We start from the raw sequence: 288,358 nt of genomic DNA, 5'->3' as shown, positions 1-288,358 counted from the left end.
CTTCCACAAGTTCTGTCAGAACTCTGCCTTCAATGTTGTCATGTGGGGGCTTCATCACACGCCCACAGTAACAGAACTTGCAGGACTTAATGTGGTTCAGTAGCTTCTAAATGGTACATGTAACATACCAAAGACTAACATTACTTCTAATTAGCTGATATATTATTGCTTCCAGGCTGCTCTTAATTGCTATAGGATTGGGGTTAATGAATGGGTACGTGGGTAATACACTGCGATGGATTATCACCCGGGGTGAGCCCATTGTTTTCAGGTATGCTAATGAGCATTAATGTCACACTGATCCTGATCAAATGATTACTAAAAATGATGATGTATAAATAAATGATTTTAGTAAAACATCTAGGTGGAGGGAGAGAAATCATCATGTAATAAAAAACGGCACCGATTCAGGAGCAGCTGGTGAACAGGGAGGAAGCAAGGACGCTGTTTAATGTTATGGCTGATCGGTGTATTTTTAGGTTGAGTTGGGGATAGACATTTTTTCTAGTAGATATTTTGCATCAAGTTTTGAAGAATTGCTCTGAAATGTCATTTCTTATTTTAGAGTACAAATCTGTAACTGGCCCACCTACTGTTAGGCAGAGGGGCATAAATTAAGAAATCATGCCCACCTGCCATGCCATTAATGGCCGGCAGGGGGGCATGGAGGTGCAGATGACTGACAGTGCCTGTTTATTTAATCGACAGTCTCAACACCTTGTGAAGAATTAATTAGCTTTAAGTGAAGCTGTCTCTTTAAATCCCAGCCTCAGTGCCTGATCTTTGATGGATTTTTTTGTTTACCTGCCCTGACTTTTCTTTTTTTACTTTGCTTATCTCTGCATTCTTTCTCTCTCTCGTCCAGGGAACTAAGCCTGTCATGCTTTAGCTATCTTATCTTAAAATCCTAAAGAAGTGTTTACAATCAGCACAAAGTGATGTCCATAAGGACATGGTTTGGTTTGATAAGTCTGGTTTGGAGGTACTCCAGAGCCCTCACCCACATTAATCTTCTCTGGAATGAATTGGAACATTGAACGTTGATTGTGAGCCAGACATTTTGTCCAACAACTCTGCCTGACCTCAAAAATGCAATTTTAACTACTGCTAGTACTAATAATAATAATAATAATGTTTATTTATACAGCACTATTTCAGATGAAGTTTCAAAGTGCTTTACAATTTGCAGCAATAAAATAAAATTGCCGAAAACAAAATAGAAAAGTGCAAAAGCAATGAAACAGCAAATATATAATAGAATAGAGACAAGTGCCAATGCAAGTGGTAAAAAAAACTTAATTAAAAGCTAAGAGGAGTCTCAACCCCTCTCTCAAATATGCAGAAATCATCCACAGCCCTCAGGTTAACAGGATGGGAGTTTCGAAGATTAGGGCTGTAATGGGAAAATGCCAGACATGCTCCTGTGGGCTGATTTGAGAGCTCTTGATGGGACATACCTAATAACCACGTCACTGAGGATCTGGTGGAGCGAGACCATGAAGGCATTTAAAAATTAGTAAAAGTGGGCACCCAGGTGGCGCAGCGGGATATTCCGCTAGCACACCAGCACCGAGTTTCTGAACTCCTCGGTACGAAACTCGGTGTTTCTACCGGTCGGCTAGGCGCCATCTAGCGGGCATAATTGGCAGTGCCTGCAGCAGATACTAATTGGCCACCGTATCTGCAGGGTGGGGGCTATGTGTGGGTGGGTGGGTCTTCATACGCTGTGTAAGGACCCTGGCGGAAGAGACGCCTGTGCAGAATGCATGGTCGAGAAGAGGAGGGCTGTACACGTGACGGAAGAGGCGTGTACAGCAACGTGCTCTCCTTGGATGCAATCTGGTAACCAATGGGCACAAACACCCCAGACGCACTGCATTCTAACTATTCTAACAAGCACTTATAGGAGACTGGAGGCTGTTATAGCTGCTAAGGGGTAGATGTAGGGCTGCAACTCCATATTTAATGCCCATATTTAATGGTTTTGGAATGGGATGTCAAACAGTCTTATGGTCAGGTGTTCTGTGTACTATGTTGTCCAGTCAATGATCTGACCTGAATCCTATTGAGATCAGTGTACTTACTATAAACACAAAATCCACAAAACTAAAGAACATCATCCAAAAAGATACTTAATGCCTGGTGAAGTCTATAAATTATGGGCTTCAGACAATCAGTCATCAAAGATTTGCAATTAACTAATTACTTAATTTGTGATTTAATGACTTTCCCAATTATCTTTTGCTGTCCATTATTTCCTTTTATCCACAGTTACAAAGTACAAAGCATAAACAACAAAGACTGTTTTAGTGTGTAAAAACTTGCAGGATCTTGTAAATGTGCAGAGCTCAGACAGGGATGAACAATAAATCCAGAAAGAGAGACAGAGGATGAGCGAGAATAAATGCACAGCTACTTTCTTCTTCTGCTGACTTTGAGACTTTAAGATTCTTTTTCAGTAAATATCTGCACACTCTCAGATACAGTATGCCACTTTATCCTATTATAAATGCGGCTTGAACCGGATAGTGTCTGCGCTGCATTAGACTGGTTCATGTGTTATCAGATAAATAGGAAAAATTCAATTACCCTCTTTGGCCACAACTTCACAATCTCCATTATTGTACAAAAGGTTCCTAAAAAACCTTTTCCAGTTCAGTGCCTGTTACAATTTATATACGTCTCATACATTTTAATGTTAACATTCACTCTTATTTTTATGACATTCCTTCTTCACTTAATATAAATTCCACTGAAATATACCTCAGTCTCTTATTATCTAATCTGTTCTCAGGTGACAAAGAAGTTTTCTGAGAACATTATAGAGTATTGAATAACTGATGACACTGCTCTCTTTAACTTCATAACGTTTATTAAGTTATTCCATCTGACCTCCATTTCAGCTTTAAAGTGAAATACCTCCAGAATGTAAAACTCAGACCTGGTCTAAATCAACAATTTATGCATTTCAATGAATCCCCATCATACACGCAACACTGCCAATCATGTGTAGATCAACTGTATAGATCATGTATGTAACACTCTTGATCATGAGCATAACAACTATTCCAATCATGTATCACCTCTCAGCATCATAAGTGTAACAATCATTTCAGTGATGTGTAGCGATTATCACAATCATGTGTGTAACAACTATCCATCTAATGAGTGTAACAATCATTTGTAAAACCACTATCCACATCATGAACGTAACACTCTCGATTAAGAGTGTAACAACCATTCCAATCATGTGTGTATCAGCTGCATATATAATGTACACTATATTGCCAAAAGTATTCACTCACCCATCCAAATCACTGAATTCAGGTGTTCCAATCACTTCCATGGCCACAGGTGTATAAAACCAAGCACCTAGGCATGCAGACTCCGAGTCTGGGGTTGGCGGTTACCAGGAGAACGCTACTTGTCTGACTGCATTGTGCCGGGTGTAAAGTATGGTGGAGGGGGGGATTATGATGTGGGGTTGTTTTTCAGGAGTTGGGCTCGGCCCCTTAGTTCCAGTGAAAGGAACTCTTAATGCTTCAGCATACCAAGAGATTTTGAGAATTTCATGCTCAACCCGATAGAACACTTGGGATGAATTAGAGCGGAGACTGCGAACCAGGCCTTCTGGGCCAACATCAGTGTCTGACCTCACAAATGCGCTTCTGGAAGAACGGTCAAATATTCCCATAAACACACTCCTAAACCTTGTGGAAAGCCTTCCCAGAAGAGTTGAAGCTGTTATAACTGCAAAGGGTGGGCCGACATCATATTAAACCCTATGAATTAAGAATGGAATGTCACTCAAGTTCATATGCGTGTGAAGGCAGACGAGCGAATACTTTTGGCAATATAGTGTATGTAACTCTCCTGATCATGAGTGTAACAATCATTCCAATCATTTGTGTATCACCTCTCAGCATCATAAGTGTGACAATTGTTTCAATAATGTGTGAGGCAATCATCACAATCATGTGTGTCAGAGGTTGTTCTGTCGATGTCCCTTTCCGGGGGTTGCAGGTGTGCAGTCCCTCCTAGTGTCCCATCAGCATAAACACAATTTGCCTCAGTTGGGACCCTTGAACAGCAGTGGTCACTGTCTCTTCACTTTACACTACATTCTGTAATATTAAATAAATTGTTTTAGCTATGCCTTTCTAAACAAACAAAAAAAACCAGACAAATTAAATAAAGAACAATAAATGGGCCTCTTGAACAGTGGTGGTTATTCTGTCCCTCTGTGTGTGTTTGTGTTTATGAGTGATGTTGTGTGTTGTAAGTGTTTGTGGCAGATTTTGATGCCTTGATGACCGATATTGGGGGCTCCCATTTAAAGCACTGTGGTTCAATGTCAGCCATTTTCACAGTCATGATGGATGACAGAGTTCCATCCAGAGCCAACGCGTTCCTGGTTTTGGTTTTATTAAGCTCTACCATGGAAAAAACCCTCTCTGCATCTGCATTTGAGTGTGGCTGAACTAATACCAGTTTGGCAATTGTAGACAGCCTCGGAAATCTGCTCATACCAGTCACCTTTGAAAAGAATGAGCCAAGCCTAATTACACTCCTACATATTTTTATTTTATATTTTGCAGTTATTAAGTTGCTCATGTCAATGGGTGTGTGCTGAGTATAGGTCTTATACAAAGAGTAGGAAAACTATAGTAACTATAGTAACTAATGAAAGATTAAAATAAATGAAGATATTACCTGATGATCCTGACGGTTCTCTTCCACCTCCAGCTCGTCTACAACTATGTGTACAGACCTCACCCGGCAACAAGAAATTCTATTTTCTGATTGGCTGAGAAATTCTATTTTTCGGATTGGCCGATAGGTCGCTAATTCAAGACAGCGGTATGAGCACAGCGTAATCGGCCTTTGACTCGTGTGTAGGATAGGTTATATTCATTTCTGTGCGGCGAAGTTAATCATTTCTCAGCGTGAGAAATACCATGTGTGAGCGTGTGAGATAGTTGAAATGCATGTGTCTCACGCTCAATGCGTGAGACTTGAGAGCCCTGATTCCAATCATGTGTGTAACAATCATCCCAATCATGTGTGTAACAATCATTCCAATCATGTGTGTAACAATCATTCCAATCATGTGTGTAACACCTCTCAGCATCACAAGTGTAACAACCATTCCAATCATGTGTGTAACAACTATCCTACATCATGAATGTAACACTCTCGATCATGAGTGTAACAATCATTACAATCGTATGTGCAAAAATAAAAACATCATGATTTAAATCTCTCGTAAATCAGTAACAAGTTAATTTCGACCAGCAAGGAGGAGTCAGGATTCAGGTAAGACCTTTGGCCATTTTCAGACATTTCATTCACAAATAAAAGAAAACAAATGCTTCAAAGAAACTAAGCTGTTCAGCCAGGTACTCTCTTCTAGCATTGGCGAGTGGTGTCGAGTTTAAAAGACATTGAGTTTTTTTTCCATAAGGAAGAAAGACATGTGGAGCTTTCAGAGTAAATTTGACAGTTATTCCACACAAATGCAGATTCGCCTCATGTTCGCATGATGTTTTACTGCACCGCTCAAGCCGAACACTGAGCAAAGCAGCAGTCACACACATGTTGAGTTTAAGGGAAACGTTGAGTTTAAGGGTACAAATTTCTCACAGAAGGTCATTGAGTTTCAAAGATTTTGAGTTTAGGGGACAGTGAGTTACAAGGTACCACTGTATTTTGTAATTCAGTGATTCATGTGTGCATGGACAGCTGTAAACATAAGAATGTTAGAGAAAACACATAAGGATATTTTAATGAATTTGATGTATAGCAAGTCTACACTGCCAGTTGAACTTCAATACTTCTTAGTACTCATAATGAATGATACGTAATTTCATTTTTGATTATACAAACTGTAATTGTTCTATAAACATATCTAGTATTTACATGATTCTCTAGCCGTTACCCTGATGCTTTATCGCACTCTAAAGCCTATAAAACAACCTTCATTAATGTATTTTCCACTCAGAAACACTGGCCACAAGACAGAAATACACACTTCACAGGAAGGCATTAACAGCCAAAAAAAAAAATTCTTACATAAAAAAGCCATTAACGCACTTTCTTTTTTCTATTTTAATTCTTTAATGTTCTCTCACAGATGCTGCATGCTCAGATATTTCACCACTTGCTTCTGCTTCATTTGTATCCATCAAACCCTGTGCTGTATTTTAAGTGACCATTGTGCTGCTTTGCTATTAACTATTGACCCTTTAATGATTTAAAAAGAGCTATTTGTTTGTTTCTAATCCATATCTTCACTTTTATTTGTCTTTAAAGAATCCATGGGCTGTTAAAAAGCCCTGTAATTACCTTCTATAATTGCTAAATTGAATGCATCAGAAGCATTCCATTTAGCAATGCGTCTGCCGCATCAAGAATCGAGTGTTTGTACTAATCAGCCTTGCTGCTGGGGAATGCGTGCACTACTGAATGTGTTTTGTGGAGGCCGGTAAACAACACAAGATTTTCTAGGACAAAATTAAATACGTACATAATGAAATATGTGCAAGTGATTTCTACAACCATAAGCTTGATAAATTTCATTAATGCAGTGACTGATTTATGGCCCTAATTCACTAAATCTATAACCACATTTAAATAATTAAGGCAAGAAATTTTACTCAAATTAATTTAATTAATTAAAAGTGGAAGGATTTCTCATGCATAGAAATTCTGCACCAGTTTGTGTGGGGCTCAGAGAAACAAGACTGATGCTTTAAAATCTGTTGCTTGCGTAACATCCTCTCTGTTACACTTTTAATCTCCTTGCAACAATCTTTAATCAGGTCTCGGTCTCTTTTATGGATTATACCCCTCTAATCGTTTTTTTATCCTTCCATACTCACTCAGTCAGATTTGAATCTGTTGTCGAGCTCCTGTTGTACGCCTGCCAAAACAACTGCTCCTCATTTAATTCATCCATATAATAGTATCTTCATCCTCTCAGAACATTACAGCATATATCACATAGAAACATGGAAATTCTAATGGTCTGAGTTATCTCAGTAAAGTGCAATTTGATTTAGGCTGATAGTTACAGTACAGAAACGTTGACACCAGATCATGAGCTTTTTGGACGACCCATTACAAAACCATAAACATCATCACTGGAGTTTCTTCACACTAAATCTATCAAATTTCTACATCAATTTAGAGGAAAATTTTTTATTCAAATGTTTGTTTGTTTGTTTATTAGGATTTTAAGATCATGTTTTACACTTTGGTTACATTCATGACAGAAACGGTTACTCATTACACAAGATTCATCAGTTCACAAGGTTATATCGAACACAGTCATGAACAATTTTGTATCTCCAGTTCACCTCACTTGCACGTCTTTGGACTGTGGGAGGAAACCGGAGCACCCGGAGGAAACCCACACAGACACAAGGAGAACATCCACTCTATTAGACACTCCTACCTAGTTGGTTCACCTTGTAGATGTAAAGTCAGAGACGATCGCTCATCTATTGCTGCTGTTTGAGTTGGTCATCTTCTAGACCTTCATCAGTGGTTACAGGACGCTGCCCACGGGGCGCTGTTGGCTGGATATTTTTGGTTGGTGGACTATTCTCAGTCCAGAAGTGCCAGTGAAGTGTTTAAAAACTCCAGCAGCGCTGCTGTGTCTTATCCACTCATACCAGTACAACACACACTAACACACCACCACCATGTCATTGTCACTGCAGTGCTGAGAGTGATCCACCACCTAAATAATACTACTCTGTGGTGGTCCTGTGGGGGTGCTGACCATTGAATAACAGGGTGAAAGCGGGATAAAAAGGTATGTAGAGAAACAGATAGACTATATAGTCAGTCATTGTAGAACTACAAAGTGTTTCTATATGGTAAGTGGAGCTGATAAAATGGACAGCGAGTGTAGAAACAAGGAGGTGGTTTTAATGTTACGGCTGATCAGTGTGTATATATATATATATATATATATATATATATATATGTGTCCAATGAATAGTTTAGGTTATTTGTTCAGAGGACAAAAAGACTGCTTTTTTAAAAGGCTCCCCTATTTTAGACAGAAAAAAAAGCTTTATTCAAACACACCAAAAAAAAAACATGCAAAAAGCGAGGAATGGAAAAGCAGCTCTTGTTTCCTCTCTGAATTCTCAGGAAAGGGTTCAGCCACTGAACTGATCCTTTAAGCTGATAGACAGTCCTAAATAGCGTGCATAATTCACCACAACCGAAATTAAGTTCTCATTTGTGAGGGTTTCGCTCACTCCACAAGCGCTGAGCGCTGCACTCTTTGACTCTCCATCTGTTTAATGTTTTGCAAAAGTACTTGATAAAATACCCAAAATCTTATGTACTGTTCTCCAGGCATACGGTAAGTCTAGTGCTGGACTAAAGTGTGGGTTTTTATTGGAGGATCACCATTAAATGGCTAATTTAGTCCAAGATTAAGTTTAATCACTTTCTAGTTGACTGGGTCATGATGTTTAAGATTGCCTAGAGAGGTAATCTAAATCGGGCTTAACAGACTGGGTTATAAGTCAGCGTTTGTTACGCAGCGGACACCAAGAAGTGATGAGTTATGAGAACATTTCAGTATTTAAACAACCAAGGCATGATGAAAATCTGCTGAAAGAGCATAACTGATGATGTCTCACCATCTGCTAAGTATGTAAAGAAAACTGAAATTAATTAAAATTAATTAAAATAGATCAAATAATACTGATGCTATGTATTTCATATACACTGATCAGCCATAACAATAAAACCACCTCCTTGTTTCTACACTCACTGTCCATTTTATCAGCTCCACTTACCATATAGAAGCACTTTGTAGTTCTACAATTACTGACTGTAGTCCATCTATTTCTCTACATACTTTTTAGCCTGCTTTCACCCTGTTCTTCAATGGTCAGGACCCCTACAGGACCACCACAGAGCAGCTATTATTTAGGTGATGGATCATTCTCAGCACTGCAGTGGCACTGACATGTTGGCTGGATATATTTTTGGTTGGTGTACTATTCTCAGTCCAGCAGTGACAGTGAGGTGTTTAAAAACTGCAGCAGCGCTGCTGTGTCTTGTCCACTCATACCAGCACAACACACACTAACATACCACCACCATGTCAGTGTCACTGCAGTGCTGAGAATGACCCACCACCTAAATAATACCTGCTCTGTGGTGGTCCTGACCATTGAAGAACAGCATGAAAGGGGGCTAACAAAGCATGCAGAGAAACAGATGGACTACAGTCAGTAATTGTAGACCTAAAAAGTGCTTTTATATGGTAAGTGGAGCTGATTAAATAGACAGTGAGTGTAGAAACTAGGAGGTGGTTTTAATTTTATGGTTGATAGAAGTTTATTAAATCATTGAACTGAGAGATCTTAAATAAAAAACCTGTTTTCCTTTTGAGTTTAATCAAAAACCTGTAGTCGTATACAATATAACAATGCTATCTTTCAGTGGTCCAGTCACAGTTCCGAACCATTTGTTTCAAAGCTTCATGGCAGCTGTACACCACTGTCCTACAACTAACCCACATTCAAAGTATTGTTATCATTTCTTCATTAATTTATTGACTTATGAACCAGAGAACCCTGTGATGCTACTTGATAGTGTAGAATTGGTGACTTTCTCTTTGTGTAACAGAGTTTCAGATTGCCTTTCCTGATGCAGTGGTGGACTGTGTTAATTGACGATTCTTTTCAAAAGAACTCTGAAGCCCATGTGGCTATATTTATCACAATAGCAGGACGGTTTCTCATACAATATGCCATCTGAGGGCTCAAAAGGGGGAAGCATATTTAACAATGATTAACAAACAAAAAATTGTTCACAATATTATGTAAGATGTGAAAGACTTAAATTATTTGTCATCTTTTATTGAGAAATGTTTTTGAACTAACTTTTTTTACAAAGACTAAGTCTTTGTTGGATTCTTTTTCATAATACCCCTGATCAAGATATTCTCATTACTCATTATTACAAACCTTTACCTGCTTATTGTGGAATGTTTTCATTTTCACTCTTAGTTTGCCCGTGTCCCGGCAATTTTTGAGAGGGTTGCAGACATCAAATGTAAAATTTGCATAGATTTTACAAAATACAATCAAGCTTGTCAGCCAAAACAAGTTTTTTTTATACTTTTGTCAATTAAATAAAGGTTCAAGACAATTAACAAATAACAAATGTTTATTAATATGGAATTTTACAAAATGTCCCAGTTTTTTGGAATGGGGTTTGTATTTGTTTAATGTTTAACCTTTTCTTTGTTGTTCTTAAGTAAAAGAAAAATACAAGTTAGATATATGTAATTGAATTATTGATATTGCAAAGAGCAATATATCCCACCCACTAACAGGTGCCGTGATGAGATGATCAGTGTTATTCACTTCACCTGTCAGTGGTCATAATGTTATGCCTAGTCGGTGAAGGTTCAGATTTGTGCAGTTTACTGTATTCATCTAGTCTGTGTGCTACCATTATACTAGTAAACTAGTAAGCATAGGTAAAAACAAGCAAAATATCCACACAGAACACTTTCTGATTCTAAAATCACACGCTGTAACCTCGAGTAAGCCGAAATGAAACATCACTAACAGAAGGTAGCAATTTGAGGAATGTTGTGAAGTAAAAGCAGGAGGAAACTCACACACTCACAAACATTATTAGCTGCCAGAAACAATATCTGAAAATACCCGAGAAAGAACTTGTTATGCTCTACTTATCTGTAAAGTTGCCAGGTATTCATGTATTCAGTTTGTATTCATGTAAGGAAAAAAGGTTCTGTTGATTTCCATAAAAGTTGGAACGTTTTGTAAAATGCAATAAAACAAGAACCTGTGATTCGTTAATTTTATTGAACCTTTAATGAACTGAAAATGTACAAATAAAATATTTCCAATGTTTTACTGACAAAATATGAACAAATTTAGAATGTATCGCCTGCTAAACACTTTGTGTTACATCACGACTATTATTAATTACACATTTTAAATATTTGGAAGCTAAGACCAGCATTTTCAGAACTGGTGTGTGTGTGTGTGTGTGTGTACGTTTTTTATAGTACTGTACATTCGATTCAGCCATAAAATGTGTAATCAATACCAGTGCAGCCAGATCACTTATCAAGGAAAAATCATTCTTGGCCAAAACAATATTAAGTAATTATATAGAGTATAAAAACCTAATGGATACAGTAATCAGTTCTTGTATATACAGTAAATATTAACTATTTATAATATTATTAAAGCTCGCACCTCGTCCCCACTGTGATATTTGGTGGAGGATTGGTGATTATCTGGAGGTTCTTAAGCATGGCTGGATTCAGGCAGATTCCAGTCTCTGTGAAGGTGAATAAATACATTTGCTTCCTTCTGCTCTTACGTTTCTTAACTCCAATGTTCCTGAAGAGTTTTTTTCAGCAGAACATCGCTGAGCCAGGGCAATCACAGTGTGGATGAAGGACCATTAGATCAAGCCCCGGTCATTTTATTGCCAGCCAAATCTCCAGACCCTAATCCCATCCCCAGGCCATCAAACAAAGCTGAGCGGCATGAACTTTTAGGAGAGGCATAAAATCACCTAAATGAGTGATGTGAAATACTGGTGGGAAATATGATTAATCTGGGTTATTCCACCAGACATTTCAAAACTCTTCCTGAAGTAAAACATTATTAATGTGTTCTTAACATAATTACTAAATAAATATAACTTATTTTTCTTGCATTTTTCAGGGTCTGAAAACACTAGATCTAAGTCACTTTCTCCAAATACTTGCTCTATCATACTTGTCAGTAGTTCCACTTACCATATAGAAGCACTTTGTAGTTCTACAATTACTGAATGTAGTCCACCTGTTTCTCTGCATGCTTTGTTAGCCCCCTTTCATGCTGTTCCTCAATGGTCAGGACTCTCCCAGGACCACTACAGAGCAGGTATTATTTAGGTGGTGGATCATTCTCAGCACTGCAGTGACACTGACATGGTGGTGGTGTGTTAGTGTGTGTTGTGCTGGTATGAGTGGATAAGACAGAGCAGCGCTGATGGAGTTTTAAACATCTCACTGTCACTGCTGGACTGAGAATAGTCCACCAACCAAAAATATCCAGCCAACAGCACCCCGTGGGCAGCATCCTGTGAACACTGATGAAGGTCGAGAAGATGACCAACTGAAACAGCAGCAATAGATGAGCGATTGTCTCTGACTTTACATCTACAAGGTGGACCAACTAGGTAGGAATGTCTAATAGAGTGGACAGTGAGTGGACACGGTATTTAAAAACTCCAGCAGCGCTGCTGTGTCTGATCCACTCATACTAGCACAACACACACTAACACACCACCACCATGTCAGTGTCACTGCAGTGCTGAGAATGATCCACCACCTAAATAATACCTGCTCTGTGGTGGTCCTGTGGGGGTCCTGACCATTGAAGAACAGAGTAAAAGCAGGTTAAAAAAGGATGTAGAGAAATAGATGATCTACAGTCAGTAATTGTAGAACTACAGTGCTTCTATATGGTAAGTGGAGCTGATAAAATAGACAGTGAGTGTAGAAACAAGGAGGTGGTTTTAATGTTATGGCTGATCAGTGTATTACATTTTTAATAATTTATTCAGGATTAAAAACTGCTGTCTGTCAACTCAAACCAGTACTTCCATTCCTCTGACCTCTCATCAACAAGCTGTTTCCATCTATAGAACTTTTGCTTTTTGGATGTTTTTGTTTAACACCTTCTATATAGTGTGGTGTTGGCTCGGTCAAGGACGAGACCTGAGGAAATAGTTTTTCATGCTCTTTTATTGAACATGTGGAGCAGACGTCCGAAACTGAATTTACACCCAACAAAAGCAATATAACACGTCAAAATGGTAGCTCAACATAAACACACACCAAACATTACAAAGCATGTCAGCACCTCACCACATCACACAGATAGAGTTAGTAATGTTACAAACACAGTTAATTATTTATGCCACCTCCTTGTTTTTACACTCACTGTCCATTTTATCAGCTCCACTTACCATATAGAAGCACTGTAGTTCTACAATTACTGATTGTAGTCAATCTGTTTCTCTTCATACTTTTTTAGCCTGCTTTCACCCTGTTCTTCAATGATCAGGACCCCCACAGGACCCCCACAGAGCAGGTATTATTTAGGTGGCAGATCATTCTCAGCACTGCAGTGACACTGACATGGTGCTGGTATGAGTGGATCAAACACAGCAGCGCTGCTGGATTTTTTACATACCGTGTCCACTCACTGTCCACTCTATTAGACACACATACCTAGTTGGTCCACCTTGTAGATATGAAGTCAGAGATGATCGCTCATCTATTGCTGCTGTTTGAGTTGGTCATCTTCTATACCTTCATCAGTGGACACAGGACGCTGCCCACTGGGCACTGTTGGCTGGATATTTTTGGTTAGTGGACTATTCTCAGTCCAGCAGTGATAGTGAGATGTTTGAAAACTCCAGCAGCATTGATGTGTCTTATCCACTCATACCAGCACAACACACACTAACACACCACCACCATGTCAGTGTCACTGCAGTGCTGAGAATGATCCATCACCTAAATAATACCTGCTCTGTGGGGGTCCTGACCATTAAAGAACAGGGTGAATGCAGGCTAAAAAAAAAAGTGGTGCAGCCTATGTGCAATGATTTGTCTCAATTACTGTGAGGGTGCCTGTATCGAAACACTAGGAGTTGATTTAAAAGAGCAGTAATATGGGTATTTAAAATAATAATGTGATCAGAATATCCCTAATAATCACACCAAAACATAATCATCGACTAAGTATTATCAATTGTTTAGCAAATGTATGTGTGTGTGTATGAGAGAGAGAGAGAGAGAGAGAGAGAGGGAGAGAGAGAGTGAATGATCAAGCGAGCGAGAAAAGAAAAGCTTTAGTGGCAGTCTGATGATGGATCTTTTGCTCACAGTAATTGGACTGAACTCTTCATTGATTGACCTCCTGTCACAGTTGACCTTTGTGTTCACCCGCAGCCTGTACTCAGATCAGCAGGTAGAAGACCTAACAGGTCTAATAAAGCTGACCGTGCTGCGTGCCTGCTGTATTCAAAAGAAAAACTCATCAGGTGAAGCAGCATCAGAGCTCTTAATGCCCATCCATCCGTTAAACATCTAATCAGGATTTTGTGTTCAGCTGGGTTTCAGTACAATTAAACTTTCATAGCAGTTTTAATAAAAACACTGCACCCTGACTAACGCTGAGTCCAGCCCCTGTTCTCTCCTGTATTTCCATGCCAAATTCCTCTGCAGAACGTTGTTAAATATGAAAAGAGAAGAAGCCTTCTCCTGATTTAAGAGCAGATGACGGCTACCATTCATGATTAAGGTGATAACGTCCTTCAGTAATGTAACACATGATCACAAAATTCTCAAAACAATGATGTAAATACTGCATCAAAAGTTCAACTCCCACCAAAAATGCAAACCACATCATGCATCAAGTATAAATACAAAAATATAAACTTTTTAGGGTGGAATAAGGTGGACTCTTTACAAAAGACAACGCAACAAAGCAGCTTTAGGTGTGTGTGAGTAATTAAATATGCGCATGTGTGTTTCCAGTGCGGGCGGCACGGTGGCTCGGTGGGTAGAACTGTCGCCTCACAGCAAGAAGGTCCTTTCTGTGTGGAGTTTGCATGTTCTTCCTGTGTCTGTGTGGGTTTCCTCCAGGAGCTCCAGTTTCCTCCCACAGTCCAAAAACATGCAGTCAAGTTAATTGGAGACACTGAATTGCCCTATAGGTGAATGGGTGTGGGTGTGTGTGTGTGTGTCTCTGCCCTGCGATGGACTGGCCCCCCGTCCAAGGTGTTACTGTGTGCCTTGTGCCCATTGAAAAGCTGGGATAGGCTCCAGCACCCCCCCCACACACACACACACACACACACACGACCTTAATTGGATAAGCGGTTAAGACAGTGTTTAAGCGGTTAAGAGTGTTTCCAGTGCTGGATTGGATGCTTATTAAGCACCATTAAAGCCAAGTTGCCACTGTTGGGCCCCTGAGCATGGCCTTTAAACCTCAAAATTGTAAGTTGCTTTAAATAAAAGTGCTGCTTAATGCCTGCTTAATGCCAATGAAGCATTGACACTGACTAGAATAAAGATGTCCGTTTAAAATAAGTATTTTTTAATAAATATTTAAACCTTATTAATAAAAGTAACGTATTTTATGTACTGTAGCCCACCACCAGTAAGATCAAGTTTGGAATATCAACAGTGCTATCAGCTGGCTGGGTATAAATATGGACAAGATTGGCTATGTTTGAGGAGGAGGGGTTGCTAAAGTCCTGTGATTGATTGGCACCCTTTCCAAAGTACCTGTCTAGGTAAAAGCGGTTGATAGGAAAAAAGGAATTATGTACAGGTGATCATTCAGGCTGCTTAGTTATTCCCAAATAAAGTCAAACAATTTGAGGGCTGTTGTAACAAAAGAATGAAATTTAAATAGCCATAGCCTATACAATTTAAAAATCTAAAAGACTTCAACTGTGGAAGTTGGAATTAAAATATTTTACCAATTTACATTTTTAAACTGTAAAAGATATTTGTTTGTGTGACGCAAGTCTCAATTTGTCTTTTATCCATTTCTTCTGAGCTCTGTTTCCGTTATATATCTCAATTGCTCTAATGACTAGAGTACAATACCAATACCAAACAGCCTGTCTATTCATATTTCCTGCAATTGCCCACACTTAGAATCAATACGATCTGTGAACACAAGCCTGGGTAAATGTTCACCTTTCAACAAACCAATTTCGAGGATGTGAAGATGGATCAGCTGCGCTTCAGCCTTGTGGATTTTAAAACAAATTAATGACAGGCTGTAATTAGCAGAGCGGTTAGAAGCGCACTCACCATCGGAGTATTGAGTGACACGGCAAACAGAGCTCATGTGCTCTCTCATCTCTCACTGACAGCCAGGACAGAGTGGGAGAGTTGGGCAGTAATACTGATTAAGGATACAAAAAGAAGTGAGGTTGTATGCTAAAGTTTGGCCATATTATTATTATATATTATTTGGGCAGGCGTTGCTTAGCATTAAGATAGTGGACTACGGTTCAGGAGGTTGCCGGTTTGAGCCCCACCACCGCTGCCACTGTTGGGTCCCTGAGTAAGGCCCTTAACCCTCAATTACTCGAGTTGTATGCAGTCATAACTGTAAGTCGCTTTGGATAAAATGTAAATGTATTTATTCATTCATTTATCTTCAGTAACAGCTTCATTCTCATTAGATCTGGGTTGGCTCCAGAGCTGAGCCTAAAACGCTGAGTGCAAATTTTAAAAACACCCTGGATATCGCCCACTCATCTGTCCGGTCCCATCTAGTATCAATACGGCATAGCCACTTCACCTACTGACATATTAGGGAGGAGAAAGCATCCTAAGACCCTAAGAAAAGGATTACATGCCAAAATCCTCACAGTCAAAATAGGTCCCTAAGACCGAGGGGCTGTGCTGCACCCCTGTGCCACCCTGGTAATGCACATGTTAAAGTAATATGTTACTAATTCATTTGTACAGTCTATTCCGTTTTTAGTTATGCATATTTACTTGATGCCAACCCTGGCGTGGTAAAGGTGGTGATGCCACCAGCTGTGGATCAACACTGCTGTGTTTTACATAATCCACACCATTCACATTAAAACATGTGGAATATGATACTGTACTGTCTCAGTGCCAGACTGTAGTTGATTATCAGCTGTTGAAATGAGGGTCGATTATGCCAACTATGCCAACTCGCACAGGTTCATCAGAAGCTTCGTGTCGTTGATGCAGATTACTAATCCATTATAAAGCAATGACAGCATGAGTTTAATACGCCCCCCTCCAAACACACAAACACACACACACACACCCACACACGAGCAATGCGTTGCAAAGGGAGGGAGCTAGGGTATGTGCACTCCTCAGTGCTGCATTCGATGTAAATTGCAACACACTCATGCATTTAAGAACATACATTGCTCTTTAGATTCCTCTTTTGGGCAGATATATCTGGAGATCCACTTTGCACACACAGCACACTGCAGCTTAACGTGTAAACGCAACCCAACCAAATAGAAAGATCAAAACAGAAGATCGTGAGTAAAGTGATTCTCTATTTGGTTCCTAAAATGGGCTTTGATGACATAAACAGGAATACAGGTTGCATTATTGGGACACGCAGCGGCGCAGTGGTTAGAGATGCTCTGCGCAAAACTATGCATCATCTTTACCATCCTTTTCATCATCTGCCAACTTTGGAGCGCCAAACTTCATCCCCCTGTTCGGAATTCCATAACCTGCCCACTGGTATTCAGTTCAGCAAATATGTATTCAATCCAAAAGGCTTAGTGAAACTGGAAAACAAACGCCTTACCTTTATGTTCTTGGATGATTGGCACTTGACTTGAGACACGGTCGCCGTTTGGTTCATGTTGGCACCCGAGCGAACCCGCAGCCCGAACCGAAAATCAAAGAACTGAAAAGATCTACAGTCGTGCTAGAGTCTAATCCAGTCAGTGCAGAAAACAGCAAGAAATGCATGAACATGTGCAGTGGCAGGAGCAGTTGTGTGTTCCTCAGTCCTGCCTGCAATCCCACTGTACTGAAAGCAGCGTGTGTGTGTGTGTGTGTGTGTGTGTGTGTGTGTGTGTGTGTGTGTGTTCAGCTGAATCCTGCAAAGCTCTTCTGTACAGCTCCAGTATTTACACTGTACCGTGTAGTGTGTACTGTATCTTCTCTCTCTCTTTCTCTGATACATGCACACCTGTAGGGTTCAACCAAACACCTTCTCACAACACGAACTAGCTCTCCAACACTGCATGAGCAACGCATAAAGCAAACTACTCGACCATTTGTGGTGATTAATGAAGCTGCTTTAGAAATGTATTTAGCTCAGCTTTAGGATTCCTGAAGATAAATGTGGCACTGCAACAGTAAACCACAAGTGATAAAAATTTATTGTGCAGCTTTGTATCATAATAAGATAATTAGAAACCTCATCCACCTACCATTTATCAAAAACATGTTCAATTATTGCTATAAAATGTACTTTCATTTTGTGATATTTTATGACTATTATATCTTATTATGACATTAATGCTTTAAAGTGCAATAAAAGATGATAACGTATGATGTTACTCATGAGCCAAAGAATGCCTATCAAAGTAGAGTATATACACTGATCAGCCATAATATTAAAACCACCTCCTTGTTTCTACACTCACTGTCCATTTTATCAGCTCCACTTACCATATACTAGAAGCACTTTGAAGTTCCACAATTACTGACTGTAGTCCATCTGTTTCTCTACATACATTTTTAGCCTGCTTTCACCCTGTTCTTCAATGGTCAGGACCCCCACAGGACCACCACAGAGCAGGTATTATTTAGGTGGTGGATCATTCTCAGCACTGCAGTGACACTGACATGGTGGTGGTGTGTTAGTGTGTGTTGTGCTGGTATGAGTGGATCAGACACAGCATTGTTGCTGGAGTTTTTAAATATCATGTCCACTCACTGTCCACTCTATTAGACACTCCTACCTAGTTGGTCCATCTTGTAGATGTAAAGTCAGAGACGATCGCTCATCTATTGCTGCTGTTTGAGTTGGTCATCTTCTAGACCTTCATCAGTGGTCACAGGACGCTGCCCACGGGGCGCTGTTGGCTGGATATTTTTAGTTGGTGGACTATTCTCAGTCCAGCAGTGACAGTGAGGTGTTTAAAAACTCCAGCAGCGCTGCTGTGTCTTATCCACTCATACCAGCACAACACACTCTAACACACCACCACCATGTCAGTGTCAGTGCAGTGCTGAGAATGATCCACCACCCAAATAATACCTGCTCTGTGGTGGTCCTGGGAGAGTCCTAACTATTGAAGAACAGCATGAAAGGGGGCTAACAAAGCATGCAGAGAAACAGATGGACTACAGTCAGTAATTGTAGAGCGTGGCACAAAAACAAACTCCACATGCCCCGGGGGCTCAGGAGCTCTAGGAGCACAGAGAGGCTGGAATCGTGACAAATATAAAAATATGTAATTGTGGACGTTAACTAATAACTGCTGTCAAATAATGTTGCTTAGCCTGATCAGATGTTTCTGACAGACTCTGAAAAAGGTTTTTTTTTAGTTTTTTTGTATTAAAAACCTAAAAGCTGTTTGCTCTAAATAAGCTTATAAAGAACTTAACTTAAACTAAAGGGTTTTTTTTTTGTCAAATATGAAAAACTGTTCAAATTCAAAATGGCAGCCATAAAACAGCAGTCAAAGGTTTTTTTTTAAATAATCCCTGTCCCAGTTGTTGACCACCTCAACAACTGCCTCAAAACTTTGGTGGTAAGTAAACTTTGACTTGTGTTCTATTCTCTCAACAATTGTTTCAGAAATATTCAATTTCCCCTTACCTAACAATAATAAATTGATGTGTATAGTTTAAGTCTCATTAAACAGAAAAGAAATATTTATTGATACATGCAAGCAAGTTGAAATTACTTTAAGTTTACATGAAAAAAAAAAACAATTAGCAACGAATTGCTATTCTGTCTGGGGTGTCTTAACTACATTGTGCCCAGAGATTCCCAGGAAAACTGGACCCACCCTCACCCTGACCAGGGTAAAGAAGTGGTAAAACATGAAACTTAATAAACGAAAAACATCTAGTTCTCTTGACAAAGTACCATGTGCACTATTACTCGATCAACTCTTCAGTACTTGCTGGAACATAACTTTTAATAAGTGATTTTACTAAGTGCTAACAAACGTCTGACACCTTTCTTCTACAACCCCAAATCAGAAAAAGTTGGGACAGTACGGAAAATGTAAATAAAATAAAAACACAGTGTTCCTTACATTTACTGTTGCACATCTTAAGACGTGTTTGCAGGAAGAACGGGACAAAATAAAAACTGAAACACTAAATCACTTGGTCTCCTCGGTGCCAAAACGTCTTTTAAGTGTGGTGAAAAGGAATAGCAACATTACAAAGTGGTAAATGCTTTACCGTACCAACTTTTTTTGGAATGTGTTGCAGACCTGAAATGCAGTAATGGATGTTCATTAATAAATGAAGTGAAATATCTCAGGTTCATCCTGTCTGCATTCAAATAAAAGTCAAAGTAAATGTAAGAAACTCTGTGTCTTTTTATTATTTGCTTTTTCCATGCCGTCCCAACTTTTTCTGATTTGGGGTTGTAGAATCTTCACCCGTTCTTCTCGTACAAACGCTTCTAGTCTATTAATGTTCGATGGCTTTGCTTCAGCTGCTTCCTTTAAATCCCTCCAAAGATTTTTTTAAGGAATTTCATCTGAAGACTCAGAAGGCCACCCAGGATAATTCAAAACTGATTCCTTAACCAAGGTTTGGTTGACTTGGAAATGTGCTTGGGATTAGTGTCTTACTGGAAAAGTCAATGTATCATCAAGGTTCAATTCCACCACAGAAGGCAGAACATTTCTCCTCAAAATGCTTTGGTAGTTCTATGATGCCAGTCACATGGCCAAGATTTCTAATTCCTGCAGCAGAAAAACACCCCACATCACTGTGGCGATGGCATTCTTCTGGTCGTAAGCTTTGCCTTTCTTGTGCCAGACAAACCGCTGAGTCATATGGCCAAACAGTTCCAGTTTTGATTCATCATGTTATAGAACTGTGTCCCAGAAATCTGCAGGTGTCACGCCTCGCTACTGAAGCGTGAGATGAAGCCACATTATGCAGGAATGAAAAATGAATCCATGTGCAACAGTCAGTTGGACCAAGGTGGAACAATACTGTGGCTAAAACCCTGTAACAAAAAGAGAGAGTTGCAAATAATTGCAAACAGTGGCCAAAATAATGTTTTGTTTGTTTATTAGGATTTTAATGTCATGTTTTACACTTTGGCCACATTCATGACAGAAACGGTAGTCACTCACCACACAAGGTTCATCAGTTCACAAGGTTATATTGAACACAGTCATGGACAATTTAGTGTCTCCAATTCTCCTCACTTGCATGTCTTTGAACTGTGGGAGGAAACCGGAGTACCCGGAGGAAACCCACGCGGACACGGGGAGAACATGCAAACTCCACACAGAAAGGACCCGAACCGCCCCACCTGAGGATCGAACCCCGGACCTTCTTGCTGTGAGGCGACAGTGCTACCCACTTAGCCACCGTGCCACCCCAGAAACTATGTAAAAGATGAAAGAGACAAATGTTTAGCAACATGCAAAGCGCTTTGTTTGGTCAATCTTGAATCCTATTCAATAAATGGCTTCTTTTATTTCTTTGGAATATAGATTAAACCTACAGTATATACAGTCAAGCCATAAAGTCTGCACACCCCTTTCACCTTCTCCTTGTTTTATTATGTTACTATGACTCATTCTATAACAGATTAGGTTCTTTTTTTGCGTCAAACATCTAAACACAATCACCAATAATTACAAAGTGAAAACAGGGTTTAGAAAATGTGCAGTTTTATTTTACTGACAGAAATTGTTTAGGGGTTACGTGTCAGTACACGTACACGTCTGTACCCTTAGCCTAATGCTTGGTTGATGCACCTTTGGCAGCAATTACAGCTTCAAGGCGTCTTGGGCGCCTTGGCACACTTGTTTCTGGACATTTTTGCCCATTCCTCTTGACATATCCCTGCAAGCTCCGTCAGGTTGGATAGGGAGTGTCGGTACACAGCCATTTTCAGCTCCTTCCACAGATGTTCGATTGGATTCAGGTCTGGGCTCTGGCTGAGCTACTCAAAGACATTCACAGACTTTCTCCGAAGCCACTCCTTTGTTCTCTTGGCTGTGTGCCTCGAGTCGTTGTCATGTTGGAAGGTAAACCTTTGCCCCAGTCTGAGGTCCAGAGCGCTCTGGAGCAGGTTTTCTTTAAGGATCTCGACGTACTTAGCTGCATTCATATTTCCCTCTATCAGGACTAGTCGCCCCGGTCCCGCCCCGGTCCCCCGGTCAATTATGGTTTCATCAGACCAGAGAATCTTGTTTCTCATGGTTTGAGAGTCCTCTTGGTGCCTTTTGGCAAACTCCCAGCAAGCTGTCATGTGCCTTTTAGTAAGGAGTGGCTTCCGTCTGGCCACTCTACCATAAAGGCGGGATTTGTGGAGTGCTGCCTGGATGGTTGATCTTCTGATAGGTTCTCCCATCTGCACAAGGATACGCTGGACCTCTGTCAGAGTGACCCTCGGGTTCCTGCTCACCTCCCTGGCCAAGGCCCGTCTTCCCCGATCACTCAGTTTGGCCAGGCGGCCAGGTCTAGAAAGATTTTTAGTGGTTTCTAACTTCCATTTGTGAATGATGGTGGTCACTGTGCTCTTTGGGACCTGTAAAGCTGCAGCAATTTTTCTGTAGATCTATGCCTTGACACAATCCTGTTTCTGAGGTCTGCAGATAATTAATTTGCTCTGATATGCACTGTCAGCTGTGGGACCTTATATAAGCAGGTGCTGGCGATCCCCAATCATGTTCAATCAATTGAATTTACCACAGGTGACTCCAATTAAATTGTAAAAACATCTCAAGCAGTATCAGTGAAAATAAAATGCACCTCAGTTCACTATTGGGTGTCATATTAAAGGGTGTGCACACTTGTGTACATATGATATTTTACATTTAGTTTTTAATAAATTAGCACAAATGTCTAAAAACCTGCTTTTACTTCGTCATTGTGGGATATTTTGTGTAGAATGAACTCAATCTATTATAGAATGAGTCTGTAATGTAATAAAACGTGGAGAAGGTGAAAGGGGTGTGCAGACTTTCCGACTTGACTGTATGTAAACTGTACACTGTAGAAATAAAAAACAAAAGATTGAATTAAAAAATAGAAGAAATACCCATGCTCACATTGTTACACCAATTCCTCCTGAGACAGTAAAGTAAAATTTTGTAATAAATAATTTATTCTCTTGGTAATGACTGATTTAAGATCCCATAATCTAAGATCTGTTTATGGAAGAGCTGTAAACACAGATGCACACGCTTACCGTCTAAACTGTCACACAACAAAATCTCCACTGCTGAAGGAACACCCACGATGTTTAGAAACCTGGACACAAATGAACACCACAGGAATTAATTCAGCACCGGGGAATTTGCTACGCACACATAGGTTCATATTAGCATAACAGCCAGCAATGTACTTGTTAGAAATGAAACCTGCTGCAAATTAAAAGTAGATCTAAATGGCAAAGTTAATGAGACCAAAAGCATTTGGCTAAGGTACAAATACAAAAAAAACACACATTTAAGGCACCACGAGGTGGGTGGCTTCTAGCGGTGAATCAGATCCAGCTCTGAATATACAGCCAGGAAGACACACTAACTCTGCCCACTGTGCCAAAGACGCTCTGAGATGAGTTGGCACTCATGCTTGATGACAAACACTGCAGAACATTTTCTTTTTTTGGTATTCCCTCTTCTGTCCAGCACCACGGGTTTCACAAGCTCCTACAGAGATTTCAGTGCCTGTCAGGATGATTCTGGCTTCGTTTCTTCCAGCCTTTTTTCTCTGCTGCATGTCTGTGATGCTTTTTCTCTTTTATCATTTATAACTTTTGCTACTTGGTTTCTCTGTGCCCTCATGATCGTGTTCTGTATGGTCTGACATTCTTGATGACTGACTTTGGCTTCAAGTACATGATGAAACTTCTGTCATTAGCCTGCAAACCCTGTCCTTATTTAGTGTGTATTTCAATATGGATGGTTCAATATTTCTGTGTTTTTTCAGGATTCACCTCAGTATTTCTGATTGTGCAACGATGGTGCAATTGCTAGAGTGGATGGCAAAGAACAGACATATGGGCTCTGTCTATGTGGAGCTTTACTTGCTCTGTCTGTGTCTATGTAGGATGGTGGAAGTCTAGTGGTTAGAGCTGTGGGTGACAACCTAGCTGGTTGTAGGTTTAAATCCCGGCTCTGTTGGGTCCTTGAGCAAAGCTCTTAACACTCTTGGTTCCAGGGGTGCCGTACAATGACTGCCCCTATGCTCTTAACTCAACTTCCAAAGAAGATGGGATATACGGAGGAAGAATTACATTCTACTGTACATGTACAAGGGTTCTTCAAAAAGTTTCCACACTTTTTAAACTCTATTAATTAAGAATTTCAAAAACAGATTCCATGCACCGCTGCTTTCACATCATTATCACATGAAAATCTTCTTCCCCTTAAAGCTTCTTTGAGCGTCCAAAAAGGTGGAAATCACATGGTGCTGAATCCAGACTATAAGCGTCTCTCAGTGTCTCAGACACGACCGATTACTACTCCTCCACCCTCACCGCTTCCAACCAAAATATAAAAGTGCTGAAACTTTTTGAACACCCCTCGTATATATGCCAAATAATGGTATTTAATCTGCCCTGGATTTATATTGTTTGTCCTACCTCAAGAAAACATGCAAAAGTTGTGGTGTTTAATTAAGTATTTGTTTGGAGTCAAGTGTACAAAGTATTGGACAGCGTGGTAGAGAGGTAAAGAAGAAAGTGCATGCAGGGTGAGGTGGGTGTAGAGTTGCGGGAGTGTTTTGAGTCAGAAGGGTATCTGCTGAAGTAAAAGGGAAAGTTTACAAGATAGTAGTAAAACCTGCTAGATTCTTGTTGGGAGTGATGAGGATGGACAAGTTTAGGAATGTGTTTGAAAGACGGATTAATTAACTGAAGCAATGTTGTGATTGGGCCAAAACTTCACTATAACAACAAGATGGCTTTAAATCCTAGTGGATTTTCCCACCTGGTTTCTGACTCTTGGTTTACTTTTCACAGCAAATGACAACATTTTGAAATGGAATATTCTGGTTTCTTACTAGAAGCTGGTAAGGATCACTCAGTTATTATTTAGCCCCAGATAAATGAAAAGAAATCAGACCCAGTTGAATCAGAATCAAACAGCAGCAATAGATGAGTGATCATCTCTGACTTTACATCTACAAGGTGGACCAACTAGGTAGGAGTGTCTAATAGAGTGGACGGTGAGTGGACATAGTATTTAAAAACTCCAGCAGTGCTGCTGTGTCTGGTCCACTCATACCAGCACAACACACACTAACACACCACCACCATGTCAGTGTCACTGCAGTGCTGAGAATGATCCACGACCTAAATAATACCTGCTCTGTGGTGGTCCTGTAGGGGTCCTGACCATTGAAGAACAGGGTGAAAGCAGGCTAAAAAGATATGTAGATAAATAGATGAACTACAGTCAGTAATTGTAGAACTTCAAAGTGCTTCTATATGGTAAGTGGAGCTGATAAAATGGACAGTGTGTGTAGAAACAAGGAGGTGGTTTTAATATTATGGCATGCAGAGCATTTGTACCAACTGTGCAAGTACTGGGCTGTTTGTGGAAATTAGCTTTTTACTTTTATATTTAATCACAGTATCACACAACACCACTGGTGCAGGGGTCCTTTATATCACTGTAGTGTGTAAGCCTCATATTCTCTTCATATGTAGATGAGTGTCACATTATCCACCTATACATTTCTAATCCAAGTGGTAGAGTATTATATACCCAGTTACTGTGTGTGTGGGTTTTCCTGTGGCGTATATCTGTTTTCCTCTGATAAAGCATAGCTATCAACAAGAGGTCTTTAATATTTAAATGCCTCACAGAAAAACTATGCCATTAAGCCACAGGTCTCCTTACAGACAAATTACCCCTTTCACCCAGCAGTAAACACATACAGATACGAATAAACCAGAGGTACTCATTGTTTCCTAAGGTAAACATCGAGATGCAGTTTTAAGTATTCTTTTAAGTATTCCTCGAGATGCAATTTTAAGACCATCTAGACTCATAGATTCATATTATTTGCTGAGAGCAGGTCCCACATGAGTCATCTCAGGTTCTCTCTGCAGCCGAGAGAACATTTAAAGCAACAAAACACATAAATATTTGCTCTACAGCCTATAGTGGTTTACTGCAGTGCTGGATTCATTACACTGTGCTTTAATTTAAAGTAGTCTCCGCTCAAGCAAAGATAAACTTTAACTTTAACCAACTTCAGTAAGCTGCACCTAAAACTCTCTAATTATACCATATTTAGGAATGTGAATGTATGAATTCATTAGTCATGTTGGGCCATGAAATTGCTGTCGGTGTTTCAATTAAATCCCAAAGGTGGTGAATGGAACTGGGTTCAGGGTTCTGTTCAAGGTCTTAAACACCAAAAAACAACCAAATTCCTGATTCAGTCTCAAGGGATAATGCACGGTTTAAAAGCCTTCCCCAAACTGCTTCCACAGAATTTTCTGACTCAATGTACGCACCACTGTTCTGTCACTCAAAAACACACATTCATCTGTCAGGCATCAGAGAATTTCTGTCCTCTGCTCCAGAGTTTAGTAGTGGTGTACTTTATTCCACTCCAGTCAAAGCTTAGAACTGTACATGTGTGATCCTATAAACTGGGTGATCTTATGAACTACTGATAAGCAGCTCTTGTGCTAATGGCGCTATTATTGCTTTCTATTTTGAAACACATTAGTGAGAACTGCCAACTAGGACAGTAGGACAGTTGTGGCCCAGTGTTATAGGGTAGTTCTAGCAAAGCAACAAGTGACTTATTTGGAAAGTTGGCACCCTTTGGCAGAGTCTTGTTACTTAGCTTTCAGCTCTTAAAGTTCATTAGTGACCTATTCAATTGCCAGTGATTGTCTGCAGCAGTTGTTATTTACCTTTTAGCATTTAAAAGCCTCATAAGTCACACGGATGCATTAGTGTATAAACAAAATAAGCCTTTAGTATAAAAGTGTTGGGGTGCTCATGTTCACAGAAGTTGCATGGCAAAAGACTTGTGCCATGATGTGCCTAAAATACCAAAATACATTACTTAAAAGAGGTTTCAACAAACTTATGATCATGTAAGGCAAAACATTACAGTCTGGTATCTTTTATTTTCCTTCCATGTAGAAAAACGTTGTCCAGAAAGTACTGAACAATTAATTTAATATCTATAAAAATCAATGTGTTAAATAGAAATGTTAGAATTATGTCTCTTCATCCGTCTTCATCTGTCAATTTATTGGCAGCTGTGGAGGTAAATACGTCATGCAGCTTAGAAAGAAATCCAATAATTTACGGGCTGATGTAAATCCAAAGTTTTTCTTGTTATTAGATTAATTGCCTGTACATACACTGATGCAATTATTTTCAGAAACTAGTTTTAATAATATTTAAGATATACACCAATCAACCATAACAATAAAACCACCTCCTTGTTTCTACACTCACTGTCCATTTTATCAGCTCCACTTACCATATAGAAGCACTTTGTAGTTCTACAATTACTGACTTTAGTCCATCTTTTTCTCTGCATACCTTTGTAGCCTGTTTTCACCCTGTTCTTCAATGGTCAGGACCCCCACAGGACCACCACAGAGCACGTATTATTTAGGTGGTGGATCATTCTCAGCACTGCAGTGACACTGACATGGTGGTGGTGTGTTAGTGTGTGTTGTGCTGGTATGAGTGGATCAGACACAGCAATGTTGCTGGAGTTTTTAAATACCGTGTCCACTCACTGTCCACTCTATTAGACACTCCTACCTAGTTGGTCCACCTTGTAGATGTAAAGTAAGAGACGATGGCTCATCTATTGCTGCTGTTTGAGTTGGTCATCTTCTAGACCTTCATTAGTGGTCACAGGACGCTGCTCACAGGGCGCTGTTGGCTGGATATTTTTGGTTGATGTACTATTCTCAGTCCAGCAGTGACAGTGAGGTATTTAAAAACTCCATCAGCATTGCTGTGTCTTATCCACTCATACCAGCACAAAACACACTAACACACCACCACCATGTCAGTGTCACTGCAGTGCTGAGAATGATCCACCACCCAAATAATACCTGCTCTGTAGTGGTCCTGGGAGAGTCCTGACCATTGAAGAACAGCATGAAAGAGGGCTAACAAAGCATGTAGAGAAACAGATGGACTACAGTCAGTAATTGTAGAGCTACAAAGTGCTTCTAGATGGTAAGTGGAGCTGATAAAATGGACAGTGAGTGTAGAAACAAGGAGGTGGTTTTAATGTTATGGCTGATCGGTGTATATACTATATAATAACTAATAATATTTAAGTCAATTAAATAATTCTCACACTTAAAAAAACACATCAAAAATGTAATTTGTTTTTGTCATAATTACAGGCAATAAAACTGCTGCCTTATATTAATAGCAAAAAAATCGAACAGACAGCAGTTTAACTTTCTGAATGTAATTCATCATCTTACAATGGTTTTTAATCCTAAACCTAAAACTAATTTAATGATTAAAGTAATAATATTTAACCTCTGCTTCCAAACATTTTGGGTTCTTAAAAACATTGTTTTGTTTTGTAGATTAACTATAAAATACGTTTTTATTTTACTTTACATGGAAGATGCAAACTTTTGCTGCCAGCTGTTGTGCATGTAAATGTACATAATAATTTAGTTAAGTAACATACAGTGGTAGAGCAAAAGACATAGCTTTTGTTATTTTCTGTCTAATGTAATTTTTTTCTGCAGCTCTGTTTGTACTTGAGGATGGGAAGCAAACGATTTAGACATAAATAGTGTGGAACATCACAAGTCTGAAACAGCTATTCTGCTTACAGCAAACTGGCAATGAAGTATGATTATGACTTTCTGTCTTAGACTCCGATGGTTTATTCTAATTTTTTATTGTTTAAATAACTAAATAACTTTAGAAGCCCTGTGGGATTCGACTCACATTCAGGACTGATTTTTATACATAATCTCAAATAAATGATTATAAATAAACAAACTAAGCAGTTCGGCTTCATCTTTGGTATTAAAGTCTGGGGGGTGGATTGGCGTCCTGTCTGGGGTCTGGTACTGCATTGCACCCAGTGATTCCAGAAAAGCCAGACCCACTGTGACTGACCAGGAAAGGGCCTTTCCCAAAGTGATGCCACAAAAATGTAAGCATATCTGTAATGTGTGTACCTGCTGTATAGACAGACTGGGGACACGGATTACGAGCCCACCTGTCGAACCAGTAATCCGAGGCACAGATAATGGACAGTAAAGTGCAGTCTCTGTGCCTCATTAAACAATATCGACCTCAGCTAGTGCGAGGTCCTTTATACACTGATCAGTCATAACATTAAAACCACCTCCTTGTTTCTACACTCACTGTCCATTTTATCAGCTCCACTTACCATATAGAAGCACTTTATAGTTCTACAATTACTGACTGTAGTCCATCTGTTTCTTTGCATGCTTTGTTAGCCCCCTTTCATGCTGTTCTTCAATGGTCAGGACTCCCACAGGACTACCACAGAGCAGGTATTATTTGGGTGGTGGATCATTCTCAGCACTGCAGTGACACTGACATGGTGGTGGTGTGTTAGTGTGTGTTGTGCTGGTATAAGTGGATCAGACACAGCAGCGCTGCTGGAGTTTTTAAACACCAACTAAAAATATCCAGCCAACAGCACCCTATGGGCAGCGTCCTGTGACCACTGATGAAGGTCTAGAAGATGACCAACTCAAACAGCAGCAATAGATGAGCGATCGTCTCTGACTTTACATCTACAAGGTGGACCAACTAGGTAGGAGTGTCTAATAGAGTGGATGGTGAGTGGACACTCTATACCAGCACAACACACACTAACACACCACCACCATGTCAGTGTCACTGCAGTGCTGAGAATGATCCACCACCTAAATAATACCTGCTCTGTGGTAGTCCTGTGGGAGTCCTGACCATTGAAGAACAGAGTGAAAGCAGGTTAAAAAGGTATGTAGAGAAACAGATGGACTACAGTCAGTAATTGTAGCACTACAAAGTGCTTCTATATGGTAAGTGGAGCTGATAAAATGGACAGTGAGTGTAGAAAAAAGGAGGTGGTTTTAATGTTATGGCTGATCAGTGTATATAAGACCTTGTACTTCCAGTGGACATTGTAACCCATGGATTATCACTAAGCTTGTGTGTTTGTATATCTGTTACTGTCATTACTGACAGATTTACAATAAAAAAAAAACCACTAAATTTAATCCGTATGGATAACGTCAGGATTATGCTTTCCTGTTTTCCGAAAGCTACAGCACAAACAAGCCCAGCTTCCTATTATTAGTGTCACTCAACATGGGGTATCACTGGAGAACAGAAAAAAACACACACACACACACACACACACACACATACACACACACACAAATAAAGCACATGGTGGGGGGGAGAAATGTGAGTTCATTATTTATCACCCGACAAGGCTATTTTAATAAAGCTTACAAATGATTTGCTCAAAATGGAAGTGTTGAAAGTGTCATGCCAAAGTAAATTGCACGACCACTGTTATTTTTCAATGAATGATTTGTCTTGACCAGGAATCTGCTAATCAGACCCTCATTTTTTCAGTGAACACCAGAGAAAAACTGCACACAGAGAGTTGGATGGTAAGGACTTCCTTAGATAGCAAGGTGTGTGTGTGTGTGTGTGTGTGTGTGTGTGTGTGTGTGTGTGTGTGTGTGTGTGTGTGTAGGAATCATTAAAGAGAAGGTGTCAAAACACAAAAGATATGTCACAGTATGAAGGGTAGAATTAGGAGCACATGAAATTCTTTCCTTCACATACCCCAGCTTGTTCAGAGCTCAGGATTAGCCATTATACGTTATATGAAGCCAAGAGGTTTAAACTGTTTCTCAAGGACTCAACAGTGACTGATTGGCTTAGTCTGGATTGGAACCCTCACCTTCCGAATGATAGCACAGAGCCCTAATCACTGAGCACAATCAGTTTTCAGTTTAGAAGCTGTAGCGTAGTGGTTAGGGTACTGGACTAGTAATCAAAAGGTCGTTGGTTCAAGCCTCACCACTGCCAGGTTGCTGCTGTTGGGCCCTTGAGCAAGGCCCTTAACCCTCAATTGCTCAGATTGTATACTGTAGCTGTACTGTAAGTCGCTTTGGACAAAGGCGTCTGCTAAATGCTGAAAATGTAAATGTAAATGTAGAAGCACCACACTAAATGGCAAAAAGTATGTGGACACCCGACCACAAGCCTCTGGAACTTTCCATTTTAAAATCATGGGCGTTAATATGGACCTACCTGCCCCACCCATCTTTTTGTAACTAGAACAGCTTCCACTCTCTGATAGAATACTTTGGAGTGTATTTGTGGGAATTTTTGCACATTTGTAGGGTCACACACTTGTGTTTGCATTTGACGTTTCAACTCATCCTGGTCTCTGTCCAGGCCAATGGAGTTCCTCCACACCATCAAACCACAGGGACTCAGTCATGCTGAAACAGGAAAGTGCCTTCCTCAAACTGCTGCCACAAAGTTGGAAGCAGGTTGTTTATTTATTTATTTATTTATGCACTTTTCTCCCTTTTTTCCCTATTTAGCATAGCCAATTAGTCTTCCGCTGCAGGGGATCAAAATTGTGTTTGAGGAGGGTATATTCACCTATCCCACGACCCCTCAGACAGGTGTGCAGTCTTTCGACCCCTTCTTCTTTGCCCGTGCTTTGATGGATTCGCATGTGAGAATCATTCACTTCTGCACAGGCACCTCAAGATGCTTACTAGGGTACTAGCACAGCGTTTGAAGACCCCACCCACTTTATTGGTCCGGTCTTTTTCCACACAGCAGACTCAATGGCCAGTTTTGCTTGCGGCACTGCCAATTGTGCCCGCTTGATGGTGCCCAGCCGACCGGTAGCAGAGCCGAGATTCAAACCCGGGGTGTTCAGAATCTCAGCGCTGCTGCGCCACCTGGGCATCATTGTAATTTTATATAATTGGTTTTATATGTTATCTGTTAGCAATAAAAGTGGATTATTAAAATAAACCCAATATTTTGAAGGTGTCTGGACGTTCTATTAGCCATACAGTGTAAATACATACACCGACCAGGCATAACATTATGACCACTGACAGGTGAAGTGAATAACACTGATTATCTCTTCATCACGGCACCTGTTAGTGGGTGGGATATATTAGGCAGCAAGTGAACATTTTATCCTCAAAGTTGATATATATCTACATATAGTATATATAGTGTTTTTATTATATTGTTGTAATTACCATACTGTTGTATAATAGTAATTTTTTTATCATTTCCGTATTTTTTATTTTATTCTACTCTATTTTATTTACTGTATTTACTGTACTTACACTGTACTGGAGCTGCTGTAACACTCGAATTTCCCCCATGGGGATCAATAAAGTAATCTTATCTTATCTTATCTTATGTTAGAAGCAGGAAAAATGGGCAAGCGTGAGGATTTGATTGAGTTTGATAAGGGCCAAATTGTTATGGCTAGACTACTGGGTCAGAGCATCTCCAAAACTGCAGCTCTTGTGGGGTGTTCCCGATCTGCAGTCGTCAGTATCTGTCAACAGTGGTCAAAGGAAGGAAAAGTGGTAAACCGGCGACAGGGTCATGGGCGACCAAGGCTCATTGATGCACTTGGGAAGCGAAGGCTGGCCCGTGTGGTCCGATCCAACAGACGAGCTACTGTAGCTCAATCTGCTGAAGAAGTTAATGCTGGTTCTGAAAGAAAGGTGTCAGACTAAATTGCTTTGACAAGTCAGGGCAGTTTTGGCAGCAAAAGGGGGACCAACACAATATTAGGAAGGTGGTCATAATGTTATGGCTGATCGGTGTATATTACAAACACACACACAGAGACTGACAGATTAAAAGGTCAAAAACTTCCTACAACTTTAACGCCGTTATCAGTAAGTCGATTTCTGCTTTTCTCCTGTGGCTTAGTATTATACCTAAAACATGTGGTTTACTTCGACTTTGCCCCTTGATGTCTGACTTCATCTTTTATTTGGCAAGTAAACCTACTCCACCTCCTCATCTGACTCCTTTAGCTTTCATTCGACACCACGTTTATCTAAGATAAACTAACACTGACTTGTTTTTACCCGCTGTTTTAGCCTTGGATTATACAGTAGGTTCTGTGTCTAAAAAGAAACGCCTCCACCTGCCCCCAGCACTGTTAAGACCTGCTAGGACAATTTTTCTTCCATTTCTCTCAGCGCTATCGCTCTCTCGGTCCTCCTCCTCTCTTCTTTTTATCTCCTCCACTGCCTGTGATAGACTGGACATGCTGTGAATAAGAATATAAAGCAACGATCGCTGTGATTTAGGATGAGATGAAAACCCACTTGTGCTTTACACTTCAGAGATACCACATACTCCTACATTACATCCACCCACCCACACAATCATCTCAGATACTCCATTAACACAGGAAACCTTTATTACTGCAATTCCAGTGCACCAGAGACTCAGCATAACCATCTCATTCAGCCTGGAGTAAGAGACAGTCCTTCTACATACATTTAGATCTCCCACCTACACACACACACACCCACACACACAATCTCAATGTTTATTCTTATGAGTAGAAAATATCATTCAGCTGAAACGATCAGGTCTCTGTTTACGTTTCCTGTTCACATCAGGAATCACTCTTTGCCTCCCAAAGGACACATCCACTAAAAGCTGGGTTTAACAGAGCAGAGAGCACACTTGCACACTTCAGCTATGGTTAAGACCCGAATCTCAGTGGTGTCTTGTGGCAAAAAAGCAGAGACTGTGCAATCTCGCTGAGTAGAGGAGATGGAAGGATTCATTTCTCTCCTGCTGTTACATGATGGAAAAGCCAGTTGGATGTTTCTCAGAGGGAAAATCATAAACCTCTTAATAATCTCCACTTGTAAACTAGCTCTGTAAAGGAAAAACAAAAAATATATAAAAGGATATAAAAATAAATGGTTCGGTGCAAAGGTTTGCATCAGTATGCCTGTTTTACCAACAAATAGAGGACAGTTAAAATGAAATGTGGGTGAATCATGCAGCAATTAAACTAAAACACAAGGCGATAAAAAAGGAAAGCAGTATAAATTTGAAAATGCCATAACATTAAAACCACCTCCATTCTACACACACTGTCCATTTTATCAGCTCCACTTACCATATAGAAGCACTTTGTAGTTCTACAATTACTGACTGTAGTCCATCTGTTTCTCTGCATACTTTTTAAGCCTGCTTTCACCCTGTTCTTTAATGGTCAGGAACCCCACAGGACCACCACAGAGCAGGTATTATTTAGGTGGAGGATCATTCTCAGCACTGCATTGACACTGACATGGTGGTGGTGTGTTAGTGTGTGTTGTGCTGGTATCTGGTATGAGTGGATCACACTAAAGTGTGTGTGTGTGTGACCTGTCCGGGGTGTTTCCTGACTCAGACTTGACTCGTGACTTGGAAAAAATGGCTTGTAGACAACAAAATGGCTTGTAGACAACAAAAGTCAGCATGTGTTAACATTAGTTATATATATATATCATTCTGATCGTGTCATTTTCTGCTCTCTAATAACGCTTCGGCTGTCTTAACCCGCAACACACGCAACACATGTTACAACCAGCTTCCGGCGTAGTGATGAAGCGCCGCTCCCTACTCCCTCTTTTGAATTTGAATCTTACTTAAAATGGTGGAATACCCTACGTAGTGCACTTCAGAGGAACAGCTGGTGTGAATGAAACGCTCTTACAGAATTGGCGCTAATGATTGTAAGAACCGCTTTCTGAACCAATCAGACCTTCTGATCTGAATTATTAGTAAGAAATGCTGTCATTTGCATTTATTTAGTTTGCAGCGTCACACAGATGATTGTCAATTAAACACTTGATCGGCTTTCTAATGAGTTCGTGTTTTACTTCACAACCGGGAAAAGTTTGGAGGTTTTTCTTTTTTTTTTTTTTTTTTTTTTGCTGTTTTGGATTTTGGCCGCTGTGCCGTAATTTATCGGGCGAAAAACAAATTGTATCAGTTTAAGCTTTTAACTGGTACCTAGGAAAGTAAAGGCACTAAGTAAAATGGCAAAATACAGTCGCTAATCTGTTGTTTTTTATCTGAACTTACATATTATTTGTTTATTTCTACGCTACATTTCTAATATATGTTTTGTGTATATTATATTGACTCGTGACTTGACTCGGACTCTAGCCTAAAGACTCGTGACTTGACTCGGACTCTAGCCTAAAGACTCGTGACTCAACTCGGACTCTAGCCTAAAGACTCGTGACTCGACTCGGACTCTAGCCTAAAGACTCGTGACTCGACTCGGACTCTAGCCTAAAGACTCGTGACTCGACTCGGACTCTAGCCTAAAGACTCGTGACTTGACTCAGACTCGTATTTTGTGACTTGTGAACATCTCTGGTATAATGTAGATCTTTCAGGCCACTGAAGGTCTGGGAGGACATCCTGTCTGCAGGTACATCTGTCTCTGTGTCAGGTAAAAGGTGGTGACGCGCCTCACAGTGACAGAATCCCGAGTTGAGGTATTACAATAAAACTCATTCTCAGTGTTCCCCGTATCGGCTGCGGAGCTGTCCACCACTGACGCTTCGATAATGAGCTCTTTGTCCTCCGCCATTCCCATTTATCTGCACAAGCGGCTTCAAGGAAAGCTGATGCAGAGAAAGAGCAAGACAGGCGTATTCTAGAAGTGTGTGTGTGGAGGAGGAAAACTGTAAATGAAAGACTGATTGAGTGTGTATGTGTGTGACAGTTATTGAGACAGATGAGCAGCCAGATTGAATAGAATTTGAGAGAAGTGTGTGTGTGTGTGTCTGTGTCTGTGTCTGTGTCTGTGTAGGTGTTAAAGAAAGAATACGAGTGGGTGGGTACTACACAACTGTGTACTTTGAACTGAATTCACAGTTCACTAATTCATTTATTCATTTTCAATAACCTCTTCATCCTGGTCGGGGTCACAGTGGATCCCGGCCCACTCCAAAATACTGGGAAGAAAGCAGCAATACACAAGTGTCAGGGAACCTATCTAGCACATGGTAACTGATTCCTACACATTCACTTACTTACAACTACATGCACTTAACAGTAGCCAGTTCTTTCATCAACTGCCTAATCCTGGTCAGGGTTGCAGTGAGCAGAGGGACATCCACATACACTTTGCATTAGATAGGGTGTCAATCCAGCGCAGAGCATCATAGATACACATTCACTTACTTACTCATACCTAGAGGAAATTTCATCATTAAATTATTTTTTCAACCACTTCATCCTGGTCAGGGTCACAGTGAGCCTGGCGCCACACAGAAACACTAGACACAAGAGAGGTAAACACACTGAACACATCACCAAACCATGATGATTGTGTAATAGTCATGTAACATTTCTTAGTACTTGTAAGCTGTACAGTGAGTGTAGAAAGTACATGTTCTTTAATGTAAGGTACAACTGTGTTAGTGGTAGCCAGTTCTTTCTTCTGCCTAATCCTGGTCAAGGTTGCAGTGGGTGCCAATCCATCGCAGAGAATCAGAGATCCACTTACTTACTCTTAACTAAAGGAAATTTAGGAGCCTTAACTATATTTAATCATTAAATCATTTTCTCCAACCACCTCATCCTGGTCAGGGTCACAGTGAGCCAGGTGCCACACAGAAAAACTAGGCACAATAGAAGTAAACACACTAAGCAAAGCACTGAACCATGCCAGAGCGACACTAACACTTACATTCAGTCACTCGTGCACCCAGGGGCAATTTAGAGCTAGTTCACCTCCTGCATGTTTTGGGAGGTTGGGGAAACCAAAGTACACAGAGGAAATATCACATGGACACAGGGTCGTCCTCCTTAGACCATGACCAGACATCTATTATTGAACCCAGATCACCAGATTTACCAGATCACCAGATCACAAAATCTGTAGCAGGAGGAATCAGTTCGACCACTTCATCCATCCTTCCATCTTTCTATCTGTCTTTTTCTTCCGCTTGTCCTCTTCTTTATCTCTGACTGACTGTAAACTCTCCTGAGCTCCTGAGGATCCTGTCATTTTCCATTATACCAAACCTTTATGCCTCTCTCCGTCTCTCTTTGAGACTATTCTCTCTCACATAGCACACTGGTGCTTCTTCAGAAACCCTCACAAAACCTTTGTTCTTTTTCTAGCTTACTGCATTAGCAGCTCTATATGTGACTGTCTAGCGGTGCAGCTCAGGTGTCATGTGTACATCAGGATTTACATCATAATTAATGGTGCAGAACGACAGACTAGTACTTCTCATTCTGTCACCTTCTAAGACGTGTCAGTATGAAGCAGTGAGAGAGCCTGAGATAAACAGAACAAGCAGGTTAAGGCTGGGAGTCAAACTCAAAACATTAAAGACTGATTTAACACTTCATTACATTTCAAAATGTGTCTAAAACGATTGACATTTAAAGACACTTTACTTACACATGCAGATCTTTAAACGTGAGATGGCATTCATGTTATGTGGACAGTTTTCTTAATTATTGAGTTTAAGTGTTCCAGCCATGCCCATTGCTAACGGGTATAAAAACCTGTCATATTTCAACAGTTATATGAAAGTCAAGGCGATAGCCATTTATTGAACATGGGGGGTCCTGCCATTATTAAATATTTCTGTTTAATAATGCCCTGTTAAAGCCCTGTTAAAAAAAAATGCTACTTGTAGGGCAGTCGTAGCCTAGTGGTTAACGTACTGGACTAGTAATCAAAAGGTCACTGGTTCAAGCCCCACCACTGCCAGGTGGTTTTAATGTTATGGCTGATCAGTATATATATATATATATATTGATCAGCCATAACATTAAAACCACCTTCTTGTTTCTACACTCACTGTCCATTTTATCAGCTCCACTTACCATGTAGGACCACCACAGAGCAGGTATTATTTAGGTGGTGGATCATTCTCAGCACTGCAGTGACACTGACATGATGGTGGTGTGTTAGTGTGTGTTGTGCTGGTATGAGTGGATCAGACACAGCAGCGCTGCTGGAGTTTTTAAATACCGTGTCCACTCACTGTCCACTCTATTAGACAATCCTACCTAGTTGGTCCACCTCGTAGATGTAAAGTCAGAGACGATCGCTCATCTATTGCTGCTGTTTGAGTTGGTCATCTTCTAGACCTTCATCAGTGGTCACAGGACGCTGCCCACGGGGTGCTGTTGGCTGGATATTTTTGGTTGGTGGACTATTCTCAGTCCAGCAGGGCCAGTGAGGTGTTCAGCATTGTTGTGTCTGATCCACTCATACCAGCACAACACACACTAACACACCACCACCATGTCATTGTCACTGCAGTGCTGAGAATGATCTACCACCCAAATAATACCTGCTCTGTAGTGGTCCTGTGGGGGTCCTGACCATTGAAGAACAGGGTGAAAGGGGGCTAACAAAGAATGCAGGGAAACAGATGGACTACAGTTAGTAATTGTAGAACTACAAAGTGCTTCTATATGGTAAGTAATATATATATATATATATATATATATGATCGAGTGTTCACACTTGGCAATACAATCTATGTCATATAGGTTATTTGCATGATGATTGTGTAATAATCATATATGTGTAATTTGTTAGTATTTGTAAACAGTACAGTGAGTGTTAAAAGGACAGGTTTTTTATACAAGGTTCAACTGTGTTGGCCTCACATTTCCATTAGCATTTACGCACTTGCACTGAGTATCAAACGGAAAAATGTAATGAAATTATCAGCAGGAAATTGCACATTGAGACCCACTGATCCCATAAACATCAGTGGCAATAAGTCTAAAAAAGCATAAAAGGCCCTGAGGTCTAAGTGAAAGAGAAGCCAGTTAGAACCCAAAGTGCTTTAATTTACCAAATGACGTCGCATGAGCTGCAGTTTAAAAATAATTGTTAGCTGGAGTTACGTGTAAGCACTTGGCTAGCCTTCATCCTTTCAGTCTACTTACAGTTATGTAAGTTATGTGTGGCTCATCCAGTGAGTGGGAACTGAAAATGGCTACAGGAATTGCTAAACTCACATAGAAGACATTCAGGATGCTGCATCCAAAAAATATGCAATTAACAACCAGAGCACTTTGTGTACCAGACCATTCAGTATAATCTGACAGACTAGCCCTTAGACTCTCCTGCACAATACAGTTAGGCCATTAACATCCCATCATGCCTTATGGCATTTAGAAAAATAATGAGCAGGCCGAGTTGACCTTAAATTTAAATTAAAATACAAAGAGCAAAAGATTTAAGGCACTTTGAAAGCCTAATGCAAAAAGAATAAGCGGAGACATGGAAATAAATGATATGATCAGTCATCTTTGACCTTTTTCTCAACAAGTGAGAGAGTGCCTTTGGCATAACCAAAGAGAGGACTACATCCTGTATTTGTGAGTCTAAAAGTCATTCTTAAACCCCCCTTGTGGCTGTTTTATAATTGTACTGCCATGGTTTGGGTCCACTTGTTTCCTTTAGGGAAAGGGTCAATACGGATCACTGTGAAGTTTATCATTGATCAGCTGATTAATATGATGACACATATAATAAAATTTCTATCATAAGTAGTGGTTTCTTCCAGGATGACAATGCTAAAATCCACAGGTAAGAGAAAAACTAGCAGTTACTCCAAATAAGTTATGGGATGACCTGAAAACAGTAAGAACAGCAGTTAAACAGTTAACAATGTCTATTTACCTGCATTGCTGTCATAACAGTTCCCACTCCATGGATTTTTATTTTGTTTATTAAAGCTAATAAAAAGCCAATCACTTGAGAGGTGAGGCCAATTTCCTGACCTAAACCCTATTGAAAATTAAGAAGAACTTTAAAATCAGAAAGTTACTTTTAGACATTTGCTAAACAGAATGTTTTAACCAAAGTGCTTTAATAAGATAATGAATGTTTTTTTCAACTAAAAATTATTTGAATCTGTAACTGCAAACAATGATTCATTTGAGGTGTCTAAATACTTTTTACCATCTGTATCAGTTTGTTGGAGGTTTTTTATGATTACTTTGTTTATGCTAATAGTGTTGCACTTTTTGTTTATATTTGTAAGTTCATTCATCCATTCATTCACTTTCATAACCGCTTATCCAATCAGGGTCACGGGGGGTGCTGGAGCCTATCCCTGCTTTTCAGTGGGCGCAAGGCACACAGTAACACCCATACACACACCCATGCACCTATAGGGCAATTCAGTGTCTCCAATTAACCTGACTGCATGTTTTTGGACTGTGGGAGGAAACTGGAGGTCCCGGAGGAAACCCACACAGACACAGGGAGAACATGCAAACTCCACACAGAAAGGACCGGAACCACCCTGCCTGGGGATCAAATCCAGGCGACAGTGCGACCCAACGAGCCATCGTGTTGCCCCCTATATTTATGAGTATAATATCTAAATGAGACTAGAATAATAAATAAATAAATAAATAAATAAATTTAGTTTGTTTATGCATTTTCTTCCCTTTTTCTTCCTTTTTAGCGCGTCCAATTGCCCCATTGCGTCATGCTTCCTCTCCATCAATGCCGATCCCTGCTCTGATTGAGGAGAACGAAGCTAACCCACGCCCCCTTCGACACGTGGGCAGCATGCTGTATGCATTTTATCACCTACAATTTGATGAGTGCAGTGCAGCTCAGCGTTGTGTACGGAGAGACACACCCTGACAGCACTCTTTTCTCATCTCTGTGCAGGCGCAATCAATCAGCCAGCAGAGGTCGTAATTGCACCAGTCATGGGAGAGAGACCCCATCTGGCTTAGTCCCACCCATATCTGAACAACAGGCAAATCGTTGTTCATGTGGTTGCTGAGCCCAGCCGGCAGGCAGAGCTGAGATTCGATACAATGTATTCGAGATCCCAGCTCTGGTTCCAGCGTAGAAAAAGCAAAAGTAATAATAAAAAATATTTTTTGTCACAAGAGAAAACTGTTAAACAGATCAAAACATGATTCAGAATGCAGAAATGGATGCGGTAATGACTGGCACAAAAGGAAAAATACATCAACAAACTGATATATCAGGTTTACAAGATGCAAATTACTGGTACGCTTGAAGATCCTGAGCAGTCGGGATACAGGATGCTAAAAAATACATGATACATGAATAGTCACTCATTCATTTATTCATTTTCTTATCCGCTGTAGTCTATTAATGTACAGTATGATGTCACCTACAGTGAGTGCCAACAAAATGTGTTCCTAATAAAAAGGCCAGGAAGGTAAAACAGTATTTAAAATCCCAACAACACTGCTGCACCTGCTACACTCATACCAAAACAATACACTACTATGTCTTTACCAAACTCTATGTTATGTTAGTGTCAGTGCTGAGATTGGGTCCTTTTTTGCGGGTGTCAAAAAGTATGAGCAATATGTGTTTCAGTCAGTAATCTATACCCACATATGCTCATGTGTTTGGTAGGTGTAGCTTATTCAATAATCAGTGAATGTACATTGACTATTTGATTATTTATCATGTATCATTTATTTAATATTTGGATACATGCTGGGACACTGAAATATTATTCAGAGTAGAAATTGCTGTGTAAAACTTAAATGTCTTTCCCACATTTTGCCAACATATGCCTAAAAGGTTCACAAGCAGGACCATCCAGCTTGGCACTTTAACACAATGAAACAGTATGTGTGCACCGCTCTCAGAACGTATGTCAATGAAAACAATTAAAGATTTTGACTTGGTCGGCTAAAAGGCCCAATCCTTTTTTATTCAAGCCATAAACAATGAATCGACTTTGTAAATCTGCCACCTGAGGACCCAAAGTGAAGAGGAGCATCTATTAAACCAAGTGCCTCAAATTGCAGAGCTCTCTGGATGGTGATTTTGCAGGGTAGGTGACCTGAAACAAACCACTACAGCAACTATGGAGTGCTGAGGGACAGAAATGGATGCTATTTGACTGGATAAATCAGATGAGCTGGACATCACTGAGTTGCAATCACTTCCTGAAGCCAGAACTAGAGGCACAAAGCCCAGAATCAAGCAGGAACTGAAATGGCTGTGTTCCAGGCTTGGCAGAACATCAACAGGGAAGATACCCAGCGTTTGCTGACGTCTGTGTTTTGGAGTACGCAGACAGTCATCAACGGCAAGGAATTTTTATAAATGGTAAGCATTAAATTTAGTGTTTATTTACTTCTGATCAACTAAAGTGACCGAACAAAAGAGTTGTAATTCCTAGACAGGTGAAACATTTAAGGAAAACCCTAAAAATTGGCGGAATCTATGCCAAGCCAGAGTAAAGCTGTTCTTTTTTGGAATTTTCAAGTGCATTTAGGCTTTCTGTTGGATTTCCATTTTCTTACAACCTCCTAAAAAGGCGGTAGGTGGAAGCAGGGGCCTTGAGTACATGGTCATGTGAAGCTTGCTAGTGACCCAGCTAGCAGAAGCCTAGTGCTGTAAACAACAGGCGTCCTGTTATTTAATTAGCCTGTTTCTGCTGCAATGAATTAACCTTGTACTATCTTACGGCCAGCCCTGCTGTCCTGGACTAAAATGTTGTTACAATCTTTCTGGCCTGTGGGGCAAACTCACTACATATTTATTCATACGCCAGAGCGGCCGATCCATACTGATCAATAACACAAATTATGTCTATGGAAGTGTGTCTTCCCTGTAGCTATTTATAGACTGCCTTTCGGTAATTTACTGGGATTTCTGTGGGCAATTATATACACTATATTGCCAAAAGTATTCACTCACCCATCCAAATAATTGAATTAAAGTGTTCCAATCACTTCCACGGCCACAGGTGTATAAAACCAAGCACCTAGGCATGCAGACAACTTCTACAAACATTAGTGAAAGAATGGGTCGTTCTCAGGAGCTCAGTGAATTCCAGCGTGGTACCGTGATAGGATGCCACCTGTGCAACAAGTCCAGTTGTGAAATTTCCTTGCTACTAAATATTCCACAGTCGACTGTCAGTGGTGTTACAACGAAGTGGAAGTGATTGGGAACGACAGCAACTCATACATGAAGTGGTAGGCCATGTAAAATGACAAAGCGGGTCAGCGGATGCTGAGGCACATAGTGCACAGAGGTCAATCACTACAGACCTCCAAACTTCATGTGGCCTTCAGATTAGCTCGAGAACAGTGTGTAGAGAGCTTCATGGAATGGGTTTCCATGGCCGAGCAGCTGCATCCAAGCCTTACATCACCAAGCACAATGCAAAGCGTCGGATGCAGTGGTGTAAAGCACGCCGCCACTGGACTCAGTGGATGCAGTGGAGATGTGTTCTCTGGAGTGACGAATCACGCTTCTCCATCTGGCAATTCGATGGACGAGTCTGGGTTTGGCAGTTGCCAGGAGAACAGTGGGTCTCGAAGCACCTACAATCACTGGACATAAGGTAGGATTAAACTTATGGAAAGGGCGCCAGTTAGGGATGTAACGATACACTCTACCCATGATGCAATACGATTCATGATACTGGGTTCACGATATGATTTTTTCCCGTTTTTTTAAACAAAATGAAATTGAAGACAAATTATGACAATTATGCAATTACGACCTCTGCAGGCTGATTGATGGCGCCTGCAGAGAGATGAGAAAAGAGTGCTGATCAGGGTGTGTCCTCTCCGTACACAACGCTGAGCTGCACTGCACTTGTCAAAGTGCAGGTGATAAAATGCATACGGCATGCTGCCCACATGTCGGAATGAAATTTTAAAACAAATCACATTAAATAAAGAAATGAATAATACAAACAAAGAAAGTATCCTCACATAAATAAATTTGGCTGGAAAATCCCGTACAACTCTGTGTAGTGATGTCAATCAGGCGAGGTGAATAGCGCCAGCGCCCTCTGCTGTTTACAGTGAATATCGATTCATTTTACATGAATTACTGATTCGAATAGTGGCACATGTGCACGATTTTTAACTGCCTTGGGGTGCATCGTTACATCCCTAGTGTCAATCAGTCGCAGGGCGACATACACACATTCACTTAGGCACTCATTCACATACTCACATATAGGGACAATTTGGGACAGCCAATTTACCAACAGGCATTCTTGGGAGGTGGAAGAAAACCCAATTACCCAAAGAAAACTTGAAAACATGTAGTGGTGGTGGTGGGGATGTTAATATTCACACCATTACCTGTTGTAAAACAGCATCAGGCAGTACCTTGGACTGTCTGTCACTTAAACCAGTGCTGACCGATGGATTCAATTAGCCAGTTAGGATTGTGACTGCTCTAAGATTGATGAGACGCCGCTCAGTGTGGGTGCAATAGATGCTAGTGCGCTGAAGAAGAAATTTACTTTAAGAAAATGTGCTCCTGAGTTGACAGAGGAGGTATTTTTTAAGTAAATAATGAAATGAGAGGAGAGAATAAATAAAAAGAGGGAGTGGGGAGTGTTTTTCACAGACACTATATGTACCTGACTATAAGCCTGTTGGACAGCTCATTCCAAAACCATGTGTATTATTAATATTAACATTAATATATTCTGTGATATCTTCTGTGAGGGCATGTTCATGGACATTTGCGTTCATTCAGTCAAACAAACATTTGTAAGATCAGTCAATAATGTTGGACTAGAGGTTCTGGCTTGTAGTAGATGTTCCAATCCATCCAAACAGTGTTTAATGTGGTTGAGTTCAGGACTCTGTGCAGGCCACTGGAGTCCCTTCACACAGTGAAGTCATGCTATAACAGGAAAGGGCATTCCCCAGTCTGTTGCCATAAAGTTAGAACCAAGACATTTTAATAGAACTGCTTTTATACACCAATGAGCCAAAACATTAGGACCATCAACAGTTTTGACTTGCCAAGAAGACATGGACTACAGTGCATCATGGTGCCTCTCCCATCTCTTCCATTGGTAAACAATGCACACATGCCAGAGCACCCATATAATCTTGGAGGAAACAGGTTTAATCAGACCAGTCAACCTTATTCTGCTGCTCCCATGTCTAGTTTCAATGCCAGCGTGTCCATTAGCATGGGCACAACGTCTGCAGCTATTCAGCCCTATTCACAAAAGAGCTAAATGCTCTATATGATGGGACACATTCACCTCATGAGCAGAATTATAATCATCTACAATTTGAGCCACAGTTGCCCTTTTATTGGTCCATACCAAACACCATACATAGTCTTTATGTCCTTAATGAGTCAATGAGTCTTGGTGTGTCCATTGTAGGTGCTTCAACAGAGGACAGGAATTAGCATGGGTGCAATTTGAGCCACAGTAGCCCTTCTAGTACCAGACACCATACAAAGTCTTTATGTCCTTAATGAGTCAATGAGTCTTGGCAGCCTAATGTCACCAGTTCTGCCTGAGTCCACTGTGAGAGGGTTCTCACCACAAGTGCCTGTGTTGATGTACTTCCTTGCTGTTTCAGAAATACTTCAACCCAGTCATCTGACAATCTGGCCCTTAACATTGAACCCATTCTTGTCTTTTGTGACATCTTTAATGCAGACCATGACTTGCCAGGATATGGACTACAGCACATCATGTGGCCATCTCTTCCATGGATGCACACCAATGCACACATGCCCGAGCACCCATATAATCTTGGAGAAAACAGGTTTCGTCAGACCAGTCAACCTTCTTCTGTTGCTCCCATGTCTAGTTTCGATGCCAGCGTGTCCATTGTAGGTGCTTTCAACAGAAGACAGGAATTAGCATGGGTGCAGCATCTGCAGCCCCATTCTCCTCATCAGCAGTATTATAATTATCAGCAGTCTGAGCCAAGTAGCCCTTTTATTGGTCCATACCAAACACCATACATAATCTTTATGCCCATAATGAGTCAATGAGTTTTGTACGTGGCTTGTTCTGCCTGGTCCTCTGTCAGCGGGCACTTACCACAACTGCCTGTGAGAGCTCCTTGCTGTTTCAGAAATACTTCAACTTAGTCATCTGACCATAGCAATCTACCTTGTTACCAAATCACTCAGGTCTTTATGCCTGATCATATCTGCTGCTATCAACATGTGTACTAAAGGTACAGTAAATAGCATCAGCCCAACATTTAATACGCCCCTGACTCTCATGCACATTGAACCCATTGTTGCCCTCTGATAACACCTTTCATGCAGACCACATTTGTCCAAGCAAAACTGCAGAGTAGAACAACGCTGACCAGAGCTGCCTGGTTTATTGGTTTATTGTGTAAACCTTCAAGCTAAATAAATCACTCCTCGCTGGTATTCACAAAACGATTCTCAGTGCTGAACCAAACCGCATGCTGGCTCCATATGTGCTCTAATTGGTCTCTGGACAATTTTAATTTCAGCCATGCAGAAATCTGACAATGATTAACCTCATTGTTGACTTGTCTTATTTAAAGGATTGTTTAGGATTTTTAACAAACCAAAGTACTACATTTTTATAGTAAATTATGTATGATTTGGGTTTTTGGAATAACACAAATCTTTTGCAGTAAGTTAATAACAATCATAATCAATTTTCTTGGTGTGTAAAACCTACGACAATTTTGTACAAAGTTGTATACATTTCGATTTTGAGATTAAAGTCTAAATTGTTTCGAGATTAAAGTCAAAATATTACGAGATTAAAGTCAAAATAATTACGAGATTAAAGTCAAAATAATTTAGACTTTACTCTCATAATATTTTTACTTTAATATCGAAACAATTTAGACTTTACTCTCATAATATTTTGACTTTATTCTCATAATATTTCGACTTTAATCTCGAAATAATTTCGACTTTATTCTCATATTTTGACTTTAATCTCGAAATCATTTCGACTTTATTCTCATAATATTTCGACTTTAATCTCATAATATTTCGACTTTATTCTCATAATATTGTGACTTTATTCTCATATTTCGACTTTATTCTCATAATATTTTGACTTTAATCTCGAAATCAAAACTTGAAAATATTTTTTACAGTGGCCCTAATACACTGTCGTATAAACCAGCTAGTTTGACGCACCTCCTTTCTAACCTAACCCACTGCAGGAAGCTAAAACAGCCCACAGACATCAGACCAAAGTAGTTACATGTGTAAATGAGAAAATAGCATCATGTCCTCTTTATAGGTTTCGTGTGACATTTTCAGTTGGTTTTGAAGACAGGAGGTCGTTAATAGCAGGATGTGAGTCATGGTTCTGTGGATTTTTTAACATACCGCAGTGAAGAGCGCATGTTTTCGCTTGGTTGAGGCCAGTTCAATTAAATTTGGAGTGAAACACTGCCATCTAGTCGCCAACAAAGCCAGTACATCAGTACAGAGATTTCAAATACGCAACGACTGGCCAAGTTATCATAGCATCCATCATAGCAATTAAATTACTGTTAGATGTAAAATGGACTAAGGCATGCATATTTAAATTAATCTACTCAGTTTAAATGTAGGTGTGCATTAGACATTCAGTTTAGATTCAAATCAGGTGAATAATGACACAATTCATTCCGGTGTATTGCACAGTTCTGGTAAAGAAGTGATAATCATAAAACACATTGGAAGGTGCACTGCCAAATCCATAACCTGTGTAGTGCTTGCCAGGATTTGGACATTATACACCGATCAGCCACAACATTAAAACCACCTATTTGTTTCTACACTTACTGTCCATTATATCAGCTCCACTTACCATATAGAAGCACTTTGTAGTTCTACAATTACTGACTGTAGTCCATCTGTTTCTCTGCATGCTTTGTTAGCCCCCTTTCATGCTGTTCTTCAATGGTCAGGACCCCCACAGAGCAGGTATTATTTAGGTGGTGGATGATTCTCAGCATTGCAGTGACACTGACATGGTAGTGGTAGTGTTAGGGTGTGTTGTGCTGGTATAAGTGGATAAGACACAGCAATGCTGATGGAGTTTTTAAATACCGTGTCCACTCACTGTCCACTCTACCTAGTTGGTCATCTTTGAGATCTTCATCAGTGGTCACAGGACGCTGCCCACACGGCGCTGTTGGCTGGATGTTTTTGGTTGGTGGACTATTCTCTTAAACACAGTGAGGTGTTTAAAAACTCCATCAGCACTGCTGTGTGTGATCCACTCATACCAGCACAACACACACTAACACACCACCACCGTGTCAGTGTCACTGCAGTGCTGAGAATGATCCACCACCCAAATAATACCTGCTCTGTGGTGGTCCTGGGATTGTCCTGACCATAGAAGAACAGCATGAAAGGGGGGTAACAAAGCATGCAGAGAAACAGATGGACTACAGTCAGTAATTGTAGAACTACAAAGTGCTTCTATACGGTAAGTGGAGCTGATAAAATGGACAGTGAGTGTAGAAATGTCATGGCTGATCAGTGTATGTCTGTGTGTAGTTTTTAACACAAATAGAGGAAATCTAGCAAAACAGAAATTCAGACCTCAGCAGAGAAATGCTTCTTTCATCAGCACTCCACCTACTTCTACCTCCAAGGTCAGAAAGCACCAGACTAGATCGTGTGTTTATTCACATCCACAAAAGCTTCAGGTTTTCATACCAACCATGCAGGATGTTTACCTGGAGACGTCCGATCAGTCATCTTAGTTCTAAGACATGAGGATTAAACGAGTGAAATCAGGTGTAGGCTACGCTTGGATGTGATGAAAATCTTCAGCCACACAGGACCCTTGTGGATGAGATTAGAATTCTAATGCACCTTAAAAGTATAGCAACACTGAGCTTTTATTCTAAGCTCCATCGACTGCTTTACACATAACCCTCCCTACGGCATGCGGCCGCATTGCTTTTTTTAAATGTGGCGGCATCGTAATTGTACTTGTATTGCCGGCAAAGCATTTCTGATTTGTTAAAAATGAGATCAGACCCTTCCTGCCCTTGACAGTCTGGACCAAATCAGGCTGAAGTCGAGCAAATCTGACTTTTAATCTTCCTTTAAACTAGTGTTACGCGGAAACAAATGACGGAGTAACAAAAAAAGACATTTTTGTGTAATTAGGAGAGAAGCAATTTTGTAGAAACAATCTACGCCTTTATTGGAATGTTTCAGGCATTGCATTTACAAATCCAAACCTGCTGTCATTTGGTGTTCAATGAAATAATAAAAAATCCACTAGGTTAGCAATACTGGTCAGATAGTCATTCTCTTTCAAGCTCATAATAGTCCTAATATTGACAGCTGCTTTTGCTTTAAATTACTGAGAACAATGCAAATATGATTGAAGGTAAAAGCAGTCGTGTATTTAAAACAAATCTGATGAAAGCGAGAAAAATGAAATAAGGAAATCATTTCTTCTGAGCAGAAGTAAGCGCAAAAAGAATCTAAGCAGTGAAATAATGCAGGTTTTTTTCTTTATATCTGGTCTGAGTTTTACCCAGTTTGAATTGTTAAAGGGCATGAACCTGCTCAGGTATGATACGACTAGGAAACAGGATAACAACATTGGTGTGGTTAACCTCTAGAAAGAAGCTTTTTTCTTTAAACAGTTGATGGCAGCAGTTTTTAGCATCACCACCATCACAAATGTTAATATCATTTCCACACTCATTATTCTACTCATCAGGGGATTGTTATATTTCAGACGCCCACATATTACTGAGCAGAGGCAGAGAAGAGCTGGAGTCATTTTGGTCTAGGAACTGCATATCCCGTGTACTGGGAATAACAAGAACAAATAAACAAACAAACACAACATTCATCATCTGGATCCAGCAGACAGGTTTGGTGGTAACCGAAATGAGCTCTCTTTCTCCAGTGGCTTGCTCTTTTATCCCCCCCTTTCAGACCCTAACCTACACCACCCCAACCCGACCCACTGTGTGTGTGTATGTGTGTGTGGACAGGTCTGTGGACTTTTAGGACATGACACCAAAGACAGGGTTGTGGCGACAGATGCTGGGGCCGATCTCCTCGTAATCCTTCTTGGTGTGGCACACCTGGTAGAACTCGGGCTAGTTAAAGAAGAAAAGACAGAAAAAGAAATCACAATTAAAAAAATGTTAGACATGTAGGCGGACTTACTGCTGGGAAAAAATATAGTTAGTGTGAAGAATGGAAACCCAATTCAATCTGAAAATGTAAGGCTTATTATTATTATTATTATTATTATTATTATTTGTTTTAGAGCTGGTTATACTTTTTTTATATTTATTGTATGCATTTTCTCCCACTTTTCTCACAACTTAGCAGCACCAATTAGTCTTCCACTTCTTGGGCTCCCTGATTGCATTAAAGGAGGGTATATTCGCCTGCCCCACGCCCCCTCCTACGCGTGCGCAGTCCCTCGACCCGTTCTTTTTCGCCCATGCTTCAGTGGATTCGCACATAAGGCTTCTCCATTTCTGCACAGGCGCCTCGGGCTGCTAACCAGGGTCCTTGCACAGCGTTTGAAGACCCCACCCAGCAGACTTGATTCCCAATTTTGTCTGCTACAGGCAGTGCCAACTGTGCCCGCTATATACCGGGAAGTTCAGAGTCTGAGGACTGGTGTGCCAGTGAAATATCCCGTTGCGCCACCTAGGCGTGGTTATACTTTTTTAAAATTGTAGGTGTGCATTGCCAACCTTGGCCAGTAATTATCATGAAATTTAGGTTGCCACCTGACACATCACACTACAAATGTACAAATTTACCTAAAAACATTCAGGAACTCAGAAAGTGCATGATTTTTCAGTTTGCGTTATTAGCTTTTTTAAAAACCATCTTTTTGTGGCAGGCCACCTTCTCCTAGTACAGTCTAAGTGTAAATTCATTTTGTCCAACAGCTATCAAATGCATCAGTATTGGGTGTAAAATGGGGCGACACATGCTAATGTAATGTTTAAAACTGAATGTGTGACTCACTGTTGAGGCCAGCATGGATCCTCCGAACCACACGGCATAGCGCTGCATGTGGTGAGTGATGACCTGCACATCAATGGGCTTGGGCTGTAATACAAACACAAGCGTGGTTATTCTGGAGCCCTTTTGCATTGTGTTTTTTCTGTGTGCTGATGTCCTGGACAGTTGTCAGACCTTTAACTTGCCGCCACTGAGCTCCTCACTCAGCTTGAGACGAGCATCAACGCTTCTTTTCAGGTCTCTCTGAAGACGGCGACCAAAATCACGGAACATGGTGGAGCCACCGGAAAGAACAACGTTCTTCAAAAAGAAAAAACACACACATACACACATTACTCAATAAGATTAGAAATAGCATTAAAAATAAAACTGACAATTTTCTTTTCCTACATAAGGAGCAGAAGATGCATTTGTCTAAATTCTGATTTGATGATATCAAGGTAACATACATGGGCAAAAGTATTTGGACACCTGACCATGAGCTAGTCTGACATCCCATTTTAAAAACAAATGGCATTAAAATAGCGACCCCTTTGTTATCCTTCCAGCTATAAAACAGCCAATTTTCTCACAAGTCTTTAAAATATGTTTGTAGGAATTTGTGCCTATTCAGTCTTTTATATATATATTATATATATATATATATATATATATATATATATATATATTATATATACTTTTTTTTTTTTTTTTTTTTTGTGCCTATTCAGTCTTTTATATATATATATATATATATATATTTTTTTTTTTTTTCCTTATTCTCCAGAATTTTAGCTTGTCCAATTGCCCGATTGCGTCATGCTTCCTCTCCACCAATGCCAATCCTCACTCTGATTGAGGAAAACGAAGCTAACCCAGGCCCCCTCCGACACGTGGGCAGCATCCGTATGCATTTTGTCACCTACACTTTGACGAGTGCAGTGCAGATCAGCACTGTGTACGGAGAGACACACCCTGATCAATGCACTCTTTTTCCGTGTCTGTGCATGCGCCATCAATAAGCCAGCAGAGGTCTTAGTTGCATTAGTTATGAGGGAGACCCTATCCGGCTTAATATCTGGACTATCTGGACAACAGGCCAATCGTTGTTCATGTGGCCGCTCAGCCCAGACGGCAGGCAGAGCTGAGACTCGATACGATGTATTCGAGATCCCAGCTCCGGTGTTCTAGCGTGTGTTTTACCGCTGAACCACCTGAGCGACTGTGCCCATTCAGTCTTAAGAGAATTTGTATGGCTGAACACTAATGTCAGTCAAGAAAGCCTCAATTAATGTTCTAGTTCGTTCCAAAGCTGTTAAGTGGGGCTGAGGTCAAGGCTCTGTGCAGGACACTGAAGTGTTTTTAATCCGAGCTTTTCTTTATGTCTTTATAGAGTTTGCTTTGTGCACAGAGAAACAGGAAAATACCTTCCCTGAATGCTTGATGCAAAATTAAAAGAATATAATTTCCTTATATATAATTGATTTATTACACCTGTTAAGAAGTAGTGACTGAAACACATAAATCGTGATCTGGTGCATCTTTTGGTCCGACTGCATTCAGCTGTAATTAAAACCTCACACTTTGTGTCATGTATCCTTATATTATTTTATTTATCCAGCACAGCTACATTAATCTACAGATATTAGTGTATAAACCATACAGCCTAATCTCCACCAGTGGACACTTTCTAAATTTTAACATTATATATACATAGTCATATCATCCTACAATCATCACACAGTTACACAGTAATGTGCATTTAATTATTTTCACATTTACAAGTATTCAAGGGCTTTGAGGCAGCATAAAAACACAGATGTCAATTATGTATTAATCAATTGATTTATGTGCATATTTACTCTCATTAAAAAAAAGAACATGAATAAATGATGCACACTTCATCTTACTTGCAGCAGTAAAGCCCAAATGTTAAAACGTACACTGTAATAACTGATGGCATTCACCATTAATTAGATACTTGATTATTTATGCCTGCACTCATGTAGTTAAAATTGAACAATCCTAGTTAGAATGGTCAAGGCCACAAGAATAAGAGAGATCTTTCTGTTAGAAGTAACATCAAAAAAGCTTTTATTTTTTACATTCAGTGATAAATATTAAAAAGCACCCAGTGCAAAATATAGCGTGATTACAACATGACAGTAATAAAAAGTCCAAAACATGATCATAGACCATAGAAATAATTCCCTAATTACTGCATTAAGCTCCTACATATTGTAAAATGGGGCTATGTGATCATGATGAAAATGATCAATTAATTATTAAGCCAATTTATGATGAATAAATAAATAATGAGCTCATGATTTCAAGTGCATGAAGTTTAATTTTAATCTTTGAAAGGCTCCCTGATCCAGCAGAACTGGAATTACCCCACTGCATAATGAATAAGAAAGCACAGAAGCCAGTAGTTCCAGTACAGTCAGTTACCTTATACAGTGGACGACGCACATCGATGGGACAGTTCTGGATCACCTCATCGACCACTTCTGAGATCGGCTGAGTGAAGTCTGGATTGGCAAACTGTCACACAGACAGACAGAAGGAGGAAAAAAAGAAAACGAGAGAGAAACAGAGAGAGTTCAGCATTAAGAGTTCAGTAATGCTGTGCTGTCATTCTGCAGCATGCGTGGCATTAATTCTTCACACAGTGTTTGTTCAATACCTCAGGGTGGAAGAAGATCTCTGGGCCAAGGAAACGCTCGTACCCCACATCAATGGTGAACTCTTTCTTGCTAATGGCGTTGATGCCGGTGTACTGCTTTATCCATTTGGAGCCATCTGTGTCGTACTTGTTAAACTCCTTCACCAGGTCAGGACACACATAACTGAAACGCTCCTACACACACACACACACACACACACACACACACGTCAGTACAGTATTAGGAGTCTGTTGGAACTTCTGAAACGCATTTTCCCTTCAGTGTATCACCAAACGTCCGTGTCAGCACTAATGGCTCGTGACAGAGTAATGACTGGAAGCCTGAGGGAACAATTTCATTATGCAAAACTAAGTGAAGCTCATCCAACTTAGGCTCTGGCACAATCCTCCAGCTGCATGCACAGTAATAAACTAGAACATGCTCCTAGCAACTCAGGAATGGTATTTTAGATATAGGGGTAGCCTTGTGGGTAGAGTTTTGGACAGTCAATCGAAAGGTTGCGAGTTTGAATGCTCTTCCATCAGCCCCTGTTGGGCTCCTGAGCAAGGCCTTTAACTCTCTCAGCACTGGGAGCACCACACTATGGCTGACCCTGCACTCTGACCCCAGCTTCTGTACAAGCTGGTGTACGCGGAACAAAGAATTTCACTGTACTGTAGGTGTTATACACCGATCAGTCATAACATTAAAACCACCTCCTTGTTTCTACACTCACTGTCTATCTTATCAGCTCCACTTACCATATAGAAGCACTTTGTAGTTCTACAATTACTGACTGTAGTCCATCTGTTTCTCTGCATGCTTTGTTAGCACCCTTTCATGCTGTTCTTCAAATGGTCAAGACCCCCACAGAGCAGGTATTATTTAGGTGGTGGATCATTCTCAGCACTGCAGTGACACTGACATGGTGGTGGTGTGTTAGTGTGTGTTGTGCTGGTATGAGTGGATAACACACAGCAGCGCTGCTGGAGTTTTTAAACACCTCACTGTCCCTGCTGGACTGAGAATAGTCCACCAACCAAAAATATCCAGCCAACAGCGCTCCATGGGGAGCGTCCTGTGACCACTGATGAAGGTCTAGAACAGGGGTTTTCAACCTGTGGGGCGCACCCCCCTACTTGTCTGGGGGGGGCGCGAGTGGCATCACGAGATTATTATTATGAACCGGTGGCACACGAGATTGAGCCGTGCTTTATGAAGGGGAGGGGGGGGCGTGCCTCATCAAGGGGAAGGGGGCGTGGAGGAATCCACGCTGTCTCACCAAGGGGAGGGGGCGTGGCCCGAGGGGGGGGGGCGCAAGCCGCGCTTGGCACACGAAGGGGGGCGCATGCCTAGAAAGGTTGAAAACCCCTGGTCTAGAAGATGACCAACTCAAACAGCAGCAATAGATGAGCGATCGTCTCTGACTTTATATCTACAAGGTGTCTAATAGAGTGGACAGTGAGTGGACACGGTATTTAAAAACTCCAGCAGCGCTGCTGTGTCTGATCCACTCATACCAGCACAACACACACTAACACACCACCACCATGTCAGTGTCACTGCAGTGCTGAGAATGATTCACCGCCTAAATAATACCTGCTCTGTGGTGGTCCTGTGGGGGTCCTGACCATTGCAGAACAGGGTGAAAGCAGGCTAAAAAAGTATGTAGAGAAACAGATGGACTACAGTCAGTAATTGCAGAACCAAAAAGTGCTTCTATATGGTAAGTGGAGCTGATAAAATGGACAGTGAGCGTAGAAACAAGGAGGTGGTTTTAATGTTATAGCTGATCAGTGTATGTAAGTAATATGTACTGATATGTTACTCTATTAATAGAGAAACACTAAAGGGCAATTTCATTCATTTACTTTTGGGGGGAAAAAAACAGCATGTTTGCATTTCTTGACGCAGTAACAGAAGAATTAATGAAGAATTAATTAAGTCACATCAGTTTTCCGAACTACTCCCAGGCCCATGTGTGTTATATTTATCTCAGTATCATGACGGTTTCTCCTGCAATACTGTCTGATGGCTTAAAGGTTATGCACACTGAACAGTAGCTTCCAGTTGTGACAGAGTGTGACTCACAGTGAGATTTCACAACATTATGCAAAGTAGATAAAGGACCTACATTACTTGCAAACTTGCGTTGTAATATGTTCTTCTTGAACTGTCTGACAATTCTCTCATGAAGTTCGGCACAAAGTGGCAAGTCACGACCCATATATGCATCCAAATCTAAGCCTTTGGTTGGTCCCCATCTCATGATATCATGGTCCCCGCACCTGTTACCAATTTACCTGCTTAGAACCACATGTAGGCATTACTTTAGTAGGAATTCTGCATACACTTTCCTGCAAACCCTGAAGATAACTGGCAACCCTGCAAACCCTGATGAGGATAACTGGCTTTTCAGGTAAACCAGCAAGCAGAGACTGGCCAAGTCTGATAAAGGATCCAAAGTGAACTAAATGCTCACACGTGCTTACCTTGACAGCTTTAGCGGTCTCGAGGGACTGCTCGGGTGGAATGCCCACCTCTCTCTCCCTTAAAAGTTGCTGTGTGAAGTAGGTGATGTCACGGCCTGCAATGGGGATGTGCTTTATACAGCTGCCGATCACATAGCCTTCCGCCTATAAACCACAAAACAAGCCAGATTTAGATTTACCTCAGCATTACAGTCACCATAACATTTACTAGAGTTTATATTTCTACTTTATTTTCTTTATTTCATTTTACCACTGGTCAGGGTCACAGTGGGTCTAGCTTTGTCAGCGTCAAAGGAAGCAATAACACACCCTGGACAGGAGCAACAGTGTCTGTTTGTAGACGCCCCACTAGGAATTGAACCCTAGATCCCAGCGGTAGTGAGTTAGTGTAAGTTACCACTGTACCACCCGTGCGCCCACACTATTTATGTATTTTACAATTAGTCATTCCAAATGTAATAAAACCATGAAAAATCTAACTGTACTTTGTCCTTTTTAAGACCTATTTAAAAAGATTTTGATGCAGTTTTCCCTGCATCAGCTTATACATCAGGACAAATATCTGCAGAAATTCATAATCTTTGGCAGGACTCACAAATGTAAAAGAACAAATGGTAATATTGGGTATAGTGAGTAGTGTCACCAGCTGAATGGAATGACTGTGTGCAATGCTACTGTAATACTGCACTGTTTGACCACAGTAAGTTTATCTGGGTTTCACTGTATCAAAAACAATCATAGAATTTGAGGCAAAAAGTTCACTGAAGCTCAAAAGTTCTGGCCATAAATAAAGCTATATATATTATGCTTTTATATAGCACAAAAATGTGTTTAGCAAGAATAGGTCTTGTGACTGACCACAGGGATGACGTGGGTGACTCCATCTCCACTGTCAATGACTGTACCGGTAAGAGTTCTCTCCCCAATCTGCCGAGAGGTCCAAGATGCTGCTAAAGCCAAGACTGCCTGAAAGCACACACAAACACACTAATGTAAACACACCGTGTACAGAGTAAATAACTGGTGTACATCAGTAGAGCAGCATGTGTGTACCTGCACAGCGATATAAAGTCCCGGCACATTGAAGGACTCGAACATGATCTCTGCTGTGTACTCGCGGTTCTCAGGTGTGTTGAGAGGTGGCTCAGTCTGAAACAAATTAAGCAATAAACACTTAATCCACGTGTGTATGTACACGTTTTCAACACTGTTAAAACATCCTGCTTTGCCTCGGTAATAAATATTTACAAACACAAATTAGGTTTTATTAATTTTACCAGGATATTTATTTAAAAACATCTTTATTTTAGGGCACCCAGGTGGCGCAGCGGGATCATCCACTAGCACACCAGCGCCAAGATTCTGAGCTCCTGGGGTCGAATCTTGGCTCTGCTACCGGTCAGCTGGGTGCCCTCTAGCAGGTATTATTGGCTAATGCCTGGAGCAGACAAAATTGGCTTCCAGTCTGCTGGGAGAGAAAGACCGGACTAAGGGGTGGGGTTGCCCAGGGTGCCTGTACAGAAAGTGGAGGAGGGCAGGGATCGGGGCGTGGCTCTTCGTACGTGAAGCCAACCTCAAATCCACCAATGTATGGGTGTAAAAGAAAGGATTGGGACTGTGCACATTTTGGGGGGAGTGTGTGTCAGGCGAATATACACCCTGCTTGGATACCGTCAGGGTGCCCAGTGGCGGATTGGCTATGCTAAATTGGGATAAAAGGGGGTAAAATGCATAAAAGTCATTTAAAACAACCTATTAATACTAAATACATGTCGTGCAAGTTGTGTTGTTGCACAACGTTGTGGTTTTTAATCCACTACACTTCTTTGTCATCCAAAAATTCTACACTGAACTTTAAAAATATTTAGACAGAAGTGAAATCTGTGGCAAGGGAATTTTTTGAATATTCTGTTTCCACTCTTATTGGGATAATAAAAGGGAATCTTATTAATAAGGAAATGTTGAGACAGCAGTTTAACCCCCCCCCCCCCCCCCATCCCAACCCATCCCAACCCCAAAATTCAGAGGTACAATACTCACCAGGAGGAAGTAATGGTCCTCAGGTTCTGCCCTCAGATACTTAAAGATGACCTGTTCCATGAAGCGCTCCATCAGATCCCAATCCTCTACGATACCGTGCCTGATAGGCCACTGCACAGAAAAAATTGGAAGGCATGCAGTGACCCACTTACATCGTGCTTCAAGTCATATATAGGTGCCAGTTCATTTATAATAAACGTAAGCGTTCAGAACTGCTGCACTAATGCTTGAAGTGAAAATGTGCATTCTGTGGGAGAATTACCTTGGTGGCGTAGGTGGGCTTGTCTATGGCCTCGTCTCCAATGAAGAAGTCCAGATCATCTACGCCTTTCATCATTCTCCTCTGAGCCTGGTCGCCCACCTTCGCCGACTCTTTGATGGCAATGCCTGAGCAACAGGGTTACAAAATATAGAGAAATTATACTCAAAGCATTTAAGGGTGAATAAAAAATACACAAATGCTTATGTATTCAAGTTAACACAGACATAGCTTTTGCTTTACCCTAGGGGTGTGAATTTTGCCAATTTCTTTAAACCAATAACTGTGCATCACTAGTAGTCTCAGAGGTGCTATGGGTCAGACTTGCATATCCAAATAAAGATTGGAGGATTTGGTCAGAAACGGCATCCGACGTAAAAACTAAGCAGCTCCACTGTGGCAACTCCTACATGTCAACCCTGGATTTCAGCAGTAGTGGGCTAGCACCATCCAATCACTTTTATAACAAGGGCTTTATGATGCTAAAAATCCACATCAATTTAGTACATAATTGTAATTCACATTCCAGAGTCTACCATGTATTCAGACTCCACCAGTAACAGTAATTCAGGCTTTACCAGTAATAGATTCATCTTTCTTAAATATTATAAAAGCATTAAAAAAGTCCTGATTGGGCTAAAACTGTACATTCTACCCAAAAGTAGAGTGTGGGCACTGAGGCTTAGTCTTAATTCAAATTAAGTGCCAGCTGTTGTTGTAGAGGTGGCATTTACAGCAGCAATGATAAACCTCTCAACCCTCCTCTCTCAGGCATGGCCAACTGTGCCTTCAAATGTCCAGCTAGGTCAATAGTACTGCGGAGATTAAATCCAGAGAGCAGAAGTTTTTTTATTTCTATCATTCTGTCAAGTACTGGCATTTTGTTTTAGAAGTGCAAAAACAATAAAGACACTTTCGGTTTTACGACTGAACAAAATAGCAATAAAATCACACCCCATCAAAATTTCATGTCATGGGCTATTTAATAAAAAATGTTCTCTAATACACTACTTACATGATGGAACGATGAACTGAGGCTCTGTGTTTCCAGCATATCCAAGTTTGGTATATCTGAAACACAAAGACAAGAAAAAATGAGCTAAACAGCTTACATCACACACACACACACACACACACACAAAATCATAAATGAACATGTAACAATGTCACAGACAAAACCTATGAAAGCTGTAATTACTGTAATACCACTTATTAATTACATTTAATAATAGTTTATTATGAGTTTTCATGATGCACATTAAGGAATTTACATTTCAAAAAAAGACCACTAACAGTTTTGCTGCCAAGTGCTGTGTGGTCTAAACCTCAAGTTTCAACACTACAGCATAATGTAACTATATTCCACAACACACTATTCACGTCCCAGTGTGCCGCTGAGTAACAGCCGATTCTTTTGACACCTCTGACAACGCAAGTTTGGTACATTTATCCAGAGCAGAGATTTTCATACCAGGAGTGCAGAAACTTCATCTAATTCCAATAATCAGTATTTCAAAGGCCAAAACAGACTGATTAAGCAAGTGGAATTGGGTGAACAGAAGGGAGAACCACAGTGCGGGGATATGCGAGCCAGCTTTTAATGTTACCAGCTACAGATGCCAACTAAAAATGCTTCACATTCCGCTGGGAATTCGAATGCTGGATCCCAGCGATAGTGGGCTAGGACTAAATAAATTTCATCTTTATTTATTTTGAACAGCTGATGCTTGATTTGACCTGAGAGCAGCTCTACAGATCTTTACACAGGAGAGCTCGGACCACAATACACATTACAATGGACAGGTCAACACATCATGGATAAAATGGCAGGTTTTTGTGATGTAAGAAATCAGATCAAGATAAATCAATTCAGATTCGTTTCCACTTTTGATAAGCAATTGAACTAAAAAAAAAAAATACTGAAAACTTTCAGAGGGGAAAAAAGAAAAATAAACTAAAATAATGATGTTGCATAAGTGTACACAGTAAATTACCCAATCACATTCAAACTCATGTGTAATAGCAGTCAGAACTTGTCATCAATTAATGTTTGATTGTTTATTAGGATTTTAGCATCATGTTTTACACTTTGGTTACATTCATGACAGGAACGGTAGTTACTCATTACACAAAGTTCATCAGTTCACAAGGTTATATCAAACACATCTTGGACAATTTAGTGTCTCCAATTCACCTCACTTGCATGTTTTTGGACTTTGAGAGGAAACCGGAGCACCCGAGGAAACCCACCCAGGAACATGCAAACTCCACACAGAAAGGTCCCGGACCACCCCACCTGGGGATCGAACCTAGGACCTTCTCACTGTGTGTGCTACCCACTTAGCCACTGTGCCGTCAGCCATCAATTAATGTGACTCTAAATAACCACATACCAAGTTTAGCTGTTATAGGAAGATTTTTCTGACATTTATTGCAGCTTACAGTAAAAACCACGGTCTACAAAAAGCTTACAAAGCATCAAAGTGATCTAATTGTTGAAAGCTATCAGTCATGATAAATTAAAATCCAAGGCATTACATGGAACCATGTAACACAGTGAAGACAGTCATCATCAAGTGGGTAAAATATGGCACAACAGTGACTTTACCAAGAACTGGACGTCCCTTTAAAATTGATAAAAAGAGAACTTGTCCGGGAGGCTGCCAAGGGGTCTGAAGCAACATTAAAGGAGCTGCAGGTACTGGTGCCATCTGCCTAGTACTGCCTGTGTAGTACACTATAAGCTTATGACATTAGGTATTGGCTTATTCTGAGATGACTTAAACTAGAGACCAAACCTGATATACCTTCATGATTAAAAATAAATTCCTTATACATAATTTAATTCCCATCAACCACTTTCTCTTGCTTAGGGTCACAACAGGTCCAGTTCCATCAGAAAACTATGGCACTAATCCATTGTGGTGCTTCTGCCATGAACTCCATAAAATAGCCTGTTTCATGTCTGTGTAGATGCCCAGCTGGCAGAGAGCACCACTGAGATTCCAACCCAGATCACTAGAGTAAAAGTTTACTGCACCTCCCGAGCTCCTCAAACATAACAAAAATATTTTTCTGATATGTTCAGGTTTCTTGCATTCAGCAGTTCAGACTGAACAGGGCTGTGGGGAGATTCTGAACAGGTTTCTTGTTTAGACTGGAGACGCGAGGGGGGGAAAAGCTGCAGATGTAATGCTGACTGGTGGTTCAGGTTTAAAGAAAATAGCAGTGCGCTGGAAAAATGTTACATTTTTAATGAAAACATTGCTTGAGGTTTTGTAGTAAGTTCAGACCTCAGAGATCTAGGGCAGAATAGCAGGTAGTAGCTCAGTGGTTTGGACTCCTGGCTTTTATATAGAAAGTTTGTGGCTTTTGGAAGAAGTAATATGCAAAGAAAATAATTTAAATGTACTGTACATGTGTATAGATACACTATACACTTGTCCATGAACTCTTATAAACTCTTAAAAAACAAATGGTATTAAAATAGCAATCTCTATGTGACCTTTTGGGCTATAACAGCCGCCACTCCTCTGAAAAGACTTCTCACAAGATGTGGGAATGTATGCCCATCATTTGTGCCCAACGAGCTTCTATATGGTTGCTATATGCTGGTCAGGGGGGCGGCACAGTGGCTAAGTGGGTAGCACTGTCGCCTCACAGCAAGAAGGTCCTGGGACCAGGTCCATTCTGTGTGGAGTTTGCATGTTCTCCCCATGTCTGCGTGGGTTTACTCCAGGTTCTCCGGTTTCCTCCCACCGTCCAAAGACATGCGAGGTGAATATATAACCTTGACATAACCTTGTGAACTGATGAACCTTGTGTAATGAGTAACTACCGTTTCTGTCATGAATGTAACCAAAGTGTAAAACATGACGTTAAAATCCTAATAAACAAACATATGCTGGTCAAGAAAGTCTCGGGTGACGTTCCAGTTTATGTGCAGACAACCAGAGTTTTTTTAAACCGAGCTTTGCAGAGCTAGCTTCAGACACAGGATCACAATAATGCTGAAACAGGAAATGGCCTTCCCTAAACTGTTGCTGCAAAGTTGGAGGCAAAGACTATCCTTTATATAATTGATTTATCACACCTGTTAGCAATTGCTGTGGCTAAAACACACATTCAAAAATTAGAGGTAGTGTTATAACATGGGCAGTTGTAGCCTAGTGGTTAAAGTACTGGACTAGTAATCAGAAGGTTGCCAGTTCAAGCCCCACCTCTGCCAGGTTGCAACTGTTGGGCCCTTGAGCAAGGCCCTTAACCCTCAATTGCTTACATTGTATACTGTCACAGTACTGTAAGTCACTTTGGATACAAGCATCTGCTAAATGCTGAGAATGTAAATGTACAGTAATACAATACATTTGTCCACATAGTGTCATATATCTATGACAGTAAAAGACTGATTTTATTTCATTATGTAGACACACTGTACCTATGAAGTCTTTATAAAGTGTAAATTAAAAAAGATCTCACAGATCTTCAGAACAGGTTGAGTAGAGGAAGGTACAGTTTGACTCAGTGTGCTGTTGGTTCCGTTTCTGCATTACATGACGTGCTGGTGATATAAAAAGCAGTTCTGCAGACCAAGCACAGAAGTGCAGGTCAGAGAGAGGATGTGAGACCTTCACACGTCTGAGTTTCACACTCGCACACATATACAGCCAAGAAACAAACCCGACAACTCTTCCCTATCCAGAGCCGGAACAGATGCTTGTGTACTTGTACAGGCTCAAAGCGAAGAGGGGGAGGTGAGAAAGGTATGCGCTGTGGAATGTTCAAGCCTCGACATGTTAATCTAACTTCATCACTGTCTCAAACTAAACAAGTACAGGTCCAGCCCACTGTAATAACTTTATAAAGTTTACCTAAATATCAGCAAGCAATAGCATTAAACACAACTTTTTCCTCCAGAGTAATGGCAAGTGTGGGACGGGTGGTTTTATTTATAAAGTTGGTGATATATCCAGAATGCTCGATCATGTTAGTTGACTTATCAAACCACAGTAACATTATTATTTCTGCTCTGTGTCAGATTCTCAAAAACCAAACCGTACTTCCTCATCTCCTTTACATGGAAATGATTTAAAGCAGTTCTCACAGCCAATCAACTGTGCTTCCTGACCATTTACAGTATACAGTCAGTGATTCAGCTAAGCCATGTCATAAACAGTATAGCAATATATCCTCTGGTAGACACATTTTTATCATGAGACAGAATGTAGTCATATACCGCCCAGCCCAACACTGCTGTTTAAAAATATGAAGATGTTCGTGGTACAAATCCAGCCACAACTATAACCTGTTTTTGATCATTTGGTGGAAATACAGCCTCACAGCCTCATAGTCTCCTAGCACTTGCTTCAGCTCTTTTAACAGCTGCAGGCCCAGACTGTATTTTGCCTTGCTTATAAATCCCTTTTGGATAAAAAATTTATTTCATAAAGATTCTGTCAAGATCATTTTTGAAGCCTCTCTAAAACAGTAGGCATAAAGAAGGAATACACCAGCCCATCATATGGCATTAGCATGTTCCCATTTGACAATCCAGTTGCTCACATGTAAGCTAAGTAGCGTAAAGAAACCCTTGCAGACAGTGACACAAGAAGAGGTTAAAACCCAGGTCTCCAGGATCATTAAACAATATGGTCATATGATAGCAACAATACGATCTGATTTTCAGAGACTATCCAAGACATTGTTGGTGGCAGACTACACAAGTCATCCTTAAAATCCTAAATAGTATATGTAAAGTAACAATTAACAATTAACCAAAGTGTGCAATTAAGAAAAGTGAGGATTTATATAGCAATGTTTTCGTGGTCAACACTATTTTAGACTAAGGTTACAGACATTCAGAAGGCTTTACAATTTATTGTTTAGTACTGGACTTTCAATTATGGGAAATATATTTAATACGACAGCATATACTTGACTGTGTTTGTTTGTTTTATTAGGATTTAAATGTCATGTTTTACACTTTTGGTTACATTCATGACAGGAACAGTAGTTACTCGTTACACAAGATTCATCACTTCACAAGGTTATATCAAACAGTCTTGGACAATTTAGTGTCTCCAATTCACCTCACTTGCACGTCTTTGGACTGTGGGAGGAAACCGGAGCACCCGGAGGAAACCCACACAGACACGGGGAGAACATGCAAACTCCACACAGAAAGGACACAAATCACCGGATCGAACCCAGGACCTTCTTGCTGTGAGGCGACAGTGCTACCCACTTAGCCACTGTGCCACCATACTTGACTGATAGCTGTCTATAATAGTGTACTTAAGACTCTAGTAGGCAAGACATTGGTAATTAGTGTAATTTAACAGAAATATACTATGTGGTTGTTGGCTAAATATGTACACAGGCAAGAGATTTATGATTTCTCCACCACTGCAGTTTTAGGAAGATTATACTGTGTGCATACTACCAGAAGGTGTGTTACAGTGTCACTGATAAAATCAGAGTATAACGTTTGATGCTGCCAATTATGCTATTATGTAGCTTACACAGTTTACCCTTATTGTTTTAGCTTGTGTCTCCTAGTGATAATGATATTATAAATATGAATAATATAGTAATACACAAATGCAGTGCAAATGCTCTCACATGCTCATGTTATTTATGTCATGTCATAACTTAAACCAGCTACTACAAATACAATAAATCTATCAGGTGCAAGTACGGAACAAAATTCTGTTCCAGAAATTCTGTAGATTTTGGGCAGTTCTTTAAAAGAAATAGTCGATCTAAATGTCCAGGTCAGGACATTTCATTTATCAAAAAGTATCCACCTTCATACCGCCCAGAACTAATTAATATGATATCAAAAACAGAGGAAAATGATCTGGATAACTTTCCATTTAATTGTTATGATTTAAAAAGCTAAGATGACCTAATATCGCACTACTAGTTAAGTATAATTACTTAGAAAGTAATGTAACACAAAAGGGACACAATTGGTTGCTGTAAGGCAGAAGTTCTACAATAATTTGGGGTTTCCTTCTACTACCACACAAATTCAGTTCAGCACACCAAAGACAGATAAATAAAAATAAAGCAAATATTTAATAATCTTTTAAAAACATAATCAAATGACAAACTGCCTGTGCTGTATGAGTGATTATATAAAGCTAACTGATTTCATGCCAGTCATGTATATTAGGAGGCTGCTGTGAGGTTGGTATAAAGCACTGTTTGTTCCTCCTCTGTGATTCGGCCACCCAGCTGCACTTTCACAGTGATCACTACAAAATGAATAGTAAAACAGACTGTAGTCCAGTTGTTACTGTAAATTTAAATCAGATTAATAGTTTAGAACTGAGTAAAATAATAAACTCTATGAAATAAACTAGGAAAGCTGAACACTGCCATATATGGACTAAAAGCCGAGAAGCAGGAAGCGGCTAGTGCTGTCAATAAAATTAGGAAGTCACAACTGCGCATGATCAAATCGGCAATCGTAAAAATGACTTTTGCCAAACAACGGCATAATTTAAAACATGTTAAGCATTTCCAAAAAATATTAAATTGTCTAAAGTATATTAGTGCGTATACAGTGTTTAAACCGAGTGTGCAGTCGCAGTAAAAACATTATAAGCGAGTTAGCTAGCCAATGAAAGAAAAAAATGTTGGCTGCGTCCTCAATATCACCCTACCGCCCTATATACTATCTAAAAATAGCTCCCAGTCGGACTCCTAGTGCACTCTGTGTACACACTACTTAGTACTATAGTGTGCGATTTGAAACGCAGCCATCGTCTATCGCTAGCTAGCAATTCGCATAGCCACCACCCATGCTATTCAGTTTTACAAAGCTACAGACTACATGCCTACAAAGAAAACACATCAAAATCATCACTGCGAGTAAATAAACCAGTGTAAATACTCTTAACCTACCAGGATGAGTGGGGAATAAGCTAGTGAGTTAGCTGGTTAGCTGCAGAGCTGACAGCAGTGTGAGTGAATGTGAGAAAGGAGAAAAATAGAGAATAATTTACCCTGTACCGCAGTCCACAACACACGCCGGTAATCTCCCCGCCATGTCGCCGCTTCTACTGCTACTGATACCGCTGTACAAACACAAAACAGCCCCGAGAGTGTCGGCTACAGGATGAGAGTAAAGGCGGAACCCTCAGCCCTGCACTGAAGTTTACAGCACAGCACAGCACAGCAGCCACTTCCGTACTCTCTCACTCGCTCTCTTTCTCTCTCACTCACTCTCTCACTCACACACTCAGTCATTCACTCTCTCTCTCACTCACTCACTCACTCTCTCACTCGCTCTCTTTCTCACTCACTCACTCTCTCTCTCCCTCACTCACTCACTCACTCTCTCACTCACTCACTCTCTCTCTCACTCCCTCCCTCACTCTCTCACTCACACACTCGCTCACTCACTCTCTCACTCACACACTCACTCACTCACTCACTCAACTCAAAGTCAAACTCAAAAGAAGCTTTATTGGCATGACAAATAAGGACATTCGTATTGCCAAAGCAAGTTACAGAGAAATATTAACAATAAAAATAAGAAAGAACAAAAATATACAGAACAGTTACATGTGCAAAAAATATAGAATAGAATAAAATATTAATAAAAACAGTGCAAAATAATAACAATAAAAAGTATAATATTTACATTAATGAGGTAGAAAAACAATCAGTTTGTGCGTGTGTGTGTGTGTGTGTGTGTGTGTATGAGACATGGTCACCCGCTGTCCCTCACCTGGTGACAGGTGTGTGTATAGAGTGCTGCTAGTGTGCAGCTCTCTCTGTGCTCCCCCAGTAGGTGGGGCAGTTTGTCGGGGTCTGGGAGGGAGGTGAAGTTGGGGATGATGTTATTAAATTTAGGGAAGAATTGGGAGCGGACGTGGTGGTACTTGGTACACCGGGTGAGGAAGTGCAGCTCCGTCTCTACTGTACTGAGAGTGCAGTGCTGACACGACCTCTCCTCCCGGGGCAGCCAGGACCGGGTGTGTCGCCCCGTCTCCACGGCCAGGTCGTGGGCGCTCAGTCTGTACCTCGTCAGGGTGTTTCTTAATTTAGGGTCGGATACTGTGCTCAGATAATCTGCTGCACTGTAGTGTCTGTTTAGGGCCAAATAACAAATAACACTGCATTTTACTTTGAGTTTTGGTTTCAGTTTCCCAATAATTCAGATATTTAGTTCTGAGTTTTTGTGTAATTTGGTTTATTCTAATTGGGTTTGCAGATTTCTCCTGTTCCTGAGTCTTTATTGTGTTAGTGTGTGTTATTAGTGTGTCGGTGTGTGTTAGCAATGTGTTTGTGTGTGTTAGTGGTGTATCTGTGTGTGTTAGAGTGTCTGTGTGTGTTATTAGTGTGTCGGTGTGTGTTAGTGGTGTATGGGTGCAGTGACTCAGGACCAGTTGGATGAGGGGACTGGTATGTTTGCTCAGCTCTTGGTGTTTCAGGGCTTTATAATGATAAGATTGGGGGTCGCTCTTATTTAGATGGTTCCAGAAGTTGATTGCTTTTCTCTGTATGTTGATAATTAGAGTAAATCGGCCTAATTCTGCCCTGCACGCATTGTTCGTGGTGTGACTGTGCACCTTCAGGATGCTTTTACAGAACTCTGTGTGCAGGGTCTCTAATGGATGTTTGTCCCAATTATGGAATTGATGGTGTGTAAGCGAACCCCAAACTTCACTGCCATATAGAGCAATCGGTTCAATTATTGATTCAAAAATTTTAAGCCAGATTCGAACTGGAATTTCCACGAATGTTTGACGTTTTATGGCGTAGAAGGCCCTGCGAGCTTTTTCTCTCAGTTCATTTACTGCCGGGTTAAAGTTTCCTGTGGAACTGATGTTTAGTCCGAGGTAAGTATAATCTTTAGTGTGCTCAATTTCATGGTGTTGTTTATAATTTATATGTGTGTTTGGTTCCCTGAGATCTGGCTCTTTTCTGGAAGGTCATAATTTTGGTCTTTTTGAGGTTGACTGTCAGGGCCCAGGTCTGACAGTACTGCTGCAGCAGGTCCAGTTTGTGCTGAAGACCCTGGGCGCTGGGGGACAGCAGGACCAGATCATCTGCATACAGCAGGAGTTTAATCTCTGAGTCGTGTAGAGTGAGACCGGGCGTGGCTGAGTGCTCTAACATGGAGGCCAATTCATTAATATAGATGTTAAATAGAGTTGGACTTAAACAGCAGCCCTGTCTCACTCCACGCTCCTGAGAGATGAGATGTGTTCTCTTACTGCCAATTCTTATTCCGCACTGGTTTTCTGTGTACATGGATTTAATAAGATCATATGTTTTACCCCCTACACCACTCTCCAACATTTTATAAAACAATCCTTCATGCCAAATGGAATCAAAAGCTTTTTTTAAATCAATAAAACATGCAAATATTTTAGAGTTATTTTGAACTACATATTTTTCGATCAGGGTGTGTAGGGTGTAAATATGATCGGTAGTGCGGTAATTTGGTAGAAAACCAATCTGACTTTTACTCAGGACGTTGTGTTGGGTAAGGAAGTGTAATAATCGTGAGTTAATTATACTACAGAATAACTTCCCCAGGTTACTGTTCACACAGATGCCCCGGTAATTATTAGGGTGGAATTTATCTCCATTTTTGTAGATGGGTGTTATGAGACCTTGATTCCAGATTTCAGGGAAGGAACCGACACTCAGAACCAGGTTAAAGAATTTTAACATTGCCAGGTGAAATTTGGAGCTGCTGTTTTTGATCATTTCATTCAGGATCCCGTCAGGTCCTGATGATTTCTTTGTTTTTAGTTTTTCACTCACTCTCTCACTCACTCTCTCTCTCCCTCACTCGCTCACTCATTCACTCTCTCACTCACACACTCACTCGCTCACTCCCTCACTCTCTCTCTCCCTCACTCACTCTCTCTCTCACTCACTCACTCCCTCACTCACACACTCACTCACTCTCTCTCTCTCTCACTCACTCTCTCTCTCTCCCTCACTCACTCTCTCACTCACTCACTCTCTCTCTCCCTCACTCGCTCACTCTCTCACTCACTCACACACTCGCTCGCTCACTCACTCTCTCACTCACTCTCTCACTCACACACTCGCTCACTCCCTCACTCACTCACTCACTCGCTCACTCACACACTCTCTCACTCACTCACTCACTCTCTCTCCCTCACTCGCTCACTCTCTCTCTCACTCACTCTCTCTCTCTCTCACTCACTCACTCACTCTCTCACTCACACACTCACTCTCTCACTCACACACTCACGCACTCACTCACTCTCTCACTCCCTCACTCACTCGCTCAGTCACTCACTCCCTCACTCGCTCACTCACACACTTTCTCACTCACTCACTCTCTCACTCAGTCACTCACTCACTCACTCGCTCACTCACACACTCTCTCACTCACTCAGTCACTCACTCACTCACTCACTCCCTCACTCACACACTCTCTCACTCACTCACTCAGTCACTCACTCACACACTCTCTCACTCACTCACTCAGTCAGTCTGAGGGGAGAGGGCCTCCACCGCCGCTCACAGTCACAACCAGGCAGAGGTGCGAGAGGGGATAAAATTAACAACAACACCAATATTAATAATAATAATAATACATAAAGTTACACTCAATAACAACACCAATAATAATAATAATAATGAAGTTACACTCTTAATTTAATGAAGTTGCAGTGCAACTTCATTAATATTATTATTATTATTATTATTATTATTATTATTATTATTGGTGCTGTTGTGTTATATTATTAAGAGTGCAACTGTTGCACTCTTAATAATATAACACAACGACACCAATAATAATAATAATAATAATAATAATAATGAAGTTACACTCTTAATAATATAACACAACAATAACTAATAATAATAATGAAGTGACACTCTTAATATTATAATTACAATAATAATAATAATCATAACAATTAAAGTAAAGTTACACTCAATAACAACGGCAATACTACTACTACTACTACTAATAATAATAATAATTGTTATTATTATTATTATTATTATATTAATAATAACAATAACAATAATATTGATAATAAAATTAAGTTCCACTTTTAATATTATAATTACAATAATAATAATAATCATAACAATTAAAGGAAAATTACACTCAATAACAATGGCAATACTTCTACTACTACTAACAATAATAATAATAATAATAATAATAATAATAAAACTAAAGTTACACTGTTAATATTAACAACAAAAACAATAATAATAAGTTACATAATCATTAAATACTAAGTAACTTTACTTTTTAAAACAAGCATTATTGCAAAACAGTATTGCAAACTAGGGGGGGGGAGAAAGAAAAGAAGAGAACGGATGTGTATGAAAAATGTTGGCATGTTAGGCTAAACTTAAACTGCAAAAAAAAAGTAAGTCAAGAAAAAAAAACTATTAAAAATCAAGGTAAAAATACTATTTTAATAGTAAGTTAAAATAGTTCTTTGTTGTAGAATAATTGTACTGTCGCTCATTTCCATGAACACAAAATATTTTAGATGTGAATTAAGAAACAAACGTGTAATACAAATAAAAATGAGAGATTTTGTGTATTTGGTGTTTGTAACCCTATACAAATTTAATCCACATAATAAAGAATCATAACTAAGAAGAATTGAGTGAAAAGTGTCACTGTGAAGTGTCGACGTCGAGAAAATTGGCTCCAGTGCGCTGCATTCTGGGAAATTGAGTTCTGTAAGCGTACCATTGCTGCCCAAGTCAGAAGAAAGATGTGACCATTACAACTACAAGTCCCAGACTAGTTCAAGTCGAAGTTTGGTCTAAGTGAAGTCATGAGCAGCAATAGACAACGTAAAAGTCATGTCAATGTTTACAGTGGGAGCTGAATTACAGCATTCTGTTACTGACAGAAAATATTAAATCATTAACAGTCTTAACAGTACAAAAGGACGGAGCATTCTGAATCAGGTAATACAGCTCAACAGTGTTGATATTGCGTTATTTTGGTTAGCTACTAGGAGCTAAATTCAACAGTTGGTGAGGGTGGAACCGAACCACACTACTGTGACTGCTTGTGTACTTGCTGTATAAACTTGTTTACTTGCTTTATAAACTACTACTTTGGATTTAAACTATGTTATTTACACTGAGTAAATGTATTTTCTTCGTGAAATGCAATCTGTATGGAAACATATGCATCGACACTATTAAATATTATATTCATTAGGTACACTTACATTGTATGTGAACCCACATATATACAGATTTCTCTTTAACTCTTGTGTTTTTTGTACTTTTATTATAAATGTCATTATTGTAGCTGCTGTGTAATGCACACTTGGTTCTACATGATAAAGAGACAGGCTGGCAGAGACTGGTGTGTCCGTTTCTAATGCGCCCAGCACGGTAAGACCTTTTCATTTACTGCTCATCATATTATTGAGTGCAGAGTAGATCATATATAAGTGTGTCACTTCTACACTGTTAAAGGTATTACATACAGCAAAATACACACTGTTGAACTAAATAGGAGTAATGACCACTAGGCAGTTGCAGCCTAGTGGTCAAGGTACTGGACTAGTAATCAAAAGGTTGCTGGTTCAAGCCCCACCACTGCCAGGTTGCCACTGTTGGGCCCTTGAGCAAAGTCCTAAACCCTCAATTACTTTACTACTGTAAGTCACTTTGGATGAAAGCATCTGCTAAATGCCATAAATGTAAATATGCGAAAGCTGGGTCTGCCACAGGTAGGGTTGACAACTTTCAGAACTGGAAATGAGGAACACCCTGGGCTGGCGGGTTGGTGGAAGGCATAGGGTGGGGGTGGGATGGAAGGTGTTTACCTGAGCGGGAGCGGGGTGTAGGCGGTCAGAGCTGCACTTATGAAAAATATAACGGGTCTTATACCCTCATAGGAACATTATCAAAATGTTTTATTTAGGCTGTTTAACATTTATTATTTTCATTCTTTATAATAATGAATCAGAACCATATTTTTGGCAAAACAACATGCATAAAGAACATGGAACATTTTTTCTTAATAGTGCAAACAACATTTTAACATAATCTATCTTCCCCCATAGCACCGGCCCTGCTGTGTTACTTTAGTTTCGCCCTAAGCCGGATTCGAACCTATAGGGCAGAAAAATATGCGCGATGCACTCTGCCCACTGCGCTACTCAAACAGTGGAGTAAAAAAAGTGAATACTACTTAAACTAATAACCAAACGCTTTCTAATTCCCACGGTAGCAGCAGTTTCCTTCTGTTTCATACATATCGCCCTGTCTCAGTCTAATCTGCAGCATTTCTCTCTCATTGATAAAAATACAGAACAAACCACGTCCGGTATCAGTTCAATACGGAACGCGACATTTAGTTTCCAAATAAGGAACGATTCCGTATTTTACGGGACAGTTGGCAACCCTAGCCACAGGAGCTACAAAGACAGTTCTACACTGCTGCAATAGAATCAGTTCTGTGCACTTCCATCACAGTCTGGTTTGGAGCAGCCACAATACAACACAGGAACAGACTGCAGCGACTGGTAAAGTCAGCAGAGAAAATCATTGGTGCTCCCCTGCCCTCCCTCCAGGACTTGTACTCCAAGAAACAGGCAGAGAAAATTATTACTGACTCCTCACACCCTGGCCTTAGCTTCATTCAACCCCTCCCCTCCGGCAGGCTCTACAGGTCAATCCACACTAAAAATGTCCAGATTCAGGAGCAGTTTCTTCCCATAGGCCATCTCCCTCCTAAATAAATAAATGACTGACAATACAGACTTTAGTGTGACAATATTCACCAGCTGCCAATTGACTACACTTTGTAGTACTCATCCTACATGCTGTGCACTTTACTGTTTTTGTACATTTTCCACACGCTGCTAACTTACATATCTGTATATTGCCTGTATATAGTCTTATAGTTTGTATATTTTTGTGTTTAATGTTTAATGCATACACTGCTTGTATACTGAATTTATACTAGAGCCATACTTGGCCAATAAATCTGATTCTGATTCTGATTATATGTGTGAATGTGTAGGATGAGTTGGGGAATATGTGGTACCCAGAAGAGGAGGCTGGTACTGGGTATCATCATCCTACTGCTTGTGGACATAATCTGGGTTGCTTCATCTGAACTCACTGCAGTAAGGCCTCCACACACATAAACATGCAGCCTTTACTCTACCTGATCATAGTAAAATAAAACTTTCTTAGTGTGATTTTCTAACCCTATTCATGGTGTACTGAAGTGTGTATGAACCCACGTACGAAACATAAATGTCCTTAGAACAGTTGTTTTTAATCTTTTCATCACCTTGGCTGAGATATGGCCAAAAGCAAGTATCACTGTTTTGATAATGAGCTTAGCCCAGACCACAGATTTCAGGTAGACCGATTCACATCAGTGATTAAAATCTTACTATACCTTTATTTCAAATGGATTTGTCTAAATAAAATGTCAACAAAGAGTGTAAAAGCTCCATAAATTGTAAACATTTGGCAATTTATCGCTGGTAATCAATCCAGTGCTTCCACTCATTATAAAGAATGTGTTTATCGTATGGTTTAACCTAAATCTATTTAACACTAGACCATGTCAGTATCATTAAGTTCCAAGTTTTATTTGTCACATACAGGTCATGTATGGTATAACTAGCAGTTAAATTAGCTTTTTCATTATGTATGTACCAAAAAAAAGATACTTAAAATAAGAACTGTTGGGTGTCATCCTTGAGTTGGTACAAATTTGAGTAGCTGTTAGAAAATAACCTACAAGAAAAGTGTTATGTAATGTAGTAAAAGCAAAGTAATTCCATTATCACACTTTTTTTTCTAATACCTTCCACAGCTTTGCTGTTACCTTCTCAAGGTTTAATAGTGTTTCTAAAGTTTTATTATTGAACATCTTGTGTATAAATAAAATGGAATGTCACAAATGCTTTTGTGTTTGTTTGCATGTCAGTACGTCTTTGTGCATCAACAGTATAGCAAGCCCTTTTTTAGCACATTTGTGAAGACCTCAATGTTCATGCTGTATTTGCTTGGCTTCCTCTTCTGGAAACCATGGAGACAGCAGTGTGCAGCCCAACAGAAACCCGGCACTTTCGTAAGTTCTGTGACTATTTTGATAATAAGTCATAAATAACTTTATATATTTCACTAAAAATATGTAAGATCATTTAAACTCGGTGGTAAGCTATAATGTACTACCATGTTTTTGCAAATGCCACTCCTGCAATATATGTTTGTACAGCTAAAATAATCAGGTTTGATAAATTTTTTCAGGTTTTTAATGCTGATTTATATGTGAATGGACGTAGCTCTGAAGATGGCTTTAACGACCCCCTAGTAAGTATATATCACCCAAAAATTGCACACTAACAACACTTAATTACTGCTAAGATCAGTTTTGTAATATCAATAAACATCATAAACAAGTATAAAGACATGGCATAGTCATGGCAAAAGTCACATTTCACTGCCCTGTTGAGATCTGGGTTCGAATCGCAGTGCTCTATGCCACTCCGGCTGGGTGGCTACACAGCTGTGATTGACTATGTCTGGGGCTGGGTGTTAGAAGTCCTGTGATGGATTGGCAGCCTGTTGAGGGTATTCCTGCTATGTGCCTAATGGTTCCCAGTGGAGCCAGTTGATGAAAATAAATGAATGAAAGTATTTCTTAACCAACTGAGATCCTTTGTGGATTTAATTTTGAATCCGTTCAGTTCATGATATGAAAATGTTTCAGTGGGCATATAAACGGTTTATAACTGGGCCTGTTTAATTAAAGTGTATCTTTCTGTAGAGTGAGCCTCTGTATGTGCCGGTGAAGTTTCAGGATGCTCCTGATAGCAGTGCCATTCGAGAGACTAAAACTCGTAAGTATTCCTGCAAAATGTATTTAATTACAAAATGTCATTAATTAGCACATCTAACCAGTAAATTTTTATTCGTCCTATTGTGTGTGTGTGTGTAGTTGCTAGAAAGCAGCGTGTGAGGTTCAGTAATATGATGGAGATCCGTGAGCTTCCACAGTCTCAGGCTTTAGAAGCCAAACTGTCCCGCATGTCTCATGCTACCACCTCTCTCAGGATGATGGAGAAACTCAGCATTAGTGATGTGGCCAAAATCAGCTTCTTCTTCTGTTTTGTGGTGAGATTTTAAACACATACAGCACAAACATGAATGTAATATTGTGTTTCTTTACCTTTCTGATTTTTTAAGCAAAACACTGATGCTGTTTTCCTGCCACGGTGGCTAAGAGTTTGCATGTTCTCCCAGTGTCTGCGTGGGTTTCCTCCGGGTGCTCCGGTTTCCTCCCACAGTCCAAAGACATGCTGCTAGGCTAATTGGAGACACTGAATTGTCCCATAGTTACCTAGCCGCTGGGATGCACGGACCAGTGCCAAAACTGTGCCAAATCCCGCTGGCGACTCCTAACAGGAAGAAGCCGAAAAATGCCGACCCCGTAACTGAAAAATGGGACAAAGGCTGAGGAACAAGAAGAAGACTGATGCTGTTTTCTTGCTAAACAGTTTCATTCCTCGTAGACAGAATTACTGAAAGAAATGAAATAACTGACTGGCTTATGATGACTTGGAGTTTTCTTATAAGACTTCAGTACAGTCGTATACTAATAAAAATACTAATAATTTAAATCAGTTTTATACTATAAGTACAGTCTAGTAAACAGAAGGTTTACTCAGTGACCTGGTTTTAATGTGCAAAGCAGTTTACACTCCTGTTTAGGACACAATTAGCTTGTACACTAGTGCACAAGTTTAATAACTGCAGGATATACTTATATATAACCCTTACACTTACCTCTGATATCTTAAGCTCTTTCAAGTTTGAATTCCAGGTGATCCTATCAACTTGGCTGGGCATCCAAATAGGCACATTTGTCTTATTTGCATGGCCATGGTACAACTCATAGTCCCTTTGACTTCATGGCTTGTTTTTTGTTCTGACAATGCAGTGTCAGTTGATATGATCAATTTAAATTTCAACAAGTGAAGCACGATTGATTTCTAGACACATTTTAAAAATGTCAGAATTCGCGAATACAAGATTTGTATTGATATTGGTCATATGGTGTTTCTTTTTTTAAATCAGCTTATTATTTATTTTATTTGCATTTATTAGCTTTAATTCTTTGTTGGCAACCTTTCATTTTCTTTTAAGCCTTTACTGTTTTGACATCTGTATGGATTATGTTTTTTAGCACCCAATGGGAGCACAGTTTAAAACTAAAGTTAGATGCAGTTTGTGTGATTATTTACAGCTCAAATTTGTACATCAGTGCCTCTGTGTTTTTATTCTTTCACTTTTAGTGGTTCCTGGCTAATCTGGCTTATCAGGAGGCTCTCACAGGCACACAAGTGGCCATCGTTAACATTCTGTCCTCCACCTCAGGTGATTCTTAAAACTTCATAAAATTCATTACATTTTTATTTAGGAAAGTTAGAGAGAATATGAAGCCGCATTTTTAGTTAATGCTACCAAAGTTCTGAGTTATTTTACCAAAACATGAACAGCTTTATTTAAAAGCATGTGTGTGTGCATTAATTGGAATTTGTCTGTCATTGTAAAATGTTGTGTGTTTGTGTGTTTTGGTGTGTATTTGTCTCAGGTCTCTTTACTTTGATATTGGCTGCAATATTTCCCAGTAACAGCAGCGATCGCTTCACACTGTCCAAACTGCTTGCTGTTATTTTCAGGTATGTACAAATGAAATGAGTTTTGATTTTATAATCAGATTCACTTTTATAATTCTATATGTACAAATTATGAATATTAGCAGATGTATATGGTGTATCAGTAATTTGATGTACTTATATTTGTATCTGTGTGGCCTTTTGTTATTTTTTTATGTTATTCTTTTGTTTAGTATGGTGGGAGTGACTGTGGTCAGCTTCTCTGTGATGGACAGTCCAGGTGGAAAAGGCATTATTGGTAAGCACTAAAACAGCTCTAATTACTTAGATTAGATTAGATTAGATTTGTGTTGCAGTACTTGATGTTAAAGGGTAAATACAGAAAGTGTATCGGAGTACATGAATCTAGCCATCAGTGGATACATATCAGTGCATTCTTAGTCCCATTCCGAAACCCGGATAAATAAGGGTTGCATCAGGAAGAGCATAACAACTACAAATCGGATGAAGGATCTAATGTGGCCCCCTAACTGGAGCAACTGAAAGAAATCCTTAGGGGTTAGGGTCAGAAAGGACATCCAGGCGCCCAGGTGGCGCAGCAGGATTTTCCGCTAGCACACCAGCGCCGAGATTCTGAACTCTGTGTCGCCACCGGTCGGCTGGGCGCCATCTAGCGGGCATATTTGGTAGTTCCTGCAGCAGACACATCTCTGCTAGGGTGGGATGACCGGACTATGTGGGTGGGGTCTTCAAACGCTGTGTAAGGAATGTGATTAGCAGATAGAGAGGCGGCTGTGCATAGGTGAAAAAGGGTTCCGCTAAGGGCTGCGCGCGGGTCGGAGGAGGCGTGAGCAGCAATATACCCACCTCGACTGCAATCAGGGATCCCCCAGCAGCAGAAGACAAATTGACTACGCTAAATTGGGAGAAAATGCTTAAATAAAATAAATAAAAAGAAAGGACATCCAGTGTGAAAACTGTGCCAGATCAAAATTCTGATTTACATACCAGATTGGAGGCCTAGGTTATCAACAACTTCCATTAATAACCATTAATAAAACAAAAGAGACTTGAATTATTAAAGCTTTAACTTTAAAAGTGAAAATAATACAGTGTATTACTGTACTGTTGTAATTTAAACTAAGTAAAAATCATGCTTGAACAACTAAAGGAAAGTAAATTGACCATATGGCTTTGTGCAGGGTCTCTGTGGTCACTGCTGGGTGCGGTGCTTTATGCTCTCTACATCGTCATGCTGAAAAGAAAAGTAGATCGAGAGGAGAAGCTTGATATCCCCATGTTCTTTGGTGAGTTAATTATACAAACACTGACATACACAGAAGTCATAACACTCCTAGTACTTACTGTTCATGTTCTGTGTGTACACAGGCTTTGTGGGCTTGTTTAACCTGCTCATGTTGTGGCCTGGCTTCCTCCTGCTGCATTACTATGGGCTGGAGTTGTTTGAGATGCCCAGCCAGCTGGTGATCACCTACATTCTCATCAATGGCCTGATCGGAACTGTGCTGTCTGAGTTTCTCTGGTTATGGTATGCTACAACAGATGATATATTTATAAAGCAGTAACAGGGTTGTTTATGCAGGCAAATGCAGGTTTTTATTTTTGTAAGGACCCTAGGCTTGATTTTAAGTGCAACTAGGCAGCATCTTGAGTGGAGAAAAAACCTTTGGGCTGCACTTAACACTGGAATATGAGCCAAAACGTGTAGTCATGTTTTTGGTTTCTCACAAAGTGCACTAAAGAAATCTAGATGCTAATTAGTAGGAATGTAAGTAAATGTGCTCCTTCACTTTTTTCAATTAAAAAGATTAATTCCTAATAAACAACATGCAGTGTACAAAAACACTACAAAAACATACACTGAATACCCAAAACTTGAAAAGTGAATACCTGACCATGCGCTTGTTGGACATTACATTTAAAAAAAAATGTACATTAATATGAAGTTTGTAATCTATAATAGCATACAGTTTTCTGGGGATTTAAAACATATTTATTTTATATGTTTGATTTTGTGGGCACTCAGGTGGCATAACTCTAAATTCTGCTAGCCCACTACCGATGGGGTCCTCTGTTTAAACTCCCAACAGCGCTACAAGATGTTTTTTGCACCAGCGTTTACATAAAGACGTGATTGGCTATACAGTATCTGGGGAAATGGTCGAGGCCCCACAATGGATTGACGTCCTGTCAGGGTTGTGTTACTACATTGTGCCCAGTGATTCCAAGGAAACCGGATTGATTTTATACAACTGCTAACATACTTTTGACCATATAGTGTATAGCTTATACACAAATGTATATCCAAGTATAATCCTACAATATTGCATACATTTGTCTCTGTTTTTTTACAGGGGCTGTTTTCTTACCTCATCTCTAATCGGGACGTTAGCTCTAAGCCTAACAATTCCACTGTCCATCCTGACTGATATATGCCTGCAGAAGGTGAGAGTGTGTAGAATCATGCTGTATCCTAGAGTGGTGTACATGTGGTCCTTATTTACTATATAACCTGACATGCCAGGTCCAACACCAATCCATCACCCCTCTATCTTCCAGTCTAGTTTTTTCCAATTTCTGATTGTGAATCCACTGCTGCTTACAATTCCAATTCCACACTTCCCTTCTGACACGTGTCCGATCCGTCGCTTCTTATCACCTGCCTGTGTTGGGTTTCCCCACAGAGCCGTATCATGTACGGAGAGCCATGCTAAGCTCTATGTGGACCCAAACCCGACCCCCACATCACCACCACACCACACTCTCCCAGTCCAGTCCTGGAGATCAAATATCACAGCCCAATGAGACCCACGTCTGACCTTCCATTCCACCCTCAAACACGGACATTCGTGTTTGTGTGGATGCCACACGGTCGGTGGCTCTGCTGAGATCTGAACTTGCAAATTCAAACATTCAACAGTGGTGTGATAGTGCGTTAGACCACAGCACCTGGTTAAATCATTTTTAAGGCATTGTACGAGGGTTCTTTAAAAAGTTTCTGCACTTTTTAAAACTCTATTTATTAAGAATTTCCAAATCAAATGACATCACTTTTCTACACAGTCACCTTCCAATGCATTTTTCCAGTGTTGTACCAACTTTTTAATGCCATCAACAAAAAATGTTTTTGGTTGAGCGTGTAGCCACTGATGCATCGCAGCTTTCACATCATCATCACATGAAAATCTTCTTTCCCTTAAAGCTTCTTTGAGCGTCCAAAAAGGTGGAAATTAGACGACGCTAAATCAGGACTATAAGCGTCTCTCAGTCTCTCAGACACGACCAATTACTACTCCTCCCACCCTCACCGCTTATAACCAAAATATAAAAGTGCGGAAACAGATCCCTCGTATATTCACAGCTTCTTATAGGATGCACATTGTATGCTTATCTGTGTGTGTATGTGTGTGCACATTCCTAGGCAAGTTTCTCATGGTTATTCTTTGCGGGAGCGATTCCAGTGTTCCTCTCTTTCTTCATGACTGCGCTTCTGTGTCACTACAATAACTGGGACCCAGCGATGGTGGCAGTCCGCAGACTTTACTCCTTCATATGCCGAAAACACAGGAGTCACAGGTACGACTTCTACACAACAGTACTAATTTAGCTAGACCAACTTCAATTTGGACTCGAGATCGTGGTCAGTCCAGTGCATGTTGCAAAATATTGGCCGCAAGGCAGAGACAAACACATTGTTTAACTGTCTTACAATTATGCACTTTAGGACTAGTCAGTGTTCTAGAGGGAACCAACACATGGGAACAGTGAAACTTATTAACGGATTCACTTGAACAATGGGCTGTCTAATAACATTATAATTTGTCTACTTCTGCGTAAGGTCTGAAAGCTTTTTAGCATTTCAATTTGCTGTATTTGTAAACATTGCTTTAAAGCTTTGTACTGTTTTATGTTTTCTGTTGCCTTGCTATCACTGCTTTAATAATAATAATAATAATAATAAGTTAAACTTATATAGCGCCTTTCTCAATGCTCAAGGACGCTTTACAACATTTTACAATACAATACAAAAACTATGAAAAATGCTCAGTAAAGAGAAGTGTTTTAAGCAAAGATTTGAAAATAGTGAGGGAAGACGCAGAGCGGAGAGCCGGAGGAAGGGAATTCCAGAGGCGAGGGGCAGCACAGGTGAATGAACGGCCACCCATAGAAGCCCGCTTGAACCTGGGTACAGCCAATAAGTCAGAGTCAGAGGACCTAAGACTGCGACAGGAAGAGTGATACGTTAGTAAGTCAGCTAAATATACCGGGGCCAGGCCATGTAGCGCTTTAAATGTCAGTATAAGTAATTTATATTTAATTCTCAAAGAGATAGGTAACCAGTGCAGCTTAGCCAGTACAGGTGTAATATGGTCATATTTTTGGGAAAATGTAAGGATCCGAGCAGCAGTATTTTGGATACGTTGGAGAGGGCGGAGGGTTTTGGCAGGAAGCCCATATAAAATTGAATTGCAGTAGTCAAGCCGGGAGGTGACTAGAGCATGGACCAGAGTCTCAGCAGAGTCTTGTGAAAGCAAAGGACGAAGGCGAGAGATATTGCGCAAGTGAAAATAGGCAGATTTGGAGACCGATGCTAAGTGGGAGTCAAAGGAAAGGTGAGAATCGAAAAGGACACCAAGATTACGAGCACAATTTGAGGGACAGATGGCAGTGGAACCAATATTAAAAGTCACATCAGAGAGAGTAGAGACAGCAGATTTCGGACCAATAAAAAGAAACTCAGTTTTCAGAGCATTAAGCATTAAGTAATTATTATGAAGCCAGGAATGTAACTTTTGTATGCAACTGGTAAGCGAGGGGGGAGGCACAGGGTCAGAGGGTTTGAAGCTAATATATAGTTGAGTATCGTCAGCATAGCAATGAAAGCTCAGACCAAACTGGCGTACAAGGGGGCCAAGAGGGAGCATGTAGATGGTGAAGAGGAGGGGTCCAAGGACCGATCCTTGAGGAACACCTTGTGGAACCGGAACGGTAGCAGATGAGTGGTGACCAATACGAACAAATTGACACCTGCCGGTGAGATATGATTTAAACCAGGAGAGAGCCGTGTCCATGAGACCAATCTCAGACAGGCGTGCCAAGAGAATGTTATGATTAATTGCTTTGTCTTCCAGTTTCATCTTTATACTGGATTTGTAAGGTATACTGTGTTTGTTTTACCTGGTGGCTTAGCTGGAGCATGCTCAAAGCCTTGATATGCATATTTTAAAACATATGCACCATGTGTGAAACAAAAAAAATCTCTCTAGAATCAGAGTCGGAATATCACTCAAGGCTACATATGAACAATAGATCATGAACACAAGCTTACTGTTTTCCCTTAGATTTTGGAAAAGCTGTAGAGAAGATACCTCGTCTTACATTGCTTGGATTGGTTGCACATGTTGCTGGGCTGTTGGCATGTTTGATGTTTCTTCTCAGTGAGGAGCTGTTTTGCAACACTTATCACAGATGTTTGTGTGAGTTATGGGTTTATGACGGGGATAAAGAAAGCTTTGCACAACACAGATGTACTTATGAAGATTCTTTACAACGTGTCATGAGTCAGATATGTAGGTGTAGGCTTGTATTGTTTAGAGCAACCAGATATTTTAAGTTACGTCGGGGAACTGAAACACTAGACTGGTATTCTAATGAGTGATTCATGAGTGATCATATTTTGGAGGTAGAATGGCAAACGGACAGCTGCACTGGGTGGAAGGTTTAGTTCCAGGTGGGGACAAATGCATTAATAATGCAACTATGTTATTGAACTTAACATAACAGAAATAAACAGCTATTTTTTAACCTTAACATTATGACCACTGACAGGTGAAGTGAATAACACTGATTATCTCTTCATCACGGCACCTGTAAGTAGGTGGATTATATTAGGCAGCAAGTGAACATTTTATCCTCAAAGTTGATGTTAGAAGCAGGAAAAATGGGCGAGCGTGAGGATTTGAGCAAGTTTGAAAAGGGCCAAATTGTGATGGCTAGAAGACTGGGTTAGAGCATCTCCAAAACTGCAGCTCTTGTGGGGTGTTCCCGGTCTGCAGTGGTCAGTATCTATCAAAAGTGGTCCAAGGAAGGAACAGTGGTAAACTGGCGACAGGGTCATGGGCGGCCAGGGCCCATTGATGCACATGGGGGCAAAGGCTGGCCTGTGAAGAAGTTAATGCTGGTTCTGAAAGAAAGGTGTCAGAAAACACAGAGCATCACAGTTGCAGGGCTGTTTTGGCAGCAAAAGGGGGTCCAACACAATATTAGGAGGTGGTCATACGCACCATGTGTGAAACAAAAAAAAATCTCTTGCAGTCCATTGTTCAGTAGCTGTTGTGATGCTTCGTGGTGTGAAATGCAAAAACTTCCTCTGCAGCAGTAACAACATCTTCTGTTTTACCTGGTGAACTCTTTCCTTTAGCTGCAGTTTTGTGTTTTGCTGAACTGGAACTTTATTCAACACTGACACGTACCTGTCAGCTTTGCAGGTCATGCATTCTGCTTCCCAAGGATCCCGCCCGAGACAAAAACAGATTTTTTCTGTAATTGATCTGTGAATTTTTATTTGTGCCTGGGCATTTTTTAAAGAAAAGTACGAGAAGGCAGGACCTAAAGAGAAAGGTGAAATCAGTGCAAAAGCACACAAAGAAGAGTGCACACAGACTACAAAAGCTGAATCATGGACATTTTTTTGTGATTTAGAAATCCGGCCTTACACATTTTTAGGTCCAAAAAAAGAGGACATGTCCGGGACAAAGAGGACGTATGGTCACCCTTTGTTATTAGGATTCTTAGATGAGTGTATTTTAATCCTAATTTCCCAAATTTTTTAGTTATTATTCCTCAAAGTTAAAATGTAGTCGAGAAGTCGTTGGCCTAGTCTGTGTAAAGACTTACTTTACACAGTAAACACTGTGTAAAGACCTTTTAGAACAGAGGTCACTAACAGGCGGACCGCGGTCCGGGTCCGGACCCAGAAGCTGTCCCATATGGACCCGGACCTACAGCCAAAACAGAAAGTTATGATTTGAAACCTGACGGAGCGCTTCCATTGTAACCGGCGCAGCTTCTGTACCATTTACGGTAGCGGTTTAGTGGATGAGAAAACGCACAGACACCAGAGATCACGTGACACCACTCAGCCAATCAAGTCTGTGCATTCCAGTCGGTAAACACTGCAACTCTACAGATGAGAGAGTTAGAGGCGAGTTACATGTGGAAAGACGGTGGAAAGAAAAAGAAAGATAGCGAACGTAGAACAAACGAAGGGAGAGATACAGACGACCGTGCCGGGGAAAGTTGAGAAAAGACGAGTGAGACAGGAGACATGACGCTCTCCAAAAAAGAAACGTGTACAGCGAAAATACAGCATTTAATCCGTGATGGAGAGACTCATCTCTGTTCTTACTTCCCACTGGAGCACAATTTATTTTTATTTTCTCCTAATTTGATAAGAGAAAGGTTTGATAAGGTGGGGTGGTCCGGGTCCTCTCTGTGTGGAGTTTGCATGTTCTCCCCGTGTCTGCATGGGTTTCCTTCGGTGCTCCGGTTTCCTCCCACAGTACAAAGACGTGCAAGTGAGGTGAATTGGAGACACTGAATTGTCCATGACTGTGTTGGATATAAACTTGTGAACTGATGAGTCTTGTGTAATGAGTAACTACCGTTCCTGTCATGAATGTAACCAAAGTGTAAAACATGACGTTATAATCCTAATAAACAAACAGACATTTGATTTGACAGTCAGTTATTGATTACATGCAGATGTTGATACAACTACTAGGCTACTTATATATAATATATATCAATATATATATGATATATTATGCAATGATAGCTCAGTGGTTAAGGTACTGGACTAATAAACAGAAGGTTGCCGGTTCAAGCCCCACCACCACCAAGTTGCCACTGTTGGGTCCCTGAGTAAGGCCCTTAACCCTCAGTTGCTCATTGTGCAAGTCGCTTTGGATAAAAGTGTCCGCTAAATGCTATATATATATATATATATATATATACTGTATATATAGTTAAACATTCCGGACCTTTGTTTCAAGAAATTTTAGTTGAATACCCCTGTTTTAGAAGGTATTTCGCTATGCTAAAAAAAAAGAAGAGAAAACAGTATGACTGAAATACCACTTTATGCCGCTAGATGGAATAACTGAGTAGTTCAGCAGGGTGCACCACTATGCTCCAATATAAACAAATCCTAGTTTCCATTTGTTCATGTCCAAAGCTGCCAAATTCTGTAAATTGTATTTTTTTCCTGCTGCATTGTCTTAGTAGTGATTAGCAGAAACAGACAGCACCATCGTTCTTGTTTATCTTATGTACAGACATTTTCTGTCGTGCTACAGCAGCTGAACAGTGTTTCGTAAATCATCGGCTACTTATTTTCTCACCGATCTTCTGGCTACCTTTTGTAACGAAGGCTATTTTAAATACTGCTTTTTCTTTACCTTTAAGAGGCATAGAGTCATCATAAATCTAAATCATGATTATGATAAATTTGTGTAGTAATGTGTGGTTTGCTGTGTGTTTTCTAGATTACATTTAGAGGACAGTGAGCAGTGTGAGAGTCTGATCCCAATGCAGAGTTCTGCCCTGGGCAGCACTGGTTTCTGCTCCTGATTCCTGATTACAAGAGGGTAAGCTCTGACCTTTGAACCTTTCTGCACTATTAAGGGCAATGCACCATACGGCCAGTGTTGGTTTTGCTTTATTTACTTGTGTTTTTGGGGGAAAGAAGCCTACACATACATAAACAAAACTACAGTATGACCAACAGAGGAAAATAATGCAAATATTAAAACAATTAACAATGTCCAAACTACAAATTTACATTCTGATAAAACAGCAGGTTTTGATTATGTAATGCTAGAAGATTAAATAGGCCTCCAGTGCCCATAAAGCCATTATTAATTCAGTCTGGTTTAGGTACAGTTTTGTGCCATTTTACCATCTGCTATCCATCTCAGGACACAGACATAAACAAGAAGCACGGAAGTCTTGCTTAAACACAGATGCTGGTATTTCGGAGACTGTTTAGTTTTAGCTTTATCTAATTAAAAGCAGACCAAGGCAGTCGTGTAGCCCTGACTGCACAGCGATCCTGAGTAAACGGACTGAATGTTGATTCATTATACACAAATTAACCTGAATGACCCCATGAATACACAGTCATGCTCAAACCTCTGCTCTTCCCAAATATGCTGCTTATCATAGGTGCATCTGTGTGTGTGTGTGTGTGTGTGTGTGTGTGTGTGTGTGTGTGTGTGTGTGTGTGTGTGTGTGTGTTAAATGTCAGAGAGATATGAAGAACATGCCTCAGCTTGAATCACCACTTATTCATACCCACGTAAATGAACACTAATCCTATATCCAGTCTAATATTATTGTACAACTATTCTACTTTTTTGGGGGGATATTTAAATGTAATATAATAATATTAATATAATTTTAAATATACATACACTATATAGCCAAAAGTATTTGGACACCTGACCATAAGCTTTTTGGAAATTACAATTACAAAAGCAAATTGTATTAAAATAGAGTGACCTTTATTCAGCTATAACAAATTATAGATGTAAATATCATTAAATTTAAGTTTATATTTATGAATTACAATGAAGTTGATCGATAAAATGTCCATTTTATCAGCTCCACTGACCATATAGAAGCACTTTGTAGTTCTACAGTTACTAACTGTAGTCCAGCTGTTTCTCTACATACTTTTTTAACCTGCTTTCACCCTGTTCTTCAATGGTCAGGACCACCACAGAGCAGGTATTATTTGGGTGGTGGATCATTCTCAGCACTGCAGTGACACCCGACATGGTGATGGTGTGTTAGTGTGTGTTGTGCTGGTATGAGTGGATCAGACACAGCAGCACTGCTGGAGTTTTTAAATATTGTGTCCACTCACTGTCCACTCTATTAGACACTCCTACCTAGTTGGTCCACCTTGTAGATGTAAAGTCAGAGACGATCGCTCATCTATTGCTGCTGTTTGAGTCGGTCATCTTCTAGACCTTCATCAGTGGTCACAGGATGCTGCCCATGCTGCTGTTGGCTGGATATTTTTGGTTGGTGGACTATTCTCAGTCCAGCAGTGACAGTGAGGTGTTTAAAAACTCCAGCAGCATTGCTGTGTATTATCCACTACAGTCAGTAATTGTAGAACTATAAAGTGCTCCTATATGGTAAGTGGAGTTGATAAAATGGACAGTGAGTGTAGGAACCAGGAGGTGGTTTAATGTTATGGTTGATAAGTGTATATATTATATATATATATATATGTAACACAGTGGATATAAAATGTAGTACTGTATATACAACCCTGTTAAAATAAAAGATACTGCTCCTCCATGCACACCTAATCTTAATTCATGAGTTGAGAAACCCTGCCCAGTTCGTTCACAAGTCCATGATTGCGCTATACAAGGACATCAGCAAGATAATATAGATAATAGATACTTTAGATATTACTGAAAGCTCAGTATCTGTAAAACTTACATGTGATGTCTTTTTTCCCCTGATCATTTCTCAGTCAGATAGTAGTTGATTATTAAACTATTTGACATTGTGATTTAATTTTATTCCTTATACTGTGTGTCATGCTATAAATCTTTTCATACAGAACCAGAGTAGCAGCAAGTGACAATCCGAAACCTGCCCAGTGTGCCTCGTGTCATCTCTTCATCTTCCTTTTATATACCGAAGGTCCTGTGATTCATCACTACAAAGGTCCTCTTGCTTCACTGGCTATGATGTCTCAGGGCAGAAAACCAGGCCTGGCAAACAGCATCTTCAGTCCATGATAAGTGATCCAGTCCAGATCTACACATTGACTGACCTACAAACTGTAGCATCCAGATTTAAATGTGCAATAAGAGGTGATTGTGATTGGCTGACTGAGGTCTGGAATTAGATTTTTGTTATTGACTGAATATTCATTGTATGCGCTTCAGCGTATACTTCCGTTAAGCAGATTTCTGACTGAAAGAAATCCATATGTGCTACTTTTCAAATCACCTCTTTGTACTCTACATCATTTGTAGTTGTAGCAAATACTGTGATGAACGTCCCGTCAGTTCTGAGAGTGAGAAGCCTTACTTTTATTTTTTAAATACAACACTAAAAATATGTGAATATTTAATCTGTATTTGGTATGAATGATCGAATACTGTGTCAACACTATTCAGTAAACTGTATTCAGTAAATGTATCCAGTGTGTTCTTTATTATTGATCTAATTTTCATTATATTGTAATCAATGTCTTTATTAACAACAGAACGAATTGTAAAATGTCAGTGCTTTATACAAACAAATGCATAATTTTAATAACTAACCGAATCTCAGCTGTGCTATCAGCAAGCCAGGCACCCATATGAACAATGATTGGCTCGTCTGTCAGGTGGGCTTGATGGACGGGATTCCTCATAACTTCTGCAGTACAGCCTCTGATGGTTGATCAAAGGCACCTGCACAAAAAGACTGGGGATAATGGATGTTATGTTTTGGGTTTTTGGACCAGGCCAGCCACTCCTGTTTACCACATTTTTACATTTCTTTATTAAAAACATAATTTATTTTAAAAAATAACCTCATCAAAAGCTTCTTAAATGTTATTTGCTGATGCACTTTCTGGGAGGAAGACTAAAAGCTCTTAGCTTGTCCTGAAGAAGGGAACAAACGGTACCCCACCACCTTTATCTATCACGTATTTCAACAGACTGACTTCTTCAAATGGAGTTTCCCTGTACTGCCTGTGCTGAGGCAACTCTTTATCTCTCTCTCTCTCTCATTTCTTTTTTCTCTCTCTCCTATTTCTACAGCATTTATATACAGCATATGTGCAAACCCTATTTAACAAAGTATGGCCAGGAGGTAAAAAGAAGGTATTTAAAATGTTCACTATTTTAATTTATTAACCTTATTGATTTTTGTAAATATATGCAACATTTAATGCCTTACACATGGCAAAAATTTGAGGTGTGGAATTGTAAGACTAGGAAGTCTGTGAATTGATCGGAAACACCCATTCTATAACTTCACACAGGTAAATAGGTAACAAGGTACGCTGTCTTAAAAAAGTATAAAACAGGCATCAATACCACTTTGAGTCCGGTCCGGGTTCTTTCTGTGTGGAGTTTGCATGTCCTCCCCGTGTCCACGTGGGTTTCCTCCGGGAGCTCCGGTTTCCTCCCACAGTCCAAAGACGTGCAGGTGAGGTGAATTGGAGATATAAAATTGTTCATGACTGTGTTTGACATTAAACTTGTGATCTAATTAATCTTGTGTAACGAGTAACTACCGTTTCTGTCATGAATGTAACCAAAGTGTGTAAAACATGACGTTAAAATCCTAATAAATAAATAAATAAATTTCATTATGAACAGTTTTAATGGGCTCAACACTCATTGAACTGTTTATTAATGGGCCGAACCCTGACTCGAACACATCACCTGGGTAATAGATAAAAACATAAATTTACAAGGGAAAGTGCTAAATATTACCAGTAGTATCTGAATTAGGGAGTCATGGGTTTATGCTTCAGCTTTAGTAACTGTTTGGTATGTAAGCTTGTTGGGCATCACATTTTAAAACCATGGATTAGGTTTTGCCCAATCTCTTTAATGCTAGAACAGAGAAAACAACTAAAGTCAAGTAGGAGACATGGCACAGCAGGCTAACGCACTTGTTCACCATTGCTGAGATTTCATGCTTACGAGTTTAAATTTCATTTGTGCTATCGACCTGGCTGGGCATCCAAAAGTCAGAGTTGGTCATGTCTCAAGGAAGGCTGTCCTCAGTCAGTTCAGGGTTGGTGCCAGCAGCAGAGTTATTACAATCAAGAGAGTTGGAAATGAGTGTATTGGTAGGAAAAAAATTAATTAGTGGGGTTCATCGCTAGACAAAATGTTCACTAAACGGCAGGAGCGTTTCTTGTTCCAGCCCATTTTGATCTATTGCATATATTCTGTTGCTTTTACTCTGTTTACTTTATTCGGTTTGAGTCAGTGTAGTTCTGAATATTATCAGGTTTGTCCTGAGGTGGGCGGCTCTGGTGAAACTCACTGATTCACTGATCTCTTCAGACATGTTTAGAAAACTACACAAGACTAATGAGAGTTTTGTACTGGGGGGTTCAGGCAACCGTAAAGTTACAGTATCTGATTCTATGGAAAGGAAAAAATGGATGTCTGCTAACATGGATGTTTGAATTTCACAAATGTGTGTGTGTTTGTCCATGTGCACACAGGTCAAGCTCCGGGTAAATGACTCATAGCTCCACCCCTAATGGAGGTGCTGTGATTGTAAAATTAGGTCTAGTCCACAACTCCACATAGCTCATATTAACACACATCTACTGACTCAAACACACCCCATCTCCAAGTCCAGCTGTAATCATTAACTAGGATGCTCTCAGAACAGAAAGAGAGGCGGTGCTGTGTTTAACCAAACCTAAACTGTCCAGTGAAACTACATCCGAATGTCTGGGAAGAACTTCCAACAGAAACCTGGTACTTATGGAAGCGCAGAGATTTGGAGCACCTGATTGCTGGAAGAATCGAGTCTTTGAATTGCAGATGAGAACTTTATACATAGCTTTATGTATTTACTCGAAACTGACTTTTCATTCTTTGAACGTGAAATCTGGGCTCCAACGGTAGTTTGATGATTAATAGTGCTGATAACTTGGTGTTCCTGGAAAGATAAGGTTATCTGGACTAAAGTCAACAGGGTGGATTGAAGCATGGAGCAGGCTGAGAGTGACACCATGGCTGGGCAGGAGGAGGAGAGGGACTGGCGAAAACTGGAAACGAACTTCGAATTGAAGGTCTTCCTCACAGTCTTTTACAGTGTCATCCTGATCCTGGGCATTGTTGGAAACAGCATCACCATTCATGTAGCTCAGGTGCTACAGAGGAACGGGTACCTACAGAAGAACGTAACAGATCACATGGTAAGCCTGGCTTGCTCTGACTTGCTGGTTCTGTTGATCGGCATGCCCGTGGAGCTCTATAGTGCCATCTGGTTCCCCTTCAGCTCTGCCAGTGGGAACACAGCCTGCAAGATCTACAACTTCCTCTTCGAGGCGTGTAGCTACGCTACCATTCTGAATGTCGCCACGCTGAGCTTTGAGCGCTACATGGCTATATGTTACCCATTCAAGTATAAATCTCTGGCACGTACCAGGACTGCTCATCTCATCCTTGCTGCCTGGCTCATCTCTGTTCTGGTCGCTGTACCTCTGCTGGTTGCAACTGGAACCGAAGGGCATGTGATCGAACCAGGAGGGGCGCCAGCACAAAATCTGACCTTCTGCACCAACCTGCGGGATTACTGGGGAATGTACCAGGCTACCGTGTTCACAGCCTTTATACTGTACCTGCTAGTTCTGGGCAGTGTGGGCTTCATGTGCAGGAGCATGATTGTGATCCTCAAGGCACCCATGGTTATTATGGAGACTTCAGGAAGCTCAGCACCCAAACATGAGAGCGCCAAAATCAAAGCATCCCGCAAGCAGACCATCCTTTTCTTAGGTAAACACTTCACTTCATTTAGTCTCTATATTTGTGTCCAAATGTTTTTCTGTAATTTTATGCACTTGGATGCTTTCGGCTGCTGTTGTATGTAGGGGTCACCACAGTGAATCTGGTCTGCATAACAGACTTGGCACAGTTTTTATACCAAATGCCCTTCCTGAAGCATCCCTCCTATTTCTCTCTGGGCTTGGGACCGGCACTGACAAGTGTGTCTTCCAGTGGCCTATAATGTAATATAGTTACACTACACACTGAGCAGGCATAACATTAAAACCACCTCCTTGTTTCTACACTCACTGTCCATTTTATCAGCTCCACTTACCATAAAGAGGCACTTTGTAGTTCTATGATTACTGACTGTAGTCCATCTGTTTCTCTGCATGCCACAGATCAGGTATTATTTAGGTGGTGGATCATTCTCAGCACTGCAGTGACACTGACATGGTGGTGGTGTGTTAGTGTGTGTTGTGCTGGTATGAGTGGATCAGAGTTTTAAAACACCGTGTCCACTCACTGTCCACTCTATTAGACACTCCTACCTGGTTGCTACACCTTGTAGAAAAGTCAGAGACGATTGCTTATTTATTGCTGCTGTTTGAGTTGGTCATCTTCTAGACCTTCATCAGTGGTCATAGGACGCTGCCCACGGGGCGCTGTTGGCTGGATATTTTTAGTTGGTGGACTATTCTCAGTCCAGCAGTGACAGTGAGGTGTTTAAACTTCAGCAGTGCTGCTGTGTCTGATCCACTCATACCAGCACAACACACACTAACACACCACCACCATGTCAGTGTCACAGCAGGGCTGAGAATCATCCACCACCTATATAATACCTGCTCTCTTCCTTCATATAACCGGTTCATTACACCTGTTAGCAATTTGTGTTGATTAAACACATGAATTAAAAAAGGGGTGTCCCAATACTTTTGTACATACTGTATCATGTACTGTATATGTAAGCGCAATGGATTGACATGTTTCATGTATGTATGGTGATATGTTTCAATACATCAGCATTTCATTAAAGTTTTGTGTTCTTTGGTATGTTCCTCAGTGCTGATCGTATGTGCGCTGTTCGTGTGCTGGATGCCGAACCAGGTGCGACGCTTGATGACAGCAGCCAGGCCCAAATCTTCATGGACTGTGAGTTACCTGGTGGCATACGTCAAGCTTCACCCAGTAGCTGATACGTTCTTCTATCTGAGCTCAGTCCTCAACCCTCTGCTGTATAACCTGTCCTCGCGCCAGTTCCGCTCAGCCTTCCTCCAGACACTTTGCTGCCGCCTCTCCATCCAGCACATCAACAAGAGAACTCTGGAGAACAGCAATGCGTCCCGAGCTCAGAGCCGTATACTGCGCCCACTGCTGCGCAAATCTCTGCACAAGAACAAACCTGCCTCCAGTGCAGAGGCTGAAACGGCATCTCCGAATACAGAGAACAGTCAGACATTTCAGATCCTAAACACAACTCCAAGTGATGTAACAGAAACTGAAACATGAGTATTAACAGGGTTAAACCCACCGGTAATTGTCTATTTATTTCAAAGTTGGGTAAAAAGGTGAATGAGAAATTATTCACAGCAACATGCTATATTTAGTCATTCGTAGTGACAATTTAAAAGACAAATTTGATGCGGCACCCTTCGGCATGTTCTCAACCAGTGGGTAAGTGCATGAGTGGTTTACACCAAAAGAACAGTACAGACATACACCGACCAGGCATAACATCATGACCAATGACAGTAAATAACACTGATCTCTTCATCACGGCACCTGTTAGTGGGTGGGATACATTAGGCAGTTAGTGAACATTTTATCCTGAAAAATGATGAAGCATAAGGATTTGAGCGAGTTTCACAAGGGCCAAATTGTGATGGCTAGATGTCAGAGCATCTCCAAAACTGCAGCCCTTGTGGGGTGTTCCCGGTCTGCAGAGCACAACAACGAGTTTGAGCTGTTGACTTGGCCTCCAAATTCCACAGATCTCAATCCAATCGAGCATCTGTGGGATGTGCTGGACAAACAAGTCCGATCCATGGAGGCCCAACCTCACAACTTACAGGAGTTAAAGGATCTGCTAGTAACATCTTGGTGCCAGATACCACAGCACACCTTCAGGGGTCTAGTGGAGTCCATGCCTCGATGGGCCAGGGCTGTTTTGGCAGCAAAAGGGGGACTAACACAATATTAGGAAGGTGGTCATAATGTTATGCTTCATCGGTGTATATGCTTGACTGATACAGCAAGAGCACCAGAGCTGTTTGTTATGTTGTGGGGGACAACTTGGACTGAGTCAGGTTGTTTCTTTTGATTGAAGGCGTTAGTGAAAATCAATAAAATGTTTTTGACTGATCACCTGATGCTATGGAACTTTTTTAAAGTGGTCTCTTCCAAAATGACAACACATCTATCCACAGGGCAGGAGAATCACAAACATACAAAGTACAAAAATAATGTAAATCATGTGCTATAGCCTTGGCATACACCAGGTCTTCATTTAGTTGAACACCTATTAGAGATTTTAAGGCCTTTCATAGACCTCCACACTACAAAACACCAATTTAGTGAATATATTTTAAAAGAATGGTGTTACATAATTGCAGTGCAAGATAAAATCAGTGCCAAAGGACAATAAGCTGCTTTGGAGGCTCATGTTCCAACATCCTTAAACCATTTTATGTTGGTTTTTACTTTATTTTGTTACCTATTTGTATTATACTTAGGCTCTAATCTTCAAAGATGCAGTGTTAATTTATATGTGACCTAATAGATAGTTTGTGAAGGATTTTTCAGCAGGATGTCTCACACAAAGAAACAAAATTCTTTTTTATTTCTTTGAAAGTGAGTAATTTTAATGTTGAATTACTGTTTAAATCATTTCTATTAAAAAAACAACAACGTTGATATTCTTGCAGCTTGAACCAACAAATTGGGTTTATCTCCAGTTTTCGTCAACAAGGCATTTCTGCCTGCGGTACGGCTCTTCATTGGATGTTTATTTATTTTATTTGTAAGGACCAGTCTCTGTAAAGGCTAGAGAGTGTTTGTGACAATCCCAGTTTTGTGAAAATCAGCAGTTTTTATACATTTAAATCAGCCCATCTGGCACCAGTAACCATGGCATGGTTAAAATCACTGCTGCCATATAACTGGCTGATTTCTAAATTTGCTGTTAGAGTGAAATGTGAAGTCAGAGATGCATTCACATCTCTGAACATTGAATACCTATAGAATTCCATCATTAAATATACATGAATGCAGATCTCACATTGTTAAATGTATGCAATGTGTTTATGGTACTCAGGTGGAGCAGTGGTATATTATGTTAACCCACAACCGCTGAGCTAGACCACTCTTGCAGGCCAAACTGATGTATAGTGTTAAGATTTTAAAACAGTTTACTTTTATTTATTTAATTTAAAAAAATAGTCATTTTTAAATCTAATTTCAAAGTCTTTTGACTAAGAGATTCTCTGCTTTGATTCTCTGCTTTGATTCTCTGCTTTAATTGATCCATTTTTAACCTCCTGAGACCCGAGCTTTGATTTTTTCAATGCATTTTTTCTATTCCTTTTGTTTTTAACCTTATTAGTTGGGTGGCACGGTGACTCAGTGGGTAGCACTGTCACACACTGTCACAGCAAGAAGGTCCTGGGTTCGATCCCCAGATGGGGCGGTCCAGGTCCTTTCTCTGTGGAGTTTGCATGTTGTCGTGTGGGTTTCCCCCGGGTGCTCTGGTTTCCTCCCACAGTCCAAAGACATGCAAGTGAGGTGAAATGGAGACACTGAATTGTCCATGACTGTGTTTCATATAACCTGAATCTTGTGTAATGAGTAACTACCGTTTCTGTCATGAATGTAAGCAAAGTGTAAAACATAATGTTAAAATCTTAATAAAGAAACAAACTTTATTAGTTTTCTAGTACTTTTGCTACCACTAGATGGCAGACAAGTGTCCACTAATGGGGACAATCGGTCTAAGTTTAGCAGGTCAAGGAATAAGGCATAACAAAGCCAAAATGTAATGTCCTCATATGTTACCGCAGGGTCTCAAGAGGTTAATGTTACCAGCATTATTTTTATTATTTCATTCATTTTCTTCAAATGAAAGCTCAGGTGAGAAGTGTTATAATGCACTTACTACACTGAGTGATAGATAATAAACTCACCTCCTGTATGTTTCAGCTAGTGCATTACTTTTATTGCACATTTATAGTTGTCACTTAGAACTTTATTGATGATTTTATGCTTGTATTAACTGTCAGAAGAAACATAATTGCAAACGAGCAGTGGAAGCCTATGTGCTGCACAATACATACTGCAATATACACCGATCAGCCATAACATTAAAACCACCTCCTTGTTTCTACACTCACTGTCCATTTTATCAGCTCCACTTACCATATAGAAGCACTTTGTAGTTCTACAATTATTGACTGTAGTCCTTCTGTTTCACACTAACACACCACCACCATGTCATTGTCACAGCAGTGCTGAACTCTGTGGTGGTCCTGACCATTGAGGAACAGGGTAAAAGCAGGTATGAAAAGAAACAGATGGACTACAGTCAGTAATTGTAGAACTACAAAGTGCTTCTATATGGTAAGTGGAGCTGATAAAATGGACAGTGAGTGTAGAAACAAGGAGGTGGTTTTAATGTTATGGCTGATTAGTGTATCAGCAAACTATTATTCACTTGGGTGCAAGTCTGTAATCTGACTGGCAGCAGAAATATAAACACCACAGCCCAGCTTTGTGTGATTTGCGTCATGTTATAGCACCCTTGCTTGTTTCCACAACTCTGTATTGTTCTCAAGGTTTCTCCACCTTATGTGTATTAGTACTAACAATGTTATCTAGCATCATACCAAACATTTTTGGCCTTTTATTTGATGCACTGAGTATGTGTTTGATGAAGTTATGGAAGTGTTGTAGAATACATGATATAGAATTAATACAATTATTTTAAGTTTAAGTGTGATATGATTGGCAGTGTGATTAGGCAAGAAAAGTGTGCTGCTATTTTTCTGCTCCTAATCAATAATTTCTTCATTATTTACTTACAACCACATTTATTTATTTCTGTTCTTTGACACCAAAACAGCCAAGATCCCACCTAAAGCACAGCAAAAGCACTTAGACGGGGTTTACTGCAGCAACTACCAACATGTTATGATGTTTCCCATTGGTCTCTTAAACGGTGGCACAGTGGCTCAGTGGGTAGCACTGCTGCCTCACAGCAAGAAGGTCCTGGGTTCAATCCCCAGGTGGGCAGTAGTTTCTGTGAGAAGTTTGCATGTTCTCCCCGTGTCTGCATGGGTTTCCTCCGGAATCTCCGGTGTCCTCCCACAGTCCAAAAACATGCAAGTGAGGTGAATTGGAGATACAAAATTGTCCATGACTGTGTTTGACATTAAACTTGTGAACTGATAAACGTTGTGTTACAAATAACTACCGTTTCTGTCCTGAATGTAACCAAAGTGTAAGGCATATTAAAATCATAATAAATAAATAAGATCTTCTAAACTGCAAAATACAAATTGCCCGATTGAGGACTGGCACTTAAACAGCCACCCAAGCCGTACTAGCAAGTGTAAAACTCACACGATCTTAAATGAAATTATGTACACATTTTAATATACTGGATTAGAGGTTAGATTTTAATTTGTGTGGAAGAGTTCAGAGGGCTATAGTGACCACTCCAACAGTAAAAATGTAAAGCATAAATATGAATTAACATGCATTATAGGGTTGTTTTTTGTTGTAGGAAATTAGCAGGAGGAATTTATGGGAAAAACTGTCATTATCTTGCCATCTTTTATACTTTCTCTGTGTTGTGGGTGTATTTTCCATCCAGAGACCAAACAGCTTGTGATCGTATTTACCAGTAACACTAGAGGGCGCTCTGTCCACTTAAATTATTCACACATTCTCCTGTGCCTTCACTATCACTGTTTTTAAGTTAGTTTCAGTGAAACGAAATAAAAGTCCAAACATAAAGTAACAAAAGTAAAATATTCAATTAATACACTGTTGTATATATAGTGCAAAACCTTTAGTTAGTCTGTACAGACAATTAGTAGAACAATGGATTCTGAGCAGCAAGTGTTTCGCTTTAACTGCTAAAATGTGTCGTGTTTGATTTATTTTACACATTTATTTTTGTAAATGTAATGTAAATGTTATTATAAATCTGTGGTATTATAAATATTTCCAGGCTTCACTGCGCCGAATTAACAACCTGATTGTGCGACTGGGAGTCGAACGCAAAGTTTCGATTCTTTAAAGGAATCAAAACTCTCAGTAATCGGAGTCGATTCCGCTCCGTAAACTTAATTATTATGATATTTTTACATGGTTCAACAACGTGTAATTGAATTACTGTTATAGACGTTTTATATTTAGTAGTGTATTGATATTAATTTTATTAAACATGTCAATATCATCTCTGTCTCCCTATAATTCCTGTTTGTTTGTGTATTTTACTGTCAGTTGAGGCAATGGTGAGAAGAAGACTACTTTTATTCATCCCATTGTGAGCACATCCAAATAGTTTATGCTTTATAGCAGGGAGAAAGTCCTGATTCAATCTAAAGTTATTTAGATTTTTTTCCTCATTTTTACCACATATGTTCAGTGTCTGGAGATATGTTTGCTTCATGAGACCCATGAATATTTACAGCAAGTTGTCAATTCTGCCTTCTTGACTAAATCAATGCTCTTCTGTGCTGCTAATTGACTAATTTAATACAGTAACTGAATTATAATTGACTCAGGATACAGAAGGACTCGCCTCTTATGGGTTGTGACCAAACGGCCAGATAATTCTTTCTGTGGTAATAAATATATATATTTAGTTTTAATGTGGATTTTTTTTTAAATAAATACATCTTAAACCGGTTCATTTTTAGATAAACATATTTCTTCCAAAACTGTTCATAATTGTTCTATTTTATAGTTATATTATTATTATACTACACTGCATATTAATATACTACAATTATATAATTATACTATTATACTACACTGTACTATTTTGTATTATACTACGTATTTGCAACTATACTATATACCATTTTACATACCACTTTATATACCATTTTACATACCACCATATCATTTTCTCATTATATTATATTTTATATTATATATATATATATATATATATATATATATATATATAAGGGTGGTGCAAAAGCGAGTAACAGAAAATATGTGAAATGTCATAATAAACCAGTTTACATGGGCAGTGTAGTAGCACTTCAAAGATTCAGTTTTATGTTGACCTCTGACTACCACCTCACCCACTCATTAACTCACAACTCGGGACAATGGATTGAAAGAACCAGAGTAGCTGGAAAACATGTCAAACCTTTTTCAGTCAGTAATCTGGCAAGGTCAAAACTGAGGCCACCATGCCTGTATATTATGGATTATGAAACGAAATGCAACAAAAGTAAACTATTCAATCAATATACTGTTATATGTACAAACAATTAGTGGAACAATACAGTCTGAGCAGCTTTTAAGTGCCCACCAAGTGTATTGCTTCAACTGCTAAAACGTGTCATGTTTAATTTATTTTAGTTTTCTGTTTTATTTACATTGATTTTTATTTTGCTATATGTCTTTTACTGTATTTTATGTCACTGATTTGCTTTATTATTATTCTGATTCTGCTGTACAGCACTTTGGATGACACTTGAGGTCTTTGAAGGTGCTTTATGAATAAACCTGACTTGACTATTTTACACATTTATTTTACACATCTGTAAATGTTTTTATAAACCTGTGTTACAAGTAGCTGGAGAACATGTCTAACCTTTTCCAGCCAGTAATCTGTCGAGGCCAAAGCTGAGGCCGCCAAGCCTATACACCGACCAGGCATAACATTATGGCCACTGACAGGAGAATTTAATAACACTGATTATCTCCTCATCACGGCACCTGTTAGTGGGTGGGATATATTAGGCAGCAAGTGAACATTTAATCTTCAAAATGGACGAGCGTGAGGATTTGAGCGAGTTTGACAAGGGCCAAATTGTGATGGCTAGACGACTGGATCAGAGCATCTCCAAAACTGCAGCTCTTGTGGGGTGTTCCCGGTCTGCAGTGGTCAGTATCTATCAAAAGTGGTCCAAGGAAGGAACTGTGGTAAACCGGTGACAGGGTCATGGGCACGTGGGGAGAGAAGGCTGGCCCGTGTGGTCCGATCCAACAGACGAGCTACTGTAGCTCAAACTGCTGAAGAAGTTAATGCTGGTTCTGATAGAAAGGTGTCAGAATACACAGTGCATCGTAGGTTGTGGCGTATGGGGCTGCAAGGCCGCAAACCAGTCAGTTAGGAAGGTGGTCATAATGTTATGCCTAATCGGTGTATATTATGGATTATGGGAAGCGTGCCCCCTTCCCCCAGACAGTGGCGGTTCTAGACCATGTGAGGTGGGTGGGGGCAGGCAGGGGCCAGAGGCTATGTTAGAGGGGCCAAGAGGAAACAGTCGATATTCAATAGAATTCAATATTTTATTTATGCAGTTTTCAGTCTACATTTTCATTTACATTTTCAGCATTTAGCAGACGCTTTTATCCAAAGCGACTTACAATACTCTGACAGTACTGTATATTGTCTAAGCAATTGGGGGTTAAGGGCCTTGCTCAGGAGCCCAACAGTGACAACCTGGCAGTGGTTGGGCTTGAACCAGCGACCTTTCGATTACCAGTCCAGTACCTTATCCACTAGGCTACAACTGCACAGTCTTTTTCTTGAGTTCGATGTAATGTCATTTATTCAGTCCTTTTCTTTTTCATATTCAATTTGAGTTACATACACTGTATTGTATTCCTAGGGGGGGCCGTAGGGGGGTAAGCTGGAACCGCCACTGCCCCCAGAGCTTTAACCCTTTGATGCACAAGCGAAGCAAACCCCTTCTAATGCACAACATGGGTCAAAAATGACCCATATTCATCCATTCAAGAATATTTTCATGTGCACATTTGTCAGTTATTCATGTATTTGCTGTCTTAGCTAATAAAAGCTATCTATACTAGAATATGTAAACAGCTAGCAAGCAAATAGTATTGGACATATTCAAGATTCAAGAGCCTAATCTTTGGTTGTCTTTCAAAAGATCAGTAAATATGTTTTTGACTACAAACACTTACAAATGTCAGTAGTTTCTGTCAAATTCCATAGTAAATACATTTAAAAAAAGTAAAAAATATAAAACTGAAATAAGGATTTGTGATGATCAAAAACAAGTTAATTGAGGAATGAGTTAAAGCTCGAATGACGAAATTAATTTATTGCAAAGATGTAGAAAATAAAAACTCACTTTTGACCCAGGTTGTGCATCAACAACTTCGAGCCCAGGTTGTCGTGCATAGATTGTGCAACTCCTTGAGCCGCAATGGGAGTCGACTCGGAGTCGAGTCTTGGTGATTCGGAGTCTGCGCCGGTGAACTGTAGAGGCAGAGCAGACAGACGGAGGGAGGAGGAGGGGGGATTGGAACGCTGCATGTCCTTCACCGTCTGCGTGCGTGAACTTAGCCAGCAGTCGGGAGTCTCGGTAGCAACTCCGGTGCTCTGGAAGGACTTACGCGAAACGGAACGTATTTTTTATTTAAAATACCCGTGTTTATTTTGATAGCTTAGAATCTTATGTCGCGTTTAAAGGCCTAATATTTGGCTTAGAGTCAAATACGGAGCAGTTCCGACCGACCGAAGTCGCGCTGGGGAAAAATTTCAGTTGTAGCCGTTACGCTAAACCAACGGATTTTTTTTTTTAAACTCCGGTCGTGTTCCAATATATTTAGGGCTGGATATAAAAGTAAGGCACGATTCCGAGTCAGAAATGGACTGTGAGCAGCGCAGAAGTAAGTCCCAGCGAAGGAAGCTGTCGTAGCGAATAAAATTAGCAGACTGGCTAGTTTCGAGCTAGTTTTATCTGGGACTCTAGTCAGTGTAAAGAGAAGAAGGCAGCAGATGCGGTGGAAATGCTCGCCAGTCACTCAGCAAGCCGGCTGATAATAATAATAATAACACACCACCAGAGTAAAAAGTGCAACGCTAGCTAGTTCCAGCCAGACTAATCGATAGCTGGAGCTGAAACCCTGAGCTTGAAACCCTGCACTTGAGACTATCAGAGCTGAGGCTGGAAATCATGCACTGTCTGTTCACACTGGTGCACCAGGAGCCCGCCTTTGGACTGTTTCATCCCTGCGAATGAGCTCGGATACTCGCCTGGAATAAAGGACCAGAATAACGAGCCAGAAGAGATTAAAAGTCTGGAACTGGGAGCACTGGGTCCTGTGAACACTGGAGTGTAAACCATGAGCGGTATGGCAGCGTGTGGCCGGGTGTGGATCCTGACATTGGGGCTCTGTGCGGTGCTGCTCCTCAGTCCTGTAGCTGGTAAGTCTTTTGTCTACGTCTACGTTAACAGTTTGAGCCTGGTCAGTGTCGCAGTGCGGGGACATCACTATCCAGAAACCCCAGGACGCACAGCATGCTCACTAGTTTACTCAAACTTTGAGATCTTTTATTAATTACTGCAGCCAGTTTGTAGCTACTGCGTGTTTGGTGCTGATTAAAAGCACACAAGGAGAACATGCTCACAGCCGGTGACTGGAGGTAAAGATCGAACCCAGGACATCAGGAATCATGTTGCTGTTTGCCATTTACTCTACCAGGTGGGCGGCACGGTGGCTAAGTGGGTAGCACTGTCGCCTCACAGCAAGAAGGTCCTGGGTTCGATCCCCAGGTGGGGCGGTCCGGGTCCTTTCTGTGTCGAGTTTGCATGTTCTCCCCGTGTCTGCGTGGGTTTACTCCGGGTGCTCCGGTTTCCTCCCACAGTCCAAAGACGTGCAAGTGAGGTGAATTGGAGATACACAATTGTCCATGTGAACTTAAGAATCTTGTGTAATGAGTAACTACTGATCCTGTCATGAACGCAACCAAAAGTGTAAAACATGACGTTAAAATCCTAATAAACAAACAAACTCTACCAGGTGCACCACTGTGCCAAATGGTGATACACAATAGTGAAATGCCCTTCAGTTCTGTCCTGTTCACTTCATTTCTCATATAAGATTTACTGAAAGTATGACATTTGTTGGGTCAAAATACACATACAGTGATTTAAATGAATGCACTGGGGTGTAATAATTGGCTGCAGCTGTTGTCTTTTCTGTGTCCATATAAATAGGGCTAGTTTGACTGCATCTAATACAAAGAACTTGGAAACGGTGGTCTTTTGCCAAGGTCAAAAAGAGAAAATCCACACTGTTACCCTGTGCTCAGTAAATTTGAATGGACAGATTCAAGAACCACCAAACAATCTAGATGTGTTTAATCAGAAGCTACTTTAACACATTGTTTACAGCCAAGTTAGCTTTACACTACAGTGGGCTTAGTGGCTGCCATGCAACACCCTTCATTCATGTCCAATTAACTCTACTCTGTAGAAATATCAAAGACGTAAACTTTGATTTTGATTACATTGTCTGTGCTATAACAGTCCATGTATCTAATAAGAAGATTTTGTTGGTGTATATGTGCCTTTTCCACTATACAAAGCATAAAACTACCCAATTGCTTTATTACAGATTTGAAAATCCAATCATTTGATTATTAGACAACAGGTTCTAAAAGCTTTGACTTCTCATAATATAAATGTCACTCCAAAGAGTGTACAATATTAATAACGTTATCTATACACTGATCAGCCATAACATTAAAACCACTTCCTCGTTTCTACACTCACTGTCCATTTTATCAGCTTCACTTACCATATAGAAGCACTTTGTAGTTCTACAATTACTGAATGTAGTCCATCTGTTTCTCTGCATGCATTGTTAGCCCTTTTTCATGCTGTTCTTCAATGGTCAGGACCCCCACAGGACCACTACAGAGCAGGTATTATTTGGGTGGTGGATGATTCTCAGCACTGCATTGACACTGACATGGTGGTGGTGTGTTAGTGTGTGTTTTGCTGGTATGAGTGGATCAGATATAGCAAAACTGCAGGACTGAGAATAGTCCACCAACCAAATAAAGCATGTGAGAAACATGTGAGAAACAGATGGACTACAGTTAGTAATTGTAGAACTACAAAGTGCTCCTATATGGTAACTGGAGCTGATAAAATGGAAAGTGAGTGTAGAAACAAGGAGGTGGTTTTAATGTTATGGCTGATCGGTGTATAATACCAGTACATTACTCATCTCCATGACTCATGTCAATTCAGCATCATTCCTGTCAACCCACCAAGTCTGTGAGAAATTACAGGTTGAAATGAATGTATTCAAATTCAAGATACCTGATAAACAAATACAGGTTAGAATAAGCTTAGAACCCTTTCATGTGACTCTTCTGCCCGTTGGTCACAATAACAATGTTGCATGGTCACATGTCAGACAGTTTGCATATCTTATTATGTAAACTTTCAGGCATGAACACTGACCAAGATCTGAAAGTAAAATATGTGTTCACATTGCAGAAATATAGTGTTGTATAAGTTTATATGAATAAACCTGCATGCTTTATAGGAAAAATAAAGAAATAAAATGTTTTGCCGCACTTGCCACTGAAGTCAGATGAAATTATTCTTCATCCAGTGTAATTCCATGCATCCCAATACGCTTTAAGCTTTATCCTAGACATTAGTGTGTGACTTTAATCCAAAAACTGGTCCAAAGAGTGCTGATTATTGGTTAAGAAAGACTGAGAGCGTAGGGTAATGTCGTAATTCTTATCGATGTTTTATGTTGTGCTATAGGTTATTTATGTCCTATCAATATGCCAACAATGCAAAGCTTTATCAAAACATTATTAGAAGCAACTTACGTTTGTAAACAAATACAATCCAAGCAATTGTGAACAGTGCAGAACCCTCTTGCAAGCCTGCTCGGGCCTTCAGCTCCAGTCTTTGTAATGCAGTCACAGTTCAGTCCAGACTTTGATAAGATAACTGTCTCTCTGTGCTGCTATGATAGTGTTTGGAAGATTTTAGTAAAGGACATCTTGATGGAGCCAGTTTAACTCCGTTCTTTTAGATAAACAGTTTCAAAATAATGCAGAAGTAGAGACGTCACTATGAGAATTGATTTTTAAAAAAACTATGAACGCTCGTCCTTAAATCTTTTTTTGGAAGTCTGCTGTGTAGTAGTGTCTCTCCTTTTTTGAAAGTGGTTTAAATAAAATTTCAGCTGTGTTTTGAAGAGCCAGCCCAATCAAGCTTCTGGTTGTTTTGTATGGTGTATAATGCAGCTTTATGATTTACTGAAACAGCAGGAAGTTCATAAAACAAGGAGGAAGGTAGTAAATAGGTAGACATGCACATTATGATGTCTGGTTAAACAAAACTCTGTTACGCTTTAATAAAGGTGTTGCTGTGTTTGTTGGAAATCTTTTTTTTATTGTTGGGCAAAAAACTGTAAAATGTAGTTGTGAGTTTATAAACACCCATACCAGAGACAACATGGATTTGACTTTAAGACGAAAAGTGACTTGACTCGCTTTTAATCCATGAACGCGATTAAACAACATGGATTAAAATCAGACATCCAAATTTTGCCAATTTGTTTTGACTGCTAACTGGCTGTTGTTGGTCGATGGTTAACTGATAATGTCAAACATGTAACATTCCATCAAAACATTAAATATATCACAATACATTAGTTAAGATAATTTTTAGTTTAACATGAATTAAGACTCCACAAAGCTGTTTCTTTTGGGGATTTTAGTTCGTGATGGAACTATCATTCATAAATTAAATTTATGTTATGTATTTGAGTTAGAACTGCAGTGCTAATTCACTAAACAAATATTAGTCTTAGTTGAAATTAACCATCAGTGGTTAAAATAATGTTAATGGACGTCATCAATTAAACAAGAACTTCTTTGTCAGTTATCAGTTAACCAGTTAATCATTAACATCCATAATTAATGTATGCTGAAAATATTCTACGATGTAGCATTTACACAGATCCACTACTATACAATGAGATAATTCCGTTGTTGTTGATAATCAATAGTTTATTTTCTAAGACGCAATGTCACCACCCAGTTATCTGGAAATGTATTCCTGGTCTGCTGCTGTTGAATACCTCTCCTTAAACCACAGGGATGTTTCAAAATGCATTCTAAAAAGGAAGACTAGGTTCATTTGATTAAACAAAATATACAAATGCATCTAGATTAATTGGCTAAATCTGGTATTTAAATTTTGTGTATGTAAATATGTAACCAAACAAGCAAACCAAGTGGTGATCTTACCCAAGTGTCTATTTATATACAGGTCCTTCTCAAAAAATTAGCATATTGTGATAAAGTTCATTATTTTCCATAATGTAATGATAAAAATTTAACTTTCATATATTTTAGATTCATTGCACACCAACTGAAATATTTCAGGTCTTTTATTGTTTTAATACTGATGATTTTGGCATACAGCTCATGAAAACCCAAAATTCCTATCTCAAAAAATTAGCATATCATGAAAAGGTTCTCTAAACGAGCTATTAACCTAATCATCTGAATCAACGAATTAACTCTAAACACCTGCAAAAGATTCCTGAGGCTTTTAAAAACTCCCAGCCTGGTTCATTACTCAAAACTGCAATCATGGGTAAGACTGCCGACCTGACTGCTGTCCAGAAGGCCATCATTGACACTCTCAAGCAAGAGGGTAAGACACAGAAAGAAATTTCTGAACGAATAGGCTGTTCCCAGAGTGCTGTATCAAGGCACCTGAGTGGGAAGTCTGTGGGAAGGAAAAAGTGTGGCAGAAAACGCTGCACAACGAGAAGAGGTGACCGGACCCTGAGGAAGATTGTGGAGAAGGGCCGATTCCAGACCTTGGGGGACCTGCGGAAGCAGTGGACTGAGTCTGGAGTAGAAACATCCAGAGCCACCGTGCACAGGCGTGTGCAGGAAATGGGCTACAGGTGCCGCATTCCCCAGGTCAAGCCACTTTTGAACCAGAAACAGCGGCAGTTGTCAGTGGTCCAAAGTACTGTTTTCGGATGAAAGCAAATTTTGCATGTCATTCGGAAATCAAGGTGCCAGAGTCTGGAGGAAGACTGGGGAGAAGGAAATGCCAAAATGCCTGAAGTCCAGTGTCAAGTACCCACAGTCAGTGATGGTCTGGGGTGCCATGTCAGCTGCTGGTGTTGGTCCACTGTGTTTTATCAAGGGCAGGGTCAATGCAGCTAGCTATCAGGAGATTTTGGAGCACTTCATGCTTCCATCTGCTGAAAAGCTTTATGGAGATGAAGATTTCATTTTTCAGCACGACCTGGCACCTGCTCACAGTGCCAAAACCACTGGTGAATGGTTTACTGACCATGGTATTACTGTGCTCAATTGGCCTGCCAACTCTCCTGACCTGAACCCCATAGAGAATCTGTGGGATATTGTGAAGAGAAAGTTGAGAGACACAAGACCCAACACTCTGGATGAGCTTAAGGCCGCTATAGAAGCATCCTGGGCCTCCATAACACCTCAGCAGTGCCACAGGCTGATTGCCTCCATGCCACGCCGCATTGAAGCAGTCATTTCTGCAAAAGGATTCCCGACCAAGTATTGAGTGCATAACTGAACATAATTATTTGAAGGTTGACTTTTTTTGTATTAAAAACACTTTTCTTTTATTGGTCGGATGAAATATGCTAATTTTTTGAGATAGGAATTTTGGGTTTTCATGAGCTATATGCCAAAATCATCAGTATTAAAACAATAAAAGACCTGAAATATTTCAGTTGGTGTGCAATGAATCTAAAATATATGAAAGTTTAATTTTTATCATTACATTATGGAAAATAATGAACTTTATCACAATATGCTAATTTTTTGAGAAGGACCTGTATTTATTACACACTCTGCATCGAGCACAATTTAACATCAGTAACACAATTTGTTTTACAGCCAGCAGAACCACATTTAGGATTTAACCAGAGAAATTAATCACATCCCAGATGAACACTGTTCAGTGTACCAGTAAATTAAAGTACAGTTACTCATTAACAGTACAATGATTAAGAACTAGCTGCAATTAAAATGTCTCTCGCACGTTTTATTTATTTGAATTTCGTCTATGAATTTTATCTGGAAATTACATGCTTTATCCTGAACAGGGTTGTTGTGAAACCCCAGGCTCATTCATTTGGTACAAGGGGCAGTATTTAAACTATTTATTATTTATTGAAAGTCCAATATTATTTTAGTGTATATTTATATTTGCGCTAGGTCGTAGTCACAGTATATATTAGTGCATCAGCTCAAAATTACCCCCCCCCAGCCCTGGTGGATTAGGTCCAAAATCACAATGTACAATTCATGGCTACACTCTTGTATTTGGCTTTTTTTTTTTCATACATTTTGTAATTTTGAACAGTGTGTGTGTATGCCTTAAACAGTCCCAATCGTATAGTGCATTTCACATACCCAACACAGCCTACATTAGAGACAACAATAGGGGAAAAAAGCCAAAGACTCGAAGCATAAACCAGACCTTTTTTCACGATTACGTCTGGTCTGGGACCTCACAAAGCCACGCTTGGTTTGCTATTGTCGGCCGTAACACTGTCAATCACATGTACTCAATAACTTACGCTCTGGCCTCACGTCCTGCTGGTTGATGGCACATTAGGAAGCCCAGCACGAATGTGCCGCTGCTGTGATTATTCTCCATCAGTCTTAGACCAGTGTCTGAGAGAGAGCCATTACCCCGTCTCTAACTTGTCAATTCAGCATGAAGCCGTGGTTCCTGTTCACTGTCTGCTGAGCCTGGCAGCACTCATTACACTCTGCAGTGAGGAGGAAACTAACGCACACATCTAGGTATTCTCAGAAAGCCCATACTAGAGTATTTTTTTTTCCCTGTGAAAACATGTACCATTTGAATCAGGAACATTAGTGTTCTGGTTTCTACTTTTCCATGCAGTAGTTGACGTCTTTAATAAACTGGTACTAAGTTCACAGGGCAAGACGTCGTGTTTTCTGTGGTACCGATACCAAAGCTTTGAGGATCAGTCAAAATAGATACTGATCCAATACTTCTACAAGCACATTAAGTTAAGCTAAGCAACTTTAAGGGCTCTGCTGTTTAACATGTACATGCTTTACAATATGTAGTTTAATATATCTGGATTTCTATCACTAAAGAACCACCGGAAGATGACAGACCGGCATAAAAGAGGCAGATGAGCTGCAGTGTTTGTTCTTTTGTGCATCATTTACTTTGATTTGAGGATTCATAAACTTTAGGCTCATGCACAGAAACTGAAATAGACACTGTTAGATTTGGATATTTTAATTGTGGAAGATTGTATTATGATAAAGACTTTTCATAAATGCAAATGTCATTATTTACTGCCAGTTAATAGCAACTTATATCCTCAAGCGATCATGCCATAGGGCTTTTGTAGCCTAGTGGTTAAGGTACTAGACTAGTAATTAAAGAGATGCTGGTTCAAGCCCTACCACTGCCAGGTTGCCACTGTTGGGCCCTTGAGCAAGGCCCTTAATCCTCAATTGCTTAGATAGTATAAGGTCACAGTACTGTAAGTCGCTTTGGATGAAAGCATCTGCTAAATGCATAGCCAATGCTGTTTAAAGCAGGTGCAGCCTTGTCATTTTTCCACATCATTTAAAGCATATAGGCTTACAGGAAAATTCTGGGATACATACACCATTGCTTGTTTTTTTTCTCCTTCTTTGTAATTAATTTAATTTTAGTCTAAAATGCTGTATTTAAAATGTGTGCACATGTCTGGTTTGTTGTTCATGGCCTAATAATAATAATAATAATAATAATAATAATAATAGTAATAATAGTAATATATTTATAATTGATCAAATGATTGTAAAAGTAGTTTGGTTGTGTTTTTGTAAACATGGATTTGTCTGTTTCATAGTTGTTATTGATGTTCCACTGTTGGTGCTCGCAGGGATGTGTGTGCATGTGAATGCGTAGGTGTGGGTGGGTGTCGGGGTGGAAAGAGAAAAAGAAATAAACTCTTAGCTTAAAGTTACAGAGATTACAGCAAAGAGATTACAGTTCTTTTAGCTGGATAAACAGAGATAATTAACAACCTTTGCAATATTAATTGAATTGAGTAATACCACTAGCTTACCCTCACACTGAAATTTTGACATCCAATGACGATGGAGACAGTGGTAGCCTAGTGGGTTGAGCTTTCGGTCATCAATTGTATGGTTGAGAACCTTAAGGAAGGCCCAACAGTGGGTGCCCGTGCACTCTGACCCCAACCTCCAAACAAGCTGGGGTATGTGAAGAAAGAATTTCCATGTACTGTACACGTGTATATGTATATATGACAAATAAAGACATTCTATGCATTCTGTTCTATGCATTCTATGCAGAGGATGTAATACTAATACTGTTGAAATCGATCAAATCTGCGACTCTTTGTGGATTTCTTAGGGCTCTACATGAGAATAGGTGTCTGTAGAGGGTTTTCCATCCACCGACTTTTTGCGAATTTTGAAAATGCACATTAAAAAACCTGGATGGAAAAGCTCAAAATTCGAAAAAAGACCCAAATATCGCAAAAAAAAGTTTTCACGATTGAACGAGGTGGAAAAGTTAAAATATCGCATCGCCGAAATACGAAAAAAGGGGATGGAAACGGGTTTTGCGAATAAACGATGCCGTTTCAAGCTCTAAGTCACCGTACACCTGTGGTATGTGGTGCGCTGCATAATTACGTGGTGCTATTTCTTCTGCCTCCTGCGCATTTGGTAATACGACGTAATGTTTCATTAGTTTTGATGTTATTGCTTGGCATACAGCGTATACACTAGGGTGAACTGTTGTTACGCTCACGCCGAACGTCTCGCCCACTACCCTGTACTCCGGACGAGTGGCCAGCTTGTACAAGGCAATAGCGATCCTCTTTTCAGTCGGCACGGGTGGCCGGTGACTGTAAACTTTTGGCTCTACAGATGACCCGATCATGGTGCATAGCTCATCAAAGGATGATTTTGACATTCTGAAATTCTTGATCCAAAGCTCATCTGAAAAATGGTTCTGCGCAATGTGCTCCCAAAATTGTTTAGTGCGTTTATTCTCAGATGCGAGGTGAACGTCACCGTGGCACGGAGATTTGAGCCCACATCAGACGGGCCATTGCTCGTTCTGCTCGACGTCTCTTAGCTGCAAACAACATAACCATAAAAAGATGGCAAGTGGTTGTAAATATAATTCTACTTAAAGCAAAAACCAAATTAAATCTCCATCTAGCTCGTTTCTCTGCAGCGTGTTGACACGTCATGTAAAGGTTTTTTCGCATAACTGTAGTTGATGGAAACGCGACATTTTTCGCTTTTTTTCTGCCGATATTTCGTAAATGCGCATTACACTTGCGAAACGTTTGGATGGAAACCCGGTTTGTGTCTGTCTGTGTGTGTGCTCAGCCAGCCTGAAGGAATTTGCCTGTGTGGGGTGTAGCCCAGGAAGTGCAAGCGGAACATTGGCCACAGACTTAACACGTCAAGTTATGTCATGTTTTTGATTTGTACTCCGATTGTTCAAAGGAATGTGCACGCCTCAGGCTCAGTAAAGTCTTTAATGTTTGTCATTTGAAACTTGAAAGTGCGTCTGTATCACTGTTACCGGTTCAGTTTGGCATCTGATGCAAAACCTGACATGGATAACCGCATACGCTGGCAAGACGTTCTTGAAATGTGATTACATGCTTTTTTATTTTTTTATTTTATTTCATGACTGACTTTTGGGCCACATACAGCTCAGTGCTCTTTGTGTGTGTGTGTGTGTGTGTGTGCGTGCGTGCTGAACGGTAATCTGATGTACTGCTCAGTAACAGCAAGGTTTAGACTAAACAATGTGTCTCTTGGTGGCTCCATGGGCGTACAGTGGCGGGGGTTCAGGGTGAGGGGTTTGACTCCGAGGGGGGGGGGGGGCATTTCCCTGTGTTGACACGCACACACACACACACACAGACACACACACCCAGACACATGGCAGCTGAAAAGGACTAAGACTCCTTACTTTTCATTCAGAGGGTCTAGACACCCTGTCGTCTCCTTCCCACTCAATTGTCACATGCTACACTATTTTATTTTTACCTCTAAGCACCTTCATAAGGCTCCATCAACCCACCCCTCCAATCCCGCGATTATTCCAGACTGTAGACTACACAGTACACATTGTGCCTCAGCAGTAATGATGGCAATACTTTATACTAGCATGCTGACGTACAACGAGCGTCCAATTTCCCTTGTTTTGGTGCTTTTGCATTAACTGGTTAGTTTATACCCCTGGCAGCATGAAATTCCCAGGGTGGGTCTGTCTGTGCCTTATCGACTGACTTGTTTCAGATCAGAGCCAACAGGCAAGCTAGCAGGTTAGCAATAGCATGTTAACTAAAGCAGGTGAATAGCTTAAAAAAATAGTTAATAAAACCACCTCCTTGTTTCTACACTCACTGTTCATTTTATCAGCTCCACTTACCATATAGAAGCACTTTGTAGTTTTACAGTTACTGACTGTAGTCCATCTGTTTCTTTACATATCTTTTTAACCTGCTTTCACCCTGTTCTTCAATGGTCAGGACCCCCACAGAGCAGGTATTATTTAAGTGGTGGGTCATTCTCAGCACTGCAGTGACCCTGACATGGTGGTGGTGTGTTAGTGTGTGTTGTGCTGGTATGAGTGGATCAGACACAGCAGCACTGCTGGACTTTTTAAATACCATGTCCACTCACTGTCCACTCTATTAGACACTCCTACCTAGTTGGTCCACCTTGTAGATGTAAAGTCAGAGACGATCGCTCATCTATTGCTGCTGTTTGAGTCGGTCATCTTCTAGACCTTCATCAGTGGTCACAGGATGCTGCCCACGGGGCGCTTTTGGCTGGATATTTTTGGTTGGTGGACTCTTCTCAGTCCAGCAGTGACAGTAAGGTGTTTAAAAACTTCAGCAGCACTGCTGTGTCTGATCCTCTCATACCAGCACAACACACACTAACACACCACCACCATGTCATTGTCACTGCAGTGCTGAGAATGATCCACCACCTAAATAATACCTGGTCTGTAGTGGTCCTGTGGGGTCCTGACCATTAAAGAACAGGGTGAAAGGGGGCTAACAAAGCATGCAGAGAAACAGATGGTCTACATTCAGTAATTGTAGAACTACAGAGTGCTTCTATATGGTAAGTGGAGCTGATAAAATGGACAGTGAGCGTAGAAACAATGAGGTGGTTTTAATGTTCTGGCTGATTGGTGTAGGTAAGACAGCTAATGGTGCATTTGTGCTTCATTTAAATGTTGCCACTATACACAAACCAATTTGTCGGCTGTTAAAACTATTTTATTGTGTTTAATAGGGATGCAGAATTAATACATTTTTACGACAACCATTATTAGTCAACAGTTAAGTGTGTCAAATAACTAACACTCTTGTAGCGTCCCATTTAATCATATTACACATTACAGAGTTTCATATCAAGTCTTTGTCTTACATGAACGTGGCAGTAACGTAGAACACTCAGATGAACATAAACACTGAGCAGAACCAGTTTGGCTTTCAGAATCTAGATCTTAAACAGTAGCTAAACATGCTAATCATAATTACTAACCACCTAGTTGGTATATCAACCTTTGCTTTCAGTTTAGCTCTTTCATTAATTTATTTAATTTGGCGATTGGTTTTTAAAGGCTAGTTATGCATGGTCAAAACCACGTAACGTTATTAATGCTACAATTTGTAAAAATTAACAAGACCTCACTGGAGTGTGTTTTTTTTTTTCTTGCCTGGACAGAACACCAGTTCATTGCATGGTCTTGGCCTTCCCGCTCTTCCCTCAGACATAGCTAATAATGATCGTCATCTCAGCTATGTATTCAAATTTCAGCTATGCTGTCGGCAGGCCAACCCAGCGCAATAGACCGCTGTGCCACCTGGACGCCATACCCGCCAAAATAAATATGAATAAAAAAACAACTTAAATTGGTAAACGATCAAATATGTGAATGTAAAGTTATACTCACTCACTCGCTTACTTAACCGCTTATCCAATCAGGGTCGCACTGTTGGAGCCTATCCCAGCTTTTTAATGGGCGCAAGGCAAGGTAACACCCTGGACGCCAGTCCATCGCAGGGCAGACACACACACCCACACGCACATTCTCCTATAGGGCAATTCAGTGTCTCCAATTAATCTGACTGCATGTTTTTGGACGGTGGGAGGAAACCCACGCAGACACGGGGAGAACATGCAAACACCACACAGGAAGGACCCGGACCGCCCGCCTGTTGATCGAACCCAGGATCTTCTTGCTGTGAGGCGACAGTGCTACCCACTGAGCCGCACCATGTAAAATTACCATCGAGGATCATTTTAGGGTCTCTGCCTACCATTACCTGCTCGCTAAAGTGGTTTGTTAGATGGCAATCTGATCAAATGCTTAAAAGCAACCAGTGGAGGATGTCGTTTATTAGAGGAATTAAGAGGAAAATCTGATTAATTTCTTGTTTCACCTGGTTTCTCACAGATTTGTGGATGTATGGACCCTGTTTTCTAATTATTTTTGTTTCGTTCTCTCTTGTCCCTCCTCTGCATCCCTTTGATTTTGTAAGCTGTCCTTGTTCCTTTGTGTCGTTGTTTTGCCCTCCTGTTGCCTCCAGCTGTATGTGAATTTAATACAATTATGAGCACTGCTGCTAGTTAATTCCGATAAACGCTGGGCCCACACGTTTTTGTAAACAAGTACATGTATTCTCCCACTCGCTCACATGCTGCCCACTACATGGTGTCTCTCTGTTTTTTGGCAGTCTGCCACAGTAACTTCATTGCTCTTCTCCTCTTTCCCAACTGCCCCGTCTGCCTTTGTGCTGGGTTTCAGAGGCTTGGCTTGGATCACTTTACACTGTGACATGAAGGAAAAGCAGGTCAATCTATCGACTTCTCTGGAAGCAGAAAATGCATGGCTGTGTGTTGAGTAGGCTGCTAAAATGGTGAAATATTTGATACTCTTGCTTTTTATTCTGGTCAAGGCTGTGCGGCTTATATTTCTACTTATTTTATAAAGAAAAGCAAGCCATGATCCTGCTGCCCTTTGGCTTTGTTTTGATTAGTTTTGTTTTGTAATATTTAGAGGTACACGCTTGAATTTGCCAACGTCACTGTTATTGTGGGGGATTTTGACATTTTCTGATGGGCCTTCTGTAAACCAGACAAAGAGATTAAACTGATTAATCTGTCTTTAGCCTAAGGCGGCAGCGACGGGCATGGGAAGTAGCCTTAGGAAAGCTTGGCACATCCACCCGGCTCACACTGGGGAAGTGAGACCTTTTTTTGCCAGCCGCACCTACATGTCTGGAAGGAGGGAAGTGCCGAGTACAGGACTGAATGGGGGTGAATTGGGAGTGAAAGGGCTGTTTCAAAATCTTGGCACTGCTTTTTGAGGTCTGAGGCTCAGCGCTGATACTTCCAGCTACGTTTTGCTCCGTCGGGTGCAGTTGTACATTGACCTGACCGACCACAGCCGGTGAAACAAGTGGTTAATGTGGAAACCTGTAGCCTTGCTAAATATTGTAGTTCTGTTTTCTGGGACAATTTTCAGTGACAAGACAAGCAAAGACCGTATTAACTTTTTTTTAGTCCGTGTTTCTGATATAGAACACCACGGTTTAATTCAGGGGTGATTATACTATACTTGTCAGCAAGTTCACAATTTGTATTGAAAACATTTGCATAGCCAAACGTCTGTTTGAGCGTTCTGTCAGGATTGTAGTACTTACTTTTGACCCAAATAAACTTTCAGTTGGAGTGTTGGTGGTCAAATTTAACTGGTATTGGTATTGTACAGTACCAATTTAATTCCATAGCAAACCTGGTTTTCAAAAAGCGTGAGAAATCATCACCACACAAAATTACAGTCATTAATTGAAATCCAATTGCATCTAGAAATGGTTCATATTAGTACCCTGAGCGTCTGTTTCCAGTAACAGGGTTACGAACAGGAGAGGATTCTCACTTTTACCAGAGAATGTGAACAGACTTGTCATTTTAAATCACTGGCTGAAGGATGGGTAGCTGTTAACAACTCTATATAGGCTTTGGCTGGCTTTCTAAAAATAATTTAGAATTAATCATGTTATCATTTTTTTTTTTATTGATAAACGTGTTCTTGCAATAAAAATGTGCATAACTTCAAATTTTGCTTAGTTATTTTTTCAATCGATTAATCACAATTAATTTGGTTCTTTAATCGCGATTAATTTCGATTAAAAATTGTAATCGTGTGACAGCCCTATTTTTAACACATGAAACATTTTTTTGATTAAATAGTTCTCTATCTAATCTAGTTTTATCTAGTTAAATAATTATCTTTCCAAGTTTTTTTTACTTGCAGTGAGATTGTGGTTTAAAACCACCCAGGATACACCAGGAAAGTGAAAATCTAGTTTGCTCTTGGTGTACTCTGACCCAAATATTTTTGTTGTTGACCAATTGCCTAAGTGCTTGGCTGTGTTGACTTCTAAAGGGGCCCTTTTGTGTTGCAACAGTTTTTTCCCAAAGCGGAGGGAGCACTAACTTTGTGCAGACATCAGCATTAATCCGGTATCAGCCAGCTTGATTTTTATTTCATAAAAAAGTAGCTGCATGGTTCTTAGTCAGAAGACCAGGTTATATAGTTCAGTTTTCTCATACAAGTCACATTAAATGTAAGTCTAAGGCTCATTCATATCATGACTAAATAAATGTCACTTAAATTTAGTGATGGGAGGATCTGACCAGAACTGGTCCGTGTATATACTTTTAATTTGTCTAAAACACCAAATGCTTTTGCACACGCACACACACACACACACACACACACACACACACACACACACACACACACACACACACACACAAGCATGTATGCACCCTTGACCTCTTCCACCATAAATTTGTCCTTTATGACCTAAATTGTTTCCAGTTAGCCAGCATTGCATTTCAGTTCTAATAACTTTAGCCTTATTAATAAAGTACTAATATTAGCAGTGGCTGTAGACGAGCTAACAGTTAATAACTAACAGTTATTAGCAGTTATTAGTGCTAAAATAACAGGGTTATGGTAAGATTTGCATTTTCACCGAACAATTTCAATCCAGTAGGTTAAAATTATTTTCAGTATTTTAATTACACGAGAACTGAAGTTGTTGTCAGTTGTTTTTGTCTCTGTAATTTCTATCATCATTAGTCCAGAAACTAAATAGGGACGTTGCAATGCACAAAGTAGAGACATCGCTACATAAAATTAGATGATAAGGATTAAAACTATTGTTCAAATTGAAATTGCATTTTTTTTTTCTTTTTTTGTTTAAATGGTATATTTTAACATCAGAAAGTTCATTTAGTGTTTCTTAACCTAATAACACGCTGTTCTACCTTAAAGAACTTTCCCATGTGGATTAGGGGTGGGCGATTATGGCCCTAAAATAATATCACGATATTTCAGGTTATTTTTGCGATAACGATATTTTTGGCGATATAACAAAACACTGAAAAATATTTTATTTATTTCAAGAAAACACTATTGCAAAAAAAAATAATGTTCAGGTTTGATTTAGAATTAATATAAGTTTCAAACACTTCGTAGAAAAATGTAAGAAGTATGTAAGAATTACGCACACTTTTCTGTATTTTGTTTTTCCAATAAAAATAATGTAACAATGTAATGACAATTTTCATAGGGCTGGCCAGACTGACCATTGCTCACACACAGGGGTCACACAGAAACTGATACCTTTTTCTTATGTGGTCAATCACTCATTTACCTATACAGGCAGTGAATGCCATGTAGAATTACATCACGAAGACCCGCATGATGATAATAATAATAATAATACGCTTTTTTTCTTTTCATTTTCCCTGACAAGTGAAAAACCAAAATATAGCAACCTTAACATTCTGAGGAAGAAAGATGTTCCTTTGCAATACTTTATCATTTGGCTGCCAACTTGTGTGTAATGATGAGACTCATTTGAACCCCAGAACATGCCAGTGTGAATGCATGGAAAACTAATTTTATTTTTCTTTCAACAATATGATACAGACTGACCAACACTATTAAGCCAAATCAGCAATGAAAATTGACTTTACTTTTAATAACCTTCTACAATGCTGGAGCTTCTTAAAACGGAATATTTTCTTTTAAATAGAAGTGTTATTTAACTGCTATTAAATTGTTTCCCAACAAAATCCGCCCAATTTGGTGGATAACCGCCCAATCTGGCAACACTGGAACGAGCAGAGCCCGGTGGCGCCTTTACTCGTAGCTCGCCACAATTACTACTAAGTATAGTAATAGTAGTGCTAAGTAATAGTAGTAATACTTCTGTGTTGGTGGTGGACATTAATGTTAAGAGTATTCCTGAACTGGTTGGTGGAGGTGCGCTGTTGAATTGAGTCCCTGTGCAGAAATACTTCCGCAAAAAAGTCGCCGGCAAAGCGGTGGTTGGGGTTTGGGTTGCCAAATATTAATTTATGTTGGACTAGGTGTTTGTGGAACGAGCTCCTCCACTGCAGAGCCGCTTCCCGCCATACTCGTTGCTGTGCCCAAATGATCCACGTAACAACGTACGCCATTTGCGTATCTGTGTGACGTCATTACGTAAAGCACGCAGAATATCGCTATTATCACGATACGGGATTTTTTTATCGTTTTAAAAATTATACCGGTATTATCGTAAGCGATACGATATAGCACACCCCTAATGTGGATAATACAAATTAAAGCGACAAAAGATGATCAATAAGCATTTCTAAAAGTGTGCTTTATTAGTGTTTTAGTACCAAGGCATATAGTCCTTTTCATTAAAAAAAAACCCTCAAGTGTACACAGTTACAACTGCTTCATTTACAGACATGTACATGAGTAATTTACATAAAATAAAGGCACTTAATACTAATGCATTGTTTTTAAACATAACAAAAAATGTAACAGGCCTAAACATGGTGTAGTTTTAAATAAGATGTTTCTGTTGACCAGAAGTAAATTAGAGACACAAGCAGCCGCATCTTTGATTTGTTTGTCCCAAACAAAATTCCTCATGTTGCTAATTTGCCTGGGAGTTCACCAAATGTACTTCCTCTAGACCGTCTTTTCTAAGTAAACTGAATGATTTTAAACAGATCTTAACATTGTTCCTGTTATAGCTGTAAATGTTTCCTCTACATTCATTACGCCATGCATCTTAAGGAATGTGGTAGTCTGTATCTATATGCATCAGGGTCTTTGAGTAGGTTAATTAGCCGGAGGTCGGACAGACGTGTGGTTAGTTAGTGTCTCTCTAAGTAACAATTAGAATAAGACCCAGTCGCCTAGTTACACTGCAGCCAATCGTGCCTATTTTATGTAATGAAAGCTTTTCTGAGCAGGTTTCCATAGTGATAGCATTGGCGCTGTAAAAGGGTGCGGCAGCTTTTTACAAGATGTAAGAGTTGGATGGTGTTAGTTTTGTCTTTCATTTCTGTACAAAACCCTTTTGCCATGAGAAGTGTTTACTTGTCAGTTTTGCAAACCTGTTGGTGCACGTTCAGCGAGTTTTTAACAACAAGGCACAATTACAAGCCTCATGACCCTTTGTGGGGATAATCCTCAGCTTCATACTAGCTAACTGCAGACAAACAAGTCTGACTAATTTCAGCAGTGTAACTAGCTCTAAAATCAGAGATGCCATCTGGGTCAACCAAGGTTCAGCTATAATGCGTCAGTGTTCTTCACTGCTCTGCCAGAAGGACCAAACGCAGGATATTTAAGGCCATTTTATCATGCAGAGCTGGTTTAAGATGGGCCAGTCTGAGATCAGTAATGCAGTTTTTTGTGTGTGTTAAGTGCTGGGATTCGAGTAAGACGTGATGAACACACATTCAGTAATTATTTTATAAGCTGCGTGTAAACTTTGTGGATATACAAGATTTAACACTGTGCATAACAAATAAAACAGTTCTATACCTACAGTGAGTGGGGTGGCACGGTGGGTAGCACTGTCACCTCACAGCAAGAAGGTCCTGGGTTCGATCCCCAGGTGGGGCGGTCCGGGTCCTTTCTGTGTGGAGTTTGCATGTTCTCCCCGTGTCTGTGTGGGTTTCCTCCGGGTGCTCCGGTGTCCTCTCACAGTCCAAAGACGTGCAAGTGAGGTAAATTGGAGACACTAATTGTCCATGACTGTGTTCGATATTAAACTTGTGAACTGATAAACCTTGTGTAATGAGTAACAACCGTTCCTGTCATGAATGTAACCAAAGTGTAAAACATGACATTAAAATTCTAATAAACAAACAAACCTACAATGAGTGTTTGCTGGGTCTGTGTTCCTAAGAAAGAGGTAAGTTGTTTAAAAACCCCAACAACATTGCAGAACAACACACACTACCTTGTCATTAACGTCATCTGGTCAGTGGGACTCCTTTGGGATCCCTTTCAATAAAAAAAGAACAAAGTTCATCTGTATGGTAGGTGTAGCTTATAAAATAATCAATGAAAGCACGTACCACGTGTGGTCAAAATTGTAAGTCGCTAAAAGCCATAAATGAATATTTAATGCAACATGCCTGATAGGTGTACCTTATAAAAATGTGAAAAGAAAAGCCAGCAGCAGACAGACTGTCTGGGGAGTCGAGGTTCTAAATGTGGATTAGTCTGTCTGTGTCTTGTCTAGTTAATTGACTTTTAGACACCGAACGTGATGAAATGCTTGATTATAAGAGTTTTATTTTGCTGAGGTACAGGCTATTCTCTTGGAATAGAAAACACAATTGCTTGTCTAATACTCGAGTTATGACTCCATAAGCCAAACATGCGATGTGTTCCTCCCAGACGAAATAAAGGGCCTTTCCTCGGGCTTTTCCTCAGTAAAGCATGTTATAAAATCCTCACCGTGGGCATTTTCTTTGATGAGTAAAGCCAGTCAGGCTCGTACCTCCTTCAGAGCTCAGCCCTCTCATCCAGAACAGTGTGAAGTCTGAGGAGCTTCATGTCCAGTAACTCAGCACTGGTGCTGGTCTTCATTTCCCTTCCTTCCACTTTAAAATCTTGTCTAATCTCTGAAAAGAACACACAACATTTAGATTTGTAAAACTATGACACGTTTTAAGATATTAATAACAATAGAGAATTTGACTGAGGCTTTATGATGCCATTTATTTTAAAAGGCGCATCAGGTTCAATCATTAATCATTCCTCGAAAATAATGCCCTGATTTTAGGCACATTTTAATCTGCCCCCTGACCTACAAAAAGTCCAAATTTGTTTGAGACGAGTAATGATTAATGAGAAACTACACCAATCAGGCATAACATTATGACCACCTCCTTGTTTCTACACTCAGTCCATTTTATCAGCTCCACTTACCATATAGAAGCACTTTGTAGTTCTACAATTACTGACTGTAGTCCATCCGTTTCTCTGCATGCTTTGTTAGGACCCCCAAAGAGCAGGTATTATTTAGGTGGTGGATGATTCTCAGCACTGCAGTGACACTATATACAGCCAACAGCGCCCCATGGGCAGCTTCCTGTGACCACTGATGAAGGTCTAGAAGATGACCAACTCAAACAGAAGCGATAGATGAGCGATCGTCTCTGACTTTACATCTACAAGATGGACCAACTAGGTAGGAGTGTTTAATAGAGTGGACAGTGAGTGGACACGCTGCTGTGTCTGATCCACTCATACCAGCACAACACACACTAACACACCACCACCATGTCAGTCACTGCAGTGCTGAGAATGATCCACCACCCAAATAATACCTGCTCTGTGGTGGTCCTGTGGGGTCCTGACCATTGAAGATCAGGATGAAAGCAGGTTAAAAAGGTATGCAGAGAAAGAGATGGACTACAGTCAGTAATTGTAGAACTACAAAGTGCTTCTATATGGTAAGTGGAGCTGATAAAATGGACAGTGAGTGTAGAAACAAGAAAAATCTCATTATAGCAAACAAAAACGGTTGGCATTAATTTATTAATTACGTTTAGGCTACATGCACTTCGGAAATCTGAAAACGAGAGAAGTAGTCCCTAGTGAGCTAGTGACGGTAAATAAGTGGATTGCTCTCTGAAGCTGTTAGCTTTACTTCATTTATTAGTAGCAGGCTGATAGCATGACTACTTTTTAAACAATAAACTGCTTATAACCTGCTTAACCATACATAATATTTTAATTCATATCTATCGTTATGCATTTCTTGTTTGGTTGGTTGGAAGCACAAGCACAAGATAATTAGCTCCTAACACACACACACACTTTTCTGTCCCTTTACTGGTAAATAAACCAAACAAGATAATGTCTTAATATTGTTTGTCTTTAGGTAAATGTGTAAATAAATAAGCAAACTTTATAATAGAAATATAATATATAAAGATAATACAATGTATTGAATTAAGCCATTGCTAAACAATACAAATACAAATGCCTCAGTGTTCCATACAGTTGATGTTCAAAAACTCAGTTAGGTACTGCTGTGAACTCTCATTTGTTCTCCATCAGTCAAATGAAAATTAATGCATGTTTGCTAAAGTTTGTCACAGAGCTTGAACATGCAGAGAGGAGCACACTACGCTTTCTGTATTCTTCTGCCATTCGTATCACAGTCTTGACCACACTGTAGGTGTCACTGTTGCAGGAATGCTCATCCCCATTTGGCTTTTCCTACTTCAGACAAAGCTGATTGTATCTGTAGAGCAGTTGGCCAGACCAGTGGCAGTGCCAGGAGTAGAACCTGGGTTTCTTTGGTGGTTGGCATCTGCAGTTTTAAGTGCTCATCGATTTCGTTCATTAGATGTTGCAGATATATTTATAAACACAACTTAAAGTAAACATGTTAAAGAATCAGCATACTGGGCCAAAAATCCAGCTTTTTTTTTTTTCTTTTGCCCAATTGCCCGATTGCATCACGCTTCCTCTCCACCAATGCCGATCCCTGCTCCGATTGAGGAGAACGGAGCTAACCCACGCCCCCTCCGACACGTGGGCAGCATGCCGTATGCATCTTATCACCTACACTTTGACGTGTGCAGTACAGCTCAGCGTTGTGTACGGAGAGACACACCCTGACAGCACACTTTTTCTCATCTCTGTGCAGGCGCCATCAATCAGCCAGCAGAGGTCGTAATTGCACCAGTCATGAGAGAGTGAGACCCCACCCGGCTTAGTCCCGCCCTTATCTGAATAACAGGCCAATCGTTGTTCATGTGGCCGCTCAGCCTTAGACGGCAGGCAGAGCTGAGATTCGATACGATGTATTCGAGATCCCAGCTCCGGTTCCAGCGTGTGTTTTTACTGCTGCTGCCCAGTGTTGGCTTTTTAAATGTAAATCAGATGACTCAAAAAATCTAATTGTAAATGTATTAGCATGTATGTAAACATGGAGTAAAGTACTAGAGTAGTAACAAGATACAAAAATGAGGCACTCATGACATCTCAGCATGATTCATTCTGGCTTTTATTAGTCTCTGTATCTCTGGCACTTGAGAAACAAAGCGTTTCTTTTAGTTCATTATTCAAGTGAATGTGGGCATATGCTCAGTGTGGCCAGGAGACAGTGTATGTGTATGCCATGTCTGCAGTCTGTGTGCCAATGTCAACGTATTTGTTCTGTCTGTGTGGTTTGTTTGTGTGTCTGTGTGAGTGCCGTAGGGCTTATTTGCAGCTTTTAGTGAGCTGGGTGGTAGTAAGAGACGGTTGTTCCTGTCTGCCAAGCAGGCAAACCAACCATTTTTTTTCCTTGATCCTTTCCCCCATTTCTCCCCCTCTACGTTTTGTTCTTTTTCATGTCCCAAATGGCGTCGGCATTGCTAAAGGAAGTCTCCAAATACTCATTAGTGCATTACTGAAGTCTGGAACCCTGCCAGCAAGTTCATGCAGTCTTCTTTGGGAACTGGTAGAGGGAAATAGAGGGGTGGTGAGGAATGAGAAAAGGAGGTGGGGATTTACAGGGTGGGTTAAGAGAGGTGGAGAAACTACGCTTTTCCCTTCTCTATTGTGTTCAGATTTAGAATTCAAGCTCCTGTAGACACAAGTCCTGTTGTGGTCGTCAGTGCGCAGAGCCGTTCTGTCGCAGGAGAACGAGATGGCAGGCCGAATATTTTGTGGGGAAACTTTTTTGCATGGTTAATTTTCATGCATTTGTGTATTCAGTGTATTAGCCGGTAAGCCTATATCCTTTGCATTGAGAAGCTGACAAACCAGGTTTGACAGGGCAGCTGGAGTTTCTTTCAGTGTAGGAGCGTGTGTTGTAAAGGCATGGCGCTGCTGCTGCTTTCCTGAAGGTCTGGCAGGTAATTGGATTCAGCAGCATCAGTCAGGAGAAGGGCAGCCACTTGCCGTGGAGCTCGGATTTCAGTCTATAAAGGCAGAGAGTGGGCTCGATGCAGCTCCCTCGCTTATTTACTGCACACTTCTGAAGTTTATTGCTTGCTGCTACTCAGGTGCTGGGTTTTCTTTACTGTAAATTATAACTTCATGCACCTGGAAGTTTGTGGTGCTGCAGTTTGTCCTGTCAACAAGTACAAACATTTAGCCGTTGTATATGATTTAATTGTATTTATTTATTTAATTATTGTTTTGGTTGAAGTTGGTATATATATTATTTGAATCATATTGTGTGTTGAACTATATTATTAATATATTAAATATTATACAGTTTTTTTTTATATTTTCAACAAATAAAGACTTCATTTCACACGAAGTCTAGAGTCCTAAAGTAGATGCTTATCCCCCCCCCCCCCTCCCAAGGAAAATAAGCATCTATTTTAGGACTTTGTGTCAAATGAAGTCTTTATCTGTTGAATAATACAGCAAATTTTTAGAGATTTTGTTAATACTAACATTTCACAGTTATTCGACCTCAACATAATTTCGTTCCCCAGGTGGGGCAGTCCGGGTCCTTTCTGTGTGGAGTTTGCATGTTCTGCCCGTGTCTGTTTGGGTTTCCTCCGGAAGCTCCGGTTTCCTCCCACAGTCCAAAGACGTGCAATGAGGTGAATTGGAGACACTAAATTGTCCATGACTGTGTTCGATATAAACTTGTGAACGGATTAGTCTTGTGTAATGAGTAACTACCGTTCCTGTCATGAATGTAACCAAAGTGTAAAACATGACGTTAAAATCCTAATAAACAAACAAACAAACCACTACTTAGTATTGCTTATCTTAAAACCACAGGTCTGTATGACCTTAAGTTGGATTACAACATGATTAAACCATTGGGAACTTAATAACAACCCTTAATTTGCTTACCCACTACTATCAGGTATATAAAATTAATTTAAGAATCAACTGTATGCTTCCAACTTTACTGTTTCATGACTGTGCCCCTGTGCTCAAATCAAGGTAGACCATAAAGACGTGATTTGATGTGTTTGGTGCAAAGAAACACCTTTAAAAACATTTTAGCTGATTCGGAAAGATGATTGCCTTGACCCTACATATGCAATTTTTAATAAATGGCCACAAATTTCCACAGTCATATTGTTTAAAAAAAAATTGGGCGTCCAGGTGGTGCAGCAGGATTTTCCGCTAGCACACCAGCGCAGAGATTCTGAACTCCTCGGTTCAAAACTGGGTGCCATCTAGCAGGCATAATTGGCAGTGCCTGCAGGGAGGGATGACCGGAATATGTGGGTGGGGTCTACAAAAGCTGTGTAAGGATCCTGATTGGCGAATAGAGGCACCTGTACAGAATGCATTGGTGGAAAAGAGTTCTGTGCGTGGGTCGGAGGAGGCGTGAGCAGCAACATACCCACCTCAACTGCAAAAAATCGGGGATCCCCCAGCAGCAGGAGACAAATTGACTACGCTAAATTGGGAAAAAATGGAAGAAAAATATAATGCCGATGTTAGGGGATGGGTCTAGGTTCATGCCCACAGTTTTGGAATGGGATCTCCAACAAGCTGATTGTTGGGTTTTCACACACTTTTGGACATTTAGCAAATATTACTATGATAAAACGTAAAGTTAAAATGAACAATAAACATTTAGACTAACATGATTACATTAAATATATTAAACTCTCCAAGAGGTCACCAAGTCACTGAACAATTGTGTAGGAGTTGTGACAGGCCTAACTGCAATGCTATTCATGTCTGCTTCTCAGCCTCTTGATTTATTTGTAGGTCATAAATACTTTAAAAGTTGATTGTCACCCTTAAGCATGGCTATAATTAAGCAGCGCTCTTTTAGATAGGAATGTTAAGGCTTGTCTTTTCAGCATTACGCATTATAAGAACTCCTCTAGACAGCGGCTTCCTCATATATCATACTGTCGTCATTTTGTCTTGAGGTGAACCCTGTCTGGTTTCACTGTAACCTGATGATACAGTTTGTCATAATTACGTCTGTAGTTTTTTACTCTGAGACAGTTAGGTCATCCTGCCTTTGGGTATGCCGAAGAACACCGTGTTGGTTCTGCACCTCTTTAATTTGCTCCAGTTGGAGTTTAAATAGAATTTAGGTGGAGACGCTGATCCCTATGACCGAGATCACTAAAACAGGAAGAAAATCTGATCCTGGATCAGCGCTGCTCTGACGTCGTTGGTATAGACCCGGGTCATTCTGCATGGTATCGCTGTCTCACAGGCATTTGATGTCTACATGTTTTCTAGCTGCGGTTGGAAAGTGAGGGACTTTAAATACTTTACATTTATGGCTGTGGTCCATACCTGCCCCCTCCTTTTGTGGTTCCTCTTCTATTCTGTAGCCGTTTTCACGCTGCAAAACCAGAACTGGCTCAGAGAGAAGACAATAGAAGTTGAGATTCCAGTTCTGGTTTGTTTTCTCTCACACGAGAGTAAAAATTACTGGATCATAATTACAGTGTGGTGCTGCAGCTTTCTTTACTGGAATTATAAAGGGGTTGAATTGAGTGATTTCGATTTTGTAATTGGCTTTTTGGTTAACTAACTTGTATTATCAACATTACTGAATAAATGACTTGGGGACAAAACAATTAAAATGTAAATGAATTACAGCATTTCATGTTTTCATTAATAAATTATTGGTGGAGAGAAAAAAATATAACTTTTGAGATATTGCCGTGATGTATGAGCATCTTTAAAGTGTGTACTGTCATTGTTGTATCAAACTCCTTGGGCTTAAATTTCCTTCAGGATTAATAAATTATCTATCAATCTACTGATCTTTCTATCTATCTACTTTTTATTATTTGACCAATAAAACACATTGTATACATTCAACCAATCACGCCACTGTATGCCCTGCCTTGGGAGCGGATCACATTTACACACAGCATGGATTCTTGTTTTAGCTGGACCAACACTGGTCTGTGAGCAATCATGCTGTAATCATGGCCTTATCATTCAGGTCTTTATCTCCCAGCAGCAGAAGATTGAAGAAGATCGGTCATGTATTGCGTGTAAATAAGCACTTCTGCACTGTCGTATGTAAATAACCAGTGCAGGTTTATTGCTTTGTGCTGCCTGACGTGACACAAACGTCGCTGACCTTCCATTCTGCTACACAAACAGTTGTTTTAGTACACTCATGCCGTGGCCCTGAGACACTGATCACCATCGTTTAAACACAGGAATTCAGAGGCTATCTGGGACCGATTTGGTTTGAACTAATCACAAGTCTGAATTAACGTAGACAATCCAGCGTACCACAGGCAACTGATCCATCATGGATCTTTTACTAAAATTGTAATAAAAATGTGGCTTTTCATATTACAACTACGTAAAATAATAATTGGTAAGCATGCTGGTATATATACATTTAGATTCATTTAGTCGTTGATATTCACTAACCGCTTTGTTCCTGTCAGAGCCATGCTGGGCAGGGCAGGTCATTACAGGGCAGCACACACATGCACACACTTACACCAAGGAGCACTTCAGAGTTGCCAATCCACCTACTGTTTTGGAGGTTGAAGGACATTGGAATACCAACAGAAACCCACGCAGTCATGGAAAGAACATGCAACTTTTATACTCATCTGTAGTGTTATCACAAACGACATTTTCTACATAGCTTTTTTTTATTAAGAAAGAAATCTAACCCCGGAATAGTTTAGTTTAAAGAAGGCTGAGATACCAACACTCAGGTGCTGTAGCAATCTATCACGCTAGCTCACCATTGCTGAGATTTTGTGCTGTTCAGTTTGAATCTCAGCTCTGCCATCAGCCAGCCGATCACCTGTACAGACGTGATTGTCTGAGAGTGGGCTGGTCGACTGGGTTCCTCATTGCTACTGCACTTGTGGCAAACGGAGCAATCGGACTGACTTAATATAATCCTGAAGAAGTCTTTTTTGAAGTGAATTTGTCCCTGTAAGTTTGGTACAGTCCAACATACACAGCAAATACCTCCGTCCCAGTGTGACATTTTGCTAACAGTGACCTTTCGTTTTATAAAATATCTTGGCTAAATTTTTTCACCGGCGGTAAACAAAGCCTCATGACGAGATAAAGTGCAGATTAGAAAAAACTCAGTCTGTCTGTTATAAAGAAAGAAAGAGGAATTTAAATGACCCTGACCTGAACACTGAGAGAGATACTAACTTGAAGTCATGAGTCCGTCTGCATTCTGTTTTTGCTTTTGCCTTTTGTGTGGAAACAAGTCACATTAAGGCTGAATCAAATTCACTTCCAGTTATTGTGTGATTCGCTTTGAAAAGAAGTGCTTAAATTTTTGGAATTTGCAAGCAAAGATGAAGGTAGTTGAGGTTGTACAGAACTTGGTTTCTCGGTGGAGCAGAATGGACAGATTGGTGAGCGTATGGAGAGACCGTGAGCTGGTGGGTCGTCTCCAGATTGAGGACTATGGCTGACTGAGAGTGCAGGTGCTCTTCTCTGTGTGTCTGCCATTGCTACTCTTCAGGCCGTGTCCATCTCTGGCAGACCTCGCCACCTCACACGGGCAGCTCTGCATGAAGTGTGGAATCACTGAGTATCAGTCACAGACACAGTCAGTAATTGTGCAACACCAGGCACTTTTTTAGTAAGTCAATTTGCTTCACAAATCTCAGTAAATATTCTCCACAGTAAGTACTCATTATGACCGTGTATCTAGATTTACTTCCACTGTTTGCACATAAAGCTGTTTGGCACAACAAATCCTGGACTGCATATAGTTTACCCAGCGCACTAGCATAGACAAAGCATAAACTCATATAACCTGCACTCAAGCATATGGTAGAAAATCTTTTAGCATTTAGGATTATGCTCAAGCCACTTTACTGCTTTACTGAAATAACAGAAGACGGGCCTGTTACTTTATGGCTTTGACACCTTGTGCTACACTGGTAGCACTGTCGCCTCACAGCAAGAAGGTCCTGGGTTCGATCCCCAGGTGGGGCGATCCGGGTCCTTTCTGTGTGGAGTTTGCATGTTCCTCCCGTGTCTGCGTGGGTTTCTTCCGGGTGCTCCTGTTTTCTCCCACAATCCAAACACATGCAAGTGAGGTGAATTGTTCGATATAACCTTGTGTGAACTGATGAATCTTGTGTAATGAGTAACTACCGTTCCTGTCATGAATGTAACCACAGTGTGTAAAACCTCACGTTAAAATCCTAATAAACAAACAAACTCACTTTGCTGTTTTATGTGTGAATGGAAGATTAGAGGAGGAAACAGACTAAAAGCGCGAGTATAGTCAAAACACAAAACAGCATTAATTTGATCAGTTTGGTGTGGATTAAGTTTGGGAAAGAATATGACAAAGATTAATCAATTGAAGGGGTGGCTAAGTGGGTAGCACTGTCGCCTCACTGCAAGAAGGTCCTGGGTTCGATCCCCAGGTGGGACGGTCCGGGTCCTTTCTGTGTGGAGTTTACATGTTCTCCCCGTGTCTGCGTGGCTTTCCTCCGGGTTCTCCGGTTCCCTCCCACAATCCAAAGACGTGCAAGTGAGGTGAATTTGAGACACTAAATTGTCCATGACTGTGTTCGATATAACCTTGTGAACTGATGAATCTTGTGTAATGAGTAACAACCGTTCCTGTCATGAATGTAACCAAAGTGTAAAACATGACGTTAAAATCCTAATAAATAAATAAACTCACTTTGCTGTTTTATGTGTGAATGGAAAATTTGAGGAGGAAACAGACTAAAAGCGGGAGTATCGCCAAAACACAAACGTGTTTTTAATTTGATCAGTTTTGGTGTGGATTAAGACACATCTAATTGGAATATTTAAAAAAAAAAAACGTTTTGGAAAGAATATGACAAAGATTAATCAATTAAAATGCAAACAACACTAAAATGTAAGAGCATCATGATGAATTAGCAAATTCTTTAAATAAAATCAGCTGTTCTAAAAAGGTAAAATATTTTTTTAATCAACTTGAATGTTGATTAGTTTTTCTTGTCTAGAAAAGGAATTTTGCATATTAACCAGTTTTACTGGGAAACACTGGGTGCAAGGCAGAAATACCCTGGGCAGATTGCCAATCAGTTGCAGGGCTTCGTTCATCCCCATTCTTCAGACATAGCCAATTTTGTGTCTAGACACCCTGCCAGCCGGTCGCATCACTGACGTTAAAACCTGGATCTCAGTGGTTGAAATAGACCACTGCGCCACCCAAGCTCACATGTACAAGATGAAATAATGAATGTCAAACATCCTTTTATGTAGATTTTTACACACAGCAATATTGCACAGCAAATATTTAATATTTAAAGCCACAAATGTAAATTTACTTAAGAATGTAATGTCTTATTTTTTTTAGAGTGTAAATAATTTTTGTGATTTTACTACAACTGTCTGTCTCTACTGCTGCCACTCTATTGGAGAAATGCCGTTCGAAATTTCATTGTACTTGTGTATAGTGACAATAAAGATTCTATTCTGTTCTATTCTATTGGGAACCCATGGCTGTATTGGGACCCATGGTGGTAGTTAAGGTGAATATTATACAGTAGCTGTGACAGCATGTAGTTAGTTAGCTGCCATACCTAAGACCCTAGTGCTTAAACAGAAAGCTCAGTGTTTGAGACGTTTTGATCAGGGCTTGTTTTTAAATCTCATGTCTCTGTCTCGTCTCTGCTCTGGCTGCTTGCTATGAATTATTTCCACTTTGGCATTCGGTCTCATTTGCACATTTCCTGAATTATTATTGTTATTGTTTAATTTTAACCAGAGTTGCTATCTATAGTTTATATATGTGCATGATTTTGTGCAAGGATGCTTGTTTATGTGCAAACCTATGGCGGGAATCTGCTTCCATCTAGAGACAGCCGAGGTTAGTGATGTCTGTTGCCTTGGTGACAAACTGAACGGTCTGGACACAGGCTTTTATTTTCACACCCCTGCTGCGCATAGCAGCAAGAAGACCAATAATAAAAGCATTTTTTTGATATGTTTAAAACACCCAAATTTGGCTCACATTCTGTTAGTGTCTAACATGTAAAGCACAAACCTGTTTCGAGATAATTAAGGTGTTTTATTTGTTCACTTTGTGTTCACATTTCAGTTTAGTAAATATTATTCTGAACTATTCTAGGGGTAGAAAAGAAATGTACATTTTAAAATAGGATTTCTAAAGGTTTTCTCTCTCCTAAATTTGACCTTTTAATGCTGTCGGTTTATAGTCTGTTCAGAATAGGACCTCTTTTTGTCCTTGACCTGTCGAAGACCCTGTAAACAACAGTTCTCTATTCTCACTTTCCATCCATACACCTCGTCACGGTGCCCCCAGACCCTAGTTTACTTTTATAGGCTAAAACAGCTTTAGTAAACCCACAGGGATCAAGTGGGGCTGAGTGTCGAACCAGCAGGAGGGCTTCAGACAGACTGAACTGCTCCCCCTCCATAAGCCTCGTGACCCACAAGTCCATACACACAGACTTGCTCGGTCTAGCTGTCTGGCGTTTAGGGAACAGAATTGGCTCGTCTGTTGAGTCTTATGTACATCAGTGGTTTCTGAAATGGGTGCTGTGACGCTCCTTAAAGAGGGGGTCAGAATCTGCAATCAATGTAAAACATTTTTAAAATCGATTGATGATACAATAAATTTCTGATTTTGCTGTATAATCAGATGTGGCTTATATAATTCTTATAAACTCCACGGTATTTGTGTGGTTATTAAGGGATACAGTGCACAAGTGCATCCCTTACTCCATCAAAAATGTGCTTAGAGCCAGTAAACTGATACAGCCTCAAAATATCCTGATCTTATTCAAGATTCAAGATTCAAGAGTTTTATTGTCATGTGCACAGAAGAACTAGCAGTTACACTGTACAATGAAATTCTTACTTTGTTCGTCCTCCAAACATCAATAAGTATTAAACATAAAACAAAATTAAACTAACAGAATATTACTAGAAAAAAACTTTTTTTAAAAATATATAATTTAAACTATAAAAAAACGTTTTATATACAGAGGAAAAAAATAGAAATAAAATAAAATAAGGCAGTACAAAAAATATATTATAATGGGTCAAAAAACAAACATCACAATTGCCCAACCGTCAGCAGCATTTGAGCAGCACCAGCAAAAAATCTAAAAATCCTTGATTATTATCATGTTAAATGCCCCAGAAGTAAAGTAATAGCAAGAAACCTATAAAACAAAGCCGATACGTAACCTAAAATACCATTTAAAAAAATTATATTCAATATTTGTAATATTATTAATTAATCCCACCTTTTTTTGGTGGGAAACACTGGGCACAGGGCAGAAATACCCTGGACAGGGTGGCCAGCCAGTAGATTAGAACCTAGATCTCCGCGGTGGTGGGCTAGCATAATACACCGGTGCACCACCCGAGCGTCTGCCTGATCATTTAAACAGTAATGTTATTGTTACTATATTAGTAATAATGTCAGTTAAATTAGTAATGATCAGAAATTAAACAACAAACAATAATAAAAGTAATACTAATGGTATGTAGCATTATTAATATTTTTGGGGTTTAAATAGTCAGGCATGATATAAAAACAACTGCTATTTGATCACTACTGCTGTAAATGAAAACAAAAATAACTGAATAAATGAACGAACTTGTATCTTTTCTAAAATTAATTTCAAATGTATTAAATCAAATCACTATTGTCGTGTCACATTAACACATGTGAAAGTTGAGTGAAAATCTTGGGTGCATAGTCCTCACAGTTTTAACACACATTAAATACAAAACACACATTTACTTACATAAATCTTACATAAAACTAGCACCATCTGTTCAATATATACATGTAAAGCTATGAATGTACAGATATACAGCATTAAAGTATAATCTACTGTGAGTCCGTTAATGTAAATATTTTGTTTCAAATATTATTCCAGCATATAATGTTTCAATTTAGAATTAGAATAATTTTATAATATAGTGAGTATAAGTAAAAGAACTTAAGTTCAAGAGCATTTAGTGTCATTTCAGCCAAATACAAGTACAAGAATATAATAATAATAGTAATACAGACTTCCTCGCAGACCATGTATTGTACAACACCAGTGCAAACAACACAATAAAGGAGTCTATCAATTGTGTTTGGCTGCGTTTTAAACAATTTAAGCAGCAATCCAGTAATAATATTAAAATCATGATTTAGGGCACCCAGGTATTCTGCTTGCACACCAGCACCGAGATTCTGAACTCCCCGGTTCGAGGCTTTGTGTTGCCACCGGTCGGCTGGGCGCCATCTAGCGGGCATAATTGGCAGTTCCTGCGGCAGATACTAATTGGCCACCGTATCTGCAGGGTGGGGGCTGGACTGTGTGTGGGTGCAGTCTTCATACGCTGTGTAAGGACCCTGATTGGCGGAAGAGACGCCCATGCAGAATGCAGAGGCGAGAAGAGGAGGACAGCGACGTGCTCTCCTCTGATGCAATCTGGTATCTCTCAACAGTGGAAGACAAAATTGAGTCACTAAATCAGGAGAAAAATGGGGAGAAAATGCATTAAAAAAATAAAATAAATAAAAAAAATCTTCATTTATGTGCTATGGATTCCTAGCATTGCATTGGCATTCCTGGCTTGAGCTCAGTGTTTCCCAGTGGAGCCAAACCTGCTGCAACCCTGACCAGGATAAAGCAGCTGATGAAAATGAAAAGAATAAATGAATACAATGATTACTTATACCTGTAATATGATAAAATATTTGCAGATTGTCTAATTCCTCGTAACAAGATTTTAAAGCACTTTGCATAATCTCTGTGTTTAACAGATATTCCACTACTGTCTGTGGCACGGCCGTGCGGCCTGTTGCTCAGAGCATTTGCAGGATTTCGTAACGTTTGAGGATTGATTAATGACTGACCCGAGATCCTCTGTATAAACATTTATCTGGTCTCCTGTGGCTCGTTCACAAGTGCCAACAAAACCAAATGCTTAATCTCTCTCTCTCCACTGCACGGTGGCCTGCAGTTCATCTTTAGCCTCCAACTAAGTACAGGGCTTAGGTTTATTCTGGGGAAAAGTCTTACTGGGGAAGAATGTGCACATGTAAACTATCTGACTTCTAATTCTTAGGTTTGCATAGCAAAGCTGGACTTTGAGAAACCAAACAGTTTATTTTGGGTGCTAGTAGTAAAGCTGCTCAGATTTCCTTAATTTAGCCTTAAGTACACTGTTATGCTATGACAGTCTAGGGCTGCCGCGATTGGTTGACCTAGTTGATGTGATGACGTCAATATCTTAAGTCGATGCATCGTTTTTAAAACTATGTGTATAAAGGATCCTTTTTAATTTATACAATGTTTCCATTCATATAAGCGTTCATATGATTTCCCTCAGCACTACTTGCTGCGTGCATGACCTACGTCATGTTTGGTCCAGTCACTGGTTGCCGGCATTAAGCGCGGTCTTAAAAAATGCCATCTGCAGCAGTCGGAGGCCGATTGTAGAGCTTTCAAAGAAAAGCTCAAAGTTTTCCACGACCCAAATCATCAAAAGTTTGAACGTCTTGTTTCTGTAAACTTCTTAATCACGGAGATCCTAGAATACCGTATTCCTTAGCGAGTTCAGTTAGGGCGCTGCGCACTTGGTGCGTTGGGCTCGCGATTTTTGTGGTTGCCGCAGCGATCAAAGCGCAAAAAGCTTCTCATGTGAAACACTTACCACTTTGTTTACACGGCTTAGAATGTGAAGTAAGTTTTGAGTGAACGTGTAGGTTAGAATCTGGGCTCATTCTGTCGTTGGACTTAATGAGACGTGTTCACCTCTCACTATTTTATTTCTGCTATAAGTTGAAGCACTTTGCTTTGTGTACGGAACAACATAAACACGTGCTGCACTTTGTTTAATATGAAACACTTGAGATATTTGATAATATGGACATAAACCCTGTTTACATTTAGTTTTGTGCCATATTATTATGCCGTACAGTTTGTTGTTAAAATAAAAGAAGCGTAAATGAGACTCTAATGTAAGTACTTTGAAGGAATGAATCATTAGATGAATCGACTAATTGATAAAATAGTCTATAGATTAATCGATAGAATAATAGTCATTAGTGGCAGCCCTATGACAGTCACCAGCTAGTTAACAACATTGGTAAATTTATGTAAATATTAATTGTTCATGTAAATGCGTGAGGTGGGCAGGAATAGAATTTCAAAGTGCAAACTTTTGGAATTTTGTTGCCGAATTAATAATTCAGAAGAACCACAAATTTTATTTTATTTTATTGATTGATTTATTTACTTTTAACATCTTAATAGAATGTCCCAAATACGCCAAGGAAAGACATCAAGTACACATGCCTGAAACCATAAAAGAAACTCTTACACAAGACAACACAAGAACAGTTTCAACCAAACTCACATAAAAATAAAAATGGAAATATAAAATGGACCAAAATATAAAGACGAGACAAAATAGACAGAAACGTAATATCTGTTTTTGCCATTCAATTACACATATCTATTAAACATGACAGTCAAACCCAAATAAATACATTTCTTTATTTAAAAGATTTGCAGCAACACTTTGCCCAACTACTCAGATGGTCTGTCATGCTTGTGCTGTAGCAGATGGTTTTGAGGGCACAGATCATTTCCCCTTTCTTTTATTTCATCCAACTCTTCCAGGTTACATTAGGGGACGAGGTCTCTGCTTCGTCCCTTGGTAACAGGGCCTCTCTCCTGCCTCGAGTCATCCCAGTGCCAGCCTGGCATGTTCTCCGCCTGGCTGGAATTTGGCAACAGAAGGAAGCCTGTGCCAGCACCCCAGACAACCCATACTAAAGCAGAAAGCCTCAGGCTCTCTGGCACTTGGTCAAGAACTGTTCCAGCCTTTAGCCCTGCCTGGCACATTATAAATAAATAAATCAGGATTGGTTAAAGCACCTCTCTTCTGTTTTGCGAAAGCTGCATAAAATGACTCACTACCTTCTGTCACAGAGTGAGTTAAGTGCATCTGGTGTGCTGAATAGTGCTTCGAGACTGTCATTTTCTGTGAAATACGGGCAGGGATGAAGGAGGAAGAAGAGAGGGGGTGGACATTACTCTGAAGGTCCTTAGTAGGGCAGAGTTGAGCGTTATCTTAAAGCAGGAGCACAGATAACCTTGAACGGGAGCATAAACAGTAGCAGGGCAGCACTGAGCTGGTACAGCGTGCCTTTACTGTCCCAAAAACAATACCCCCGCCCGCCACCACCATCCTCATGGTCTGAGCATTGCAACATCCCTGAGTGTCTTACCAGTGTCACAAAGTATACCGTGCCCTCTGGAGGTGTTCAGTTGAAATGGCCCTTTTTTATTTATGCACCTTATTGCAGTTATTAAAGTATGTGGAAACCCATTAAAGATTAAAATGTCCAATAATCTCATGGTCAGATGTCCACAGACTTTTGCCCATATAGTGCATTTGCAGTTAGGGCAATTACGATCTAATCATGTTTGTTTACATCGTTTCAGGTGTTAAGAAATGAAGACAATATTTCTCCATCAGTAAGCTGTTAGAACTGTACTGTTATGTTAATAAATATATTAATAGCAAATAATACAGATTTGTCAGCCACTAAACGTTGAATTTATTTATTAGGATTTTAACATCATGTAACTTTAGTTACTTTAGGGTTACACATTATTTATCAGTTCAAGTTTAACATCAGACACCATCATAGGCAATTTTGTATCTCCAATTCACCTCGCTTACATGTCTTTCTACTGTGAAAGGAAACCGGAGCTCCACACTAATAAGGACCTGGATTGATTCATCTGGGAATTGAACCCAGGACCTTCTTGCTGGTAACCACTGTGCCACCCATTTGAATTTATAGTTTGATTGATCTCACAGTCAAGCGTGTGTTTTTTACCGCTGCGCCACCTGAGCGGCCTCACACTCAAGCTACTTTTTCACTGTGCTATGCCTGTTTAGTCTGATTTGGTTTTATAGAATGACCAGGAACTCAAAGTTGTTTGTCTATTTTGGGTAGAAATGCCATGATAAGTACAAAAAGAATCTAATTCATAACATCATTGTATTTGTACAAGCACAGAAAATTGAACATATGTAATTTCTTTACAAGAACCTCCCTTAAGCAAGGAAGATTAACTGTTACAGTTGAACTAGTTATCAGAAGGTTGCTGGTTCAAGCCCCACCACTGCTAGGTTGCTGCTGTTGGGCCCTTGAACAAAAGTCCTTAACACTCAATTGCTCAGACTGTATGCTGTCTCAGTGCTGTAAGTCGCTTTGGATAAAGGCGTCTGCTAAATGTAACAAACAACATAACAAACCAAAACTGTTTGGTGTATATTCTTACATATACAGTGGACCCTTGACTTAAGAATGTAATTGGTTCCGAGGGGCAGTTCTTAAGTCAAAATGTTCGTTAGTTAAACCTATTTTTCCCGTAAGAAATAATGTAAATAGAATTAATCTGTGCCAGACCTCCCAAACCCCCCCTTACCCCTAACCTCTCTAATGTCTTAAATGGTCTTTTTTGTTATAAATACAAGTATATTTTCCCTTAAATCTTAAATGATAGAATATACATTCCTGTAATAAATAATAGTAAACAACAATACACAGTAGTACTGTACTGCAAATGTATCTACCAGAAACAACAATAACTCTCATATTTCTCTATTATTTCCTTCTTTATTTTAATAGTGTTGTATTTTGTAGGTGTAATTGCACGAAAGAAAGACTAGTTTACTGAGCCAAGTTTCTTCTTCTCTCTCACTCACTGTCCCCGCTGTTTGATACACAGTGACACCTACTGGCAGGAGTAATTATACAACACAACAAATAGGGATTTTCTCACCACTGCACTTTCTCTGCACCTTATTTGGGGACATTTTAATATAGAATTTTACAAAATATTAAGAAAACACCGGAAAAACACTGTCCACTGTCCTCTCTCTCTGGAGAGAGAGACGCTCGGAGTCAACTTGTTCGTGACGTCACGTGTTTCGCGAATTTCGCGAAATTTGTTCAGACGTTAAGTTGAAACAGATCGTTCGTAACCCAAAATGTTTGTTTGGTAAACCGTTCGTAACTACAGTAGGGTCTACTGTAACAATAATAAGGGGTAATACAGACTAAACTATAGTTCATAAAACTATGAATTTTATGAACTATAAAATTTACATTTTAATTCAGGAAATAGAAAGCTCTGTTCTATTCAAACAAAATTCTAAAGTAAAACTGTTATGTTTTTGGTGAGTGTAGAATTGATCTGTGGTACACACACACACACACACACACACACACACACACACACACACAAACACACACACACCTCTAGCTCATTAGAACCAGCTTTCCCACAGCCATTATAGATCCAGTGTGCTGGTTTTCATTGCTCCTCGTTGTTTGATTGGAGAGCAACATCTGCGCATTAGGAGCTCTGTTCTCTTCTCCATTCCTCATTTCCAGGGCAGCCTGAATGGCTTTTCACCCAAATTACAGGAAGCTGTCATGTCTAATAACCTCCCTGTCCGCTTCCACAACAAAGACATGGCCCAGAGCTCACCAGCAATGCACGCATGCAAATAAGCACACAAGGATAGGCCTTTTTTGTTTTTTCTTTTCATCTTTATTTGACTATTGACTATACAGGATTCAACAAAAGGAATTTTAGTTTATAGCCAATTGTAAATAGTAACAGTTGTTTTAAAGTGCATTTTTTAAAATAATCTACATACATGAAGAATTCTGTGTGTTGAATGTTTATTTTGTTTACTTCACTATAAACCTGTTGATGTATTCGGCTATCAGATACGCCCAGGCAGACCAAACAAACACGTCTGTTAGGGGTCGACCAATACCTTTTTAAGAGCTGGTACTCAAACAGTTAAATTTATAAGCTCATTCTGTTTTCGACACACATTTTTACCCAAGTCAGTCATTAGCAAGCAAGGCTTACTCTGCACCCCAGTCAGTACATCATGTTAATGTAGAAGACATTTACACCATCTAATTTAGCCTCCGGACTGACTGAACCATGTGGCTACGTATTTATGGAATTGTTTAAAGTCAGGCTGAGTATTATTGTATAAAACCACAGTCTGTACGCTGCTATATTTAGTGCTTTCGCCATCATGGATCGACTGTTCTGTAACATGAAGCACTGCCTCCCCAGAAGTTAATTCAGTTGATTACATGGATTTGAACTTTGTGTAAACAAAAACCTCCCAGCAGTGTGTAAATAGAGAGAATAAAATAGGAACAGGCTGTTACAGAGTAAAGCTGAATTTAAAAATAATGTTTATGCTCTCTGTATAGGTATTGTGTTAAATCCACAAGTGTCTCTTCATTTTAATGTAGCTGTTTTGTTTATATTTTTTAAATGAAAAAAAAAAAAAAAGGCCAATCAGGTGGAGTAGCAAAGTGCACTAACCCACTATCGCAGGAATCCAGGGTTCGAATCCCCAGCAGTGCTATTACTTGTTCAGCTGTATACAGTTGAGGCCCTGCAATGGAATAGTGTTCTATCTGAGGTGTGTTGTTGCATTGTACCCAGTGATTTCAGGGAAACCAGACCCATCGCAACACTGACCAGGATAAATGGGTGGTAAAACATGAACATGGGCCGCTCAGGTGGCACAGCGGTAAAAACACACGCTGGAACCGGAGCTGGGATCTCGAATACATCGTATCGTATCGAATCTCAGCTCTGCCTGCCGGCTAAGGCTGAGCGGCCACATGAACGATTGGCCTGTTGTTCAAATATGGGCGGGACTAAGCCGGATGGGGTCTCTCTCTCATGACTGGTGCAATTACGACCTCTGCTGGCTGATTGATGGCGCCTGAACAGAGATGAGAAAACAGTGCTGTCAGGGTGTGTCTCTCCGTACACAACGCTGAGCTGCACTGCACTCGTCAAAAGTGTAGGTGATAAGATGCATACGTCGATGCATGCTTCGTTCTCCTCAATCAGAGCGGGGATCAGCATTGGTGGAGAGGAAGCATGACGCAATCGGGCAATTCGGGAGAGAATGCCTAAACAAAATATATATATATATATATTAAAAAAAACATGAACATGGAGTGTAAAAATGAAACATTTAAAAGTCAAATGATAATAGATTTAATAGATTTTTTAGATTGTAAACTGCCACTTAAACTGTGAAAGGAAATAATGCTGAATAACATGTGCCAGTCTGGCCAATTAAAGGTGCCAGTTTGACCCATTAAAGAAAAAACTAATTATATTCTTGAAACTAATAAAGACAAATGAGCTTGTGTGTTTGTTTATTTATTCATTTCTTTTGTGGACAAAATAAACTCAAAATACACACATAGGTCAAAAAATCTGCTGTCAGCCAGTTTGGTTGTAAAATAAAATCGAAACTGGCCATAAAAATTCAACATTATTGCATTTTTAAGAATTACTGGATGCAGTCAGTTTCCCGGCAGCTCCACACTAATGCATAATAGATTGTGCATGTATAATTAAAATGATTAAAAGCGATTTAAAAGATTTCCCGTTTAAACGGGTACGAGTTTTCTCCCTTTGACTCAAATGTATGATGGTTTTGCTGTTGAACTTGAAATCGTAGCAAGATCTTATGAAAGCTAAAGCATCTGATGTCAGGTAGGCAGCATTCGGCATAAACCTGCTCTTGTGAGTAACATGCTGTGGTCAGTCGGTGCATAACGCTGAGCGTGTTACATTTCTGAATTTATTTTTAGCACAATACTGACTTTTCCTCAGTTGTGCCAATAATGCCAGGTTCACACTTCACGACTTTCCAAGTCGCCAGGTTATGTACAGTTCACACTACACAACTGGATCTCTTGTAATCGGGAGTCTTCCAAGTCGGTGTGGCTTTCACACTACACGACTGATCGGCGATAGGGAGTTTCACACTACACCATCTATCACCAACTGGAATCGCAGGCGAGCTTCTCTGGTCTCCCAAACTACGTTTTGTCACGAAAACAAACGCGAGAAGTGACGAGGGGTTTAATGATACCACGTCCAAAAATGCACGTCAACAAGTAGCGAGCGATCAAAGTTTGTGCACTGATGTGCAGCATATAGCAGTGATAGCTCAGTGGTTAAGGTACTGGACTAGTAAACAGAAGGTTGCCGGTTCAAGCCCCGCCACCACCAAGTTGCCACTGTTGGGTCCCTGAGCAAGGCCCTTAACCCTCAATTGCTCATCGTGTTCAGCTCATTGTGTAAGTCGCTTTGGATAAAAGCGTCTGCTAAATGCTGAAAATGTAAATATAAACAACTGGGAAAAATAAATGAATCTGAGTAGATTTGGCTACGTGAGCAGCAGGGATTGTTCTATAGTGAGTTGGAGGTTAATAAATATTTTTTGCATTGCAGCGTTGGTGTTTTGTAGAGAACGATCAGGTCAGAAATACTTTAAAACTTGTGTGTGCCGATGTATTCTGATATAAACTATATTATGCCCCTGTGTTTCCCCTCACCTTGTATCTTGCGTTCTCATTGGCTGTTTGACACCGCACTCATTGCCAGTTGGCCGACTCATATCCAGATATTTGACATGCTAGAAATCTCTCTTCAGTTCAGTGTCCAAGCACTCGATGAGCCGCTAGGATCGAGTTGTTGAGTAGTTCACACAGCGATTGAAAGCCGAGTTTTGATCGTTTCGAGTTGCTTCCGAGCCGGCAAATCTAGCGCCGACCAGTCGACGAGCGAAAATCAGGGCAAAAATCGTTGTGTGAACTAGGCATAAGTGGGGTGTCTTCGGCTTGGCTTTCGATTCAAATATCAATCAACTAACACCAAAAGTTGTGATATTGTGAAAGTATAAAACATTTGGGGCATTTGATGGACACCACAATCCGGGGTGTATCCTGGAGTTCAGTGGCTTCTGTGAAGCTCTGTGGTGTCGGGCGGTAACAATGCAGGAAAAAAATTGGCTGTTGGTGTGTGTGTGTTGGTGTGTGTGTGTTGGTGTGTGTGTGTTGGTGTGTGTGTTGGTGTGTTGGTGTGTGTGTGTGTGTGTGTTGGTGTGTGTGTGTTGGTGTGTGTGTGTTGGTGTGTGTGTGTGTGTTGGTGTGTGTGTGTTGGTGTGTGTGTGTTGGTGTGTGTGTTGGTGTGTGTGTTGGTGTGTGTGTGTGTTGGTGTGTGTGTGTGTTGGTGTGTGTGTGTTGGTGTGTGTGTGTTGGTGTGTGTGTTGGTGTGTTGGTGTGTGTGTGTGTGTGTGTGGGTGTGTGTGTGTGTTGGTGTGTGTGTGTTGGTGTGTGTGTGTTGGTGTGTGTGTGTTGGTGTGTGTGTTGGTGTGTGTGTTGGTGTGTGTGTGTGTTGGTGTGTGTGTGTGTGTGTGTGTGTGTTGGTGTGTGTGTTGGTGTGTGTTGGTGTGTGTGTGTGTTGGTGTGTGTGTGTTGGTGTGTGTGTTGGTGTGTGTGTGTGTTGGTGTGTGTGTGTGTTGGTGTGTGTGTGTTGGTGTGTGTGTTGGTGTGTGTGTGTGTTGGTGTGTGTGTGTGTTGGTGTGTGTGTGTTGGTGTGTGTGTGTGTTGGTGTGTGTGTTGGTGTGTGTGTGTTGGTGTGTGTGTGTTGGTGTGTGTGTTGGTGTGTGTGTGTGTTGGTGTGTGTGTTGGTGTGTGTGTTGGTGTGTGTGTGTTGGTGTGTGTGTTGGTGTGTGTGTGTGTGTGTGTGTGTTGGTGTGTGTGTTGGTGTGTGTGTGTTGGTGTGTGTGTTGGTGTGTGTGTGTGTGTGTGTATGATATGGAGTTGTTCTGGTGATGCAGGTGCAGTATCTCTGGTAAGATGAAACTTGCAGCTATTTCACATTTCTTTCAAAACAACCTTCTCTCAAGGCCATGTAGCTTTAATTCTCTCTCTCTCGCTCTCTCTCTCTCGATCTCTATTATACAAACCACAAGACAAGAATCTATTAGAATTTGTTAATTCTCTGATTGAACTGATTGAAGAAAATATTTCCAATGTTTTCACTGACCAGTATAATAGTATTTTTTAATGAAATGTGACATTTGTTTATATTTACAAAATACAATCAAGTTGGTCAGCCAAAACATTTCTTTGTATTGCTGTCAGTACAATAAATGTTCAACAGAATTAAAAAATATCACAGATTCCTGTTTTATTAAAGGTTACACCAACCATACAGGAAAGGTTTGAGGTTTTTCAATCACAGACTAAAGCCAATATGTTGCATCAGTTCTTCTCAGCATCAGTGTCCATCTCAGACTATATGGGGAAGATAAGACTGATGCTGTAGCAACCCCCCTCTCCTCACCCACACACACACACACACACACACACACACACACACACACACACACACACACACAGTGTCTGACAGTTTATAGCTGTTAGGATAACACAGCTCCATGACTTTACTCAGTCTGATAAACGACTGCCACATTACGGCGGCCAGACGTGGTGATTTGCATGACAGGGAGAGAAGAAGGGCGACGAGGTTACAGCCAGAGCGGGAAAGGAATCAATGCTGAGGACGACTGTGAATTAAGGGGCCAGTGTGAGAATGAACCTGCTGTGTACGGTGAGGTTGAGCGTAGGCCAGCTGCAGCAGATTGCTATCTGTACACAGCCTCGCTGGATATGGAAATAAGGGCAGGCCTGTTTACAGTGACCATCAGTCAGCACGTTTCTGTGGACATGAAATACAAAACCGTGCTCGAAAGCTCCTTTTATTTCTGAGAAAACGAATGAGGCTCGGTGAAGAGCATGTGTGCTAATAGCATCAATCAGAGGTACTGCGGCAGTGCTTAAAATGTGAAAGGAACAATGACATTTGGCGGTTTTAGATTTGAACTGGCTAGCGTAGTAGGCCACTGTGAATACTTAAAGTGTAGATATCAAATTTTTCTAAGCAGCCAATTGCCGCTTATAGAACTAATTATTAATTTGAAATTCATTCATCATAAAGGCTAACATAAAGGCTAATAATCACCTAAAAATTCTATAACGGTCTATAATGGACAATCAAAATAAATAGTCAGTGAACTTTTATCAGTATTCATTTTTTTCTTAATACATCTGTCCAGGCATCCAAAAAAATCACATGCAAAAGTGCATATTCAAACTTGCGATGTGAAGGCGGAGCCGTGCTGCGCATACACTATATGGCCAAAAGTATTTGGACATGCCACCGTGAGCTTATTGGACACATCAAAACAAGCGTAATAAAAATAGTGTGACCCTCTTTTAAGAAAGCTTTTCACAAGACTTTGAAGCATTTCTGTGGGAATTTGTGCATATTGTGCAGAGCTTTTTTTCATGTCCTTCATAGACTGCTGGAACATGACATTAAAATCCTAATAAACAAACAAACAAACATTTAATTAACAAACAATAGTTATGGTGTAGTTAAACTAGTCCACATTGTGATGGTAAATTCAAAAAGTGAGCACTGAACATAATAAACCTGATACAGGGCTAAATAAACTATAGATAAATAGACTTGTTGAACTTGTTTTTAATTAGCCAGGGGAAATACCTGAACCGCTCAGAACTCAGAACTATGCTCACGTTAAGACGAGCTTCCACTGATACATGAGGCTAAAGGAATACTTGAGCTAGACTTGGGACAGTGGTAACCCAGTGGGTAGAGCTTTGGGCTATCAACCGGAAGATTGGCGGTTCAAATCCAGGCTCTGCTATGCATCCACTGTTGGGTCCTTGAGCGAGGCCCTTAACCCTGTCTGCTCCAGGGGCGCCGTACGATGGCTGACCCTGCGCTCTGACCCCAGCTTCCAAACAAGCTGGGATATGTGAAGAAAAAATTTCGTTCTACTGTACATCTGTATATGTATATATGACAAATAAAGTATATCTTCTGGACTAATTGTGATTGTTCTTTTTTTTCAAGACTTCACTAACCATTATAGAATCACCTTTTACCAGCTTAAAACTTACAAACATATCGAAAGACCAGTGAGTTATACAAGTTCTCTCCAGTCCAGGTGTAGGACTGATTGTGTAAATGCAGCATTACAAAGCTGTGTTTAAAAGAAGAGTATTCTTATATCGCTGACCACTAATGTAAACGCACACAAAGGCAGTAAACTTGAACTTGATCTCTATAGGTCATGTGGTCTGTAAATGCCCCTTCTACAGAACATCTCATTATCCTACAGCTGTGTTGTAGAACCTTTATGTAGTGTTGGAAGCGCACCTAAAGTGCTTTTTGTGTATGCTCTCGTGCCTTTATTTGTGCCCGTGTTTTCATTTGTATTGATGACTGGCAGGTGTGGAGAAGGACCCAGGTGTTCTGTTGTTTGGCTATCAGTCTGGGTGTTCTGACCACCAACGGACTCGACTCCTGCTGTATGTTTGAGAAATGAACATTTAATACTGTTACTCCAGCCTGACATTGAATGCATTCCTGCTCCTGTGAGATAGTCTGGTGCATAAAATGCAGCTGCTGTTTAGTCAACCTTTTGGGGGTGGCACTGTGGCTCGGTGGGTAGCACTGTCGCCTCACAGCAAAAAGGTCTTGGGTTCGATTGCCAGGTGGAGCAGTCTGGGTCCCTTCTGTGTGGAGTTTGCATGTTCTCCCCGTGTCTGCATGGGTTTCCTTCCACAGTACAAAGACGTGCAAGTGAGGTGAATTGGAGACTCTAAATTGTCCATGACTGTGTTCGATATAACCTCGTGAACTGATATCTTGTGTAATGAGTAACTACCGTTCCTGTCATGAATGTAACCAAAGTGTAAAACATGACGTTAAAATCCTAATAAATAAATAGTTGTTGGAAAACTGTGCTTACTCGAATCATTCCAGGTGTTTTACCTCGTACTCATCCTCTTTCTCTCTCTCTCTGCAGCTGCTCAGAGTGAGGAACGTGAGTGTGCCTTCACTGACCAGCACCAGCAGTTTGATGAGCAGAGCGTGGCTGGCGATTGGCACGTGTCGCGAGAGAACAACACCATCCTGTGCAGTAAGAGCAGCCGCTGCTACGGTCTCTGGGAGAAAACCCGTGATGGAGACATCCGTCTCGTCAAACAAGGTCAACACATACATACCACAAACTGTCTTTATTGTTTGGGCCATTCCACTGAATCGGTGCCTTTTCTGTCCCCAGGACATTATATGTATAAATGTATATGAAAACGAACTTATAAATGCATTATCTGTCTCGGTGGAACCTGAGATTTTCTTTGACAGTGGTAGCCTAGTGGGTAGAGCTTTGAGCTATTAACCAGAATATTGGCGGTTCAAATCCAGGCTCTGCTGTGCATCCACTGTTGGGTCCTTGAGCAAGGCCCTTAACCCTGTCTGCTCCAGAGGCGCCGTACGATGGCTGACCCTGCGCTCTGACCCCAGCTTCCAAACAAGCTGGGATATGTGAAGAGAGAATTTCATTGTACTGTACAACTGTATATGTATATATGACAAATAAAGGATATCTTATTTTTAATTAAGATAAGTGTTACACATTGATCTAATTGCAAATTTAGGATATATAATTTAAAACATTATAGTATTTTTTATGTTCCCACTTTCTAACACTGTACCAATTTAAAAAATGAGAAAAGTCTTTCAGTAATCCTTTTTACCTTGCAGCGTTTGGTGACTCCATATCCTGTTTATGTTTTTAATATTTATTTATTTTACAAGATATTTATAATTATGTGGTTAAAACACACGTTTTAGTTACATTTTCAGGTTTTCACTCAGTCATGTTATCCTAACATATAGTGAACTGACAATAAAAAAAGTATTGATAATATTGTAACTCTGACCAAAAAGATTAATCTCAGCGTACGATCCTGTCACCTACATTTTTTCTTAATTATTTGTTTATTTTAGAAAATACATTTAGTGATTTAAAATACACTAAATCACGGTGCCCAGGTGACGCAGCGGGATATTCTGCTAGCACAGATGGCTAGGCGCCATCTAGCAAGCATAATTGACAGTGCCTGCAGGGAGGGATGACCAGAATATGTGGGTGGGGTTTTTAAATGCTGTGTAAGGACCCTGATTGGCGGATAGAGGTGCCTGTGCAGAGTGCATGGGTGGAAAGGAGTTCTGTTAAGGGCTGCGTGTGGGTCGGAGGAGGCGTGAGCAGCAATATACCCTCCTCAACTGCAATCAGGGATCCTCCAGCAGCGGAAGACAAATTGACTACGCTAAATTGGAGAAAATGTGAGAAAGATGCATATAATAATATATATATAATATATTTATATATAATACATTAAATCACTAGACTGTGCCGAGTGTTCTCATGCTTTTAGCATGAAGTCCACGCTGCTATATTTCATATATTTACTAATTCTGTTAAAAATCAGTCCTGTTACTTTCAGTCCTGTTACTCATATACAGCCTCATCTCTCATCTTCCACTTAGAAAGCTTGAAAAATTGTAAACATGGTTGCCTAAGTTTGCCTAACACATTCTGAGTGTGTTAAGTGTGTGTTACTAGTTTCATTTCAGCGAGTTACTGCACGCAAATGACTCCCGTTCGGTGGAATGGCTTGTTTACTAGACCTGACAGTCACAGCCCTTGTTTAACAGTCAGCTGTGCACACACACACACACACACACACACACACTCTCAACTCTACTAACTGTCATCATTTAATCACAGGCTGCTGGGCATACATCGGCGACCAGCAGGACTGCCATGACGATCGCTGCGTGGTGACCAACACGCCGTCTCAGATCCAGAATGGCACGTATCGCTTCTGCTGCTGCAGTACCAACATGTGCAATGTCAACTTCACTGAGAACTGGGTGCCCAGTCCCACCAGTGCCACCATACGTAAGTCTCTCATTATTACCTGCAGCCTTCATTCTTTTTACAAACTGTTTCAGCCTGGTCATGGTTGCAATGGATGCTGTGCCCCCTACCAACACTGTCCCAGACACAATGAGAAAACAGAGTACTCCGAGTAAACATGCAAAGCTTGAACCCAGGCTTTCAGGACCCATGTTGCTCTGTGGCATCCACTCTACTAGCTGCCTCACTTTCCATTAGCTCAGCCTTACTACCTCACAGGCGGCACGGTCGCTTGGTGGGTAGCACTGTCGTCTCACAGCAGAGAACCTGGGTTTGATTCCCAGGTAGAGCGCAGTCATGACTGGCTATGTCCTGCCTCAGGTCCAGTGTTTCCCCACTGCAATCCTGACCAGGATAAAGCGGTTGATTTGTAATTCTAAAACAAATATCAGCACGAGTCTGAAAATGCAAATGAGTCTGCAGTTAAAAGGAAGTGCTGACAGACCCTATCGAGCGGTGGGGTTTGGCTAATGGGAAGCAAACATGCCTCCATGAGAACTGTCATTTAAAACAATGATAACGATTATGGAACATCTTCACTTAGGAAATTAAACACAGCACTGGATGTTGGTTGTCCTCAGTCTGCTGTTCTTTACAGGAAGGGTATAAAGGGAAAACTGGTGGTGGTCCTAGGAAAACGTCAAAGTGCCGGGACACAAAACTCAAAGCAATACTGCTTCAATATAGAACATGCACAATAAAACAAATAAAAAAACCAAATGGCTGGAAACTGGAGCCAATGTTTACAGCAGAACTGTAAGAAATCAGCTGAATGAAATAGGATTTGCACATGGAGAAGCCAAAAGAAAATCAGCATAAACACCTGAACAGAAGAACTTTTTTGGACCCATGATTACACTTGTTTTTACTAAAAAGCAAATGATGCTTAGCGAACGAGAGCCAGCTCGAGAGTGATCTCGTACCACTCGGTTTGGTTCAAATTCGGGATGTACCAGTGCAGAATGCCAAAAAGTTGGACGAACGTAGAGTAGAGAGGCAGATGAATGGTTGGGTTCTAAAACAAAACTGACCCACAGACACAAGCAAACTGACCCAGTTGCTCTTTGTTTTCACACTGAGGGACGTGTCATGTTGTAAATGTTCCAACAAAGTGCAGTTGTTGGGTGGCTAATGAGTAGTTCACACATAGCGATTGAGAGCCGAGTTTCGACCGCCGAGCAAACGCCGAGTTGCTCCCGAGCCGGCAAATCTAGCGCCGACCAGTCGCCCAGCGAAAATCAGGGCAAAAGTCGTGTAGTGTGAACCAGGCATAAGTGGGTAGCACTGTCGCCTCACAGCAAGAAGGTCCTTTCTGTGTGAAGTTTGCATGTTCTCCCCGTGTCTGCGTGGGTTTCCTCCCACAGTCCAAAGACATGCAAGTGAGGTGAATTGGAGACTCTAAATTGTCCAAGTCCAGTATAACCTTGTGTGAACTGATGAATCTTGTGTAATGAGTAACTACCGTTTCTGTCGTGAAGTGTAAAACATGGCGTTAAAATCCTAATAAACAAACAAACAAACAAACAAGTGCAGTTGTTTGGTTGAGATCGATTTGTTTATTATCAGACAATACGGTCGAGACTCGAGGTTCCACTGTACCAAGCTGTAAACCAGCAGGATGAATTTGCTTGTGTGTTAGAAATCTTCTGTACTGATTAAAGTGTTGCGCTTTCATTAGGCAGCAAACTAACGTCATGAATTCACCAGATCAAAAGAGTAAAGATGAAAGGCTGACTCGTCTCATTTTAAACTTCAGAAATCCCCCTCCTGAATAAAACATGCTGCACAAGCAGCCCCTTATTTTAGCAGTGTTAGAGGATATGTTTTTAATCAGATTACACAGTGAAGCGGTTGATTGTTTTTTTTGTGAAGAATTACATTCTTGTGGCTTAGAAAATGAAGCTGAATGAAATAACGGCAAAGCGTTTATGAAGATCAGTCTCAGTAATATGAATATGGTCCTTGTCTGTGTATCATTGTGCGTGAGATGCAAATATGCAGAAATAATCAGAACATTTTTTTACTCACATGTTGTGTGGCAGTTGTAGCCTAGTGGTTCCAAAGGTTGCTGGTTCAAGCCCCGCCACTGTTGGGCCCTTGAGCAAGGCCCTTAACCCTCAATTGCTTAGACACTATACTGCCACAGTACTGTAAGTCACTTTGGATAAAAACGTCTGCTAAATGCCAAAAATGTAAATGTAAATGTTGTGCATTGTCCTGATAGCATTAGAGTTGATTTTGCGGTGTGTGGGCGGCAAGGTGGCTCAGTGGGAAGGACTGTCGCCGTACAGCAAGAAGGTCCTGGGTTCGATTCCCAGGTGAAGTGGTCCGGGTCCTTTCTGTGCATAGTTTGCATGTTCTCCTCGTCTTTGTGTGGGTTTTTTTTTAGGAGCTCCGGTTTCCTCCAACAGTCCAAAGACGTGCAAGTGAGGTGAACTGGAGATACAAAATTGTCCATGACTGTGTTTAACAATAAAAGACTTGAACTGATGAATCTTGTGTAACGAGTAACTACCATTCCTGTCAGGAATGTAACCAAAGTGTAAAACATGACGTTAAAATCCTAATAAATAAAAGCTTGTTTTTACTGTTTTTTTTATGTATACAATAGCTTCAACCACTGGTGACTACATTGCTAACCTAAACCCTTTTACGATGCCCTCAAAAGGTTTCACTGTAGTTCACAGCTGCAGATCCAACAGTTACAAATGTTGTAAAATCTATATAAAAAAGGTGAATGTAAAAATGTAGGTCTGTTTTGTTTCTAAATACTCAAAGTTTGGTTTTGTTCATTTTGCTTTTAACCTATATTAATAAAATCTAAAATCCTGATATACACCGATCAACCATAACATTAAAACCACCTCCTTGTTTCTACACTCACTGTCTATTTATCAGCTCCACTTACCATATAGAGGCACTTTGTAGTTCTACAATTACTGACTGTAGTCCATCTGTTTCTCTGCATGCTTTGTTAGCCCCCTTTCATGCTGTTCTTCAATGCTCAGAACTCTCCCAGGACCACCACAGAGTAGGTACAACAATGCTGATGGAGTGTTTAAACACCTCACTGTCACTGCTGGACTGAGAATAGTCCACCAACCAAAAATATCCAGCCAACAGCGCCCCGTGGGCAGAGTCCTGTTACCACTGATGAAGGTCTAGAAGATGACCAACTCAAACAGCAGCAAAAGATGACCGATCGTCTCTGACTTTACATCTACAAGGTGGACCAACTAGGTAGGAGTGTCTAATAGAGTGGACAGTGAGTGGACACGGTGTTTAAAAGCTCCATCAGCGCTGCTGTGTCTGATCCACTCATACCAGCACAACACACACTAACACACCACCATGTCAGGGTCACTGCAGTGCTGAGAATGATCCACCACCCAAATAATACCTGCTCTGTGTGGGTCCTGACCATTGAAGAACAGGGTGAAAGGGGGCTAACAAAGCATGCAGAGAAACAGATGGACTACACTCAGTAATTGTAGAACTACAAAGTGCTCCTATATGGTAAATGGAGCTGATAAAATGGACAGTGAGTGTAGAAACAAGGAGGTGGTTTTAATGTTATGGCTGGTCGGTATAAGTCACACTTTTCCAATATAGTGTCCATCTGTAGCAGTGGTATCATTTTCCAAAGACGTCCCCAATTTCAAACTAATCCTAGTTAAAATAAAAAACTAGCTTATTCTCTTTAAAAAAAAAAGGTGCTGCCACACGCAGCGCCGTGTGTAAAGTGCTTGAGTAGCTTCTCCATAGCAGCAGCACTGGTATGTTGTGCAGCCTCACCACGCAGGTGGCTGCTCAGCCTGTGTTTACCTATTCAGCTCTTTCTTTTTCTCCAGCCGTGAGCAGTTAGCCGCCTCGCCTTAGGACACAAACCCCTGCCTGCCTTTTTTTTCTGGCTCCCCTCGTATCGCCATCAGAGCCATCATATTTCTTTTTATCTGCTTGCACTTTCTTTCTGTCGCTCCTGCTCCCTCTGAGTTTTGCTGTCGTTCCCTCACCATGTGCCCCTTTCTCTCTCTTTTTTCCTCTCTTCACTCTCCCGCACACTTTTCTTCCCTTTTTGTCTTTTGCCTTTCAGAGTTGGCTCTATAGAAGCAGTGGTTTTGTTGAAAGAACAGGACTGAATCACTGCACAAGCACAGCTGAACAATGAGGTCAAAAATGGAAGGAATAAAATCAATGGCGGTCAGACTCTGTAGCCTGGAGTCATACGTTCACTCGGAGCTCGCTTTGGTACAGCCAGTGGTTTAAAAATCTATTGATTCCATTTTTTTTCCCTTCTTGTTAACAATGCCACCGGCACTATTCTAGTTTGCTGTTTCAATCAGCATATTAATGATAATCAGCAGAACATTTTGATCAGCATATTAATGATTCCTTACAGAACTGAAACAAAAACCATATGGTGGATAAAAGCACGCTATATGGGCAAAAGTATGTGAAACACCACTCCTTAATATTGAATTGAAGCCACACCCATTGTTAACATGTGTTTAAAAGTAATAGCAACTATATTACAAGCCTTCATCTGTATGACAACAGTTCAGGAAAGGCCTTTCCGATTCTAGAATGTCTTTGCACATGTGCACAGTCCATAAAATAGCTTTATATTGCAAAGACCTGACCTCAAACTTTCAAGCACTGACCTCAACCCCACTAAACAGTTTTTGGAAGATTTTATATTGTAATTAAAGCAGCACCATTGAGCATCTAGTAAAGTGGGTGCCACTTCTGGGGACCTGGGTTTGAACCTTACTTTTGATCACTGTCTGTGTGTGTGCTTTTTCTATGTCCACATGGTGCTTCGCTCCCACTTTCCAAAAACATGCAGAAGATTGACTGGATACTCTAAATTGCCCCTTTGACCAGTGGTAGAACTGTTTACTTAGCAAGCACTTATTAAATCTAGTAATGTTCATATATGATTCAACTGACCAAGTAGCACTGACCTGAAAATATAATTTCATTATTATAACATACATATAGATGGATATCAACTCCTAAACCTACATGTGGCTTTGCATACCTAATAACATTTGGTATCAGCGGCACAGGTGGCTAAGTGGGTAGCACTGTCACCTCACATCAAGAAGGTCCTGGGTTCGATCACCAGGTGAGGCGGGGCGGTCCTTTCTGTGTGGAGTTTGCATGTTCTCCCCGTGTCTGCATGGGTTTACTCCGGGTGCTCCGGTTTCCTCCAACAGTCCAAAGACATGCAAGTGAGGTGAATTGGAGATACTAAATTGTCCATGACCGTGTTCGATATAACCTTGTGAACTGATGAACCTTGTGTAATGAGTAACTACTGTTTCCTGTAATTAATGTAACCAAAACAAAACATGACGTTAAAATCCTAATAAACAAACAAACAAACATTTGGTGTCATTAGCTAGTAATTACAGTAGTTTATTTAATTTATTTAATAGACATAATAAATCTGTTTAATTATCAGATGACTTGTTTTAAATACAAATATGGCTGTAAGTGTTTGCAGCTCTTTATTTATTGACTTGTGGTTATTTATGAGTAATTAAAACTAACTGTTTTGTATTTAATTATCTAATACATGCATTTAATGTCAGGAAACTCACTCGGCATGATACATGCGGTCGTCTTTGAGTAGCTTTTCCGTATTTAATGAAACTGATCAGTCATTTTTTCTTCTTTCTAAGACAAAGTTGCTTCTTTTAAAATAAACATCTTCTAATTAGTTTGAGTGTTTAATGACAATATCTGTGCAGCGCTGATAAACACATTGTTTCATTTAATATTTTTTGCTGTGTGGTTGGACGCACTGTTATTGTCAGATTGCTTGTTTTAATGATCTCACTCTCGTCTGTATGTTGTTTCAGTGATTATTTGAAATCTTTATGGTGAGTCTGTACAGCTTACTGAATTGCAGTCCAGCCTTGAACACCGAGATGAAATTTGATGATCGTATGTACGTCACAGCATGCAGACTCCTCTACTGGACTCGTGCCAGGCTGACAGGACTAGGGAGAGTTGTGATAAAGGACAACATATTAATCAGGACAGAAATGGCAGTTCCTGTAATACGTTACCAGGCTAGATTCCCAGAATAGAGCTCATTATCTCTAATTACACAGTTGGACATGTTGATTTAAGTAGTTTATGCATGTAAGTGGAAACGTTAATGAGTGAAACCTGTGATTCTGGTGCACACTTGTTTACTTAGAGATCAGCTCCGTGACTCATTTGTTTTCCCGCTCCAATTCAGGTCAGTTTTGCTGTGCTGTTGTGCTTAAGAAAGATTTCTGTGAACAGCCTGTGTAAAACGGGCACGCGTGCTTGTTTTGCAAGAGCAGCAGCGTGGACGGGTGCTAAGTGCCTCACAGCAGGGATGGGAGACGGGCCTGATAGTAATCCGGTGAAAACACAGAGGAATAATCTGATGAGAGGTTACACTCTTCAGGGTTCATCCTTCATTTACACCAGAGACAAACAGAGCAACAAGTAACTATTCATTTCCTGTACAGAAGCTCACAGTGACCCCAGCAGGCAGCATTTGATTTGAGATAAGTAAATAAATGGTGGTGCTTATAAATAACACATTTCAGTGATTGGCTGCAGTGAATCTAAGCTACTAGTCATATGGAGCAAGTTTCCTCACAGCTTTAATTTCTTACCTGCATTTACAGGACGGGTAGCACTGTCGCCTCACAGCAAGAAGGTCCTGGGTCCGATCCCCAGATGGGGCGGCCCGGGTCCTTTCTGTGTGGAGTTTGCATGTTCTCCCCGTGTCTGCGTGGATTTCCTCTGGGTGCTCCGGTTTCCTCCCACAGTCCAAAGACATGCAAGTGAGGTGAACTGGAGAGTAAATCTTCCATGACTGTGTTTGATGAATCTTGTGTAATGAGTAACTACCGTTTCTGTCATGAATGTAACCAAAAGTGTAAAACATGACGTTAAAATCCTAATAAATAAACAAACCTTCATTTACAGTCATAGGGAAAAAAAAGTGCACTCAAGACCTAAATAAAAATTTTTTAGTACTGACCGACTTCTATAAACAATAATCTCAGATGACATCAGATAAACATCATCATTAAAAATCATATTTTCCACAAAAGTAAACCAGCAATCGGAAACTAGGAGGGAAGAAATAAATACACCCTAAAGTAAGTAAATAGCAGCCAGAAGTATCAAATTCTTCAAATCATGAACCAGTGTGACTACCTCTACAAAAGCTAAACTTTTTGCAAACTCACATCTGTGTCTACATCAGCCAAAGGACATCAGTCATGCTTTTAGAGAAGTGATTGTTGCTGCTCATTAATAAAAAAGGACAATACAAAGTTAAAATGAGAGGAATTGTTTACAAACAGAGAACCTTTAAGACAGTTGCCAATCATTACATGAATTGGTGTCCCAACATATTCAGGTCTGACTGTTTAATGCTCAACGATATTCAGGAAAACCCAAAAGCTGCGTCATGTGACCTGCAGGCCTGTCTGTAAAAAAGATTAAATGTTTGTGTTAATGGCAGCACAACTGAACAGTCAACTGACGCATGAGCACTGAGGGAGAGGTGAGGGTGAGTCTCAAATCAGCTGTCTGAGTTCCAACACTATAGCGCTCATGTGTAAGAGCTGTAGCTCCGCTCTCACTTCAACCATCAGCTGTTGGAAATACATTGAAATGATCTTTTTAGTCAACAGCATTAACAGTTAACCAGTTAATCATTAACATCCATTATTAGTAATGTGAAGCAACACTCCAGTCCTACATTAAAAACACAGTCTGTCCTTCAGGTGGAAAAAGATTGCTCGGCTATCTGAGCAGGGTTCGATAGGTGGTGTGTGTTTCATGTTCAGACCTGTTATGAGATTGTGGGCGTGAGTGTGAAAGCAGGCGTAAGGGCCCCTAGAAGCAGATTGATCAGCCATAGATTACCCCTGGCAGATAATTAAATTTTAGAGGTGGAGCTGAAAATATGAGCGCCCTCCTGGCACCATGTCCTGACCATTCTTTCATTTTCCTCATCCAGTCTCCCTCTTGTCTCCCTTTCCGATGGAGCCATAAATAAACACTTACCCAGTCCACCACATTCGAAGAGGCCCATTACTCTAAATTTATGATCGTCCTCTTTTTCCTTTCATCAGTTCTGTGATCCCTCAGACGGGACAGCAGCAGTCCCATACGTCTTGAAATGTAATGCGTGTTTCTTATTTATGTCAGGCATGTTTGAGGAAGTAGTCACCTATGTGTCTCTAATGATGCAGTTTGAAGCATTAGCTTGTGCAGATGTGTGGGCGACCTGCAGGCTGAATGACAACCAGGGGAAATTAACTACAATCGCAGAAGTAAGGATCTACAGCAGAAGACACGCGCTTGCAGGGTCACAAAATCAGTTTTTGAACTTCAGACAGACTTTAGACTTTTTTGTCTAGCTGGTAATTAAGATACAGAAAACATTTATAGAGACCAACAGTAGACCGGATTAAGCTCATATGTCATATCAGAGTCATATCTCTCATCAGATTAGTGGAATCACTTCCAGCTAAACAATTCCAGATGTGTCTGGCTCTCTCGCTGGACTTTTCTGCTTCTCGTAATGAATACAGGTCAGTCATGCTCCACTGGGCACCAGCGTTGAATTGATGTGTTGTTGTGGCCTATTTTTTTAATATGGAAAAGCAGATTTAACCATTTTCCTTGACTTGCTTAGGAAACACGTGATAGAACTAGGTGAAAATCAGTTAACACGTCCATGTTGTCATTCAGGGCGGCACGGTGTCTTAGTGGGTAGCACTGTCGCCTCACAGCGAGGAGGTCCTCTGTTTGATCCCCAGCCAGGGTGGTCTGGGTCCTTTTTGTGTGGAGTTTGCATGTTCTCCCCGTGTCTGCGTGGGTTTCCTCCGGGAGCTCTGGTTTCTTCCCACAGTCCAAAGACGTGCAGTCAGGTTCACTGGAGACACTGAATTGCCCTGTGCGTGCGTGCGTGCGTGTGTGTGTGTGTGTCCCGCAATGGGACTGGCGTTCGGTCCAGGGTGTTACTGTGTGCCTTGTGCCCATTGAAAAGCTGGGATAGGCTCCAGCACCACCCATCCCATCCAGCCCCCCACATTCATTCATTCTTAATGTCTGTTTGCTCAACTTAACATGTTGGGGAAAATTAACATTACAACAATACTTCAGTATGTTAAAATGCACAAGTAAATACGAGTTGTGTTGTGAATTTTACAAAATAATGGCATATTTAAGTTTGTTTTATCAGCAAAACATTAAATTTGACCAGGACTGTCCCAGCTTTTGCATAAGACTGCACAAATAGGATGAAGTACAATGTAAATTGGACTTTTCATAAATAGAGCAAAAATAACTCAAAACCTAGCTGTTATCTGAACCACTAGGTTCTAGAATTACACACAGGCCCATAATTGCTTGGTTTCTGGTTTTAATCCAGTAAAGCATTAGTCCAGTGTGACCTCTGTTGTTTCATATCGCTGCTGTGTGTTTATCAGTGCTCGTTCTCCTGCTCTGCTCATGACAGATTCAGAGTCGGGCTGGAACAAGGCCACCGGCGTGACTGATAATGCAGTCGCACTACAGCTAGGTAGAATCGGGTCAGCCTTACCTCTGATTCATGTTAGTGTCAGCACTCTGCGGTGAGGTCGAAAAGGTCAACAGGCTGAGGGTCACATGGGTCATGGGCACAGACGCTGATAGGGTTTGGCGAAAAACTGAACTCACGCGTCCAATTTGTCTTTTTGCCTGTAGACGTCTAGACACACAGAGCCCTGCCCCGATTTAGCATCTCTCTCTCTAAAAATCCAGAGCCACATCTGAGTGTTAGAACTGAGGGTGATCAGTGTTCTCTAATGGAATTACTTTTGTTGCCTAAATCTCATCATAATCAACTTATTTTTACTCAACATTTGTTGTTATTAATGATCATTGAAAGTAATTGTGTGTTTCCCAGAACAGTCTTAACCTACCTTGCAGCCATAAAAATAAATGAGTCGCTGTATAAATGAGTCTGACTTGACTTGATACACATAACTTATTCTGTTCAATACCTGCACATCTGGACATTATAAAATTATTCTAATTCTAAACTGAAACGTTATATGCCGGAATAATACTTGAAACATTACATTTGCATATCAGAATGTTTTCTCTATCTCACCCATTATTTACTCAGTACCATGTACTGACCAACACTTGTCTCTAGTCTTGTCTTCCTTAATTACTCTTTAGATTATGAATGTATTTTTGTATTTATTTTAGGCCTTTCTTGTATTTATTGTACTGTAGTTTATCTGCACTGTACTGTACTGTCTTGCACTTTTTGTTCTATGTTGCACCCCGGTCCTGGAGGAACATTGTTTCGTTTCAATATGTACTCGTATATAGCTGAAATGACAATAAAACCTCTCTTGACATGAACATATAAAATAGCACAAATTATAAAGGCAAGATAAAATGAGCAGACAGAAACATAATACCCATCTTGCCATAAAATGACACACATGGGTTAAACATGGCATTAAATTCAAATAAATAAATAAATTGTGTGTTTTTGCTGATACTGAATTGTATGTTTCAAAATCAGAATCAGTAGGAAAGTAAAGCACGTATTCTGGTGGAACTATGCTTCCATTTAACTCTGCATTCGACAGCTAGAAATGTATGTAGTAAACATGAGAAATATCAACACACAGAATTCATTTTCATTAAACTTAAAGGTTAGCAAAAGGTGAGAATAATGTTGTTGTTCATTGCCACAGTGTTTAGCTAGAAATGTTATCTACCCAGTTTATTTGGGTCCTTTCTGTATGGAGTTTGCATGTTCTCCTTGTGTCGGCATGGGTTTCCTCCGGGCGCTCCGGTTTCCTCCTACAGTCCAAAGACGTGCAAGTGAGGTGAATTGGAGACACTAAATTGTCCATGACTGTGTTTGATGATAAACTTGTGAACTGATGAACCTTGTGTAATGAGTAACTACCGTTCCTGTCATGAATGTAACCAAAGTGTAAAACATGACGTTAAAAACCTAATAAACAAACAAACCCAGTTTTTAAAGCATATCTATGAGTACTGCATCCACTGGGCATTTCATTGTGAATTACAGTCAACTGACGTCTATTTATACATGCCAATAAGTCAGTTAATGACCTGAACTAACAACCTACTTACCTTGTACTTTTCCATTCCAATATTTGTAAAACCAGTTGTTGTACTAAAATGAATTGAAAGAAGGATGGTTTTTAGGATAAACCTGTAAAATGATCTGTAAAGGACCTCTGGTGTATTTGACTTTTTATAGTTTATTACATAAACTTATATGACTTTCATACATAAACAACTGTTTTAGTCTGGACTTAATACCATTATGGTGGGCCAAGACTTAATGCTCATCTCTCAGTTTCTTTTTTTTTGGTCTATTGACTTTTCTGTCTTTACAGTGCAGGTAGACCATATACATTTACATTTTCGGCATTTAGCAGACGCATTTATCCAAAGCGACTTACAGTACTGTGACAGTATACAGTCTAAGCAACTGAGGGTTAAGAGCCTTGCTCAAGGGCCCAACAGTGGCAACCTGGCAGTGGTGAGGCTTGAACCGGCAACCTTCTGATTACTGGTCCAGTACCTTTACCACTAGGCTACAACTGCCCTATACGTTGGGCTCATTTGTAGACACATATTTAATCAGATATGTATTTTGCCCCCCTCCCTCTTAAGTTCTAATAGAGATGTCTGAGAGTGATAAAATACACACAGGACTCAAAAGTCGAAATTGCAAGGTCATTGTGACGAAGGAAGAAAGGAGAGCAGCGAGTCTGAAATGATCCTGTATTCATGACACGAGTGCTGGAACAGCGGCCTCCGGAGAGACAGACAGACAGACAGACAGACAGGGAGGGAGGGAACCGTGTTATCTGCTGAGGAAATACCTCTTTGACTGTCTGGCCGCTGGGCTGCTAACTGGATGTTTGATGATATAAGCAGTCTGACCCTCTAGAACACTTAATTATCTGCAGCCACAGACACAATTGAAGTTTAAGGAAGCAAATGTGTGTCAATAAACCAGGGAGGAAAGACCCCGTGTCACAGCAAAGTGTCAAACGTGATAACGAGATAGAATATTACTGTCATTTATTACATGTGTAGCATGTCTGGTCTTTGGTGGTTGCAAATGCTGATTATTTCATGCTCAATCTCATTACTTATTTGCATTGGCAGTTCAAATACTTGTCTGTAGCTGTATTATCATATATTATTAATTAATATTGAACCTTTTTTAGATTTCCTGTACTGAGAGAATGGAAAACACATTTACATAAAACACAACAGAATTCTGAAGCCCTGTTCAGACTTGCTCAGAAGTGCTCTTACTAGTTCACACTAGTAAACCACCTCCTTGTTTCTACACACACTGTCCATTTTATCAGCTCCACTTACCATATAGAAGCACTTTGTAGTTCTACAATTACTGACTGCTGTAGTTCATCTGTTTCTCTACATGCTTTTTTAACCTGCTTTCACCCTGTTCTTTAATGGTCAGGACCCCCACAGGACCACCACAGAGCAGGTATTATTTGGGTGGTGGATCATTCTCAGCACTGCAGTGACACTGACATGGTGGTGGTGTGTTAGTGTGTGTTGTGCTGGTATGAGTGGATCAGATACAGCAATGCTGCTGGAGTTTTTAAATACCATGTCCACTCACTGTCCACTCTATTAGACAGTCCTACCTAGTTGGTTCACCTTGTAGATGTGCTGTCTGAGTCATCTGGTCATCTTCTAGATCTTCATCAGTGCTCACAGGACGCTACCCATGGCTGAATATATTGGCTGGGTATATTTGGTTGGTGGACTATTCTCAGTCCAGAAGTGACAGTGACTCTGTCAGCGCTGCTGTGTTTGATCCACTCATACCAGCACAACACACACTAACACACCACCACCATGTCAGTGTCACTGCAGTGCTGAGAATCATCCACCACCTAAATAATACCTGCTCTGTGGGGGTCCTGTGGTGGTCCTGACCATTGAAGAACAGCATGAAAGGGGGCTAACAAAGCATGCAGAGAAACAGATGGACTACAGTCAGTAATTGTAGAACTACAAAGTGCTTCTATATGGTAAGTGGAGCTGATAAAATGGACAGTGAGTGTAGAAACAAGGAGGTGGTTTTAATGTTATGGCTGATCGGTGTACATTAGTACAAATTAACAGTACCCATTATAATGTCAGTTTAAATAAAATTCCAGCGCTTTCTATGTGTGTAATTGCACCTTGTTGGCAGTTTTTTTTTTTTTTTTTTTTTTTACACAAAAGATGTATTTAACCAAGAACCGTCTTCAAACACGTACTTTATTATAAATACCCATAATAACTGCTTCCAGTCAGAAATGCACATCTTTATTCACTGAAAAATATGTAAGCTTTCTTAGAAGAGATGTAATTAATGTTTGTTCTGTTCCCCCGCAATTATAAAATATTTAAACTTTCCTAAAGCTTATTGATTTATGAAGGGAAAGTGCTGCTACCACCTTATTTAAAACTTGTTGTTACCTCCGTTTTCCAAACCACACAGTACACACTGCACTACAGAAACACACACATTCCATTTTCCATTTTCAATAAAGATACTTGAATTTTAAGTATGAGTCGATATACACCGATCAGCCATAACATTAAAACCACCTCCTTGTTTCTGCACTCACTGTCCATTTTATCAGCTCCACTTACCATATAGAAGCACTTTTTGGTTCTACAATTACTGACTGTAGTCCATCTATTTCTCTACATACTTTTAACCTGCTTTCACCCTGTTCTTTAATGGTCAGGACCCCCACAGGACCACTACAGAGCAGGTATTATTTAGGTGGTGGATGATTCTCAGCACTGCAGTGACACTGACATGGTGGTGGTGTGTTAGTGTGTGTTGTGCTGGTATGAGTGGCTCATACACAGCAGCGCTGCTGGAGTTTTTAAATATTGTGTCCACTCTATCAGACATTCCTACCTAGTTGGTCCACCTTGTAGATGTAAAGTCAGAGACGATCGCTCATCTATTGCTGCTGTTTGAGTTGGTCATCTTCTAGACCTTCATCAGTGGTCACAGGATGCTGCCCACGGGGCGCTGTTGGCTGGATATTTTTGGTTGTTGGACTATTCTCAGTCCAGCAGTGACAGTGAGGTGTTTAAAAACTCCAGCAGCGCTGCTGTGTCTGATCCACTCATACCAGCACAACACACACTAACACAACACCACCATGTCAGTGTCACTGCAGTGCTGAGAATGATCCACCACCTAAATAATACCTGCTCTGTGGTGGTCCTGGGAGAGTCCTGACCATTGAAGAACAACATGAAAGGGGACTAACAAAGCATGCAGAGAAATAGATGGACTACAGTCAGTAATTGTAGAACTACATAGTGCTTCTATATGGTAAGTGGAGCTGATAAAATGGACAGTGAGTGTAGAAACAAGGAGGTGGTTTTAATGTTATGGATGATCAGTGTACATGCCAATAAGTCAGTTAACGACCTGAACTAACAACCTACTTACCAATGTAATTTTTCATTACAATATTTCTAAAACCAGTTGTTGTACTAGCATGGTTTTTAAGATAAACCTGTAAAAGGATCTGTAAAAGAACTGTGTTGGCAAAAGCTGTCCACCACTTCGAACATCTCCATTAGTGGTGAAGTTTTTGGTCTTTCTTCTGTCCTGACTTTTGTCATTTTCATATTAAGCTGAAGTCCCATTTATACGATATTAATGGACAATATTAATGCTTTTCTCTCCATACAGATACTGCACTTGAGTGCCATTGATGGTGTGATGATTTGACTATTATAAGATGATATTTTGCACCGTGGAACACATTATCTTTTGTAAACATGTTGATTTTGTCTCAGCGAGGGAGCTGAAGCTTACACCTACATCCATTCAGAGCTCTTTAGTGGTCAATCACTCAGGTTGAAAGCAGAGATTTCAGTACCTGTGTTTTAATGTTTGCTTAACTGGCTTTCCAAGAGAAGCGTCCATCCAAACAATCAAAGGCTTCTGTCAGTATAAACCATTTGACTGGGCACCCAGTTGCAGCCTTAACTTTTGCTACAACTGGTTTATTCTTCTTTAGTGCTGGAGACATCCTGATACAGTAAATAGTTATTTGAAGGGAAACAAACCCAGCATGTTGAGGGTTTTATTGCTTCCGTATTGCAGACGTCCAGGTTATTAACTGGACTCTTGTTCTCCGCTGCTGTACACAGTGCAGTGATGGACTGCAGATAGAATAAAATCTGCTGCTTTATGAGAGTGATTAATATACTGGTAACAGTCCAAACTCTCCACTGACTGTTCAGCTTTAAAACAAACAAGCACGTTGTTCCCACAAAGCAATTAGGCCCATTATGTTCGCTAAACCACATTAGTGAACAGGAAGCACTACAGCATGTTTTTGTGCCAAGGTCTGATGGTGAATGGCCTTGCAGTCTTGTGGATGGCATTACTGACCGACGGTTTGGTGGTATGTATTATTTATTTGTGTCTAGGTGGGTGAGGTTGGTGGCGTAGTTCAAATAATAAAGAACTGATTGAAAACACACTGGTGCAGAACAGACAGCTTGTTACATTTCATATGAAATAAGTGTACATATTTTAGGAGACACGGGTTACGGGTACAGAGAGTTTGTTCCAAACGTATCTCATTTTTCATCATCATCCGAATACTTCACAACTAAGCAAAATGTCATTAGATACACTTTCATTTTATGAAATGAAAGGGGGGGGGGGTGTTAAATTGCTTTAAGGTTCAGTGCATGATAAATGGATATTTCTTACAAAGAAGGTTTGTGTATACTGTAATTCCACAACTATCATGATACTGGCTTAAAAATGATCAAAATAAAAATATAAAGTGAGTTAAATTGCAGGATTTTGGCAAGAAAAATGCACAAAAGGTGAAGATACACCGACCAGGCATAACATTAAAACCACCTCCTTGTTTCCAGAATCACTGTCAATTTTATCAGCTCCACATACCATATAGAAGCTCTTTGTAGTTCTACAATTACTGACTGTAGTCCATCTGTTTCTCTACATACTTTTTTTTTGCCTGCTTTCACCCTGTTCTTCAATTGTCAGGACCACCACAGATCAGGTATTATTTAGGTGGTGGATCATTCTCAGCACTGCAGTGACAATGACATGGTGGTGGTGTGTTAGTGTGTGTGTTGTGCTGAAATGAGAGGATCAGACACAGCAGCGCTGCTGAAGTTTTTGTACTGCGTCCACTTACTGTCCACTCCTACCTAGTCGGTCCACCTTGTAGATGTAAAGTCAGAGATGATCGCTCATCTATTGCTGCTGTTTTAGTCGGTCATCTTCTAGATCTTCATCAGTGGTCACAGGACGCTGCCCACGGGGCGCTGTTGGCTGGATGTTTTTTGTTGGTGGACTATGCTCAGTCCAGCAGTGACAGTGAGGTGATTAAAAACTCAAGCAGCGCTGCTGTGTGCTGTGTCTGATCCACTTAAGCCAGCACAACACACACTAACACACCACCACTATGTCAGTGTCACTGCAGTGCTGAGAATCATCCACCACCTAAATAATACCTGCTCTGTGGGGGAATCAGATGGACTACAGTCAGTAATTGTAGAACTGCAAAGTGCTTCTATATGGTAAGTGGAGCTGATAAAATGGACAGTGAGTGTAGAAACAAGGAGGTGGTTTTAATGTTATAGCTGATCAGTGTAAGTGTACACACGTAATACACCAGAGTACAGTACATACCAAAAATCACTACAGTTAGACTTTAAGCAGGTGGTGTGTTTTATGGCTTTTAAATAAATACTTCAGTAAATAATGGAGATAAATGTTTTAAATAGACAGTTATTAAAATCTGTAAAACGTGTGCAGCTTTAACCCTTTGAGTAAATCAGTGTTGCTTACTATAATAATTTCAGCACTACCTTGGTGGTGTAATACAAATTCTGAGCTGTTTAAAGAGAACACAATATATTTTAAGTGATTCATTCAAATAAATTGTGCAGTCAGACTGAACAGGAACATTTAGAGTGTTTGAGCTCAAATGATGAGAAACAACTTTACACTGTTGTACAGCTGGAAGCAAGACTGAGATTAATCACACGCTATCAAAATGCAATTCAAAAGCCTTTTTTATTAAATTTCTCAAACATACAATGTGCTTCACATGAGAAATATGTTTTAAACAATTGAATTAAATTAGATTTAAATATCATTTAAATAAATGACTAACAATTTCATTTTTGTGGCTCTAAATTCTGGAATTATTTATTTATTCATTTATCTTGCTCAGCGTTGAGGCTGGACACTGGGTGCACTGCAGTATCCTGGTCAGGGTTGCAATGGGTCCCGTTTTCCTGGAATTACTCAGTGTAGTGCATTAATGCAACCCCGGGCGGGACACCAATTCAAAAAAGTGCACTTAATGGGGTTAAGGCCAAGAACAGGTCGAGAACCACTGGCTTAAGGCAAATGTCTGAGATTTAGGACTGAAACAATATTGACCAAATATCTAAATAAATCAGCTATACAGTGAAGGTCAACAGTCTGAAAATGCTTCTATTACGCAAAGTTTAATACAATATTTTTGTTCTGAATCATGTAGTCAGCATTATTATTCATCATTATAGCTGAACAATAGCTGCTTTGTATTTCCTCAAACAAGATTCTGATGAGCAGATCAAAACCACCTGCTCAAAATCGTCTGAGCATCTGCATCAGTGGAAAGAACAAGACTAATAAAAATCTGGCTTTTTGTACAAAGAAATTGACGTGGCCAAGTTCACAGATGTGCTTACTTGTTATTCTATCAAGAAATTCTGGAATGTGAGTATTTTTTTAATTCCACATTTCACTTAGATTCCTGTTCTGATTGATTTTGAATGAAAAACGAAACTGAAGCATGGTCACTAGTGGTCTCAGACTTTCAGTCCCATTATACAAGAATGTGATTTTAAAGACACGAAATGCTCTTTTTTGAATGCTCAGATTTTAGATCAGAACATTTCCTGCTTCATTCAGTGAATTAGAATCCCAGTGTCTGATTCATAACCCAGTGTACTGGAGGGAAGAGAGGGAAGCAGAGAGCATGGATCTAGGGCACTGATAGAGACTAGCATGTGAGATGAGAGGGCTGGAGAGGACCGATAGAGTCAGCTTAAGTAAGCAGAAAAGAGGAAGTGAGTCGAGCGAGCATAATGGATGGAGTGATGAAGGGAGAAGTGCAGGAAGTGGAAGAAGGGGAGTGAATGCAGAGGCGGGAGACTGGGAAGGGCAGGCAGACATTTAGCCTCCGGGCCAAACACTGTTGGCTCCAGCACATGTAAACAGTACGTGCATGTCTGATTGTGCACATGTTTTCGTGTGAGAACGTTTTAAAGTGAGATGACAGAGTAACAGCGCTGGCACAAGGTCGTGCCCGTGTATGTGGATAAAATGTTACTGAGAACGTATGTGGCTGAGAGGAGAGGTACTAACACTACAGTGCTGGTTGGCTCATGGAAATCAGAAATGGGGTCGTTTAAATAGATCTTTGTGGAATTTCTCTCATGCATGCAAGTGGAGAAAAGACAGACCCTGGGCAGTAGAAATGAAGGTGGACACGAGTTTGTGTTGATGGGTGATGGGTAGGACTGCCGTGATTGGTCGACCTAGTTGATGACGTCAACGTCAATATTTTCAGTCGATGCATCGTTTTTAAAACTATGTTTATAAATTATCCTTTGTAATTTCTACAATGTTTCCGTTCATATAAGCGTTCATATGATTTCCCTCAGCACTACTTGCTGCGTGCATGACCTACGTCGTATTTGGTCACTGGTTGGCGGCATTAAGCGCGGTCTTGAAAGATGTTGTCTGCAGCGGTCAGAAGCCGATTGTAGAGCTTTCAAAGAAAAGCTCAAAGTTTTCCACGACCCAAATCATCAAAAGTTCGGAAATACTTAAAACTGGCACAAAACAAAAAGGTAGTTTGTACACTGTGCAGAGCTTTGATGGTAACACAGCAGCACTAGCGTGATGTTGCACGTCTATATTGTTTCATTAAGCTTCTGAATCGCGGAGATCCTGTAATACTGTATTTGTTAGTGAGTTCAGTTAGACCACCGCGCACTTTGCTGCATTGGGCTCGCGGCGCTCAAATCGCAAAAAGCTTCTCATGTGAATGTGCCCTAACACTTACCACTTTGTTTACACGGCTTAGAATGTGAAGTAAGTTTTGAGTGAATGTGTAGGTTAGAATCTGGGCTCATTCTGTCGTTACTGTACGTTGGACTTAATGAGACGTCCCCACCTCTAACTATTTTATTTCTGCTGTAAGTTGAAGCACTTTGCTTTGTGTACACAACGCCATAAACACGTGCTGCACTTTGTTTAATATGGAGCGCTTGAGATATTTGATAATATGGACATAAACCCTGTTTACATTTAGTTTTGTGCCATATTATTATGTCGTACAGTTTGTTGTTGAAATAAAAGAAGCGTAAATGAGATTCTGAATAGTTTTTTAAAGAAAAAATTTATCATTTAGATTAATCGACTAATCGATAAAATAATCTATAGATTAATCAATAAAAAAATAGTCATTAGTGGCAGCCCTAGTGATGGGCATATTGCAGAGTTGGTTTTAGTGAAAACATTGGTTATTATATGCAAAATTTTGCCCAGGACATTAAAATGTGTACACTGTCTGCATTTTGTGTTGTCTGTATATTGTATTGTTTGTAAATTGTAGAGAGCTACCAACAGCTGGAAACAAATTCCTTGTGTGTGCAAACATACCCGGCAAATAATGCTGATTCTGAGTGCTTTTATTTTGGATTTAGTGCGGTGGCGTAACTGGGATCTTATGGGCCCCAGTGCTAAATATCGAATGACCCCCCCCCATGCAAAATTTGCTTATAAAAGAGACAACATGTTTCACTTACACAGCTGTTAGTGCTGTTTTAAAGTAAAGTACATGATAATAGAATTTTGTCTACTTACTGAATTCAGTTTTGGAAATTTGCATGTTTGCATAAGGTGCCCTGTGATGGGCTCAATTCCCCCAGCCCCCCTTATGCTATAGGTATACACTATTGGTGTTACACCACTGATTGTGTTTGTAGAGTGTGTGAGGATTTAACAAAGTTAGAAACACATATTACTTGGGCAGTTCTAGCCTAGTGATTAAGGTACTGGGCTAGTAATTAACTACTGTTGGCCCTTAACCTTCAGTTGCTTATACGATATACCTGTATACTGTCACAAACTATAATTTATTCCAGCGCACATGCATGCAAATATGTGTGTGCAAAATGTATTTAAAATGAAAAGGGATGCAAACGATTTAAACTAACCAACAAAGGAATCATTGTTTGATTAATGCTGTCGGTTAAAAAGCTCTCTAAATCTAAAAGATTTCTACACGAGAGCTCAGAACGATGAGTTGAGACTCAACCAGAATGCACATTTGCCAGTTTCTTTCAGAAAAAAATGCTGCCTTTCTTTATGCACTTTTATTAATACATGACTAACTGACCCATCACGACACTGGCCCTTGAAAATCTCAAACAGAAGCTGTTCGGTGTCAGTATGGAGGCAGACTGCATGTTTAACTCGACACATGTTGGTAACTTTTCTAGAAATGATGTAGACACTTTGCCTCATGCCTCAGTATAGAGGTCAAACTTACTGCCACATTTAACGTTACACTGTGTTTTTTCTTAAATTATGTATAAAGACTTGTTGATATGAAACACTGTGGTGTGTTTTATATTCTGATGGGAAGCTATAAGCTTGTCAGTTATCGTTAACTGTCGACTAATGACGGTCAGGCATTGGCTTAAAGTAAAATGTTCCTCTGGTTAGTCTGTTTCTGAGCAGATCATTACTGCGTTTCAGGAAATAAGCCCATAAAGACCCCCTATTGACATAACCATTAAAACAGTGCTGGGATGAAATAAGAGCCGAGTCTTGGTTGTAGAACTGCTGTTCTCTGTGCTGAAATTGAAAGTAATCAGTAAGTTACATTACAAATCACAAACCAAAATGTTAAAGTCTTTGAGAGCACATGATCTGAGTAGCAGGAACGATTATTAGAATCACTTAACATGCAAATGCATATTAAGGAGTAGATGGTCAAAACCATGCACAGTATTATGGGCATAATGGATGAATTATTATTTACTAATGACTTTTTGGAAGATGTTTGCTCAAGTGCATGAAGCATGGTATAAAACTGGCTTTCCACTGGATGTTTGATACATGTCAAGATATAAACCATCTTTAGATAAAAATACTGACTAAAGGTAAAAGATTGTCAGCATGGCTTGATGTTGGTTGTTTGTACCAAGCATTGCACGTTTGTTTTTAATTTTTTATCCTATAGTCATTAAATTTGTACTATTGTTTATGGCCATTATGTGTTTATAAAGGTCTGTAATGCTTAATTAAGTCCTATAAGCCATATTGGATTCTTAATATCCAACCATCCTTCAAGCCATGTAGCCACAATATGGGAACGTTTGTTTGCTTTCTGTAAGTTTCTGTGAATACTTGTTTTAGTTGTTAATAAACCATATTAAAGCATCAGAATTTAGCATCTTTAACCTTATCCTGTACACGCAATATAATATGCACGTCCAATTCCAAAATGCCTGACTCCTGTTTACACCAAAAATCCAGTTCATTATTGGTGTACCTTCTAGTTCAGTGATCCCCAACCACCGGTACTGGTCCGTGGGTTATTTGTTACCCGGCCACACAGAAAGAATGAATAATTAGAGATTGCTAGAAAAACGGTTTTCACTGCTTCTATTTCGGGTGTTATTGTCTTATTGTCACCCCTAGGTGGGAGCAGCGTCTCGTTGCAGTGAAAAAAGCTCATTTAACATTGTTTGTGAGCAATATTATTAAATCCTCCCTTCCCCACCGGTCCGTGAAATTATATCTTATATTAAACCGGTTTGTGGTGCAAAAAAGGTTAGGAAACGCTGTTCTAGTTATTTAGGGGGCTTTAAGTGATGTCATACTTATGGGCTCTTCGTACATACAACAATAAATAAAATAGTTTGTAATCCAAAAAAAAGAGTATTGTTGAATTATTTAGGTATTTTGGTAGCCCAGCATTCAACTTTAAATCTCAGTGGTGCTATCAGCCGGCTGGCTGTCTCCACAGGCTTGATGGTCTATGTTCGAGAAGGGGGAATGTATGAAGCCTTGCAATGGATTAGTTCCCTGTGTGATTGAAAATGAATGATTTATTTAAGGTGCATTGGATATTGTTGTTTGTCGTGCTTAAAAGGTAAACAACAGCTCTCTGTATTTTACTCAGAAGTACCACTAACACTAGCTGTTGAGCAAAGGATTTTGCCAGTTTTGTATTTGTGAGCAGAAAAGAATTTATAGAATTAAGGCTTAAAAACTTAAAACATGTTGATAAAGTGATTAGCAAGAGGAGGAATGTAAACGTCTGCCAGGCTCTGTGTTTTTTCAGATGCTGTTTTCTCAGCGTAACAATAGACTTGCTTTAATAACAATTGTGTTTTTACCAACTGTTTCAACATGTGCTTGAGATATTTCCACCTTATTCACTGTTGTAATATTTAAATATCAACCAGTACACCTTTAAGAAAAAAGTTAAGGTGACTTTTAACTTAAGGATGATTTTTGTTTTTAATTTTACATTTTTTCCATCCTGAGATGTTGTGGTGTTCTTTAAGTGGAATGAGACCTTAAGAAACTAATAACAGTGTGTTCATGTAACACAGCACTCATTTTTTCATTGCTGTGATCTTCAACTCTCAAGTTTGATAGCTGTGCTATAGACCTGGCTGGGTGTCTAACAGGCATGACTGGCTGTGTCTGAGGGAAGAAGGTCAACAGGGTTCCTTACCGCGGCTGCAGATGCAACCTCTGCTGGCTGGTCAGGGCGCCTGAACCGATGAGCACTGTGTCCCTCTCTGTATACAGGAGTCTCTATGAGACTCCCTCCGACTGGCAGCAAACCGAATCCTGGCGTTCAAATAGTTTTGAATTTCATGCAGCAGCTTTCTTACATTTCCGGCTCATTCACAGCTTTTCTTTTCTTTGATGCAGTTATCCAATCACGTCCCATTGTCTCATGCCTGTATGAGAGATTTTCAAAAGTGTTGTGACTGTTACAGTGATGAAGAGCAGGCAGTGCAGATGCAGGCAGCTATTTTTATGTCTTAGACTTCCAGTAAGGAGTGAAAGGCATGTTATGGAGGTCATTATTTATTTGTTCATTACATTTTCTCCCTGTTTCTCTGCCAGACTGTTGATGTGTTTGTCAGACTCTTGAAGTTTCTGTCAGACTGAACCTGCAAACAATAAATCAGTGTTAGAAACAGAAGTGTGGGCGCCTAGGTGGCACAGCAGGATAATCCGAGTTCAAAACTCAGCACTGCCAACGGTCGGCTGGGCACTCACTAGCGGGCATAATTGGCAGTGCCTGTAGCAGACAAAATTGGCCATTAAGTCTGCCGGGTGGGAAAAGATCGGCCCGAAAAGTGGTTGGAGTCTTTAAAGCTGTGCAAGGACCCTGGTTAGTAGCCCAAGGTGCCCGTACTGGAAGTGGAGGAGCCCGGAGATCAGGGCGTTGCTCTTAGTGTGCGAATTCTGGCTTAACGTGCAAATTCACCAAAGGTGTGGCTAAATAAGAAAGGTTGAAGGGAGCGTGAGGCCAGCAAAAATGACCTTCCTTTGGACACGACCGGAGTCTCCAGCAGAGGAAGATGAATTGACTATGCTAAACTGGGAGAGAAAGAGAAAAATGCATAAATAGAATAGCACTGTTAACACTGGAAACTGAACACCATTATAGGAAAAATCAAGCATATTGCAGAGCTGTGAGCCAGAATACGAGCTGAGTGCATAGACCAGATCGACCTTTATGTGCAACTATAGTGTCACCAAGCTGGCTCTTTGGCAGAGGAGTGTGTCATGTTTTCATTTGTGGAAACAGCTCAGTCTACAGCATCATGTACAGATCTCTTGCTTTATCAGAATGATTATACAAAGATAAAATATTCAATCTACCTCTCTTTTGTCTCATCAGAGGACCCACGGCCTCTTCACCGGGAGGAGGCGATCTTCATCAGCCTGGCATCAGTCTCAATTGTGGCTGTGCTAATCGTGGCACTCTACTTCGGCTACCGCATGCTAAGAGGTGAGACGGGTAATACCTCTGGAATGGGAATAAATCTCAATGTGTTGATATTGTAATTTTGAAGTGTGTGTGGCTTTTTCAGGAGACCGCAAGCAGGGCCTGCACAATATGGACATGATGGAGGCGGCGGCATCGGAACCCTCGGTCGATCTGGACAGCCTGAAGCTGCTGGAAGTACGTCATCTTTTTTTATTCCAAACTGCTCAAGAAGTAATCGAAACAAACTGTGTTATGTATGAAATTTGCTGATTTTTCGTCCGTCTGCTCTCTCCCTTGCAGCTGATTGGCCGAGGCCGCTATGGGTCCGTGTACAAAGGCTCACTGGATGAGCGTCCAGTGGCAGTAAAAGTCTTCAGCTATGCAAATCGTCAGAACTTTGTCAACGAACGAGCTATTTACAGAATTCCTCTCCTAGAGCACGACAACATAGCACGTTTTATAGTGGGAGACGAGCGGATGGCGACAGACAGCCGGATGGAGTATCTGTTGGTCATGGAGTATTACCCACATGTAAGTACTAAGAATGGGAAATGGTACTCGAACTGGCCTGGACCGGTTTTGGAGGTTGCGTATCACAGCAGCAGCAGCAAATATAGACCCTGTCCAACCTTCCCTCCCTCACACATGGTCAACGGTGTTTGTGTGGACACCTTAGGAGTCAAGAGCTCAAACACTCTGCAGTGACCCACCAGTTTTACCCCTTTTTAGGGCAGCACAGTGGCTAGGTGGGTAGCACTGTCGCCTCACAGCAAGTAGGCCATGGGTTCGATATCCAGGTGGAGCGCTCCGGGTCCTTTCTGTGTGGAGTTTGCATGTTCTCCCGGTGTCTGCATGGGTCTCCTCAGGAAGTTTTCATCCCACAATCCAAGGACATGCAAGTGAGGTGAATTGGAGATACAAAATTGTCCATGACTGTGTTTGACAATAAAACTAGAACTGATGAATCTTGTGTAACCAGTAACTACCTGTCCTGTCATAACGGTTCTAATAATTCTGAAGTTGACTTAAATAATGTCTTTAAACAAAGTTTGACCATTAAGCAGTGATGGCAGAGTTGAACGGCCAAAACATTTGAGAAAAACTTAATGGTTTGCCAAGGGTACCAACATAAAATCTTCCAGCCTTTTTCCTGTTAAAACTTGAGTCAATTTTTGTTGGTGGACGCATTTCTACTAGCGAACACGTACTGTTAATGATCCAGTAGCCCAGCGATCCCCAACCTTTCTTGCACCACTGACTGGTTTTATATAAGATATAATTTCACAGACCGGCGGGGGCGGGAGGATTTAAAATAGAATAACTATACTGCTCACAAATGAGCTTTTTTCGCTGCAACGAGACGCTGCTTCCACCTGGGGGTGATATGAGACAATAAACACCCGTGTGTTGGAAATGGAAGCAGTGTTTTCATTGCTGATGTAACAATCTCTAATTATTTATTCTTTCTGTGCGGCCCGGTAATAAATGACCCACTGACCGGTATCGGTCCGCGGCCCGGTGGTTGGGGACCACTGCAGTAGCCACTGCGGCTTCAACCAGAGCCTCCATTAGCTGTTCTCTACTCTGTAAAATAGTGTAGAATTCATCCTAGCTTACCTTCAACTGACCTTACCACTCCACTTTCGTCATAAGCACCTCTCATGCTATTTTTGGGCACCCATGAGTGGGGAGTCAAATGTCCTGCCAATACACAGCTAACTGGATAGATATTTTTATGGATGATTCAGAAGGTTTTCCAGCAGCCAGTAGAGGAGTACGCCTCTCTTTTTTACACCTTCTCTTGCTCTATTTTCTCCCTCTCGCTGTACTTCCCTCCTTCTACCCTAGGGTCAGAAAGCCTGTGTTCATTCGAATACCTGAATCCTCTTTGTGTGGCTCTTTCTTAATCGACCTCCGTTTGTGCTTGATGTGTCTAGCTTGCTACGTACCTGCGTGTGTAGTAAGAGTTCAAACGCTCGCTCGGTATGTCGCTTCACTTCTCTGATCTTAAGCTCTCTGCATTTTTGTGCAGTATAACATGTTACAACAGGCACACCTGTCTGGCGTGTGTGTTTGGGTGTGACCCTGGGCAATGAACGTCTACGAGCGTCTAAGTGTTGTGTCTCGGAACAGACAGACATTACGCTGTTCACACACTGCCTCGTTTGTTCTCGCTCCACTTCACTGCTAATTATTTACCCTGGCTGAAATTGCGTTAGCAGCTTTAAGCCTGGGGAGTGAGGGAGTACTTAAAGACAAATGTTTGCATTTCCTCTTCGAGTAAATGACAGCTGCCCATAGACTGATAGAGAGGGAACTAAAGACTCCCAGTGGGGTAGCGCTGTCCCTTGTGAGCTGATTTCTAAAGCTTTGTGGTTTTGTGTTCTTTCTGCATAAAGCAGTCTGGCACTTGAGAATTACTTTTGTGACTAGTCGTGGTCATGCTCGTCACTCCGGCGATTAGAACGGAAACAAATTCATTTTATTGGAAAAACAATTGAAGCTACTTCAACACAGTTTATGTAAAAAAAAAAAATTTTTGCCACTTTGGTAACATTTGTTACTTTAACATGTGTTCAGTGTGCTCTGTCTAAAGAAAAGTATTAAAACTAGGGCTGTCACACAATTAAAAATTTTAAACGAGATTAATTGCGATTAAAGAACTAAATTAATCGCGATAAATCGACTGCAAAAATAACTAAGCAAAATTTGAAGTTATGCACATTTTTATTGCAAGAACATGTTAACCAATAAAAAATTTAATAAAATTAGTAAATCTAAATTATTTTCAAGAAAGCCAGCCAATGCCTATATTGTTTTTTTATTGCCTATAATAGCTACCCATCTTTCAGCCGGTTATTTAAAATGACAAGTCTGTTCACATTCTCTGGTAAAAGTGAGGATCTTCTCCTGTTCATAACCCTGCTACTAAAAACAGACGCTCAGGGTACTAATATGAACCATTTCTAGATGCAACACGTATAACGTCATGTAGACCCACATCGTTAACTATGTTAAAGCGTCTACAGTACATTGCGATCCATTTAACACCAGTGTTTGTAATGTTCCCACGACGTGTCCAGTTCATGAGCTTTCCATCCAAATTCCTCTGAAATACAGTTAGACCGAGTCTGAGCTCATTTTGTCTGTAATGCGTATCCGTGTGCGCAGATGCCTGACGAGACAAAGGCGTGCTCTGACCAAAGATGATATTAAAGCATCAATTAATAACTGTCATTTTGTCTAGTGATGATTTGTCACGCTTTTTTAAAACAAAAAATATTTAATAACCGATACTTTACAATATGTAGCAGCAGCAGCTCGAGTAATTTCTAACTCACGACCGCAAACTGGAAAAAGAGCCGTGCTATCACTACAGTATAAACACAATGTTACTGTGTTAAAGCAGCGCAAAGTACCACAGTCACGCATGTTTAAAGTGACACAAACAGCCCTTGATTTTTTTTAATTGTGATAAAAATTTTAACGTGTTCATTAACACAATTAACAACAGCCCTAATTAAAACATGAGTTTGCATCATTACAGTTGATTGACTTGAACTCATGAATGCAAGCCAGCACGTTAACAGCCAGCTGGTTAGCTGGCTGTGTAGATCAGTATGGATCTAATGAGAGATGTACTTGACATTTCTATTGTACAAAACATTTTTGTGACTTCAAAATCAAGATACTGAATCTGAACTGTTGACAGGCCATCACGGTGCCACACCTTAAAGTAGATCCCTGGGACCTTAGTATGATTGCCATTTCAGGTCTTTCTCTGTACATGCAGAAGGTGTGAGTGTGAGTTTGCTGCAATGAATTGCCGCCCTGTCCACATACACACTTGGTGAAGGGAGAGCGCCCACCGATATGTGACCACTGCAATACACAAACAACCGTTGAATTATGTATTAACAAAGTGCTCAAAATATGACTGATAATACACATCTAGAACTAAACACAGAAAGGACACTAGACAAAGAACATGAATATATAACCTGTACATAATCTAGGTACCTATCTTGCCATGAGAATGACCAATGTGTAAACATGGCATTAAACAACAAATAAATAAACAAACTGATTCATTTGTGTGAGCAAAACGAATGAATCTTTACCACAGATAAGAGCACCGCTCCCTGATTCGATTCCAATTCATAACTAGTTTGAAAAGAGTCATTTCTGACTCGTTGACTCAGTGATTCAGTTTCCCTGTGTGTGCGTGCGTGTGTGTGTGTGTGTGTGTGTTTTCTAAGCATACTCGATATATCAAACATGGTCATTTTCAACATTGTGTAAAAAGCAATATTGAATATATCGATAATTGCGATTTACCGCCCAGAGCTTAGTGGTTAGTGGAAATACATACAGACAAATCCCGCTTTAGGAGATTTGTCATCTGGGGAAAGTCACTGAAAATTTTGGCTTTCAGCTAAAAGAGCTTAAATCTAGTGCAGCCCTGACAACAGTTTTTTTTGTTTGTTTTTTTTTAGACCTAATTCACAGAACATGCAAAACTTAAAATAAAAGTTTCAGAAATTAGCTTATTATTTTGTTTAGGTCACTTAGAGGTAAAGTGATAGACTCGTTGTATTTTGTGCTGCTTTTTCACAGTTAATAGCACATTAGCACACAGGTCTTCTAATGCTACAGCACAGTCCACACTGATTTTTAATCATGTTCAGATACCTGGTTCAAATCTCCCAGTCTCAGTTTGTGATGTTTTAGAGAGATAACCGCCTGTCGCATGGTCAAAGGCAGGGATTTTGATGAAAATGACTCTTGAAAAACTGATAGCAACAGAGGGGAAAGTAAATCTGAAATTTTTTTAAAGAAATCAGTAGGAAAGCCATCTGGACCCGGCGATTTACCACTCTGCATAGACTTAATTGCTGATATAATCTCCACAACCGAGATGTCTTGCTCCAGTTCAGCAGCTGTTTCTGGGCCTACAGACGGTATATGTAGCATCTTAACTCTCCCACCCTGGAAGATTTTTTTATCAATTGAATCAGAAGTGTACAGCGACTGATAAAAATGTTGAAAACTGGATTTAATTTTGTGGCCGTCTATCGTTTTCTGGCCTAGCTCGTCATTAATATCCGGAATAGTTTGATTAGTAGTTCTCTGGCACAGCTGATGGGCCAGAATCCGCCCTGCCCTCTCCACATGCTCATAGTACCTCTGTCACATCCTAGAGAGAAGATATTCAGCCTGACCCATCGATAGGAGATCAAAACAGTTTGTGATGTTTTGTGATGTGACCATATTTGGTCAGGGAGATTTTAACCAGAAATGGTACTTCACTGTGGTTTATTTATTTCTACACTAAGCTTGTAATAAAGTTCATATTATAAATGAAAAATTCCAACATTCATTTGATTTAATGCTGCCTTTAAAGTCGCTTTCTTCCTCTATTTTCTTCAGCTGGTTTAAATAGGCCTCCATATAAAAGTGCATTTCTGTGTAGACGACTGAACGTTCCATTTGTGATTTATTTCTTGCAGCACTAAGTGAAAGGAATTTTCCTAGCAGTGTGTTCTGTATTAGTGTTATGTGTTATGCATTCGAGGCTTTTAGCCTGAACACACATTGCTGTAAGGATAACGGATGTTTAAACAGTGTATTATGAGTGTAATATATCAGCTAAAATGTGTCTGTCTGTGCCTGTAGGGTTCTCTGTGTCGGTACCTGAGTCTCCACGCTCTAGACTGGGTGAGCTGTTGTCGTCTCACACATTCAGTCACAAGAGGACTGGCCTACCTGCACACCGAGCTGCTGAGAGGAGGTGATGGTCACCTTCATCTGCTACACACACACACACACATCTGAATCACATTCAGGATTACACTAACACAATTATTTCTTACACGTGTATTAGCTGTATTAGCTTACACTCGCTGTGCTGCAATTGCTGACACTTCATTTTGCAAGATTTAAGTTATTCATATTGGATTTTTAAAGCTATTACATAAATAACCTGCATATAGTTAATGAAGTTACTTCTGTGCTCAACACTTTATAGACTCGACTGAATTTAGTACCTGTACTTGCTTTTAATGTGCCCTAGAACTACTAAAAAACCAAAAGAATTTTTAGGGTCTGACACTTAATTTCAGTATTTTAGGTGGTTGTCAAAGAATATACTAATGGAAATCTAGACTGTGATACTGAAATCTGTTGTTAAATTAATTAATGTTCTTTGCAACCTACCTGGTAGTTCCCAAGCTAGTCCCCCTAAATATACAATTGAATGTTTCACAAGAGCTGTGCATGTGACAGCCAGGAAGGTAGTGCCTCACTGGTCATGGATTGGATGCAGCAGATGCAATCGGCCATAAAGACCCAAATGTCTTTGATAAGGGCCAAATTATTACAGCCAGACGTCTGGGTTGAATATCTCTAAAATAGAAAGTGGTACTGACAGTGTACCACTGACAATGACCCGAGGGGGAGCAAGACACAAACCGCAGACTGGTGTTTGGGTGGCCAGAAGTCAATGACAGAAAACATATAGGCTACTGCAGAGGGGTTACTGTGGTTAAATGCGGATCATTTAAACACTGGTGGTGAGGTGAATGTGTCCCAACACACAATACGGTAAATCCTTCTGTGTAAGCGGCTGTATAACCACAGGCCAGTCAGAATTCCCATTCTGCTAAAATCACCTACCATGGGTATCTGAACTGGACGTTGGATCGATGGAAAAAGGTCGACCGGTCTGACCAAGCCTGTTTTCACTAAAATCGTGTGGACCACCAGGCACTGCATTGTGTACCTGCCGAAAAGATGGCACCAGGATGCACCTCACATCGTACAGAAGTTGAAGGATCTGCTGGAAATGTATTGCTACCAAACTTTCAGATATCTATAGTTGACAGATCAGAGCCATTTTGACAGAATATTAGGCGGGTGGCCTGATGTTTTGGCTTATCACTCTATAAAAAAAGATGTAATAACTTTGTGCTTTGTGCTAATATCAACCTAAAATTAATGATATGTACTTACAGCAATATATCGCACTGGTTGTTTCTGTGAACTTTCATTTATTTTCTTTTATGTTTTCCGACGTGTCTTTAATAACAGTATCTGGCACTGTATTTGTTTTGCTCTTAGTGTTATTGCCCAAGTAAGCTCTGTGCAGTTTTTAGCCGGATCTCTATGGACTGATCGAGGCGTATGTCTGTGCCTGTGGCTTTTATAGGCTTCTAACCACACTAGTTAAAATAAGCTGTATGAATCCACCCATGGGTCGTCTGTTTAAAGCCGCCTCCGGGTCTTACTCTGAAATACGCATATGGGTCAGCACTTTCTGAAACGAGAGTCGGCTATTGATTCACGGTTGATGCATGTTACTGTCGAGTTCCAGTCGCAGAAACGTCACCCATGTGCCAGTGCAAATACGATCCAAACAGACTGTGTATAAAAAGTGTGCAGCTTACCTACAATTTAAAAAAGAGTTTTACGCTCCCTGGAAAGCAGGATTGTTTTTTTTTAATAGCTGGGTCTGGGTTGTGTGTGTTCTGCAGTTACACAGACCTTTAAGTGCCAGCAGCTGGAGCGGTATGATAAGTTAGGGCTAATTTGTGTGTGTTGCTCCTGTAGTTTCAGTAGTGGTGGCACATGGCCAGAGAGTTGCGGCAGGATGCCCTGCCTAGCTGGTCTCTGCCTGCCTGCCTTGCATGCCTCCCTTTCTTTTTCTTTTACTTTGGCTTTGGCTTGATTAGAACCTGACGAGACCCTGGCAGTGTTTGCATAAGTGCGTTTATCTCACAGCATAACAGTTACTACACTGCCATCTGGTGGTTGTCTCTGTAGCGTGCACCTTATGGTGCTGATTGTTGTGGTATGTTGCAAAACAAATTTCTAAAAGACCTGCCAGATTTTGTGTAGAAATGGTGGTTCGGATTGTAAGCAGTTAGGCATAGTTTAAGTAATAGTTGTTTTGTTGGAGATTGAAAGGAATCCTTTTAAATATTGGTGACCTTAATTGTTACAGACTCTGTTATACAAGTTACAAGAGCAATGCTGCACTGCTGGGATCAAATGTTCAAACAGTTCTCTTTCATGCCAGTTGTCTTTGGATGTACACTGATCAGTCATAACATTAAAACCACCTCCTTGTTTCTACGCTTACTGTCCATTTTATCAGCTCCACTTACCATATAGGAGCACTTTGTAGTTCTACAAATACTGACTGTAGTCCATCTGTTTCTCTGCATGCTTTGTTAGCCCCCTGCTCTGTCTGATCCACTCAAACCGGCACAACACACACTAACACACCACCACCATGTCAGTGTCACTGCAGTGCTGAGAATGATCCACCACCTAAATAATACCTACTCTGTGGGGGTCCTGTGAAGGTCCTGACCATTGAAGAACAGCATGAAAGGGGGCTAACAAAGCATGCAGAGAAACAGATGGACTACAGTCAGTAATTGTAGAACTACATAGTGCTTCTATGTGGTAAGTGAAGCCGATAAAATGGACAGTGAGTGTAGAAACAAGGAGGTGGTTTTAATGTTATGGCTGATCGGTGTATGTTTAAGAAGTTAAGTTTGTTTAGAAAGTATTTAAAGTAATGTTGACATGGTTAATTGCTTGCATTATAGTTGGTCACAATTATGAGTTGCTTCAAAAATCAGGCCTAAAATTCTAAGTAGCTTATCAAAATAATAGCCTCACCTTATGACTTTGCTAAATGCTTACTGTGCTCCGGTTAATCGACAATACAATATGTGTTTTGTTTTGTGTTTACAAATAATGATGCATGCATATTTATTAGAGTTGAGATATTAACATTAACATTGCGATATGCTCCTCCATAATTCCAAAAATCAAATCAATACAAATATTTGTGTAATTAGTAAATAAATAAATAGTTATGTACAAAATCAATTCTAAAAGTTCAGTTAAACACATATTGAAAAATGAAACCAACAATGACACTCTCCTCCCTGTTGCAGATGTATATAAACCTGCAGTGTCGCACCGGGATCTGAACAGCAGAAACGTTCTGGTGAAGAACGACGGCACGTGTGTGATTAGTGATTTCGGCCTGTCTATGAAGCTGACGGGGAACAGACTCGTCCGACCTGGAGAGGAGGAGAATGCTGCTATCAGTGAGGTATGATGTTCAGAATTCTCTCTTCAGTGTGTTGAAACTCAAAGCAAATGTCAGGCAGTTGTGTTTTTGAGGGGACGCCCGGCCAGGTCGTGGCTCTGATGAAATTCGAGCTAGCGTGTAAGACTGCTGTTCCATCTCTGCGTCCCATAGTGATATTAAAATTTTTTTATAACATATTGCTGAACCGTGCTTTACACATACTCACTCAGTAGCCCACAGGCCACATCTGACCCTTGGGTTCATTTTTTCCTGGTCATTTGATTGGTTCTTACCAGTTGAAACATCAGATTATTATTTAGTCATTAATTATTCCACACTGTTGCCAAAACAGCCATTTCTAATAGTTTATGTTACTGTAATGTCATAAAATTTAATGTGACTGTTCATATTTCTCATGAAGAGTGTGTTTGGTTAGTCCTCTTAGCTGCTTACTCTATTCTACTAAAAGCTAAACACAGACATTATTACGGTGTGTGTAATAGCCTTTACTTTGTTGTTTCCATCATTTTGACCTTAACACTTTGCACTGGCACCTTCCCCTCATACCTGTATTGTGGTCCTGTGCAGGTGGGCACGATCCGCTACATGGCCCCAGAGGTGCTGGAGGGAGCAGTGAACCTGAGGGACTGTGAGTCTGCTCTGAAGCAGGTGGACATGTACGCTGTTGGCTTGATATACTGGGAGACCTTCATGCGCTGTACAGATCTCTTCCCAGGTGAGAATGAGAAGTCTGTCAGAGGTGGAAAGTAACGAATGACATTTACTGGCGTTACTGTAATTGAGTACTTTTTTTGTGTACTTGTACTTTTTAAAGTACATTTTACAACCAGTAATTTTACTTTTACTTAAGTATGTTTTTTATTAAGAATTGTAATTAGCTACATTTTAAATGACATCCGTTACTGATTAAAAAAAAAAAGAAGAAAACAATAAAAAAAACTCGACATCAAACCGGCCCCTTAGGTTGTTTGATCCAGCCCGCTGAGCATTTACGCATTTGTGTGCTTTAGAGTCGGGCTTGCGAACTGAATCACTGAGTTAACGAGTCAGAAACGACTCACTCCGTTTCATTATGATGTTGTGCATAAACAACTCCACGAATCTGTTCATTTGGTGAAGAGATTCAGATGTATAAACCAATCAGAGCTTCAGAATTCACATTCTGGGCGGAATTTCAATCTCTTTCTTCATTGGTTGTTGTATAAATGACAGTTTAGTGAACGAATCACCAATTTAAGCTTTTTACCGAGAAAGCCGAGAGAATAAATGATCTACAATAGTTTTCATTAGTTAGGTGGATAAAACAGTTGGGTATGGATTTATATATTCTGGAAACATACTAGATGGTCTTATATAAAGTGGATTATATCCCTAATGGAACAACACATGCATATAGATCAGGTAAGCAGATAAGTGGTTATGATTTTCTGCTGCTGTGTGATTGATCTGGGTCGCGGTTCTGCTGTTTACGGTTGGCTTTCATTTTGCAACGATAGCAAAGCATGATCAAATATTGTGATTTTTTATGTTAATTTATTTGAGTATTTATTTAAGTAAAACGGACAGCATAAATGTGATTGTGAGATTCTGCTGGTTTGTTTTTTATTTTGATCATGTTCCTATGACTGGGTAAGACCCGTTATATTTTTTGCAGTCTGTTAGGTGTGTAGAGTGATTAAATCCACACATGAACTGCTAATATGCTGCATGGCTGGTGAGCTGTGTGTAGTCTGCTGTATTATTCATCTATCAACTTGAAAATGATGTCCCCCCTCCTGTTAAAAAAGTAACTAAGTAATGTTTAGTCTGAGTTTATTTTAAATGAGTTACTTTTTTACTTGAGTAGATTTTTAGACTAGTAATTTTACTTGTACTTAAGTAAAAAATCATCAAAGTAATAGCCTCTGAAGTCTGTATATTTCAGTGTGATAAACAGACATTAGGTGGCCCGTTATGTAACTGCTATGTATTAATTTTTATAGTTCCATGATATGAAATCTTTAAAATGGTTTCACTGATGTATGAGATAAGGCTTCAGTGTGTTATCTCAGCGTGCATGTGTTTGTTTCCAGGAGAGACAGTTCCGGAGTATCAGATGGCTTTCCAGGCAGAGGTAGGGAACCACCCATCCTTCGAAGATATGCAGGTGCTGGTGTCCCGAGAGAAACAGAGACCGAAGTTCCCCGAGGCCTGGAAAGAAAACAGTCTGGTAAGAGGGCAAAACTGTGCTTTAAATGGAAAAGTGGTGGACAGTCACATTTCTGGCACACGTTCGTATTGCAGATGTTTCCACCAGCTCAGCATGTGAACTGGCTTCGAATTTCTTCTATAGCAAATGTAATACTCAGAAAACACCTAGAAATAATATCTTGTACTGCACTTACGAATTTTCTGAGATACGAGCTGTCACTTGGTCGATTTTTTGCTTTGTGATATGAGCCGAGATCCGAGTTGCGAGCGAGCTTACGCCACCCGCCACTAGGTAGCCCAGGGCGCGTTCGGTTCACCTGGTTATCTTGCCGTACAAGCAAGTGAAAGCGAGGAAAGTGTGGCGAAAAATCCAAAAGTCAGTTAAGAAGAAGATTAAGTGAAGTGAAAAAATTAAAAATTTTTTAAAAAGTGGCAATTAAGTTTAGCGATAAAGTGTAGCATAGTGTGCAAGTTAAATTTAGCAATGTATTGTAGCATTAAGTGTGTAACGAGTAAGTTAAGTGATAGAGCACGAAATGAAACACTCCCCCAACTTCCTCCGCCAATAAATAAATACACTTAATAAAACCAGTTTATTTCTTTACATTTTCTTTTATTATGTATTATTATTTTTTTATACATTATTTTTTATTTATAAAGTAAATTTTTCTTATTTAAAAACACGTAACAAAAAAATCGGTGTGGTTTTGGGGGGCTGGAACGGATTAATAGCGTTTCAATTCATTTTAATGGGGAAATTTGATCTGATATACGAGCAAATTGAGTTACGAGCTTGGTCACACAACGAATTAAACTCGTAAGTCAAGGTTCCACTGTATCTCCATTGTCTGCTAGACCTGTCCATCAAAACCACGTATCTCCTCTTGCTTCCCCTCCGGTACTGTTTGAGAAATGCATAATATTTGATGTATACAGTTTATGCAGGCTATTCAATTGCATGGTTGTAAAACATGATTTATATTTGTACACGTAAGTCCATTTTATATATAAAACAGACGGGCTGACGACCTGATAAAATTATATTTTTATTTCTGTGCTGATTTGTAGTAAATGTTGCCATCTGTGGTTTGTTTCACCTTACAGCCAGGTGAAAAACGTTTTGCTCTTTACTGAGAAGCTGCGTTTTTGGAGATACGTGTTTTTCATCAGACAGCGACGATATATTTCTTACAGAGATTTAACCCTTTTTCTTTCTCAGGCGGTCCGTTCTTTGAAGGAGACCATGGAGGACTGTTGGGATCAGGATGCAGAGGCGCGTCTGACTGCTCAGTGTGCAGAGGAACGCATGGCAGAGCTGCTGCTTATCTGGGACAGGAACAAGTCTGTCAGCCCCACTGTCAACCCCATGAGCACAGCTCTTCAGAACGAAAGGTTTGCTAATATACACATATACACCGTCATCCATCATGAGCACTGCAGACTGTTTTAGTCTTATTTCCCAATTTTACCACCACTTTATCCTGGTCATGGTCATGGTGGGTCTGGTTTTCCTGGAAAAACTGAATGCAGTGCAGTAACACACCTCGCACAGGACGCCAATCCATCCCCCCTCCCCAAATATAGACAATCATGTCTATGCATTAGCATAACGATCTACTACGCTACCCCACGACCACTGAGACTCAAGGATGAATCTGAGTGCTGCTGTCAGCCTGCCAGATATCTATCTATCTAAACATACACTATATTGCCAAAAGTATTCACTCACCCATCCAAATCATTAAATTCAGGTGTTCAAATCACTTCCATGGCCACAGGTGTATAAAACCAAGCAACCTCGGCATGCAGACAACTTCTACAAACATTAGTGAAAGAATGGGTCGCTCTCAGGAGCTCAGTGAATTCCAGAGTGGTACCGTGATAGGATGCCACCTGTGCAACAAGTCCAGTCGTGAAATTTCCTCACTAATAAATATTCCACAGTGAACTGTACTCTAGAGCAGTGGAGTCGTGTTCAATGGAGTGACGAATCACGCTTATCCATCTGGCAATCCGATGGACAAGTCAGGACTAGAATGGGTGTGGCTGAAACATTTAAATGTATTTATTAGAAGGGGTGTCCACATATCCTTGACCATAAACTGCATCTTTGAAGATGGTTCCCGCACAACTGATTTTAATCTTGGCTCAGTCGTGTTTATAATTTTTCTGTATTTGTTTATAATTTTGAATGAATTAACTATCTGGACTGGACTTATGTATAGAACCAATCTCTCTTCTGTCCTAATTAACCTTCTTCTCATCCCATTGCAGAAACCTCACCAACAGCCGCCGGGTACCAAAGATAGGGCCTTACCCAGAATACTCCTCCTCGTCGTACATTGAGGACCATGAAGGCATTGTGAAGAACCTTCCTGGAGATGTGTCCACCTCGGGTACCTCTTCCATGAGCGGTGTGGGTCTGAGCGGTCTGGGTAACGGTGGCCCTGGTGAAAAGAACAGAAACTCCATAAACTATGAGAGACAGCAGGCGCAGGCGCGTCTCCCCAGCCCTGAGAGCAGCGGAGCCAGTCTGTCCACGAGTACCACCACTACGACGGCAGGCCTCACACCCAGCACGGTTATGTCCACTATCTCAGAGTCCGTTCAGGGTGAGGATGCAGGAGCGGGGCCTAGTGTGCCTGTTTGCCTGCAGCTTACACAGGAAGACCTGGAGACCACCAAGATAGACCCTAAAGAGGTGGACAAGAACCTTAAGGAGAGCTCAGATGAGAACTTGATGGAGCACTCACAGAAGCAGTTCAGTGCTCCTGATCCACTCAGCTCTGGCAGCTCTAGCCTGCTCTACCCGTTCATTAAGCTAGCAGCCGAGGTAAGCGCTGGGGCCGGAGCTGGGCATCATCCTGACTTTGGAGGAAGTGTTGGCCCAGTTGATCCCCCTCCAACCATGTTTCCTCTTCCCAAACAGCAGAATCTTCCTAAGAGGCCCACCAGCCTGTCTCTCAAAAACCCAGGCAAGGAGTCCTCCTCACGGCTCAAGTTTGGCAAACACAAATCAAACCTGAAGCACGTGGAGACAGGCGTAGCTAAGATGAACGTGATCGCGGCTGCCGAGCCTCATACGGTCATGCTGACCAATAACGGGGCCGGAGTGAGCAACGGAGCGGGCGTGCTGCTGCTTAACGGCTACGTCGGTAGTGCTAGCAGTTCCAGCAGCTCCTTCGGGAACACAAATCCAGCCGGGCCACAGGGCGAGGCGGGGGGCCTGCCGACCCTCCAGAGCCAACTGAGTGGAGACGACATTCGCCTTAACATTAACATCAACTCCAGCCCGGACGAGCACGAGCCACTGCTGCGCCGAGACCACATGGGTCGTACCAATTCCAATAACAACAACAGCAACATTCACACTGCTGTTTCCACAGCTGCAACCAGTCTGTCACCTCCTGTGCCTCCCACTTCAGCCCCGGAACCTTCATTAGTGCAGGTGAAGGTAGAAGCTCCTCTGAGACAAAGCAAGCCCAGAAGACCCGATAGACCTAACTCACTAGACCTGTCATCCACCTCACAGGACTCCTCTGTATCAGGTAATGAACCTGGAAAGCACTTCTGTGCATGTGTGGCAAAAATATCAGTGGGTATTTATATGAAGTGTTAATGTTAGCTATAATAATGCTGTTTTAAAGCGTTTCACTCTCTCCACTCTTTAGTTTTAGTAGGAGGGTGGGTATGCAATCACAGTTTTTTAATTTCTGTGGTACAAGTTGTTTATCAAATCTTCACCTTAGTACCCCCCCCCCCCCCCATCCCAAAAAAAAGGCCTAGACAAACACTCTAACCACTATACACACAAGTAAAGAAAGCAAATCGACCCCCTACCCTTCTGAATTTATTATCCAGCCATGATAATAGCTTTCATGGTGTTAAGGGGCGGCACGGTGGCTGAGTGGGTAGCACTGTCACCTCACAGCAAGAGGGTCCTGGATTCGATCTCCAGGTGGGGCGGTCCGGGTCCTTTCTGTGTGGGGTTTGCATGTTCTCCCCGTGTCCGCGTGGGTTTCCTCTGGGTGCTCCGGTTTCCTACCACAGTCCAAAGACATGCAAGTGAGGTGAATTGGAGACGCTAAATTGTCCACGACTGTGTTCGATATAACCTTGTGAACTGATATCTTGTGTAATGAGTAACTACCGTTCCTGTCATGAATGTAACCAAAGTGTAAAACATGACGTTAAAATCCTAATAAACAAACAAACATGGCCTGATGGAAGGTGCCGAAACAGGTGATGGCCAGGGTGAGACGGTGATTTAATAATTAACCTGGTGTTTGTCAGTGTATCAACAGATCAGGTTGTGGAAACAATTAATGACTAATGAATTTCTTCAAATATCATCATAAGCTTAAATCATTCTGATTTTGTAGTAATATGTCGACATAGTTGCTGTCCACTTTAAAGCTTATCAAAGTAGTTTAAATATTCTTAAGATTTTCGTTTCTAATTTAACTGTTTATCCCTGATTGACCTACACAAAAGAACCAGCCACTAACAAACCTGCAATGTGTTTATATAGTTTATGATTTGTATAAAGGGACACTTACAGACACAATTGGTCGTGTCTGTCAAAGGAAATGTCAGATCGGGATTCAGCTCATCGATGACGTTTACTGTCTGGTCAGGTCACTGGTATGAACGTCTGAGGAATACAGAGAGCACAGCATCTTTATGTTTTAAGTAGTGGTAGGAATCCACCACTGTCTGGTATATAAGAAATGACCAGCAGTTTCACACGTTTTCGGGAGGCATGTACTAGCCTCCTTGGCCAGCTTGCGTGTTGTGCAGGCAGTTCATGAGGTCAGGTGTACAATTGTCTAAATTAGGAAGAAAATAGGGGAAGGGAAGGGTGGAATGCCACAGCAATGTAAATGACGTTATCTTTTAATTTGTACGAGGAAATCGGAACTACAACAGAGACATGTTTATGTTTCCAGTGCAGGCAGGCAGACAGACGCTGCTTGACCAGAGTTTATCTGATTGGATGGAAGCCACTTTTTAGTCTAAATGTTTAAAAACATTCATTGATTTAAATTCCACTTTCACTTCCAGTGTAATTACACCGTCGCCCTTTAAGTGTCTTAATATATACAGCAACAATGTACCTAATCCTCATCTATTCAAGCATCTGTTCATCAGCATCTAACATGATGTAGAAATCTGAAAAGCCTGCTATCACTTATCACATAAATAGTTAGAACCCCCCCAACAACCCCAAGCTCTGGCCAAACTCTTGTCATGGATTGCCCCATGGTTTAAGGTTTTTCTGCCTCATGCTTAGTGATTCCCAGTGACCATGACCAGGTAAAAGCAGTTGAGTGTGAAATAAAAGGAAATAATATAAGGCTTTTGTGGATTAAGGTAAATAAATAAAAGTTGTCTATTATTTCAGTTTGACCACACCCACACTTTTTTATGCATCCAGACTGGAGAAGTTTAATCCACATGTAAGATTTTACTAGGGTAAAGAAGTGTAGTCCTAAAGGTGAATATTTCAGAAATTGATGCAACATTTTATTCAATTCTCTTGGAGGTATTTTAATGCACAGTGGTACAGACAGACAGATGAGATAAATGAGATGGATGGATGGATAGAAGGATGGATGGATACTTCATTAATCCCGAAAGAAATTAAGGCCTCAGTAGCAAGTTACATAAATCAAAAGTCAAAAGTAATAGTACACACTACAGAGTTTCACATTATACAAACAAGTATAATCACAACAACACTTAGACAACACACTACAACAACAGGACCTGACGGTACATATGGTTTACATATGGTACATGATTTCTTATTGGTAATTATAATTACCATTGCACCATTATTGCCCTTCAACCTTCTGTACAGAAATTGCTTTTTTAAGCAACAGTGCAGTCTGAATATGAATTTTTTACTGCATTGTTTGGCTGTATTCATTTCAGTACGGTGATTATGTAATAATTATAACAGGCCTGGTTTAATCAGTCCCTCTCTTTCTGACAGGCGAGGGCTCGTCCCAGGAGGAAAAAGCCGGATCAGCTGAGAAGATCAAAAGACGCGTGAAGACGCCTTACTCGCTGAAGCGGTGGCGTCCCTCCACGTGGGTCATCTCCACAAACACTCTAGATGGAGAGGTCAACAACAACGGTGCGGGCGGAGAGCAGAGTGCAGCGGGGGCTACCCGCTCCAAATCGAGCACCGCCGTGTTCCTGGTCGGGGGAGGAACCGCTACCTCCACTCTCTCCTCTGACCCACCCGGCATGACCTGCCTGTAAACTCTTGAGAGTCGAACCCTGCCATGTAAAGGCCACAATCAGCTCACTAATAATGGAAAGACTCGCAGTGTAATGGTTCCCGAGATGCAGTTCAGGAAGAGGGAAAGAAAAGAGAGATCTGCAAGCACTTAACATCGTGATGTTTTTTGGAAATTCTCGAACGTTTTTTTTTAAAGTTATTGCTTTAAACCGAACTATGCAGCATCATGGGCTTAAAATGCTTCCATCGTTTTTGTTGTCCCATTTTGATATCTAAGTCTGTTTGTATGTATGTTATTGCTTATTACTTTCCTTTATTTGTTGCACTTTTCTTTCTAAGTAATCTTAATCACAGTTGCGTCCTTGTTCTCTGACCTTCTTTGCTCTGGTCTTAAAACTAAAAAGAAAATGACAATGTGTTGATTTAACAATCATGCCAGACAGCTCTTATGGGTGTCAATAAAATCTAGTCCATATAAATGTCGATAGAAACACAGTGGTCTCTAAGACTGCAATAGCATGTAATGTTTTAATGCATAGTACATTCATGGATTTGTTTTGGGGAACATTAACATATGTATCCCCTGTTTTGTATAACATTTAAAAATGTGCAATAGGCTTTAGCTTTGAGGTGCTTTTCAAACCTTTGTTCTAGATTTTGCAGCATTGTGCTTTTGTCCTAAACTAACCGTGCACTTACCTACACTCTGTCCGCTCACCCGCCCGTCTTACGGATGACGATCCCTTTCCCTATCAGCAATCCTATCCAAATGAAAGGGAAGAGCGAAGCATTTAGTGGGCGTGCTGTTTTTAATCCCTTTACTTTTGAGTGTCGTAGGTGCACATCAGCCGAGGACGATCCAAAACCTGCAAGCTTGAAGGACTGAGGATTTTTAATTCTGTTACTGAATCGAGCGCCGTCTTGGTCTGATCTCTGGAATAACGTTCTCCCTGAATCTCTGGAATAACGTGCTCGGACTGGTATTTACAGTGTAGATTCGGATGAGTTCACGTGTGTCTGCTGACCAGCTGTGTCATGTGAATCTGGACGTATAGAAGCACATAAATGTGAGAGAGGACAATTCGAGTGATGGAGATCAGGTGTTCCTGTCTGCATTCCACTGTCACCAACCACAATCACTATGTATGTACTTTAAATGTAATTTATAGCTCATGTTACACCACATACATACACCTGGAATTATATGTATACATTATTGTGTGTATGACATCTACTTCTTTTATTTTCAAATCATTGTTTATAAAAGAAATGACTAGAAAGACTAAAAGTGTATAATGATAAATGAGGGTAGGATTTGAGTTTGTACGTATTAGACATCAGTGCTGGTCTGGAATCAGTGTTCAGCTTTCATTTTTCATTTTTCTATGAACAATCATACTGACGGAGTGAAGCCGATTCCAGATGAGCACATGTACGCTGATACATACATGATTAGCTGTTACTACAGAATTGCTTTGTTGTCTGTGATTTTAGTTTCTCTTTGTTTGTAGTGCTAAGGGCCAAGTACATTCAGACCATGTTCTTGTTTCTTTTTCTCTTTAATGAATTATTTTCCGTCTATAGAAACCATGTAGTGTCATTAAGTTTACTGGTAGTTGAAGCATTGCATTATCATTTATCATCCAGCTCTCCTCCTTTATCTCCCAATCTAGTTGTATCCAATTCCTGATTGTGAATCCGCTGCCACTTGCACAACCCCCAGTCTGATCAAGGAAAGTCGGATCACCTCACGTCCCTTCCGACACCTGTCCAATCTGTCGCCATTTCTTATCACCTGCCAGTGTTTGGTTCTTACACAGAGAGCCACACTAAGCTCCATGTAACCCCCCCCCCACACACACACACACACACACACACACACACACACACACACACACACACACACACACACACACACACACACACACACACACACACAGTAACCCGGACCAGTCCCGGAGATCATCAGAGTGACAGCAGAAAGAGACCTCGTTCAACCCTCCCTCTATTTAACACGGCCAATTGTGTTTGTGTGGACGCCAAGCCAGGTCAATAGCTCTGCTGGGTTTAAACTCTACACCACCTAAGCACTATATGGTGCATTTCTGTGTGTGGAAGAGCAGTTTGAACAAATGTTTCCGTATCTTGCCTGCAAACTCAACAAAAATCATGAGTGCCCATAGAAATCGACTTATTCACCGTATTGTAAACATTGCATCATGTTGTGAATTTAAATTGTCCCTAAAAATAATAGAGCACTGAGGAGTCGTGTAGACGGCTACATTATTTTTTCCGTTCCACAAGATCAGATGCATTCTTCAGAGCTGCTATTAATGTGGCCCATTCAAATAATTGCATATTGACGCTCCATGACGCCAGGAAAACGGCCCTAATTTGTCGTAGAGTCACTAAGCATACTGCCAGGCTTGGTGAATTTCCTTTCTATTCTTCAGCTCTGAAAGTAAGCTTTTTTTTATCCAAGTGCCTAATTCGGAATCAAGAAGTGAGTTCATTTCACTTCCTTATGCAAAATTGTTCACGCTGATGTTTTGTATGTGTGTGATATAGCCTTAGTGATGTGGTGTAAATGTGTGTGTGAAGAGTGCTATGGCCTGCACATACACAGCTGAACTGATGCTGTGGGACCAAGAACAACGCTCCGACACTGAGGTTTTGCTCTAGATACAATAGAACAGTAATGGCAGACTGATTCTTACTAACATTATATATAAGTACCATTTTTTCCTTCAGCCAAACAGCAGTGGTTGCTTTATAGAAGAGGTCTAACCACCTAGTGAGATTTAATTTAATGCTAAACACAGAGGAGAATGTGAGTGTCATAACCCATCAGTTTAAAAACTTCCACTGTTGTTGAACAGGGTTAAGATCCATTACCTGCTAATTTCCCGCCTTTATATCATTTTACTGCTCATTAAACCATTTAAAACTACAGTTACTTTCTATACAGAGTGGCACAGCAACATTAGTCCTGACTTGGGTATTGATTTATACCTTTGATCGCTGGCTGTGAGGAGTTTGGGATGTTCTCTAAATGTCTATGTGGATTTTCTCCGAGTAGTCTGATTACCAACCATCTCCCCAAAAACCTGCAGAAGGTGAATTGGCTGCACTAAACTGTCCCTGGGTGTGTGTTGCCCTGCGCTGAATTGGCACCCGGTCTGCCTTTGTCCAGTTTTTCCAGATGACACAGGATCCACCTTAACTTTGACCAGAATGAAGTGGTGCACATTAAGGACAGAATGATAGGTGTTCTGGTAGCTAGGACTGGATCAGATTCAAAATATCTTTTGATGCCATTACCTGATGTATTTTTGACATCTGAGTGATGTAGTCCAGTGTGGAAATAGTAAGGAATTTGGCATGTTTTCTTCACATCTATGTGGGTTTCTTTCCACCTACTTAAAGCAAGCTGAAGGTGGATTGGCTGCTCTTAATTGGCCTCATATGTGTAAATGAATAACAAAAAAAGTACATTTGTGTGCTGGATTGGCCACCCATCCAGATTCCATCTTTCTGCTCAGTGTTTCTGGGTGGTGCCAGGACCCACTGCAAGCTTGACCAGGATGATTCAGTTAGTAAAAAGTCCTTATACATGTGTATGGCCTTGATTACAGTTCTCTGACTGTGTGTGATGTGGATTGACACCATATTAGTACGACCCCACGCTTCTATACACCAGACCTGTTATTCCTGTACATGAATGGATGTGTGCGGTCCTGTTGTTTCCTGGCTGATTAAGGAGAATTATGAAGGTCTGCTCTGGAGTAATCTTTCTAGCTTTGGCTTGGATGTTTTTCCACCATTCAAACTCGAACCTTGTGCAGACAGACATTTAAACTGCACCCACTCACATCACATGGATTGCAGAACGAACTTCAAGAACCGAAATCTAAACGTGCTGTTGTGTATTTTCTGCCCCCAAACTGCCACATTCACTAAAGGCTGATGGAAAGCAAACTCATTCTTCTAACCACTACATGGCAAAGTCATTGATTTCAGACCCACAAATGCCAAAGTCCAGGCTGAGATGAACTGGATGAGCATCTTAAAATTCACTAAAAACTGGAATAACAGATTTTCTCTGTGTGTGTGTGTGAGAATGGAATGTTTTTGTTTTTGATTTGCTGTTTTTCTTTCTTTTCTTTTTTTATATTTTACTTTCTGTCTTTTGAGTCTATTAAATTTATACTGAAGCAAAATACCCCTCTGAGATCTGTGGCCAAGGTCGTTGCTCAAGTAGCCACTGAATTGTTTTCTATTAAAGCTTGTAAAGTAAGCGCTTCGAGAAAAGAACAAAGTAAGCTGACACAGTTTAGTCTGCTCAGAAAGATAAAGATGTTTAAAGCTTGCTGTACAACTCTGCATTATTAAGCTGATTAAAGACTATATTAAAGAAATAAATCACGACTCGTTTTCTGTGTCTGTCTGAAAAGTCTGAGAACGGTGGTCAAGTGAATTGTAAAAAAAAAAAAAGGGGGGGGGGGGGAGTGTGGCTTACCTCAGGCCTGACCACATGAGGGTGTTCAAGCCACAGTTTTAATGCTTAAAGCACGTGGCTGCCACAGTTAATACGTTTCTACATTTTTAGAATACAAAGGAACACCAATGAAAAGTTCTGATACAAAACTGTAGTAACTTGGGGAAGCGTTTTAGTGCAACAGTTTGTTCTCCAGTCTGTTTACTTTCATTTATTTTTCCTTTTCACTAACTGCTTCATTCTGGTAGTTCTCCCTGGACAGAGTACAAATTTATTGTCATTAGTGTAACAGCTACATGTGACATTACCTACCATTTTAGGCTGCATAAATTAAAAAAATTAAGTGACTACATAATTTAGTTGAATGTACACCGACCGATCAACCGCAACATTAAAACCACCTCCTTGTTTCTACACTTTTATCAGCTCCACTTACCATATAGAAGCACTTTGTAGTTCTACAATTACTGACAGTAGTCCATCTGTTTCTCTGTATGCTTTGTTCGCCCCCTTTTATGCTGTTCTTCAATGGTCAGGACCACCACAGAGCAGGTGTTACTTGGGTGGTGGATCATTCTCAGCACTGCAGTGACACTGACATGGTGGTGGTGTGTTAGTGTGTGTTGTGCTGGTATGAGTGGATCAGACACAGCAGCGCTGCTGAAGTTTTAAAACACCTCACTGTCACTGCTGGACTGAGAATAGTCCACCAACCAAAACTATCCAGCCAACAGCGCCCCGTGGGCAGCGTCCTGTGACCACTGATGAAGGTCTAGAAGATGACCAACTCAAACAGCAGCAATAGATGAGCGATCATCTCTGACTTTACATTTACAAGGTGGATCAACTAGGTAGGAGCGTCTAATAGAGTGGACAGTGAGTGGACACGGTATTTAAAAACTCCAGCAGCATTGCTGTGTCTGATCCACTCATACCAGCACCATGTCAGTGTCACTGCAGTGCTGAGAATCATCCACCACCTAAATAATACCTGCTCTGTGGTGGTCCTGTCGGGGTCCTGACCATTGAAGAACAGGGTGAAAGCAGGGTAAAAAGATATGTAGAGAAACAGATGGACTACAGTCAGTAATTGTAGAACTACAAAGTGCTTCTATATGGTAAGTGGAGCTGATAAAATGGACAGTGAGTGTAGAAATAAGGAGGTGGTTTTAATGTTATGGCTGATCAGTATATATGAGTAACAGTAAAGCTTAAGTGTGAAAATTCAACTTCTAGACATTTCTAAACCAGAAAACCTTCATATTCTGTGAATTATGCAGCAGCAGTTGAACACAACCTGTTGCAGTGGACTGGTTATCCTTGATGAAAACATTTAGAACTATGCTAAATTTGTACTTTTATACATTTAGATGGGTAATCTAATACGAGTAGTGTTGTGTAGGCCTACATTCACTCTACTGTCAAAACCAAACCAGCCTTACAGACACACACTCATACCGAGAATGTATTTAGCCTTTTAAAAGAAGAAGAATGCTTACTACAGTATGTTACATGTGTTTTTACAGTAGACAGAAAACACAACACATTTTGCAGGGTTCAGAACCAAGAATAGAGGAATAAAGCAGTTCTGAAAGTATTAGATGATCGTGTATAATGTTTGACTTCTAAATGCTTACACTGTACTCAGTCACAATTATTGGACTAATAATTTGGATAAAGCCTTTGGATAAAGGCTTCTGTTAGTTGCTGTAAAAATAAATGTTTCTCAGCCTATAACAATTACGATAATATTGCCTAATCACAAATGTTAAGCCTCTCTATCAGAATCACAGATTATATAACATAATTGTATTATTTTGTATTTCATACAGAAGAAAACATTGCCACACACAACAAGGTTCACAGGGGTTTGTCCACATTTTGGTTCTTATCCCGTCAATCTTTGGAATTTTATCTCATACGTTTTGTGACTTTTCTGAAAATGACAAAAATCTGCTGACTCAAAACTGTATATACAGCAACTTAGAAGATAAAATGCTATTTTAGTCTGTGGCATGGTCTCATTATAAGGCTGTCATCACTATATATCTGGAGGGGGGTAATATTCAGATATGCTTTAATATACTGATGTAAAAATTCTAATTAAAGATATTTATTTACATTTAGCAGACACTTTTATCCAAAGCAACTTTTGGACAACTGTAACTGAATACATTGCAAGCAATTGAAGGTTCAGGGCTCATTGCTCAGGGGCCCAACAGTAGCAAATTGGCAGGTGCTCTTTATTCCACTCAATACCTTTGTGTATAATCTGTCAGTATGGCAGGAATGTTTAGAATTGCAGTACACCCCCCTCTCGGACCCCCTCAATATTCAATTCATGGCTACGACCTTGCCTCGTAATCTTTGGTTACTTTAATGTACATGATTAACTACACTTGCTGATTTGTAGGTGGCCATATAAAAATGGATAGTTTGCCCACATTAGACTGAACCTCAAGCATTTCCAATGGAAACGTCTATGCAGCTCTGTACAGATCTCAGAAAGATCATACATTTCAGGATGGTCACTTAAAATCATTCATATGCTACTTCAGGCCCCTGGATCCTGTGCACACACAATTATACATGAGCACAACATACATGGAACAGTGGTCTATTTCCTAAAGTCAGCCAGAAAACCCAAAAAGTCTTGCTGAAAGAACATTTCTCTGTATGTACAGATCTAATCCAAAAATCACAGACCCCCTCCCCCTTTACTATAGATGTCTGCCATGAATTAGAAGCTGCTGGAACCTTGGTGGTACTACCTACAGTTAAGCCAGCTTTACATCAACAACCACATGGGGGTGTTCAAGCCACAGTGCATCCCAAAAGCATGTGGCCACCACAACAAACGCTCTTACTAAATCATTCTGATCAAAACGAGCACCTACTGTTCAGGACAGGGATTTTAACACAAACATATATACCACGCATTTACTTGTCTACATGCTCAGCAAAGCAACACATTTCAGTCGAGCTTTAAGGTGTCGGGTTTGGAAATAAAGGCCACGTAACCAGGCAAATTGTTAGCTAAAATAGACCATTGGACAAAGTGACTCAAAAGAATTTGGAATCATCTGTTCATAATTACCACTAGTGTGCCTCGACTTTTCAACTTTTCAAGTCTGCACTGGACCTGTACAGGCTCACTGAGGATACTGTGGCCCATAATGATCTACTCATTGGCCAACCATTGAAGCTAACTGACTCTGGGCTGTGAATATGACCGTCAAGATGATCAAACATTAAAAAGGCTTACTGAGCCCTAATAGAGTTGATATGTGCATATTCAATGCACATTTAATTTGAACATGCAAAACTCAAAATAATACAGTGAATGGACCAAGATTAATCATGTCAGAACTTTTTCCACCTTGTGACCAATAAGATAAGATACCTTTATTGTCATTGCACAGGGTACAACAAAATTAAGTAGAAATCGTGATGGTGCCTCTAAACAATAACAGACAACAATTAAAACAGAATAGACAAAATGAAAATATAATATAAATATATAAAATATAAAAACGTTTTAAGATATATGAAGTATATAGCAGCTGAAAACAAAATGTATAACCATGTTGCACATGGACTAGAGTGTCTCTGTGAGCAGTAACGCTCAAGAATATATAGCTAAAGAATATATACATATAAGGTGCCATCAAATTGTAATGTAAACATTTTTCACGTTGTGTGGGTCACGTCGGTGAACTACAGTGTCTCTGTAAACAGAAGTGTAGCTACAAATATATACATTTAAGGCCAATTTTGTATTGTAGGTGTTTTTCAGTGTTCTGCAGATCTAGCAGTGTGTCAGTAGTCACACCAGACCTGACAGTAAATGTCAGTCAGTTTTTGGCAGTGTACAGTTCTCATATGAGTGTAGGCTAAAAGCAGTTCTTAAATCTGTTTAAGGACCTAAAGTGTTTTCCAGAGGGTAGCAGATTAAACAGATGATGAGTATGTTGTCTGCTCTATTTATGCAACAATATCTAGAGATAATTAAGTCCTCCAGAGACGGCAGTGAGCAGCCGATGATCTTCTGGGCAGTACTGATGACCCTCTGAAGGGCTCTCCTGTACGCTGCTGAGCAGCTGGTGTACCACACAGAGATACAGTAGGTCAGAACACTCTCGATGGAACAGCGGTAGTATGAAAGAAGCAGCTTCTCCTCAGGAAGTAAAGTTGTTGCTGAGCTGTTTTGGCTACTGCAGTGATGTTGGTCCAGAAGTGCTCTTCAGTGATGTGTGGAATCTAAAAAGTTCCTGTTGATGAAATGTGTACGACTCAATTAAAAAACAAACTGAACTTTAATAAAAGACAATAATGTGGATGCATTAAAAGGCACCCCCTTAAACTAATACTTTGTTAAAGCACCTTTTGATTTTTATGACAGCATTCAGTATTTTTGGTTCTATCAGTATGGCACATCCTGACTTGGCAATCTTTGCCCACTCTTTTTTGCAAAAGTGATCTAGACCTGTCCAATTGCGAGGCTTCTCCGTCCCATTTGGCATTTAACAGATGCTTTTATTCAAAGCGACTTACAGTACTGTGACAGTATATTGTCTAAGCAATTGAGGGTTAAGGGCCTTTTTTAGGGCACAACAGTGACAACCTGGTAGTGGTGGGACTTGAACCAGTGACTTTCTGATTACTAGTCTAGTACCTTATCCACTAGGCTACAATGTCCTATTTGACATTTAGGCGACGCTTTTATCCAAAGTGACTTACAATACTGTGACAGTGTACAGTCTAAACAATTGAAGGTTAAGAGCTTTGCTCAGGAGTCCAACAGCAGCAACCTGGCAGTGGTGGGTCTTGAACCAGTGACTTTCTGATTACTAGTCCAGTACCTTATCCACTAGGCTACGTCCCATTTGGCATTTAGCAGATGCTTTTATCCAAAGTAACTTACAGTACTGTGACAGTGTACAGTCTAAGCAACTGAGGGTTAAGGGCCTTGCTCAAGGGCCCAACAGCAGCAACCTGGCAGTGGTGAGGCTTAAACCAGTGACCTTCTGATTACTAGTCCAGTACCTTAACCACTAGGCTACAACGTCCTATTTGACATTTAGCAGACGCTTTTATCCAAAACGACTTACAATACTGTGACAGTGTACAGTCTAAGCAATTGAGGGTTAGGGGCCTTGCTCAGGAGTCCAACAGCAGCAACCTGGCAATGGTGGGTCTTGAACCAGTGACCTTCTGATTACGTCCAGTAACTTAACTGCTAGGCTACAACTAGATTTACATTCTAAAAATAAGATTTTACTGACAATTCAAATCAAATCCACATTATGAACTCAATAAATAAAACACAAATAGTTTAGAATGCTTAATAGTGTGTTTAGTCAGACAGACACAGCTAGCGAGAGTAGCATAATGCTAGGTGTGTTTGTGTGAGCTCCATGTGCCACTAAGGAGTTAAAAGGATCCACCTACTGGCCAATGAGAAGTTCAGTTCAGTGTGACGGATTGACCAATCAGAGGCGGCGGGGGCGGAGTTTTGGAAGAAGTTGACGGTGCGTGGCTGATGTTCGGCAGTTTAGTCGAGGACGCTTCTCTGGTGTGGTCGCGGTCGTGGTGAGTCCTGCGCTGAACTCGGAGCCACAGACGCGCCGTATGGAGCATTAAGAGCAGGATAAAAGCGCGCTCGACACCTCCAGCACAGCGGGCGTGTGTTCACACTTCTGCCCCGGGGACGGTTTGGTTAGTTTGCGTCATGTCTCAGAGAGTGCGCAGGAACGGCTCTCCGACGTCCAGCTGCAGCGGCGGAGCGTCAGGTCTGAGCGCCGGGGTGAGTTTACTGAGCCGCCTGCTGCCCATGAAAGCCACCGAGCCGTTCCAGCTGAAAGCACAGACACAGCCCCCTCTACCGGTCAGGATGGCGCTGTCTAACGGGGGGAACGGTGCTACCTCATCATCACCCTCATCATCATCATCCTCCTCCTCCTCCTCTTCCACAGCGGCACTCAGGAGCAGCAGCCCACCTCTCCCTCAGTGCCCGCAGATCACCGTGGCATCAGCTCATAACACTGTGCCTTCCCTCCCTGTACCCACTCACAGTGGCTCCCACTCTTCCTTCCTGCTGCTCAGTCCTCTGACCGAATGCTTGCATCCACCCGGCTCATCATCATCCACCCCATCATCCTCCTCCTCCTCAGCGTCCTGTGGGCACAGAACCAAAGCCCTGACACCCACACAGAAGTGCTCACCCGAAAATGACAGACTGTCCCCCGAGAGAATAAGCCCCAGCTCGCCAGTCTGCAAAGGTAACCTGTCTGACTGTAACCTGTCTGTCTTATTGCCTATACATGCATAAATGTACGGTGGAGCTTATTATTGTTCATTACTGTTCTTAAAGGTGCACTGGGCAGCAGGGCCAGGCTGACTTGTGAACTTTCTTCCTCCTAGTCTAGAGATTTGCCTCCATGAGGCCTTCACTTCACCACAGTCTTTATTTCTCACAGGTCCGGGTCCTTTCTGTGTGGAGTTTGCATGTTCTCCCCGTGTCTGCGTGGGTTTACTCCGGGAGCTCCGGTTTCCTCCCACAGTCCAAAAACATGCAAGTGAGGTAAATTGGAGATGCAAAATTGTCCATGACTGTGTTTGATATAACCTTGTGAACTGATGAATCTTGTATAATGAGTAACTACCGTTCCTGTCATGAACAAAGTGTAAAACATGACGTTAAAATCCTAATAAACAAACAAACAAACAAACAAACAAATGGATAGGATCTTATTATACTGTAGCTGTTGGGCTACAACATTCTACCCAGTGCACCTTTAACATGGACATTGCAATTGTACATCAACAAGCTGCCATTTCAGATCTTGCAGCCTTTTGTCATTGGTTCGGGCAAAAATGCTTGATTTTTCTGCATCGTTTCTTTGCCCTGTTAAAAGGAGGTCGAGAGTTTGAGTCCTGGTGGTTAATTTTGTACTATCATTATTAAAAAACATGAGGAGCCCAAAACATTCCTATTTTTTGTACGTTCTAAGTCTTTACCTTTTAAATTTTTTATGCAGTTTGACAACAGGACAGATAATGTTTATAAATGAACTTAACAGCCCCCCTTTCCCACAGTTTGTCTTTTTTGGGTTATAGTAAAATAAATTGCACGATTTTGTTCAGAGTCTTTTATTTCTGTTTGAGACAGATATTCTCATTGGTTTATCAGAAAAGCATTTGCCCTGTTATCAACTTGTTGCAAGTTTAAGCCCAGATGATGCCGTAAACTCTTTATGCATTTAGAAGCCCACCCGGGTGAGCTGATTGGCCCTGTAATCTGGGTGGGAGGTATGGCATTTATTTTCCCCTATCAATCATGCAGCACTCGGCAAATAGCTCGTGTTTTCAGCTGTGTATGAATGAGGCCTAGTGCGTTGAATCTGTCCATAGTGTTTGAATAGAAACCCCTAAGAAAAGTAATAAAATAAAGTGAAATATTTAATACGTTCTTCCTTTATGCATAGTTTGTTTATTCTACTTTTTCCTTTTATGCCAGCTTTATTAGTAGTCCACAATAATAAAACCTGGTGTACAAACCACTTTTCCCCAACTTTTACGTCTTAATTCTCTTAGCTCTAATTTTTTTGCATTAGCTATGCCATCCCAGCATATATAACAGCATATATTTTATATCTAACAGTATATGCGATCATTTGACAGTACAAAATTGCGAATGTTGCAAGGATTGCTTGAATGTGCTTATACTTACTTACACAATTTCCTGACAACTAACTAATGCATGTTTGCTGCCCACAAGCTTTTGGCCTACTGGTGTGGCTCAATTGATAACAAAAGATACACTGCGTCACTGATGTGAGACACCAATGCTACTGTAGTGTCAGTGGCTCCCCAAGTGGACAAACTTCTGCCTGCTAACTGTCTGAGAGTTTTAATGCTGTATCTGTGAAAAAATTCCTGTATTATTAATGCTGTATGGTTTTAATATACTCAACAAGCATCATGCACACCAACATAGAGTAGGACACTATTTTAAAGCATATTGCTAGCTTTAGCACAACATTTAACGGACGCTTGTATCAACAGCTGCTACAATTCAAGCAATTAAAGGTTAAGGGTCTTTCTTCAGGGCCCAACCAGTGGCGTACTGGCTGACGTTGGAACTTGAACCACTGACTTTCTGATAACTAGTCCAGTACCTTAACCACTAGGCTACTAAACATGTTACTAAAACATAGCAGTTGCTGGCTTGACTACTCCGAATAACAGCGCTTGTGAGTAAATTAATGGCTGAGCTTGTGATGCTCTGTGATCGGTTTCCTATTGTCGTGGGTGTATTCCCACCCTGCACCGAGTGTTTCTATGTAGGTTTTAGACCCATGTGAACCCTGATCAGGATGACCTGCTTAATTAAGATGAAGGAGGTTGGCCAGGTTGATTTTGGAGCTGCTTTGTGATTCATTTCACTGTGGAATTTTGAATGTAAGCCAGTGGTTTTTAAGCTATTTTATCAGCTGGGCTGCAATACTGACCAAAATTGGTTATTGTGTCACAGACCGCTTATATAAACTTTGCCAGACATGAATTTTTGGAGCTCAGAACTTGGGGATGAAACCTTCTCACGGTTTTATTCTGGTTTGGAGCCAGTTCTAAAGGGGGCACTGTAGCTCCAAATGGACTATTGTAGAAACTATTGTAGCTGCTAACCTTAACCACAACCTTTTCCGCCCATTGGTTTGTTTCCACCATCAATTTAACGACCTTGCTGAAACAAAGACTATTGGTTCGTCAACGCCACCCACTTGCATGTAATTCTGCAATGATACACATTTGAGGTAATCAGCATTCGACTCTCATTATCATCGACTTTAGGTATCTGTGGCTCAAAGTAGAGTCGGGAGTACACGAACGACTGTGGTGTTGGCATATCTGTCTTTCATGGAGCTTCTGGTTCACCTTTAGCTAGTCATTAGCCTACATTTAGTGCGTTTGGGCCTCTTTTTTATTACACCAGAATACTGCAGGCATTAGCATTTCCATCAGGGCCTCAGTTTAACGGACAGTGTCATTGTCATTTCCATTCATTCAGTCTGGAGATGGTCCCCTCATTGTCAGATTATCGTCCTCCCCCTCGGCCCTGCCTCTGCCAGATTATTATCCCCCTCTGCTCTGCAGCAGATATAACTCCCATTCCCCTTCCCGGGGCTGCTGGGCCCAAACGATTAGGCCTGAAAGCCCCCATCTGCTCTCACCGTCTGTATAGGGGGAGGGGTGCTAAAGCTGGTGAAACTCCAGAAACATGGTGCCAAAATCATAAACGGGCTAACTTAAAGCAGCACGGCACCATATTTTCTCTGCAAATTATGTTTAATTTATATCTGGCACGTCGTCTAATCAGCCAGACGGTGTGTTTGTAAAATGGGAGCATGGGCTCTTGGCCAGGTTTACTGTTGTGTGTCTATCTGTTGTGACCTCTAGAAAAGCAGTTTGTGTACATGGTAGCCATGTGTACCACTTGTCGACACATTATGTGGCTGATGTGTTTGCGTTCATGTTCGGTCGTAGAGATGGTCTCCTAGCGATCTCTTCCCCGAAGTCTCCACAAGTCGTTTCGATCATCGTTTTTGGGTGGCGGGGCACATGTGGTTGAATTACACTGACGGTAAAGCAGTGCTCGTGTTGTTTGAGGATTTTTAAGAAAATAGCACACACTGTGGAAAAGCAGTCAGTATCTGATGTGCACCAGCTAATCCACGAACATGGCCATGGAAATGTGGTTCTACTCGCAGGGGGCTTTTTTTAATACTAGCTTTTCTAAAATTCGGGTAATTTAGGACCTGAAATGTAAGCAGACCTGGTCGATCGGGAGGTTGTTTTAGCTGCATGAGCGGTGCTGACTCGGAGTTCCCACAGGGCCAAAATGAAAGAGAGCAACGCGTCTCTGTTTCAACGTTTTTGGGTTGAGCAGTGTTCAGATCTGTGATGGTGTATTACAGTGTTCGTGCAGAGCCTCCGACCTTTCCCCTCGTCTCACCTGTCCCATTGTGCTCCTCTAAACAATCTGCTCTTGTGCCTAGGATCGTCTAGTAATTTTCCAGCTCGACAGGCTTACCCAAGACCCTTTAAAAAACACCAGTTCTCGAAAAAGTGAGCGAGTGAGGGAGTAAGAGATGAAGAAAGAGTTTAAAGACAAACAAGTTGAACCAGAGGAAGGGAGGAACAGACTCGCTTCAAGGGCTTCCAAGCATGAAATCTGTTTTTACTGAACACACCAACAGTTGCAGACGATTCTCAAGGACGGTCATTAAGCAGTTTCCATGTTTCCAGTGGGGTGTGTGAGATCACGAAATGCTGTTTATATCACAACATACAGGTGGTGGACAAAATAACAGAAACACCAGCTAACATTTGATGTAAATGTGATTATTTTACATATTTTACATATATTACAAACTGCGGCACTGTTGAGTACAATTAGGTAAATTGGCAAAGAACAGCCTGTGTCAGCTAATAGGAGCTTTGACTATCAGTTTTTTAATAGGTGAGCTTTCAAAGTAACACGAGGCAGCAAACCGAGTTCCTGAGTGGCCAAATTGTGGGTGTCTGAGTTGCGGGTTTTGTCTCTAAGGCCAGTGCATGAGGAAGCAAAAACTGGTGTAAGGAACACCATACCTGGACCCTGATGAATGGAAGTTAGTAACATGGTTTGATAAGCATGCGGGTAGTACTACTGCAGACGGGTGTCTGTGGGAATGGCTGAAACAGCCAGAATTAGGTTTAGCCCACCACTATATACCACTACACTTCAACTTTGAGACCTCGAGCTCTCAGTGGTGCTATTAACCTGGCCGGGTGTCTAACAAGCACAATTGGCTGTGTCAGAGGGAGGAGGTATGAGGTCCCTTAACGGAACTCTTTTCCACCCATGCACTCTGCACAGGCGCCTCTATGCACCAATCAGGGTCCTTACACAGCGTTTGAAGACCCCGCCCACATATTCCGGTCATCCCTCCTTGCAGGCACTGCCAATCATGCCCACTAGATGGCGCCCAGTCGACCGTTGGCAAAGCCGAGTTTCGAACCGAGGAGTTCGAACTAGCAGGACCACCTGCGCCACCTGGGTGCTGAGGGAGGAGGGTTGATGGGTTTCCTCATTGCTGCTGCAAATGCCACCTTTGCTGGCTAATCAAGGCTTCTGCTCAAGTGATTTATAATTTACTGTGACTCTCTGTATGCAATATGGTTCTCTGTGAAAAGAAACTGCCACCTGTGTCGGAGGAGGCGCTGTGGCTCCCGTCAGTTTAAGTCATTAGGTCAACTAATTAGAACATTGGCCAGATTTACCACATGGAAACAACAGAGGCGTCTATCATCTGTGACCGCTAGAGAAGCAGTTTGTGTACATGGTAGCTATGTGTACCACTTGTGTGGCTAATGTGTTAAAGTCATTAAGTCTACTGACCACTTTGTATGGTTGAAGAGCGGTCAACTGATTAAAAGCAATATTAGAGGTGCACCTTATGGTGCACACATTCATTTCTAATGTTCCCATGTTTTTGAATGCCCTGTTTCTACTGCAAAAATTATTTAGGGAGAGTTTGACAAAATGCAAAATGTGCCAAGAAGTAGGCACACGCCCGCCATGGCTTTATCACTTGCCAGATTTAACCACAGTTAAACTTTTATTAAAGTTCTTGTAGCGCTAGTAGCAAAGTGAATTTCCATCTCCTTCACCTATCTAACTCGAGCTTCTTTATTCAATTCAGGATTAGCATGAATGAAACAGTTTTTAAGGTAAATGTAGGTCAGATTCCTAAAATGCTCCTTTGTAAACAATACATTGTTTACTTTACACTGTCCATTCACTGTATTTTCCACCAGTGTTGGAATATTGTATGTATCATGTGACGTTGGTGTTTTTAATTCCACTTTGACTTTTATAGGAATGGGCAGTTTGATCCAAATATCATGTTACGATAAATATTCATCAGAAAACATATCTTTTAATGTGCACACGGTGTTCGGGCACACCGTTTGTCAGTTGTTTGTGGTTTGGGACACAGCCAGAGTATTTAAGACTCTGAGGATGTAATTATTTGTTGCTGTTATTGTCGTCTTCTCAGTATGGCAGGAATGTTATAAGAGTAAAACATTACTGACGGTCACAGTTACCTGTAACTAGGTGAAAGAGCAAAGTCTGAATGAAGCAGTGTTTGAACTAGCCTATCATTAGCCAGCTAGCTCGCATTGTTGGGTGAACGTGCTCGCTTCTGATCTCTTCTGTGTTTTGATTGTGCTTTGCTAATATGATTCCCTCTCATGCAGAGTTACATTGCTGGTCCTGAATGATTAGCATGTAGCACAGAGCTAACAAAGCCAGCTATCCGGCTAAGATAAACAGGCTAGCTTTAACACAACACAACACACCACACAACCCTGGGCAAAGCGGAGTAGATTCTCCTGCCTCGGCTCTTTCAGCATTCGGGCTCATGCAGGAGTCGACTGCAGGTTAGCGTCTAAATCAATTTTCCTTTTTTTTGGAACCCATTTAGAAATCAGGGTGAATTAAAGCAGAGTTACATCTTAGCTTATTGTCTTCCAAATAAGCCACTCCACTCGGTGCATATGCTTTTCCAGTATAAACTTCATGTGGAATGTTTATTCTTCATTTTGGTTTTTTTCTCCCCATTTCCTCCCCGATTTGGTGCACTCAATTTTGTCTTCCGCTGCTGAGAGATACCAGATTGCATCCGAGGAGAGCACGTCGCTGTACACACCTCTTTCGACACGTGCACAGCCCTCCTGTTCTCGCCCCTGCATTCTGCACAGGCGGCTCTTCCGCCAATCAGGGTCCTTACACAGCATATGAAGACCCACCCACCCACACATAGTCCGGCCAATTAGTATCTGCTGCAGGCACTGCCAATTATGCTCGCTGGATGGCGCCCAGCCGACCGGTGGCAACACCGGGGAGTTCAGAAACTCGGTGCTGGTGTGCAAGCGGAATATCCCACTGCGCCACCTGGGTTCCTTATTCTTTATTTTGTTTCATTTTAATCAACTGTTTTATCCCGGTCAGGGTTGTGGCAGGTCCGGTTCCCTAAGAAACACTGGGAGCAAGGTAGGAATACCCTGGACAGGAAGCCAATCCATTGCACTCAGGCACAGCCTGTCATATCTGGCTGGCCGACAGCACCGCTGAGACCCGAATCTAGATCTCAGCACTAATGGGCTAAAGTAACAGACTGCTCAGCCACCCGAGCGCCCCGCTTATTGTTTTATGTTATTACCCTGCTGCTGAGATGATAAAGTGGCATAAAGTCAACTATTTGTGTCCCCGTTCAGTCAAAAGAGCTTTTGTGAGGTCTGGAACTTGTGTTGGACCAGAAGGCCCGGCTCACAGACACTGTTCTGAGAACGCAATGGCGGTTCGCTGAGGCAGAACAAACAGGAAGGTAGAGACAGGCCAGGACGAGATCACACCGGATGCCTGACAAAAGAGCTCTGATAGGAGTCGAGCCACCGCTACACCCATGTCACTTTCCTCGCTCGGGTTCTTTCCGTGCACGGCTTTGTTTGCTCTGGTTGGAGGTTCGTTTTGTTCTTCCAGCTCGAACAGGCATTGACATGTGCAGAGGACAGTGCGGAGGTGTTTAATGTTTAGACTGTCTGAGAGGTATTTAGAATGGTATGCTATCTGGAATTAAGGCATAATACCGGAAAGATGCATTATTTTAGGTTCAGCTTTGTCTACTCACAGGGAGGATATTTGCATGTTCTTTAGAAGGCAAACTTCAGTTCTGTTTTATATGTATTGAGGCTGGTATAAATATAATTAATGGGTGTGTGGCGCGTCCGTTTTGGTTTATGTAAATTCCAGGGGAATTAGGCCTGTCTGTACAAAGCTTTGGTTTGTTCTTGTTGGTGAATGATAGAACCGAGGTGACCGGGTGGAGTGTTTGATAGGCACAGCATGAATGATGCTGAGTGAGCATCTTTATACCCCACGCAACCAAACAACGTGTGGTAAGAGAAACAAAGAATGCCTGTTAAGGTTATTTGAAGTAAGCATACAGAGTAAACGTTTGTGCAGAGAGCCTTTTAACTGACTTTTAAAGTGGTAATCCAGCCTTTTATGACTGATTTTCTATCTACAGCATTTGTAGTGTATTACCAGAGGCTAATATTTCAAACACTAGAAATACTCAATGAGGGGCGCTCAGATGGTGCAGTGGTAAAACACGTCGTCACACCAGAGCTGATATCTCAAACTCGCTGGTTCGAAGCTCAGCCCTGCTACCAGCAGGCTGGGCGCCTATGTGAACAATGATTGCTACCGGCAGGCTGGGCGCCTATGTGAACAATGAATGGCTCTTTTGTAAGGAGGGTACCAGAGGGAACTCCTCATGACTGATGCAATTACGACCTCTGCTGGCTGATTGATGGGGAAAAAATGTGGTCAGGGTGTGTCTCTCCATACACAACGCTGATCTGCATATGAACTCGCCACGTGCAGGTGAAAAGATGCAGTCGGCTACTGCACACGTGTCAAAGGTGTGTGTGTTAGTCATGGCTCTCCTCAGTCAGAGTGGAGGTGGACATCAGTAGAGAGAAAGCGTAATGGAATGGAGGAGGAAACGCAGACAGGATTGGTTGTGTCTGAGGGAGGGCTGGAGGATGAGATTCCTCATTACTGCTCTGCTTTTATCATATTATATGTGTGAATGTGTATATAAAGGCGTTCCATTCATAAAATATCATGGTAAATTTATTATAGCTAGTAAACCAACACAGCTTTACAGCGAGCTACACTCCTAGTTCCATGACTTCATACTAAACAGACAAAGGCTGTGTTTCAATTTAAATGGCACACTTTGGGAACAAAGTGGAGGTTAGGCTTAACGAAGACTCAAGGTTTTAAGATTGCAGTGTAAAAGTAAAAAAGTAAAACCTACAATCGTCATTTTATAGCTGAAATCTGCTCCAGTGTTGCTGTTTTCTGTATTAAGCAAATCACAGTGTTTTACTACATGGAAAACCCTTATTATCCACATCTGATCAGACTTCAGGTGAAAAGATGCAGTCGGCTACTGCACACGTGTCGGAGGGGGCGTGTGTTAGTCACGGCTCTCCTCAGTCAGAGTGGAGGTCAACATGAGTCGAGAGGAAGTGTAATGTAATCGAGTAATTGGATACGACTAGATTGGGAGGAAACGCAGACAGGATTGGCTGTGTCTGAGGGAGAGCTGGAGGACGAGAGTCCTCATTACTGCTCCAGTTGAGGCCTCTGCTTTTATCATATTATATGTGTGAATGTGTATAAATGACAAATAAAGGCGTTCCATTCTGCTTATATAAAATATCATGGTAAATTTATTATAGCTAGTAAACCAACACAACTTTACAAGTTGTGTTTACTCCAAGTTCCATGACTTCATACTAAACAGACAAAGGCTGTGATTCAATTTAAATAGCACTTTAGGAACAAAGTGAATGTTTGGCTTTAACAGGATGCATGGTTTTAAGAGTGCAGTGTAAAAGTAAAAAAGTAAAACCTACAATCGTCATTTTATAGCTGAAATCTGCTCCAGTGTTGCTGTTTTCTGTATTAAGCAAATCACAGTGTTTTACTACATGGAAAACCCTTATTATCCACATCTGAGTACACTAACAGGGCTTGGGTAGAAATGCAGAACTACAGATTCCTCCCTCTGAAGAGCTGTTTCATCTCTGAAAAGATGAATTTGACAGATTATGAGCTTCAGTTAAATATGCTTAAGACTGAAGAATTCTGGGAAAAGTGCTTTATAGGAAAGACATTCATTGGCAACAACAGTAATTAGACTTTTCTTAGAATTGAAATGGGGTAAACAGGGTTTTGTTTTTGTTCCTGGTACAGAAAATGGGTGGGTGCTCGGGTGGCCGCTGCTTAGATCCGGGTTTAAACATTTATATTTACATTTTCTGCATTTAGCAGACGCCTTTATCCAAATCGACTTACAGTACTGTGACAGTATACATTCTGAGCAATTGAGGGTTAAGGACCTTGCTCAAGGGCCCAACAGCAGCAACCTGGCAGTGGTGGGGCTTGAACCAGTGACCTTTTGATTATTAGTCCAGTACCTTAACCACTAGGCTACAGCTGCCCTAATCAGTTAAACCAAAGCAGGTGCTGTTGGCCACTCGGGTGCTGACACAAGCATGATTGGTTGTGTTTAGGTTGGAAAGAGATTGCAAAACCCAAGTGATTGGATTATCCCCCAGTTCGAGTTGTATTCCTGCCTCATGCCCAGTGTTTTCTGAGGCACCGGACCCCTCACAGCCCTGACCAGGATAAAGCAGATAAAAGGGAACTGATTGTGTGTGTAAATCTGTTTTAGTTGTGCAGTAAACAGACCTTTGATCGTAAATCTAGAGTATTCGTGTAGTGTTTACTACACATACAGACTAGTCCACACACACCCAAACATTATCACTTCTGCGGAATAAGGCGGTTTAGTTTTGCAACACACCTTGCAGGCATGTGTGTGTTACCTATCTAACACACTATTAAATGCAGACACACAAACCCGATTTGATTTGGCAGCTACCACACACACACACACACACACACACACACACACAGTAAGGGAGAACAACTTCCTCTAGATTTCTGACAGGTTCCTTCTCTTGAGAACATTTCTGCTATTTCTCACTACCCCAACTATCAATTTCAAAATACAGGCCAAAGATCTGCTTCTGCTTTCCTCTGACCAGAGCGTCTGATGTCATGAGGGAAAGAGAAGCTGCTGAGCTCCGTGCTTCTCCGGGCATGCGTGCGTGTTCCCCTCGAGTCGGCGAGGCAAACAATCTTAATGATTTCCCCTCTGATTTCTTTTCTTGGGAGGGGTAGTGAAAACGTGAAAAGGAAAGAGACGAACCCTGTGGTACACGGGACGGCCTGACGTTATCTGTGGAGTGAAGGTTTTAGTCACGTGGACTCTGTGAGGGTCGTGCAGTTGCTCTTTAAAGCCGCTGGCTCTGAATGGACCATATGCTAGATTTCCTGCACAAAACGGCAGGTGCAGCGTGTCCTTTCTTACTGTACGCCTCGCCCTTCTCCAGCCTTTTCAATAGAGCCGATTTACATGAAAGAGTCGTCCATGAAAGAGAGGGATGGCAGGAGATTTTGTCCGCGAGCTCGAGCGAGCCTGTTGATTGTGTGGTGGAAAGAATGAAGCAGGGGGAAAGAAAGAAAGAGAAGCGAGGAGGGGGAGTGAGGGGGGCAATTACTCGTAGAAGCTTAGTGAATGTAGGTCAAGATGCGAGGGTCGTTTCCTCGAATCCAGGCTGCCTCTGCCAATCGCGTTTAATCAGCTTTGGCGTTATTAAAAGGCCTGCTGGCTGCTGCGCTATTACTAAAGTCTCAATCTACTCAGCTTTACAGCTTCAGCTGCGACCTCACCACATGTACTGGGAGTAAAGTCTCTAGCGGTTTTTTCTATTTGGATCCATTCTGTTAAACAAATATTATTTGCAAACTAGACAGGAGTTTATATTTTTATTAAAAAAACACTTAAAGTTTAAAGCCTGTGCAGCTATTACAGTAATATACTGTACGTTAAAAAAAGTCATAAAGTTTTATTTTATTTGAAATAGCCAGAGGTTGTAGCAGGTCGGTAACTTTTGAACTTCACTCCTTTGGGCCTTGTGAATAAGCAGAGAGATCAAATCTGAATGCATGTGCTTTTGAATACGTGAAACGTGTGACTTTTTACCTGTGGAAAAGTTTTACTTTTGCAGAAGTGAGTTCAGATAAACTGGACTTTCGTTTGTTGATACATTCAGCAATGTCTCTGAGAGCTGGGCTTCATCTGTGTTGCTAAATCCCAAATATTGTTCCACTGGGTGTACAGTGTTCTTCATAGCCTGTAGAATTGGTTTCAGGTATGTATACCCAAGGAGGATGAAGGTCCCTGCTGAGTCTGGTTCCTCTTAAGGTTTCTTCCTGTAATTTTAAGGGAGTTTTTCTTTGCCACTGTCGCCTTGGGTTTGCTCAACAGGGGTTTTTGGTCTGTCGGTTCTGGATTCTGTAAAGTTTGAAAAGCTTTGATACAATGTCTATTGTAAAAAGCGCTATACAAATGTAACTTGACTTGATATACCTTAAGAAACTGAAGAAGTATGTGGATACCCCTCCTAATTATTCAGTTTCAGGTGTAGCATGTGTTTAAAATCAAGAGTGTCAATCAAATAAAATGCAACTGCAATCAAGTGGTGCAGCTGTAAATCACAAAAGTTTATTAGCTTTCGTTGCTGTTGGCTGGTTGGGCATCTACACAGACATATCTAGGGGGTCCTGGCCAAACAGCCTAGCCGTTGGGAGGTCCAATCATTAGTGCGCTTAAGCCTGAATGATAATAAGAAGGCGTAAAATTGTGCCAAACCAGGTATGTGGCATCCAGCTTAGCAATGGTTTGGGTAAGATAGCACAAAGTGAGGAGCATTAAGACATAGTTTGGTGAGTGTGGTATTGAGGAACTCCAGTGGCCTAAACCGCACCCTGACCTCAGCCTTCAGCACTTATGAACAACATCTCTTCTCTACTAGTATGAGTGCCTGAATGGCTTTAATCATAATTATATTATATTATTGTCATAATTTCCCCACTTAACGCTTGTTTTTGTTTTTCTCTTTCTCTTCACTGTCCTTCCAACCATGCTTCTGACATCTTCCACTATCACAGAAAGGTGCAAAGTTCCACTGGCTGGTCCAGTGGGCAGCAGTAGCAGCAGTGCCAGTATCCGCCGGACCTCGTCACTGGATGCCCTTACCGGCCCCTACCTGTCGGGTCACTGGCCTCGCGACACCACTCACACACCCTCCGCGCCCTGCATGAGAGACAAAGCCACCCAGGTGAGCTTCAATTACTTTTTAGTCCTTTTTTTTTTTACAAACGCATTTCTGGTTAAAGAGCTGGTGCAGGTTTAGGAAACATGAAAACTTATTTAAGGGGTGGTTTACATTTACAGACAAGTTACAGTAGTCAGGTTGCTTGCTTACACAATTATCAGGGTATTTATTGGATAGGTATTGATGATATCCTGGAAAATGCATGTCTGGGAGTCTGTGAGAGCATAATTGCCTCTGCTCTCTGGGTTCCAGGGACACACTACACTATGTGGAAAAAAGACACCCCTAAACTGATGTGTTTCAGCCACAACAATTTCTAACAGGTGTAATAAATTGAAATAGAATAGAATAGAATGGAACGCCTTTGTTTGTCATATATACATACACAGATGTACAGTACAACCAAATTCTTTTTTTGCATGTCCCAGCTTGATTGGAAGCTGGGGTCAGAGCGCAGGGTCAGCCATCGTACAGGGCCCCTGGAGCAAAGAGGGTTAAGGGCCTTGCTCAAGGGCCCAACAGTGGCTGCAATAGAGTTCTATTCACTAGGCTACCACTGTCCCTAATAATAAATTATATAAAGAAAATATTGTTTCCAACTATGCAGCAACAGTTTTAGGAAGGCCCTTTCCCATTCCAGCATGACAAGGTCTATAAAGAAATAACCTTCAGTGGCCTGAACTGAGCCCTGACCTCAGCCTCACTGAACACGTGTATTTATACGGCCACAGGAGAGTCATAGCCGCTGTTTAGCATGGAGGTGGGAGCGTCATGATATGAGGTTGTATTTATGCATCTAACATGTAACATTTGTAACGGAATTGCACATTAGTGAAGAAAACATAAAATGCGTTAGTTGGTCTCACCAGTCAACTAAGTCTTAGGTACAGCTTCTCAAAAAGGAGGTGAATGTGTTTGTAAGTTCTAGCCAGTTCCTGACCTGAATCATTTCCAAATGTACGGGGAATTCTGAACTTCATTTTGGCACAGTTCCTCCTGGCAATAAGCATAGTATTTTTACCCCAAAGCTGTGATTGCTGGGAACTTTTTCAATACAGCATGTATAGTGATGATTTAATGCTATTTTCAGAGTTTTTGTTGTGTATTTACAAATACAAAACAAAATTTACGAATAAATTCCACTTGTACACCTTTATACAAATTAAAAATCAATGAGAATTTATTTACATTTGAAAAGAACGCACTGAATGCTGGGATTGCACCTTAGTAGGCAGCATTGTAAGGGATCTAAGAATTCGAACAGCCTTCTTCACTTCTCCACTAGGTTTTTGGACAGACCCTAAGGTCTAGCCAGTTCCTGACATGAATCATCTCCAAATGTACGGGGAATTCTGAACAGTTCCTCCTGGCAGTAAGCAAATCATTTTGATCCCAAAGCTGTGATTGCTAAGAACTTTGCAGTACAGTACGTATAGTAATAATTTAATGTGCAAAAACTATTTTCAGATTTTTGTTTTGAAGCATATTGTTATTTATGCTTCAAAATACAGAAACAAGTACAAAGCCAAAAGATGCATGTAAATCTGAAGTAGATATAAAACAGGAAGTATATTAAATAACAAAAGTGGTTAAATAATAGTTTCCTCACGATGTGGCCTGCCTGATATTTCCGTATAGAGTATAAAAGCTTCACACACCACATACACACCACATACACACAAACGTTCAAACCTGTCATGCAGAGTCTCCCATACATGACCTTCTCACTAATTCATCCACTTGGTTTCTTGATGTGTGCCACAGAAATCTCAGGAACAGCCGGTTGTGCTTTCACCATTCAAACGCTGTATCTACAGCGTACTTGTGAAACTCACTGTGTATTCTTACCCTTACACACACATGTGATTACACACATAACATCTTCATCAGAGCCAGTGGAAAAATTAAAGCACATTTAGAAATGTCGACCCAGCTTGTAACTAAACAAGCCCGAATCTGACTGACCTATTAATATGTTCTGGACACCAGACCATGAGCATGTTATATTGTAGTACTCATCCTACATGCTGTGCACGTCACTGTTATTGGCACACGTCCATACATTTTCTATTTATTGCCTGTATATAGTCTTATAGTTATATATGTTTGTGTTTAATGTTTAATTTTTCTTGTGCATTGTCTTCAACTGTACATTGCTTGTATACTGGATTTATACTAGTGAGATACCATCAGCCGGAACCAAATTCCTTGTGTGTATCCACATACTTGACCAATAAATCTGATTCTGATTCTGATACATCCCATTCCAAAACCATGCACGTAGGGTCTGTTTGAAAACCTAGTGAGCTGCCTACTGCCTACCTGGGCAGCTGCCTCAGTAGAGAGGATTCTAATAAGACATTGAACTTCAAAGGCAGGTTATTCAGACACACTACTTAGACAGAGATTACGCCACCTCAGTTTTCACTTACTAGGCGAAACCGGTGGGCTGAGGCGGCACAACTCGCTAGTACGCCAGCTAACGTCTCCCTCCGTGTGCCGAAAGCGGTTAAACTGTCCCTGACGAGCCCCAATTTGCAAATAAACGACACCTGTACACCTTTTTACAAATTAAAAATCAGTAAGAATTTATTTACATATGAAAAGAACTCTATTAGTTGCTCTGCAGCCGCCTGCCATATTTGTTATTTTTTGTGAGAAAAGTTGTGCCGCACTGAATGCTGGGATTGCCTTCAGCGCTGAGTAAACATCAGACGCTCTCTCGTTATTCAGTCAGATTATCACTTAGAATTAAGGCACCTCATAAGACAGGATTTTAAGGCATCTAAGAATTCAAACAGCTCTCTTCAGCCACTAGGTTTTCGGACAGACCCATAGACTTCTGTAACTACAACACACAACAGCTCCTCTTCTATGGGAAGCCTTTTGCAAGAGTTTGGAGCCAGTTTGATGGAATTGGTGCCCATTTGGTCAAAAGATTATTGGTTAAGTCAGTCACTGATTTTGGATGAGAAGACCCGACTTACAGTCAGTGTTCTAGTGTATCCAGTGTGGTTGAGGTCAGGTCTTTTGTCAGGCCACTGGAGCGTTTTTTAAAACAAGTCTTTATGGACCTCACTGTGTACTTGGGGGCACAGTTCTGCTGGAACAGGAGGAAGTCTGTCCAAAATTGTTGACACAAAGTTTGAATCATGTAATTCATTTGATATCATTGATTCAATGCTCCTGTTAATGAAAGGCTAAAAATAACAGGGTGGCCACATACTTTTGGCTATATAATGGTTACACACCTCTTCAGCTCTGCTCAGGTCTGTTATACCACTGGACCACACAGGTAAGATGATGTAAACATGCGGTGCAACATTGCAGGTTATTACTGTGGTCTTTAATGTGGTTTTCCTGCACGTCCTCACTTAGTCTGTGTGTGGAATTTATACCCAGCATGCAAGACGGCAATGAACACAAACCAGAAACGCTCGGACGAAGAGGCTGTTTCATAGTTAAGCAAAGTTTCTATAAAACTAAAAAGCATTTAATAATTCATATATTTACAAATATGAAATCATTTAAAAACTTTGCCCTACAGGACAGACAGAGTGTGTGTGCGTGCGTGTGTGTGTGTGTGTGTGTGTGTGTGTTTGTGTGTGTCTGTGTGTCTGTGTGTCTGTGTGTGTGTGTGTGTGTGTGTGTGTGACAGAAGGAAGCCTCTCCCTGAGTTACTGAGAGAACACCGGAAGCTGAGGCATATTTTTGGTAAATTCAGAGACTGGCTGCCATCACGACTTCATTCTTTCCTAAAGTCTGGTGTTTTCCCAATCCGCTGTACACCAGAGCTCGATCCGAAATCTCTCTCATAACAGAATACTCTTCAAGACAAGTATTCTACTTCAAAATTTACAAAATTAAAAAATGTAGTGAGAGTATTTAATGTGATGGTCCACATGTATCATGATGCCATGCAAAGTTAGTGCTTTTAAAAACGTCATCCAGGCGGCACGGTGGCTCGGTGGGTAGCACTGTCGCCTCACAGCAAGAAGGTCCTGGGTTTGATTTCCAGGTGGAGTGGTCTGGGTCCTTTCTGTGTGGAGTTTGCATGTTCTCCCTGTGTCTGTGTGGGTTCCCTTTGGGAGCTCTGGTTTCCTTCCACAGTCCAAAGACGTGCAAGTGAGGTGAATTGGAGACACTAAATTGGCCATGACTGTGTTAAACATTAAACTTGAACTGATGAATCTTGTGTAACCAGTAATTACCTGTCCTGTCATGAATGTAACCGAAGTGTGTAAAACATGACGTTACAATTCTAATAAAATAAAAATAAATTGGCTGCTCAGGTGGCGCAGTGGTAAAAACGCACGCTGGAACCAGAGCTGGGATCTCGAATACATCGTATCGAATCTCAGCTCTGTCTGCCTGTCGGCTGAGGCTGAGCAGCCACATGAACAATTATTGGCCTGTTGTTCAGATATGGGCGGGATTAAGCCGGATAGGGTCTCTCTCTCATGATTGGTGCAATTACGACCTCTGCTGGCTGATTGATGGTGCCTGCACAGAGATGAGAAAAGAGTGCTCTCGGGGTGTGTCCCTCCATACACAGTGCTGAGCTGCACTGCACTCGTCAAAGTGTAGGTGATAAGATGCGTACGGCATGCTGCCCACGTGTCGGAGGGGTCGTGGGTGAGTTTCATTCTCCTCGATCAGAGCAGAGATCGGCGTTGGTGGAGAGGAAGCGTGACGCAATCGGGCAGTTGGACGCGTTAAAAAGGGAGAAAAAGGGGAGAAAATGCATAAACAAAAATAAAAAAAAATCAGTTCAATTTTTAATGTAACATTGAAGTCTGCATATGAAGAGGGCCAGCTGTAGCCTAGTGGTTAGGGAACTGGACTAGTAATCAGAAGGTTGCTGGTTCAAGCCCCACCTCTGACTGGTTGCTGCTGTTGGGCCCTTGAGCAAGGCCCTTAACCCTCAATTATAACTGTAATGTAAGTCGCTTTGGATAAAGGTGTCTGCTAAATGCTGAAAATGTAAAGAGAAGTTAAACCCATTAAAAATGTTTTGCAGACTAGACATCAATGTAAACCATTGCTGTTGAAAACATGGCTTCCAGGTTAAACAGGATATGATGTCAGACTCATGTTGTTTAAAAGTCCTAATCACTCTAACCACTAATTGGAGCACAGCCATTAAGGCAGTAGTGATTATAGTCTCCGAGTCTCTGTTATTGTCCGTGTCTGCATGTTTGTGTGTACACTGTGCTTCCTCTGGAGATCCCAGACCTCCACCCAGCGCTCTAAGTCAGCAGCCTGTCCCACAATAAGGGCTTAAGAGCACAGGAACCGGCCACCGGGCGAGGGAGGGATGTGGAATTTGGACGGAATTTGCAGAGCTCGGTCTGTCGTTCCCACTGCAGCATCATGCCAAAACAACCAGATCCTGGATGGGTACGGTGGTGAGAGTTACCATGGAGCTGAACTCACACCTAGTGACCAAACAACAACACAGAATGGAGCTTGTGCTTCTCAGCTCGCCTGCTTCACCCAGGAGAGAAACGAGCAGCTGGAGAAATGCTCAGCTCCCTGCTGCCACTCTCAATAAATCCACTGTGAATCGTTCATATGGAGGAACTGGCATGTGCCTCGTTTAGCATAGGTACCACGGATTTCTGTAAATTGTGAGGCTTGTTTTGTTTTATTTAGTGTTCTGGGTTTTCCAAGCGATGATTCATGCTGTATATTAGCTTTTGAAACCATGAGAAAGTGAAGCGAAGGGAAGCCGAGCTTTACAAGAGCTTCTTTGCTTCAGACAACCATAATTATTCTAATACTGCATCCTGATCAGACTTGTGCACCGGGGAGTTTTTAGAATGTGAATTGGAAACCAGAGTTAGAGAAAGTGTGATAATGATGGTTGGACAATATGAGAATCTTTTTATGTCAACATTTTAATGTTTGGTATTTTTAGGTACTGCTGGTTTGATGTTGGAATCCATTTTTATTCACTGTAAGGGTGTTTGTCAGGCTCATATCACTTTCAATACTGATGTATTGGCGCTCGGGAGGCGCAGCAGTAAAACACACTAGCGCATCAGAGCTGACATTTCAAACTCGTCGGCTCGAAACTTAGCTCTGCCATCCGGCTGGGCTGGGAGCCTACATGAACAACGATTGGCTTGTTGTTTATACGGGATGGGAGGGGCCGTATAGTGACTCCTCATAACTGATGCAATTACGACTTCTGCTGGCTGATTGATTGCGCCTGCACAGAGTCGAGGAATAATGCGTTGCTCAGGGTGTGGCTCTCCATACACTAAGCTGATCCGCATATAAACTCGCCTCGTGCAAAGATGCAGTCAGCTACTGCACACACGTCAGAGGGGGCATGTGTCAGTCTTGCTCTCTTCAATCAGGGTGGGGATAGGTATGAGTAGAGAGGAAGCATAATGCAGTTGGGTAATTGGATACGCTAAAAGTCGGAAGAAAAAGGGGAGAAAATGCATAAAAAAATACTGATGTATTTGGGGAAGTGCCCAAGCGTCTTGTAGATAGCATACTAGACTTGAGGCTTGCTTATAATGATCGCTCTGGAGTCCAGCTACCCAACTGGCGTTCCAGTCCTTTACCGGTGCCACCATTTTCCCGAAATATGGGTTATTATTCATGTACACTGATCAGAACGAGCCAGATGTGAATAGCATTGCCCATTTCATGTATTACAGTTGCATGTATTACAATCCGGACTGTATTAAATGTTGGGTTGAATGCAGTTGCTCACAGTACGTGTAATGCCTAGTACAAACTACATGATTTTTGTCCTGATTTTCGCTCGGCGACTGGTCGGCAATTGATTTTCCGGGTCGGGAGCAACTCAGCATTCACTCTGCGATCAAAACTCGGCTCTCAGTCGCTAAGTGTGAACTATCCAACAACTCGACCCGACCGGCTCGCCCACCGCTCGGCGACCGGATCGAGTTTTCTAGCACGTCAGATATCTGATCTCAGATGGGCAACTGGGAATGAGTGACATGTCGAACAGCCAATGAGAACACAGGATACGGTGTGAGGGAAAATGCAGAAGAGGATATAGTTTATATCAGGATACACCGGCACACACACGTAGTATTTCTGATTTGATCGTCCTCTACAAAACATAACACCCACGCTGCATTACAAAATTATTAATTAACATCCACTTTACTGCAGAACAAGCCATATACTGTTTGTGTTGCCAAATCCACTCAGATTCATTTATTTTTCCTCTTTGATTTTACGCTGCACATCAGACCACAAACACTTTAATCACTCGCTACTTGTTGACGTGCATTTTTGGACGTGGTGTCATTAAAACCCTCGTCACTTCTCACGTGTGTTTTTGTTTAAAAGAAGAAAAAAAGGAGACCAGAGAAGCTCGCCTGCGATTCCAGTTGGTGATGGATCGTGTAGTGTGAAACCCCCTATCGCCGATCAGTCGTGTAGTGTGAAATATACACCGACTGAAAGACTCCCGGGTGCAAGAGATTCAGTTGTGTAGTGTGAACTGTACAGCGACCTGACAACTTGGAAAGTCGTGTAGTGTGAACTTGGCATTAAGTGCAGCATGGGCAGGTGTGCAGACCGGAGTGACTGCCAGATGACTGGGTTAATGTATCCCAGGAACAACCAGGAGTTTATTGGCTGCTTTGTTGGGTTCCTAGCAACAATGGTGCAAAGAGGGACAAATCAGCATCAGCTGAAAGGAAGTTGTGTGACCAAGACACATTGTAAAACACATTGGGCACACAGACATCAGAACTGGACTTTGGAGCAATTTTCTTTCAAACTTTTTACTTCTTGATTACGTTGATGGCCGGGCATGTATACATCGTTTACCCGGTGAAGAGATGCCCCAAGATGCACTGTAGCCCAATCCACCTTACAATGTATTAGAGTTAAAGATCTCTGTTAGAGTGATTGGTATCAAATACCACATGATGCCCGCAGAGGTCTTGTGGAGTTCATGTCTTGGCAGGTCAGAGCTGATCTGAAAGTGTATTTATTAAGCAGCTGGTCCTGATGTTTTTTGCTCATCAGTGTAGCGTGTTTCCTAATTACGAGTCACAAACCCCCAAACAACAGCCAGTAAGACTGTGAGAAAAGAGGCAGAAAGAAATTGCGTTCTTAACACTAAATAGTTCATCAGTTAAGTACACCACACATTGTAGTCATGATATACAGGACTCAGCTTTTCAGCTTTCCTGCCTTGTATGTTCTTTAGCATGATGCTAGTATATTTCACTGAAGTACAAACTGCACCTGGTTATTCTTACCATGACAGTTGTTATATCTATCATAATTACATCTGGGGAAATTCATTGCAGAAGTTGGCTATGAACAGCCATAAAAAGAAGTTCTGCTTCCAAAACCAATCCGTTTAACACGAGTGAGTTTAATATACATAATTAGTATTGTCACACTGCTGGGACACAATTTCACACTTAACTGACATGTATCTATGTAACAAAAGACTTAGTCTGAGTAACTACTGATTCTATTATATATGTTCATACTTACCTACATCTAATATTACATATATGTGTGTGTATATGTGTATATATATACATATATATATATATATATAATGTTAGATATAGGTAAGTATGAACATATATAATGCATAAAGAAAATCTATATATAAAAAATATAGATATATATTTAGCTTTTTTCCCCTTAATCTCCCGACTTTTTTAGCGCGTCCAGTTGCCCGATTGCATCACGCTTCCCCTCCACTAATGCCGACCCCCGCTCTGATTCGAGGAGAACAAAGCTAACCCACGCCCCCTCCGACATGTGGGCAGCAGCCCTATGCATCTTCACACCCACACTAGGCGAGTGCATATATGCGCATCAGCCATGTGTACGGAGAGACACACCCTGGTCAACACACTTCTTCTCCGCCTCTGTGCAGGCGCCATCAATCAACCAGCAGAGGTTGCAGTCGCATCACGAGGAGTCCCTATCCGGCTTAATACCACCTCACCCCTGTATGTACAACAGGCCAATCGTTGTACATGTGGCAGCTCAGCCCAGCCGGATGGCAGAGCCGAGATTCGATACGATGTATTCGAGATCCCAGCTCTGGTGTGCTAGCGTGTGTTTTTACCGCTGTGCCACCTGAGCAGCCTCAAATATCGATTATCTTAACGTATATGGACAATACATATATTTGTACATATTGTTCTTAGGAATATATGTATTACTGCTGCCATTATTATTTTTATCTGTATTCCATGCCATAGTGTAAGATGCACAAATTGCACATCTTTTTCTATTATTCGCATATTGTATATATGCACACTGTACATTAGTAATAGTTTTTCTTTTCTTCTTGTTCAGCTACTGGAGGTCAGTAATTTCCTTCGAGATAAACAAAGTATATACATATCTGTCTGTCTGTCTGTCTGTCTGTCTGTATATCTATCACACCAGGCCTGTGTATGTGTGTGTACATCAGTATGCGCTCAGGGAAGAATATATTCCAGTAACCACATCAGTATGAGCTAAAGGACCACCGTAGACGTTTTGTTTTTGTTTAAAGCATCCTGTCAAATTTAACCAAACCCAGTGCTTTTCAGTTGAATTGTATACAAGTATACAAACACTGGATTATATTACATGCTATCAATTTACTTGACATTCTAATACATTGTGTGGTTGAAACATTTCCGTATACCACTTTAAAATATAAGCCTATCCATAAATTGGCAGCCACCACTAAGTTTCTGCCTCTGGTGAGACACAAACAGCACCTGAGCAGAACAGAATTAGAATCAGGCCTTAGACAAGACTACATGTGTCCCACACAGTGTCTGTGCCCTGCATTTCTCTTGTCTAGCAGCCAGCTTTGATGGCTTTTACCAAGAAAGAGCTTTTTGTCACAGTAATCCCCCCCATCCCGACGGACGGCCTGAAAATTACAGCTATTTTTTTGGTCGCCTGCAGTGAACTTGGCCCTCTCACACTGACGTACCTTCTGCCGCCTACAGAAAGTAAGCCATGTGTGAATATTGGGATCGCTGAAGGGAAGCAAAGCAAGTCGTGGCAGAACCAGAGACGGGTTTAATGCTAGAAGGTTGAATTTTACACAGATAGTTTGTTTTCTAGTCTCTAGCTCTAGCTTTTGCACTGGATCACTTCAGACTCGGTGTAGCACTGAAGCCGCTCCACACGGCCCGTGTTCACATTTGTTCAAGCACGGTTCCTTTGTGCTTTAGCTGTTTCGAGAAACCTTTGCATATTGTCGAGTTTAGCCAGATGTACACTGGGAGTTTGCCAAACCATGCGTACAGATGTTCCTTTGTGTTGATGCAGAAATATAGCAAGGCAAATGATAGAAAATGCAAATCCTGACATTTACATACTGGAACTTTTTATTCTCTTTAAAACTCATCCCCCAACCGGTCGCAAAAGGGTCGACTTTCAATGAGGTGTTTCTGCCTCGAAACCTTTCTCTCGCATGCCATAACGTTTATTATCTGCTGATTTTTCCACTTGAAGACAGGCAGATAGGCCTCTCCTCATGACCTGGGCATCAAAGCATGCCTAAACTCATGCTAGCACAAAGAACCCATTGTATCTCATATAATCTACTCTAATCACGGCTCAACTGTAACTCCATCCAGCTGAGCTCATGTACACATTTTACTTCAGTGCGCGAGGGAGCCAGATATATGAACTACCGAAGGGAGGTGGCTGTGTTTCAGACTTTATGTTCTAGTACTTTAGGACGTTCTCACAATGTGCATCACTGTATGAAGTTTTGCTAACAAAGCTCCAACAAGTGTGATGTCTTAAAGAGAGAAACCTAAGTGCAAAAATTATTGTTCTTATATTCTGATCATTTAAGGGATCGTGTAACTCTTAAATCAGAACCTGGTAAAACCACCTGTATTTAACAGTAGTCCGGATATTCAGTGCATTCATATTACTAAGCCCGTCGGGTAACTCCATATGGAGAAAAAAACGTCTTAGGCTACATTCCAAACCACATATTACCATACTAAGTAATCAAATGATTACATTAGCATGTCAGTCTTTCCCACAGGTCTGAAATGGACTGGTGCTTGTGGTGCAGCAGGAAGGTGTGTGTGTTTGTAGGGGGGTGGGGTGGGGGGGCTGTCATGATTTAAATAATGCCGTGTGTGTGAGAGAGATCTTGGGAGTTTCATATTTGTGTTCTGGCTTTGTCTTTTACTGGCACCACTTCTGTTCTCAGTCTAGAATTTCACTGTGTTCTTACAAGGGGTGGCACAGTGAGTAGTACAGTCACCTGACAGCAAGAAGGGCATGGGTTTGATTTCCCAGCCGGGCAGACAGGGTACTTTCTGTGTGGAGTTTGCATGTTTTTTCCTGTGTTCGCATGGGTTTCCTCCGGGTGCTCCAGTTTCCTTCCATTAATCATGCAATCAGGCCAAATAGAACTACTAAAAATTGCTGAGTTGCTAAAAGAGTGTGAGTGTGTTTGTGTGTGTGATCCGTTATGGACTGGCGACCTGTCCGGGGTGTTTTCTACCTTTTGTCCAATATATCAGACCCACTGTGACCCTGACCAGGATAAAGCGGTAGGACAGACAAACACTGTGCACTGGCAAGTAAGCTTTACATTGCCATTAAAAAGAAGCCCTGGCACCTGCTATTTCGTCATCTGTGTGATCATCAAACTTTTAAAAGTAGCTCTATAAAATGCTAATTTCAGAGCCGAGGCTTCTCTCTTGCACAGCAGCCTGATTGCCGATGGCCATCTACAGCTTGCGTGACTGTGCATAGAGTCATACATGTTTCAGCAGCTAATACCTGGCAGACCTGTTTAAGTTCTATTTATACTGCGTCTGGCCATCCAGGCAAATCATTTTTAACATGAAGTGGCTGTTTTGGTTGATGGCTTCCTGACCTTGATAGATGACCACTGTTCCATGTCCTTTATAACAGGTGCAGTCAGATAGCAATATTTATATAAGCTTAAAGAAGTAACCACCTTATTCACCTTCTTTATTCATAAATACTAGAGAATGACAATAGCAGAATGACATTATAGAACTTTACAAACCAGTAAATAATTTATCTGTGTTATATAATTTAGAATCAGAGTGTGTTCAGCAAACGCACAATAAATTACATCTGTCACACTTGTATTGATATCACATTATGAGCACTGACACTGGACGATACTCACTATACTCAAATCAGTATCACATTATGAGCACTGACACTGGACGATACTCACCATACTCAAATCAGTATCACATTATGAGCACTGACACTGGACGATACTCACCATACTCAAATCAGTATCACATTATGTGCACTGACACTGGACGATACTCACCATACTCAAATCAGTATCACATTATGAGTGCTGACACTGGACGATACTCACCATACTCAAATCAGTATCACATTATGAGCACTGACACTGGACGATACTCACCATACTCAAATCAGTATCACATTATGTGCACTGACACTGGACGATACTCACCATACTCAAATCAGTATCACATTATGAGTGCTGACACTGGACGATACTCACCATACTCAAATCAGTATCACATTATGAGCACTGACACTGGACGATACTCACCATACTCAAATCAGTATCACATTATGAGCACTGACACTGGACGATACTCACTATACTCAAATCAGTATCACATTATGAGCACTGACACTGGACGATACTCACCATACTCAAATCAGTATCACATTATGAGCACTGACACTGGACGATACTCACCATACTCAAATCATTATCACATTATGAGCACTGACACTGGACGATACTCACTACACTCAAATTAGTATCACATTATGAGCACTGACACTGGACGATACTCACTATACTCAAATCAGTATCACATCATGAGCACTGACACTGGACGATACTCACTATACTCAAATCAGTATCACATCATGAGCACTGACACTGGACGATACTTACTACACTCAAATTAGTATCACATTATGAGCACTGACACTAAACGATACTCACTATACTCAAATCAGTATCACATTATGATTACTGACACTGGACGATACTCACTATACTCAAATCAGTATCACATTATGATTACTGACACTGGACGATACTCACTATACTCAAATCAGTATCACATTATGATTACTGACACTGGACGATACTCACTATACTCAAATCATTATCACATCATGAGCACTGACACTGGACGATACTCACTATACTCAAATCATTATCACATTATGAGCGCTGACACTGGACGATACTCACCATACTCAAATCAGTATCACATTATGAGCACTGACACTGGACGATACTCACTATACTCAAATCAGTATCACATTATGAGCGCTGACACTGGACGATACTCACCATACTCAAATCAGTATCACATTATGAGCACTGACACTGGACGATACTCACTATACTCAAATCAGTATCACATTATGAGCGCTGACACTGGACGATACTCACTATACTCAAATCATTATCACATTATGAGCGCTGACACTGGACGATACTCACCATACTCAAATCAGTATCACATTATGAGCACTGACACTGGACGATACTCACCATACTCAAATCAGTATCACATTATGAGCACTGACACTGGACGATACTCACTATACTCAAATCAGTATCACATTATGAGCACTGACACTGGACGATACTCACCATACTCAAATCAGTATCACATTATGAGCACTGACACTGGACGATACTCACCATACTCAAATCATTATCACATTATGAGCACTGACACTGGACGATACTCACTACACTCAAATTAGTATCACATTATGAGCACTGACACTGGACGATACTCACTATACTCAAATCAGTATCACATCATGAGCACTGACACTGGACGATACTTACTACACTCAAATTAGTATCACATTATGAGCACTGACACTAAACGATACTTACTATACTCAAATCAGTATCACATTATGATTACTGACACTGGACGATACTCACTATACTCAAATCAGTATCACATTATGATTACTGACACTGGACGATACTCACTATACTCAAATCAGTATCACATTATGATTACTGACACTGGACGATACTCACTACACTCAAATTAGTATCACATTATGAGCACTGACACTGGACGATACTCACCATACTCAAATCAGTATCACATTATGAGCACTGACACTGGACGATACTCACTATACTCAAATCAGTATCACATTATGATCAGACACTGGATGTTACCCACCATACTCATATTAGTATCACATTATGATTACTGACACTGGACGATACTCACTACACTCAAATTAGTATCACATCATGAGCACTGACACTGGACGATACTCACTATACTCCAATCAGTATCACATTATGAGCACTGACACTGGACGATACTCACTATACTCAAATCAGTATCACATTATGATTACTGACACTGGACGATACTCACTATACTCAAATCAGTATCACATTATGATTACTGACACTGGACGATACTCACTATACTCAAATCAGTATCACATTATGATTACTGACACTGGACGATACTCACTACACTCAAATTAGTATCACATTATGAGCGCTGACACTGGACGATACTCACCATACTCAAATCAGTATCACATTATGAGCACTGACACTGGACGATACTCACTATACTCAAATCAGTATCACATTATGATCAGACACTGGATGTTACCCACCATACTCATATTAGTATCACATTATGATTACTGACACTGGACGATACTCACTACACTCAAATTAGTATCACATCATGAGCACTGACACTGGACGATACTCACTATACTCCAATCAGTATCACATTATGAGCACTGACACTGGACGATACTCACTATACTCAAATCATTATCACATTATGATCACTGACACTGGACCGTACCCACCATACTTAAATCACTACCATATAATAAGCACTGACACTGGACGATACCCACCATACTCAAGTCAGTATCATATTTTAATCACTGACACTGGACGATACTCACCATACTCAAATCACTATCACATTATGAGCACTGACACTGGACGATACTCACTATACTCAAATCAGTATCACATTATGAGCGCTGACACTGGACGATACTCACCATACTCAAATCAGTATCACATTATGAGCACTGACACTGGACGATACTCACTATACTCAAATCAGTATCACATTATGATCAGACACTGGATGTTACCCACCATACTCATATTAGTATCACATTATGATTACTGACACTGGACGATACTCACTACACTCAAATTAGTATCACATCATGAGCACTGACACTGGACGATACTCACTATACTCAAATCAGTATCACATTATGATTACTGACACTGGACGATACTCACTATACTCAAATCAGTATCACATTATGATTACTGACACTGGACGATACTCACTATACTCAAATCAGTATCACATTATGATTACTGACACTGGACGATACTCACTACACTCAAATTAGTATCACATCATGAGCACTGACACTGGACGATACTCACTATACTCAAATCATTATCACATTATGAGCACTGACACTGGACGATACTCACCATACTCAAATCATTATCACATTATGAGCGCTGACACTGGACGATACTCACCATACTCAAATCAGTATCACATTATGAGCACTGACACTGGACGATACTCACTATACTCAAATCAGTATCACATTATGAGCGCTGACACTGGACGATACTCACCATACTCAAATCAGTATCACATTATGAGCACTGACACTGGACGATACTCACTATACTCAAATCATTATCACATTATGATCACTGACACTGGACCGTACCCACCATACTTAAATCACTACCATATAATAATCACTGACACTGGACGATACTCACCATACTCAAATCACTATCACATTATGAGCACTGACACTGGACGATACTCAGCATACTCAAATCACTATCATATAATAAGCACTGACACTGGATGATACTCACCATACTCAAATCAGTATCACATTATGAGTATTACCAATTATCATATTTAAAATATCACATTATGAGCAATATTGCATTCTGAGCACTGACACAGGACAGTAATTACTTTACTCAGCACATTATGAGCACTGACACAATATTCACCAGTCTGCACACCAGGTCTCATGTTTCCTCTGTTTGGCTGTGTGTCAGTGGATTCATGTCTGAAATGCTTACTGAGCTCACAGCAAACATAAACAAAGCTACCACAAAGCACTGCACAGCTGCAAAACAAGTGACAGCCATCTCTGTGTTAATGTGTGTGTGTGTGTGTGTGTGTGTGTGTGTGTGTGTGTGTGTGTGTGTGTGTGTGTGTGTGTGTGTGTAAAACCCTGCCTCGTGTTAGTCATGGTCTTGGCACTCCCAGCAGCCAGATGCTGCCCCCCGCTCTGTGCCGTGTGTGTAGCTGTGAAGACTCCACAGCTGCTGAACAGAGCCGCGCTTGTGCGCTCGGCCACGCTGGAAACTTTCAAATCGTGGGAAGGAGGAAGTTGATGGCTGGCTTGTGGCCTGGGCTCAGAAGAGCAGCTCGGGAACGCAACAGCTCGGTCATGCACCGCTCTCACAACAGAGTCAGTCATAGAGCAGCCGCACTGAAAGAGGAGCCCACTGACACACACACACACACACACACACACGGGCCACAGCAGCAGTCAGAGTGTTCATTTTTTATCACCACCAGTCCACCGTGATGGCACACAGGCATGTCTGTGCCAGTGTTTGATTCCTCGCTAAATGGAATTTACTGCTTATAAACCAGTTGCAGATAAAGATAATGAGTTGGTGTCCAGTACAGACCAATAAATCTCTAACAGAGTGACATCTAGAGTCCAGCTGGTAGGTCATTGGGGTAAATCAAGGACGGCACAGTTGCATGTTTATATCTGAATGGGACCAATTATTTGACCTTGACTAAGCTCAGCAATATTTGTTTGTGCATTTACTCAGTTTTTTTTCCCCATCTTCCATCGCTGGGGATCCGAGGAGGGTATATTCGCCTGCCCCACATCCCTCTGTCGCTTGTGCAGTCCTTCGACCCATTCTTTTTCGCTCGTGCCTCGGTGGATTTGCAAATAAGCCTCCTCCACTTCTGCACAGGCGCCCCAGGCTGCTAACCAGGGCCACCCACTTTATTAATCCAGTCTTTTCCCACACAGCAGACTTAATGGCCATTTTTGTCTGCTGCAGGAACTGCCAGTTGTGCCTGCTAGATGGACCCCAGCTGACTGGTAGCAGAGCCGAGATTCTAACAGGCACTTCTCCAATATTTTTGTTTATTTGTTCTTTTGGCTGATCCCGTATTTTAGGAGTCACCAAAGTGGATCATACTGGTCCCCATACCTGATTTGGCCTGAATTAACCCTCCTTGTTTTTATCCTGGCTTGGGACCAGCTCTGAGAGCACACTGACAAGCGCACCTCCCAGTGCCCTGGCTTGCCCCCAAACACTCCACCCCTGATGTATCTGATGTATTATTAAAAGATCATTTCCTTTATATGGAAATATTGATATTTTTCACTCTTCTGTCAAACAGGAAGACACTAGCCAATCACAGACCTTTCTTTATGCGTACAAAATAGGGCACTTAGCACTCTCCTTCCATAGTGTTCAGCTGCTCTATGACGTAGCACAAGCAAAAATTCAGAATCAGGCCGCGGATGGTGTCTTAATGAGAGCACTTTAGCCTCGCTTTTGCCAGGTTGGTAGGTATTGTGTGGTTAGGAAGACTTAACTAGCGTTTAACCAGAATCCAGAGTTTAGCAGCACTGTTGTGTAATTAAGAAAAATGAGTTTGATTAACAGACGTGTATCAAAGCCCAAGAGACTGAATTACACTAGGACTTAATATTACTTGAATGCTTGATTACTTTATAGTTACCAATAGTTCATAAATCAAAGCCCTGGATTAAAATGTTACTTCTGTTCGTCAACATGTTTACTGACTAAACATGCATGCACACACACACACACACACACACACACACACACTCACACACACTCACAGCTCTTCCCCGGGTTTATTACAAACCTGTGGGAAATGCCACATACTAGGGCAAATGATTATTCATGTAGGTCTTTTATTTATGTTGTTACTAGAGATTATTTGTATATATACAGTCCTGCTCACCATTATTGGCACCCATGAAGTTTAAGTACATAATGTGGAATATCTCCTGGAAAAAAATGAATCAAGTGTAACAGCTTTTTTCTATAGAGAACTTGTGTTTGATACAAAAGAGCAAATGATAAACAACATTTAAAACTAAAAACAATGGGAGAGAAAAAATAGAAAAACCTAAAGCTTGCTGTGGCACTGGTATTGGCACCCTTTACAGTAAATCAGTATGGAAACACATTTTGACTCACCTGTGCTAAATCACAAATGAGAATCACCTGTGATAAATTGTCAGTGCCCATGTGACATTAATTACCCAATGAATGATGACTTCAGTGTTTTAAAAAGCCACAAGTTATTCCCTGTTCCTTTGTCACAATGGTGAAGACAAAGGAGCTGTCTGAGGACATCAGAAGTGCTATTATTAGCAAACACAAGACCTCCAAAGGGTATAAGGCCATCTCCAAAGACCTTGGTATCCCTGTTTCAACAGTGCGCAATGTTATTAAGAAGTTTGCCAAGCATGGAACAGTCAAGAACCTCCCTGGACGTGGAGGGAAGAGGAAAATTGATGAGAGATGTCTTCGAAGGTTCGTGCGAATGGTGGAAAAAACACCATGTCAAACATCCAAAGACCTGAAGGCCAACCTGGAACAGTCTGGGGTCTTGGTTTCAACAAGTACCATATGGCGCACACTAAACCAAGCAGAGCTTTATGGGCGAAGGCCAAGAAAGAAACCATTGCTGAAGAAAAGACATAAAAAGGAACGACTCAACTTTGCCAAAGAGTACCTGGACAAACCACAATCCTTCTGGGAAAATGTTCTGTGGACCGATGAAACAAAAATAGAGCTTTTTGGCAATGCACACCAACAGTTTGTTTACAGACGGCGCAATGAAGCGTATAAGGAAAAGAACACCCTACCTACAGTTAAGCATGGTGGAGGATCCATAATGCTGTGGGGCTGTTTTGCTGCGTCTGGTACTGGGGGCCTCGACCGTATCACAGGAATCATGAAATCGGAGAATTACCAAGAGATTTTAGAGCAAAATGTCCTACCCAGTGTAAGAAAACTTGGTTTGAGTCGAAGATCATGGGTCCTCCAGCAAGACAAAGACCCAAAGCACACATCCAAAAGCACGCAGGAATGGTTGAAAAGGAAGAAATGGACTGTTTTAAAATGGCCAGCAATGAGTCCTGATCTCAATCCCATTGAAAATCTGTGGGGTGAGCTGAAATCTGTCATTGGGGAAAAAGAACCCTGCAAACATTCAAGAGCTCGAACAAACTGCAAAGGAAGAGTGGGAGAAAATACCAGCTGAGAAGTGCAAGAAGCTTATAGATGGCTACAAGAAACGTTTGGAGGCTGTCATCACTGCCAAAGGGTGTGCAACCAAATATTAAGGAGGGGTGCCTTTATTACTGCACATGCTGTTTTTTTCTGTTTCTTCTTTAAAATGACAACATGTAAGCTGAAAAACAATGTTCTTCGTTATATTACTTTGGACCTCCAATTAAAAAATCCTGATAATATAAATTTGGTACATTTCCATTTATTTCTGAAGATATTGTACAGGTTATGCAAAAAATGAAGGGGTGCCAATAATGGTGAGCAGGACTGTAGTTCAGTATGGTGGTTGTGTTTTGGTTTGAGGAATCGTGCAGAATTCAGTCCAGCCCAAATCCTGTTCATTTGCAGTTGTGTAATACTGTAATGCCCCAAGCCAACACATACTGGGGAGGATAGTTTGTCATGTAAAATGATTTTTGTGAAATGCAGAAACATTCTCAGCTTGTATTTGTGCTCAGCAAGAGTTCAAGTACATATAGAAGTACATACCTCCCAAACCCCCCTACCTAACCTCTCTAATGTCTTAAATGGTCTTTTTGTTATAAATACAAGTATATTTTTCGAAAGAAAGAATAGTTTACTGAGCCGAATTCTTTCTTCTCTCTCGCTCACTGTCCCCGCTGTCTGATACACAGTGACACCTACTGGCAGGAGTAATTATACAACACAACAAATAGTCATTTTCTTACCACTGCACTTTCTCTGCAGCTTCTTTGGGGACATTTTAATATTGAATTTTACAAAATTTAAAGACAACACCGAAAAAACACTGTCCACTGTCTGAATGTTCGCTCACTGTATATACAGTATATATATATATAGAGAGAGAGAGAGACGATCGGAGTCAACTTGTTGGTGACGTCACGTGTTAAGCGAATTTCGGTTCGTAATCCGAAATTTGTTTATATGTTAAGTTGAAAAAGATTGTTCGTAAAGCGAAATGTACGTATGGTAAACCGTTCGTAACTCAAGGGTCTACTGTACACAGTGCAGATAAAAAAAAACAGTACAATAAATACAAATAAATTTCTAATCTAAAAAGTAATAAGCAGTTTTATACGCCACAGAAACACATTATTATCTGTATCTGCACCGGGTACCTCTCACTACGGTTCAGATAAACTCTACTGTACATTGTCTGCATGTTGTAGTGAGTTACCAACAGCTGGAAATTCTTTGTGTGTGTAAATACTTTTGGCTAATAAAACTAATTCTGATACAAAATTAGCCAGGCTGTGTTTATCTAACAGTCCCACGCGGAACACGTAGCTTCATCTAATGATGCAACAAAACCATTTGTTATTATTGTTATATTCTGGGCTGTTGTGTTGAAAGTTCAAGTGAAATATCATGAATTTGTGGCTAAACACCACATGTACAAACCACACTGTAATCAACCATAGACGTGTCACATATCAGTGCAGACTGATTGCTTTGATCTTGATCAGAACTGCTTGTTGCTGGGCTTGTGCTCACTTGATAATGAGCAGGTTAAAAGCCTACAGCATAAATAACCACACTTTCTGTTTGTAGGAACCTTTTAGGTACTTTATTTATAGCTGTTTCGTTTTATTATTATAGTAGATCAACAAGACTTTAAATATGGTTTGAATTATAAGGGGAGTATAATTAATACTTAGATAACAGTTCAGTTTTAATGTATTAAACAGGCTAGATAGCTTGTTGGAAAATTACAATTACTGACTGTAGTCCATCTGTTTCACTACATACTTTTTTAGCCTGCTTTCACCCTGATCTTCAATGGTCAGGACCCCCACAGGACCACCACAGAGCAGGTATTATTTGGGTGGTGGATCATTCTCAGCACTGCAGTGACACTGACATGGTGGTGGTGTGTTAGTGTGTGTTTTGCTGGTATTAGTGGATCAGACACAGCAGCACTGCTGGAGTTTTTAAACACTTCACTGTCACTGCTGGACTGAGAATAGTCCACCAACCAAAAATATCCAGCCAACAGCGCCCCGTGGGAAGCGTCCTGTGACCACTGATGAAGGTCTAGAAGATGACCAACTCAAACAGCAGCAATAGATGAGCGATCGTCTCTGACTTTACAGCTACAAGGTGGACCAAATTGGTAGGAGTGTCTAATAGAGTGGACAGTGAGTGGACACGGTGTTTAAAAACTCCAGCAGCACTGCTGTGTCTGATCCACTCATACCAGCACAACACACACTAACACACCACCACCATGTCAGTGTCTAGTGGAGTCCTGACCATTGAAGAACAGCATGAAAGGGGTTTAACAAAGCATGCAGAGAAACAGATGGACTACTGTCAGTAATTGTAGAACTACAAAGTGCTTCTATATGGTAAGTGGAGCTGATAAAATGGACAGTGAGTTGTGGTAATCCATGCATTACTTCACCTACCCAGTTACAAACTGATCCAGTCAGTATAGTGGTGACATAAATTTGGGGGAGGGAGGGGATAATACATTTCACTGTCTTACATTAATCAACAATGATCAGAGGGTTGCTTGTTCAAGCCCCATCCCCTGCCAATCTGCCACTCCTGGTCCCTGAGCAAAGCCTTTAATCCTCACTTGCATGCATTGCATTCAGTCCCAAATATCACACTGGATAAAAGTGAGTGGTGAGCAAATGACCTCTGCTCGAAAGTGCGGCAGTCTGGAAAAGTTTGTTTAGCCCTGTATCCCCAGATAAATAAGGGAAGTTAGTCAGGGCTTTAGTTTCTTTGGTTTGGAACTGGTTCAACATATGCTGGGGAAAACGCTAGGTCACAACTCCCTTCTACAAATACTAGAATCTGTATGGTGTTTTATTAAAGAGTTTCCAAATTCCACTTAAACCTTAGACTAGTTATCACAAGGAAATCTTTGATCCTTTAACTTCTTTCTGTAAATGCTTTATTGCTTCATCCAACTCGATCCACACCAATCCACACAAAATAAATAAATAAATAAATAAATAAATAAATAAATAAAGCTTATGGATGACATTAAACTGGTATTTATGATGAGCAATACATTGTTATAATGTACTAGACATGTGGATGAGCTACAGTGCAGAGTTAACATTTTTGCTCCGAGTTCCTCTTTTCTCATACTCTTACCACACTAAATGGTTTCAGATCATCATATAAAATGTAAGAAAAGTCAAGAATGGGGAAACACAAAATACAGTTTTAAATTGATTGTTTCCTTTATTATTTAGAAAGGATAATGCAGAACCTGTGTTACTTACACTATATTGCCAAAAGTCAAAAAATTCCAGCATGGTACCGTGATGCCACCTGTGCCACAAGTCCGGTCGTGAAATTTCCTCGCTACTAAATATTCCACAGTCGACTGTCAGTGGTATTATAACAAAGTGGAAGCGATTGGAAACGACAGCAACTCAGCCACCAAGTGGTAGCCATGTAAAATGACAGAGCGGGTCAGCGGATGCTGAGGCGCATAGTGCTCAGAGGTCACCAACTTTCTGCAGAGTCAATCACTACAGGCAACTTCATGTGGCCTTCAGATTAGCTCGAGAACAGAGTGTAGAGCTTCATGGAATGGGTTTCCATGGCCGAGCAGCTGCATCCGAGCCTTACATCACCGAGCGCAATGCAAACCGTCGGATGCGGTGGTGTAAAGCACGCCGCCACTGGATTCTAGAGCAGTGGAGACGTGTTCTCTGGAGTGATGAATCACGCTTCTCAGTCTGGAAATCAGATGGACGAGTCTGTGGTTGGCGGTTGCCAGGAGAACGGTACTTCTCTGACTGCATTGTACTGAGTGTAAAGTTTGGTGGAGGGGGGGATTATGGTGTGGGGTTGTTTTTCAGGAGTTGGGCTCGACCCCTTAGTTCCAGTGAAAGGAACTCTTAATGCTTCAGCATACCAAGAGATTTTGGACAATGTCATGCTCCCAACTTTGTGGGAACAGTTTGTGGATGGACCATTCCTGTTCCAACATGATAGCTCCATAAAGACGTGGATGAGTGAGTTTGGTGTGGAAGAACTTGACTGGCCTGCACAGAGTCCTGACCTCAACCTGATAGAACACCTTTTGGGATGAATTAGAGTGGAGACTGCGAGCCAGGTCTTCTCGTACAACATCAGTGTCTGACCTCACAATGCGCTTCTGAAAGAACGGTCAAAAATTCCCATAAACACACTCCTAAACCTTGTGGAAAGCCTTCCCAGAAGAATTAAAGCTGTTATAGCTGCAAAGGTAGGCCGACATTATATTAAACCCTATGGATTAAGAATGGAATGTCACTCAAGTTCATATGCGTGTGAAGGCAGACGAGTGAATACTTTTGGCACTATAGTGTATGTGTTGTAGTAATTTTTCCTGTTGAACTTATTTTATTGAACATAAACGCAGTATGGATTATACACTGCTACAGCTGAACTGTCGATCATTCTTCTCTCTCTAATGTGCTTTGTTTAGCTATGAGGTGTAGCTTGCTAGCTACACAGTCTTGAAGTGTGTGTGGCTGGCATATCAACAACTAATCTCTGTATCCTTTGATTAATAGCCTATCGGTGCACAAATCAAACATGGTTCAGTATTGTCATTGCGGCTGATCTTGAAGCGACTTTACTTGAGTAGACAGTGTGCAAGGACACATCCGGTCTCGTCTCATGTCTGTTGACGAACAGAGCTGGCGGCTGCCGATGACAGGACGAGCCGCACCGCGTGTTTGTCGTGATTTGCAAAAACCAAGGCTAGTGGAAAGTGTGTCAACACTTCTCATGATAAATGAGTTCAATGATGGGTTAGCTTTACAGGCTGGGTGTGTAAGAAGCAGACAATGTGTTTAAGGTACACGCGGTATGGGAAAATATATGGCAGGACACGTTCCGTTAAAACGTCGGTGCACTCTTTTCATAAATCATTGAGAAAGCGAATTCATTACACAAACACTGGAAAAAGGAAAGGGTGTGAATGTCTCGGCGGTAATTCCTCTCTTTGGGCCTGCAGGGCTTTAGTGTACCATCACTGCTCCATTTAAAGAAGGAGGGGGAAAAGTTTGCTACAAAGTTAATGAAGTAAAAAAGTAGTGAAGCTTTTACTGTGCTGTGAAAAAGCATTTGCCCTTTCTTGCTTACTTCAAATTTCTTCAGATGCAAACATCTCAAAATGTCCCACGCCAGCTGATTTTGTTTGTCAGTTAACAGACTGAGTTGTGTGACCTGAAAATATAAAATTGACCCAAAATATCAGCTCCACTTCGTAGTTCTACAATTACTGACTGTAGTCCATCTGTTTCTCAACATACTGTTTTAGCCTGCTTTCACCCTGTTCTCCCTGTCCCACAGGACCACCACAGAGCAGGTATTATTTAGGTGGTGCATCATTCTCAGCACTGCAGTGACACTGACATGGTGGTGGTGTGTTAGTGTGTGTTGTGCTGGTGTGAGTGGATCAGACACAGCAGCGCTGCTGGAGTTTTTTTTAATACTGTGTCCACTCACTGTCCACTCTATTAGACACTCCTACTTAGTTGGTCCACCTTGTAGATGTAAAGTCAGAGACGATCACTCATCTATTGCTGCTGTTTGAGTCGGTCATCTTCTAGACCTTCATCAGTGGTCACTGGACGCTGCCCATGGGGCGCTGTTGGCTGGATATTTTTGGTTGGTGGACTATTCTGAGTCCAGCAGTGACAGTGATGTGTTTAAAAACTTCATCAGCATTGCTGTGTCTTATCCACTCATACCAGCACAACACACACTAACACACCACCACCATGTCAGTGTCACTGCAGTGCTGAGAATGATCCACCACCTAAATAATACCTGCTCTGTGGGGGTCCTGGGAGAGTCCTGACCATTGAAGAACAGCTTTGCTTTGTTGCTGCTAGAGTTTTCACAGTCCACACTAGCACTGGTTTACTGGCACTGAAATTCTTACGGTAACTCTAATTTCTAATACACATAAAACAGAAAAAAAGTTATGCATCTGTATGTAAATATAGTTCTTAATGAAAATGTAAAGTGTCGACGCTCTGACGCAGCTGTCTGTTACACTAGCCCACCACCGCTGAGATCCAAGCCTAGATCTCCAGCAGGGCATCTACACAGAAATGATTGTTTACGTCTTGATAGCTCAAGGCTTGCGCTGGAGTATTTCTGCCCTTTGTCTGCCCTTACTGTTTTCTGGAGGAATCGGACCAGCCACAACTTTAATAGGATAAAGCTGTTAATAAAAAATGGAACGTGTCAGATGATTGTCATATCCCACATCAGCAGCATGTAATTGCAGTAGTAACACAATGACTGAGTGCTGGGGTGGGTACAGCCAAGGACGGATTAAGGATAGTCTGGGCCCCTGGGCAAAAGCATGGCTAGGGCCCCCAAGAGGCCCCGGGGTCAAAGTCCCTAATAGTCAGAGGATCCTTAAAATGGAGGGCCCTCGGAAATAAAAATATATTGTATCATAAATGTTGATAGGCATCGCAAAATGTTTTGGGCCAGGGCCCCCCCGGGGCCCCCTGACCTCAAGGGCCCCTGGGCGCTGGCCCCACTGGCCCGGTCAGTAATCCAGCCATGGGTACAGCATTCATTTAGTGCTACTGACTCTTCAATAGCCTGGTGGTTTGGAGAATATGGCTATTTTACACCGTCTGTGTGTAGCTGGGTGCATTATTAGCGTTTCTCATATGGTAGTTGTTCTGGCTGACTGTTGTCCAGATTTTTCTGCTCTTTATTAGCCAGTGATTCAGCTGTGAGTGTGGCAAAAATGTGTGTGCGTATTTTTGGTCATGTAATATATGTACTAGGAAAAGTATAGATGCCCAAGTATCTGGGTGTTGACATGTTACTAAACTAGTAGCTATACAGTTCCCTAGCTTCCCTAGTTCTTACTAGCTTTGTATCTCCAGTGCAAACCTAATGCAAGAAACTGCAGATACGACACGCCTTTCACTAAATTCTCAATAACTGGAAGATAATGGAAAGTTCATTTTTGCCTAAACTTGTGTTTGGGTGGACCAGAAGTAAATCCCTAGAGTTAAGCATCAACTGATTCGCCATCTTCATAGACATGATTGGCAATGTCTGGGTCTATCTGCTGAGAGGTGATTTTGTCAGTGTGCTTTCAGTGCCGTTCCCAAGCCCAAAAAAATAGAAGGGTTGCGTCAGAAAGGGTTAAAACTATGCTGGTCTGGTATGAGGACCAGTGTTATCCGCTGTGGCGACCCTCGAATAAGGAAGCAGACGAACGAAAGTTTGTTTGTTTTGAACGAGGACTTTGTCTGGGTGTGTTCCAGCTGTTCCAGCATGCCGCTCGGCCTGGGTGTGCCTAACTCACTCGACATGTCCAACTACACGGCGGTCGATCATTCTGTTCAGGTAAAGGTGTAACATGGCAGATCAGATTCAGTCTGTTGGTGTGTTTTAAGCTCTCTGATCCTGTCATACATAATGAAATGAATTCATGTAAACACAGGCAGGCCACAAACTTTATGTTAGTGGTGCATAGCGCTTTGGTCAAGTGGTTAAGAGCTTTAGGAGTGGCTGACCCTGTGCTGGTACAGTGGGTGGTGCTGACGCCTCATGGCAAGTCATGTGTGAGGAAACCGGAGCACCCAGTAGGAAGAAGGCCAGGGTCCTCTCTATATGGAGTTTGCATGTTCTCCCTTGTCTGCATGGGTTTTCTCTGGGTTCTCTGGTTTCCTTCTACAAGTCCAAAGACATGCAGACTGGTTAATTGTAGCTATTAAAAAAAACCTCCAAATGTTAGTGTTTGTGAGAATGTGTGGGCGTCTTGTAATGGACTGGTGATTCACTTGTGATGTTCAATTCGTGATGACTAATGAGAAATGTGTCAGGTTTTTTCTGGATTTCCCCCTTTCCAATTCCTAAATGTGAATCCTTGCACAATCCTCGATCTGATAAAGTAGAGCCTGATCACCACACGTTCCTTCCGACACGTGTACAATCTGCCACAGCTTCTTACCACCTGCCTGTTTTGGTCTGTATAGCTGTATTGTGTACGGAGAGCCACGCTAAGCTTCATATGGACCCAAACCCAACCCCTACAACACCACCACACTTGCTCAGTCACCCAGGCCAGTCTCGGAGATCGGAGATCACAGATTGCGGAAGCAGTGGGGAAAGGACCCACGTCCGGCCTTCTCTCTATAAAACACGGCCAACTGTGTTTGCGTGGATGCCCAGCCAGGTTGGTATCTCTGCTGGGATTTGCAGGGGTTTGCTAGCACGTTACACAGCTGGATAATGCAACAGCTGTCGGTTTATGGCACTGCCTCTTTCAGCATGTTTTAATGTTCGTCCTATATCGACGCAGAAATGACTGGAATGCTGGTAGAGTCTCTTGCGGTGACTTCTTGCTGCTTATCGGACGGTGAGTGCCGTAGGCGGAGGGATACAAGATCGTGGGTGCGTTATTTGCGCAAAGCTACAGCCGTTGTTAAACCACTCCCAAGTGAAGTTAAAGCAGGGCTGAGAGCAGAACTTTCCATGGACTGTTTGTGTTTCAGGAGTAAAGCAGTAATTACGTTGTTATGAGAGAAAAAGGCAGTTTGGCGGTCAGTTTCCGCACCGTGATGCAAGAGCGGGATTGAAGAAGGATGTGGGAATACGGCCTACGTAAATACAAGTTGCCCGCTTCAGCAAGGCCTGCGTGGTTTTGTGTTACGAGCTGAGCTCTCACAGATGTGGATACACATGTGCACATGCATCCACATCCATACAAGCTGTTCAGTGGATAAACTATAGCTGAGTCTCTTCTGTAGCTACTTCATACTGTCTGAACTCGTCATTTTTTATTTATTTATTTTTTTAAATACATTTTCTCCCCATTTTCCTCCCAATTTTTGTCTTCCGCTGCTGAGAGATACCAGATTGCATCCAAGGAGAGCACATCGCTGTACATGCCACTTCGGACACGTGCACAGTCCTCCTCTTCTTGCTCCTGCATTCTGCACAGGCATCTCTTCCGCCAATCAGGGTCCTTACGCAGCATATGAAGAGCCACCCAACCACACATAGTCCACCCCCCACCCTGCAGATACGCTGGCCAATTAGTATCTGCTGCAGGCACTGCCAGTTATGCCCAGCCAAGGAGTTCAGAATCTCGGTGCTGGTATGCTAATGGGATATCCCACCTGGGCGCCCTTGAACCCATCATTTAAAACCATTACAAAGAACTTTGGAAGTATAACAGCTAAAACTCGCTAGTCTGTGGACCTGGGTTCTATCCTCGCCTCTGGTCAGTGTCTGTAAGCAGCTTTACATAATCTCCCTGTGTCCTTGTGGTGTTTCCTGTTTTAACACTTGGCTCTTGGTCTGAAAGTGGGATGTACTGGAAGTGCAGGGTGTATTTCTGTCTTGCACTGACTGGGTCTGTCTGAAAACTTACTGATCTCTCTACACAGATGCATTTTACGTCATCCTGCGCTCTAAAGAAGAAGGCATGTCTAAATTCTTAGATGCCTTAAACTGCTGTCTACTCAGATGCCCTAATTCTGAGTGATAATTTGACTGAATAACAAGGGAGCATCAGATGCTTCCTTAGCGCTGAAGGCAATCCCAGCATTCAGTGCAGCACAACTTTCCTCAGGAAAAATGACAAATATGACGGGCAAATACGGAGCAACCAAAGGAGTTCTTTTCTAATTTAAATTAATTCTCATTGATTTTTAATTTGTATAAAGGTGTAATTATACAAGTTTCATTTATTTGCAAATTCAGGCTCGTCAGTGACAGTTTAATCATTTTCAGTACACTGAGGAAGATGTAAGCTGGCATGCTAGCTGGTTGTGCCGCCTCAGCCTATTGGTTTAAATGACCAGACCATATTGTGAAACTGTCCTGCAGTCAAACTGACCCTATTTATTCGGGCACAGAAAAGTCACCAGCTGCAATTAATCATGAGCCCCACAAATGGACATGACAGAAGTATTATAAAGTATAAAGGGCAAGCTGTAGCCTAGTGGTTAAGGTACTAGACTAGTAATCAGAAGGTCGCTGATTTAAGTCCCACCATTGCCAGGTTGCTGCTGTTGGGCCCTTGAGCAAGGCCCTTAACCCTCAGTTGCTCAGACGGTATGCTGTCATGTTATTGTAAGTCACTTTGGATAAAAGCCACTGCTACATGTCAAAAATGTAAATGTATCATCCTATCATACTATATCATATCATACATCCTATCATAGTACCAAATCAAAAATTAGACTTGCCGTTTGCTCGCTTGACCCGGCATATTTTTTAGAAAACCCAAAATAACAATGTGCTTGAATTATTCAGTCAAAAAAACAGTTGTAGAACATATTAAAATCCAGACCACTTTAACTTTTTGCACATTTTTGTGCTGTAGATGAAAATGCATAGGTCCCCCATCCCCCCAAATCCCCCCCTTAAATATTCCTGTGATGCCAGGTCTCTTGGCGACTGCATGTCTTTGTCAGGGTCCCGCGTGAATGACAGGACAGAACGAACCCATTGATGCGCTCTCAGAGCTGTCACGGGGTGTTGAGCAACCGGTGTGACGAGCCGGATTAAAACAAAAATCTGCAGACATAAAACAGAGAAGCATGAACACATGAACATGTGTGAGGAGCTACAGGATCAGCGAGTGCTTTCCGAGAGCCCGCTGATGGTTATTGAGCTCTGGACGTGGCGTGATTTAATGTGAACATTTCTGAAGTTCTGAGGTTGTGCAGACATTGTTTACCACATTGTAAACTTGAATTCCATATTAATTCATTTCTGTCTTCCTCTCTCTTTCTCTCCCTCCCTCCCTCTCTCTCTCTCTCTCTCTCTCTCTCTCTCTCTCTCTCTGTGTCTCTCTCTCTCAGACCCCCAGTGCCTGGGCGGACGACAGCGAGGAGAAGAGGCGGAGTTCTCACCAGCGCTCGGCGTCCTGGGGAAGCACTGACCAGCTTAAAGAGGTCAGGATGCTTTTGTACTCCCCCTCTGTCTTGCATTCAGGACCGGGCTGACAGTCATTCTCCCAGTGTTTAGTGGGGTGCAGACACAGGGCAGCATGCTGGGAGGAGGCCGTGGGTCAGGATAGTGCAATGCTTCGGTCAAGCGCAACCAGCACGGTGTCACCCCACATTATTAAAGCCCTCCTCCAGAGAGCGTGGACACACAGTGCATCATCACCGTCACACCCTTTATAGCAGCTTTATAAACTGACCTATCTATTCACCCTTTATCTATCTCATCCTCTTTTCTTTTGTTCCTCCCTCGTACGTCCATTCGATTCACATCCAGTCTGACCTTCCTCTTTATCCCATTTCCTTAAGGAATACACTTGCATCTTTAGCTTAATAGATGTACTTTTAATATATCAAGATCAAAATATAATTGGATGAAATTTAAGAACAATATGAAGACATCAAACCATCTGATTTTCAGAAACACGATTAAGTAACATATCATACACACTGTAAGCAATAAACAAATGATAGCCCACTACCTCTAAAATCCAGGGTTTTAAATCTCAGGGGTGCTATTAACCAGTCAGGCATCTAAGTAGACATAATTGGCTATGTCTTCAGGTTTGGGGGGATTGGTGAACTGCCAACCAGCCTATCCACTGGGAGTTGTGTTCCCAGTGCTGGTCTTTAGCCCAAATAAAAATTAAGAGGGTTGTGTCAGGAAGGGCATCCAATGTTAAACCTGTGCCAAATCAGGTATGCGGACTGGAATGATCCACTGTGGCGACCCCCTAAGTACAGGAGCAGCTGAAATATTTACTCACATTTGCTCACTCATACACAAAAAAACCTTTACTCTGCGGCTTAACTTTTAGGTTCTCTTCTAAATCAAGCGGTTAGCTGAAAATATGAACATTCCATCAATATGTTTATCAAATCTTTACACCAAACAGACCCAGGAAAATTTCACGTTATAAAGGTGGAGGAATGCAAACAGACAAAGGTTTCGATCAGTTAAAGGGCCATTACACAAGCATATAGTGAAGCTCTCTGATAAAATAAACATTTCTGAGGAGCAAAACATTATTTGTTACTACACAGTGCAGATCATACAGAAGTGTTTTAAGGGGTATTTTTGCACCCTTCCCATTTTGGGGGTGGGGGTGAACCTGGGCAACGTGGGATCATTTTCTCCTTATTCCTCATACACATGTCAAATTATTCCAATTTATGAGAAGAATAAGTTTGCATGATAGAGTTAGCATAAGCTTTCAAAAAAGTCAATAAAAGTCTCTTTTTGAGAGGAGAGTTTTCTATAAAGTTTTATCATAAAGCTTCTAAAGCCTGAACAATTCTGGGATCTTTGTTAAGCCAAAGTTAAAGCAGCTTTTTGTTTGCCATGAAATTTTACCTGCCGAATTTGGCTATGTCATTTACTGTGATTAGTTATTTTGCATCACAGAATCCACAAGCATTTTTTTTCTTTCCCTTTTGGCTGCTCCTGTATTTAGGGGTCAGCACAGCAGGTCTGCATGTCTGATTTGGCACCGTTTTTACGCCGACTGCCCTTCCTTTCACAACCCTACTTATTTCTGTCCAGGCCAGGGACTGGCATTGAGGGTGCACTGGACAGTGCTTTTCCCAATGGCTTGACTGTTTGGCCACCACCCCTGCCTTAAACATAATGAAACATGTCTGTGTGGATGCCTTACTGACCAATAGGAAGTGGACTAGCGTATTTTGTCACCTCACCAACCGAGCTCCTTAGAATTCACAAGTGAATCATTTTATTTATTCATTTATTACATTAGCATTTGCCTCTTCTAGCATGGGAAGCCAACTTTCTCAGTTATTCCTGGTCATTTTAAAGCTAGATAGATTTTGTAGTTTACTGTATTTGGGTAATATATTTGCTAGTTTGTTAGTATTAACTTAATTAGGTTGGCTGGTAAGAAACTACAGACAATTCTCAATTTGCAAAGCTGTTGTACACAAACGTTCATTTAGTACTTAATACTAATAACTTTATAGTCTAGTTTCCACACCATAGACTGCCATAGCGTTCTAGGAGCAAAACAATCTAGCATGTTTAATATACACAAGCTTAATTAAAAATAGCTGGTTTAACATGAAGCATTAATGATTTATTCACCTTTATAAAGCCGATAGGAATGAAGTCTCTGGTTCTAAATCTTTGTGTTGAGCAGCGGCTCAAGGGGCCGCAAACATGGACAATAGCTGGTGTCCTGAAGCGTACATGAGTGGATGGTAATAATAGACCTAAAGTACACGCCTGCAGGCTGCACTTCTATGTAGCACAGGTCACAGATAAGTAAATCCAGACTTTAATCTTGTAGATTCCCAGTTTAGGAGCAAATACAACGTGTGCTCATCTGCCCCTCGGTGTACACGTGTGGGACGTGATACTACACAGGATGTTGGAAAGTTTGCAGTGCGTCTAAATTCCTTTTTAAATCATAAATTGTATTTACAAACTAAATGAACACAATGAATCGTCCAATTAGCCATTAATGAAACCCTAAATAAGAGCTAAATTGTTAACAGCACCACAGTGTCTCACTTAAGAACTACTCTCAGTTTCTGTTGTATTTGAGTGAAAGGTTTTTGGTGGGTTCAGTACAGGAAAGGTGTTTACAGTATTATCTGTGGTGATTGTGTACGTGCATTAGTGGTAGAAAGAGGTGATTGGTTGTTTGGTTTGGTTAAAAAACAACACAGTTTACTTTTAGAAGCACTGACAGTATATCAAACCTTTAACACTATACTTCCAGTTACTCTGTCATCACACATTAGTGTGTGTGTGTGTGTGTGTGTGTGTGTGTGTTTTGGCTTGAATTAAGTTAATCATTCTCCATTCGGTCACTGGGACACATCTGCTGCCCCTCTCGCCCTCCCTCCCTCACACACACACACACACACACACACACATATTCTCTGTATTATAGTGGAGACCTACACCGCTCATCTGTCTCACTCAGCCACCAATACTGACCCAGCACTGGCCTGTTCGTCTCTGCTTCACACACACACACACACACACACACACACACACACACACACAAAGCCCACACAGCCCTATTGAGGCCTGCTGGCTTAGGAATTTGTCTTTAGAAGATAGCAGTTCTGCAGGCTGTTAGCCATTGTGCTGCGGCTGAAGGAGATTATGCTAACGTGTCATTAGTTTCTCTACTCCCCGCCATCACTCATTTATTGATTAAATGAGGCAGGCTCTTCGTTTCAGCCAGATATCGGATCTCCTGTCCTCATGCTGTACTTCTGTCTGTGCGTTTGTGTGTGTGTGCAGAGCACATGTGAGAGTAGCAAGTAGCACGATGCCTAGTGGGCCATAATGATGTGTGTGTGTGTAGTATAGTGTAAGAGGTTAAGATTATGTATTACATGCATTAAGGCTAAGCAGTATGGCAAAAATGGAACACCAACGTTCAATAAGGTGTCATAAAAATAAAAATAACCACCTCCAACCTAGTTGTTTTTTCTTAAATATTGTTTGTAACTTAAGTCGTGGCTACTTGTCAGCATTTCATTTTAAAACGTGTATTTATTACTTTATCTAGCCTTCTAAGAGCTAAACGATCTAGCTAAATTCATGTATACAGGCTTCATCAAAAATAACTGGTTTAACATAAAATGTTCATAATTTAAGCACCTTTATGAAGCCGATAGGAATTAAGTCACTGGTTTTCAGTCTTATTTGTTAGCAAGGGCTCAAGGGGTCTCAAACATGGAAGTGCGGCCTGCAGGCGTGTACTTTAGGTCTATTATTACCATCCATTCATGTGCCAGCTATTGTCTGTGTACCACAGGTTGCAGTTAAGTAAATCCAGACTTTAATCTTGTAGATTCCCATTTTAGGATCAAATACAATGTGTGCTCATATGCCCCTTGGTGTGGAACTGTGGGACGTGAAGCAGCCTCGTGCTACTCCACAGGATCTTGGAAATTTGAAAAAGCATTTAGGTGTTTTTGTATTTTTACTTTACTTTAAAAATGACTGTGTTTAGACTGTGTTTAGTGTTACATTAAATACACTGTAGGCTAAACAGACACTGTGTTTATCCACAGCAATACATCACAAACACACACACACACACACACACACACACACACACACACACTTAACTTTTCAAAACCTACAACTTTTGTCACAAAAATACCTGTAAATCCCATAAACAGAAAGCATTACAGGTGGCTGAAGGGAGCTGATGCCTGGAGCAAATGATAAAACTGTGGCAGTTCAAACTCCCCAAAACTGTCCAGTACCATGACAGGGGGAAAACCAAAACCACTGCGTTAATCCTACTCACTGTGTTGAAGAGGTTGTGTGGTGCATATCTCTCTGTATGAGGTCTTGCAGGTGGTACATGGAGGTTTTTGTTCAGTCAGGGGACAGAATCAAAACAAAAGATCTAAATTGAGATTATGTGGTACATTTATTGTTTCAGACTGAGCCTTGTGACAAATCTATAGGAATCTACATAAGAATCCATAAGTAATCTACATAGTCTCAAAATACATAATAGCAAAAAGAGGAAAAAACTTAATTTTAAAGAATATTAACAAAAAATAATTTTAATGAATCTAAAAAAATGCATTTGTTACATTTTTAAAATTCTGTTTCTATATTTTTCCTTTTCCTCCCAATCTAGTCATTTGAATTCCCCAGTTGTATCTCCTCTACTGCTACAAACGCCTAATCAAGGAGGGCTGTACCTAACACGCTCCCTTCAACATGAGTGTAGTAGCCAACCTCTTCTTTACCCAGGGATTGGGGGCGGCACGATGGCTCAGTGCTTAGCAAGAAGGTCCTGGGTTCGATCTTCAGGTGGGGCGGGGCGGTCTGGGTCCTTTCTTTGTGGAGTTTGCATGTTCTCCCCGTGTCCAAAGACGTACAAGAGAGGTGAACTGGAGATACTAAATTGTCCATGACTGTGTTTGATATAACCTTGTGAACTGATGACTCTTGTGTAAGGAGTAACTACCTGTCCTGTCATGAATGTAACCAAAGAGTGTAAAACATAACATTAAAATCTTAATAAATAAATACCCAGGGATTGGTATCATGTATGGAGAGTCTAGCTCTGCAGGCGCCATTGAACCCGCCAGCTTGGGCAGAAATTGCAGCAAGACTGAGCAATCCTTTTAGCAAATCCGGTCTGTGTGGGCACCCAGCCAGCCGATAGGAGAGCTGAGATTCTTGAGAACTGGAGATCTCATCATTGATGGGGTTGCATTTTTACCTCTTGACCACCTGATGTAAACACATGCTGGTTATAGTAAACTTGTCTGGTCTGCTAAGAGTCTCTACAGTCAGCTACAGTGATAGTATAGTGGACATGCAGTGGTACCCTAGTAAAAAAGTTCAACAGATCTATCAGTATTGATTTCTCATTAGTACAGATCTAGTTGTAGGCTTAAAAGAGTATTGCAATGTTTATTAGTACCTTTTCATCAAGATAAAATAAACAAGAACAAACGTATTCACAGTAAGCAGTAGTTGACTGGACATAAGTGTAATTTTGTAAATAAAAGACGGCTTTCAAAAGCTAACCACTGTTTTGCAAGCCTAAACATCATAATGCATGTTGTTTAACCTGAAAATCAAAAGCACTGAGATAAAATATTTGGTCGTATCACCCACCTGAAGTGCATCAGTGTGTCTGAGGGAAGTGTAGCGTGGCGGTGGTGCCGAGGGTAATCACAGAAAAATGTACGGAGCCATGCTGGCTGTGTGGGGTCTCATTCCTCATACTGTTCTCTCTCTCTGCTTCAGCCCACAACTCTCCCTGCATAAACCTACAGGCTTTAGGTGTGTCTCTCAAGCTGTTTGTACCGTTTTATCCCTCAGATATGTCTGCCTGACTGACTCTGAGGTTAGCTTCACGTTTGCTTATAATCATCTCTTTTTTCTGTCTGTTTCTCAGATTGCTAAATTGAGGCAGCAGCTCCAGCGGAGCAAGCACATCAGTCGACACCATCGAGATAAAGAACGAAAATCCCCCTTCAATGGCAACCATGCTGCCATCAACCAATCACAGGTGAGCCCACATCTCAAATCACTGTGCATTATATTCTTGATCCCATACATCATGTACTTAAAGATACCACTACAGTGGTATTTATAGATAAAGCCCCCAGGATTCTTCTATAGCTATATTTTAATCCCTAGTTACTACAAAATACAAGATTAAATGCAATAAGGCTGTGTTTATACTTGTAATTCAGTTCTCTTGGTCCAGACAAACCCAAGAAAATTATACATTTGGATATTTGAGTACTGATTTACCTTACCATATGATGCACATATGATGTATATTGTCAGTCAGTCATGTAACAGACTTTTCTATAATGCAGTACATTGAGAATATTCCTTGTATGTCCTTGCATATTGCATACATGTATCATCATTCTCTCTATTCTGTGTTGCACCTTAAAATGCCTCAGTAAAGTACAGTTTCCCGGGTTCTAATCTAGGCTCTGTTACCGGTCGGCTGGGCGCCCTCTAGCAGGCACAATTGGCTAATGCCTGCAGCAGACATAATTGGCTTCCAGTCTGCTGGGTGGGAAAGACAGGACTAAGGTGTGGGGGTATCAACACTGTGTGAGGACCTTGGTTGCCCAGGGTGCCTGTACAGGAAGTAGAGGAGTGCAGAGATGAGGGCGTGGCTCTCTGTACACGAAGCCTATCTCATGTGCAAATGCACCGAAGTATGGGTGAATAAGGAGGGACTGGTAGAACTGCACATATGTCTGATGGAGTGTGTGTCAAGTGAATATACTTCCTCCTTGGATGCTGTCAGGGTCCCCAGAAACGAATTGGCTACACTAAATTGGGAGAAAATGGGGGTTAAATGCATAAAAAGAGAATAAAAAAATGTGCTTGCTTACAGTCAGAACCACCGCTGTAAAGACCTGGCTTCAAGTATCCTGGTCGGACACACTACATACGCAACTGGCCATGTTTAGGAATGGAAGACCAAATTGCAAGTCAATTTCCTGTCGACAAGAGTGACGCCTACTGTCAGATTGAGACGTCGGAATAAATAGAGCATAGCGAGTTCCTTCATACGTACTAAAGCTCACTGGAGTTGCAAAAGCTACAATTCATCACTATCACTTTAAAATCGAACAAAAGTTGGTATACAGTAATTAAAAGTATCAATAGATGTTTAAAACCACAGTTGGAATAGAGGCTGGAATAGAAAACAGGCTGGAATAGAAAACTGTGTTGTACACCAATAACATACAGCAAAATGAGCATGATTGGCTAGTCTGTCTGGATTGGTAGAACAACATTACAGTCTTTCGTGACAGTGAAAGCAACACTAGCCTGTCTCAGGCACCTGTGGGTTGGAGAACTGATGGGGACAGTTAGTGTCCTTTAGCACAGTGGTCCCCAACCACCGGGCCGCGGTGGGCTATTTATTACCGGGCCGCACAGAAAGAATGAATAATTAGAGATCGCTAGAAAAGCAGTTTTCACTGCTTCTATTTCGGGTGTTATTGTCACCTTTAGGTGGGAGCAGCGTCTCATTTCAGCGAAAAAAGCTAATTTTACATTGTTTGTGAGCAATATGATTAAATCTTCCCTTCCTCATCGGTCCGTGAACTTATATCTTATATGAAACTGGTCCGTGGTGCAAAAACGTTTGGGAAACGCTGCTTTAACACACTGAGGGGCTCGGTGGGTAGCACTTTCGCCTCACAGCAAGAAGGTCCTGTGTTTGATTCCCAGGTGGAGCGGTGTGTTCTCGCCGTGTCTGTGTGGGTTTCCTCCCACAGTACAAAGACGTGCAAGTGAGGTGAACTGGAGATAACCTGAACTTGAACTGATGAATCTTGTGTAACGAGTAACTACCTGTCTTGTCATGAATGTAACCAAAGAGTGTAAAACATGACGTTAAAATCCTAATAAATAAATAAATAAATAGCACACTGAGCTGCCCAGTAATGCTGCATAAGCTGTATGCAGTTTGAAATGAGGTGAATATTTGCTTCAGTTGTTTTGAATGAAGCACACGCTAGCCCTTATTTTGGTTAGACTGGTAGCCTGTGTCTCACAGGAGCAACCCTGTTAGTGGATTAAAATAGTAGAAAACGAGGCATCGAATTTGCTAAGCACTTAACTTCAGTAGCGGCTCTCTTGACGTCTGTTTTTGTGATGTTTGTGCAGTTTCTCTGGTAACTCTGCAAACCGTATTGTATTTCTAGCCGGCTTTCTTAATTTCCTTCCCTTTCTCTGTATCATCCCTCCTATTTTTTTTCTCTTCACTTCTTTCTCTTCTCATTTTTCTGCCTCCTGTCAGGCACTATTTATACCGCTGGGGCAAAGCAGCTGTGAAGCCTCCTTTGGTGTAAATGAAGAATCATAAATCACCTCAGTGTTAAGAAAGTTTCTAAAAGTGCCATGTCAGCACAGATAGGCCTGAGAATGCTTGTGGAAGACCTTGATGGATGATGCATTATGGGATTTGTTGACACTGTTGCTAAGCTAGAGCTTAGATTAGACTGAGTTTTGCCTCTTCCCCAAACCTGGACTGGATTGTTTATTAAACGTGTTCTTACTAAATTGCCAGAATGCATAATAGCTGTGTTAATTAATCCACTGTATGTTGTTATCAACACCACACTCAACTCAACTCAAAGAAGCTTTATCGGCATGACAAATAAGGACATTCGTATTGCCAAAGCTCAGTTACGGAGAAAAATAAAAATAACAATAAAAAAATTAAATAAAAAAATTAAATAAAATGAAATAATAATATAAACATTGCAAATAATAACAATAAAAAAGGTAACATTACCAGTAATGAGGTAGTAATAAAGATTAGTTGTGTGTGTGTGTAGAGTGCTGCTACACACACATACACACACACACACATGCACTTATCGGGCAGGAGTGTGTGGTTTAGTCTGAAAGCGTGTGTGTTGGGGCTTTAGCAAGGCCAGGTGCAGGCGTGAACGCTCTTCAGTGTGAAAGGCTTCTCTTCATCAGAAGAACGGCTGAATAAATTACTCCGAGCACACTCGGGTCCTCCGCTCGCTCTCCTATTCCCCCCTCTGTGTTTTGTGTTTGCTCATGAATTAGACCCGAGCGTGGCAAACGCCCCTCACGCCCGCTCTTATACTGTACCGTAGCTGCCAGCCGGTCAATTAAAGGCCACACTCCGTCCTGCTGTCCCTCTCTGCGGGTGCAGGAGAGGGAGGCGAGCTCGTTGTGTGGTTGTTGTTTTTTTTGTTCCTGTGGCGAACTAAAGCACCATCTGTCGCCCTACTGTATTGAGCCGGCTGTACTGTACGTAGCCCAGATTTTCTTCTGAGACACAAACACCGGGATTAAAAAGCTTATAGGTCTGCAGGACGGCTCGATTCATTCAACTTTAAACCCGAGTGTGTTGTTAGGCTGCGCTGTTTAATGCTGAGAGGACTGGAATGCTGGGTTGTTTTGGGAGCGCTCTCAGCTAAATCTTTTTGGTTTAGGCTTTCAAGGCTGGTTTTCCCAGGCTGGAATTTATACAGTGTAGCCTGTGTATGAGAAAACACATTAAAAATCATCCAGCAGATTGTATACACTCACTGAGCACTTTATTAGGTAATACTACACTCATTCTTTGAGTATTTTATAAGCTACACCTACCATACACAATAACTTCATGGGTATACAGTTACTGACCCATCTGTTGCTCTATACACTCCCCTGTACCCTATTTTTCAATAGAAAGGGACCCACATATGACCAGATGCTTTTTGGGTGGTGGACCGTTCTTGGCACTGCACGATGTGTAAAATAATGTCACTTGTTGTACTGGTATGAATTTATCAGGTGCAGCAATGTTGTTGGGATTTTCAAACACCTCAGTGGGGCGGCACGGTGGCTCAGTGGGTAGCACTGTCACTGTCTTACAGAAAAAAGGTCCTGGGTTCGATTCCTAGGTGGAGTGGTCGGCGTCTTTTCTGTGTGGAGTTTGCATGTTCTCCCCGTGTCTGTGTGGGTTTCCTTCGGGAGCTCCAGTTTCCCACAGTACAAAGACGTGCAAGTGAGGTGAACTGGAGATACAGCATTTTGACTGTGTTTGACATTACAGAACCAGCATCAGTAACTACCTGTCCTGTCATGAATGTAACCAAAGCGTGTAAAAGATGACGGTAAAATCCTAATAAATAAATAAATGAACACCTCAGTGTCAATGCTAGGGGAAGCAAAGTGTTCCAACCAGAAATAGCAAGCCTGCAGTGTCCTGTTATCAGGAAGTGTCCACTATCAAAAGACACCGACACAACAAATAGAAGGCAGATCTAGTCTCTGACTGTATACCTACAATCGATCGTATCAGGTGTGTTCATAACTAAGAGGCCAGGACGTGTAAACAATATTTAAACATCCCAACAACACTGCTACACCTGCTACACTCATACCAGAGCAACACACTACCATGTCATTACCATGTTTGTGTCATTGCAGTGCTGTGAATGCTCCACCACCCAAACATCATCTGGTCAGTGGGGTCCAATAGGGGTTCATTTTCGATTGATTAATACCCAGTTTTTGTGTATGGTTGTTGTGAGGTTATAAAATAATTGATGGATATACATATTATAGGGTGACCATATTTTGGTTTTTAAAAAAGAGGACGCCTGGTTTGGGGAAGATGGGGGGGGGGGGGGGGGATTTCATGTCGTTGGTGAGACCAGGGCGATGTGTATGGGGTAGAGGTTTAAATAGTTCACAAATGAGTCAATAACCATCCAGCTGTGTTACTGAACTGTAATAAATGTACAGCTGCTCTTTAACAAGGGCCTTTATGGTCAGATAATCTTATTCCTTCACATTCAGCGTTAAGCCCTAAACAATAATAACAACAAATTAAAATCTTACATATTAGATAGGTGTACTTAATAAAATGCTAAGTGAGTATATTATTTGCCATTGGACACACAGATTTACCATGTAAGTTGTGGGGGTTTTTTTTTCTCATTTTTGTTGTCTCTGTGAGGTTTATTTGTTTGGGGCAGGGGGGGGGGGGGGGGGGGGGGGGGGGGGGGGCAGTTTTCCTGTGTCAGGCTGCTTTCCGGTTCACATTAGGCTAATGAAAAGCAGGTGAGAGTCTGCTGCAGGCACGGCTGTATAACCAGACTTAATCACAGCAGAGCCCAGATTGTTCGGACCTTCGAGCAGGAGGGGGGGGCTGATTCAGTGTCAAGGCTGAGCTGTGAGGGGGTGTGTGTTGTAAATCTTGATGTGTGTGTGTGTGTGTGTGTGCACCCTTCCTAATTACTGAGTTCAGGTGTTCCAGCCACAGTGATTGCTTATAGATCTAAATGTGTGGCATGTCTGTCACTCTTTTTGTGAGTAAATAATGGGAACACACACTTCTGTACTTTCATTGCAGGGCTGCACTCACATCCACCGTTATATTTCTGGGCACACAAACATTCTCAAGCTCTACAGCGGCCACTAGTGTCTGAAAGGAGAAGAGCGCTTTCCATGCCTGTACTGTTCCTGGCATGCTGAGGGGAAATGATAAAGCACCCTGCTCTATTCTGCTTGGGTTTGATCAGATTTCAGAGCCAGGAATGAATTCCGCTCCGTCGGTGCCTCCTCCCGTGGCCAGCCTGCGGTTTCACACGTGTTTTCCTTGGATTCTGGCTTTGACGTGGAGGAGTGGGTTCTCGATGGCTGGTGATTTGTTACAGCATGTTATTCAGATAGCAGACCACAACAGAGGGAACAGATTTGTATCGAGTTTAAACTGCGCTAAACTGTTGTCGGTGACGCATGGGCGCTTTTGTAGTCGATCTTACAAATGTGTCTGTAGTCTGTAGAGGAAGAGAAAGGAAGTGTGTGTATGCATGTGTGTGCCGTCAGGCCTTTGTGTTCCAGAGGCCGTCCACAGTTCAGAGCTGGTAAACAGCCATGGCCTCGTGAATCTCCTGATTTTTATAAATGCCAAGACGGGGAAACGAGGCCGGGTGTGAATACATCCATGGCAGCTATCAGACGCTGGAGACGGTTCAAAGGGATTTTTTTATCTGACCTCCATGTTTAAAGGCTAGCTGTAGTAACCAGCACAAACCACTGAGAAAAGGCCATTTACTTACTGCCAGTAACAGATTCACAAGGATGAGCATAAAGAAGACAAGTATTTATCACTTAGAACTTGAGCTGAAGTCAAAAGAGTACAACAGTTTTTATTCCATACATAAAGAAAAAACACCACGGTTCCTTAAAGGTTTACAGTTAGTTATAAGATATACCAAGTAACAATAAACACACAGGAACTTATATAATAATTTTGTTAATTTAAATTTGAAGATAGTTCCATAATGTTATTTCAAACATCATGCCCCAAGTCCTTTAATTGATTGATTAACTGCAACTGCTGGTGTATTTTTGTTCTCATATAAATAAGAATAGATAATAATATAAATCTTCACTTATAACACAATAAATGGAACAATGGTCACCTGCCAAGGTCAAGAACAAACGTCACCTTATACTAAAATGATTGGATACCAGACCTAAACCACTAAAACGAGTCTTTTGTTAGTTACACTGTCCACTGTCAAGGCGACTTAATGAAATGGGCTTGGAGCAGTGGTTTCTAAACTTTTACAGACATATCACACCTGTAAATATTCTCCCTTTTCAACACCCCATAATAGCAGTGGACTTACGATGCTCTTCTGTAACAATTACAAATGTAAAATGTGTTATTTCTATTATAATTATTTGCTAGTGTTCATTCAGTCATTGTCTGTTTTAGCATCGCTTTATCCTATTTAGTGTCACAGTGGGTCTGATTCACTGTAAAACACCCTGGACTGGTCGCCAGTCCATCACAGAGCAAACACACACATACACACTCATACCTAGGTGGACTTTAGTATCTCCAGTTCACCTCACTTGCATGTCTTTGAACTGTGGGAGGAAACCAGAACTCCAGGAGGAAACCCATGCAAACTTGGGGAGAACATGCAAACCCAAAACGCTCTACCAGCAAATTAAACCCAGGACTTTCTTGCTGTGAGGCGCCAGTGCTACCCACCAATCCACAGTGCTGCCTATTTGCCAATAGTAGGATTAAAAAAACTTAAGACATCATTTAATTTACTGAACTTTGTTTTGGGTCACTGATATTTGCTTTTCTGTTTTGAAATGTGTTGCTAATTTATATCAGGACCTCCTAGACCTCCTAGTAGCTGTGTTTAGTTTTTCAATGTATTAAAAATGTATCATTCTGGGCCTTAATCAGTTTACTCTTTACACTTTTTGAGAGAAGCCTGTATTCGACACCTCTATTATATGGTTTTTAAACATACATCAACCTGTTTAGCACTAACTGTAGGTAAAAGAATCTTAGTTGATTGATGGACATTTTAAACATATATAAATGATGATAGATAATACAGTGAGATAATTAGTCTTGTCTTAAATGGGGATGTAACGATACACTCTACCAACGATGCGATGCGATTCACGATACTGGGTTCATGATATGATTTTTTTTCCTGATTTTTTTTAAACAAAATGAATTGAAGACAAATTATGACACAGTTTCCTTTTATTATTTCTCTTAAAAAAAATAAAATAAAATACTGTATTTGTGCTTATCTTTTATTTATCTAAATAATGAATGATCTTTTATTTCTGAGGTAGGTACAAACTCTGCCAAATAATGTTTATTGTGTAAAAAAAACTGAAATGAAATAAATCCCACATTAAATAAATAAATGAATAATACAAATAAAGAAAGCATCCTCACATAAATAAATTTGGCTGGAAAATTCCGAACCTGGCAACCCTGTAGTGACGTCAACCAGACGAGGTGAATAGTGCCAGGGCCCTCTGCTGTTTAAAGTGAATATCAATTCATTATACATGTAAACCGATTTTTAACTGTCTTGTGGTGCATCGTTACATCCCTAGTCTTAAAGAATGAGCTCATAATTAATGTACCACATCATAATGAGAACTATTTGATTACCTGCCTAACTTTAAGATTCTGCAAAATATTAACAGGTATAAAGACGACTTTGCGTTTCATTTTTGCACTTTTAGGTCAACATACAACTTTACTAAATCAAAAACATCAGCAAATTACACCAGTGTTCAGTCAGATCTAACACTGTTGGTGCAGTGATCTCAGTACTGCATTGTGCATGCTCAGCAGTCCAATTCTTTTTACCTCCCACACATACCCATGGTTCCAGTGTTCGTACCCTTGTTACTTGTGACTGATTTGGCGCCAAACAGACATAGCGGTACTCTGGGGTGGGGCGAGCAGCTGATTGGCAGGGCACTGTATAAAAAAGAGAATCCCTGTGAATAAAAACTTATCCAGGGGGTGGTTGAGGATGGGGGGGGTCTCAACCTGTTAAGGGGTCCGAAATTTCAACAGGCGCCAATGCCAATTGGTCACGTGTACCACGTCATAGAATGTGCAAGACTAAGCAGTCAAAATGAAAACAGTTCAAAACAGAGAGGATGTCTTTGTCCATTAAAAGCATGATTTTGTATTCCTTAATGTCTAAGATTTTTGTTTCTTAAAAGTGTACCAGTGTCATTTCTGTACAGCACAGACACTGCATGAATATAGATTGTACCAGCTAATCACTGGATCCCTTAACAAAAGTGCAAATATTTTACCAACAGCCAGTCGAAATTAAAATGATTTTTATTTAGTTTCAGTGCAGATTCTAAGATTCTGGCTACTGAAAGCTGGTAAGTCAGTGGCTGTGAGGGCGGCACGGTGGCTCAGTGGGTAGCACTGTCGCCTCACAGCAAGAAGGTCCTGGGTTTGATCCCCAGCTGGGGCGGTCCGGGTCCTTTCTCTGTGGAGTTTGCATGTTCTCCCTGTGTATTTGTGGGTTTCCTCCGGGTGCTCCGGTTTCCTCCCACAGTCCAAAGACATGCAAGTGAGTTGAACTGGAGATACAAAATTGTCCATGACTGTGTTTGATATAACCTTGTGAACTGATGAATCTTGTGTAACGAGTAACCGTTTCTGTCATGAATGTAACCAAAGTGTAAAACATGACAATAAAATCCTAATAAACAAACTGACAGTGGCTGTTAAGAGCAAGAGCAAGTCTTCCTGAGTTCTAGTGTGCCTCACAGATCTGATGAGAATTAAGGTGGTTGAGGAACATCTGCTCTTTGAGAGGCCTTAACGAAAGTGTTATCTCATGCTGTATTGCTAATGCAGTCTCTGTTCGGCGTTGTCACGGTGAATGTTCCAGTTAGTTTTATTGTTTCCCATTTAGGCCAGTTTCTGTTTCTCAGTCAAATGGAAAAACCTGCCATTTGATGTGGCTCCTTGTGCATGGACTGACTGTTTCTTCATGCAGACATGACAACAGGAAATCGGTGTGGACTGAGAGGTCATAATGAAACCCGTTTGCTCAAAATAATGAACCACAAAGTCGCACTACTTACGACAGTGAATGTGTTTTTGTTTTGGCTTTAATGTACAGTTACACCAGCAGGCTTGAATAAACACTTCTTAAAATATGATGATTAGCAAACCAGACTTTCAAAACGGCAATAAAGTCTAGTTCAGCTCACAGCTCTGTGTAAATGACTCTACAATCTGCCCTTGTGGATTTACCACTTTAAAACTCCAGAATACACAGATATATACACTGTTCAGCCATAACATTAAAACCACCTCCTTGTTTCTACACCCACTGTCCATTTTATCAGCTCAATTTACCATATAGGAGCACTTTGTAGTTCTACAATTACTGACTGTAGTCCATCTGTTTCTCTACATACTTTTTTTTAGCCTGCTTTTACTCTGTTCTTCAATGGTCAGGACCCCCACAGGACCACCACAGAGCAGGTATTATTTAGGTGGTGGGTCATTCTCAGCACTGCAGTGACACTGACATGGTGGTGGTGTGTTAGTGTGTGTTGTGCTGGTATGAGTGGATCAGACATAGCAATGCTGCTGGAGTTTTTAAATACCGTGTCCACTCACTGTCCACTCTATTAGACACTCCTACCTAGTTGGTCCACCTTGTAGATGTAAAGTCAGAGACGATTGTTCATCTATTGCTGCTGTTTGAGTTAGTCATCTTCTAGACCTTCATCAGTGGTCACAGGATGCAGCCCACGGGGCGCTGTTGGCGGAATATTTTTGGTTATTGGACTATTCTGAGTCCAGCAGTGACATTGAGGTATTTAAAAACTCCAGCAGTGCTGCTGTGTCTGATCCACTCATACCAGCACAACACACACTAACACACCACCACCATGTCAGTGTCACTGCAGTGCTGAGAATGATCCACCACCCAAATAATATCTACTCTGTGATGGTCCTGTGGGGGTCCTGACCATTGAAGAACAGGGTGAAAGGGGGCTAACAAAGCATGCCGAGAAACAGATGTACTACAGTCAGTAATTGTAAAACTACAAAGTGCTTCTGTATGGTAAGTAAAGCCGATAAAATAAACAGTGAGTGTAGGAACAAGGAGGTGGTTTTAATGTTATGGCTGATCGGTGTATACTGTAACAGTATTGCAAACGTGTCTGCTAATTGTCAAGAATGTAAATGTAAATCTTGTTTAATAAAATCTGGCTTATAAAACAATGACCTGATGCCTGGTTGCCAAACCTGACGAGCATTTGCTTTTTTGTACCTTGTTTTCTTTTCTACCCCGCTGCTCATTTGTAAACCATAATTCCCAGGATGCACCTTCTAACGTTCCAAAATCCAGGAACCACAGAGGCAGAATAGCTATTTCCATGTTCAAAAGGGGCATTAACCCCAGTGTGTTCACTCCCCTTAGCTTCTGACCTTTCCCAGTATACAAACAGGGGGCTGAAACTCCCACACGCTCTACCCAGCACACCTCACACATTAGTAACCGCACCATTCCGTCTGGAGTGCAGCGGCTGAAAAATGATATCAGGTTTCCGATACTCTTTACTATAGTACTCGTGAAGCACTGACCTGCCTGTGCCTCTTCTGCTGACCGGCCTGGTGTATCAGTATTGCTTATAGTGTGAAATGACCTAAAGACCTACAGCACTTGGTCTGATCTTTGTCTTTGCTATTAAAGCCCCCCACATAGATCAGGGGTAGTGCTTGACATCCCAGCAAAGCAAACCACAGGAAAATTGACTTGTAAACAAATATTTGTCTCCTAGTGAACAGTTGCTAGGACAGCATCACTTAACCATCACTCATTGTTTAAGTGTGACCTTAGAGGTCGAGGCTAGACGCAATGTCTGTGTTGTTTTTAGAGATCCGAGTATTCTGATTTAAAATGTAAAGCAGGATATTTAGGACACAGCAGCTCTACTCTTATCTGTTCTCTGGCAGAATTGATTGAATTTTTGGTGTTATGCCCCAATATTTCATGCTATTATGACACTCTTCGTGCTTTTTATTCCTGATTTCCAGTTTTTCCGCGCTCTGTTTGGCTGTTTTAAATCATTGGGCTTTAAACTAGACGTTCATTAGTACACTCTATGACCGAACATCAGTAATTGTGAACATATGAAGGGAAATGAGCCCACAATGAACGATTTATTGGACTTGGTGATTGACGTCACGGCCGCAGTTTATTTGTTATCTTTGCAGCATGAGTTGTCTTGTTTATATCAGAATTAATGTTTCACATGAGGCAGCACTGAGAGTTTAGAGGTTGTTTTTAGAGTTTGCTTGTTTTAATGTTTTGTTTTTGTTCAATTGCTCTATTAAAAAGTCACTGGAATAAGCATTAGCTGTAACGAACTACAAAGAATGCAAGAGAACATGGTTAGGACTGTTGGGTTAACAGATACACCGATCAGCCATAACATTAAAACCACCTCCTTGTTTCTACACTCACTGTCCATTTTATCAGCTCCACTTATTATATAGAAGTACTTTGTAGTTCTACAATTTTACCTGCTTTTACCCTGTTCTTCAGTGGTCAGGACCCCCTACAGGACCACCACAGAGCAGGTATTATTTGGGTGTTGGATCATTTAAAAACTCCAGCAGCGCTGCTGTGTCTGATCCACTCTTACCAGCACAACACACACTAACACACCACCACCATGTCAGTGTCACTGCAGTGCTGAGAATGACCCACCATCCAAATAATACCTGCTCTGTGGTGGTCCTGGGAGAGTCCTGACCATTGAAGAACAGCATGAAAGGGGGCCAACAAAGCATGCAGAGAAACAGATGGACTACAGTCAGTAATTGTAGAGCTACAAAGTGCTTCTATATGGTAAGTGGAGCTGATAAAATGGACAGTGAGTGTAGAAACAAGGAGGTGGTTTTAATGTTATGGCTGATCAGTGTATAAGCTATAGAACTGAATGAAAATGTTTATTGATGCATACAAGCCATGAATATAGCATAATTTAACATCATTTAGATTTAAAATATAAAACATTTCATTCTCTTGACAAATATTCATGTGCACTAGTACTCAACCCCCAGACTTGTTGATATGAAACTGTGACATGGTTTATCCTGTGATGGGACACTTTAAGCTTGTTGGTTATTAGTTAAATTGAAATTGGCTAAATTTGCATCCCTAGTTTGAGTTTTGTGCTTGTCGTAACTCTGTTAAAACTCTTATTTTAAAATGATCAACAATCAAATCAACAATGTTCCCTTATTTTCTCAGTACAAGAAGATGTATTGCATTATCCCCCACGCAGATCCAATAGAGAGAGATTAGACTGACTGACTCACACTCTGGATGGATCATCCACAGGTCCCGAAGGGCTAAAGTTTATGCCATGCTCGGTTGTGTGGTTTGGCGTATTGAGTTGAAAGAGGGCCTGGATGTATAGAGATGTTAATGAGGGTTCGGGGCGCAGGCTGATCTGCCATGCTTAAAGAGACTGTCCCGACGGGGCCACACAGCTCAGTCACGTCCTCCTACTGCACCCACATTGTTCCCTTCACCCCCTCAACCCAGGACTGCAAAGGAGGAGGGGAGGAGAGGGAGGTGAAGAGAGAGAAGTGGGTGATTTCTGGAACAGGGAGAGAGCTGAAGGGGGAGGATGAAACAGAAAGCGGGTGTGGAATGTGCAAATGGTGAGAGAGGAGAAACTGAATGGATGGAAGCAGGACAGAGAGGGAGGGAGCTGAGAGAGGGAGGTGAGAGAGAGAGAGAGAGAGAGAGAGAGAGAGAGAGAGAGAGAGAGAGAGAGAGAGAGAGCAGGGACGCTGGCACAGAGCGTGAACTGAGGACTGTGCCGAGCTGAGGGGGTAGAAGCACAGAGAATGGTGGTAGAGATCAGATCTGCTCTCAGGATGACCGGAAGTACTCTCTCAAGAAAGGTGAAGCTGCTTTTCTATTTTACCACCATCTCTGTATCAGTTTAGATATGATCACATGGTCCAGGTTGAAGTGTTTACATTGTTCGTACATGTTTTGCTAAGTTTGTGTCATACATCTGTGTTTGTGTTACGTGTGTATATAGGCAGAAGCTCTGGGTAAGGATCTGAAATCCACCAGGAAGACAGCATTACATAACACTGGGATCTACAATAAAAACTATTCAGTGGTGCAATAGAGGCCTTCAGTCTGTGTGTCAATAAAAATGTGTGTTAGTCCATATGCCTCTGTTAGCATAGCATTGTTATGATGTGATTAGACCGGCGGATGAGTTGATATGTTCGGTTAGACCTGTACACCTATGTTACTTCTTGTGTACATGAAGAACATGACCATTTCATCGCCTCATCATCATTCTTAATGACCATTTTATCACCTCACCATGTTTCTTGCCTCATTTGCACGCTTGCCTACAACCTCAGAGCATGTGGGATCGGAACACATGCCCATACAGAGAATCATAGCTTTGCTTTGTTTGTGTCTTTCAGGCTCCCGTTCCAAAGAGCGTTCTGATCCCAATCCCCATCTCCAAGTCCTCCGTCTCACGCTTCCGCAACAGTGTCGAGGGTCTCAACCAGGAGATCGAGCGCATCATCATCCGGGACTCGGGAGACAAAGATGAACAGTTTATTGTAAGTACTGGGTTACGCACTGTGGCGGCAAATGCGACCTCTGCTGGCTGGTCTAGGTGCCTGCATAATAGGGACGGAAATCACAAAGCATCATGAAGCATATTTCCAAACGCAGTACGGCTCTCAGTCTCTGTGCGACTCCACCTCTGGCAGGTGAAAAGAAGCAGCCAGTAACTGCACGCGCTGGAAGGTGTTCATGATAGCATGCAGCTCTCTGGTCAGGGGAGGGGTGGTTTAAGCAGCAGAGGTAATACAATCGGGGAGGTGGAAACTGGTTTAGTACGTACTATGTGGTTTGTGTAGCAGCACCAAGTCATTTATTTGAAAATGCAGATCAACCTAAAAGAGTGTATTTGAAGAACAACATAAGAACATCACTTGGAAAGAATGATAGACTGATGTGAGAACTATGTACTCTTTTCTGCCATGAATAAAACTATGGTGTTAGCACAGAATAAAACAACTAAATAAATAAATGAATAAACTGACTTTTTATCGGGTAAGTTGCTAACAGTGACCAGAACCAAGCTGTTTCACGGCTATGCCTGTGCACATGCATTAATATATAGGAATAACAGGCTTTTAGTTCATGTTTGGGCCACACTTCAATGTGCTGCAGGTCACAGATGGTTTACAGGCCGCAGATTAGAGTAAAAACATGCTAGTTGTTAAAAAGCTGTTCATTTCTTTTTGAAACTGTCACACAATCATAAATGTTCTGAAATATTTTATCTGAAATTAAACCCAGTTCTTTTACCTTAACATTCTGGCCTCAGGTTGCCTTCACACTTGGATAGTTACATGTTTCTAGTGTTCTTAGACCACAAAACGTCAGATTGTAAAGACTTTCATTTCTGCAGCCTCACGATGCCCCCGATGGCCACCGTGCCCCCCCTCCACTGTGCCAGCGCAGTGCCAGCTCCCGGAGCATCGACACACAGACACCCTGTGGCATCAAAGTAAACAACAGCAATAGTAACAGCAGCAGCCGGTCTCAGTCAGTCTCACCCGCCTTCCTAAGTGTGCCCAGTGAACCCTGCAGTGACAGCCCCTCTCCCAACGAGGAACCGCTCAGTGACTGTCGTGATAAAGGTACCACACACACTAACATGCACACTAACTCACACACTGTCCGCACTATTGTGGTAGAACATTTACTCCAAAGTAGAAGAACAAAGTTCCTATTTACCACAGATATCTGCTTGTTTGGAGGTTGGAGCCCTAACCACAAAGCCACTAGTGTTCCATCTCCTGTGATGTGCTGATGTTCTAGTTTTTATATTAGGGCTAAACTTTAAATTGGGCTGCACTCCAGAGTTACAGTTGTATGCAAAATTTTGGACACCCTTGGTAATTTTGTTGATTTTTAAAGTGAAAATAAGTTGACTTTCTTTACGGGGAACACAAATATGGCAATTTTCTGCAAATCCTAGTGAATCATGTATATTTAGTTGACGAATTGAACATATGGGGGAAAATATTAAAGGTTTTTACATTTGCACATGCCACATGTTTATTAATCTGGTAAATTCGGCAGATAAACAGAATTTGTGCCTAAAATGTGCAATTTCTGTGCAATGTGCAAAATTGCTAAGATCCTAACATGGCATTGAACCATACCTACCTACCTTAAAATGTGCAGAAGTAAGGGCGCTCAGGTGGCGCAGCGGTCTTTTGAGTTTGAATCTCAGTTGTGCAACCTGGCCTGGCATCCAGACAGGCATATTGGCTGTACCTGAGGATCTTAAGGGGTCGAATGTTTTTCTTATTCCTGCTTCAGTTGCGGTCTATGCTGGCTGGTCGAGTATGTGATGCGGAGGAAGTTAGAATCAGGAAAACAGACATGACTTTATTGAGAGGGAAAAAGGGAAATGCAAAAATAGGATAGAATTGTGCAGACGTGTGGAGATTTTAACTTATTTGTTTGTGAATTAAAACATGAAACTCCGAACTACTGCACATGACTGTGTTTACACTAAACATACACAAATTGGCTTCAATAATTAATCTTTATTTCAGAACCAGATATGTATTTCGAGTCAAGTAACACAAATAAAGGCCACATGAAAGATTGGCTTGTTGTTCATATAGGGGTGGGGTATTAGGCCAGATAGGGACTCCTCGTAACTGATGCACTGCGACCTCTGCTGGCTGATTGATGGCGCCTGCACAGAGGCGGGAGAAGAGTGCGGATCAGGGTGTGTCTCTCCGTACATAGGGCAACACGAAAAAGAAGAAGCAACACAAGTAACACACATGTGAGTGAAAATAATTATAGTGACTAATTAGTATAATTTTTTAACTGATCGGTATCGGCTTTACTAAGGCCGATCCTAATCCCGATCCTTTGTTTTACAACAGCATGTCCGCTGTGTGGAAATACTTTAAATTGGAAAGTGAAACAAGTCCAACAGTGAAGTGTAATGTCTGCAATGCGAGCATTTCACGAGGCGGTAGTAGCAGAGCTGCGTTCATTACTGTAGAATTTTACTGTTTATATGGTGTGTGAGTCAAGGATCACTCCGGTTTACAAAACAATAACTTTTAATCCGAGTATGAAAACTTCAGGAGCTCTCAGTATCAAGCACTCTGATTGGCTTAGTTATGTAACTGAGCGTGGTAGTGATGCACTTGCTTAATAAAGAAATAAATACACAGTATATTCACAAATTGTCGGGAGCAGAACACTTTATTAACTTCTTCTGTTACGGTACCGAATAGCGGACAGCTAGAGTCATCGCGTTAGCCAAGCACGCTATTCCATGCACTATGGAAGCCCCAAAGGGTCAAAACACACTCACTTCGCGTAGAAACGTCCATCAAACCATTGTCACAATACAACCACAGAAAAGTCTGTTACAGTTACAACACGCATACAAGTTCGGTGGCTCATAAGAAACAAACCAGATATCATTTTACCAAACGATCTACAATTACTACCAGTTTGATACGGCACCTAAAAAATAAACACTCAGCCGAATACAGCGAGTTTATTATTATGTGATGAGAAGAGGAACCGGCTGTTCGCTAACACGGCAGAGATGCTGATTTTCCTCAGAAAGAACCTTCACTTCATTTTGAGTGTTCTAGTTTTACTACTACAATGCTGCACTAAGTTTGTTTACTTTTATTTTGTAAAAATAAAAGAACATTAAGCAATAGCTTGGATTCAGCCAATTCTTTTCCTACAGCACTGCAGAGCAATTCAGTTGTTAAACATATACATTGGATTCATTTGAATAACTGTAATGTACTTGAAGTGTGCACCGTGTAAACAGTATTATCTAGTTCTTATCTAGAGAAGATTTAGAAAATACAAGTATCGGTTTGAGACTCGGTATCGGATCGGGATCAAAATTAATGATCGGGATCGGGAACAAAAAAACATCCCTACTAATTAGTGTTATTTAATTTTATTATATTATTTTTATTCACATGACAGTAGTAAAGTACTACTCAGCATTACTGATCTTTGGATAAAAGCGTCCGCTAAATGCCAAAAATGTAAATGTAAAAATGACATTCACACACTGACAAAGCTGTGTTTTTCTTTTTTTTGAAAGCTAAGCGGTCATGCACAGGAAAACTAACAGTAATGTTTATTATTATTATACAGATTTTACTACCAGTTCACCTCTGCCCAAGTACGCCTCCTCTCCCAAACCCAACAACAGCTACATGTTTAAACGTGAGCCTCCTGAGGGCTGCGAGCGAGTCAAGGTCTTCACGGAGGAAACACAGTCAGTACTCTCATTCCTTTTTCTATTTATCATCTCACTTTTTTTCCCCCCACACTTGTTTCGGTTCTCTCAGCACGTGTTGGACCTTGAAGCGATGGGAGTTTTGACTTAGTGTTTTGATGTGATGTTCAATAAATTCTGATCCTCTGTTCTCTCTGTGCGTTCTGCTCAGGGCCAAACCTTTCCATGAGATCCCACAGTTCCTGTGCCCAGACAGAAACAAGGTCAACTTCATCCCCAACAGCGGCTCTGCCTTTTGTCTGGTCGCGTCCTTAAACCACACGGCTTGGTGACCTCCGAGGCTGAACACAGATACCACGCCCTGGCACAGCAGTCTTCCTCTTCCTGTTCTTCCTTCTTCTCCTCCTGTTACTTCTGTGCCAGCTACACAAAGAGGACACAAAGAGCATGATATGCAATCAGTCACACAATCAATCAAGCCTCCTGGCAGTCCTACCCATGGCACCGCGAATGAGCACAGCACGCTGGAAACCGCAAACGTAGTCAAGCCTACAAAAGGAGAAAAATAAAAGTAGTACTTTATTTTGGTAATGCAAGCTTTTATTTGATAAGAGAAGACATTGCTATTTGCTATGCAGCTTTATAGGTCTGTATTTGTAGACCTGAAGGATGCCTTTTGTGAGGATTTGTGATACGCATAGATCTATTTTTACTGTTCCTTTACATTTGTTAGATGTGATGAATGAATGTGTGAATGAATATTTTTATATCTTCGCTAGGACTCGTACGAAGAGCTTATTCTTTACGTCTCTCTTCCTAATCTGAGTCCCGAGTGAGTGAGTGAGAAAATGTACCATTTTCTAATAGCTTGCAGTGTATCTCTGTTAGAGAACTCGATTTGCCTTAGTTAGTGCATCATTGAATACCAATGATATCTGAATATTTTGGATTATCGGACAGGACCGAGAGACCTGGTATGTTGAAACAGGGTCGATGAAAGCCTCTGTCTTTAGTGAATGAGTTTTTTTTTGAGTTTTTTACTACACTGAGCAGCAGAAGCAGGACTGCAGAAGAGACTTGATGTTCAGACTGGTTGACGTTCACTGGCTGTACCTGCTGTCTCACTGACCGGTGAGAATGGAGAGGATAAGCACACGGCTTGAGTGTTTAGTGCTCAGTGTGTGATGCTGTCTGATTCAGCTATAAGGACGAGCAGGTGAAAAGCTCTACAATCCGGACACTTACGTTTGCTTGGCCATTAACCGCATTTGAAATGCATTGGGGTCCAAATGCTGCACACGTCAGGGAGGAGTGACCGATAATAAATGAGTGTACGAGTGATTGAGAGGTGTAATGCTGAAGGCCTGATGATTTGTTATATGATGGCCTGTGTTTTTGTTGTTGTTTTTTCTTCTTCCTCTTCTTCTCTCACTGATTGATTAGCCCGGGACTGTTGAATGGAAGCACTGTGACACAGAGAGAAAAGTCTGAATTTAAAACATTTAATTCTAGCTGGAATTTAAATAGAGGTTCCTATAATTCACCAGAAATTAGTCTAGGACTAATGACAGTGGTAGCTCAGTGGTTAAGGTACTGGTCTCGCAATGAGAAGGTTGCTGGTTTAAACCCACCACTGCCAAGTAGCCGCTGTTGGGTCCCCAGGCAAGGCCCGTAACCCTTAAATTGTGTTCAATCATCATTGTAAGTTGCTTTGCATAAAGCATCTGCTAAATGTCACAAATGTAAATGTAAAAGAAAGAGGAATGTAGTCGCAATAAAACACACTTAGGATCCACCCCACTACAAATACTGTTCAAAGTAAAGACAATGTAATTTTAAAGATAGTGGACCGTTTACTTGGGCAGCATTCACAAGGGACTTTGGCATCATTAAGAAATTGATCTGATCATCATCTTGATCTGAGCTGATCACTGTAATGAAAAAGTCCCTATCCGGCTCCCTCCCTGGATGAACAACAGCCAAACGTTGTTTATATAGCCGCCCAGCCCAGCCGGATGGCAGAGCTGAGATTCGATATGATGTATTCGAAATCCCAGCTCTGGTGTGCTAGTATATTTTACCGCTGCGCCATCTTACCGCTATCAGTGGCATAACTGCATTATTAACAACAGTTTGAAATGGTGGTGTAGTAATGTGTCATATATTTCATATATTAATGAGTGGTTACAATCACACCTAAAACATGCTGCTTAAGTTGGTAAAACAAGCATGGAAATACATAAAAATAAAATGCTGGTTTCTCTGCTAACCACCTGCAGTGTAGTAGTCATGCAGTGTCTGTTGGGTAGTCGAGGAACATGCAGTCATCTTTGTTAAAGGTTTTATGTATGCATAGTGTTTATGCATTCTTGTTTATTGATCAGTTTGTTTTTGGTTGATGCCACAAAAGTCCTGTGAATTTACCGAATTTACATTTTCAAACCTCCTTAGCGCACATAAACCATGCACCTATACGTCCAAGCTACTGCATTGATTTTTAGGAGTTGAGCTCTCCCCCTGCTTAATATGGACACTAAAACATCTTTTGTCCTGTTCCATTTCCAAGTGATGCAGGTGTTTTTTAAAGCTTTATCTTTACCCAGATTCGGCCATTCCTCTTTACTCTGTGTTCAGAAAATGTGCATTTATATTTGAGCTGCTTCATAAAGAACAATGAAAAGTGCAGCACTGTCAAGGATTTCCTTTAGTAAGGTAGCAGCACTACCTTTATTAATAAGTAATATTTCTGTCTCAGCACACACACACACACAGTAGATTCTTTATTTCCATCTGTTTCTGTCCGGTGTTACTGATTATATTGTTACAAAATCAAATCTTTCCCCCCAAGTGTCACAGTGCTTTCCAAATGTTCACTGCAGTCTTATTTTTTATTGGTGTGTTTGTTCCTGTTAAAGCATTCCTGTTTTAATAACTGACTGTTGGTTGAAAGTTAATAACAGGCTCCTGCGATTTTTCTAGAACCCTGTCCAAAGAAATGGCTGCTTTTCTATCCAGGAGGAAATAATGAGATAGAAAACTGATTAGAGAAGAACGCAGAATGCAAAAAAAAAACAAACAAAAAAAAAAAAATAAACAGTTTACTGGATCAATTAAAGTAATATTCAGGCTCGAACCTGTGTTAAGTTATATAAAGACCAAAGCCGTAGAGTGCCTGCTTATGTGGCTTGGTTTCTGACCCTCACTCACTCTGTTCAGTGAGCCGGTCTGGGTTTGGACCTTCGGTTAAAGCCCATCATTCTTTTCTCTTTTCTTTAATGGGGAAGTGTTCTGCTAGGGTTCCATTTTTTGGTTATTATTGTTAAGGTATTACTCTGTACTTTATATATATTAAAAAATAATAATAAACTTGAAAAAAATCATCGCACTTTTGGCCAGTTTTGCAGATCTGTTTACCCTGTGTGGCTCATAGCTTTTCATATTTGTTTTTCATTTCTTACTGATCCAAGCTCTTGAATGTCAGTGGCATCAGCATGAAGAGTTACCAACCGTAGGTCTGTACTCAGGAATGTACAAACAATAAGCTCTTCCCATCTAGTACAAAATTACCCCAGCATTTCCCTGGTTGGTAAATAAACAACGTATCTGCATACTATTTGTACCTATATTTAAGTAGATAGTACTAGGGCCAGTTTAATGAATACATTTGATAATAATGGTGGCCTTCATTTATGTTTAGTGCTTGTTAGTTTTAAAGACACTGAGTTTTAGTGAGACGCAGGTTGGGTCACATTTATATTTAAAGAAAAAAGTGCGATACTAGACAAAATGATCAGTTTAGAAGCATCATTTAGAGAGTCATCTTGATGTTGCACATGTAGGGCTGTTCACATGAAGCTTCAGCGTTGTTGTGTAGGCCTCAGATCTTTTTCTCTGTGTAAGATGCATTTGTCTTTTCATTTTATTTCCATACAGTTCACGTACTCTCCGTTTTTTATGGCTGTATGTAACTAAAAAAATAAAGGCGCAGTTGCTCCAGATCTGAGAGGTGGTACTTATTTTCTTTCCCAGCTGGGTGGAGTTGACATCACTCTTTTTGTTATTAGCTGAAAACTTGGAGCATAAACGCATGACAGAAGTGCTAATATCATCGTCCAAAGTAAATGCAGGAATGTCGAAGAGAACCCTTTCACCCCAAACATGGTTACAGATGTAGTTCATCCCCCGCTGTGACCACAGATCTCCAGAATGAAAATATTATTGTCCTCTGAGGTTTGTAAAGACAAACAAAACTTGCTGCATGCTTTCAATAAGGGCTCGTACATGCCACCTAGTGGAGAAACAGCAAATCCTGCTAAAACCTGGAGACCATCTGGAAATTGGAGCTGTGAGAACACATTAGGAGCTGAATACATGTGACACTGAACCAGTTAATTTCATGTAAACCATTTACATTATAAAGTTTTGACATACCATATATATATATATATATATTATAAGGATTTTAACATCATGTTTTACACTTTGGTTACATTCATGACAGGAACGGTAGTTACTCATTACACAAGATTCATCAGTTCACAAGTTTATATCGAACACAGTCTTGGACAATCCAGTTCACCTCACTTGCATGTCTTTGAACTGTGGGAGGGAACCGGAGCACCCAGAGTAAACCCACGCAGACACGGGGAGAACATGCAAACTCCACACAGAAAGGACCCGGACCGCCCCACCTGGGGATCGAACCCAGGACCTTCTTGCTGTGAGGCGACAGTGCTACCCACTGAGCTACTGTGTCACTCTAGACCATATATAATCTTAAAAACAAGTGTTCAATCACTTACTTTCATATTACTTTAGTGTATATAGCAAATTAAAATGTACATGTGATATTGTTTAAATGTTTCAAAACTATTTAATAATGAAAGATCCAGGCACCACAAATTAACGTCATCAGGACTACTGTAAGAATTTTTTATTTAGAGCTCCGGTTTCCTCCCACAGTTCAAAAACATGCAAGTGAGGTGAACTGGAGATACAAAATTGCCCAGGACTGTGTTTGACATTAGACTTGTGAACTGATACATCTTGTGTAATGAGTAATTACCGTTTCTGTCATTAATGTAACCAAAGTGTGAAACATGATGTTAAAATCATAATAAATAATAAAATAAATATTAAAAACAGCCAAAAGCAAGTTGTCACAGATGTTAGTACATTGGAAGTCACTATTTGTTTTATAGATTAAATCAAACATCTCCATTATTTACTTCTCTAATGTTGTAATGTTCATTCTTAATTTAAATAACAGAATAACATTGGATCATTCTATAAATAATCAAATTTCTTTCTTTTATATGGAAGAAAATTCTTATTATGTGGAGCAGTACTATTAAATCCACCAACTTGCACAAATCTACAGTGCGTGTAAAATCACAGTGTTTTAATGAAAAGTTGATCTTTAATGGTTCATGATTTTATCACTAAAGTGTGTTTAGTTAACATCTGGGGGTGGCACGGTGGCTTGGTGGGTAGCACTGTCCTTTCTGTGTGGAGTTTGCATGTTCTTCCCGTGTCTGTGTGGGTTTCCTCCAGGAGCTCCGGTTTCCTCCCACACTCCAAAGACGTGCAAGTGAGGTGAATTGGAGACACTAAATTGTCCATGACTGTGTTTAATATAACCTTGTGAACTGATGAATCTTGTGTAACCAGTAACTACCGTTCCTGTCATGAATGTAACCAAAGTGTAAAACATGATCTTAAAATCCTAATAAATAGTAAACATTTACTCCACCTGTGACAGTTTTATCAAAATGGAGGATTTTCCCAAAATGGCTGACACAAAAGAACCAAAAACACACACCAAAACCCTAGTAATTACAAATATGTATGTAATTATTTTAAAAAGTCATTACTGGCTATTGGAAAACAATAATCTGTGTATCCAGATAATGATCTATTTGTTTTCTGGAGTTTGTTTCTTTAGTTTTCTAGGAAGCTACAAAGCTAATGTAGCTAAATACATGTCTAAATAATTCATTGTGCCTTAAAACATTTTAAAAACAAAATAATAAATACAATTCTAATTGCTGTGAACATACTGTACAACCTTACTTAAAGGGGTTCCAGTGTCAAGATGGTCGTTAATACTGCTGATACATTTTAGTAAGTGCATGACTGAGATATAAACTGGCTACGTGAACAGTAGTTTTGTAAACAGTATGTAGGGTCAGTGTAGTTAAATTAACTAGCTGGCCAGAAAGTTTTACTGATCTGACTGATCTGTTCGTCAAAGCTTCCAGTCCCACCGATGCTAAGCTGCCATTGAGCCAGTTCATTACAGGCCCTTCTAACCCAGTTGCTTGAATTGCATCCTGTCTCAACCTGTAAGCAGTTTTGGACAAAAAGCCTTTGTTAAACGCTTGAATGTAAATGTAAACATGTAACATTTAAGTAAAAAGCCATCTTCAAGCCTTCAAACAGCACTACACAAGAACCTGTGATGCTCCTGTGATAAATATAGCCACATGGGATTAGGAGTGTTTCAGAAAACCATTGGCATTGAACACAGTATACTACTTCATCAAAGTAATGCAACCAATTTGAAACTTCAATTATATGCAAAAACACCACCGAGTTCTCAAGGCCCAAGCTCTTCTCAGATGGACTTAAGGAAACACCCTTAGATGTCTCTGTCAGTACATTTGGTTGTAAAAGCTGTTTGAAAAGTTAATGGATGCACAAATCATCCCTGGTCAGGGTGCCACAAAAGATTTTACAACACGCTCTGTACATAACAACAATGGTATAAAAGAAGTCAATTTTTAACTTAAACGTTGCAGACACAATAGTTGCAGTACAGAATAAACAATGAACTGCGTCATAATGGGTTACGTTTACAAACACTTCACCTTATTTGCACACCTTATTAGCAGACGCTTTTTTATCCAAAGGGACTCACAATTACAAGCGAATACATTTCAAGCAATTAAGAGTTAAGGTCCTTGCTCAGGGGTCCAACAGTGGCAGTGGTCAGGCTTAAACTGGTAATCTTCTGATTACTAAACCAGTACCATAACTGCTAAGCTACCACTGCCTCAAAAATGCTACCCTTTCCACCTCCATGAGCAGATGAGACAGTGACATGCGATAGGACTAAAGTCACTTAGAAAAAGAAAGAAAAAGAAAGAAAAGAGAATGGTGGATGTTTTATCCTTTGTTTACTGTACGTACGCCCAGACACATTGAATGAAGTGTCATGGTTCAGAATGCTAAGTCAGCTATTTTATTCTGATTATCTGTAGTTCCAGGGTTCATATGAATAAAAGCAGTGGGTACACAACAGTAATTCATGGATGTTGTAGTTTTTGCAGCGTGCTTCACCACGCTGTCCCTGAGTTTAAATTTGTTTAAAGCATTTGGGTACAGTGTGATTGAAATGATGCAGTCATGCACATTTATAGCTCACACCCTGCTGTCCAGCTACCCCCGTTTTGTCAGTCCTTTTGTGAATGTAAGGACAAAAATGTTCACACGGTGAACAGTTCAGTAGCCTTGTTAAAACACCGGCATTTTTCCCAGTGACTTCCTACCCTCGTGCATCCACCTTCCCACACATACCCTGGCCATTAGTGGATAGTGGAAATAAAGTCTAATTCAAAATGAATGATGAATGTAAACAAACAAGCTGCTCCAGCAATTACAGTTAACTAATAATGTACATTATAAGGCGTTATACAGTGCGCAACACATATATAGTATATGTCTTATTTGTATAATTAATTTAGTTTACAAGTGTTTTTAGGTGAGAATGTGTCATCAGCATTAATCACTTCAAATTAATATAAGGAACCTTCTTCAGATTCTGTAGAATGAACTCTACACTTGAATTCAGCAAGAAGAAACAAAAACTGTGATTAATGCTATTACTAATGCACACATACACTGATAAACCATAACATTAAAACCACCTCCTTGTTTCTACACTCACTGTCCATTTTATCAGCTCCACTTACCATATAGAAGCACTTTGTAGTTCTACAATTACTGACCGTAGTCCATCTGTTTCTTTACATACTTTTTTTTAGCCTGCTTTCACCCTGTTCTTCCATGGTCAGGACCCCTACAGGACCATCACAGAGCAGGTATTATTTAGGTGGTGGATGATTCTCAGCACTGCAGTGACACTGACATGGTGGTGGTGTGTTAGTGTGTGTTGTGCTGGTATGAGTGGATAAGTCACAGCAGCGCTGCTGGAGTTTTTAAACACCTCACTGTCACTGCTGGAATAGTCCACTAACCAAAAATATCCAGCCAACAGCGCCCTGTGGGCAGCATCCTGTGACCACTGATGAAGGTCTAGAAGATGACCGACTCAAACAGCAGCAATAGATGAGCGATCGTCTCTGACTTTACATCTACAAGGTGGACCAACCAGGTAGCAGTGTCTAAAAGAGTGGACAGTGAGTGGACACGGTATTTAAAAACTCCAGCATCCACCACCTAAATAATACCTGCTCTGTGGTGGTCCTGTGGGGGTCCTGACCATTGAAGAACAGGGTGAAAGGGGGCTAACAAAGCATGCAGAGAAACAGATGGACTACAGTCAGTAATTGTAGAACTACAAAGTGCTTCTACATGGTAAGTGGAGCTGATAAAATGGACAGTGAGTGTAGAAACAAGGAGGTGGTTTTAATGTTATGGCTGATCGGTATATATCTTTGTATATTTTTTAATAATCTTAATAAGTTAAGTTGGGAGGATTGTTCCTCAATTATAGTTTGGTATGAAATGCTATATAATTTTTGCCTTATTAAAAAGCCTTAGGATTTTTATTTTTTATGCATTTAATGCTAAATCATGTAAGGAACATTAAGAGTTAATAGCACTTTATCAATTGAAAAATAGATTACAGATTCACTGTTACTCTCTGCCCAGTGTGTGGATGCATTTGTTCACAGGCAAAGCTCAGACACTGCAGTGTTAGTTTAGACCTGACAAAGGATCGGTTGGTTTAACACAGAATTCAACATCTCCAGGTCCAGTGCTTACACCGGACTTTTCCTGTTTTCACTACTGGAATGCTGAGACAGGTTTCCTGCCCAAAAAATAAACACTGTGTGTGAATACAGAAGGTTTAGCAATCACAATCAATCACTGTAAAGACAAATTCTCCCACATCTACAACCATTTATACTTGTTAAGCAAAGATATGTCATAATGAGTAAAATATACATAATAACTTAGATCTCTGGTCATCGCCACCACTTAAAAACTTCAGGGTTCTGTGCATAGACCCATGTTTCCACAAAGTAATAGGCTCTATGCACGACTGTCTTCCGGGTTCTCGTATACTGGCAGATCAACTTCCGGTATTCATTTGCCGGTCGTCAACAAGCAGATAACGTTAGGCATGGCTGTCTTTTACACTTGTTGTCTTCAAGATTAACCTCGTCTGACAGTGAACGATTTAGACCGACCGACGCATGGTTTGTACTGCTTCTTCTAACAAGCGGGAAAAAGGATTTTAAATGTACAACTCCAGCGACATTGACAAATATGAAGGTAAGTACGTTAGCAAACATTTCCTTAGAACCATGCAAGTAGGGTAGTTGTAAACTGGTTAGTGGTTGTTTTGCTAGACTAGACAAACACTACATCTAGCTTGACAGACCAGTATTAAGATTCATGTTTTAGTTAGCTTTGAAGCATACCATTACAATTTCATTTTTATGCATATTCTGCTTGCACAGTGCCAGGTTAGGCAAGCTTTAAGATAGTGTCAAATCCCATGTATTAATGATGTTCAAACAACAATAAATATATATATGTATGTGTGTTCAATTCCCAGGTGGAGTGGTCCGGGTTCTTTCTGTGTGAGGTTTGCATGTTCTCCCTGTATCTGCGTGGGTTTCCTCCGGCAGCTCCTGTTTCCTCCCACAGTCCATAGACGTGCAAGTGAGGTGAATTGGAGATACAAAATTGTTTGATATTAAAACTTGAACTGATGAATTTTGTGTAATGAGTAACTACCATTTCTGTCATGAATGTAACCAAAGTGTAAAACATGATGTTAAAATCCTAATACAACATAAAACAAACTAAACATATCTGACTGGATATATTAGCAATTTACCCTCAATCTTTTGATTAAGTGTAAAAAGTTTTGTTCACCAATATATGAATGAGTTATCTTTTATTCATTATCAAATGTTATATGTCAGACCATAATAAATTTCCTGTCAATTGATTAATTTGATGTTACAGTATTAACATGTCTTTCTCCAAAAACATATTTGTTGTAAATGCGAGGAGGAACTTTGATTTTTTTATTCTTATGTTTATTACAGCAGGTTATCAAGAATTAGTCATTACAGAATTTATCAGTGTCAAGCTGGCAGCAATGGGGTATCAAATATATATGCTGTTCAGTTCAAAACCTTGTATCATGTTACAAAAGAGAAAAAAAAAACGTCCATTTGAAGTTAAATGTAAAAAGATTTTATTTCAAGTCTTTTTAACGCCATTCAAGTGGTCTATTCATTGTGAAATGAATGTTAAACAACTGCCAGATTCACAAAACGTAAGAAACAGCAAAAACTGTTTTACACACTCAATATAGAAGCACTTTGTAGTTCTACAATTACTGACTGTAGTCCATCTGTTTCTCTACATGCTTTGTTAGCCCCTTTTCATGCTGTTCTTCAATGACTCTCCCAGGACCCCCACAGAGCAGGTATTATTTAGGTGGTGGATGATTCTCAGCACTGCAGTGACACGGACATGGTGCTGGTGTGTTAGTGTGTGTTGTGGTATGAGTGGATCAGACACAGCAGCGCTGCTGCAGTTTTTAAACACCTCACTGTCACTGCTGGACTGAGAATCGTCCACCAACCAATAACATCCAGCCAACAGCGCCTCATGGGCAGCGTCCTGTGACCACTGATGAAGGTCTAGAAGATGACCAATTGAAACAGCAGCAATAGATGAGTGATCGTCTCTGACTTTATGCCTACAAGGTGGACCAACAAGGTAGGAGTGTTTAATAGAGTGGACAGTGAGTGGACACGGTGTTTAAAAACTCCAGCAGCACTGCTGTGTCTGATCCACTCATACCAGCACAACACACACTAACACACCACCAGCATGTCATTGTCACTGCAGTGCTGAGAATCATCCACCACCTAAATAATACCTGCTCTGTGGGGGTCCTGGTCATCAAGAACAGAAAGGAGGCTAACAGTATAGAAAGAAACAAATTAACTACAGTTTGTAATTGTAGAACTAATAAAATAATCAGAGTGTAGACATAAGAGGTATGTTTACACAATGAAGAGGCTTTTGTTGGCTTTTTATGCTTTTGTTTAAAAACAGAGTATAAACTATAATATATATATTTACAATATTTAAATGTGCACGTTCTTTAAAAAATTACAGTCAAAAACGAATGTTTAGCTCCATCCCTTGACAAGTGGTCCAATCTCACGATACAGTAAACAGCTGATTTATGCTCTGATAGCGATCACTGTGTCAAACAACTTATTCTTTTTAACCCGTCGGATGCAGCGTTCAACATGAACCCTGAGAATGTACCGATCCACCCCGATCTTGTTTTTGAAAACACAAAACCTTCTTACTAATTTTAGAACTCAAACTCGTATATTCGCCGCTATACGACACGTTGTGATTAGAAATTTGCCGGTGTTTATAACAAACCGGAAGCTAGACTGCCCGACTAACGCTAAACGGAAACGCGTCACAGAGCTTGCGTGCATAGAGCCTATTGAAAGCATGCAGTTTATTATTTATTTATTTATTATTTAACGTCATGTTTTACACTCTTGGTTACATTCATGACAGAAACGGTTGTTAATCATTACACAAGATTCATCAGTTCATAAGTTTAATATCAAACACAGTCATAGACAATTTTGTATCTTCAATTAACCTCACTTGCATGTCTTTGTACTGTGGGAGGAAACTGGAGCTCCTGGAGGAAACCCACAAAGGGAGAACATGCAAACTCCACACAGAAAGGACCCGGACTGCCCCACCTGGGGATCTAACCCAGGACCTTCTTGCTGTGAGGTGACAGTGCTACCCACATGCAGTTTATTAAATAAAACTCATTTTATTGGTTTGTTTACTTCAATAACAACCTACACCCATTAGCTTCGCTAAGTAACAGTAACACTAAAACACGAGACAATAAACATATCTTGGCCTCATCATGGCTGCATCAAGGACGATATATACGATAAAAAAGGGAAATTCAACTTTATCGATATTCCAGTCTTAATTAGTTTATTAGTAGTTTGTGTAACAGGGCGACCTGGTGGCACATCATGTAGCATGGGTGTCTCACAGCTTCAGGGTTTAAGGTAAGTGGACTTGAACCCCTCCTTTGGTCAGTCTTTATGTTTAGTGGGTTTCCTTATAGTACCCTAATTTTCTTACATCTACATGCCAGTTGTTGGATTGACTACTCTTGATTGCACCTAGGTTTTAGTAAGTAAGTAAGTGAGTGTTTGGTGTCCTGGGATGGATTGACACCCTGATATTAAGTATTTCTACATTTCTTCTTCTAATTTAATGCAGTTTATACATGTAGGCTCCGAGTCCACTGCAACCCTAAAACGATAAAGCGCTAACTTAATGTGAATAAAACTACTGTACTTTGTGGATTCGACTCTTTGAATCCACTGCATCGATTTAATAGCGTCTGGAGATGAATCAGAATCAAAATCAGTATCGACTCCAGGACCTGTTGAATCAAATGGGCAGCCAATGATGCGTTTAAAAGAGCTCTAATGTCGGTGGATTTGCTGATTGGAAGTTTTGTAATAGTTTATGTACTAAGTATTTCTAACAGCAGCTTCTCACTGTATTCTTCAGTCTTATGTAGATAAATTTTAATTTTTACATAGAAAAACTAGGGTGAATGCAAACTACTGCACTCAGAATGTAAGCTCTATATTAGCACTGTTTTATAAGGACGAATGGATCAGATTTAGGCATTTATTTAGACTTTTTAAAGAAATCCCCTGCCCTGATCTAGGCATAGGCAAACTTGGGAGCTGCCTTGTTTTACAGTCAGTAATTGTATACCCACAGTATGTAAGAATAGCCTATAAAATAATCAATAAATGTACGTACCAGAGGTGTTTCTAATAAAGTGCTCAGTGAGTATATATGCATGTATATAATTAGATCTATAAGTCTTTTTACATAGTCTGACCTGTCAATATTATTCATGTGCAGTATTTTATTTACATAATTTGAAAATAGAAGTTTAAAGCTGCTGTAAATAATTTTATGGATTTATAATTTGGCGAATAACATTAAAAACCCAATTTCCAGATCAGCTGAATAAATTGTGTATTTATCAGCTTTTACCTGTACATGTTTTTTATAACATGTTTAAGTCTTTATATATATACATTTAGAAACATGCATTTTGAAATTTTATGCTCCTCACTTGGGTGCCAGGACTTATATTTGCAGTCATTTACATGTCCAGCAGAGGGCGGTATTGCACTGCAGTATTTTCTAGCAGCAAAGGCCCCAGAGGCGTTCCAATTCTCTTTGCATCCATTGTTTAAGCAGTGAAACCTGTAAACACACCCTATACTGTAATTATAGCTCAGCTTATAAGCATCTTCACTATCAGAGGCAGATTGTACTGGAAGATACAAGGATGGTTTTAGAGGAGCTTGTTGAATCATTCAGCACAAAAGCACAATCTGTCAGAAGTTTATATTGCATATTATGTGGAGTTGAAGTTATGAATAGTACATTCTAAACTTTTTGTGCATTTACTAAGTTCTAATTTGATATCATTTTCTTTAACAGATGTAATCTTGTTTTAGTTTGCCTGTTAACGATTAAAGCAGTCTTGATGTTAATCACAAACAAGGGGTGAAAAAAATAATCAGAATCCCGATAGATCTAAAGTCAAAACCAGCAGCTTTTTTAGATGAGACAAATACTTTATAATGGTTCTATCATTTAATTCTTTTTCTAGAAATTGTTTTGCTTATTTAGGCCTCAATTTAAGCCCATTAAGCCAACCTGGAACCAGTAATTTCAAGGTATCAGTGTGCCAGTTAGCATGCCCTATTAAAATAAAGTTGGGTAAATCTAACCCCTCTCTTGATATCTTATAATGTTTCAGACCTGTGTTTATCACATTCGTAAACAGTGAACAGCAGTGAAAGCTATACTGCATTACAGTCGGTTAAGCCCAGCATTTTCAGCAGGCTGAAGTAGGAGAAAACCCAGGGCCGAGAGACATCCTGTGTTTGTTCCAGCCCTTCTGCTTCTGCTAAAAGCCCCCTGTGGAACTGTAGTTGTTTCTCCAGTTCTGCCCTCTGCCTGTGAATAAGAAGCACATAGCACATATTTAGTCAAGTTGTACTTAACCTGGTCTAGATGTTCATCATCAAATGTTCAGCCTGATTTTTTCAGACTGTAAAGGATTTTCATAATCATGAGCCAAGACTGCATCATGCAATCAGGGTGTTCTGAAAGGTCGACTAGACTTAGATAGCTATCTAACCACTAAATTTGGCTTAGTAAGTCAAGGCCTAGCTGGTCCAGTGATACAGAGTGAAAGAAAAAAACAGAGGAGTTAAAGCAGAATTGTGTAATGTGATATACCTAGTAAAGAGTTCAGCCAGCAGTCTGGCCTCCTCCTCAGCCCTCATAGCTGCTTCCTTCTCTGCTCGCCTCCTCTCCTCCATGGCTTTTCTTTTTATCTCCTCCTCCTCCTTCTGTCTGCGTAAATACTCCAGTCTTTCACTTTCATCCATCTCCTGCAGTCTCCTCCACTCCTCCTCCTTATGAGCCTCCTCCTCCTGCTGCTGATGCTTTAACTCAGCTATGCACGCCACACAAATTGGGGTTAGATCTCTTATGTAAATGATGTAGTACTTGTAAGTTTATGGATTTATGTGGTGGTAGCAAGCGCACACTTTGTTTTGGGGTTTGGGGGGGTCTGCACTGCACACCGTGCAATAACCCAATAGTTATTAACCACAGTGTGGAAAGATTGCAAGTCTAAAGGCAGTTTACTGGCCTGCCTGACCAGTTGTGACCTGGAATTCATATTACGTCCCATGTTTTAAGCACCATGTCAAATGATATGATCTGCAGGTTATGCAAAGTGTCGTCTTGGTATGTTCTGTATGGTGCATAAAAAGCATGAAACGCTAGTAACTACACCTGATAAACACACCAAGTTCTGTTGGTAATTTCGATTTTTACCCATATTTCTCCCAATTTGATAATTGCCAATTCCCCTTGCAATTCTTTGGTGCTGCTACCACCCCTGTGCTGGCCCAGGAGAGCTAAAACTATCACAGGGGCAGTCGCTGGTCACAACTTTCATCTGCTCTTCCACTTTTAGATGAAGATGAGTTTGAAAAATGCTGGAAAAGTTACCTGCTCGTCGTGCTTCTTCTTCACGCCTTTGCTTCTGAATCCTCTCCACAAGTCTTCTCTTTTCCTCCTGCTTTCTTCTCTCTCTCTCCACCTCTGCCCGTTCCCTTTGCTGTCGTTCCAGCTCTCTTTTTACCTGTCTCTGCTTCTCCTCTTCTTCCTGAAGCTTTCGTAACCTGAAAAGACCCTTTAAATAACACCAGTGGTTCTTGGGAATCTGTATTTAATGGAGTGGAGATGGATGATATACTTGGCCTGCTCTGTTCGGTGTTTTTGATCCTCCTCTAGTTCCTGCCTCATTTTGTCCTCTCGCTCCTCTCGCTCCTGCTGCCTCATCCTCTCCTCTTCTTTCTCTTTTCTCTTCTTGTCCACCTCCTGATGCCGACGTTCAGCCTTCTCAGCCAGGGCTGCAGCCCTTCTGTCCTTCGCGATGATGACCTCGTTACTGACTTTAACCTGTCGAGATTTTCATCATAATTGATCTCATTTAAGGATTTACATCTTGCCTAGAATGCTGTTTACTCACACAGCCTATTTTCTATTTATATAAAAAAAAACCTAAGCGCATAAATTATGGATAAAGCATTTTTTTCTCCCCTTTTTAGTGCGTACAATTGCCCGATTGCATCACGCTTCCTCTCCACCAATGCCGATCCCTGCTCTGATTGAGGAGAACGAAGCTAACTCACGCCCCCTCCGACACGTGGGCAGCAACCGTATGCATCTTATTACCTACACTTTGACAAGTGCAGTGCAGCTCAGCGTTGTGTACGAAAAGACACACCCTGACAGGACTCTTTTCTCATCTCTGTGCAGGCGCCACCAATCAGCCAGCAGAGGTCGCAACCGCACCAGTCATGAGAGAGAGAGAGACCCCATCCGTCTTAGTCCCGCCATCTCTGAACAACAGGCCAGTCGTTGTGCATGTGGCCACTCAGCCTCAGCTGGCAGGCAGAGCTGGCACTCGATACGATGTATTCGAGATCCCTGCTCAGGTTCCAGCGTGTGTTTTTACCACTGCGCGACCTGGATAAAGCATTTTTAGATGAGTTATTTTTGTTAATTATTCATATTTCTATTACAAAAATGTATCATATTTGACATTTATGGATGTTTGTTTTTGGCAGGACTGACTGAAAGTTGATTAGATTGAGCCAGTCAGTCTGTCTCTGTTTCTTAATGTTCTCAAGATGTTTCCTTCATTTGCAAAACTAAGAACAATTAAATATTGCACAGTACAGCATTGATTATAGAGTTGATTATGATGGAAAATGGAAGCATATTTTAAGGACTTTGTGTTGTACGGGGGCCCAAAAGCCTCACTTATCCTAAAGACCTGTATTTAATACTTGCCTCTGGTGACTGTTCATTTATTCCAGGCATTAAATAAGTAAATAGAATATATTCACATAAATAAATAAAGTTGATAAGCTAAAACATTAAATATACCTTCTTTACTATTTTTTGCATTTTACTTACCATCCAAACATCATTATCGTAAACTACCTTATACCCCTAAAACAATAATTTCTGCCCTACATTGTTTTAATATTATAAAATAAACAAATACATTTTCACTATTTCACTATATTGATAATTACATACACCGATCAGCCATAACATTAAAACCACCTCCTTGTTTCTACACTCACTGTCCATTTTATCAGCTCCACTTACCATATAGAAGCACTTTGTAGTTCTACAATTACTGACTGTAGTACATCTGTTTCTCTGCATGCTTTGTTAGCTCCCTTTCATGCTGTTCTTCAATGGTCAGGACCCCCACAGGACCACCACAGAGCAGGTATTATTTAGGTGGTGGATCATTCTTAGCACTGCAGTGACACTGACATGGTGGTGGTGTGTTAGTGTGTGTTGTGCTGGTATGAGTGGATCAGACACAGCAGCACTGCTGGAGTTTTTAAATACCATGTCCACTCACTGTCCACTCTATTAGACACTCCTACCTGGTGGGTCCACCTTATAGATGTAAAGTCAGAGACGATCGCTCATCTATTGCTGCTGTTTGAGTTGGTCATCTTCTAGACCTTCATCAGTGGTAACAGGACGCTGCCCACGGGGCGCTGTTGGCTGGATATATTTTTGGTTGGTGGACTATTCTCAGTCCAGCAGAGACAGTGAGGTGTTTAAAAACTCCATCAGCGCTGCTGTGTCTGATCCACTCATACCAGCACAACACACACTAACACACCACCATTAACCATTGAAGAACAGCATGAAAGGAGGTAACAAAGCATGTAGAGAAACAGATGGCCTACAGTCAGTAATTGTGGAACTACAAGTGCTTCTATATGGTAAGTAGAGCTGATAAAATGGACAGTAAGGGTAGAAACAAGGAGGTGGTTTTAATGTTATGGCTGACCGGTGTATATACATATAAGATACTTCAAGACTTCTTGAACCTTATGAATTCTGTTAACTTTACCATTTACTTTTAATTCAGAGCAGTAGTATAAAGTAGTTTTTACGATGCTTTTATTTATCATAGACGTTAATAAATCAATAAATAAATTAAGAATACTCGTTGATTATGAGTGAATTTTGGTTAAGCAGGTTCTCTTATTAAAATAAACCATGAAAAAATGCTGGAATGTTCATTTAAGTACAATCTGATTAGAAGTTGATTAAAAAATGTGAATAAAATATTAAATAAAATGTTGTATTAGACTTTGATGACAGTGATTTTGTCAGCTTATTATCACAGGGTGATTTAAAGTACAGCATCTATATAAAAAGACTCACGTCAGTGATCGACTCAGACTTGGCAGGGTGGGATGCAGATTGGTGTGTTGGAGCAGCACAGCAGGGGGAGACATTGGTACGGGAGAATGGTTCTGGGCTACACACGACAGAATCTGTTCTCACACTGGTCCTGTGATAGCTCCAGGTAGCCGTGGAGGACTTGCTGACCGAGCTGTGTGATCTTGAGGAAACTGCAGATACGTAGCTCTCTTGATAATCGGACACCTGACCATCATCATTCTGTCCAGCTACACGGTCTTCTCGGGAGATGGCAACCTCATCCGTATCCAGAGCGGGTCTGGCTCCAGGGTTCTCTTGGAAGACTGAATCAGTATAAAGATTGGGTCCAGCTTCATGGTTCTCTTGGCTGATAGTGTTCACAGTGTGTCCAGGACTGCCACTGGAGTAATCATTTGTTGGATCATGCTCTCTCACATTCACCACTGTGTTGGAACCTTTCTTCTGAGGTTTATCTGAACTGTAGGCTCTCTTCTCAGTCTGCTGCACTTTCTGTGATTGCTTTGGTTTTCCTACAAAAGATTAAGATTAATAAATGTGTGTTACATTAATAGGCCTTGATCTAAATATTGGTATTGGATATAAGACTTACCAACTACAAATGCTGCTTGACCTTTGGACGTCTTTCTTGCCTTTTTCACATGGTTTTGTGCATTATTGGACTCTTTATTAACCGTTTCACCAGGTTCCCTGTTTGTTTTCTGTAGATAGGCACAATAAAAACACGGATTAATATATAATATAATATAGAATATTAGAATATTAGAATTAGAATATAAAATGGGATTAAATTTGTAGACACCCCATGATTGGTTAATCATTTGCACATTTGTAATTACCATTTATTATGAATGTGCTCTGTAATCTTATTTTTTGTCTATGCATTATTTGTCCTATGTCCATGTGCACTATTATTCAACCCCCAGCCTCAGTACTTGCTGGAACATTGGTGGACACCTTTTTTGTGTACTATTTCCCCATTTTTCTCATGCAAACATTTCAAGCTCATTGAGGTTTGATGGCTTTCAAGCTGCAACTGCATCCTATAAATCCACCAAAGATTTTCTGTGGAATTTATGGGACCGATTCCATAACCAAGCTCTGGTTGACCTACATTTACATTTTACATTTTCAGCATTTAACAGACGCTTTTCTCCAAAGTGACTTACATTATACAGTCTAAGCAATTGAGGGTTAAGGGCCTTGCTCAAGGGCCCAACAGTGGCAACCTGGCAGTGGTGGGGTTTGAACCAGCAAGCTCCTGCTTACTAATCCAGTACCTTATCCACTAGGCTACAACCTAGAAGTGAATATGGTATTATAGTCTTATTGGTAAGACCAGTTATTACCAAGGTTTAATTTATTCATGTGAATGTTTATTCTGATTTCAGTCACATGGTCAAGAAGCCAGTTCTGCAGAAAAACATCCCCACATGACTGACCCACCGCCATGCTTGATCTTGTGGATAGCATTCTTCTGGTCATAAGCTTTGCCTTTTCTGCACAAGACAAACTGCTGATCGTATAGTCAAACAGTTCCAGTTTTGATTAATCTGCGGGTCTTTACAGTTTTTTCTAGAATAGTCCTGTCAATATCCCTGTGCTTTCATTGCATTCATGTGTTCATCGTGGAGACTCATACAGACTAGCAGTAGGTTTTAAGATTAGCAATATTACATAGGGGTTGAATAACTGTGTATTTGAATAACTTTATTTACCAAAATATTATGCTACTCTAAATTCTTTCATTTTAAATTCTATGTTTATTTGCTGTATCAAGTGATAAAGACGTCATTTCAAGCAAAAGCTAGCTCTGTAGAAACATTTAGAGTTATAAATCCTTATTCTCACTGGCGGGTGATTAAATCTGTATATACAAGCATTGGCCTTACAATCAATCCTAACATTCTGGGATTGGCTTGGTGACAATATATCAAAAACTGCAGTCAGGTCAGTGGAAAATCTGACAGAATGAAATGAAAACAGGAAGAATAAGAAGTATAAATCTGTGTTGAAGAAATCTGTTTATTACAAACATTTTCTCACAGCTGTGTGACTGATAATCTGTATATTTATTTATCTAGCTGTCTGTTCTATATATTTGTGGTGCTGTAATCTACTGGGACTCACCGCTGTTGCACCAGGACTTGTTCCTGTAGTAAAACTCGTGTCTTCTGAGTTTGTGTCTGTATTTGATTGTGCTCTCTCGTTCTCTGCAGACTCGTCTGTAGTTTCTTTGATACTCTGATCAACATCCTTCTTCTTTCTTTTTCTTACTTGGGCATCCTCTACATCATGGCCAGCACCAACCTTTCTAGACTTACTGGACTTTTCTGGATTCTTGCTGTAAAAACAAAAAGGAAGCCATAAAGAAACTGAGTTGGTGTGATGGCCAGTGTGTTGGACAGTGATAAAGGTTTGATGGGGTGTTATAAATGAAATATAGTGACTTAGAGGAAGTGCAGCAAAGGGAAATCATTACTGAGAAGGGGATTACTGTGATGGAGAATTCTCTAATTATTGCTTTCTCACAACTCACAGGGGCCTGAGAGAGGCCATCGCCGAAACTCGAGACGTAATCAAAGAGTGATGGAAATCGAGGGCGGAAGCAGAAGTGAGACGAGTGAGAACGGAATGCAAACAGTAATTAGACAGGATATTAATGACTCCTAAAACCCACCGAGTCAGGTTGCTTGACCCTGATCTGATCTCTGACCTTGTGTCATGGCCTGCTGTGTGTGTACCCAAAACACAGCTGCACTACTAGCATACGGGATCTGTTAAATGATGTAGTGGTCTAAAGTAAAAGGTTCTGGTAAATTAAATCTAATCAGGCCCCATACGATGCGCAATGTTCTGAGCTCTATTAAAATATGTAAACACATAACGAGTGACTTTTAGTTATGTTTTAAAAGTCATTACACCATCATTCTATTTACTTTAACTGTTAAAGCTAAGTGTGAGGAGTCTTACATTAAGCTAGTCTGACAAAATGGGCCATTTTTAGTGAAAGACTAGGTACAATCACACCCTAAACAAAGAAAATAGTTTTTTATTTTTCAGTTTTTCTTAAAAAGAAAATGATGTATTGATAAATTTTGGTTAAATATACTTTTTTTTTTTTAATGCATTTTCTCCCCATTTTCCTCCCGATTTAGCGCACTCAATTTGTCTTCCACTGCTGAGAGTTACCAGATTGCATCCAAGGAGAGCACGTCGCTGTACACGGCTCTTCCGACACATGCACAGCCCTCCTTTTCTCACCCCTGCATTCTGCACAGGGCATCTCTTCCGCCAACCATGGTCCTTACACAGCATATGAAGATCCCACCCACACATAGTCCGGTCCCCGCCCTGCAGATACGGTGGCCAACTAGTATCTGCTGCAGGCACTGCCAATTATGCCCGCCAGATGGCGCCCAGCCGACCGGTTTTCGAACTGAGGAGTTCAGAATCTCTGGTGTGCTGGCAAAATATCCCACTGCGCCACCTGGGCGCACATCTTTTGTCATTTTGAGGCTGGACTACAGCATCTCTCTCCTGGCAGGTCTTCCCATGTCCACCATCAGACGTCTGCAACTGATTCAAAAAG

The 288,358-nt window shown here is 40.8% G+C and overlaps 5 protein-coding genes and 1 long non-coding RNA gene across 7 annotated transcripts; 5 read left to right on the top strand and 1 right to left on the bottom strand.

Annotated features, from left to right (window-relative positions):
- Positions 1–48,774: 48,774 nt before the first annotated feature.
- Positions 48,775–66,347, bottom strand: actr3 (actin related protein 3). Its single transcript, XM_063006053.1, has 12 exons — positions 66,054–66,347; positions 59,057–59,112; positions 58,045–58,169; positions 57,783–57,893; positions 56,796–56,891; positions 56,601–56,708; positions 55,743–55,886; positions 53,271–53,444; positions 53,036–53,128; positions 50,780–50,905; positions 50,609–50,692; positions 48,775–49,716 (listed from the first exon to the last, which is right to left on the bottom strand). The coding sequence occupies exons 1-12, from the start codon at positions 66,095–66,097 to the stop codon at positions 49,621–49,623; spliced, it is 1,257 nt and encodes a 418-aa protein (XP_062862123.1). The 5' UTR covers positions 66,098–66,347; the 3' UTR covers positions 48,775–49,620.
- A 4,532-nt stretch (positions 66,348–70,879) lies between these two features.
- On the top strand, positions 70,880–87,935 carry LOC134324128 (solute carrier family 35 member F5-like). 2 transcript variants are annotated; one of them, XM_063005801.1, is made up of 16 exons: positions 70,880–70,989; positions 71,342–71,427; positions 73,067–73,172; positions 73,991–74,134; positions 74,314–74,376; positions 74,834–74,906; positions 75,005–75,180; positions 76,362–76,443; positions 76,661–76,748; positions 76,919–76,983; positions 77,888–77,992; positions 78,075–78,234; positions 79,061–79,151; positions 80,128–80,282; positions 85,253–85,354; positions 87,349–87,935. In XM_063005801.1, the coding sequence occupies exons 2-15, from the start codon at positions 71,414–71,416 to the stop codon at positions 85,335–85,337; spliced, it is 1,407 nt and encodes a 468-aa protein (XP_062861871.1). In that variant the 5' UTR covers positions 70,880–70,989; positions 71,342–71,413; the 3' UTR covers positions 85,338–85,354; positions 87,349–87,935. The 2 variants fall into 2 exon arrangements, with proteins under 2 accessions (XP_062861871.1, XP_062861873.1); XM_063005803.1 differs by lacking the exon at positions 70,880–70,989 and having other exon boundaries at positions 71,329–71,427.
- Positions 87,936–90,462: 2,527 nt separating this feature from the next.
- Positions 90,463–93,614, top strand: gpr39 (G protein-coupled receptor 39). Its single transcript, XM_063006339.1, has 2 exons — positions 90,463–91,258; positions 92,316–93,614. The coding sequence occupies exons 1-2, from the start codon at positions 90,469–90,471 to the stop codon at positions 92,759–92,761; spliced, it is 1,236 nt and encodes a 411-aa protein (XP_062862409.1). The 5' UTR covers positions 90,463–90,468; the 3' UTR covers positions 92,762–93,614.
- A 7,135-nt stretch (positions 93,615–100,749) lies between these two features.
- bmpr2b (bone morphogenetic protein receptor, type II b (serine/threonine kinase)) lies at positions 100,750–193,597 on the top strand. The gene is made up of 13 exons (XM_063005551.1): positions 100,750–101,672; positions 145,447–145,629; positions 147,217–147,390; positions 171,516–171,626; positions 171,709–171,800; positions 171,906–172,136; positions 177,282–177,396; positions 180,575–180,735; positions 181,303–181,450; positions 182,808–182,944; positions 184,145–184,317; positions 185,200–186,473; positions 188,924–193,597. Exons 1-13 carry the CDS (start codon positions 101,591–101,593, stop codon positions 189,193–189,195), a joined length of 3,153 nt encoding a protein of 1,050 aa, XP_062861621.1. The 5' UTR covers positions 100,750–101,590; the 3' UTR covers positions 189,196–193,597.
- Positions 193,598–199,245: 5,648 nt separating this feature from the next.
- Positions 199,246–267,934, top strand: fam117bb (family with sequence similarity 117 member Bb). Its single transcript, XM_063006342.1, is given in 9 exon segments — positions 199,246–199,954; positions 212,380–212,549; positions 242,781–242,873; positions 248,831–248,944; positions 262,745–262,888; positions 263,749–263,980; positions 266,505–266,628; positions 266,801–266,892; positions 266,895–267,934. Coding segments are annotated over 9 exon segments (1,665 nt in total). The 5' UTR covers positions 199,246–199,404; the 3' UTR covers positions 267,041–267,934.
- An 8,008-nt stretch (positions 267,935–275,942) lies between these two features.
- LOC134324588 (uncharacterized) lies at positions 275,943–276,796 on the top strand. Its single transcript, XR_010014192.1, has 2 exons — positions 275,943–276,111; positions 276,398–276,796. It is a non-coding gene; the product is annotated as an uncharacterized LOC134324588 (long non-coding RNA).
- The last annotated feature ends 11,562 nt before the right edge of the window (positions 276,797–288,358 follow it).

Source organism: Trichomycterus rosablanca, chromosome 12 (assembly GCF_030014385.1).
Source record: "Trichomycterus rosablanca isolate fTriRos1 chromosome 12, fTriRos1.hap1, whole genome shotgun sequence".
Lineage (NCBI taxonomy): Eukaryota > Metazoa > Chordata > Actinopteri > Siluriformes > Trichomycteridae > Trichomycterus > Trichomycterus rosablanca.
Note: the sequence above shows the minus strand (reverse complement) of the source record. Positions and strands in the feature narration are given on the sequence as shown.

Coding starts and splice junctions, on each gene's coding strand:
- LOC134324128 (XM_063005801.1), top strand. Junction 73,173..73,990: donor CTTCATCTGAACTCACTGCA/GTAAGGCCTCCA, acceptor TTTGCATGTCAG/TACGTCTTTGTGCATCAACA. Junction 78,235..79,060: donor TCTGAGTTTCTCTGGTTATG/GTATGCTACAAC, acceptor GTTTTTTTACAG/GGGCTGTTTTCTTACCTCAT.
- gpr39 (XM_063006339.1), top strand. CDS start 90,469: ATGGAGCAGGCTGAGAGTGACACCATGGCTGGGCAGGAGGAGGAGAGG. Junction 91,259..92,315: donor GCAGACCATCCTTTTCTTAG/GTAAACACTTCA, acceptor TATGTTCCTCAG/TGCTGATCGTATGTGCGCTG.
- bmpr2b (XM_063005551.1), top strand. CDS start 101,591: ATGAGCGGTATGGCAGCGTGTGGCCGGGTGTGGATCCTGACATTGGGG. Junction 171,801..171,905: donor ACAGCCTGAAGCTGCTGGAA/GTACGTCATCTT, acceptor TCTCCCTTGCAG/CTGATTGGCCGAGGCCGCTA. Junction 182,945..184,144: donor CCTGGAAAGAAAACAGTCTG/GTAAGAGGGCAA, acceptor TTTCTTTCTCAG/GCGGTCCGTTCTTTGAAGGA.
- actr3 (XM_063006053.1), bottom strand. CDS start 66,097: ATGGCGGGGAGATTACCGGCGTGTGTTGTGGACTGCGGTACAGG. Junction 56,892..57,782: donor AGGACCATTACTTCCTCCTG/GTGAGTATTGTA, acceptor AATTTGTTTCAG/ACTGAGCCACCTCTCAACAC. Junction 53,129..53,270: donor AGATCTTCTTCCACCCTGAG/GTATTGAACAAA, acceptor TCTGTGTGACAG/TTTGCCAATCCAGACTTCAC.